Here is a 288,358-nt window from a genome sequence, read left to right on the forward strand (position 1 = left end):
ACAGCATTTCTGGACAAATTATGAAGATAAGTTAAACAATAAATGTTGTTTGTAGCTATAAAATTTAGCTAAATAAAAAATATTAATATAAGAAATGTAATTATACCTGATTCTTTGTATTTCGCTCTGGAACTGCTCCGTGCTGCGTTTAATGTGAACAGAGTCGACATTCTTCTTCTGGAGCTTGGCATATAGAATGTCAACATGAGGCATTATTTGGTGGAAAAGTTCCAGAAAGAACTTGAAATCCGAATCCTCCAATAGCATAGCTAAGGCTCCAGCTCCTCTCATTGTATTGGGGTCAAAGTTACCACAGTCCCTTATTCTTTCAAAACATAGGATTAGCGCCTCCCGGTGTTCAAACACTGTGTTAATGGCACGGCTTTGGAAGTTCCACCTGACGGTGCTGGTGCTTGGTGGTCTATGAGCCACTACTTCCTCCAAAACACTGGTACGTTTGGGCGATTTGGAAAAAAACACAGAAAATCCACCTATGTCAGAAAAAAAAATCCTCACTCGGGATATGTGAGAGGTGGCCTGTTGCATTATTAGGTTGAGCTGGTGAGCATAACAGTGGATGTAGTGGGCATTATGGTACACATCTTGTACTTTTTTCTGAACACCTGCAGTGGCACCTCTCATTACACTTGCACCATCATAGGCTTGACAAATGAGTTTATTTTTGTCTTCATCTGGGATTATAGCAGCAAGTTGTTCTTTTAATGCAGTGGCTATGGCCTCAGCGTAGGAATAAACCCAAAAAAACGTTCCTGGACATTATTAGTATTGTCTGTAACGTAGGACCAGTACAAGCTGGGACTGGGTGGAAATATCTGTTGTCTCATCTGCTTTGATTGCTAAAAATTCACTTTCTCTGACCCGTTTCACAATTTCTTCTTTGGTGGCATCGAGCATTGTAAAAGTTCATTCTGTACAGTTTTTGAAGTCCCTTTAAAGACAGTGGCCTTCTCAGTATGTTCTCTCAAGACATCATCCAATGAAGCAACGAAATCCACAAGTCCATGAAATACACCGGGGTTCTCAGATGTTTCACTCTCATCGTGGCCACGTAAAGCCAACTCGAATGCCCCGCAGAACTTAATGCAGTCTATTATTCGCGACAATATGTGCCGATTTTTCGTCACCTCCTCATTGTGTCTTCCAATTCCAATTCTATGTCCCTCATCTAGCTACGCTGCTATGCTAGCTCTGCCAAATATCCTTAGTTTCATACTGTTATCAAGGTGGCTTCTTACATTTTCGTGCTGTTTACATTTTTCTGACAGATGTTTTAAGGCGCTTACCCCCTTAACAGCCCACAACGTCTCCGTGCCACTGCACTGAAATAACAAACACGGAAAACAGAAAAAGGTGCTGCTAACAGCATACCCTGTTTCTCATAAGCCGACCGAGAAAACACTCGCGTGTAGTTACGTCCACGGTCTCCTCCTTCTTGTTGAATGGTTAAATCAGGTTGATCTGGCCCAAGTTCCTTCACTCTTTTTTTCTCCTCTAAAGAACGTCTTGAAAACGGAGTTTGTTTTAAAGAGACAACTGAATTTTCTTTGGCTACCGTTGCCGTTGCTGTTTGCGTTGAACTCACCATCATGCCTTCTCTGATTGTGCTGTAGTGAACTCTCTGATTGGCTGATTGCAGCTCCGTTAGGTGTGTGGGCGTGGCTGATGGGCGGGAGATTGGGTTTGAGTGACAGAAGATCAGAAGCAATGAAAGAAAGATAAAATGACATCATAATCAAGCCTAACTTTCTAATTGGTCAAGGGCGCACAACCCTGCGTCCCTGGGTGTAACCTAAAGCAGCAAATTAGAAACAAGCCTCAGGACACGTGTTTGTCAGAAGTTTCGTTTCTCTCATAAGCTTACATCAGTCCTCTCATAAGCTTACATCAGTCCTCTCATGAGCTTACATCAGTCCTCTTATAAGCTTACATCAGTCCTCTCATGAGCTTACATCAGTCCTCTCATGAGCTTACATCAGTCCTCTTATAAGCTTACATCAGTCCTCTTATAAGCTTACATCAGTCCTCTCATGAGCTTACATCAGTCCTCTTATAAGCTTACATCAGTCCTCTCATGAGCTTACATCAGTCCTCTCATAAGCTTACATCAGTCCTCTCATGAGCTTACATCAGTCCTCTCATAAGCTTACATCAGTCCTCTCATAAGCTTACATCAGTCCTCTCATAAGCTTACATCAGTCCTCTTATAAGCTTACATCAGTCCTCTTATAAGCTTACATCAGTCCTCTTATAAGCTTACATCAGTCCTCTCATGAGCTTACATCAGTCCTCTTATAAGCTTACATCAGTCCTCTCATGAGCTTACATCAGTCCTCTCATAAGCTTACATCAGTCCTCTCATGAGCTTACATCAGTCCTCTCATGAGCTTACATCAGTCCTCTTATAAGCTTACATCAGTCCTCTCATAAGCTTACATCAGTCCTCTCATGAGCTTACATCAGTCCTCTCATGAGCTTACATCAGTCCTCTCATGAGCTTACATTAGTCCTCTCATGAGCTTACATCAGTCCTCTCATGAGCTTAAATCAGTCCTCTCATGAGCTTACATCAGTCCTCTTTTAAGCTTACATCAGTCCTCTCATGAGCTTACATCAGTCCTCTTATAAGCTTACATCAGTCCTCTCATGAGCTTACATCAGTCCTCTCATGAGCTTACATCAGTCCTCTCATGAGCTTACATCAGTCCTCTCATGAGCTTACATTAGTCCTCTCATGAGCTTACATCAGTCCTCTCATGAGCTTAAATCAGTCCTCTCATGAGCTTACATCAGTCCTCTTTTAAGCTTACATCAGTCCTCTCATGAGCTTACATCAGTCCTCTCATAAGCTTACATCAGTCCTCTCATGAGCTTACATCAGTCCTCTTTTAAGCTTACATCAGTCCTCTCATGAGCTTACATCAGTCCTCTTTTAAGCTTACATCAGTCCTCTCATGAGCTTACATCAGTCCTCTTTTAAGCTTACATCAGTCCTCTCATGAGCTTACATCAGTCCTCTCATGAGCTTACATCAGTAATTTCATAAGCTTACATCAGTCCTCTCATGAGCTTACATCAGTCCTCTCATGAGCTTACATCAGTCCTCTTTTAAGCTTACATCAGTCCTCTCATGAGCTTACATCAGTCCTCTTATAAGCTTACATCAGTAATTTCATAAGCTTACATCAGTCCTCTTATAAGCTTACATCAGTCCTCTCATGAGCTTACATCAGTCCTCTCATGAGCTTACATCAGTCCTCTCATGAGCTTACATCAGTCCTCTCATGAGCTTACATCAGTCCTCTCATAAGCTTACATCAGTCCTCTCATGAGCTTACATCAGTCCTCTCATAAGCTTACATCAGTCCTCTTATAAGCTTACATCAGTCCTCTTATAAGCTTACATCAGTCCTCTCATGAGCTTACATCAGTCCTCTCATGAGCTTACATCAGTCCTCTCATGAGCTTACATCAGTCCTCTCATAAGCTTACATCAGTCCTCTCATGAGCTTACATCAGTCCTCTCATGAGCTTACATCAGTCCTCTTTTAAGCTTACATCAGTCCTCCATGAGCTTACATCAGTCCTCTCATGAGCTTACATCAGTCCTCTTATAAGCTTACATCAGTCCTCCATGAGCTTACATCAGTCCTCTCATGAGCTTACATCAGTCCTCTCATAAGCTTACATCAGTCCTCTCATGAGCTTACATCAGTCCTCTCATAAGCTTACATCAGTCCTCCATGAGCTTACATCAGTCCTCTCATAAGCTTACATCAGTCCTCTCATGAGCTTACATCAGTAATTTCATAAGCTTACATCAGTCCTCTTATAAACTTACATCAGTAATTTCATAAGCTTACATCAGTCCTCTTATAAGCTTACATCAGTCCTCTTATAAGCTTACATCAGTCCTCTCATTAGCTTACATCAGTCCTCTCATAAGCTTACATCAGTCCTCTTATAAGCTTACATCAGTAATTTCATAAGCTTACATCAGTCCTCTCATAAGCTTACATCAGTCCTCTTATAAGCTTACATCAATGTGAGGGATGTGTGGTCAGGAATGAAGAAGATCACTGGCTTCGGGATAAAGGAGGATCAGACCGATGGAGGTCTGGACAGAGCGAATGAACTGAACATGTTCTTCAATAGGTTTAGCTCACCTCCTGCTTCAACCCCAACTAGCCACACACCCTCCATGAGCCCACAGCTTTCCTGTCACACCTCCACTCTGTCACCCTGCAGCTCAGTCAAGGACCTGGACACAACCTCATCTCACTCCACATCAGGACTTCCTGAAACCTCCTCTACCTCCACCTCCACTCTGTCTGTCTCCTGTAACCAAGTCATGCAACAACTGGTGAAACTGAACCAGAACAAGGCTGCAGGTCCAGATGGTGTCAGTCCCAGAGTTCTCAAGACCTGCTCAAAACAGCTATGTCCGATTCTCCAGCACCTGTTCAACACCAGCCTGAGCCAGAAAAGAATCCCGGTGCTGTGGAAAACATCCTGCCTTGTTCCAGTGCCTAAAAAACCACAACCAGCTGAACCAAAAGACTACAGACCAGTCGCCCTGACATCTCACGTCATGAAAGTCCTGGAGAGACTCTTACTGGCTCACCTCAGCAAGCAGGTGAACACCTTTCAGGACCCATTACAGTTTGCATACCGTAATGGGCTTGGGGTTGAAGATGCAATCATATACCTGCTTCAGAGAGCCCACTCTCATCTGGACCAGTCAGGCAGCACTTTGAGGGTCATGTTCTTTGATTTCTCAAGTGCTTTTAATACGATTCAGCCTGCTCTGCTGTGTGAGAAGCTGCAGAAATTCCAGGTGGATCCCTCCACAACCACCTGGATTTATGACTACCTCACAAACAGACCACAGTTTGTGAGACTGAAAGGTTGTGTGTCTGAGATGGTGGTCAGCTGCACTGGAACACCACAAGGGACTGTACTTTCACCATTTCTATTCACGCTGTACACCTCAGACTTCCAGTACAACTCTGAGTTCTGTCATCTGCAGAAATACTCTGATGACTCAGCAGTTGTTGGGTGTATCAGTGATGGACAAGAAGCAGAGTACAGAGAACTGGTCGGTCAGTTTGTGAAATGGTGCGGTGACAATCATCTCATCTTGAATACCAAGAAAACAAAGGAGATGATTGTTGACTTCAGGAGGAACAAGAACACACATAGAAGTGTTTCCATCATGGGAGAGGAGGTGGAGGTGGTGGAGGAATACAAGTACCTTGGAGTTCAGCTGGACAACAGACTTGAGTGGAAAAGCAACACTGAGTACATTTACAAGAAAGGTCAGAGCAGACTCTACTTCTTAAGGAAGCTGAGATCTTTTAACGTCTGCACCAAAATGTTGCAAATGTTCTACAGGTCTGTTGTTGAAAGTGCAATCAGCTTTGCAGCAATCTGCTGGGGCAGCGGCATCAGAACCAGAGACTTGAAAAGAATTAACAAACTGATCAAGAAAGCCGGTTCTGTGCTTGGAGTAACTCTGGAGCCGCTGGAGTTGATCATCAAAAAAAGAATTCTGTACAAGCTGACGAGGATAATGGAAGATCCTTCACACCCTCTACACAACGCCGTGACGAAACAACAGAGTGTGTTCAGTGGGAGGCTTGTTCAAGTCCGATGCAAGACAGAGAGATACAGAAGATCCTTCCTTCCAGCAGCTATCAGGCTGAAGAACAAAGCCCTTAATTAATTAATGTGATTGTTTTACTTTACTAAAAAAAAAAAAAAAAAAAAAAATTACTACTACTACAATATTGAATTTCCCTTTGGGATTAATAAAGTATTTTTCATTTCATTCATTTCATTTCATTTCATTTCATCAGTCCTCTCATGAGCTTACATCAGTCCTCTCATGAGCTTACATCAGTCCTCTCATAAGCTTACATCAGTCCTCTCATAAGCTTACATCAGTCCTCTCATAAGCTTACATCAGTCCTCTTATAAGCTTACATCAGTCCTCTCATAAGCTTACATCAGTCCTCTCATAAGCTTACATCAGTCCTCTCATAAGCTTACATTCGTCCTCTTATAAGCTTACATCAGTCCTCTCATAAGCTTACATCAGTCCTCTCATAAGCTTACATCAGTCCTCTCATGAGCTTACATCAGTCCTCTCATAAGCTTACATCAGTCCTCTCATGAGCTTACATCAGTCCTCTCATAAGCTTACATCAGTCCTCTTATAAGCTTACATCAGTCCTCTTATAAGCTTACATCAGTCCTCTTATAAGCTTACATCAGTCCTCTTATAAGCTTACATCAGTCCTCTTATAAGCTTACATCAGTCCTCTTATAAGCTTACATCAGTCCTCTCATGAGCTTACATCAGTCCTCTCATAAGCTTACATCAGTCCTCTCATAAGCTTACATCAGTCCTCTTATAAGCTTACATCAGTCCTCTCATAAGCTTACATCAGTCCTCTCATAAGCTTACATCAGTCCTCTCATAAGCTTACATCAGTCCTCTCATAAGCTTACATCAGTCCTCTCATAAGCTTACATCAGTCCTCTCATAAGCTTACATCAGTCCTCTTATAAGCTTACATCAGTAATTTCATAAGCTTACATCAGTCCTCTCATAAGCTTACATCAGTCCTCTCATAAGCTTACATCAGTCCTCTCATAAGCTTACATCAGTCCTCTCATAAGCTTACATCAGTAATTTCATAAGCTTACATCAGTCCTCTCATAAGCTTACATCAGTCCTCTCATAAGCTTACATCAGTCCTCTCATAAGCTCACATCAGTCCTCTCATAAGCTTACATCAGTCCTCTCATAAGCTTACATCAGTCCTCTTATAAGCTTACATCAGTAATTTCATAAGCTTACATCAGTCCTCTCATAAGCTTACATCAGTCCTCTCATGAGCTTACATCAGTCCTCTCATAAGCTTACATCAGTCCTCTCATAAGCTTACATCAGTCCTCTCATAAGCTTACATCAGTCCTCTCATAAGCTTACATCAGTCCTCTTATAAGCTTACATCAGTAATTTCATAAGCTTACATCAGTCCTCTCATAAGCTTACATCAGTCCTCTCATGAGCTTACATCAGTCCTCTCATAAGCTTACATCAGTCCTCTTATAAGCTTACATCAGTAATTTCATAAGCTTACATCAGTCCTCTCATAAGCTTACATCAGTCCTCTCATGAGCTTACATCAGTCCTCTCATAAGCTTACATCAGTCCTCTTATAAGCTTACATCAGTCCTCTCATAAGCTTACATCAGTCCTCTTATAAGCTTACATCAGTAATTTCATAAGCTTACATCAGTCCTCTCATAAGCTTACATCAGTCCTCTCATGAGCTTACATCAGTCCTCTCATAAGCTTACATCAGTCCTCTCATAAGCTTACATCAGTCCTCTTATAAGCTTACATCAGTCCTCTCATAAGCTTACATCAGTCCTCTCATAAGCTTACATCAGTCCTCTCATAAGCTTACATCAGTCCTCTTATAAGCTTACATCAGTCCTCTTATAAGCTTACATCAGTAATTTCATAAGCTTACATCAGTCCTCTTATAAGCTTACATCAGTCCTCTCATAAGCTTACATCAGTCCTCTTATAAGCTTACATCAGTAATTTCATAAGCTTACATCAGTCCTCTTATAAGCTTACATCAGTCCTCTCATAAGCTTACATCAGTCCTCTTATAAGCTTACATCAGTCCTCTCATAAGCTTACATCAGTGCTCTTATAAGCTTTCATCAGTCCTCTCATAAGCTTACATCAGTCCTCTTATAAGCTTACATCAGTCCTCTTATAAGCTTACATCAGTCCTCTCATAAGCTTACATCAGTCCTCTCATGAGCTTACATCAGTCCTCTCATAAGCTTACATCAGTCCTCTTATAAGCTTACATCAGTCCTCTTATAAGCTTACATCAGTCCTCTCATAAGCTTACATCAGTCCTCTCATGAGCTTACATCAGTCCTCTTATAAGCTTACATCAGTCCTCTCATAAGCTTACATCAGTCCTCTTATAAGCTTTCATCAGTCCTCTCATAAGCTTACATCAGTCCTCTTATAAGCTTACATCAGTCCTCTCATAAGCTTACATCAGTCCTCTTATAAGCTTTCATCAGTCCTCTCATAAGCTTACATCAGTCCTCTTATAAGCTTACATCAGTCCTCTTATAAGCTTACATCAGTCCTCTCATAAGCTTACATCAGTCCTCTCATGAGCTTACATCAGTCCTCTCATAAGCTTACATCAGTCCTCTTATAAGCTTACATCAGTCCTCTCATGAGCTTACATCAGTCCTCTTATAAGCTTACATCAGTCCTCTCATAAGCTTACATCTGTCCTCTCATAAGCTTACATCAGTCCTCTCATAAGCTTACATCAGTCCTCTCATAAGCTTACATCAGTCCTCTTATAAGCTTACATCAGTAATTTCATAAGCTTACATCAGTCCTCTCATAAGCTTACATCAGTCCTCTTATAAGCTTACATCAGTCCTCTCATAAGCTTACATCAGTCCTCTTATAAGCTTACATCAGTCCTCTCATAAGCTTACATCAGTCCTCTTATAAGCTTACATCAGTCCTCTTATAAGCTTACATCAGTCCTCTTATAAGCTTACATCAGTCCTCTCATAAGCTTACATCAGTCCTCTTATAAGCTTACATCAGTCCTCTCATAAGCTTACATCAGTCCTCTTATAAGCTTTCATCAGTCCTCTCATAAGCTTACATCAGTCCTCTTATAAGCTTACATCAGTCCTCTCATAAGCTTACATCAGTCCTCTCATAAGCTTACATCAGTCCTCTCATAAGCTTACATCAGTCCTCTTATAAGCTTACATCAGTCCTCTCATGAGCTTACATCAGTCCTCTTATAAGCTTACATCAGTCCTCTCATAAGCTTACATCTGTCCTCTCATAAGCTTACATCAGTCCTCTCATAAGCTTACATCAGTCCTCTCATAAGCTTACATCAGTCCTCTTATAAGCTTACATCAGTAATTTCATAAGCTTACATCAGTCCTCTCATAAGCTTACATCAGTCCTCTTATAAGCTTACATCAGTCCTCTCATAAGCTTACATCAGTCCTCTTATAAGCTTACATCAGTCCTCTGATAAGCTTACATCAGTCCTCTTATAAGCTTACATCAGTCCTCTTATAAGCTTACATCAGTCCTCTCATGAGCTTACATCAGTCCTCTCATAAGCTTACATCAGTCCTCTCATGAGCTTACATCAGTCCTCTCATGAGCTTACATCAGTCCTCTCATAAACTTACATCAGTCCTCTCATAAACTTACATCAGTCCTCTTATAAGCTTACATCAGTCCTCTCATAAGCTTACATCAGTCCTCTCATGAGCTTACATCAGTCCTCTCATGAGCTTACATCAGTCCTCTCATAAGCTTACATCAGTCCTCTCATAAGCTTACATCAGTCCTCTCATAAGCTTACATCAGTCCTCTGATAAGCTTACATCAGTCCTCTCATGAGCTTACATCAGTCCTCTCATAAGCTTACATCAGTCCTCTCATAAGCTTACATCAGTCCTCTTATAAGCTTACATCAGTCCTCTCATAAGCTTACATCACTAATTTCATAAGCTTACATCAGTCCTCTCATAAGCTTACATCAGTCCTCTCATAAGCTTACATCAGTCCTCTCATAAGCTTACATCAGTCCTCTCATAAGCTTACATCAGTCCTCTTATAAGCTTACATCAGTAATTTCATAAGCTTACATCAGTCCTCTTATAAGCTTACATCAGTCCTCTCATAAGCTTACATCAGTCCTCTCATAAGCTTACATCAGTCCTCTCATAAGCTTACATCAGTCCTCTTATAAGCTTACATCAGTCCTCTCATGAGCTTACATCAGTCCTCTCATAAGCTTACATCAGTCCTCTTATAAGCTTACATCAGTCCTCTCATAAGCTTACATCAGTCCTCTCATAAGCTTACATCAGTCCTCTCATGAGCTTACATCAGTCCTCTCATGAGCTTACATCAGTCCTCTCATAAGCTTACATCAGTCCTCTCATAAGCTTACATCAGTCCTCTCATAAGCTTACATCAGTCCTCTTATAAGCTTACATCAGTCCTCTCATAAGCTTACATCAGTCCTCTCATAAGCTTACATCAGTCCTCTCATAAGCTTACATCAGTCCTCTCATAAGCTTACATCAGTCCTCTTATAAGCTTACATCAGTAATTTCATAAGCTTACATCAGTCCTCTCATAAGCTTACATCAGTCCTCTCATAAGCTTACATCAGTCCTCTCATAAGCTTACATCAGTCCTCTCATAAGCTTACATCAGTCCTCTCATAAGCTTACATCAGTCCTCTCATAAGCTTACATCAGTCCTCTCATAAGCTTACATCAGTCCTCTCATAAGCTTACATCAGTCCTCTCATAAGCTTACATCAGTCCTCTCATAAGCTTACATCAGTCCTCTCATAAGCTTACATCAGTCCTCTCATAAGCTTACATCAGTCCTCTCATAAGCTTACATCAGTCCTCTTATAAGCTTACATCAGTCCTCTCATAAGCTTACATCAGTCCTCTCATAAGCTTACATCAGTCCTCTTATAAGCTTACATCAGTCCTCTCATAAGCTTACATCAGTCCTCTCATAAGCTTACATCAGTCCTCTCATAAGCTTACATCAGTCCTCTTATAAGCTTACATCAGTCCTCTCATAAGCTTACATCAGTCCTCTCATAAGCTTACATCAGTCCTCTCATAAGCTTACATCAGTCCTCTCATGAGCTTACATCAGTCCTCTCATGAGCTTACATCAGTCCTCTCATAAGCTTACATCAGTCCTCTCATAAGCTTACATCAGTCCTCTTATAAGCTTACATCAGTCCTCTCATGAGCTTACATCAGTCCTCTTATAAGCTTACATCAGTCCTCTCATAAGCTTACATCAGTCCTCTCATAAGCTTACATCAGTCCTCTCATGAGCTTACATCAGTCCTCTCATGAGCTTACATCAGTCCTCTCATAAGCTTACATCAGTCCTCTCATAAGCTTACATCAGTCCTCTTATAAGCTTACATCAGTCCTCTCATAAGCTTACATCAGTCCTCTTATAAGCTTACATCAGTAATTTCATAAGCTTACATCAGTCCTCTCATAAGCTTACATCAGTCCTCTCATAAGCTTACATCAGTCCTCTCATAAGCTTACATCAGGCCTCTCATAAGCTTACATCAGTCCTCTTATAAGCTTACATCAGTAATTTCATAAGCTTACATCAGTCCTCTTATAAGCTTACATCAGTCCTCTCATAAGCTTACATCAGTCCTCTCATAAGCTTACATCAGTCCTCTCATAAGCTTACATCAGTCCTCTCATAAGCTTACATCAGTCCTCTTATAAGCTTACATCAGTCCTCTTATAAGCTTACATCAGTAATTTCATAAGCTTACATCAGTCCTCTCATAAGCTTACATCCGTCCTCTCATAAGCTTACATCAGTCCTCTCATAAGCTTACATCAGTCCTCTCATAAGCTTACATCAGTCCTCTTATAAGCTTACATCAGTCCTCTCATAAGCTTACATCAGTCCTCTCATAAGCTTACATCAGTCCTCTTATAAGCTTACATCAGTAATTTCATAAGCTTACATCAGTCCTCTCATAAGCTTACATCAGTCCTCTCATAAGCTTACATCAGTCCTCTCATAAGCTTACATCAGTCCTCTCATAAGCTTACATCAGTCCTCTTATAAGCTTACATCAGTCCTCTCATGAGCTTACATCAGTCCTCTTATAAGCTTACATCAGTCCTCTCATAAGCTTACATCAGTCCTCTCATAAGCTTACATCAGTCCTCTCATGAGCTTACATCAGTCCTCTCATGAGCTTACATCAGTCCTCTCATAAGCTTACATCAGTCCTCTCATAAGCTTACATCAGTCCTCTTATAAGCTTACATCAGTCCTCTCATAAGCTTACATCAGTCCTCTTATAAGCTTACATCAGTAATTTCATAAGCTTACATCAGTCCTCTCATAAGCTTACATCAGTCCTCTCATAAGCTTACATCAGTCCTCTCATAAGCTTACATCAGGCCTCTCATAAGCTTACATCAGTCCTCTTATAAGCTTACATCAGTAATTTCATAAGCTTACATCAGTCCTCTTATAAGCTTACATCAGTCCTCTTATGAGCTTACATCAGTAATTTCATAAGCTTACATCAGTCCTCTCATAAGCTTACATCAGTCCTCTCATAAGCTTACATCAGTCCTCTCATAAGCTTACATCAGTCCTCTCATAAGCTTACATCAGTCCTCTCATAAGCTTACATCAGTCCTCTCATAAGCTTACATCAGTCCTCTCATAAGCTTACATCAGTCCTCTTATAAGCTTACATCAGTAATTTCATAAGCTTACATCAGTCCTCTTATAAGCTTACATCAGTCCTCTCATAAGCTTACATCAGTCCTCTCATAAGCTTACATCAGTCCTCTTATAAGCTTACATCAGTCCTCTTATAAGCTTACATCAGTCCTCTCATAAGCTTACATCAGTCCTCTCATAAGCTTACATCAGTCCTCTCATAAGCTTACATCAGTCCTCTCATAAGCTTACATCAGTCCTCTTATAAGCTTACATCAGTCCTCTCATAAGCTTACATCAGTCCTCTCATAAGCTTACATCAGTCCTCTCATAAGCTTACATCAGTCTTCTCATAAGCTTACATCAGTCCTCTTATAAGCTTACATCAGTCCTCTTATAAGCTTACATCAGTCCTCTCATGAGCTTACATCAGTCCTCTCATAAGCTTACATCAGTCCTCTCATAAGCTTACATCAGTCCTCTCATAAGCTTACATCAGTCCTCTCATAAGCTTACATCAGTCCTCTCATAAGCTTACATCAGTCCTCTCATAAGCTTACATCAGTCCTCTTATAAGCTTACATCAGTCCTCTCATGAGCTTACATCAGTCCTCTCATAAGCTTACATCAGTCCTCTCATAAGCTTACATCAGTCCTCTCATAAGCTTACATCAGTCCTCTTATGAGCTTACATCAGTAATTTCATAAGCTTACATCAGTCCTCTCATAAGCTTACATCAGTCCTCTCATAAGCTTACATCAGTCCTCTCATAAGCTTACATCAGTCCTCTCATAAGCTTACATCAGTCCTCTCATAAGCTTACATCAGTCCTCTCATAAGCTTACATCAGTCCTCTCATAAGCTTACATCAGTCCTCTTATAAGCTTACATCAGTCCTCTCATAAGCTTACATCAGTCCTCTCATAAGCTTACATCAGTCCTCTCATAAGCTTACATCAGTCCTCTTATAAGCTTACATCAGTAATTTCATAAGCTTACATCAGTCCTCTTATAAGCTTACATCAGTCCTCTCATAAGCTTACATCAGTCCTCTCATAAGCTTACATCAGTCCTCTTATAAGCTTACATCAGTCCTCTTATAAGCTTACATCAGTCCTCTTATAAGCTTACATCAGTCCTCTCATAAGCTTACATCAGTCCTCTCATAAGCTTACATCAGTCCTCTCATAAGCTTACATCAGTCCTCTTATAAGCTTACATCAGTCCTCTTATAAGCTTACATCAGTAATTTCATAAGCTTACATCAGTCCTCTCATAAGCTTACATCAGCCCTCTCATAAGCTTACATCAGTCCTCTCATAAGCTTACATCAGTCCTCTCATAAGCTTACATCAGTCCTCTTATAAGCTTACATCAGTAATTTCATAAGCTTACATCAGTCCTCTTATAAGCTTACATCAGTCCTCTCATAAGCTTACATCAGTCCTCTCATAAGCTTACATCAGTCCTCTCATAAGCTTACATCAGTCCTCTCATAAGCTTACATCAGTCCTCTTATAAGCTTACATCAGTCCTCTCATAAGCTTACATCAGTCCTCTCATAAGCTTACATCAGTCCTCTCATAAGCTTACATCAGTCCTCTCATAAGCTTACATCAGTCTTCTCATAAGCTTACATCAGTCCTCTTATAAGCTTACATCAGTCCTCTTATAAGCTTACATCAGTCCTCTCATGAGCTTACATCAGTCCTCTCATAAGCTTACATCAGTCCTCTCATAAGCTTACATCAGTCCTCTCATAAGCTTACATCAGTCCTCTCATAAGCTTACATCAGTCCTCTCATAAGCTTACATCAGTCCTCTCATAAGCTTACATCAGTCCTCTTATAAGCTTACATCAGTCCTCTCATGAGCTTACATCAGTCCTCTCATAAGCTTACATCAGTCCTCTCATAAGCTTACATCAGTCCTCTCATAAGCTTACATCAGTCCTCTTATAAGCTTACATCAGTAATTTCATAAGCTTACATCAGTCCTCTTATAAGCTTACATCAGTCCTCTCATAAGCTTACATCAGTCCTCTCATAAGCTTACATCAGTCCTCTTATAAGCTTACATCAGTCCTCTTATAAGCTTACATCAGTCCTCTCATAAGCTTACATCAGTCCTCTCATAAGCTTACATCAGTCCTCTCATAAGCTTACATCAGTCCTCTCATAAGCTTACATCAGTCCTCTCATAAGCTTACATCAGTCCTCTTATAAGCTTACATCAGTCCTCTTATAAGCTTACATCAGTCCTCTTATAAGCTTACATCAGTAATTTCATAAGCTTACATCAGTCCTCTTATAAGCTTACATCCCTCTCATAAGCTTACATCAGTCCTCTCATAAGCTTACATCAGTCCTCTTATAAGCTTACATCAGTCCTCTTATAAGCTTACATCAGTCCTCTCATAAGCTTACATCAGTCCTCTCATAAGCTTACATCAGTCCTCTCATAAGCTTACATCAGTCCTCTTATAAGCTTACATCAGTCCTCTTATAAGCTTACATCAGTAATTTCATAAGCTTACATCAGTCCTCTCATAAGCTTACATCAGTCCTCTCATAAGCTTACATCAGTCCTCTCATAAGCTTACATCAGTCCTCTTATAAGCTTACATCAGTAATTTCATAAGCTTACATCAGTCCTCTTATAAGCTTACATCAGTCCTCTCATAAGCTTACATCAGTCCTCTCATAAGCTTACATCAGTCCTCTCATAAGCTTACATCAGTCCTCTCATAAGCTTACATCAGTCCTCTCATAAGCTTACATCAGTCCTCTTATAAGCTTACATCAGTCCTCTCATAAGCTTACATCAGTCCTCTCATAAGCTTACATCAGTCCTCTCATAAGCTTACATCAGTCCTCTCATAAGCTTACATCAGTCCTCTTATAAGCTTACATCAGTCCTCTCATGAGCTTACATCAGTCCTCTCATAAGCTTACATCAGTCCTCTCATAAGCTTACATCAGTCCTCTCATAAGCTTACATCAGTCCTCTCATAAGCTTACATCAGTCCTCTCATAAGCTTACATCAGTAATTTCATAAGCTTACATCAGTCCTCTTATAAGCTTACATCAGTCCTCTCATAAGCTTACATCAGTCCTCTCATAAGCTTACATCAGTCCTCTTATAAGCTTACATCAGTCCTCTTATAAGCTTACATCAGTCCTCTCATAAGCTTACATCAGTCCTCTCATAAGCTTACATCAGTCCTCTCATAAGCTTACATCAGTCCTCTTATAAGCTTACATCAGTCCTCTTATAAGCTTACATCAGTAATTTCATAAGCTTACATCAGTCCTCTTATAAGCTTACATCAGTCCTCTCATAAGCTTACATCAGTCCTCTCATAAGCTTACATCAGTCCTCTTATAAGCTTACATCAGTCCTCTTATAAGCTTACATCAGTCCTCTCATAAGCTTACATCAGTCCTCTCATAAGCTTACATCAGTCCTCTTATAAGCTTACATCAGTCCTCTCATAAGCTTACATCAGTCCTCTCATAAGCTTACATCAGTCCTCTCATAAGCTTACATCAGTCCTCTCATAAGCTTACATCAGTCCTCTTATAAGCTTACATCAGTAATTTCATAAGCTTACATCAGTCCTCTTATAAGCTTACATCAGTCCTCTCATAAGCTTACATCAGTCCTCTCATAAGCTTACATCAGTCCTCTCATAAGCTTACATCAGTCCTCTCATAAGCTTACATCAGTCTTCTCATAAGCTTACATCAGTCCTCTTATAAGCTTACATCAGTCCTCTTATAAGCTTACATCAGTCCTCTCATGAGCTTACATCAGTCCTCTCATAAGCTTACATCAGTCCTCTCATAAGCTTACATCAGTCCTCTCATAAGCTTACATCAGTCCTCTCATAAGCTTACATCAGTCCTCTCATAAGCTTACATCAGTCCTCTTATAAGCTTACATCAGTCCTCTCATGAGCTTACATCAGTCCTCTCATAAGCTTACATCAGTCCTCTCATAAGCTTACATCAGTCCTCTTATAAGCTTACATCAGTCCTCTCATAAGCTTACATCAGTCCTCTCATAAGCTTACATCAGTCCTCTCATAAGCTTACATCAGTCCTCTGATAAGCTTACATCAGTAATTTCATAAGCTTACATCAGTCCTCTCATAAGCTTACATCAGTCCTCTCATAAGCTTACATCAGTCCTCTCATAAGCTTACATCAGTCCTCTTATAAGCTTACATCAGTCCTCTCATAAGCTTACATCAGTCCTCTCATAAGCTTACATCAGTCCTCTCATAAGCTTACATCAGTCCTCTCATAAGCTTACATCAGTCCTCTTATAAGCTTACATCAGTAATTTCATAAGCTTACATCAGTCCTCTCATAAGCTTACATCAGTCCTCTCATAAGCTTACATCAGTCCTCTCATAAGCTTACATCAGTCCTCTCATAAGCTTACATCAGTCCTCTTATAAGCTTACATCAGTAATTTCATAAGCTTACATCAGTCCTCTTATAAGCTTACATCAGTCCTCTCATAAGCTTACATCAGTCCTCTCATAAGCTTACATCAGTAATTTCATAAGCTTACATCAGTCCTCTCATAAGCTTACATCAGTCCTCTCATAAGCTTACATCAGTCCTCTCATAAGCTTACATCAGTCCTCTCATGAGCTTACATCAGTCCTCTCATAAGCTTACATCAGTCCTCTCATAAGCTTACATCAGTCCTCTCATAAGCTTACATCAGTCCTCTTATAAGCTTACATCAGTCCTCTCATAAGCTTACATCAGTCCTCTCATAAGCTTACATCAGTCCTCTCATAAGCTTACATCAGTCCTCTCATAAGCTTACATCAGTCCTCTCATAAGCTTACATCAGTCCTCTCATAAGCTTACATCAGTCCTCTCATAAGCTTACATCAGTCCTCTCATAAGCTTACATCAGTCCTCTTATAAGCTTACATCAGTCCTCTCATAAGCTTACATCAGTCCTCTCATAAGCTTACATCAGTCCTCTCATAAGCTTACATCAGTCCTCTCATAAGCTTACATCAGTCCTCTTATAAGCTTACATCAGTAATTTCATAAGCTTACATCAGTCCTCTCATAAGCTTACATCAGTCCTCTCATAAGCTTACATCAGTCCTCTCATAAGCTTACATCAGTCCTCTCATAAGCTTACATCAGTCCTCTTATAAGCTTACATCAGTCCTCTTATAAGCTTACATCAGTCCTCTCATAAGCTTACATCAGTCCTCTCATGAGCTTACATCAGTCCTCTCATAAGCTTACATCAGTCCTCTCATAAGCTTACATCAGTCCTCTTATAAGCTTACATCAGTCCTCTCATAAGCTTACATCAGTCCTCTCATAAGCTTACATCAGTCCTCTCATGAGCTTACATCAGTCCTCTCATGAGCTTACATCAGTCCTCTCATAAGCTTACATCAGTCCTCTTATAAGCTTACATCAGTCCTCTCATAAGCTTACATCAGTCCTCTCATGAGCTTACATCAGTCCTCTCATAAGCTTACATCAGTCCTCTCATGAGCTTACATCAGTCCTCTCATGAGCTTACATCAGTCCTCTCATAAGCTTACATCAGTCCTCTCATGAGCTTACATCAGTCCTCTCATAAGCTTACATCAGTCCTCTCATGAGCTTACATCAGTCCTCTCATGAGCTTACATCAGTCCTCTCATAAGCTTACATCAGTCCTCTCATAAGCTTACATCAGTCCTCTCATAAGCTTACATCAGTCCTCTTATAAGCTTACATCAGTCCTCTGATAAGCTTACATCAGTAATTTCATAAGCTTACATCAGTCCTCTTATAAGCTTACATCAGTCCTCTCATAAGCTTACATCAGTCCTCTCATAAGCTTACATCAGTCCTCTCATAAGCTTACATCAGTCCTCTCATAAGCTTACATCAGTCCTCTTATAAGCTTACATCAGTAATTTCATAAGCTTACATCAGTCCTCTCATAAGCTTACATCAGTCCTCTCATAAGCTTACATCAGTCCTCTATAAGCTTACATCAGTCCTCTCATAAGCTTACATCAGTCCTCTCATAAGCTTACATCAGTCCTCTTATAAGCTTACATCAGTAATTTCATAAGCTTACATCAGTCCTCTTATAAGCTTACATCAGTCCTCTCATAAGCTTACATCAGTCCTCTCATAAGCTTACATCAGTCCTCTCATAAGCTTACATCAGTCCTCTTATAAGCTTACATCAGTCCTCTCATAAGCTTACATCAGTCCTCTCATAAGCTTACATCAGTCCTCTCATAAGCTTACATCAGTAATTTCATAAGCTTACATCAGTCCTCTCATAAGCTTACATCAGTCCTCTCATAAGCTTACATCAGTCCTCTCATAAGCTTACATCAGTCCTCTCATAAGCTTACATCAGTCCTCTCATAAGCTTACATCAGTCCTCTCATAAGCTTACATCAGTCCTCTCATAAGCTTACATCAGTCCTCTCATAAGCTTACATCAGTCCTCTCATAAGCTTACATCAGTCCTCTCATAAGCTTACATCAGTCCTCTCATAAGCTTACATCAGTCCTCTCATAAGCTTACATCAGTCCTCTCATAAGCTTACATCAGTCCTCTCATAAGCTTACATCAGTCCTCTCATAAGCTTACATCAGTCCTCTCATAAGCTTACATCAGTCCTCTTATAAGCTTACATCAGTCCTCTTATAAGCTTACATCAGTCCTCTCATAAGCTTACATCAGTCCTCTCATAAGCTTACATCAGTCCTCTCATAAGCTTACATCAGTCCTTTTATAAGCTTACATCAGTAATTTCATAAGCTTACATCAGTCCTCTCATAAGCTTACATCAGTCCTCTCATAAGCTTACATCAGTCCTCTCATAAGCTTACATCAGTCCTCTCATAAGCTTACATCAGTCCTCTTATAAGCTTACATCAGTCCTCTCATAAGCTTACATCAGTCCTCTCATGAGCTTACATCAGTCCTCTCATAAGCTTACATCAGTCCTCTCATAAGCTTACATCAGTCCTCTTATAAGCTTACATCAGTCCTCTCATAAGCTTACATCAGTCCTCTCATAAGCTTACATCAGTCCTCTCATGAGCTTACATCAGTCCTCTCATGAGCTTACATCAGTCCTCTCATAAGCTTACATCAGTCCTCTTATAAGCTTACATCAGTCCTCTTATAAGCTTACATCAGTCCTCTCATAAGCTTACATCAGTCCTCTCATGAGCTTACATCAGTCCTCTCATAAGCTTACATCAGTCCTCTCATGAGCTTACATCAGTCCTCTCATGAGCTTACATCAGTCCTCTCATAAGCTTACATCAGTCCTCTCATAAGCTTACATCAGTCCTCTCATAAGCTTACATCAGTCCTCTTATAAGCTTACATCAGTCCTCTCATGAGCTTACATCAGTCCTCTCATGAGCTTACATCAGTCCTCTCATAAGCTTACATCAGTCCTCTCATAAGCTTACATCAGTCCTCTCATAAGCTTACATCAGTCCTCTCATGAGCTTACATCAGTCCTCTTATAAGCTTACATCAGTCCTCTCATAAGCTTACATCAGTCCTCTCATGAGCTTACATCAGTCCTCTCATGAGCTTACATCAGTCCTCTCATAAGCTTACATCAGTCCTCTCATAAGCTTACATCAGTCCTCTCATAAGCTTACATCAGTCCTCTTATAAGCTTACATCAGTCCTCTCATAAGCTTACATCAGTCCTCTTATAAGCTTACATCAGTCCTCTCATAAGCTTACATCAGTCCTCTTATAAGCTTACATCAGTCCTCTCATGAGCTTACATCAGTCCTCTCATAAGCTTACATCAGTCCTCTCATGAGCTTACATCAGTCCTCTCATAAGCTTACATCAGTCCTCTTATAAGCTTACATCAGTCCTCTTATAAGCTTACATCAGTCCTCTTATAAGCTTACATCAGTCCTCTTATAAGCTTACATCAGTCCTCTCATGAGCTTACATCAGTCCTCTCATAAGCTTACATCAGTCCTCTCATAAGCTTACATCAGTCCTCTTATAAGCTTACATCAGTCCTCTCATAAGCTTACATCAGTCCTCTCATAAGCTTACATCAGTCCTCTCATAAGCTTACATCAGTCCTCTCATAAGCTTACATCAGTCCTCTTATAAGCTTACATCAGTAATTTCATAAGCTTACATCAGTCCTCTCATAAGCTTACATCAGTCCTCTCATAAGCTTACATCAGTCCTCTCATAAGCTTACATCAGTCCTCTCATAAGCTTACATCAGTCCTCTTATAAGCTTACATCAGTAATTTCATAAGCTTACATCAGTCCTCTTATAAGCTTACATCAGTCCTCTCATAAGCTTACATCAGTCCTCTCATAAGCTTACATCAGTCCTCTCATAAGCTTACATCAGTCCTCTTATAAGCTTACATCAGTCCTCTTATAAGCTTACATCAGTAATTTCATAAGCTTACATCAGTCCTCTCATAAGCTTACATCAGTCCTCTCATAAGCTTACATCAGTCCTCTCATAAGCTTACATCAGTCCTCTTATAAGCTTACATCAGTCCTCTCATAAGCTTACATCAGTCCTCTCATAAGCTTACATCAGTCCTCTCATAAGCTTACATCAGTCCTCTTATAAGCTTACATCAGTCCTCTTATAAGCTTACATCAGTAATTTCATAAGCTTACATCAGTCCTCTCATAAGCTTACATCAGTCCTCTCATAAGCTTACATCAGTCCTCTCATAAGCTTACATCAGTCCTCTTATAAGCTTACATCAGTCCTCTCATAAGCTTACATCAGTCCTCTTATAAGCTTACATCAGTAATTTCATAAGCTTACATCAGTCCTCTTATAAGCTTACATCAGTCCTCTCATAAGCTTACATCAGTCCTCTCATAAGCTTACATCAGTCCTCTCATAAGCTTACATCAGTCCTCTTATAAGCTTACATCAGTAATTTCATAAGCTTACATCAGTCCTCTCATAAGCTTACATCAGTCCTCTCATAAGCTTACATCAGTCCTCTTATAAGCTTACATCAGTCCTCTCATAAGCTTACATCAGTCCTCTTATAAGCTTACATCAGTCCTCTCATAAGCTTACATCAGTCCTCTCATAAGCTTACATCAGTCCTCTCATAAGCTTACATCAGTCCTCTTATAAGCTTACATCAGTAATTTCATAAGCTTACATCAGTCCTCTCATAAGCTTACATCAGTCCTCTTATAAGCTTACATCAGTAATTTCATAAGCTTACATCAGTCCTCTTATAAGCTTACATCAGTCCTCTTATAAGCTTACATCAGTAATTTCATAAGCTTACATCAGTCCTCTCATAAGCTTACATCAGTCCTCTCATAAGCTTACATCAGTCCTCTTATAAGCTTACATCAGTCCTCTTATAAGCTTACATCAGTAATTTCATGAGCTTACATCAGTCCTCTCATAAGCTTACATCAGTCCTCTCATAAGCTTACATCAGTCCTCTCATAAGCTTACATCAGTCCTCTCATAAGCTTACATCAGTCCTCTTATAAGCTTACATCAGTCCTCTCATAAGCTTACATCAGTCCTCTCATAAGCTTACATCAGTCCTCTTATAAGCTTACATCAGTAATTTCATAAGCTTACATCAGTCCTCTCATAAGCTTACATCAGTCCTCTCATAAGCTTACATCAGTCCTCTCATAAGCTTACATCAGTCCTCTCATAAGCTTACATCAGTCCTCTCATAAGCTTACATCAGTCCTCTTATAAGCTTACATCAGTCCTCTCATAAGCTTACATCAGTCCTCTCATAAGCTTACATCAGTCCTCTCATAAGCTTACATCAGTCCTCTCATAAGCTTACATCAGTCCTCTCATAAGCTTACATCAGTCCTCTCATGAGCTTACATCAGTCCTCTCATGAGCTTACATCAGTCCTCTCATAAGCTTACATCAGTCCTCTCATAAGCTTACATCAGTCCTCTCATAAGCTTACATCAGTCCTCTTATAAGCTTACATCAGTCCTCTTATAAGCTTACATCAGTCCTCTTATAAGCTTACATCAGTCCTCTCATAAGCTTACATCAGTCCTCTCATAAGCTTACATCAGTCCTCTTATAAGCTTACATCAGTCCTCTCATAAGCTTACATCAGTCCTCTCATAAGCTTACATCAGTCCTCTCATAAGCTTACATCAGTCCTCTCATAAGCTTACATCAGTCCTCTTATAAGCTTACATCAGTCCTCTTATAAGCTTACATCAGTAATTTCATAAGCTTACATCAGTCCTCTCATAAGCTTACATCAGTCCTCTCATAAGCTTACATCAGTCCTCTCATAAGCTTACATCAGTCCTCTCATGAGCTTACATCAGTCCTCTCATAAGCTTACATCAGTCCTCTCATAAGCTTACATCAGTCCTCTCATAAGCTTACATCAGTCCTCTTATAAGCTTACATCAGTAATTTCATAAGCTTACATCAGTCCTCTTATAAGCTTACATCAGTCCTCTCATAAGCTTACATCAGTCCTCTCATAAGCTTACATCAGTCCTCTCATAAGCTTACATCAGTCCTCTTATAAGCTTACATCAGTCCTCTCATAAGCTTAAATCAGTCCTCTCATAAGCTTACATCAGTCCTCTCATAAGCTTACATCAGTCCTCTCATAAGCTTACATCAGTCCTCTCATAAGCTTACATCAGTCCTCTTATAAGCTTACATCAGTCCTCTTATAAGCTTACATCAGTAATTTCATAAGCTTACATCAGTCCTCTCATAAGCTTACATCAGTCCTCTCATAAGCTTACATCAGTCCTCTCATAAGCTTACATCAGTCCTCTCATAAGCTTACATCAGTCCTCTCATAAGCTTACATCAGTCCTCTTATAAGCTTACATCAGTAATTTCATAAGCTTACATCAGTCCTCTTATAAGCTTACATCAGTCCTCTCATAAGCTTACATCAGTCCTCTCATAAGCTTACATCAGTCCTCTTATAAGCTTACATCAGTAATTTCATAAGCTTACATCAGTCCTCTCATAAGCTTACATCAGTCCTCTCATGAGCTTACATCAGTCCTCTCATAAGCTTACATCAGTCCTCTCATAAGCTTACATCAGTCCTCTCATAAGCTTACATCAGTCCTCTTATAAGCTTACATCAGTCCTCTCATGAGCTTACATCAGTCCTCTCATAAGCTTACATCAGTCCTCTTATAAGCTTACATCAGTAATTTCATAAGCTTACATCAGTCCTCTCATAAGCTTACATCAGTCCTCTTATAAGCTTACATCAGTCCTCTCATAAGCTTACATCAGTCCTCTCATAAGCTTACATCAGTCCTCTTATAAGCTTACATCAGTCCTCTCATGAGCTTACATCAGTCCTCTCATAAGCTTACATCAGTCCTCTCATGAGCTTACATCAGTCCTCTCATAAGCTTACATCAGTCCTCTTATAAGCTTACATCAGTCCTCTCATAAGCTTACATCAGTCCTCTTATAAGCTTACATCTGTCCTCTTATAAGCTTACATCAGTCCTCTCATAAGCTTACATCAGTCCTCTCATAAGCTTACATCAGTCCTCTCATAAGCTTACATCAGTCCTCTCATAAGCTTACATCAGTAATTTCATAAGCTTACATCAGTCCTCTTATAAGCTTACATCAGTCCTCTTATAAGCTTACATCAGTAATTTCATAAGCTTACATCAGTCCTCTTATAAGCTTACATCAGTCCTCTCATAAGCTTACATCAGTAATTTCATAAGCTTACATCAGTCCTCTTATAAGCTTACATCAGTCCTCTTATAAGCTTACATCAGTAATTTCATAAGCTTACATCAGTCCTCTTATAAGCTTACATCAGTCCTCTCATAAGCTTACATCAGTCCTCTCATAAGCTTACATCAGTCCTCTCATAAGCTCACATCAGTCCTCTCATAAACTTACATCAGTCCTCTTATAAGCTTACATCAGTCCTCTTATAAGCTTACATCAGTCCTCTTATAAGCTTACATCAGTCCTCTCATGAGCTTACATCAGTCCTCTCATAAGCTTACATCAGTCCTCTTATAAGCTTACATCAGTCCTCTCATAAGCTTACATCAGTCCTCTCATGAGCTTACATCAGTCCTCTTATAAGCTTACATCAGTCCTCTCATAAGCTTACATCAGTCCTCTCATAAACTGACATCAGTCCTCTTATAAGCTTACATCAGTCCTCTTATAAGCTTACATCAGTCCTCTTATAAGCTTACATCAGTCCTCTCATGAGCTTACATCAGTCCTCTCATAAGCTTACATCAGTCCTCTTATAAGCTTACATCAGTCCTCTCATAAGCTTACATCAGTCCTCTCATGAGCTTACATCAGTCCTCTCATAAGCTTACATCAGTCCTCTCATGAGCTTACATCAGTCCTCTCATGAGCTTACATCAGTCCTCTTATAAGCTTACATCAGTAATTTCATAAGCTTACATCAGTCCTCTCATAAGCTTACATCAGTCCTCTCATGAGCTTACATCAGTCCTCTCATGAGCTTACATCAGTCCTCTCATAAGCTTACATCAGTCCTCTTATAAGCTTACATCAGTCCTCTCATAAGCTTACATCAGTCCTCTCATGAGCTTACATCAGTCCTCTCATAAGCTTACATCAGTCCTCTTATAAGCTTACATCAGTCCTCTTATAAGCTTACATCAGTCCTCTCATGAGCTTACATCAGTCCTCTAATTAGCTTACATCAGTCCTCTCATGAGCTTACATCAGTCCTCTAATTAGCTTACATCAGTCCTCTCATGAGCTTACATCAGTCCTCTAATTAGCTTACATCAGTATGGCGCCCGGTGAAGAGGCTATTACGCCAGATAAACAAAATAACAAAATAAAATGCTTTTTTATCGAAAAGATTCTGAATAGTTAGTATTAAAGAGATAGAAACAAGCAATAAAGACAATAAAACAATATATTTATTGACAAAACTGTTCCTTGTCAGTCTGGCTTCACGCCTTCTCCAGCCTGAGGGCGGAGCCTGTTTTAACCACTGCAGGTAAGATTAAACCTTTATTCGTCCCCAGAAGGCAGCAAGACAAAGTAAAAGCCAGAAATGATAAATAAAACAAAGTTTTTGTCGAGACAGAGTTGTTCTTATTAATACTTAATCATTTTTATTATGTGTTAGTTAGTTAGGGCAGAGTAGAAAAAAACCCCATCATGTTATAACGTGATTTTATTTATGTATATTTTATTGCGCTTTATTATTTATTAAATCATTTATATTATATACATTTAGTTAATGAATGAATTTCTTGTTTTTACAGGCTCTCTTGAGCTTCCGTACCGACACGTAACATCGCGTCTTTTTAACTTTCACTTTTCATTTGGAGCCTTCAGGTCACAGCAAACAGCCGTTTTCAGTCTTTGTGTCTGAACTTTCAGTATTTGGTCATTTTCTGACATTAATTTGACAGAAATATAACCCAACAGAGAAATAAAGGTAAGAAAAGTTTCCTTTCTCTGGAAGATCTGCGGACTTTAACGAAGTTAACTTCGGTTTCTGTCGTCAGGTCATGGCGGACTCACACAGCGACGGCGCGGTAAGAGAAGTTATTATTATTTATTATTAGATCATTTAAGGCTGTAAAGTGTGATGGCTGAAGAGACTGAGAGGTGTGTGTGTTGTCAGGTGGATGGAGGTCTGAGGGCGGACTCCCTGGAAGAAGCCCTGACCGAGCTGAAGCTCTGGAAGGTGAGAGCCGCTCCTCTTCCTCACCATCATCACATGATCCGCGTCCTGGTTCAGGAACATCTTTCTTCTGTTAAATGGCTATTTGTCCTAAAGTTAAACAAGAAAAACAATCTTCAAACAGCTTATTTAAAGATTAAAATATTATCTATAACAAAGGGTTAACTGTCAGCCAATCAGAAAGCTTCAACGAGACGCGTCATCGATCACTTTGATTGACAGCTTCAGGATTGCACTAACAATCTTTTTATCTCATGTGAACACAGTAAAACTCAGAACATGCCAGTTACATGTTAGAATATGTTTACAGATAAAAACAGTAGAAAACTGGTCCTCAGCTGGAAAAGGGTGGTCTGTTCTTTCCGGGTCAGGAATGAGGTCCTGCTCCAAGTGGAGAAGTTCACGTATCTCAGGGTGTTGTTGGGGGGTTAGGGAAGGATGGAGCAGGAGATCAACGGGCAAATTGATGCAGACTCTGAAGCGGTCTGACGTAAGCTGTCGCTCCGCTGGAATGAAGTCAAGCATCATTTTTAAAGTTTGGCCAGAAACAAACTCACTGTTCAGGGATGTTATGCTTCAGTTGGTCCTTTTTAAAATAAAGGCTTGAAGTTTGAGGTGTTTTCTGTCATATTTAGCCTTGAAGGAGCCCGTGCTGCAAGTCAACACAGATTCTCTCCCAACTCTTCCTTTGTTCAGGATAAAGTAGAGAAAGCTGGCGACATGAAAACAGGGCTGATGCTGAAAAAACTGGAAGAAGCTGACAACAAGTCCAAGGCTCAGCAGGAGATGATGGCTTGTGTAAAGAAGCAGGAGGATTGTCAGAGAGAGTTCACTCAGAGCTTGAACTCAGTCCAGGTACACCTCATCAACATTTCCAGGCTGCTGGGAACAACTGAGCTTTAATAACCTGCAGAATCTTTTACTGATTTCTTTCTCAAAGGATGAAATCCTGCAGCTTTCTCAACACAAGCAGGATTTACTGGAGGAGCTGAGGAGATGTCAGACAGAAATGGAGGCTAAGAGAGCCGAGTCCACCAAGCTGAAGCAGAAATTCAAGGTGGGAATGAACTGACTGTCCAACATGTGACAGCTACATACTGGCAGATGAAACAGCATCCTCACAGTTATCACAGCTGGACCTGCAGCATCTGTAATGCTACACCTCCATGTTTCCTTTTCCAGGTCTTCACCCGGATTCCAGACACTGAGGTAAAGTTTGTTGGTCAAAATGAAGAGGCGGGAGGGGAAGGTGCCAGCGCTCAGCCAATCAGAGGAGTGTTTACCATCAGCCAGATACCTGCGCTGCTTCTGAAAGGAGGACACGCTCTCATCACCTTCGAGCAGGAGAACGGTACACAACAGCGCCTCCTGGTGTCTGACAGGGATGATTCGTGCCTGTTTAGCCATATTTCAGTATGAAGGACAAGAGGAAGGAGCTGGTGTTCAGAGCTGACTGGCTTGTATCAGGGTTTTATGGGAGCCAGACATTTCTGTTTTCATGCCTCAGTTGAACTGATGAAGATTTTCAGCTTCAGAATCAGGCGGTTGCCTTGTTCAACAAAATATGGAGAGAAGTAGTTAAAAGTGATGAACCAATGAAGCATCTCTGAAGAAAACAAGGTGAACAGATTCCCAGTCAGCAAGCAGGGGGCAGGGCTTTAGTTTGACTGACACATCATGCAGCCAATCACATGCAAGGACTAAGACTTGGGTTATACCATTATCTTAAAGGGATAAGTGTTGTGGTACAGACCAGGTTTTAACCAGGAATAGACCAGATTTAGATCAGGGATAGACCAGGTTTAAACCAGGGATAGACCAGGCTTAGATCAGGGATAGACCAGGTTTAGATCAGGGATAGACCAGGTTTAAACCAGGGATAGACCAGGTTTAAACCAGGTATAGACCAGGTTTAGATCAGGGATAGACCAGGTTTAAACCAGGGATAGACCAGGTTTAAACCAGGTATAGACCAGGTTTAGATCAGGGATAGACCAGGTTTAGATCAGGGATAGACCAGGTTTAAACCAGGTATAGACCAGGTTTAAACCAGGTATAGATCAGGGATAGACCAGGTTTAAACCAGGGATAGACCAGGTTTAGATCAGGGATAGACCAGGTTTAAACCAGGGATAGACCAGGTTTAAACCAGGGATAGACCAGGCTTAAACCAGGTATAGACCAGGGTTAGATCAGGGATAGACCGGGTTTAAACCAGGGATAGATCAGGTTTTAACCAGGAATAGACCAGGTTTAGATCAGGGATAGACCAGGTTTAGATCAGGGATAGACCAGGTTTAAACCAGGGATAGACCAGGTTTAAACCAGGGATAGACCAGGCTTAAACCAGGTATAGACCAGGGTTAGATCAGGGATAGACCGGGTTTAAACCAGGAATAGATCAGGTTTTAACCAGGAATAGACCAGGTTTAGATCAGGGATAGACCAGGTTTAGATCAGGGATAGACCAGGTTTAAACCAGGGATAGACCATGTTTAGATCAGGGATAGACCAGGTTTAGATCAGGTATAGACCAGGTTTAGACCAGGCTTAAACCAGGGATAGACCAGGTTTAAACCAGGGATAGACCAGGTTTAGATCAGGTATAGACCAGGTTTAGATCAGAGATAGACCAGGTTTAGATCAGGGATAGACCAGGTTTAAACCAAGGATAGACCAGGTTTAAACCAGGTATAGACCAGGTTTAGATCAGGAATAGACCAGGTTTAAACCAAGGATAGACCAGGTTTAGATCAGGGATAGACCAGGTTTAAACCAGGGATAGACCAGGTTTAAACCAGGGATAGACCAGGTTTAGATCAGGGATAGACCAGGTTTAAACCAAGGATAGACCAGGTTTAGATCAGGGATAGACCAGGTTTAAACCAGGGATAGACCAGGTTTAAACCAGGGATAGACCAGGTTTAGATCAGGTATAGACCAGGTTTAGATCAGGAATAGACCAGGTTTAGATCAGGGATAGACCAGGTTTAAACCAAGGATAGACCAGGTTTAGATCAGGGATAGACCAGGTTTAAACCAGGGATAGACCAGGTTTAAACCAGGGATAGACCAGGTTTAAACCAGGGATAGACCAGGTTTAGATCAGGGATAGACCAGGTTTAGATCAGGAATAGACCAGGTTTAAACCAGGGATAGACCAGGTTTAAACCAGGTATAGACCAGGTTTAAACCAGGGATAGACCAGGTTTAGATCAGGTATAGACCAGGTTTAGATCAGGGATAGACCAGGTTTAAACCAGGGATAGACCAGGTTTAAACCAGGGATAGACCAGGTTTAGATCAGGGATAGACCAGGTTTAGATCAGGAATAGACCAGGTTTAAACCAGGGATAGACCAGGTTTAAACCAGGTATAGACCAGGTTTAAACCAGGGATAGACCAGGTTTAGATCAGGTATAGACCAGGTTTAGATCAGGGATAGACCAGGTTTAAACCAGGGATAGACCAGGTTTAAACCAGGGATAGACCAGGAGTGTGTCTCAAACCGCGCACTTACATGAGTGCACTGGAAGGTAGTGTGTAGTGTGTAGGTAGTGTGTAGTGTGTAGGTAGTGCGTAGTGTGTAGGTAGTGCGCACTAAGCTCTACCTTCTGTAGTGACACTATCGTGGGTAAGTGCTGATCCACAGTGAGCTCTAACGTTTTGAACTTACCGGTAGTGACGTACCAGCTTAGCAGCGCCGCTCCGTTAATATACTTTTTTTTTCTTCCAAAATCACATTAACATACGTGTTTGCATGTCATCATACTTTTATGCTATTAAATCCTTTTAAAAGGCCTCATTAGTGAAACAAAGAACCGTGGCCCCCACTGTATTAATCTATCTCAGTAGATAACAATAGAAACCATCAGCACACGTTCATGTGTCTTTGCATGTCTCCCACATACCTGTTAGTATAAAGTACAATTTAAAACACTAAAAAATAGCTTTTAAATAAGCAAAGATATCTTAACTGAATTAAAGTATGTTACATTATACATGTGTTTCATTGGTGTTTACACTGATACATTCACGTCTGCAACAGGAAACCGATTATACTAGAAACCATCATTTAAAATATGAAATGCAGTAATGAAGACGTTAAAACAGGAATGCAGAAAACATTTTATTTAAAATTTTTATTAAAACATTTCTCTCTTGCCTCCTCTTCTCCACAGCAGCGTCCTGGCCCGCAGGTGGTAAATGCCTCAGTGCCACTGCTGGCTCGGTAGTTTGATGCCACAGTGACCTACGGTGAACATAGAATGGCAGGTTATATAAAAGCAAACATTATTATATATATATATGTACTTTATGGGTACTTTGCAGACGCTTATCTAAAGTGATGTACAATCAGCTACGGCTTAGTCAGCGTTACCATGGAAACGGACTGGTTCTCTAACCAGCAGTGTTTCCTAATCAGTTTTCAGATCAAGGACCATTTTGTTTACGCCAGAGACCCCGCAGTGTTTTATCTGGAGGTTCAACCATCATGAATAAACATGCGGAACCTATAGCATTAATCATTTTAACACTTATAGCCCATCTACATCCGCAAAATCGTCTATAAAACTGCTAACATTTACGTTGCTAACTCTACTGCAGCCTCCAACAAATGATCAGATCCATAACTGTCATCAGGGATAGAAGAGATAAGAAGCCTGCTGCAGTTTATATTAGAATTATGATCAAATAACTTCATACTTACAACAGTAGAAAACAGCCTCCACCTGCATCGGTACCGCTGAGTCGGTGGCTGCCAGCTCTGAAAAACTGGTTGAAAGTCCCTCCCCTTCCGCTACGTCAGCAAGATGGCGTCCGTTTAGTGCGTGTAGTGTCCATCGTTTCGCACTAGATTTTTGGCTGAGTTTAGGGCAGCATCCGGGTACTTTCAGTGTTTTTACTGAAGTTTCTGCGTCAGCGCACTAAGCACTTAAATGTAGTGTTGGAAGTATAGAAGTGTGCGGTTTGGGACACACCCCAGGTTTAGATCAGGGATATTTCATTTAAACAATTTTGACATGTCTTTACATACCTATAGCCAGAACCGGACAGGTCTGCAGGACCACAAGGGTAAAATCTGGAATATTTTACCCAGAAAAGTTTGCTAATGGAGACTGTGATTGGCTGGTTTTGATTATCTCCTGAACTCCATCTCCATAAGAAATACAGATTGCTAACAGTGCTGGGGCTACCATATAGCTGCCTGAGGAATAATACTCGAGAAATATGAAAGGCATAGTAGTAAATTATATCAGAGCTTTCGGTCACTTGATAAAACTCAGCTGATTAGATGAGAGAACGTAAATGTTACGTAGCAAAGGGAAACTCAGTCAACTAGAATCAATCCCTGGTTTTAAGAAGCTTTTTGTTTTTTATTATTATAAGTTCTCTGACTGGAAGAGTTTGGATCAGCCAGCAGATCGTACACAGACTTTCTTTTTATACTCCAACATGAACCATTTCTGGAGGAGAGTAATCTGTTTCATCTGGTGGGTGGGGCTGTTCAGCTCCCGAGTTAGTTTTCAGACGGGATCAAACCTTGTCTTGGATGCTTAAAAGGGATTGTCCAGCGTTTGAAAAGGTTTTCTCAGAGCTGTGTGTGAATGGTATTCTCTGTCCACCAGTGGCCTCCCAGGTGCTGAAGATGGCCAAGTGCTCGGTGTCTTGTGAAAACTCCACTGTGGATGTGAAGCCCAGAAGAGTCAGCATGGATTCTGCTGTGAAGTATGAGGTACAGTCTGCTCGATGTAACTGATGATCACTAACAAAGAAAATTCTGATGAAAAATCAATTTTGATCTCCTCTTTTCACAAAACCACTTCCAAAGAAGTTGTGGCACTATGGGAAGAACATAAATAAAAGAGAAACCGATGATATGACAGTGTGATCTGTCATGATGTTGCACTGGAATCGTAACATTTTCTGGCCGGTTTCAGGCAACTCTGTCCAAACCTGGAGACGTTTACAGAGAAAGCTTCATTCTTAATGAACGGTGGAGATCATGAGCCTTTTTTCTTAACTAGTCACTGAACCTGTTTACATGACACCAGAAATCTGACGACTGAGGAAATCCCCCTCTCTGAGTCTATTTTCCTCCTTTTCCAAGAACTTTTATTTGACTTTATTTTACTTTTGTGAAGGGGTGCTACTCTACATTGTGTTGTATTTTATGTGTTACGACAGAATATTTATCCATAACAACTTACAAAATACAAATGCACATATTTCTTCTGCTTACCAGCAAATACTCGTTACTAATTCTTTTGTGTTTCATTGTTGTAGGTCAACCTTGATGTTTCTAGGAAGGAGCTGGAAGTATTCAGCATCCCCCCTGCCTTGCCAGAAGAGCGAATGAAGGACCGACTGGAGATAAGTTTTTCTAAGCCCAGCTTGGGAGGAGGGGAGGTGGAGAACGTGGACTATAACGAGAGATCAGGGACAGGACGCATCACGTTTCTACACCCTGGAGGTAAAACTCACATTTAGTAAAACCTCTGCGGAGCATCCGTCTGTGTTCAGCTCCTGATTCAACTCCCTTAAAACTCCAGTGTGTAAGAATTACTGCCATCTAGTGGTGCGCAAATGTAATGCAAGCAACCGAGTAGCGCTCTCAGGATCGTCACCGTTTAAGTGTGTTATTAAATGTGAAAACGTCAACATCTCGTAGAAGTTCGAGGTGATGAGGTTCAGAACGACACATAATTCAGTTTTTTATGCCGATAAGTTACAAGCATGTTCTCCGTGTATTCGGTAGCAAGCTACCGCTAATAGCTAATGTTATCGTGTGAAATTGTTTTCGTGAATCAGACTCAGAGATCATCTGATGAAGGGAGAGGAAGAGGAAGCAGTGGACCTGTCGGCGCTGCGAGAGGAAGATCTCGTGCTGTAACATTTAATAACATGTATTTCAGCTGATTTATCAAGGGAGGTGGGCGCGTATTGATTGGAAATAATAATTATTCGAGAGATATTTTACGTTAGAATACGGTTCTAGTGATTAAATCACGACAAGAAACTGGTATTACTAGGAGGACACCTACCCCCACCCCACTGACAAATCAGCTGAAATAAATGATGAAACACGAGGGAAAGCTCTGGAAAAATATGTCTGAAAGACGCGAACGGTCGCCTCCTGGTACGACTTCTGTGAAGAGTAACAACCTAAAACTGTTTCTACTGTAGGCTAACTAACAAATTAGCCGTTTCTCCGTTTTATATAGCAAGTAAGAGTAAATGATCCGACGGGAAGATAAGTGGTTGCTGGACTTCCTGCCCTGTTTCTAACATAACGCCAAAATAAACTTCACGTTTGTTTGAATTAACTCACCCATCCAGCAGAAAGCTGCAACCTCCGCGTTAGTTTTGAAGTCCCTCTCCTTCATCTGGTAAACGCTCCAGCTGTCAACAGAAATATTCTCCTGACAAATTTTACAATATTTTGCTTGTAAACGTTTCACTGGAAGGTCTGTGGTTCGATTCCTGACCACATGGTGTAAAATGTGTTTGCAGCGCTGGAAACAAGGATGCTGAATTAATGCAGTCTGTTCCATGCTGAAGTCTGTGTGTGTGTGTTCTAGTTGCTGAACAGCTGGCCATGAAAGGAGGGTACAAGATCCATCTGGACTCAGAGGTTAAAGTGAAAGTTGGTCCAGCATACACATACCAGCTGAACAAGTTTCAGGTACGTTACAGAATGTTACTGAAAGCTTCATCCACAGATTCGTCCACAGAACTCTAAACTTTAAGAAGTCCACATCAACATCCAGAATCCAAAAGATTTAACTAGCCATAAGACGAGATTGATTTGATTTTTATCTCATTAAAATTAAGCTTGTGTGAGTAAACAGCATTTCATGGTGAGAGTGACAAAATCAAATTTACATTTGTCAAAAAGGAGTCAAGGCCATAAAAAAGAGATCTGCTTCTTATAGGCTGAAAAGATAAAAACGTATTCTACTGCACATTTATTTTTTATTTATGGACATATGAACAACACATGACAGATTACACAGGGTCATAATTAAATATAAAAACAATGAGAATCCCAGAGTTCAGGTCCAAACTCTTCTATTTATTATTTAAAGCATGTTTCAATAACTCAGTTTAACTATTTAAATTATTTAAAGAAAAGTGTCTTTAGGCACTCTGAAGATGAAGTGCAGCTCAGTCTGATTTAAGTCTAATTAATTAGATTCCTTTTTAATCCAATTTAATCAAATTCTTTACAAATCCAGTTAGTCCAATTCGTTATTAATTCATTCAATACGTTTCATAAAATAATGGCCGAGCTAAAAACCCAAATGGATTAGATCAGATTTTCTCTTTGATTCAGTCATCCATCCTGAGCTGCACCAGAACCAGAACCAGGAAGGAAAACCTTTATGAAGACCAGAACCACGAAGGAAAACCTCCATGCGGACCAGAACTAGAAAGAAAAACCTTCATCCAAACCAGGACCAGGAAGAAAAGCCTTCATCAGATCTAGAACCAGGAAGGAAAGCTTCCATCAGGACCAGAACCAGGATGGACAGCCATCTCGCTGGACCGGTTCTGGGTGGAGAGGACAGGAAAGACCAGCAGAACTAATCCCTGCTGAGAACGAAGAAAGGAAACACAGAAGACTTCTTTGTAATCTAACGAACTGGTTTCATCAGGCTTCTTGGAGAAGTAAATCTGAGTGTCATCTGCATAGTGGCGAAAGTTTATACCAAGCTGTGTGATGATAATACCGAAGGAAAGCATGGATATTGTGAAAAGTATTGGTCCAAGCACAGAACACTGAGGAACTCCATGCTCTAGACAACAGTGCTTGTTTACACAAACTGGAATCTATCAGTTACATATGACCTAAACCAGCTGAAGGCGGTTCCTTAAATCAGGCTTGTCCAAATCTGGGTCACTGACCTTTAAATGTTAAGACCTGAGAGCTTGAGATGGGAGGACATCATTATTTTTTACATGACTTTGAGAAGTTGTGCAAAAGTTTACACAGCAACAAGTCTGATGTAAATAAAATGTCTGTCCTTGTTTTCAGACATTTTGTTGCTCCACAAAGCGAACTGTCCTTATTGATGACATTGAGGATGTGGAGGACGAGGAAGACCTGCAGGACCACCTTGAAATCCATTTCCAGAAGCCAAGCAACAGCGGCGGTGAGATCGAGAACATCGCATACATCTCAGAGGGGAAGGCTCTGCAGGCTTTCTTCTGCGAGGAGGTGGACAACTGATGCAACCAGCAGCCTTCTACAAGTTAAAGTATCAGGGACTTCATTTAATCCTCTTTTGATTGTTAGAAAATCATGGTTGAATTATGTCTGAAATGTAATTGAAGGGGTTCTGAAACTAAAATGTCTGTTAACAAGCGCTCATCCCCATCATGAACAGATGGTGATTTGATGGTAGTTTAGACTTCAGACTGAAACTGAGCGTACATGCATCCAGTATGAGTTTCTGAATGTTCCTAAAGAAAGAATATTACCTGAATATCTGTAATTATCGGGTGGTGTTGGGTTAAACATACCAGTGGATCGGTTTTCTGCATAATGAATGATTTCTTTCATACTGACGGGTGTAAACTGTGTGTAATCAGACTCATTTTCTCTGTAAATCTTCATTTTCTGGACACTTGAACACAAATGTGGAATCATGTGACCAGAAGTGTCTGTAATACTCTCTGCTTGACCTCTCCCCTCCAAAATAAAAGCTTGGATTTAACTCAGCAGACACTGAGCAGGTTTTTCCATCAGTGGAGTTTTCCTCCCGTAATGGTCTGAGCATATTCCACGCCGTGAGGATTCACCAGGATCAGACCGGTTCAGGAAGCAGCGACATCATGTCCAGGCCTGAACCCCACTGAGAAGATTTGGGATGTTCTAGACGAACCTTAACATGGTCCCCGATTTTATTTTGGTTTCCCACCTCTGAACCCCTCCATCTGGTCAATTTAAATAGAACACGAAAGGACAGAACACAATTCCCGGTCAAGAGAATTTTGCTTGGCCGTTTTTCACACTCAGGCATTTCTTTCTCTTATTTCCTGAAATAGGAAGTAGGCAAGATGTCCGAAGCCTGCAGGTTGTGCTTGTTTACATTGTGTTTTGGGCTCCACAGAACTCACGTGAGATGACTAAAATGTTAAAATCTTTATTCAAGGCAAGTTTACTTCTACAGCAAATATCATGTACAAAATAATTCAAAGTGCTTTACATAAAACATTACCAGCATTACAGTGGTGCTAGAAGGCATAAAAGGCAGCAACAGATAGCAAAAATCACAATAAAATCATAAACTACATTAAAATGATTAAAACAGATCAGTTAAAGTCAACAGCAGATGGATTTAAACTTTCATCTCCACTGCAGCAGAACACCTACATGCTGCTCCAGGTTTAGTCTGGACTCTTGCCTGGACTCCTGCCTGGACTAGTTGACCAGAGTCTCTGGATCTAAGAGTTCTGCTAGGTTTATATTCTCTGAACATAACAGATGGATTCTGGGCCTAAACCGTTCTGGGGTGTAAACAACCAGTATAAACTAGAAACCAGTATAAACTGGAAGCCAGTGTAAAGACATTAAAACTGGTGTGACGTGTTCAGATCTCTTAGTCCTGGTTAAAACGCTTTATGTCCTTCTTCTTCTCTGGCCACTCCATCCCTCGGTCTTCCCTCCTGTGAGGTGAACTGTTTAACTCAGTAATAAACCATCTAGAGGAGCCGTATTCCCACTAATCTTTTCTTGCCTAAAGAAGTTTGTTCAGCACAAATCAGCAGCCAGACCGTCGCTGCTGCTACCATGCTGGACAGGACTTGTACCAGGAATATAGTGATTGCAGTGTTGTGGTGAACACTGCCACCTACTGGCCGTACAACATAATTACAGAATAAATTAAACTGAAAAACATGAAAAAGTAAATAAATAGGATTACCCACAGTCAAATGAAAACAGTGGATACGGACAATAAAATATAAAATTGTCATATTTTATAGGTTTATTAATGGAAATTCAATCTGAAATATTTTTGTAATTTATTTCCCCATCAGTTTGTTTATGTACCCGTTTTTATAATTCTGTTTATTTTCTGGCTGTTTGGGTCCTCCATCCTCCAGAGGGGTATTGCACGAAACCAAGATAAGCGATTAAGCCGGGATATGTTGGTTATCCTGGCTGAATTTAGCCCTAAGTCAGTTGCATGAAAGCAGCTCAAACTAAACCCGGCCAAGTTACTGTGGTGATTTATCCGCTGCAGCTAGCCTGCTCCAGACCAGGCTAACTGCTCAGGCTAAGATTAATCCTAGCGAGTCACCTGCATGTCCAACGTCAATTCTGTGAGGAATTAATGTGTTTTACAGCATGTCCATGGTCTTCCTAAGTATGGCGCGTCATTTTAATCATCCAGTATTAAAATATTACATATACAGTCACTGTACATTTAATCCAAATCTGTTCGTAATCGCAACAGCCTTTTTATATGGATTCGAGTTGCAGTATTATTACTCAGGTCAAGTGTTATATTGCTATGCTAATGAAGACTGCTCGTCAAATTGCTGTCAGAGGTTTTATAAATATGTGTTTTATTGCATTAACTGAGATTACAAAACACAGCGGATGAGGTTACAAAGGTGTATTTAAAGAAATCTGTGACGAGGGCAATGTAGAATATTCAGGTCCAACTCCCCTTCACCTGGTCCCTCTTCATAATGGCTTGCCCTTTTTTGGAGGATGTGCTGGACGAGGAAGCCCGCATCCTCAGAAGAGCATTCAGACGTGAACGAGTCTTCAGGGACAGCTCACATCCCCTGGCCTTTGGAGATGACTATGTCATTGAGAGATACAGATTTTCGGTTACTGGATTTCCAGCAGTTTTCTGAGTGTCCGGCGTTTAATCTCAAGATCCAGCTCCATTCCTTGGAGCTTGCTCTTTTTGAGTCAGCTTTTAACATCTGCCAGCTCTCTCTCTCTCTCCAGGTGCCCTGAATAAAGCGTTCTGACAGTTTGTGAAGTCTGTAAAGGAAATGTCAGTTAGCACAGCAGGATTTGTGCATAATGTAGATGTACTTTAGCCAATACTCACAATGTTACCAGGCCGCTTAGGAGACTGTGCAGCATCCGGGTCCTGCTACACATTTTCTATTAGCACCACATCACTGACTTCATATCCTTCATGGAATAAATGAGCAGGCCAATCCCATAAAACTGACATGCCTCAAGCCTTCTGGACTCCATGACACAGTCTCCTCATCTGCAGACGTGCATTCTGCAGCTGCAGATGTGACTTCCCCCTGCCGTATACATGCAGCGAGAGGACTCGGATTAAGATTTCACAGAACATACCAAGCCTGTGATTTCGAGACACTGTACTAACCGGATCATCTTCTGGTGGCTCCAAAAGTGTAATTGTGTTCCCAGACACTGCAAGGTTATCCAAAGTCAGACACTATATTATATGTGATTGTGTTCCATGTGCAGTAGAATTGCAGTACTTTGTGTACCTTGTATGAAGCGGACAGTTTCTGTGGCTGGGACAGAGTCAGTTATTGTCCCTCCCTGGATCCCCTCCATCACTGGCCTCCCTTTATTTAAATGGAGGCCAGTTCCTCTGCTGGAGTCACATCCTGGCTTGGTGGGCCGCCCCCTGTGCCAGTTTATAGGCCTTTTCTTTAACTGCTACAATCATACAGACATTGAACATGTAGCGTTAAGCGTCATTAAACATCGAAGATGTTTAATAAAATTATTAATTTTAATAATTTCTTGGAATTATTTATGAATTTACTCGTGGGGCACCACCACACAGATAGCTTTATCCTAATCTAATGGCTGTGTGGACACCATTAGAGAACTAAATTAATTAATTTAATAAATTAATTAATTCAAGCTAGAAATCAATCAGTTATCAATCAATCAGTCTCAGGACGCTACTAACGTGAATTCTTACGTCGAAGGGACCCATAACATGGTTCAAAGGAGAAGTTCACAATAACCAGACCAGTTTAGGATAAATATGGAATATTTATTACTAAACTAATCATGCATAAATGAAAAGGAAATATGTACAAAGGACTTCGCATGGAGAAATGAATCAAACATTGGTAAATGCAGAATATGGAGTTCAAACCAAAATCTTATTTCAATGTGTCAGAATGAACGAAATGGATGCAAGAAATGAACAAAGTTAATTAACATGTGGTGTTAATTAAACTAAGGTTCAGGACTGAAAAAGATCTCTAAATCTTTTTAGAAAAGAGGGAAAACTGAATCTCATCCGTTAAACTGGAGGTTTAACTAAGATGTAGAACTACTAGGTCACTGTCAGACAACCAACCATTCTTGAGCAGATAAGCAGAGAATTGATCCGAGCAGTACTCGTCCGGTTCTGTTTGGATCGAGCCGACTTACGACCGTTGTGGTGACTCTGATGGCAAGTGAGGAAGTTGGCGCAGGTGGTTTGGATCCCGAGCGACTTCCAGAAGGCCAGAAGATGTGTCACGTGGTGGTCCGAAGGTTTAGATCAGGCAGCTCTGCGGATGCGGACTCCCGCGGCTCAGCTGGTGGTATCGATGATGGACAGTGGATGACTTGCGGTGATATGGCAAAGATGAAAATGTCCAGCTTTAGGTCAGTCCAAAAAAAGAAACTCTGTAGGATCTATTTAGGATCTATATTAAAAGTCCAAAAGATAAAAACATAACTCAAGAAAAGCGAAGTATTAGCTGGAAAAAGGGAATGAACTACGGAGTCCAAAAAGAGCCAAAAATTGTCAATCATGCATCTTGTATGCAGGCACGAACTTTAGTATCGGGTGATGTTCTTCACATCACTGCAAACTTAATCCTCTGGCAGCATCTCTCTCTCTCTCTGGCGTTCAGACCAAGTGTCCTAACTCTGGAAGAAGGCCATGTCTGGAGAGGATGGGTTGAAGAGGACTTGAAGTCCACTTAAGGCAGAGAGCAACGGAGGAAGGCCAAGAAGGAAGGGCCAAAAGGAAGAGGAAGCGAGCAGAACTAACTAAACTCTTTGTTCTGAGTTTAAAAGTGTTAGTTTGGAGACCCACCCCATGGAAAGGATGGGACCATTATCTTGACCAATAACAGTCTTGTGGGCTGGTTTTGGGTCAGATAGCAGATCCAGAGGGGCTGGTCTGGTCATTTTGTAAAGACTTATCAAATTAAACATTTTGTGAATATATCTATATATCCAAGTTATTAAAGCCTTAAATGAGACATCATTAAAATCCATCAGTGAATCATCGAAAAGACAAGAAAATAGTAAAAAGGCTATATCTCACACAAACACAGTAATAAAGTTTCAGGTCACCAATTAATCAAGCTTGTTGATCAAACCTTGTACAAAATGATAATGATTATATGCATGCGCATGGTATCAAGATAAAACACACATATATATATGTATCTATTTAAATGAACATTGTTGACTAGTAAAAGTATGATCTTTTACTCTTCACACAAAGTCTTTGTCTCCTCTTGTGCTGGGACACAGAGAAACAGAGAAAGACACTTTATTACCCTCTGGAATGTTATGATAAACGTTTCTTGGTGTGTCCAGGTGTCCTGTTAAAGGGGGTTTCCGCTTATCAGTTGAAGGAAAACACAAGTTTAGTAAGAAACAGTTTCAAAGTGGACATTGGGATGAAGAGTTGCATCTGGTATCCTTCGGTTGTTAACTAAAAAGCAAATTTATGTTGCCGAAGATTAAAGTTCAGAAATTTCCCAGGTCTCGTAAATAACCTAATGAAGTCCTCCCAGTCCAGGTTGGGGAGAGTTGACCTTTGTTGACCTGTGGAGCTGGAGACCAAGTCATAAATTTGAGTCAGACCCCCACTTTGGGAGTGAGACTGTTAGTCTGTAAGGAGAGAAAATCCTCAGAGATTGTTTAATTCAGTCACAATTAAACAAAGGTTCCAATCTTTATTTTGAAGACGAGGGAATCCGCTACACATGTCAGCAGACACCTCATCCATTCACCTCATTTGTTCACGGTTATCTACTTTGGAGTCACTTACCAGCCTGCAAAATGTTCTTATATTTAATTTTTTCTTGCTGCCAGGTCCTTTTATGGCCAGACAGGTTTGTCCTTTATGAAGGACAGAAAGATAAAATAGATAAAAACGTTACATGAGGAAAATAAATTAAATGACACATTGTGGATAATTGTTTGCACCTAATCATACTCTACATTTCCTGAGTAACATGCACCTGCTTGTCACTCTTAAAGTATACAACAGTTAGTGGATTTGAAAAGTAATCCTTTAATTGTAGCCTAATTATGACAGTTCCAGTGGAGCACTGTTTATTAATTGTACAGTTTTTGACCACTTACGCATTGAGCCGGTCGGCTATTGTCTGCCAGGCTCTCTCGCGTTCTTTACTTATGGCATTGTTATTGCCTTTTTTCCTTATAATATCCTTAACTTCGTCAGAGAACTCCGTCAGGAGCTGTTGTTCAGCGGCCGTGACATAGGACGAGCTACTTTTATCCATTTCCCCATCGGTGATTCTGTGAGCGATCGCGAGGTCTGCTTCAGTATGCCGTGCACACGCACTTATCCCAACTATCTTCACCTGGCTTAACCTAGCCGCACCTTCTCATCCTGGCTCAGCAACCGTGCAACCAATTAAGCCAGGATAGGCCGCGCAAGCTAGGTCAAGCTGGGCTTGCTTAATTACCCTGGATTTCTTTATTCTGGTTTCGTGCAATACCCCTCAGGTGTTTCTGCTTTGTACCAGGTACTTTTCCAGCCTTTTGTTGCTCCTGTTCCAACTTTTTCCATCAGATTCACTATCAGCTCATATTTTCATCACATGGTGAAACGTCTCAGTTTTATCCTCTGAGATGTTTGGATGATGTTAATATTTACAGCAGCATTCCAACTCTTTTGCAACTGGCTTTATTAAACATTTTCTGGTTTGTCAGAAATTTATGGATAATTTAATTACTTAAATATTTTATTTATTTTGATTTACTTTCTCCTTGAAGCCTAAATCATTGATCACTTCTAAAATTAACCAAAATAAAACCAAGGAAATGATGTGAAATGTGAGACATTTGTACACAATCTACTATTACCTTCCACACCACATGTTAGTTATTAAAGCTGATTGAAGAAATGAATAAAGACACATTCCTTATTAATCCTCCTAAAAGCCACGCTCGGGAAAAACAGGATTTTCAGGAAAACAACCACTAAAGGCACCCAGCAACAAGAAATAAATATTATTTAACACAAAATAAACTGATACCAATCTCAGATGTATCTGTACATGTTCATTTTATAAATTAAAACAAATTACCGGCATCATTACTGTCATTTAGCAGCTGCTTTTCTCCAAAGCAATTCATTCGTGTGGGATTCGAACTTCTGTCACCCGCATGGCAGACGGATGATCTACCGACTGTCTGCAGCAGTGGGAGGGATCTGTAGCAGTGGGAGGGGTCTGCAGCAGTGGGAGGAGTCTGCAGCAGTGGGAGGGGTCTGCAGCAGTGGGAGGGGTCTGTAGCAGTGGGAGGGGTCTGCAGCAGTGGGAGGAGTCTGCAGCAGTGGGAGGGGTCTGCAGCAGTGGGAGGGGTCTGCAGCAGTGGGAGGAGTCTGCAGCAGTGGGAGGGGTCTGCAGCAGTGGGAGGGGTCTGTAGCAGTGGGAGGAGTCTGCAGCGCTGCAATCCCAGCGGCGCTCGATTTGCTGAAAACAGGAAACTGAGGACAAAAATAATCAGATCATTTCATTTTTATGATCGTTGAAAACCCAGATTGTAATTGTGATTAAAATTCGATTAATCGCCCAGCAGTACCTCATGCTGGTGATATGTTCTCACAATAATCTCCAGATGTTTGAGAAGAACAAGCAGAGACTCAGGCATCCAACAAAATCTCTTTATTAGTTTTCTTCACATTTGTTGAGCCACGTCTACACAAAGCTAAATTGACAGCTTTTAGCTCAGCGTTAGCTTCCATCTCCTTTAATTATTCAGACTCGGCTCTGTTTTCACACATGAAGCTAAGGCAGGCGTACAGGTAACGTTCCACTACAGAGGTACAGGAAAAAACCACAGTAGAAAAGTTCAGATGCAAAGTGCTGATGTTCACTTCGGGGAAACTTCATCCAGCCGGGGCTCTGAAACATTCACAGGAACACGAGTCAGGAATACAACACTGAGCACAGATGATGATGATGACGACATCGCCTCACACTGCTAATGAAGAGCTGACTCACCTGGGAACTTGAACTCTGGAAAAGAGGAAAGGTCTCCACCACCGTAGAGTCTCTGAAGCTTCGCTATCTCCTCTGCCAGAGCCTTCTCGTACTCTGATCCTGCATCAACCAGACCTCCAACTGCCCTGTGGACACAGAGACCAGGTCTGAATCACAACCTCCAAACTCAGACAACATCCCCTCCAGCCTGTCTGGTTCCTGCAGTCAGGATGAGGTCTGGACCAGACTGGACCACGCTGAGACCTGCTCCCCCTTCAGCCTGTCTGGTTCCTGCAGTCAGGATGAGGTCTGGACCAGACTGGACCACGCTGAGACCTGCTCCCCCTTCAGCCTGTCTGGTTCCTGCAGTCAGGATGAGGTCTGGACCAGACTGGACCACGCTGAGACCTGCTCCCCCTTCAGCCTGTCTGGTTCCTGCAGTCAGGAAGAGGTCTGGACCAGACTGGACCACGCTGAGACCTGCTCCCCCTTCAGCCTGTCTGGTTCCTGCAGTCAGGATGAGGTCTGGACCAGACTGGACCACGCTGAGACCTGCTCCCCTTTCAGCCTGTCTGGTTCCTGCAGTCAGGAAGAGGTCTGGACCAGACTGGACCACGCTGAGACCTGCTCCCCCTCCAGCCAGTCTGGTTCCTGCAGTCAGGATGAGGTCTGGACCAGACTGGACCACGCTGAGACCTGCTCCCCCTCCAGCCTGTCTGGTTCCTGCAGTCAGGATGAGGTCTGGACCAGACTGGACCACGCTGAGACCTGCTCCCCCTCCAGCCTGTCTGGTTCCAGCAGTCAGGATGAGGTCTGGACCAGACTGGACCACGCTGAGACCTGCTCCCCCTCCAGCCTGTCTGGTTCCAGCAGTCAGGATGAGGTCTGGACCAGACTGGACCACGCTGAGACCTGCTCCCCCTTCAGCCTGTCTGGTTCCTGCAGTCAGGATGAGGTCTGGACCAGACTGGACCACGCTGAGACCTCCTCCCCTCCAGCCTGTCTGGTTCCTGCAGTCAGGATGAGGTCTGGACCAGACTGGACCACGCTGAGACCTCCTCCCCTCCAGCCTGTCTGGTTCCTGCAGTCAGGATGAGGTCTGGACCAGACTGGACCACGCTGAGACCTGCTCCCCCTCCAGCCTGTCTGGTTCCTGCAGTCAGGATGAGGTCTGGACTCTGACTGGACCTGTTTGGGATCATTGTCCTGCTGCATTAGACAGGTTCAGCCATGCTTTGGCTGTCGGGCAGATGGACTCACATCGGAGGAGTTTGTGGTCCTCTCCGACTGCCGGATGTCCAAACCAACATGCCTCCACCACCGTGCATACGAGGCGTTTGAACCAATAACACAAATGTTGTTTTCCAGCTTTTCTTTAGTTCTTTCTTCACATCAGTAAATATCTGTGTGCTGTGATGACGGGAGCGGTTTCATGTTCTTATACAGATCAGTGTTTCTCAGTCCTGGTCTCGGTCAGTCCTGCTTGTTCTAGATGTTTCTGCACTTTAACACAGCTGACTGATGTGAACGGCTCATTAACAGGCTTGTAACAACCTGACGATCAGCTGAATGAATCTGAATCAGGTATGCTGGAAACATGTAAAAAGCTGCAGGGCAGGAGGTTCTGAGGACCGGGACTGAGAAACACTGACCCAGAGAACCTGGACTTGGTTCTTCTAAATGCAACCGGACCACACAATCTTGGTCTTGTTCCAGTGGACATGATGATTAGGGTTGTCATGATTTTCTTGGTATGATTATCACAACTATTTTACCTTAATTAATTTTCCAGCAGGCCCAGAAGTGGACTGGCCACCTGTCCAGGTCTACCTGGGTCTCGCCAGCTGATTGCTGGGATCAGACCCCCCCCCGCCACCCTAAACTGGACCAAGTGTATAGATAATGAATGAATGAAACATTTTAAATGAATAATCGTGGCGTTTAACACTGTAATTAAGTGTGAAATTAAATAATAATAATAATAAGTTCTAGTTTCTTCAGTTATTAAACAAACTGGACGTGCAGGAGAAATATGTTGCATCTGCTGTCTGAAATGACGCTTTCCCAGCGTTCAGGAAGGGGTTTACTCAACTGGTTGAGCAACTGCATCACATACAGAGACCACAGTTCGCTGATCTGGAAATCCTTTCTCTGGACCTGCTGCTGGTCTCATACAGGGTCCAATCACCAGAAACCACATGACAGTGATGGAGGCCAGACTTCTCTACAGCAAAGCTACAGTCTCAATTATTTTAGACAATATGCTTAAATTACTGTAGTTTTCTAGAGGTAGGAATACTTACTGGCTTTGTGCTGAATACTGACGTATGGAGTCCAAGAACAGCTTCTGAATTGGGTCCATTTGAACTAAGAATCACAGGAAAAAGCAAATGAATGAAACTATTTTCACACTTTTGGAAATCATCCATCCGTTCTGCAACGACTTGTAAATCTGGTTTTTAACTGTACCCATCACGCACAAAGCAGCACCTGGGAGTGCAGACAGTAGGCAGCTACAGAGGTTGGACAGGAAAGATTATGTAAAAAAGGTCAGTTAACAGGTTAAATAGCTGCTGGAACAGGTCATGCTATGCTACACATTTATAGCATCCCTTTAAGCTACACAGATGGGTGACAAAGTTCAGGAAAACCTGAATAAATGAGTTATATCTGTTCAGGACAGGCGGCTCAGGTTAAAAATCTAGCGTAGAATATGTTTTTAATCAGAAGATCATTGAAAATGGTATTATTGTTAGAGGAGGAACAGCTGAAGTTGTGATGTGAAAAGACCAGTCAGCTGTAAACGGGGTCACAACAGAGTTCACAACAAAATTTCTACCAATGGACAGAGGTTTCTAGTTGAGGACAGTATCTTTGGTTGTGGCGGATGATGGGGTCCTGTTGGCTTCATCTAATGGAGACGTCAGCTGGCACCATGGCGGTTTGCCATGTGAGGCCATGAAAACCCTGCTCCTGCTGGGGAGCGAGTTGCTGACTTATATGGACGAACGAGGGGAGAAAGGAACAGTAGACTAAAACTGAAACTGAGCAGGTGTATCACGTTGAAAAAAAGAGCAGAGTTTTAAGGTGCAGCTGTCAACTTTACTCATCAATCGACGTTCTAACCCTCACATGAAACCACAAACACCAGTGACTGCATGGGCGTCCTCTGAAGGGTGTCTGGGCTCAACCTTAATTTAGGAAGGGCACAGAGTCGCTGCTCCTCCACACTGAAAGGACCTCCTAGATGACCTCTGAATGCATCGAGAAATGTTTTAACACAATGCAGAGGGAAGATCCCTGGAGAAATGATATCTCAGCTGGCTTAGGACCACTTCGGTGCCCCCCGCCAGTTAAATCTTCTGCTGCTTCATTGTTTCAAGGAATCCAGTCAGTTTGTAGACAATGGTAGGGCAATTTTTTATCTGTTTAAAACATCCTTGGTCACACAGTTATGGTTTTCATCTGTAAGCTACCCAGATAAAGAGGTTTTGATTAATGCATCCTTAAGCATGCAGAGATGCGCCCTCCTAAAGACGTCCAAATAGCGCAAGAGCTTGACACAAACATCATGTCAGTTTGTGTCTGGCCACACTGACAGGTTAATACTCATCCCATCTCAGAAAGTGAGAAATGTACAAGCAAGAGAATATAACTGAGAAGGTAATGACAGGATGAAGGTAATCTAGACTCCAAAAATGACTGTTCCAACTTTGGATATGAGCATCTGTGAATGAAGGGTAAAGGAAAGTCCCTAATTTACATTTAAAGAGGATTCCATGTTTGTGATGGCCAGGTAAAATATGTCTGGCAGAAGAGTCAAGAGCCTTGTGCAAAATATCACATCAAGCTACAGTTTATGTAGATGCTACTATAAATTACCTATGTAGGCAGGACCTGAAGAGTTATGGATTGTAGCAGGGTGCACAGCCTCCTCCATCTTGTCCATTGTGGGGAAGAATTTTCTTACTACAGCAGAAGGCAGCAACGCCCAACAAAAGATTCATGGACTGTCTAACTATAAACAACTACATGGATCCTGCAGATTCTGGGTGAGGCAGCATCATGGGCAAGGATGTTCTTCAAGATATCTGATATGTTAAAACTCCAAGTCCAACGACAAAACACCCCAACAACAAGAGAACCCTTTTAAAGGCCTGGTGAAGTGGTACCAATGACACCCTTAGTGATCAGAGCTCCCCAGCCAGCTCAAGTCCTGTTTAATAGCTCGGGTTGCTACCATGGTTGTCATGGCTGATGACCATCTGTGGAGGTACAGAAGACTGCAGCTGAAGGAGTAGAAAGAAACTCAACAAACATCGGAAGTGACCCAGCATCCGTCCTAGCCTCACAGTGATGGGGCTCTACATCAGGTCAGGCTAGTTCCACCTTAATATGTGCAGGAGGGGTTTCAGGTAGCCATTAGCAAGGTGGCAATGACTCTCAGGGACTCCAGATATGAAAGGATGAGGGTCATATCTGGAGCAAGGTGTGCTGGGGTAACCGGGACAAATGCCAAGTGGTCAGCAGACACTGTAGCACATGAGGCTGAAAGGTCCCTGAAGTTGAAAGACAACACTGGGAATCTCTGAACTGGAAAACAGGGGCTGGAAATTTCCATTTCTACCAGTGGAGCAGTGGAGTGGAGAGAAATGGTCCAGGTGGAAGAGCAGCACCAGGTGGAAGAAGCTTAGGAAGCTGTGGAACTAGCAAGCCACGTTCCGCAAGTTGCTAGTCCCAAGGAGGAGAGTCTCATGGGCTGAATGCTGGAGGCTAGAACTGCTCCATATTAGCTTCCTTCGGAGGTGTCCAGCAAACCTGGAAAGGTAGGGCCACAAGGGGGGATTACTGAGAAAACTACGTGGAAAGAAAGACACTTGCTCACATCCTGGCTGGTGTCACACAACCCTTACCCTAAGGGAGGAACATGTGGCCACATGATGAAGTGCTCTCAATGATTGCAAATATCTTGGAGCAGGACAGAAAAAGGCCACAACAGTCATACAAGCTGCAGGTACCACGGATAGAGTTCATCCAGGCAGAAGAACAGCAAGAAAAAAAACAGAGTCAACACTCTGAAGGCACAACAAAGGGTCTCTAGAGCAGACCTAGAAAGGAAGTCAACCCCATACTGTCAGAGCAGGCAACGAGGGCCACCCTTGTAAAACTGTATTTTCCCTGAGAAGAAAGGTCCACGGAAAAAAAGACTTGCATACCAAAACCTTGTCAAAGGTGAAAAAGGTTGGAAAATACATCTGTTTCCTAGTGAAAGATAAGAATGGTGAGAACCAAAAGCTCCAAATCTAAGACCATGGTCCTCAGCCAGAAAAAGGCGGAGTGTCCTCTCTGAGTCGGGAATGACATCCTGTCCAAAGTGGAGGAATTCAGGTATCTCAGGGACTCGTTTACAAGTGAGGGAAGGTTAGAGAGGAAGACGGACATGCATCGGTGCAGCATCGGTCTCTTGTAGTGAAGGAGCTGAGTAAAAAAGGTCAAACCGGTCAAAGTACATTCCTGTCCTCACATATGGTCACCAGCTGAGCAGAGAATGGATGGATGGAATATTCACCTTCTGTGGTAGCATACTTGCTGTGTGGACAAATCGTGTACTGCTGGGTCAGGGCAGGTTCTTACTATGCTATGGGTCAATCTGTTCCCTCAAAGGAAGGGGCAATGCCATAAGTATGCTGTGGAGAGTGATGACTTTCAGTCTGTGATGAAAGGTTTCTATCTTTATAGGAGGGACAACAACAGCTGTTGTCAAAGTGGTGTGGCAAAGGCTGCCAAACTTTTCCAATATGGCCTTTAACTTAGGGCCCGATTAATTGACAGGCCGATTAAATCGGCCGATATTTGCCCTTTTTAGAAATGGCCAATATCAGCCGTTGTATTGCCGATTATAGGCATATTTATTCTTACTTTCTTATAAAAGAGTAAATGCTGTTAAGTGTCGGAGTCTGCAGAATGGTGTCCTTGCGGCGTTTGTCCACTAGATTGAGCTCTGACTCCATTCAATCCCACCATCATCCCCCCGTCTTTTCAACAGGGTTAGCTAGTAGCTCCAGCCAGGTTACATTAAAGCAGTGAGCCGAGTGGTAACTTGCAGACAGGTAATATAATAAATTTATAATAATGTTGTACAAATAATGACTCAGCATGTCTCCAGTTTCAGTTGACCTCTGTTTGCTGTGTGTAATGATGAGTGGCGCTTGCTTCACTGTGTCGGTCAGCTTTTTATTTACGCTGCATTGCTGAAGTTGTGCTAAATTAGCTTAGGGTGCCGTTGTGGCTAACTGCTGTAAGCAGAACTCTTATTTTGAAGTGTGAAGCACCGGAACAGGATGTGCATGTAAAATGTTAGAGTGTTGCAATGTTGACTTGTAGCCGTAGCAACACGTCAAGAACCGGCTGATGTCAGAAGTTCACACATATCGTGTGGTTAAGTTATTCCTCAAAACGGCCAGTCATAACAACGTCTGTTAGCAATAACATCACTGTTATCCCAACCTAGCATAGCATTAGCTAAGTAGCCAGTAACTGCAGAAATAATGTAAGTGTATAAAATATCTGAGCGTCCAGAACGAGCGTCCATCACTCCGTCAGCTGCAGGTGGAGGCGTATTTTAGGAGGAGAGATGTGGATGCAGACGGGAGGAGCTTTATTCACTGCACTACTGAAAACTTTATTAACATTACAGTCTGTCTACAGCTCCCGTCATGCCTTAGTTTTACTTTGTCAGAAAATACTAGCGTGAGCGGCTGTAACAGCAACTCTGTGTTAGTGCCAGACCATGGAGACCATTATATATAAAACACAACTCTATCAAAGACGACTTCTTTCTGACATTTGAGAAAAACATATCTGGTTTTTATTTTGGTTCATACATGATATATTTTATGGCAAAGAAAATATTAGAGTAAAGAAAATGTGATTTAACATTGAAGGGCATCAGAAGGCTGCATAAATAATGTTTAATTTTATAATAAATATAATAATGTTACACCTTATATATATTTTTCTACCTGTACTTTAACCTACTTCTAATTTGCATCAGTAAGAAGTACAAAACAAGATGTATTTAATTCATCCTTTTTTTAAGGTTATATATTTTAATTTCCAGTTTGTGATGGCCGCCTAGGCAGCCACACACTGAGCCTGGTCTGGTAACCTTTTTCTTCATTTCAGTTAGTTTGTCAGGTGGAGTTAACTGATTGGGTGCACACTTTTAGTTGACTCATTCTTGTCACCTTGTTTGGTGATTTGGTGATTAATTTTCAGTTAATATGCATTTTCTTTGAGTTACTAGTTCCTGGGGAAGTTGCTGTGAGGACCAAGCCTGCTAAGAGTCCCAGCTGAGGTGGATCTCCTTTGAGGAGGCTGCAGTCTGACTGGACTCATCCATCTCACAAAAAGATAGTGGGAGAGGGGTTTAGATTTTCTATTGTTTTGTATTACTTTGTTTATTCTTTATTTAGAAGTATGATTATTTAGATTTGTTTCCCTAATGAGTTGTGAATCTAAATGGTTTAAGTTCTGTTGTGAATTAGTTAAGTTTATTAAGTTAGCTGAAGATGGTTGTGTTATTATTTCCCTCTTGTGTCAAAATGGTCTGATCAGCCAGTGTATATAGTTTCCCTTGTGTGTCAGTTTGTTAGGTCAGTTAGTTTTCAGTTCCTTATGTTGATGTTCTGTTTAGTTGACCTCTTTTATGGGCCCAGAACTTTTACTTAGGAATTTGTATTTTTGTTGTTTTTTGGTAAAATTAAATGTCAAAAGACGTTTTCTTTAAAAAACCTCCTGTGCTCTCGTCATCCTTGGCCTCGGTCCCTCACACAGTTATTTAAAGCTTTGCTGCATGTTTTTGGAAACTCTTCTGTGGTAAAATTAAACATACGAGGACAAAATATTTTGAAACAGTAAAATGTTCTGCCTGTAATTCATTTTTTTGTTGATGTAAACGTTAATGAACCAAAAATCAAGTTAATTTAATCATATTAAAAAAAAAAAAAAAAAAAGAAATCAGCCGATTAATCAGTAATCGGATTTTCTTTCTACTAAATATCGGAATCGGTATCGGCCTCAAAAAATCCACATTGGCCGGGCCCTACTTTAAATGCATGTCCATTTCCCAGGATGAGAAGATGACATCTGGTGGATCCTTCGAAAGTGGTAGGTACAAATGGTGACGTAAGAAGGCCTCTGAAGGATGGATTACTTTATATAACCAACACTCAGAAACGCACCCAGATACAACAATACAAACTCGCCCAAGGACACTTAGACTAGGAAAGCTGGGGAGTGAACCAGCAACACTCCTGCAGGCAGATGCCAGGATGTAGCCTCGACACCTATGAATGGTCCAGAAAAATAAACGTCATGATGGATTAATAACTTAATCATTTGTCACCCATCTGTTGGTTGCCAGCAGGCTGATTGAAAAGCAGCCCAATTCTGTTTTCATACACAGTTTAACATTGCTAAACTTATTCTTATTAAATGCCCGTTCAACTTTAATTCCACTCACAGCAACCAGGGTGCAATCTCACCATGTGCTTTTACCAGGAAGACAAGGGGAGGAAAGTTCACATTTAGGTTTTATCCATCAACAAACTCCACCAGATCACACATGTGAGAAATGATAAACTGTCCATGCGACTCCTACTAAGTGTGACGAGTGTCTGGGAGGGAAGAGGACAGTAAGGGAAAGAAAAGATGACAGGAGATGACTGCAACCTGAAGATTCTCCTTCACCAGTGGAAAAACCCTTCAGGTAACTTATCTTTTAGTGTTTCAATGAAGTACAGAAAAACATTGTGTGGAAATTGGCAGTAATGGGAATAGAAATACTTCCTGTCATGTTGGAATATCTTTAGAGAAAGTGTGGATATTTAAAGCAAATCTGTAGGAATACAGTTTTGTAAAAAGGTAATAAGAAGAAAGATGGGACAAACTAATAATGACAAAGAACCCAAAGAAATACATGCAGTTAGCAAGCGGGCATTAGTACACGTGAACAGCTCCCAGACACAAAGCAAGCTAGAAATGTCAAGCCGAAATGCTATTACATAAACTCATGCATCATGTGAACGGTGCTGGAAGTGGAACAAACACATGGAAAAGGCATCTGGATTAAAACTGCATTAACAATGGCATGATAACGGGGCAAGGGTGTGTATGGCATGAAGGTGGTGAGGGAGTGTTTGAATGTTAAAGGCTAAACTGCATCTCTCAGGTACTGTTAGCAACAAGCTGTGTGAGGCTAAAAGAACAAAAAGATGAAGTGCGTTTGTGAAGTCAGGTATCTTTACAATTTATCATTACACTAATCCAAACACTTGGCTACTGTATTTTATATAAATGGTGATGAAAATGTTTGCTGGTAGACTGCAGGGTCCACAGAGGAAGAGAAAAGGATTGTGGGGTAGGGGGAGGTTGTGGTGTGTACCCTCAGATGGTTCAACAGCTTCAGTAGGGTCCTCCGTTTGCAGCTCCTCTCCCGCCGCCTCTGCAATGACCGGAGCGAGGTCCACCAGCTGCTCGCTGCTCTCGTCCACGGCACTAACTCCAGCTGCTGCTTCTGCCACGGGGTCGGGGGCTGCAGACTCCGTGACCTCCACGGGAACGGCTTCTGCCACAGGCTCTGGTTCTGTCTCCACGGGAACGGCTTCCGCCACAGGCTCCGGGACAGTCTCCACGGGAACGGCTTCCGCCACAGGCTCCGGGATCGTCTCCACGGGAACGGCTTCCGCCACAGGCTCCGAGACCGTCTCAACGGGAACGGCTTCCGCCACAGGCTCCGGGATCGTCTCCGCGGGAACGGCTTCCGCCACAGGCTCCGAGACCGTCTCCACGGGAACGGCTTCCGCCACAGGCTCCGGGATCGTCTCCGCGGGAACGGCTTCCGCCACAGGCTCCGAGACCGTCTCCACGGGAACGGCTTCCGCCACAGGCTCCGGGATCGTCTCCGCGGGAACGGCTTCCGCCACAGGCTCCGAGACCATCTCCACGGGAACGGCTTCCGCCACAGGCTCCGGGATCGTCTCCGCGGGAACGGCTTCCGCCACAGGCTCCGGGACCGTCTCCGCCACAGGCTCCGGGATCGTCTTCACGGGAACGTCTTCCGCTACAGGCTCCGGGACCGTCTCCACGGGAACGGCTTCCGCCACAGGCTCCGGGACCGTCTCCACGGGAACGGCTTCCGCCACAGGCTCCGGGACCGTCTCCGCCACAGGCTCCGGGACCGTCTCCACGGGAACGGCTTCCGCCACAGGCTCCGGGACCGTCTCCACGGGAACGGCCTCTGCCACAGGCTCAGGGGTTGCAGCCTCTGGAGTGGCCTCAACGGCTACAGCTTGGACCACAGGCTCTGGGGCCACCTCTAAAGGGGGAGCTGGTTCAGGGACAGCATCCACGGCTGGTCTAGTTTCTGTGGCTGAGGCTTCAGCAATGGGTGCTGCTTTAACAGGAGGGGCTGGTTCAGCAGCAGAGGCTTCAACAACTGGCCCTGACACCCCTACTGGAACAGATTCCAAGACAACTTCAGGTGTAGTGCCAATAACCGGGGCAGCTTCGGCCGTGGGTGGTACTTCAGCTACAGGTGCAGCTTCAGCTGCTACAGCAGGCTCAGCGACAGCATCAGTGGTGGGCGTGGTCTCTTTGCCAGAGGTGGATGCCACAACCTCAGGTGCAGCAGAGGTGGGGGTCTCTGTTGCTGGTGGAGCTTTAGCTGCGGCTGCAGCGGCAGCGGCTGGAGAAACTTCCTTCTTCTGAAACTCATATGGCTTGTGCTGAACAAGTTTTTCTATGTCGAAGTATGTTTTAGCCTGGTTTTTGTCTAGGATGAAGGAGGAGTGCAAGCAGACAGAAGTCATTATTTTTCTTTTTGTTTTGGAAGAACTTGGCTGAATGGCAAAATGTCCTGTAGAAACCCACATTGAATTAAGATTCTAATATTTGATTTTAAAAACTATCTAGGCATATGATGGAAAGAAAAACATCACATGTATGAGTTATCCACAGGGGAAATTTTAGAAAGTCTTAGATTTATGGATTCTGCATCTGCGGTGTGCTTTCCAGTCCACCAGGGTCTGTGCATGTGGTTCCATTTGTACTGCAGCGTCGGGGTATGACCAGGTCTGCTACACCGGCACATTCTGTTTATCATTAAAAGCAGGAAAACTAAGACTCTGTTCAAATCCAGACACCTCCTTTTTAGCTTTTCTGGTTCACTTGCAGACTTAAACTTTCCTTATGCTTGCATATGACAATAAAGATCTTGAATCAATCTCTAATTTATTTAAACTGTTTAATAGAACCAACTTTGATTTTATCACGTCGTGGCAATCGCTGGGGTAAAGCAGAGTGCAGCATGGCTTTCTACACACCAGACCCACAATTCACGTATGAATGAAACCACATACAGACCATAAACTGGCCCTCAGCTGAACTGTAAACAGCAACACACGCAGAATGATAGCAGCCTGCTGAAGGAGCGTTTAGTGACGTAATCATGACAACAAACCAAACATGAAGGTGATGGACTGTGGTACAAGCATCACTGAATAATAGTAACAACATAAATCTGTCATCTGCAAAAAAGTTTACCAGAGTAGCATTACGGACTCAGTACGCTTCTTTTTCCATCAGACTGTCAGGTTTGCTCCTGAAGACCCGGAAATTCAGCCACACGTAGGACAAATGGATTTGAAAAGAATAAGGTTTATTGAGGACCAGGGGATGGAGGGAGTGAAACCAGTTCTGGTTAGCTGGCGGAGTCAGGCAATCCCAGGTCTGTGAGAGAGAATTCCTGAAATGAACTTCAGACAGGAAGTTTAGTCCACAAATCCAAAAGACGTAGTCAGGGCAGGCAACGTTCATTCACAGTGAGGCTCAGTGCAGTACTTATCCAGAGGGACAGGCTATTCCGTGGTCATGCGGGCAAGGGTCAATCCAGGCAGGCACTTGAAGGGATCCGGCAGGGGTCAGGCAAAAGAATATCCACGGACGTGACAGGGTCGATGACAAGGAAGTCTGGAACTAGAAATAACTGGATATCACAAGGTAAGTACTGGTGACCATCTGGCAGGGAAGCAGGGAGTGAAGAGAGTTTAAGTAGGGGAGGGAGCAGGTGAGGGAAATGACAATCAGGACAGGTGTAGGAGATCATCCTGATTGCAGCTCTGCAGAGCAGCTCTGCAACATGACAGTACCCCCCCCTCAAGGGCCGACACCGGACGGCCCACCAGGCATCGACGGATGGGCCCGATGGAAAGCCCGGACGAGGGTGCGATCCACAATGAACCGGGAGGGAACCCAAGAGCGCTCCTCCGGGCCGTAACCCTCCCAGTCGACCAGATACTGCAAGCCCCGACCCCGGCGCCTGGAACGGAGGAGGCGCCGCACAGTGTAAACCAGCCCTCCGTCGAAGAACCGGGCGGGCGGCGGGGACGCGGAGGCGGGAACCAGGTCCGACTCCGACACAGGCTTGATCCGGGAGACATGAAAAGTGGGATGGATCCGGAGGGTCCTGGGCAGGCCCAGACGAACTGACACTGGATTGATGAGTCGGATGATGGGGAAGGGTCCAATGAAGCGAGGAGCCAATTTGCGATTCTCCACCCTCAGCGGAAGGTCCCGGGTAGACAACCACACCCGCTGTCCCAGGGAGTACTCAGGCGCCGGGGTGCGCCTCCTGTTAGCCGCCCTGGAATAAACGGCAGAGGTGGTTAGAAGGGACCTGCGGGCCCGTCTCCAAACCCGCTGGCACCGAAGGGCAGCAGCATGGGCCGAGGGCACCCTGGCATCCCTCTCCTGGACACAGAACACAGGGGGCTGGTAACCAAACACCACGTAGAAGGGAGACAACCCAGTAGAACCAGAGGGAAGAGAGTTGATGGCATACTCCACCCAGGGGAGGTTCTGTGACCAAGAGGCCGGGTCCCGCTCACACAACATGCGGAGCTTGGTCTCCACCTCCTGGTTGACACGTTCGGTCTGGCCATCGGTCTGGGGATGAAAACCTGAAGACAGGTCAACCTGGATGCCCAGCAGGGTACAAAACTCCTTCCAGTACTTGGACACGAACTGGGGTCCTCGATCCGAGACGATACTGGCGGGAAGGCCGTGAAGACGGAACAGCTCCCTGGACAGAATAACCCCGAGGTCCCTGGAAGAGGGCAGCTTAGGAAGAGGAACCAGGTGAGTCATTTTAGAGAAGCGATCGACAATGGTGAGCAAAACAGTGTAAGAGTTGGAAACAGGGAGACCAGTTATGAAGTCCATGGACACATGAGACCAAGGACGACCAGGGATGGGAAGGGGTCGCAGCAAACCCGCAGGGGGTCGACGGGAGGGCTTGGCCTGACAGCAGAGACGGCATGACAACACAAAACCCTTGACGTCCTTGACCAGGGTCTCCCACCAGAAGCGGCCCCGAACCACAGAGAGCGTCTTGTGGAAACCTGGGTGACAGTACAGACGAGAGCTGTGACAGAATGACAATACCTCGGGAACCAGGTGACCCGGAACAAACAGCCTATCCCGGGGGCAGCCGTCCGGCACGGGATGAAGCCGGTGGGAATCCGTGACCTTGTTCTCCAGGGCTAGCCTGGTGGCCGCCAAACGCACAGATGAAGGCAAGATAAACTCCTCCCGATTGGCCATGTGCGCCTTCTCTGGCGGGTCATGGAGCCGGGAAAGCGCGTCCGGCTTCACATTCTTACTGCCCGGCCTGTAAGACAACGTAAAGTTGAAACGACCAAAGAATAGAGCCCACCTGGCTTGTCTCGGATTCAGCCGTTTAGCTGTCTTTAAATACTCTAAATTCTTATGGTCGGTCCACACAATGAAAGGAACAGGCGCCCCCTCCAGCCAATGCCTCCACTCCTCCAGCGCCAGTTTAACCGCCAATAATTCGCGGTTCCCCACATCATAGTTCTTCTCTGCAGCAGACAAGCTCCTAGAAAAGAAGGCACAGGGGTGAGTCTTGTTATCAGGAAAGTGTTGGCTGAGGACAGCCCCAACTCCCGAGTCGGAGGCGTCGACCTCCACAATGAACTGACGAGACGTGTCGGGAGTGAACAGAACAGGGGCCGTGGTGAACAGTTGTTTTAGACACCCAAAAGAGCGGTCAGCCTGGTCCGACCAGGCGAACCGCGCTTTGGACGACGTCAAGGCGTGCAGGGGTGATGCAATGGAGCTGTAATTCCTGATGAATCTACGGTAGAAGTTAGCGAACCCCAGGAACCGCTGAAGCTGTTTTCGACATTGAGGAATGGGCCAGTCCGCAACCGCCTTGACCTTGGATGGGTCCATGACCATGCCCTCCGTGGTGATGATGTACCCCAGGAACGAGGTGGTGTTCTGATGAAACTCACACTTCTCCGCCTTGATGTACAGTTTGTTCTGTAGTAGACGGAGGAGAACAGCTCGAACATGCCGCCTGTGAGAAGAGAGATCCTTTGAGAAAACCAGGATATCATCCAGATACACGAATACGAACTGACCGATCATATCTCTCAGGACATCATTAACTAAAGCTTGGAAGATAGCAGGGGCATTGGTTAGGCCGAACGGCATCACGAGGTATTCGTAATGTCCGTTGGGTGTATTAAACGCAGTTTTCCATTCGTCTCCCTCCTTGATCCGAACGAGGTGATAGGCATTACGGAGGTCCAGCTTTGTGAAAACAGTAGCCCCTTGAATCTGCTCAAACGCAGTGTTCATGAGAGGAAGTGGATAGCGGTTCTTTACAGTGATGTCATTTAAGCCCCTGTAGTCAATGCACGGTCGCAGAGAACCGTCCTTCTTCTCGACGAAGAAAAACCCTGCTCCGGCAGGAGATGAAGATGCCCGGATGATGCCTGCCTCCAGCGAGTCGTTGATGTAATCCTCCATGGCTTGTCTTTCTGGTCCAGACAAGGAATACAGCCGACCCCGGGGTGGAAACGTGCCAGACATCAGTTCAATGGAGCAGTCGTATGGTCGATGAGGTGGAAGAGAGGTGGCGCAATGTTTGTTGAAGACCTCACGGAGGTCGTGATATTCTCGGGGAACTGCAGCCAGGTTGGGAAACTCCTCCTGAAACCTCCCAGGATCCTTACAGGAGTTAGAAGCAGTGCGAAGACAGGTGGACAGACAATTCGCGGACCAACCCAGAATCTCTCCTTTGTTCCAGTCTATATGTGGGTTATGGTTACGTAACCAGGAAGCCCCCAAAATCATGGGAACGTCAGGTGAGTGGATGAGCAGGAAACTCACGTGTTCATGATGGTTTCCCTCCATGACCAGGGTTAAGGGAACAGTCTGTTGAGTTATGCGATGCAACACATGACCGTCAAGAGCCAACACCTTTATTGTGCTGGGTGTGGGTTGGGTCTGTATGTCTAGAACCTTTGCCAGGTTAATGTCCATGAATTCAGTATCTGCGCCCGAGTCAATGAATGCAGATGCTTTTCTCGACTGCCCATTTATTTGTAACCGGACTGGAACAGAAAACATGGGTGTGGAGGCCAATAATCTCCTCTGGCTCAGTAGGCGCCTCACTCTACCTACCGAGTCAGTTCTTTTTAGCGAACACCGCAGGGCCTGGTGCCCGCCCTCTCCACAGTAGAAACAGAGACCCTCCCTGAGGTGGCGGTCCTTCTCCCGGGAGGAACGTCTGGTCCGCCCCAGCTGCATGGGTTCCCCTGTTGTCGTGGTGGACGAACGAGAAGGGGCGGGGTCAGGTGGACGACCAGGAAGTCCCTCCCTGGTATAGGGCTGGCTACGTTGATGCGCCCGGTCTTTCTCCCTCTGCCGTTCCTGCCGCCTCTGGTCGATGCGGGTAGCGAGTGTCTCCAGGTCCGCCAGGTTCCTGGGGGCGTCCCTGGTAGCCAACTCATCCTTTATCTCCTCATTCAGACCCTGGTAGAACGCATCACAGAGTGCTTCCTCATTCCAGCGACTGTCAGCGGCCAGTGTGTGGAAGTCGATGATGTAATCTGCGACGTGTCTGTTGTCCTGTCGCAGCGTCAACAACCCGCGAGCGGCCTCCCTCTCGGGTAGAATGGGGTCGAACACTCTGATGAGTGCCTTGGCGAAGTCTCTATACACGTAGCACCGAGGGGAGTCGCTCTGCCACTCAGCCGTTCCCCACAGCTTGGCTTTACCGGACAGCAGGGATATCACGTAGGCGACTCTGGCTCGGTCGGAAGGAAAAGCTGAGGGCTGAAGCTCGAATTGGATTTCACATTGAGTCAAAAATGGACGACACTGAGCGCGCTCACCTGTGAATACCTCTGGAGGACTGAGACGCGGCTCCCGGGAGGGCTGAACAGGGTGAGCAGGGATTACTGTGGGAGTCGGAGCAGACGGGGAGTCTGGAGGACCTGCAGATGCAGACAGGTTAGTGAGCAGAGACAATAAATACTGCATGTGGTTCTCCAGCTTGGTGATGGACGTCTCTACACATGAGCGCCATTCCTGCGTGGGCGACGGGTCCATATTGGCCAGATGGTTCTGTCAGGTTTGCTCCTGAAGACCCGGAAATTCAGCCACACGTAGGACAAATGGATTTGAAAAGAATAAGGTTTATTGAGGACCAGGGGATGGAGGGAGTGAAACCAGTTCTGGTTAGCTGGCGGAGTCAGGCAATCCCAGGTCTGTGAGAGAGAATTCCTGAAATGAACTTCAGACAGGAAGTTTAGTCCACAAATCCAAAAGACGTAGTCAGGGCAGGCAACGTTCATTCACAGTGAGGCTCAGTGCAGTACTTATCCAGAGGGACAGGCTATTCCGTGGTCATGCGGGCAAGGGTCAATCCAGGCAGGCACTTGAAGGGATCCGGCAGGGGTCAGGCAAAAGAATATCCACGGACGTGACAGGGTCGATGACAAGGAAGTCTGGAACTAGAAATAACTGGATATCACAAGGTAAGTACTGGTGACCATCTGGCAGGGAAGCAGGGAGTGAAGAGAGTTTAAGTAGGGGAGGGAGCAGGTGAGGGAAATGACAATCAGGACAGGTGTAGGAGATCATCCTGATTGCAGCTCTGCAGAGCAGCTCTGCAACATGACACAGACAGCATCCAATCGGAGAGCACCATCCGATTCTCGGTGTGTGTGAAGCTGTGACAGGACAGGAAAACACACAACTTTGCTGTGTTTGTGTTTATTAAACCACATTTGGCTCAATGTCACTGAGGGTTCGGGTCTGTATTTTGTGTGTTTCCATTATAAAAGAGGTCCATACATTCGAACCACGCAATTTCTGAGCCCCCTTCAATTTCAAGCCCATAGGAAAATGAGAGAAACAGTTAGGGTGGAGATACCGGTGCACCACAATACAGTCTGTTGACTGGGGACAGGAAATGTCGCTTCTCATGACAAAAGCCATCGTTAGAGATACCACCCGTAAAACGTTTAGCTGGCGTTGGAAAAGATGCCTGTCCCTCATGGTTTGTTGGTAGCTGTGTCATGGTCTAGTAGTTCGACGCCACGCTAGACCTCGTCTACCTAGCGAAGGTCTGACCTGCTATGGAAACGCTAGCATCACCAGGCCGGATCACTGCTAACCGCACCATGCCGTCATGACTCGGCGGAAACGAGGGCATTATTTTAAACGATTATTTTATGCACAGTGACTTGGCGAGAGGAGAGCAGAGTGGTTATTACATCTGCTGGCAGAACAACAGAGCTGCAGAGTTCAGCTCCATAAGCTGGCCTGTTTTCACTGCTCTGAGCCGTGCACACACACATCCACACAAATCCACGGTTTTCCGTTGGACCTTCAAACAACTTCGAAGAACAGGGAAGTGTGTTGTGTGTGTATAGAGCTGCACACACACGGGATTCTTGGTGACCACTAGTGCTGCAGCCATCAATTATTTTAATAATCGATTAATCTGCCGTTGATTAATCGGATAAGCTTTTCCCTTTTCTTGGAAGATCTTGTGACAGAAATGCAGCCGTAATGGTTTGAAGGTCAGTAATACATGCTCCGTCTGCAGCTGCTGCTCTTTGTTCCCACTTTAAACAGGATGAAAAAAGACAAGCTGAATAATACTTCATTTAAAAAAAAATAAGGAGCAAATTCAATAAAATGATCAAATAAAAGTTTTTTATTTCAATTTTATTTTATTTTTATCTTTAACAGATAAAAACAAATAAATCCAGCAGGAAATTTAAAACATTGTGGGAAGTTGATTAGAGGACATTTTTGTTCCATATACCCATAATATTTATATTAATTCTCTTTAAAGGGAGTCTCCACCGCCTAGGTTAACTTCAAATAGCCACGTTCCAAAAAAACCTGAATTCTGTGTTAGACTGGAACCTTTGGCCTGGTCCTGCTGTGGTTTTGCAGCACAGCTGATCAGTGTGTGATCCGTTTCATGCTGCTCCCACGTTTATTCGCTTTGTACGACACAGAAAAGCCTTGAAACCGGATTGAGCCGTGGTGCTACCATAATGTACCGTATGTCAGCGGATAGCTGCCCTTCAGAACCCCGGGGAACTACGTAGATAGCGGCTGAAGAGTTAGGGTATTTCAAAGCACGCGTCACCTTCTGCTCTAGGCAGCAGCATCCGGTCTTAAAGGGTTCAATTCTGTTGTCCACATATAAATACCCGGAGACGGGTGTATTTCCAAATGATGTGAGTGACCACTGTGTAAGCGCTGCAATAACAAATGCCAAAAAAGAGAAAATACACACCTTCCAGTGTGTGACGGCTGCAGAGCTCTCACCCCTCAGAGCTCAGTGGCTTCATGCGCAGACTTTCACACGAGTGTCATTTCATCCATACTTCCATCCTTGGCCTGCTTCCCTCTCACCCTTCTAATTATTTTCATTTAAGCCGACTAACTATTGTCTGCGCTCTAATGATTCCCTTCTCCTGACAGAGCCCAAAGCTGGCCCTTCAACCAGGAACAGCTGGCAGACCTCAAGCTGCCGCAACCGGTCCCAGTCAGAGGTTTAATAAAGAACCGGTCCCAGTCAGAGGTTTAATAAAGAACCGGTCCCGGTCAGAGGTTTAATAAAGAACCGGTCCCAGTCAGAGGTTTAATAAAGAACCGGTCCCAGTCAGAGGTTTAATAAAGAACCGGTCCCGGTCAGAGGTTTAATAAAGAACCGGTCCCGGTCAGAGGTTTAATAAAGAACCGGTCCCGGTCAGAGGTTTAATAAAGAACAGGTCCCGGTCAGAGGTTTAATAAAGAACCGGTCCCAGTCAGAGGTTTAATAAAGAACCGATCCCAGTCAGACATTTAATAAAGAACCGGTCCCAGTCAGAGGTTTAATAAAGAACCGATCCCGGTCAGAGGTTTAATATAGAACCGATCCCGGTCAGAGGTTTAATAAAGAACCGGTCCCGGTCAGAGGTTTAATAAAGAACCGGTCCCGGTCAGAGGTTTAATAAAGAACCGATCCCGGTCAGAGGTTTAATAAAGAACCGATCCCGGTCAGAGGTTTAATAAAGAACCGGTCCCGGTCAGAGGTTTAATAAAGAACCGGTCCCGGTCAGAGGTTTAATAAAGAACCGGTCCCGGTCAGAGGTTTAATAAAGAACCGGTCCCGGTCAGAGGTTTAATAAAGAACCGATCCCGGTCAGAGGTTTAATAAAGAACCGATCCCGGTCAGAGGTTTAATAAAGAACCGATCCCGGTCAGAGGTTTAATAAAGAACCGGTCCCGGTCAGAGGTTTAATAAAGAACCGGTCCCGGTCAGAGGTTTAATAAAGAACCGGTCCCGGTCAGAGGTTTAATAAAGAACCGGTCCCGGTCAGAGGTTTAATAAAGAACCGGTCCCGGTCAGAGGTTTAATAAAGAACCGATCCCAGTCAGAGGTTTAATAAAGAACCGATCCCGGTCAGAGGTTTAATAAAGAACCGGTCCCAGTCAGAGGTTTAATAAAGAACCGATCCCGGTCAGAGGTTTAATAAAGAACCGATCCCAGTCAGAGGTTCAATAAAGAACCGATCCCAGTCAGAGGTTTAATAAAGAACCGGTCCCAGTCAGAGGTTCAATGAAGAACCGGTCCCAGTCAGAGGTTTAATAAAGAACCGATCCCAGTCAGAGGTTCAATAAAGAACCGATCCCGGTCAGAGGTTCAATAAAGAACCGATCCCAGTCAGAGGTTCAATAAAGAACCGATCCCGGTCAGAGGTTCAATAAAGAACCGATCCCGGTCAGAGGTTCAATAAACAACCGATCCCGGTCAGAGGTTTAATAAAGAACCGATCCCGGTCAGAGGTTCAATAAAGAACCGATCCCGGTCAGAGGTTTAATAAAGAACCGATCCCAGTCAGAGGTTCAATAAAGAACCGATCCCAGTCAGAGGTTCAATAAAGAACCGATCCCAGTCGGAGCTTCAATAAAGAACCGATCCCAGTCTGAAGGTTCAATAAAGAACCGATCCCAGTCAGAGGTTCAATAAAGAACCGATCCCAGTCAGACATTTAATAAAGAACCGATCCCAGTCAGAGGTTTAATAAAGAACCGATCCCAGTCAGAGGTTCAATAAAGAACCGATCCCAGTCAGAGGTTCAATAAAGAACCGATCCCAGTCAGAGGTTCAATAAAGAACCGATCCCAGTCAGAGGTTTAATAAAGAACCGATCCCATTCAGAGGTTCAATAAAGAACCGATCCCAGTCAGAGGTTTAATAAAGAACCGATCCCAGTCAGAGGTTCAATAAAGAACCGATCCCAGTCAGACATTTAATAAAGAACCGATCCCAGTCAGAGGTTCAATAAAGAACCGATCCCAGTCAGACATTTAATAAAGAACCGATCCCAGTCAGAGGTTTAATAAAGAACCGATCCCAGTCAGACATTTAATAAAGAACCGATCCCAGTCAGAGCTTCAATAAAGAACCGATCCCGGTCAGAGGTTCAATAAAGAACCGATCCCAGTCAGAGCTTCAATAAAGAACCGATCCCATTCAGAGGTTCAATAAAGAACCGATCCCAGTCAGAGGTTTAATAAAGAACCGATCCCATAAAGAACCGATCCCAGTCAGAGGTTCAATAAAGAACCGATCCCAGTCAGAGGTTTAATAAAGAACCGATCCCAGTCAGAGGTTCAATAAAGAACCGATCCCAGTCAGAGGTTCAATAAAGAACCGATCCCAGTCAGAGGTTCAATAAAGAACCGATCCCAGTCAGAGGTTTAATAAAGAACCGATCCCAGTCAGACATTTAATAAAGAACCGATCCCAGTCAGAGGTTTGATAAAGAACCGATCCCAGTCAGAGGTTCAATAAAGAACCGATCCCAGTCAGACATTTAATAAAGAACCGATCCCAGTCAGAGGTTCAATAAAGAACCGATCCCAGTCAGAGGTTTAATAAAGAACCGATCCCAGTCAGAGGTTCAATAAAGAACCGATCCCAGTCAGAGGTTCAATAAAGAACCGATCCCAGTCAGAGGTTCAATAAAGAACCGATCACAGTCAGAGGTTCAATAAAGAACCGATCCCAGTCAGAGGTTTAATAAAGAACCGATCCCAGTCAGAGGTTCAATAAAGAACCAATCCCAGTCAGAGGTTCAATAAAGAACCGATCCCAGTCAGAGGTTCAATAAAGAACCAATCCCAGTCAGAGGTTCAATAAAGAACCGATCCCAGTCAGACATTTAATAAAGAACCGATCCCAGTCAGACATTTAATAAAGAGCTGGGAGGCATCTGCAGCTGCTGTCTGCTTTCTGTTCCCTCTCAGATTTATACTTCATACGTTTTATAACATTCATTATAGGTAGTTTGTTTTGTGGTTGGTTGTTTTAATGATTCCTGTCTGTAATAAAACAGATAAACTGATGTGTTTGCTTCAGACTGAAGATGGTGGTCCTCTGATCCAGCCGCCTCTCGAAGCTACCTTCGTTCTCTGTGTTGCCTCTCTGGTTCATGCCTCCTCGTCAGGTCGGAGTTCTGGCGGACCGTCCTCTGCAGGCAAGTTTCTTTCCATGTGGTGATTTTTAAAGAGCTCTGTAGGATTTATTACCCAACTCCGATTCGTTTTCTCCCTGACCCGTAACGGGAGCTCCTTGGTCTTCATGATGTCTGCAGATAGTTGTATTTCAGACTCTTTCACAGCAGGTGTGTAAGTAATGAAAGAAAAACATCACATGACCCTTAAGGTCATAGAAATAAAGAAATAGTTACAAAAGACAGTACCTCTTGTTTTCTCTGCCCTATCCAAAGAGACCTTCGACAAGGGCCAGTGAATCCAGGAACGCTCCAACACAAACTGTTCTGAGGGCTTTGAGGTTGATCTACTGCTGGTTCGCCCCTGAGCTGATACGGGAGTTAGTCAAGAGAGGTCAAGAAAGGAGGGCGGCCTGCATTTATCTAGATTTTTCTGGCCTTTTTGACCATCTCTGTAGTGCTTTTTACTAAACACAGACGAACCCACTGGAGGCAACGTGGGCCTCAATCTCTCACCCTAGTACACGTCCACATGTGGTCTGAGCAGGCTGGGTTCGAAACAGCAGTCTCCTAGTAGACAACCTACCTACCGCTCTGCCTCGTAAGCTACAGCCATGCGTAAGAGCTTTCACGCATCACGTTGGCATCTCAGCCGTCACTCAGCTGATCCCACAGATTTCCACACAGCGACGCGGGGCTGAGCTGCTTCTGCTCGGCTATGTGAATCAGTAAAGAGAAACAGCAGCAGGTGGGCACAGCTGTGATGATGACCATGTAGGGCTGAAGAGGAGTTCTCCTCATCATGCACACAGGAAATGTTCTGACAGCTCAGTCTGCAACGTTTGGTGTCTTTCCTGAAATTTAATGTTTTCTCTTGCTAGCGTTACAGGACTTGGTTTAAAAGTAGGGCCCAGATCAGATCCTCCATGTAGCCGCACTGGTGATCCTTTCTGCTGCTTTTGCCTGCTTCATCCTGTCCAGTGTCTCGAATCATGAAGGTGGAGCCGAATCAAAGGAGGTGTGACATTAACTTGGGATGTTTAAATGTGGTTTGACATATCCCTCATATCATCTTGACATGAGGAAGTTTGCAGGGCGGAGGGTGGGTGACATGCAGCCCTACAGCTAGGTCTCGAACCTGGGCCTGCTGTAATATGGACCCTTAGCTTGTGGGTGTACATATACTCCACATGTGGCCCCATGTGTGGGGGCCCTCTACGTTGCAGCTCGGATCCTCTACACGAGGTCTGGAAATCCGATGTTTCTCAGCAGTACCTCAGCTGTTCCTCAGACTGTGCTCTGACTGGGATCTGGAAGCCCCACAGGGTCTCAGCCCTCCACCATCTTTGAGCCATCTCCCATCTTGACCCGGTACCGACGTTCCTGTCCTGGGGCCTTGTGTAGTATGGTAGACCTGGATCTGTATCGCTGTATACGATGACATCCTCTGTGCCGTCTCTCAAACCAGACCTCTCTGGACACTGAGCGGACCTCTTGATGCCAGACACTTGTCCGGTCTGTTGGTGGTACATACCACGACCATGATGGTTCCTACTCCTGTTCCTCCATGCTGGGTTTCAGTACCCTAGGCATTAAAGAGGTAGTGCACCCTAAAATGTGTTTTCTGAGCGGTTAACAACACAGTTTTACTTAATTGTGATGAAAACCACCTGTACTGTGGATAAAATTTGTAAATATTTAATTCCTTTAAAAAACAGGATTTTGTGGGTAAAAATGTCTCAATGCCCTCTTCAGGGTAAAACCAGGGTTTGTTTTTTGTCATGTACAGCTGTACTTGGCACTTCTCTACGTCAGGAGAAAATTTTAAAAACTCCACAGCCCTGGATTTGTGCTTCTGAGGGTGTAAAAGTAAAACCTGACTTTATTCTTTATCTGCTGATCCTCATCTGGTGACAGACAGCAGCTCAAATCGTAGCAGCAGCAACTTCCAGCAGCAACTTCTAGCAGCTCTTCCTGCAGCTGCCACAACCTGCCGCGAGTCTCCACAGCTTTCCAGAGCTGCTGGAGCTGCTGACAGGCAGCTAACAGCTCTAACGGTTCACACTGATACGTTCAGGACCTCCTGGTTCATGTGTAGCTGAGGAGGTTCAGGAGGGAAAACAGACGCTCTGTGGTGTAGCTGCTTGGTGAATCTGGCTTTCCATCCATCTAGTGGCCGCTGAGCTGCTGTCTGTCAATCATTTCTGCCTGTGTATCCCGACCCGCCCACTCTCCGCCCCCTGATCACCCCACACCTCCCACCCCACCCTCGCAGTTTTTAGGTGTTTTTAAAATTAGTCAGTGGGTGGAGTTACGCAGAAAGTAAGGGGTGGAGCTACACTTTAACTCAGCAGTTCATCACTGGGGTCCAGCTTCCTGATGTACTCCTGATCTTTGTTTCATCCTGGACAGTGGCTCCTACGCTCACCAGCCTTCAGCCCTCTCAGCATCCAGTCTCAGGGAACTGGACCTGGGTTGAAACCCTTCACACATTTGTCTTGTCCTGCTATCCATGGTTTCCATCTCCTCCTTTGTCCAGGACATGACATCCGCTGTCTGTTGGCTGGGAGGACAGACATGTTGATGACTTGGATGTTGTTCTTACCATGACTCTTCAGGACCTGCTTTATTCATTGCAGGTACTTGGTTGCAGATAATTTACTTTAAAATGTGGTTTATTATAGCTCTTGGAAAGAAATTTGAACTGACAGTCAGGGAAAAAGCTGAATTTGTGGTGGAAAGTGCAGTCAGTGCATCTCCTGACATTGATGGGGAGATTTAAAAGGAAATGACTGAGCATCCAGTACAGTCTCCATCTTTATGTGTTTTCAGAGAGGGACTGAAGACTGAAATAGTTTGCCTACCCAGCTCCTTTTTAAGCGTTAAGGAGGTGTGGAATTTTAAGATGCATTTCCTGAAGGAACACAGTGTCAGCTTTGAGCTTGTGGACATTATTGAATATTTAGTTATGCATGACAGGGGAGTTAAAACCTGTGGTTCACTCCTCTCAGTCCTCCAGTATTTTCCCAGAGACAGAAGATGCAGCCCAAGGACCTCAAAACTAAAGACAAATACAGATAATAGAAAATAACAAATCTTTGCATCAGCTAATACTGGTCGGGTGAAGACGTGAGCCTGCGGCTCTCCTTGTAAAGCCCGGAAGTCCACTCCGACATGGGTCTGTGGCGGCACCTTTCCCGATCACGTCTACCTGTAAAACCTGCTATTTGTGCAACATTTAAACCGTCAGCGAAGATGCAGACGTGGTCTTCAGGTAAAGTAATTATAATTATAAAGCCCTTTTCACAGACAAAATCACAGTGATGGACATAAAATGGATGCAATAAAACAACATAATCATTTCATAAAATAAATAATAACCATCAACTAAAAGCTTTCCTGAGTAAACCGTCTCCACCTGCGTTTTTAAAGAGTCCACGGAGTTGCCCACACGGAAGACCGGGGTCGTTCCGGTCTGCCCGGGTTTAAACGGGTCTTTTAAAACGCTGGGGGGGGCGACCATGTGATGAGGACGTGGTGCATGTGGCGTGTCGTTGCAGTTTCACCTTCGTTCAGAGAAGCGAGGCAACTTCGTATCAGAGTGTGAATGAGCGGCCGTTCACACCAGACCGGACTTTGTTTCATGTGGATCAAACGGCAACGTGGGTGAAAACGCACTAACATGCCAAACAGAGGCGGCTCAGCCCCACATCACCGGCGCTGTGAAACCGGCTGAGTGGTCAGGCTGGAGAGCTCCTCAATGCCAGCTGGATGTGTGAAGGCACACACGAGGAGGAGGAGTTTCACCTCCACCACTACGTCTCTACCGCTGAAACAGCAGCAGCAGATCAGGGAGTAAAAGAAAAGTCAGACACACGGTGGGAAGAGGAGCTGCACCGACAGAGCTCGGCTTAAATCATCAATCTTCCTCCCGACCAAACACCTGGACACGCAGACAAGCTGCACATCATACATGCACCTCTTTAACATGCTTTAAAAGGGAAAATAAATACACACCACCTTTCTGTACACTTCTGTTACCACTAAATACTTAAATTAAATAAATAATTAATAATAAATAATAATAAATGAATAATTAAATTTAAATTAAAAATACTTTCCACAAAGGGAAATGATAACTATATGAACTATATAGTATAATTTATAATGCCTTTATCATGTGGAAAAACAGATTTCCAGCATTATGCATGTAAGACATAATGTTGCTAATCATAACAAAGAGCTACTGGCTTTAGCTTATCAGCAGCTGTTTTTTTTTTAAATAGAAAGACTGCATAAACTACTGTACTTTATTTTGACCTTGCTTCTCTTGCACAAGAAGGATTTCACCTTTTTTTAGTTTTGAAATTTTAGTTTGAATTTTTTTTTAGTAAAAGTAGGACAGAAGGGTCAGAGTTACCACAGAAGCATCCTTTAATCACTCGTTCTGTTTTCTGCAGAATAAGAAAATAAGTCAGAAGAGCGATGCTTGTACCACAGTTCAGTTCTCCATCCAGACCCGACAGAAGCTCCACCCTGCAGTGACAAAGCTTACCTGAGCCAAATTTCTTCGGTATCTTCTTGGAACCTCCAGACTTGGAACTGAAAGCTGCAGCTGCAGGTGCTCTGCTCAGAGATATCCAACTCTCAGCCTGCAAACACTGACAACACACACCCAAACACAGCATTAGCTTAACCAGTTCAGACACGCAGCGCACACCAAGCACTGCACACCGCACCGAGCATCGCATCGCACACCGTACCGCACCGAGCATCGTACCGCACCGAGCATCGCACCGCGTACCGTATCTCCACCGAGCATCGCACCGCGTACCATAATCGCACCGAGCATCGCACCAAGCATCGTACCGCACCGAGCATCGCACCGCGTACCGCACCGAGCATCGCACCGCGTACCGAGCACAGCCCCAAGCACCGCACCGAGCATCGCACTGCGTACCGTACCGAGCATTGCACCAAGCATCACACCGCATACCGTACCGAGCATCGCACCAAGCATCGCACCGCATACCGTACCGAGCATCGCACCGTACCGAGCACCGCACCGCGTACCGCACCGAGCATCGCACCGCGTACCGAGCACCGCACCAAGCATCGCACCGAGCATCGCATCACGTATCGTACCGAGCACCGCACACCGCACCGAGCATCGCACCGCGTACCGAGCACCGCACCAAGCATCGCACCGAGCATCGCATCACGTATCGTACCGAGCACCGCACACCGCACCGAGCACAGCACCAAGCATCACACCGAGCATCGCACCACGTATCGTACTGTACCGCAACGAGTACCGCACCAAGCATCGCACCATCCATCACACTGCACACTGTACATCGCACCAAGCATCGCACCGCGCACCCCACCGAGCACTGCATCAAATATTGCACAGAGTACCACAACAAGCATGGCACCAAGCATCGCACCGCGCACCCCACCGAGCACTGCATCAAATATTGCACAGAGTACCACAACAAGCATGGCACCGAGCATCGCACTGCACATTGCATCGCACCAAGCATCGTACCGCACCGAGCATCGCACCGCGTACCGCACCGAGCATCGCACCGCGTACCGAGCACCGCACCAAGCATCGCACCATGTATCGTACCGTACCGAGCACAGCCCCATGCACCGCACCGAGCATCGCACTGCGTACCGTACCGAGCATTGCACCAAGCATCACACCGCATACCGTACCGAGCATCGCACCAAGCATCGCACCGCATACCGTACCGAGCATCGCACCGTACCGAGCACCGCACCGCGTACCGCACCGAGCATCGCACCGCGTACCGAGCACCGCACCAAGCATCGCACCGAGCATCGCATCACGTATCGTACCGAGCACCGCACACCGCACCGAGCATCGCACCGCGTACCGAGCACCGCACCAAGCATCGCACCGAGCATCGCATCACGTATCGTACCGAGCACCGCACACCGCACCGAGCACAGCACCAAGCATCACACCGAGCATCACACCGAGCATCGCACCACGTATCGTACTGTACCGCAACGAGTACCGCACCAAGCATCGCACCATCCATCACACTGCACACTGTACATCGCACCAAGCATCGCACCGCGCACCCCACCGAGCACTGCATCAAATATTGCACAGAGTACCACAACAAGCATGGCACCGAGCATCGCACTGCACATTGCACCGCACCAAGCATTGTACTGAGCATCACACTGAGCACCTGACTTTGGTTCAACACAGTGTTTCCAGCTGGTCTGATGCAGAAAAGTAATGTGTTAATAGAAATTTGTATAAACAAAGTCGGTAAAATGAGTGTTTAGTGGATTTTTTCTTTGCTTATTCTTGGAATTAAATAAATTTATATAAATATTTAGATTTATATAAATTCATTGATAAGGAAAATGAACGTGTGGGATGAGCAGCAGAGGTGAGTTTGTGAAAAACTTCTCAAACAGCTGGTTCTGCAGGTTTAGAGCTCCGGGTTGTCCAGGTGACTGCCAGGCCTGGATTAGCAGCACCTGTGATCGTGGACCTGCTGCGGCATCAGCGGGATGGTAGGGCCACAGTGTGCAGACTCGGGGAAATGTAATACATTTCTAAAGGTTTAGAGCTCATCAAAGGTCCCGCGAAAATAAATGCTGTGATTTACTGAAACTTATTCAAACATAAAAAGTATCTGAGTCAGAACCAGAGTTGGTCCAGTTCTAAGAATGGAATATCTGGTCTGAGCTTTATTCTGGACCCTGAGTCTTCAGGGATGGTTCTCCAGCCTGTTGTTTGGGTTCTGGAGATGAGAACCCATGACAGACACTCGTCCACTGTGTTTTTACTGCACTACTAATCCGGTTTAAAGAAAGGGGGCGTCCAGGCTGCTTCTTACTGGCTGGCTGGATGGTGGACCAGACAGACTTGCTGGGTGTGCCAGTAAATCTGTCAGAAAGCCACATTCCAGGCCTGACCTGGGTCCTCTTGGCCAGGCGTACAGACCTTCAACCAGCAACTACGGAGTTATTTCCATCTGTGCCTCTTTCCCCAGTCAGATCAGCAGCTCCTGTTTTTATGAACAAATATAAACAGTGTGTGGGGAGGTCTGGATCAGTCTGGACCGGGTCCCAGTCCGCCATAAGGGCCCAGTTTCCAGTTAAACAACAACATGGAACAGGAGGGAATTCTCAAGTTTTACCTTGACACAGCTCAGCCGTCCTATCCTCAGCAGGGGAGCCGCCATCTTTCTGCACAGCCTGCCTGTACAACAACAAACAAGCAGCTTAATGAGCTGCACATCTGCAGCCCGCGCGCAGACATGCACGCGCTCCAACAGTAAACAACAACAACAAACGCAGTGATTAGAGCAGCAGGTCTGTGTAAGTGATGGAGGGACTGCTTACCTTCAGAGGAGCAGTAACTTGCTGGTGAAAAGGCTTCACCTTTATGTAACGGTCAGTCAGGACCCCGGGCCTCCCGCAGGTCCGCCTGTCTGCAAATGTTTCTGAAGTTCGAGGTGAGTCCGGCACACAGAACCGGGTCCGCCCAGCTGAGCTTCAGCGTGCTAGCATGACACCTGCAGGGACGCCCTCTCAGCTGCGCCGTACATTCTGTACTTTCCCAGGGGGCGTGGCCTGGCCGGACCATCCTCTGACGTGGTTTAAACGCGACACAAATATCTCTCTCCGCGTGGGCTCCCGTCTTCCAGCCATGACTGCTGTGGGGTTCTGTGGACACTGGTTCCTCTTCACCTGCGACACGAAGCTCGTGGCCGTACACACCAAACAGAGCAGGTTGGACTTTACTTGGTTTTAATGTGTATTAACGCAGGCACGCGCGTACTCTGAATCCAAACAGGTCCCACTGCAGACAGGCGGATGGTTGTCATAGTAACGTCCAGAAAAAGCGACAAGACTGAAGGAGGATGAGTTTAATGGACGTAGTTCAGCTCGGAATTTCCGGTGTGATGAAACGGGTTTACTTTTTACCGGGTAGTGTTACCATGGTAACGGCTGCTGGAAACCGAACCAGCTCCGGAGCAGGCCTGAAGAAAAAGCCGGTTACACGTGTTCATGTTTTCTTCTGGTTATCTGCTTTAACTTACCCTATCAGTGGTTAGTTAAAGATAACTCTGCCATCAACCAGATGTTCTGACTGGACGTGCAGATGGCCAAAGGAGGCGGTGCCAACTGCAGGTGACCAATCACAGCTGCGCAGATCAGATATGATATATAGATATGATCAGTATCGCTGCCATTAAGGCACTAGGAGATCTAACAGTGTACCTGCATAAGGAGGACAAATGACACATCTCTCAGAAAGATAAAGTAAAAAATAACTGAGTCGACAGAGACGCTCATCCTCCACAGGTCCTTTTTTTCTATTAGATTTGGCTCTTTCATCTGACTTCATCTCAGAACTGATCCCAAAGGAGTGAAGAAGTGAATCAGCTTTGTGATGTTAAAAATCCAGAGCTGACCCTGAAGTTACCTCGATAAGATCTTGGTTCGTTCAGGACCCTGATCTGACTCATTCTTAGATGAACTGGGCTGAAATTCTCCGGTTTACACTGAAATCAATGTGGTTTTCTTTTAGGAGGTAACATTTACATTTCTACTGTGTTCCAGGTGAATTTACTCTGACACAGTAACACGTATCTGGTTCCTGACACGTCTGTAGTAATCTCACACGTCTCAGCTTCCTGTAGAGACCAGGGGCCGCATTTCTAAAGCTGCTGTAGGAACAAAAACCAGCGTACACCAATCATAGTCCACGTTTGGGATTTATAAAAACCAAACATGGCCAGAAAATGTTCCTACCTCCACTCTGACCCAGGCGTACGCACAGAATCTGGGAACGGCGACACCAACGGTCCAGAATAAAACCAGAGAGACGATGAGGTGCAGAGTCTGCCGCCAACATGAAGCAGTCAGTAAACGAAGACGTGAAAAGAAGCTTCGGTCATTTATTCTGAGATCCAGCAGAGTGGACAGACCGGAGGTCTAGAAGTGATGCTACGCTTATGAAACACACAAGAGGCGGATTTCCTTTATTTATTCTTACATAATGCTTTTTATTGTTGTCCCAATTTCCATCCAGACCGTCTCCATTTCCCACAACTCCTTGTCCACCTGGTTAATAGCGGTGATGGTTCTCTCTGCACCTGGAGGACTTCCTCCGAGGACAGTCTCTGGCCTCATCCTCTCCACCCACAGCTGCAGCCCCGCCCACCCAGCTGCAGCCCCGCCCACCCTGCTGGAGCACCACCCACCTAGCTGGAGCACCGCCCGCCCAGCTGGAGCACCCAGGAACTAGAAAGAAATATTATTTAACACTAAATAAACTGCTACCAGTCTCAGATGTATCTGTACATATTTATTTTATAAATTAAAACAAATGACTAAATTACGTCATTACTGTCGTTTGGCAGACGCTTTTCACCACTCTGGGAATCGAACTTCGGCCTCCTGCATGACAGACGGATGTGCTACCGCGGGGTGGCCAAGTTCGGTCCTCGAGATCTTTTAGATGCAACCCTTCTCCAGCACACCTGAATCAGACGTCATCTGCATGTCATTCAGCTCTGCAGAGGCCTGCTAACCAGCCGGTCATTCAGGTGAAGGGTTGCATCTAAAAGTTGCAGGATGGTGGATCTCGAGGACTGGACTTGGGCAGCCCTGCTCTACCGACTGAGATATCCATCCGTACGTTCCTCTGGTGTTTCTTCCTTCTGACGCTGTGATGATAGCGTCTCCACCTGCTGCCACTATTCTGTCTTTCTGACACCAGTAACGTCCACGTCGTGTCCACCAGTTACACATTTTTACGTTTGTAAACGTGGTCCATCAGGATCTGTCTCACACCTTGAAATATTCCACTTCTTCCCTCTTCTTCCCTCTCGAGCCGTGATGGAAATGATGTGATGAATATGTATTACAGGCGTCCACCTGAACATTTATAGCCACCATGCGGGCGGGGCAAGGCGTCCCTCATCTGTGCCGCTTTAGAGTTGATTCTGGTTTATAAACGGAAACAGGTGGAGGACGTGTGTGTGCACGCTTTTATAAATCAGCATTTCCTTTTTGCACCACAGACGCCGCCTGTAGTTCGCTTTGCTGCGTACAGTTTATAAATGAGAGTTCTACGTTCAGCCCTGGTAGTTGTGGAGATGTACTGAATTTATTTTGGGGTTGTCATGTCCGACAGGAGGAAGACCTCATGATGAAGAGGTTAACACATGGTGTGGACGGTAAATCCAACCAAAGTTGTACACTTCTACTTCACTGCAGATGGCACAATGACATTTAATGTCAGTGAAGGACAGAATCATTTACCCCGTTTTTCTACAAGTCGAGGCACACGCCTGGTCTGCAACACAAGCAGCGACCCGTGGATGTGCTCTGACTTTGATCTGCTGATATGAAGCTGGCTGAAGGCTTAAGCTGAGTCTCCTCGCCAAACATGGTGCCTCGTGATGCATTTTTAACCAGAACCGGGTTTAAATGTCCGCTCCTCCTTTCAGAGATCCGTTTGTGTTCGACTGCAGCCGCGCTGAGAAGAAGCCAAACCTCAGCCAGGCTGACAGCAGCAGGTACAGACAGCGTCATGTTTACCGCAGCTCTTCGCCGGGCATCGTCATTTTACAGCTGGGTTGTTTGTGTCGTCAGAGATGGCGGTCCCGCAGAGGAAACAGGAAGTGACCGAGTCCTCACCTTCACCGTGTCGTCTTCTGGAAGACTGGTGGCACTAACAGATGACAGTAAACGGCTGGTTCTGTTGGCGTGTGAGCCGTCATGGCGCTGCATCAGCATCAGGTCCAACTTCTCCTCAGTCCTGCAGTCACTGCAGCTCCATGGCAACCAGGTAACGGAGGTGTGTGTGTTACAGGTGCGTGGTGAGGAGGTGCACGTCACTAGCATTCAGCCAGGCTGAGGATGAGCTGCTGGTGGCTGATAAATCTGGAGATGTGTACTCCTTCTCAGTAGAAGACCCAGAGAGGGAGGCGGAGCTGAAGATGGGTCACCTGTCCATGCTGCTGGCTGTGGTAAGAGTCCAGCAGCAGCCAGCCAGCCACCCGGAGGAGGCGCTTACCTCATCCTGCATCCACTGTGTTTCAGGCCGTGTCACCTGGCGACAGGTACGTCATCACAGCTGACCGCGATGAGAAGATCAGAGTGAGCCACCGCAGATCTCCGTACAACATCCAGTCCTTCTGCCTGGGACATGAGCAGTGAGTTTTATCCCACCTGCAGTGTGTGTGTGTGTGTGTGTGTGTGTGTGTGTGTGTGCTGGGGGGGTAGTGGAACATGAATAATGGATCAAACTTTCAGAACCAGTTCTGGTTTGTGTAGGTGGTTTAGAAAAGAAGAATTGATGTGTAGATTTCACAGAAAGCTGCTGGTTCACCTCTACACAACTTTATTAACACAGCCCTGGTTTACAGAGACGGGGGGGTATTTATTTATTTTAATATTTCACATGATGTGAGACATGGAACCAGTGTGGCTCAATTTTCCAGTTAGACCCCATGAAGAGACGCACCCGCCGTGGCCGGTTCATGCTAACATGCTAACCTGTAGTTAGCATGTAACGGTGATGTTATGCATGTCAAACATGTCGACGTGTGCAAAGAGATGAATCTGTGTTTCATCTTCAGCAGCTGATCCATCCTGGACCGGATGTTTCAGACCTTAGTTTGAGAACAGAGCCACAGTGGATCTGCTGGTCTTACTGGGCTGGAATTAAACCTGAATCGGACCCTGTAGGAGGGGATGAAGGTGGTAACTGCAACGTGTCCTTCTTTCTGTCAGATTCGTCAGCGCGCTGCAGATCCCATCAGGACATCCTCATTGGCTGCTGTCTGGATCTGGGGTATGTGTTACAGGAACACCGGATAATCCGGCTGCTGGGGATCATTCATGTGTCAGGTCTCATCCATAAGTGAGCATCATGTTCTTACACATGATAGAGCCTGTTATAAAGATGCATGTATAGAGGGATGGAGGAGACACATCTCTACATCTCAGACCTACAACTCTCTGGAACATTCCCAACATTCCCAACATGTTTAACATTGAGGATACAAAGTAAGGAAGAGTTCCAGGTCCTGTTTCGTCTCATTCCTCCTATAAACACATCTGTATGTCACCAGGGATCAGCTCATCTAACTGATCCACCTCCATCCCATCAGAACCCTGATCCACCTCCATCCCATCAGAACCCTGATCTACCTCCATCCCATCAGAACCCTGATCCACCTCCATCCCATCAGAACCCTGATCCACCTCCATCCCATCCATCCCATCAGAACCCTGATCCACCTCCATCCCATCCATCCCATCAGAACCCTGATCCACCTCCATCCCATCAGAACCCTGATCCACCTCCATCCCATCAGAACCCTGATCCACCTCCATCCCATCAGAACCCTGATCCACCTCCATCCCATCCATCCCATCAGAACCCTGATCCACCTCCATCCCATCCATCCCATCAGAACCCTGATCTACCTCCATCCCATCAGAACCCTGATCCATCTCCTGATCCGACCCTGTACAGTCAGAAACTAGCAATGTTCTGACCATCTTCGATCTCTCATGGATCTGGATTTGGGACCAGATTATTGACTGAACAGACTTGCTGACATCACCTGTTTATAACTTTATTTGTTGCGTCTCACGGTTTTCTGACGGTGTTGCAGGTCTGATGGGTAGAAATGGATTTACTGATGTGGTGACATGACGTTGGCAGTAAAACCTGATTGTGTTTGTACGCCAGGATGGGACGGTGAAGCTGTGGGAGTATGAGTCCGGTCGCAGGCTGCAGAGCTGGGACCTCAGGCAGCTTGCAGAGACTCCTGGTTGTGAGACTGACAAAGATCAGGTACAGCACCAGGATCCCAAACACATGACTGGACGAACCCTTAGTGTCCCTGAAGTCTGTGTGTTTGAACATAAGGATGTTACCATGGTAACCACGGCCGGTTGAAGGCGTCATCAGTCTGGTACACCTGGATAAAAAGTCCAGCTGATCACCTCCTGGTGATGAGCTGGTTTAAAGTTCAGGAGGGGACGTTGGGCCGACTCAGGGCATCCAGACCTTTAAAATAGCTGTAGCTTTAGTCCACCTTGTTATGTGTCACCTCACAATGCCAGTCCTTCAATTTAACTTTATTTGTGAAGCACCAGTTCACGACAAAGTCGTCTAAAGTTCAACCCACATACGGTATATTCCAATTCAGTTCAATTCATCATAATCCACATTAATCCAGTTCATTATGCCTCAACAACAGAGCGTAACGAGTCTTTTTTTACTTCCCAGAATCCAGCGGTGTGCCGTGTGAGCGTCTCTCCTGATGGTCTTCATGTGGCTGTGCAGTGTGAAAGGTGAGCATCTTCACTGCTGCTCTGCAAACCCCAGTTCCAGCCGTCACACTCGTCTTCCTCACGTTCACGTCATTCTTCATCCTGAAAAGCGAAGCAGCTGATTCATGTGAGAACCTGGATGCTGCAGTGTGAACATTCAGCAAGGTGTAAAAAGTAGTTCCAGGGTGATGTTCAGCACGGTGTAAAAAGTAGTTCCAGGGTGGTGTTCAGCACGGTGTAAAAAGTAGTTCCAGGGTGGTGTTCAGCACGGTGTAAAAAGAAGTTCCAGGGTGATGTTCAGCATGGTGTAAAAAGTAGTTCCAGGGTGATGTTCAGCACGGTGTAAAAAGAAGTTCCAGGGTGATGTTCAGCATGGTGTAAAAAGTAGTTCCAGGGTGATGTTCAGAACGGTGTAAAAAGTAGTTCCAGGGTGATGTTCAGCACGGTGTAAAAAGAAGTTCCAGGGTGATGTTCAGCATGGTGTAAAAAGAAGTTCCAGGGTGATGTTCGGCACAGTGTAAAAAGTAGTTCCAGGGTGATGTTCGGCACAGTGTAAAAAGTAGTTCCAGGGTGATGTTCGGCACGGTGTAAAAAGTAGTTCCAGGGTGATGTTCAGCACGGTGTAAAAAGTAGTTCCAGGGTGATGTTCGGGACGGTGTAAAAAGTAGTTCCAGGGTGGTGTTTGGCACTGTATAAAAAGTAGTTCCAGGGTGATGTTCGGCACTGTATAAAAAGTAGTTCCAGGGTGATGTTCAGCACGGTGTAAAAAGTAGTTCCAGGGTGATGTTCATCATGGTGTAAAAAGTAGTTCCAGGGTGATGTTCAGAACGGTGTAAAAAGTAGTTCCAGGGTGATGTTCGGCACGGTGTAAAAAGTAGTTCCAGGGTGATGTTCGGCACAGTGTAAAAAGTAGTTCCAGGGTGGTGTTTGGCACTGTATAAAAAGTAGTTCCAGGGTGATGTTCGGCACGGTGTAAAAAGTAGTTCCAGGGTGATCCGTATCATGATCCGTGCAATAATACTTTGAACGTGCAATATATTTTATTTTTTCAGACATAGACATCATACTTATATCTGCAAATAACTAGAGTGTGCACATCTGTTTTATTTCTGTAAATATTTTATACCTTAGATCTTTTATTTATTATTTATTTCTATACTGCTCTCTCTGCACTGACACTGGGGATGGCTTAATCTCGTTGTACATGTGTATAATGACAATAAAAGGCATTCTATTCTATTCTATATTCTATTCTATTCTATGTTCATCATGGTGTAAAAAGTAGTTCCAGGGTGATGTTCAGCACGGTGTAAAAAGTAGTTCCAGGGTGATGTTCATCATGGTGTAAAAAGTAGTTCCAGGGTGATGTTCAGCACGGTGTAAAAAGTAGTTCCAGGGTGATGTTCATCATGGTGTAAAAAGTAGTTCCAGGGTGATGTTCGGCACGGTGTAAAAAGTAGTTCCAGGGTGATGTTCGGCACGGTGTAAAAAGTAGTTCCAGGGTGATGTTCGGCACGGTGTAAAAAGTAGTTCCAGGGTGATGTTCGGCACGGTGTAAAAAGTAGTTCCAGGGTGATGTTCAGCACGGTGTAAAAAGTAGTTCCAGGGTGATGTTCCGCACTGTGTAAAAAGTAGTTCCAGGGTGATGTTCGGCACAGTGTAAAAAGTAGTTCCAGGGTGGTGTTTGGCACTGTATAAAAAGTAGTTCCAGGGTGATGTTCATCATGGTGTAAAAAGTAGTTCCAGGGTGATGTTCGGCACAGTGTAAAAAGTAGTTCCAGGGTGATGTTCGGCACGGTGTAAAAAGTAGTTCCAGGGTGATGTTCGGCACGGTGTAAAAAGTAGTTCCAGGGTGATGTTCATCATGGTGTAAAAAGTAGTTCCAGGGTGATGTTCAGAACGGTGTAAAAAGTAGTTCCAGGGTGATGTTCGGCACGGTGTAAAAAGTAGTTCCAGGGTGATGTTCGGCACGGTGTAAAAAGTAGTTCCAGGGTGATGTTCGGCACGGTGTAAAAAGTAGTTCCAGGGTGATGTTCGGCACGGTGTAAAAAGTAGTTCCAGGGTGATGTTCCGCACTGTGTAAAAAGTAGTTCCAGGGTGATGTTCGGCACAGTGTAAAAAGTAGTTCCAGGGTGGTGTTTGGCACTGTATAAAAAGTAGTTCCAGGGTGATGTTCATCATGGTGTAAAAAGTAGTTCCAGGGTGATGTTCGGCACAGTGTAAAAAGTAGTTTCAGGGTGATGTTCGGCACGGTGTAAAAAGAAGTTCCAGGGTGATGTTCAGCATGGTGTAAAAAGTAGTTCCAGGGTGATGTTCAGCACGGTGTAAAAAGAAGTTCCAGGGTGATGTTCAGCATGGTGTAAAAAGTAGTTCCAGGGTGATGTTCAGAACGGTGTAAAAAGTAGTTCCAGGGTGATGTTCAGCACGGTGTAAAAAGAAGTTCCAGGGTGATGTTCAGCATGGTGTAAAAAGAAGTTCCAGGGTGATGTTCAGCATGGTGTAAAAAGAAGTTCCAGGGTGATGTTCAGCATGGTGTAAAAAGTAGTTCCAGGGTGATGTTCGGCACAGTGTAAAAAGTAGTTCCAGGGTGATGTTCGGCACGGTGTAAAAAGTAGTTCCAGGGTGATGTTCAGCACGGTGTAAAAAGTAGTTCCAGGGTGATGTTCGGCACGGTGTAAAAAGTAGTTCCAGGGTGGTGTTTGGCACTGTATAAAAAGTAGTTCCAGGGTGATGTTCGGCACTGTATAAAAAGTAGTTCCAGGGTGATGTTCAGCACGGTGTAAAAAGTAGTTCCAGGGTGATGTTCATCATGGTGTAAAAAGTAGTTCCAGGGTGATGTTCAGAACGGTGTAAAAAGTAGTTCCAGGGTGATGTTCGGCACGGTGTAAAAAGTAGTTCCAGGGTGATGTTCGGCACAGTGTAAAAAGTAGTTCCAGGGTGGTGTTTGGCACTGTATAAAAAGTAGTTCCAGGGTGATGTTCGGCACGGTGTAAAAAGTAGTTCCAGGGTGATGTTCATCATGGTGTAAAAAGTAGTTCCAGGGTGATGTTCAGCACGGTGTAAAAAGTAGTTCCAGGGTGATGTTCATCATGGTGTAAAAAGTAGTTCCAGGGTGATGTTCAGCACGGTGTAAAAAGTAGTTCCAGGGTGATGTTCATCATGGTGTAAAAAGTAGTTCCAGGGTGATGTTCGGCACGGTGTAAAAAGTAGTTCCAGGGTGATGTTCGGCACGGTGTAAAAAGTAGTTCCAGGGTGATGTTTGGCACGGTGTAAAAAGTAGTTCCAGGGTGATGTTCGGCACGGTGTAAAAAGTAGTTCCAGGGTGATGTTCGGCACGGTGTAAAAAGTAGTTCCAGGGTGATGTTCCGCACTGTGTAAAAAGTAGTTCCAGGGTGATGTTCGGCACAGTGTAAAAAGTAGTTCCAGGGTGGTGTTTGGCACTGTATAAAAAGTAGTTCCAGGGTGATGTTCGGCACGGTGTAAAAAGTAGTTCCAGGGTGGTGTTCAGCATGGTGTAAAAAGTAGTTACAGGGTGGTGTTCAGCATGGTGTAAAAAGTAGTTCCAGGGTGATGTTCAGCATGGTGTAAAAAGTAGTTCCAGGTTGGTGTTCAGCATGGTGTAGCATCTCTTCTTCTAACATGTCTGGAAACGTCTGGGAAGTGAGGAGACCAGTTGCTGGAGTTTTAGGAGAGGAATGTTGTCCCATTCTGGTCTGATGCAGGATTCTAGCTGCTCTACAGTCCTGGACCTTGGTTGCTGGATTTCTGCTTCCATGAAGCTCCAGAAGTTGTGTACTGGTGAAAGGTCTGGACAGCAGGCAGGCCAGTTCAGCAGCCGGACTCTTCTCCTGTGAAGCTGCTGTGATGGATGCAGGATGTGGTTCAGCATCGTCTTGCTGAAATCTGCAAGGCCTTCCCTGAAAGAGACGTTGTCTGGATGGGAGCAGATGTTGCTCTAAAACCTCCATGTACTCTTCAGCATTGATGGAGCTTCACAGATGTGGAAGCTGCCCACGCCATAGACACTAATGGAGCCCCATCCCATCAGAGATGCAGCTTTTCACCTGTCCACTGATAACAAGCTGGATGCTCCCTCTCCTCTTTAGTCTGCAGGACACGCCGTCCATGCTTTCCACAAACTAGTTCACATCTTCATCCAGGTTTCCACTTTGCCTCAGAGCATTTTAAATGAGCTTTGGTCCAGAGAAGACGGAAGAAGCTGGTTCTGGATCCTGTTCACATCTGGCTTCTTCTCTGCATGATGGAGCTTTAACCTGCATTTGTGGGTTTCAGGGTGAACTGTGTTCACAGACAGTGGTTTCTGGAAGTCTTCCTGAGTCCATGCAGTGGTTTCCAGTAGAGAATCATGTCTGCTTTTACTGCAGAAGATCACCAGCATCCAGCCTTGTCCCATGCACACAGAGATTCCTCCTGATTCTCTGAATCTTCTGATGATATTCTACACTGTAGATGGAGGATCTTCAAAGTCTGAGGAACATTTTTCTGAAATTGTTCCAGTTTTAGATCCAGTTTGTCTCAGATTGGTGAAGCTCTGTCCGTCTTTCCATGTGAGAGACTCTGCCTCTCTGAAATGCTCCTTTTATACCAATTCATGTTCCTCCAGGTGTTTCTGGTTTGTACCAGGTACTTTTCCAGCCTTTTGTTGCTCCTGTTCCAACTTTTTCCATCAGATTCACGATCAGCTCATATTTTCATCACGTGGTGAAACGTCTCCGTTTCATCTCTGACATGTTGCTGATCTATAACTGGGGATAAAATGTGACCTGATGAGATATGGAAATCATTGAACTCAGATTTGTATTTATTTTTTACACGGCACGGCCACTTTTCTTTCTCTTTCAGTCAGGAGTCATTTCTTCTGGATAGCTGTTATTTTAGTATGTGCAGGTATGAGCAGATGAAATCTCTTCAGCTGTCTGATCTCCTGGTTTTGGTTCTGTCTTCAGTAATGAGGTGGAGCCAGTTATGTGTAAATTGTTTCATTATTGGTGGAAGCAGCAGGACACCCTCTGTTAGCAGCAGGACAGCCGAGTCGACGCCTCCTGATGCTTCCAGAGACTGGATCTACAGCTGAGCATTAGCCTTAGATCACCTCTGTGTGACTCCCAGATCAGGTTTCTAGATCTGGACTTCAACACCAAGCTGTTTTTAACTCTGACCTCTGTCCTGCTTGCAGCTAATTTTACTGACTGGAGGTCACAGGGTGGAGGACTGGAGGAGGTCAGAGGACCATGTGGCCTTTTCTTAGATCAGCTGATCAGTGTCTCCTTTTGGCCCTCAGGGTTCGAATGGTTCAGTTCTTCATCCTGGATGAAGGCAGTGAAAAGAAGCTCGTCCCTCGCAGCAGGCAGCCCCTGTCCCACTGTCCTCTGGACATGACCTTTGACCCAGACGGACGACTCTGGGTGCTGCTGGACCACAGTGACGCTCTGATCCAGATCCACAGACTTACGCAGGATTCCTGGGAGGTGAGGCTGAACACACACACACATCCGTTGTGTGTGTGAAAGATAAACACACTTACATGCTGTCTATGGATCTTTATATATCTTTACATCATCCCTGTGGATTAACGGCTGGTTATTATGTGAGTAAAGGTGGATTTATACTTGCACAGCGTCTGCTTCACGGCTGTAGGCGCCGCGTAGACCCGACACACACCTCCTCCCGACCTGATGTGTATCGCTGCTACGCAGTCGGTTACATGGAGGTACTTCCTTCTGATTGGCCAGATCCTTTTTTTATTTATTTATTTTTATTTAAAATATGTATTTAATTTTTAACAAGACATTTCAACAACAAAACAATCAAAACAAAAAAAAATTTCAAATACCTGAAAGAAGAAAATCTTCTTTTCACGCACAAGCGTGATGGAGTCAAGCTGCACGCTTATCTGTGGTGGTAAGGAAGGACTGGCTTTAGTGTCTTTAAAGTTATTACTCATATTCATAAGCCAACATCTCGTGTCATAGGCTTTTACATTTTATTGTATACAGTATATACAGTACTTCACTGGCTTTTCATCAGTTTACTCTGAATTTATTGCTCTTTTTCTATAGTTTTATTAGTTTTTTAGTTATAATAATCTGTATTTTTATACTTCCCCATAAATTTTATTTTTGGTTCTATGTATATGCTAATCATGTTCTTGTGCTACTGTAACACCAAAGTACTACTAGATACAACACAAACACTTGATTTCTACAGTATAATCTAAGTAAAATGAAGTTATCGATGAGAAAGAAAAACACACCGAGTTACAACATGATCAAATGTTCTGTAGCCCGTTAACAAACTCACTCATCTGTGTGACGTTCACAACTAGCCAAACTATTTCTTTTGTCCAAAATTTCCTAACAGAACTTCCACATGTCCTCAGAGCTGTAAAATATGAACTTGAAGGATCGATTCCTTTTCATGCTCATTGACTTCATCCTCTTTCGACGACCTCCCATTCTGCAGAGCAGCCTCAGCCTGGTGCTCCTCCCCCATCCCCCAACATCAGCACGTCCACTTTAGAAGAGAACAGTTGTTGTTCTCTGCTGCATTTATGCAATCCTGAAGAACACAATCTTCAGCCGAGTCCTACGAAAAAGACGTCTGTACCACAGCTGCTCCAGCAGTGTGTCTGACCGAGCTCACCTCGTCCACTGGTGTGTCCATGCTGGCAGGTCTGACTGAGCCCTCAGCCGGCTGCTTCCCGAAAATACAGAAACAAAATGACCAGATTCAAAACACAAGCTCCAAAAGTAGAAAAAGAACAGATCCCATCAGTGCCCTCCTCTAATATGTCCACAGAGACACATTAGAGCTCAGCAAATTTTCCAGTCCAATCAAGCGTTATCTAGAGGTTTTATTTTAAACTGCAGACAGCAGGTCTGACCTCAACCTGTTCTTTAACGCAACCCCACAATTACAGTACAGTCGGAAAAATATTGGTAAAAACAAAACAAAAAAAAACAAAAAAAACAGGGAAATGGAAACCTGGTTTCTGACCTGAAACAAAAGAAAAACCCACAGATAACAAAATTCATCTCATCCACCTTCCTTTTCTAAACACGGTGGCGCCTGGCAGGAGTTTCTGATGCATCCGTTCAGCTTCCCATGGCTCAAAAAATGAGGATGATACACGATCACCGTCACTGAAGTGGCATGTCCATCTGAAAAATGGAGAAAAAAAACACACACTAGCTCATCATAAATATTTTGTTATTTTGAGTTTACTTTGATTGCATAACTCAGCTTAGGATAGAAAAGTTATAGGGAGCATCCAGTGTGGTGTAAAGGGCATACTAAGAATAAAACATGTTTATTTTCTTTAATGCACCCAGAATTACACAAATAATTAATAAATAACAAATAATGTCAACATGAAGATGCCACAGTCGATCCTGTACGGTTGTCATGGAAAACCCTAGATATCAGAAAGTCAGTTAAGTAATTATTATTTTAGAGTATTAAAGTATTCAACTATTAATATATACATACATTATTATATACTATACTATATACTATTATATACTATATACATATACTGAAGTATCAAAAATAAACATACTGATGGTGCAGAAGCATGCTGTTTCTCAGTAATTCCAGTTACTATTTGTTTTGTTTATATACTGTAGTATAACAGTATATCAGTGGTGGAAAAATTAGGAGAAAAAAAAGTGCCATGTAGTCCTGCCACATTTTGTGTGTTTCAACTGTGTGACGATGCACAGCTGATGCAAGGAGAGTTTACAAAAATGTTTTATAATGTCACAAAAAAATGTGAACAGTTACTTTACGTTATGCACTAAAAAGTTAATAACCCCTGATAACTTAAAGTGTTGATGCTAACCGCCATTGATAAAAGTTTACTTTGATGTCAGCTAACTTGGCATCAAAACGACAACCCACACCGACATGTAGAATTTCCTAATCTGCTTCACCGTATTAATGACTTCTATAACGTTGCTATTTTACAGCACCTATACTGACAAAGAACACATGAAACCACGTGTTTACTTTCTGTGGATAAGCAAAATGAGCAACTCACCGCTACTTAGGGCACATCCTGGCTCGCTGGTCTCCCCCGAAATAAAAGGCAGGTGAAAAAAAAGTCTGCATTTCCCATCCTGACAGTGGAGGTGTCCTCACAGTGGAGGTGTCCTCACAGTGGAGGTGTCCTGACAGTGGAGGTGTCCTGACAGTGGAGATGTCCTGACAGTGGAGGTGTTCTCACAGTGGAGGTGCCCTCACAATGGAGGTGCCCTCACAGTGGAGGTGTCCTCACAGTGGAGGTGCCCTCACAGTGGAGGTGTCCTCACAGTGGAGGTGTCCTCACAGTGGAGGTGCCCTCACAGTGGAGGTGCCCTCACAGTGGAGGTGTCCTCACAGTGGAGGTGCCCTCACAGGGGAGGTGTCCTCACAGTGGAGGTGCCCTCACAGTGGAGGTGTCCTCACAGTGGAGCTGTCCTCACAGTGGAGCTGTCCTCACAGTGGAGGTGTCCTGACAGTGGAGGTGCCCTCACAGTGGAGGTTCATTAATCGCCATGAATCTGCCAACTCATTTTCAGTCATAAAGTCAACTAGAAAACTATTTTCCCTCTTTTTACTAGGAAACCTATCAGCCTCATCATTCACAGTAACATTAAAATCACCACCTAATATTTCCAAATCGTTTAACTGCAGACCCAATATGAGAACTTAGGAGCAGTAACAACTCCTTCTTTTCTTTGTCTTTGTTATATCCATAAACGTTCCCCACTAAATACAATTGGTTCGACAGATAAACAGTCACAAATATAAAATGTCCATTTTTTAGTAAGAACTGAAATATTCTTCCCTCCAAATTTGCATCTAAGAGTCATTGTTCCTCCTGAACATTGGTTTCCGTGTGACATCCGAAGATCTTCTCCCCATTGGGATTTCCAGAAGTTATGTTCAGGACCCACTGAATGACTTTCTTGGATAAAGCAGAAGTCTGCATCAAAGTTTTTGCATAAAGAGAGCTTTTTGCTTCCTAATGTCTCTTAAGCCCCAAACATTAACAGACAGAAATCTTAGAACTGACATCATAGGATCAAACAGCCTGAACAACCTAGCAGTTATTAACTAAACCAACTTTCCTCATAAGTAAAACATATTAGCATCATAACAGGCTGTGTAACTCCAGAACACTCAACCAACCAATCCAGTCTGAATGAACATTCGTCCTCACCATCTTGCAGCTGTCGTACGGCAGATTGCACCAACCTGCAACCAGCCAACACGGTAGGCTCGGAGACACCAGCTGTGCCTTTCAGTGAATCTCTGTGTAGTCAACAAAGGCCATATTCTTCTCCTCACGCGCCTTCGGGATCTGTGGCCACAGTTGTTTGCGCAGCTCCTGATCTTGAACAATGAATGAAAACGGAATGAAATGCCTCAATGAAAACTGCAGAATAACATAGCGAGGGTGCTTACAGCTTTCCTGCCAAGCCTGTGGACAGTCGATCGCATCCAGAAACTTGTCTTTGTGCTGAGGAGCCACATTTTGACATGTTTCTATTATCCTTGCTCTCACATCTTCTCGCAGCCGCAGATTCCATCTATGTTTGTATCTTGAAAGCTTCTAAACTTTGTTCTTCAAATCCAAGATCTTCTCTTCTGCCTTACTCTCACCAGTGACTTTCAGCACTAATTTAATGTTTTGAACCTGCACCACCAATAAGTTAATGAATGCTTTGAGTTCATAGATCGACGCACCGATTGTACCAGTTGCTCCTCGATAGCTAACTTTAGCATGCCACGATGTTATCTGCCATCTCTTTCTCCATCTTTCCTTTCTTTGCACAGGGAGGTTTTCTCGGTGAAACAACAGGAGTTAAACTTACGTTATGAAAGCAAGTTGTTTGACATTATAGCATTCTCTTAAAGCCGTTGAAGATGCTAAACTTTCATAAAAGTTTGAGGAAAGTTGAAATTAGCGTCTACGCGTGAGCCACCATCTTGGTCGCCCTCCACCAACAAACATGGAGACGGTGGAGGAGATCATGATGATGTAATTCTCAGAAAGAGACATAAAAAGTGGCAGCACAGTTTTAGGAGGTGGTCTGAGAGGCCATTAAACGCATCACAGCTGCTTCTTTGTGCCTTTTATGGATCACACATCAGCTATACTGCCCCCAGTGGTTTCTGCTGGTACTGCTCTGTTTCCTCCATCGAGGAACAAGTCCACAGGGGTCCTGAAAACACACCAAATTATGCAGAAAAATTACAGAAAAAAAGAAAAAAAATCCTCCTTATCCGTCTTTTACATAGAGCATAAATGGGCCTGAAGTCTGAGAGAGGTGAGGTGTGTCTGTGCAGCTGTGATGGACCGTTTAGTTTCTAACTGATGAACACATCTAGATTTCATTCTGATAATCTACATTTCTACTGCTGCTGAGTCTCTGGGGGTTTCTGAGCTGATCTGGAGGATCTGTCCCATGTGCTCTCCCTCCAGAACCACACCAAGGACCCAGAACTCAGCAGGGTGCAGGAAGTCCTCCAGACCCACTGGAAGACGCTGCAGGGTGAGTCTCCATAAACACACCTCTCCTATTGGTGCGTCATCCTCATGTTGTCCCGCTCTGACAGAGAACATGGATTTGGATTAATTTGTGTAACATTTACTTTCTGTTTCCGTTGACCCTCATTCACATTAACTGTCTCATTGCTCAGCGTTGCCCAACACATTTGCATTAAATACAGACTCTTTCCGGAAGGAACATTTAAATATCTGCTGTAGTTTCACCAGAGTTCACATCCTGTTGGGTGAATATGCTGCCCGTCCAAAAAAAGACAAACAAAAAGGTCCAGCCTCTAATTTCTGCTTGGACCTCCTTCATCCAGAGGTCCATTCATTTCTCTCCATTATCTGGTATTGATGATGGAGAGTCCGTCCACTGCTCAAAGCCTTCTCCAGTACATCCCAGAGACCCTCCATGGGGTTCAGGTCTGGACTCTGTGGTCCATCCATGATGTCTCCTGTTCCCTGAACCAGTCTTTCACAGTCTGAGCCCCATGAATCCTGCACCGTGCCATCAGGGAGGATGGAATAACCTGCTCATTCGGGATATTCAGGTACCAGCTGAACCTAGACCTGAACCTAGACCTGGTCCTAGACCTGAACCTAGACCTGGTCCTAGACCTGAACCTAGACCTGATCCTAGACCTGGTCCTAGACCTGAACCTCGACCTGACCCTAGACCTGAACCTAGACCTGATCCTAGACCTGAACGTAGACCTGAACCTAGACCTGACCCTAGACCTGATCCTAGACCTGATCCTAGACCTGGTCCTAGACCTGAACCTAGACCTGAACCTAGACCTGATCCTAGACCTGGTCCTAGACCTGAACCTCGACCTGACCCTAGACCTGAACCTAGACCTGATCCTAGACCTGAACGTAGACCTGAACCTAGACCTGACCCTAGACCTGATCCTAGACCTGATCCTAGACCTGGTCCTAGACCTGAACCTAGACCTGAACCTAGACCTGAACGTAGACCTGAACCTAGACCTGACCCTAGACCTGAACAGAGACCTGGTCCTAGACCTGAACCTAGACCTGGTCCTAGACCTGAACCTAGACCTGAACGTAGACCTGACCCTAGACCTGAACCTAGACCTGATCCTAGACCTGAACGTAGACTTAAATAGAGACCTGAACCTAGACCTAAACCTAGACCTGAACAGAGACCTGGTCCTAGACCTGAACCTAGACCTGGTCCTAGACCTGAACCTAGACCTGACCCTAGACCTGAATCTAGACCTGAACGTAGACTTAAATAGAGACCTGAACCTAGACCTGACCCTAGACCTAAACCTAGACCTGAACGTAGACTTAAATAAAGACCTGAACCTAGACCTAATCCTAGACCTGAACCTAGACCTGAACCTAGACCCAAACCTAGACCTGGTCCTAGACCTGAACCTAGACCTGGTCCTACACCTGAACGTAGACCCGAATAGAGACCTGAACCTAGACCTGAACCTAGACCTGAGCCTAGACCTAAATAGAGACCTGAACCTAGACCTGAACCTAGACCTGAGCCTAGACCTGGTCCTAGACCTGAACCCAGACCTGTACAGCAGCACTAGGCATGATGCTGCTTCCCTTCATCCTCCTCTCTTCTTACCCTGATGCTCCACCACTCTGGGCCATGGTAGACCTGGACTCATCAGACCACATGACCTTCTTCCATGGCTCCATCACTCTGGGCCATGGTAGACCTGGACTCATCAGACCACATGACCTTCTTCCATGGCTCCATCACTCTGGACCATGGTAGACCTGGACTCATCAGACCACATGACCTTCTTCTATGGCTCCATCACTCTGGGCCATGGTAGACCTGGACTCATCAGACCACATGGCTCCAGAGTCTAGTCTTTATGCTCCCTAGCAACCTGAAGCCTTTTTCTCCGGTTAGCCTCACTGGTTGGTGGTTTTCTTCTGGCTCCACAGCTGTTCAGTCCCTTGAGTTCCTTCATTGTTCATGTGGAAAAGTTCTAACTTTCACTATTAAACATGGTCCTGAGTTCTACTGCTGTTTTTCTTCCATCTGGTTCCACCAAACGTTGAACCACTGATCACCATCATTCAGCATGTTTTTCTGGTTTCTTCCTGGAAGACGATGGTTCCCTCCATCCTTCCAGTTTTAATGATGGTTGGACAGTTCTGAACCCAGTTCTAGTTTCTGCTTCTCCTGAGATGTTTCCTCTGCTTGATGATCTGGTTCTTCTGGACCAGACTAACTTCTTCTCCATGACCACGGATGTGTCTTTCCTCATGGTGGTTTCAGACATGAGAAGCTGCTCATTGATCAGTTGGAGTTAAATAACTCGTTGCAGCTGATCACCCTGCAGGTGAAACTTATCTGCTTAGGTGAGTGCAGGTGGGCTTTGGCCAGGCAGTGGTATCTGACGGCTTCTGCTCCCTTTCTTGTGGTCCTACAGCCTCTGCGAGGACCAGCAGCCGCTTCGAGCAGCTATACAAGACGAGCTACGACAACGTGACGACGTACCTGCAGAAGAAGCAGCAGAGGCTGGAGGAGCAGCAGAAGAGGACCAAGGCTCAGGAGGAAAATGCCAACAAGCGCCTGAAGAAGGAGGCGTCGGGAGGCGGGACATAATGGATTCTGAGAGGAGGAGGATGCTTTTCTTTGTGGAGTATTAGGACATGCGTGACCTGCTATCAGCGGATTTATATAGTTTTTAATTTTGTGACGACGTTCTCTGATTTGTTTTGACATTAAACTGCTTCCTGTCTCCACCATGGCGTCTCTGGTGCTCTTTGACTTCCTGTTTATCACCATGAAGTGTGTTTGTCGTGCTCAGAAACACGTGTGAAACTTTAAGGATTTGCACGTGTTGCATTACAAGGTGTTAGATTAGCTCCTGAATCTAACACCTTGAATGTTAGCCAGATTACCTTTCTTTGTCACCATCTGTAAGAAGTTTACGTTCTTCATCTTCAGGTTCCTCCGGGTGGGACGGAACCCAAATAAAACTTTTATTTAATCCACCGACGTTTTAACCCACATGCTCCAGTTGTAATAAAGTTAAAGTAAAATATCAGACTCAGGAAGTCGGTTCTTTATTTTTCTTAGTAAATAACAAATGTTAGAAAATCTGTACACGGGTAAAAACAAGACATTAAATAGAAAAAGCTGGATGTGTGTCTGCGAGCTGTTATCTGGAGCTGAAAGTCCCTGGAAAAGGTTTTGGATTGTCCATGTCGTCCTCCAGACGTCCTGGTGGTCCTCCAGACGTCCTGGTGGTCCTCAGCAGACCGACACAGATTCCACCCATGAAGAAACTTCACAGCTCAGCGTTCTTCTTCTGCACCTGCAGGGAGACGTTCAGTCACAACGAGCCCTGACGGCAGACGCAGTCAAACGAGGGGAAATGCTCCAACCTGATCACTCTGGTCTTCATACCGGTCCCTGGACTCTCTGAGCGGCTGCAGCATGGCGGCCTCTAGCTGTGGGAACAGCTGGTTCAGACACACACTGTTAGTTTGCTGGCTGACCCTCGTTGTATACCTAAACTACTAACATCGGTGGAGCTGCACCGTCAGTACTGTCTGCTCCTTTCCTGCCTAAAACATGAAAAATGGTGGATAATGAAAAATCCTGCAGATGTGAAGTGGTCTCATGCTTTACATTCAGTGTGAGCTGTTGCCCTGAGGGGGGCGCTACAGGATGTTTACAGCAGCATTCAATCCCAGACACACAGACTGTGAGCCTCATTTTCATCTTATACTCCATGTTCATCCATTTAAAACGTATTATTATACATGAAGCTCACCTTCATCACGGTCTCAAACATGGGGATGAGGATGAAGGTGATGAAGCCGACCTGGGCTGTCTGCTTGGTGACCTTCTCTCTGTCCATGAATGGAGCCACAGGAAGTCCTTCAGCCTTCTCTCTGTCACTCTGCAGCACAAACACGATCAAATCCACCCTCAGCTTTCTGATAATTCTGCTGATTCTTCCACCTGAACCTGTTCGCTTTGGACCCAACTGAAGCTTTGCTGCTGTTGGACCCACCTGGGTGAAGTACTCCTCCAGCAGGCAGTCCACCCAGGGCTCAGCCACCTCCATGGGCCGCACCTCGTTGGAAATGTCACAGCATTTGATGAGCATCATCTTCAGCTGCATGGAGACAGAAACATTAATAACTCCAGAACACACCGCATCATGCAATCCCACTGAATCTGTAGGGCAAATTAACCAGAGGACGCCTCCCACTGAGAAAGCAAACAGCTTTAGTTTTCTTCATGAGAAAAGATCCCGATCATGAGCATGCTGCTAAGAGACCTCTATGGATGCTGATGATACAGGACAGCATCACCAAATCTGTCCAGTCAGCTCAGCGTCCTTCTGTTTGACATGTGTCACACCAGCCGAAGTAAACTGAAGATGTGACATCTTTACATCCATTTGTAGGGGAGACCGTCTGGGCTTACACAGGTGACATGCTCCTGATCGGTGAAGTCAAAGTGGTCGACTTTCTCTTTGAAGGAGTCGAGGATCTCTCCGTGACGAGCCATGTCTGTTGCCAGGATCAGAGTGATGGTTCCCTGATGAGCAGCACAATGAGAAACGCATTAACACAAGCATGTCTCCACTGTTTCTTGGTTTTTATATCAAGATGTTTGAGTCAAGAAGAATATATCAAATAATAGTTGTTTTTTGTTGAAGGAAGGTACATCAATACATCTCTATTGACAGAATATGTACCTGTAAGAATGATGTAATCAAATCTTAACTTAAAAACAACTCCTGACCCAGAACAGTTAACTAAATATGGACCCAGTCTCCCTTTGTTTCTAAAATTATTGTAAGAAAATAGTTTCAGCTCAACTATGTGGCCGTTAGTGCAGAAATAATTTACTTTGGTGGGTATTCAGAGCACGGCTCATGCTGTGGGCACCAGTCGTCGAATTTGGTAAATTCTTGCAATTTTATCCAATCACCACAACTTTATACATTTTTGTCAGATCACAGTGGTGTTAACCGATATACATACATCATCTAAATAAATACAGGACAAATGACTAAGTGAAATGAAATTGCATATTAAAGTATCATTAATTACTAACCCTCGTGCTTTCCTTAAATCAGTTATAGTCTGTTTGAAAGTTGATGTGTGATCATTGTGTTTGTGTACTATGATTACTGCTGGCTGCGAAGGTCCGTGCTCTGATTTATAGTGTTTATTGCTCTGTGTGCATCATATTTTCTCACAAATTGGCACAGACCTACAGAATCTTGAGGCTGTTACCATCCATCCATTATCTATACCTCTTGCTGTGAGGCCGCAGTGCTAACCACCACACCACCGCACAGCCAGGCTGAAACTGATTTTTATTTATTAGTTTCCAAGAGCTTTGTGTTGGTTTAAAGGATTAATCCTTTATAGTAATAGTTTTATCAAAAAAGAATAACTCTTCTTAGACACCTATTAATAGTCAGTAATAACTAGGCTAGTACGTACCACTCCCCAACATTCTGGTGCCCTGTGTGAGGCCTTCTAGTACCAGCTTTATTACAAAATACATCCCAATAATACACATTTCGTCAATTTATATAGTAATAATTTCTTTTAAAAAGGCCATCTTGCCTAATACATTTTTAATTTCATTAATAACTAGAGTACTTCCCCAACAGGAGCTAACATGCCGCTTTTATTGAACACAGAAGAACAACAATAAGCTGAAACAAAAGGTACTACTAAACTTACTGACACCACAAAGTATTCACAATTTTCTCATCAAACACATTAACTTAATTCCTACTATAGTACAGCGCCCACACAGCCAGATCTTACCTGCCGGATCTGTTTGTAGGCATCAGGGGGGAAGCTGGAGAAGATGTTGCATTCAGGCTGAGAGAAGATCTTGAAGGCCACAGCACAGTGGTGGTTCTCCAGAGGGGAGATGTCATTGTATCGAACTGCCAGGTCTGTTCTGGCATTAATCTGGTACCTGGTAGAGAAGGAAATGGACAAATGAAAGAAAGAAGAGACAGATGAGACCTGATGTGAAGGGATGGAGGGATCAGGAAGAAAAAGAACAAAGTTGAAAACACAAGAGGCAGGAAAGAGAAAAAAGAAAGAGGAAGATTTTCAGTGGATGAAGGAATGTGGTTCAGTTGTTTACGTTGTTTATGTGAACATGTACGTCTCTGTATTTGTATTATTTGTATACATATACACTACTCAAAAAAAATAAGGGAACACTAAAATAACATCCTAGATCTGAATGAAATCTTATTAAACTTTGTTCTTTACATAGTTGAATGTCCCCCTACGCTTCTCCGATTGTAGTGGTGCGAAAAAGAAACGGTGAGGTTCGGTTATGCATAGATTATCGCAAACTCAATCTCCAGACCATTAAGGATGCCTACGCACTCCCTAACTTGGAAGAGACGTTCTGACTGGATCTAAGTGGTTTACTGTGCTTGATCTCAAATCTGGTTATTACCAGATCGAGGTAAACGAAGAGGACAAACCCAAAACTGCCTTTGTCACACCCTTAGGGTTTTGGGAGTTTAACAGAATGCCCCAAGGCATAACCAATGCACCTAGCACTTTCCAAAGACTCATGGAGAAGAGTGTGGGTGACATGCATTTGCGAGAGGTTTTAGTTTTCTTAGACGACTTAATAATCTTTTCCAAAACCCTGGAGGAGCACGAGGACAGGTTGATGCGAGTACTGACTAGACTCAAGGAGTACGGACTTAAGTTGTCCCCCGAGAAATGTAAGTTTTTCCAGACAACTGTCCGATATCTTGGACACATTGTGTCAGACAAAGGAGTTGAGACAGACCCTGAAAAGACTGAAGCTTTGAAGACTTGGCCAAAGCTCAAGACCTTGAAAGAACTCAGATCTTTCTTAGGGTTCTCCGGATATTATCGGAGGTTTGTTAAAGGCTATTCAGACATAGTCAGACCTCTTAACAAACTGACCCGTGGTTATCCATCATGCCACAAAAGTCTAAAGGTAAAGCCCAAATCTGATGCATATTTTGACCCCAAACAGCCATTTGAGAGTCGGTGGACGCTGGACTGCCAAAAAGCTTTTGAAATCATCATAGATAGGCTTACAAAAGCCCCTGTTATTGGATTTGCTGACCCAAAGCAGCCATACATTCTGCACACTGATGCCAGTACTACTGGTCTTGGAGCTGCGTTATATCAAGAACAGGATGGACAACTAAAAGCTGTTGCTTTTGCCGGGTCGTGGTTTGTCACACTGCGAGACCAAATATCCAGCGCATAAACTGGAGTTCCTTGCTTTAAAATGGTCTGTGACAGAAAAGTTTCATGACTATCTCTATGGGAGTGATTTTACTGTTGTTACAGACAGTAACCCTCTCACATATATTTTGACATCTTCCAAGTTAGACGCTACAAGCTACAGATGGCTGGCAGCACTCTCTAACTATTCCTTTAAGCTCCAGTACAGATCTGGTAAGCAGAACCTGGACGCTGACGGGTTATCCAGACGACCCCATGGAGAACCCATTAATGATGCCCAGTCTAAGAAAGAACAAGAGTGTATTAGTTGCTTCACACAGTCTCATTTGGTTGATTCAATAACCAATGAAGTGATGAACCAAAATGTCATTCGAGCTATCTGTGAAAGTCAGCTCATTAAGAGTCCAATAGACCCCAGTTCTTGTGACGGTGGAATCACTCTGGTTGAGTCCTTGGCAATCTCTGCCAATGCAATTCCGGAAAGTTTCATTTCCGAAGATGAGCTTGGGTTACCTACCATTCCCTCCTTGTCCCATACGGAACTCAAAACTCAACAAAGAGCTGACCCAGTGATCAGACAGATTTTCAGTCAGATTGAACTTGGGGAAACACCACCACCTGCAGCTCGCTAAGAACTTCCCAATCTTTCTCTCTTGTTGCGAGAGCTGAATCGGTTAGAACTGCATGATGAGGTGTTGTACAGGAGGAGGCATGAGGCAGGCCAGGTGACCTATCAGTTGGTTTTACCCAAAGAACTCAGACCATCTGTGCTTCATAGCTTGCATGATGACATGGGGCACATGGGTATTGACCGAACTCTGGATCTTGCTAGGACCCGGTTTTATTGGCCTAAGATGGCTGCTGAGGTTAAGGATAAAGTTGAAACGTGTGATCGCTGTACGCGCAGGAAGAGTCCCCCTGACAAGGCAGCGGTGCTAGTAAATATTAAAACCTCTAGGCCACTAGAACTGGTATGCATGGATTTCTTGAGTCTTGAATCAGATAGCAGTAACATCAAAGATATTCTGGTAATGACAGACCATTTCACCAAATTTGCCATGCCCACACCAAATCAGAAAGCTAAAACCGTTGCCAAATGCCTGTGGGATCATTTTATCATCCATTATGGCATACCAGAGCGGTTGCATAGCGACCAAGGTCCTGATTTCAAATCTAAGCTGATAAAAGAGCTTTGTGAGGTCTCAGGTATTCAAAAAAACAGGACATACCACCCAAGGGGTAACCCTGTTGAAAGATTTAACAGAACATTGCTAAGCATGTTAGGGACACTTCAGAACAAACAAAAGTCCCAGTGGCGAAACTTTGTAAAACCCTTAGTACATGCCTATAACTGCACATGCAATGACGTTACAGGGTTTACACCGTACGAGTTGATGTTTCACCGGAAACCAAGATTGCCTATTGACTTAGCTTTTGGGTTGCCTTTAAAGGCTGATGGGCAGAAATCCCATTCCCAGTATGTTCAAAGTCTTAAATCCCTGTTAGAAGAGAGCTACAGATTGGCTTCTCAAAATGCACAGAAGAATGCAGACAAAAACAAGAAAAGATTTGACCAGAAAGTAACAGTTTCCCTTCTTGAGCCTGGAGACAGAGCTTTAGTCAGAAATGTAAAACTGAGGGGTAAACACAAATTGGCTGACAAGTGGGAAGCTGACATATATGTTGTAGTCAAACGTGCTGGTGACCTTCCAGTTTACACTGTCAAACCAGAAAACAAGCAGGGTCCCACTCGTACTCTTCACCGAGATCTTTTGCTCCCGTGTGGTTTCCTTCCTCCACAGGAAGACATGGATATTTCTGCACCTACCTTAGTGCAAAAACCCAGAACTCGTCAAACAGTTAACGTTGAACACCCTGAAGCTGACGATTCAGCTGATTTGGATGTTGATCTTGTTTCCTTATGGGGGGGATGATTTGCCCTGTCAATACACTACAAGGTTCACAACAGTCTATGAGTACCCTACACTGAAAAGGGGGAAACTACGAAAACTGTTAGACCACCCCCTGATCCTGATTTTCAGAGCTCAGAGGTGCAGAACAAAATACAGTGGATCAGCCGGTAGAAGAGTGTAATGAGCTTCAGCCCTCGGATTACATGAATCACAGTGTTGCTGCTGTTGAGGCAACTACAGATGAAGCTGGACCAAATGTAACTCACTTACCATCTGATCGAGCTAGTGGGAATGTAGAGTTAGTGTCACCTGTGGATAACAATCCATCCCCAATCCAAACTGAGTCCATTGCGGAGGACTTTCAGGATAATTCACTGACTTTGGATGGTGAGAATGAAGTTGTACAGGAAGAATCAACCAGGAATAGGGCAGGGTAATGAATGAAATGAAAAATACTTTATTAATCCCAAAGGGAAATTCAATATTGTAGTAGTAGTAATTTTTTAGTAAAACAATCACATTAATTAATTAAGGGCTTTGTTCTTCAGCCTGATAGCTGCTGGAAGGAAGGATCTTCTGTATCTCTCTGTCTTGCATCGGACTTGAACAAGCCTCCCACTGAACACACTCTGTTGTTTCGTCACGGCGTTGTGTAGAGGGTGTGAAGGATCTTCCATTATCTTCGTCAGCTTGTACAGAATTCTTTTTTTGATGATCAACTCCAGCGGCTCCAGAGTTACTCCAAGCACAGAACCAGCTTTCTTGATCAGTTTGTTAATTCTTTTCAAGTCTCTGGTTCTGATGCCGCTGCCCCAGCAGATTGCTGCAAAGCTGATTGCACTTTCAACAACAGACCTGTAGAACATTTGCAACATTTTGGTGCAGACGTTAAAAGATCTCAGCTTCCTTAAGAAGTAGAGTCTGCTCTGACCTTTCTTGTAAATGTACTCAGTGTTGCTTTTCCACTCAAGTCTGTTGTCCAGCTGAACTCCAAGGTACTTGTATTCCTCCACCACCTCCACCTCCTCTCCCATGATGGAAACACTTCTATGTGTGTTCTTGTTCCTCCTGAAGTCAACAATCATCTTTGTTTTCTTGGTATTCAAGATGAGATGATTGTCACCGCACCATTTCACAAACTGACCGACCAGTTCTCTGTACTCTGCTTCTTGTCCATCACTGATACACCCAACAACTGCTGAGTCATCAGAGTATTTCTGCAGATGACAGAACTCAGAGTTGTACTGGAAGTCTGAGGTGTACAGCGTGAATAGAAATGGTGAAAGTACAGTCCCTTGTGGTGTTCCAGTGCAGCTGACCACCATCTCAGACACACAACCTTTCAGTCTCACAAACTGTGGTCTGTTTGTGAGGTAGTCGTAAATCCAGGTGGTTGTGGAGGGATCCACCTGGAATTTCTGCAGCTTCTCACACAGCAGAGCAGGCTGAATCGTATTAAAAGCACTTGAGAAATCAAAGAACATGACCCTCAAAGTGCTGCCTGACTGGTCCAGATGAGAGTGGGCTCTCTGAAGCAGGTATATGATGGCATCTTCAACCCCAAGCCCATTACGGTATGCAAACTGTAATGGGTCCTGAAAGGTCTTCACCTGCTTGCTGAGGTGAGCCAGTAAGAGTCTCTCCAGGACTTTCATGACGTGAGATGTCAGGGCGACTGGTCTGTAGTCTTTTGGTTCAGCTGGTTGTGGTTTTTCAGGCACTGGAATAAGGCAGGATGTTTTCCACAGCACCGGGATTCTTCTCTGGCTCAGGCTGGTGTTGAACAGGTGCTGGAGAATCGGACATAGCTGTTTTGAGCAGGTCTTGAGAACTCTGGGACTGACACCATCTGGACCTGCAGCCTTGTTCTGGTTCAGTTTCACCAGTTGTTGCATGACTTGGTTACAGGAGACAGACAGAGTGGAGGTGGAGGCAGAGGAGGTTTCAGGAAGTCCTGATGTGGAGGGAGATGAGGTTGTGTCCAGGTCCTTGACTGAGCTGCAGGGTGACAGAGTGGAGGTGTGACAGGAAAGCTGTGGGCTCATGGAGGGTGTGTGGCTAGTTGGGGTTGAAGCAGGAGGTGAGCTAAACCTATTGAAGAACATGTTCAGTTCATTCGCTCTGTCCAGACCTCCATCAGTCTGATCCTCCTTTATCCCGAAGCCAGTGATCTTCTTCATTCCTGACCACACATCCCTCACATTGTTTTTCTGAAGCTTACTTTCCAACTTCTTCCTGTAGTCCTCCTTGCACTTCTTCATTTGTGTTTTAAGTTGTTTTTGTGTGGACTTCAATAACTCCCTGTCTCCATCCCTAAAAGCTTTATTTTTGATGTTCAGCAGCTTTTTCAGGTCACTGGTGATCCAGGGTTTGTTATTGGGGAAGCACCTCACTGTTCTTGTTGGAACGGTGCTGTCCACACAGAAGTTAATATAATCTGTCACACACTCAGTCAAGGCATTGATGTCATCTCCATGAGGTTCACATAGGACGTTCCAGTCTGTAGCCTCGAAGCATCCTCTCAGAGCATCTTCAGCTTCATTAGACCAGGTTCTAATAGCCCTTTCTAATGACTGGTTGTTGCTGAACGATGGGCTTGTAGGAGGAGGAGAGAAGAACTAGGTTATGGTCTGATCTTCCTAAAGGTGGCAGGGCAAAGGAGCTGTATGCATTTTTAATATTTGCATAAAATAAGTCCAACGTTTTGTTTTCTCTGGTGGAGCAGCTGACAAACTGTTGGAAAGTTGGTAGAGTTGCAGAGAGGGAGATGTTGTTAAAATCTCCAGAGATCGCCACAAATGCGTTTGGATGTTGTGTTTGAAGCCTGGCCACTACAGAGTTAATGACATCACAGGCTGTGTCTGGAGCGGTACCAGGTAATATATATACCGCTACCAGAATAACGCATGTGAACTCTCTGGGTAAATAATACGGGCGGAGACTCACAGCTAGCAGTTCAATGTCTCTTTTGCAGATCTTCTCTTTAACAGTGACATGTTCAGGATGACACCAGCGCTGGTTTACCAGCACCGCAATTCCACCTCCCTTCAGCTTCCCGCTGAGTTGTTTATTGCGGTCTGCACGGACCGTCCTGAAGCCGTGTACAGACGCATTACAGTCTGGGATGTGTTCATGCAGCCATGTCTCGGTGAAGCACATAATACTGCACTCTCTGTATTCTTTAAGAGACCTGGTTAGCACCTGAAGTTCATCAATTTTGTTAACTAGCGATCTCACGTTTCCCATAACAACCGTTGGAAGAAACGGTTTGAATCGCCACCGTTTTTCTCTCTGCCTCGCTCCTGCCCTGCATCCTCTTCTCTTTCTTTTCAACTCTGTTGGGATTTGAAGTGTTGTTTCACTGATAATCTTGAGTTTGGAGAGTTTTATCAGTTGATCCCGATGGTAAACAAGTCTCGTTGCCATGGAGACTCACAATAACAAGTCTTGCAAAAAAGAAAAAATATTCAGAAAAATCTCCCGTATAGCACAGCTTCTGACCAGCGCGAAAAAATCTACCCGAACAGACACTGATTGACAGCTGATGTCTTAAAAAAGACGGCTATATTGCAAAAAATCACAAGTTAAAAACAGAGCTACTACAATTGCTGCTGCCACCTAGCGGCGCATTCTAGAAATAAAAATATTTCCTATTGTATCTCAACCTCTCTGGAGATCAGAGAGAGTTAGGCAACCTCCACGCAGACTGGACTGTCCCAATCTTGGGAACCCTCTAATAACAGTGGTTAAATCTTTGTTTCAAGGGTTAAATGCAGCATTCATTAACTCTCCGAGTACCACAAATGATGAATGGCCACAAGGTGGTAGCATGCAATGGGACATGCATGTTATTTAGAGGGGGAGGATGTAGCCCAGTGGAGCTAAGCTCCTGATTTAAGTTTCTTTTTTTCCTTTCTGCAGTATTTATTTTTGTATATTTCATTATCATTTATTTGATCTGTTTACAAAGCCATTCTCTTATTGGTTTTAATTACTTGTCTGTTAGGTGTGTTTGCCATTTTTTCCACTTATGCGTTAAAACTACGGGTACTTTCATCTGATTGGATGGGGAAGTAGATTCCGCCTCCTTACGCAGACGCGGCTGCAGCAGATCGAGTCAGCGAGAGCAAGCAGAAGGCTGACGAGAGGGAAAAGTTGTTCAGAAGGAAAAATAGGGTGTAGCAAGTTACTTGATAAGACAGTTTCCTTTGACTTTTGAACAATTGACTTGACTTTCCGCATATAGTGAATACCCGTTATTTTGTGATGGTACCATTCACTATTCATGTTCCTAATTGTTGTGCCAGCTATTGTTTGTTATAATATTGTATGCTATTTGCTATAAATGCACTGCGTTCTCTTCAAGTCGTCTGCCTCCCGCCAGTCATTTATAATTTGTTGTACTGCCTCACAAACCTAGAATTGGTCCAACGGTGGCTACCATGAGGCTCCGGTTACAAGGACACCCAGCGCCAGTGGCCAAGTTACCAATCTTGGTGTTTTCTCTGGTAAAAGCCAAACATCCTGCACGGTGTTGGTCTGTAAACACAACCCCCACCTGTGGACGTCGGCCCTCATACCTCCCTCATGGAGTCTGTTTCTGACCGTTTGAGCTACACATGCACATTTGTGGCCTGCTGGAGGTCATGTTGCAGGGCTCTGGCAGTGCTCCTCCTGTTCCTCCTTGTACAAAGGTGGAGGTAGCGTCCTGCTGCTGGGTTGTTGTCCTCCTACGGCCTCCTCCACGTCTCCTGATGTACTGACCTGTCTCCTGGTAGCGCCTCCATGCTCTGGACACGACGCTGACAGACACAGCAAACCTTCTGGCCACAGCTCGCATTGATGAGCCATCCTGGATGAGCTGCACTACCTGAGCCACTTGTGTGGGTTGTAGACTCCGCCTCATGCTACCACTAGAGTGAAAGCACCGCCAGCATTCAAAAGTCACCAAAACATCATCCAGAAAGCAGGAACTGAGAAGTGGTCTGTGGTCACCACCTGCAGAACCTCCTTTACTGGGGTGTCTTTGTCGATAATTTCCACCTGTTGTCTGTTCCATTTACACAACAGCATGTGGAACTGATGGTCAGTCAGTGTTTCTTCCTAAGTGGACAGTTTGATTTCACACACACACACACACACACACCCACACACACCCACACACACACACACACACACACACACACACACACACACACACAAAACCTCTTGTTCACATCTCCCATGGGTAGACTGGATGGCTGTTCATCTCCAGCTCGGGTCCTCTACCAGAGTCCTGGGAGCTTGAGCGTCCTCCAGTATCTTAGCTGTTCCTAGGACTGCTCTCTTCTGGATATAGATGTCTGATGGTTGTCCAGGTATCTGTTGGAGCCACATCTCCAGTGTGGGGGACATGGTCCCCAGTGCTCCGATGACCACTGGTACTACTGTTGCCTTCACCTTTCAGGCTTTCTCCAGCTCTTCCTTGAGTCCTTAGTATTTCTCCAGGTTCTCTTTTTCCTTTTTACTGATATTGCCATCGTGAGGATTGATACATCCATAACTACGGCTGTCCGTTGCTACTTATTCATGATCACAGTGTCTGGTTGGTTGGTCGGTTGGTGGGAAGTCCTGCAGGATCTTAGCCCTCTCATTCTCCACCACCTTGGGAGGCGTTTCCCATTGTGACCTCGGGGTCTCCAGTCCATAATCTGCACAGATGTTTCTGTACACTATGCCTGCTACTTGGCTACTACTGGTTACTTGGTATTGGTAATACTTGTAGATCTCCTCAACATCCTTTTTTTTTTTGGAATTTTATGCCAGACTGTCTTGAACAGTGCTTTCAACAGCACTTTATTAATATTGAGACTGTCTGTCTCTCCTGCTGCTGTTGATCTTATGTGTTTCCTTTATGGGACTACGGATGGAAATGAGCAACATATACTAAATTTGGTTTATTTAACACAATATTGTACGTTCATTAATATGCATTGTCCCTTTAAATTAAATTATTAAATTTAATGTAAACCAAAGAGAAGAAGGGATGGAAAAAAGATGAACAGAAGTGAAACAGATGAGTCTGGAAAAGAAATGGATGAACCAGGTTCCTGGATGTTTCTGTCTCACGTGTTGTTGAAGCCAGGATGATCGAGGTCGTGGCACACAGCAGCCGTCATCAGAACCAAAACATCCAGCTGCGTCAGTTTCTCCTGGAAACACAGAAAGCAGAGACACCTTCATCCAGCTGGGGTCTTTGTTCAAACCCCGAACTTCCTCTGCAGGGCTGTATGTGGTTTGCTCAGAGAAGTACAGCCGTTTAAAAACACATTTACATTAAATAGTGTTTTTATTGTTGCCCAGTTTCACCGATTCCTACGTTCAGTCTGAACAAAGGGACTACCTGCAGCTTGCAGAGGTAGATCATGCTGTACATCATCTGGGTGACACAGAAACAGTGGCGGAAGTTGTGGAAGGGATTATTCCTGTAGCTGTCACGAACACACAGCTTCACACGGACAGAAAGAAAACCCATGTAAACACAGAGAACAAGGAGCATTAGATTATTCTGCTGACGTCATCTGGTTTGACGAGGGGGTCCGGGTCTCACCAGCCATCTCTTCAGTGTGATGGGATTGATACTGAAGTCTCTGACTAAGCCCAGGTCATGGTACATGTGCTCCAGACAGCTCAGCATCTGGAAAAGGACCAAACAGGACCGGGATTTTTTTTAGAATTATATTAACTTTTTACTTATTTAATAAAATCCAGTTTCATCTGTGTATTATTTTGATAAGCTGCTGCATTCATGTTCATATCGTCTACATGAAAATTTAGATTCAAGAAAATTTGTCATTGTAATTGTGTCTGTTAAATAAAGTTTCAAATGAATGAACAATTTACAGATTTAAGTTTTTGTTGTGTTTCAGAAAACATTCCAGTTTTTCAGGACTCTGTCGGTTAGAAGTCACTGAAAAATAAACTTGTGCATGTAAAATGTCAATAAACTGCAGGTCTGGACTGGCCCACAGGAGGAGTGGGATAATTCCCAGTAGCCTGGACCCGAATGTGTCCTGGACCTGAATGTGGCCGGGACCCGAGTGTGGCCTGGACCCGAATGTGGCTGGGACCCGAGTGTGGCCTGGACATGTGTCCACATGTGTCCTGGTCCAGCTCAGAACCAACTGTAAACTGGGTCAATGAGGAACATCTTATCATTAGTGCAGGTTAAAGCTGATGAGGAAACTTTGTGTTTATCTGCTTGTTCATGATGTGGTGGCAGCGTTTTATGCCTGTTTGCTTATTTTACTGCATGAAATATGTGGAGGGTCCTGCAGACATCCACAGGTGGGCTGCTGCATGGAAATGTTTGGGAAAAGTTTGGGTGTGTGTCATTTAGGGTGTCCTGGGTGAGTATGACTCCCAGCCTGCATATTTGTCCCAGTCCGGTCCTAATGAAGCGGATCCACATTATTTAACAGATGACTGTTAAAATATTTCTACTCCTAAACAGAATTTATTTTTTCTGTCTGCTAATAAACATGACTCAGAGTAAAATAATGATAGACTTATGGAGCTCACCTCGTTGGGTTCCCACTGCCAGGCATCAAACGTGGTCCATCTGAGGGCTTCGATTGTGTCCTGAGACAAATAGTACTGCAACCAGACGAAGATGAGATGGGAGAGGAGATGAGGAGAGACTTGTTTTAAAAGGATCCTTTATTAAACCTTTATCAGTGCATAAAGTCCTACAGCAATATCAATTACACTCCCAAAAAACTAGAAAAGATTCTAAAATGAAAGAAAAATTACAACAGATCTTTCCTCCATCTTCCCTCGATGCAAATAAAACTTCCCGAGTACACTTAAAAATCTCCGGCTGGCCATCATCTTTGTCTCGGTTGCCGTGCTTATGTCTTATTTGGTCCTGCTCATCGTCACCGTCTCTGCTCATGGATCCCTTCCTAATGTGTTTCACCTGTTCCTCTCTCCTTATGCCAGCCTACCGCTTTGCCTGTCTGTCTGTCTGTCTGTTTGTCTGCAAACCTGCACATCAGCTAGAGACTTTCCAGCCTTCTAGTCTAGTCAGGCTGGTCGGACCTGTTCTGGACCTGACCCTGTTCTCTGCCTCTGGCCCTTCTGGACACGTGAGCTTGGTTTCCGACCCCTGCCTGTTTGACTAGGATTTTGGATTTTTTGACTCGGGACTGCCTGCTCGGTGCTGACTCTGGACCCTCGCCCTAGCCTGCCTCTAGCCTCCGTAGAGGCGTGGTCACACTCATCTCTGATCCTTCCTCCTTCCTCATCCTCTGCATGCTGACTCAGCACTGAGGTGTCCAGTGGGTTTACACACTAAGAGATGCTTTGGTTCAGGTGTGTGTGTTTCTGGTTCTTTGGTTGTTGTTGTGATACATGTTATTGTTGTCTTCGTTATTTTTTAGGACCTCCTGATGATTGTCTGCTTAGTTTACCTGTAAAAGCTGTAGGAAATTCTCTGTTGTGTTTCTGTACAGGTGTAGCAGCTGCTTGTCTGCTGTTAGGTTGGACTGAAGCTTGTTGCTTCTGTCTGCTGGATCTTTGTTTCCTCTTCCTTTTTACTACTTTCCTTTTTACTTCTCTCCATTTTCCTTTTTTTCTGTCCCCTCCGGTCAGGTCCAGCAAGATTACATAAATTCCCTCTCCTCCCCCGCTACCCTACATCATACACACCACACATAAGGCTCTGTGGGGCAGGTGGAGGCGGTGGGTTTGGCTGGGGGGTCCCCATTGCGGGATCCCCCAGTGGACCCCTGCAACTGCCTGCCCCACTAGATTTTAATCACAACCTAGACACCAATATACATTTAGGGCCTCAGGGGGACGGTCACATGGGCTGTGGTGGCCGAGGTGGCCCTTCCTCCATCCCCTTCCTTTGTGACCTCTCTCCCCCCGATTTTATTTACACATTAGACACTACCACATTTAACAGAACTGCACTACACACATAACACACACACTCACACACACTGAGGGGGTCCTGCTGCCCTGCGGACATGTTCTTGTCCCTGGCGTGCCTAGCCTTGGTGTTGGGTTGGCGTGGCCGGCAGTGGTTTTGCTTGGAGCGGTCAGGCCCCATCGGGTTCCTGGGTGGGGCTCTGCTGGGGGGGAATGGGTGGCCCTTGGCCCTGTGGGGTGCCTGCCCTCTGTGTGGCCTGCGCCGCGGTGCCCGGCACCCTCTGGGTCTGCTCACCATCTCCCTGTGCTGCCCGGTGCTCCGGTCTGGCGTCCCCTCTGCTCTGGTCCGAGTGGGCCGCTGCTCTGTCTGCTTTGGCTGTCCCGGGCTTGGTGCTCTGTGGACCTGCTGGGCCTTTGGGGCCTTGGGCTCCCCCCGTCGCCGCCTGATGCTTCGGGGTGCGGCGTGATCACGGCCCCCTTGCAAGCACACATTTCTTCCTTGTTGCATGGCGACACACACACTTTTACACGTGCACTCTCACAAACGTGCTCGTCTCTCCATCTGCTTCTGACTAGATGTAGCTGATGTTTGTGTGTTGGTACGTTTATCTGCAGGTAAGTTTGATGACTACTGTACTTTTTCATATCATCTTTATCCTATTTTTCTTTATGTATCATGTAGTACTGTGGTAGTTTGTATTGTTTTTTTTTTTTGTTTTTTTTTTTGTGGTGTGTTTTAGGCAGCCATGACAACTGTTATTTCCACATTTTAATCCTGTCCTTTTCTCCCTTTTTTCTCATTCTTCCGCTATCTCCCTGTCAGGTTTGGCACTGACATATAAAGACTAAAGAAAATAAGATTACAATAAAAAATAATAAAAATATCAAGGGTAGCCATGTATATAACATGTCTCTCTTGGTAGGGCAAATCTGTCAAGCAAAATATGGCACACAGACCGCCGTTCTGTATGTTAGGATGCTGGACAGGACAGGGTTAAAAAAAAAAAGTTATCTTGTCTTTAAGGAGAGTAATGTAATTTTGTCCATGATGCCACCAAAACATGTCTAATACCTCTATGAACCGATCTACGAACCGGTCTACATACCGGTCTACGAACCGATCTACGAACCGGTCTATGAACGGATCTACGAACCGGTCTACGAACCGGTCTACGAACGGATTCTACGAACGGTCTACGAAACCGAATCTACGAACCGGTCTACGAACCGGTCTACGATATGGATCTACGAAACCGATCTACGAACCGGTCTACGAAACGATCTACGAACCGGGTCTACGAACCGATCTACGAAACCGGTCTACGAACGGATCTACGAAACCGATCTTACGAACCGGTCTACAAACGGATCTACGAACCGGTCTATGAACGGATCTACGAACGGATCTACGAACCGGTCTACGAACCGGTCTACGAACGGATCTACGAACTGGTCTACGAACCGATCTATGAACCGGTCTATGAACCGGTCTACGAACGGATCTACGAACCGGTCTACGTACCGATCTACGAACAGGGTCTATGAACCGATCTACGAACCGGTCTACGAATGGATATATGAACTGGTCTACGAACGGATCTACGAACGGTTCTATGAACCGATCTACGAACGGATCTACAAACCGGTCTACGAACCGATCTACGAACCGATCTACGAACCGATCTATGAACCGGTCTTCAAAACAGTGGCTCCTAAACACAAACTGATCCAGGACAAACCAGACACTTCTTTCACTTTTCTGCTTTCTGCCATCACTCATGACTTCTTAGGTTTAGAAACAAAACACATTACAAACAAAACAAATCCTCCAACTGATGAGCAGCAGCAGTTGGAGGTGTTCTTTCTGTCATCAGACTCTCCGTTGTCCAGGTAAACTTTGTAAAAAGCCTCACCTTGGGGTAAGTGGGCACATCTCTGCGAGGACTCAGGTTCTTATGGTCTTCCAGGAATATCCTAAAAGTGACAGAGAAACCGTTTTAGCTCAAATGCTATCGCACATAACAGCTGCCGAGCCACTCGTAATAAAACTTTTCTTTTGGTACTGCTATGTCCATCAGGGCGCAGGTCCATTATTCCAAGAAGCAAGACTAACAGACATAAATATTATTTTGTCCCTGCAGCCATGGCCCTGTTGAAAAAGCTGAATACATAGCTCTATTTATGTTTATCTACTTTTATTATCATAGTCCTTATATATATTTAATGTTGTTTGTGTGACTGATTGTTTTTACTGCTTGCTGTAAAAGAAATTATCATCACGGGATGATAAAGATTCCTTGTTCCTTGATCAGGAGGAATTTCTTTGTGTAGGATGTTATGTAATGTGTGTGTTCCATACATGAGTACATGAGTGTTTTTTACCTTCATATACAGTATATTTAACAATGTGTGGACTTTATTTTTCAGCAAGTAGATGAGAAAGTGGGTCATTCCTCTCCTAAAACTCCAGCAACTGGTCTCCTCACTTCCCAGATGTTTCCAGACATGTTAGAAGAAGAAAGATGCTACACCATGCTGAACATCACCCTGGAACTACTTTTTACACCATGCTGAACATCACCCTGGAACTACTTTTTACACCATGCTGAACAACACCCTGTAACTACTTTTTACACCATGCTGAACATCACCCTGGAACTACTTTTTACACCATGATGAACACCACCCTGGAACTACTTTTTACACCATGCTGAACATCACCCTGGAACTACTTTTTACACCATGCTGAACATCACCCTGGAACTACTTTTACACCATGCTAAACATCACCCTGGAACTACTTTTTACACCATGCTGAACACCACCCTGGAACTACTTTTTACACCATGCTGAACACCACCCTGGAACTACTTTTTACACCTTGCTGAACATCACCCTGGAACTACTTTTTACACCGTGCCGAACATCACCCTGGAACTACTTTTTACACCATGCCGAACATCCCCCTGGAACTACTTTTTACACCGTTCTGAACATCACCCTGGAACTACTTTTTACACCATGCCGAACATCCCCTTGGAACTACTTTTTACACCATGCTGAACACAACCCTGGAACTACTTTTTACACCTTGCCGAACATCACCCTGGAACTACTTTTTACACCATGCCGAACATCCCCCTGGAACTCCTTTTTACACCATACCGAACATCACCCTGGAACAACTTTTTATACCGTGCCGAACATCACCCTGGAACTACTTTTTACACCGTGCTGAATATCACCCTGGAACTACTTTTTACACCTTGCTGAACATCACCCTGGAACTACTTTTTACACCATGCCGAACATCCCCCTGGAACTACTTTTTACACCGTGCTGAATATCACCCTGGAACTACTTTTTACACCTTGCTGAACATCACCCTGGAACTACTTTTTACACCATGCCGAACATCCCCCTGGAACTCCTTTTTACACCATACCGAACATCACCCTGGAACTACTTTTTACACCATGCCGAACATCACCCTGGAACTACTTTTTACACCATGCCGAACATCCCCCTGGAACTCCTTTTTACACCATACCGAACATCACCCTGGAACTACTTTTTACACCATGCCGAACATCCCCTGGAACTCCTTTTTACACCATACCGAACATCACCCTGGAACTACTTTTTACACCGTGCCCGAACATCACCTGGAACTACTTTTTACAACCGTGCCGAACATCCCCCTGGAACTACTTTTTACACCCGTGCCGAACATCACCCTGGAACTACTTTTTACACCGTGCTGAACATCACCCTGGAACTACTTTTTACACCGTGCCGAACACCACCCTGGAACTACTTTTTACACCATACCGAACATCACCCTGGAACTACTTTTTCCAGATGTGTTGCTGCACCAAATTTACTATCAGCTCATTTTTTCCTGGGAATAAAAGATGTAGATGGGATTTTAAGTCATTGTATTCCGGATTTATGTACATTTTACTCAGAGTCCCAACTTTGTGGACATGGGCTTGTAAAATATCAGCAGCAGCTTCTTTCATCATGTTGTTCTCACCTGTTTTGGGATCCAATCTCTTCGCGGAGCCTCTTGATGTCACTGCGACATTTCTCAATCTCCACCACTTTCATGCCCTCCACTGTAGACAGACACAGCCCTTCTTCAGTAACTCATCACACAGTTATTAAAATTCTAGCTCCGTTTGAGCAGCTTTGGTGCAGATGTTTTTATATCCATCTTTCTTTTTGGTTTGTCATTTCATCTGTGCAACAACAAACTCATTTTCCTCCCATCCCTGCAAACCCTTGAACAAGAAAACATCAGTAACCTAAAGTTATTATAAACTCTCATCTCAGCTTTACATGTGGTCTCCAGCCACCTCTGAAAGTCTTCTGTCTGCTGACCAGCTGCTGAACAGAGTCTTTGTGAGGATTTTAGAGACTCGCCTGTAAAGTTCTGTAAAACCCAAAGGAGCTGCAGATTAAACCGATGAAGGTTCTGCAGGTCTTTTTGTGTGTGTGTGTTGCCACGTGTGAAAACTGGGAAGGGTACCCCAATATCCGTTCCAACCCAACCCGACCCAATTTGACCCGACCCGTTCCAACCCGACCCCAATTTATCAGCGTGCAAAATCAAAAATAATCAGAAGAAGCACTGTATAATAAAAACTCAACAAGATACAATTTTTTAAAGCTGCATCAGGTGGAAACATAAACAACCATCAACAAATCAAACACAACAGCCCCCAAGATAGCAGCCTTAAGTAAAAAAAAAAAAAAAAAGTGTGTAATGCTGCTTCTGAGATAGTGTGCTAGGTAAAAATCAACATAACCAACATACTAAAGACACGCATCAACATAACCAACATACTAAAGACACACACCAACATAACAACATACTAAAGACACGCATCAACATAACATGAATCCATTCAAGAGACAATTCACAGTCCCTGGCAGCCAGGAGTCTAAAAGAGCTCAATCTAACTAACCATGAACAACCTGAAAAACAACCTGGACTTTGGCCTGGACTCTGGCCTGGACCCTGGTCTGAACTCTGGTCTGGACTCTGGTCTGGACTAGTTGACCAAAGTCTTTGGATCTAAGCGCTCTGCTAGGTTTATATTCTCTGAACATATCACAGATGTATTCTGGGCCTAAACCATTCTGGGATGTAAACGTAAAGCAGCAGCGTTTTGGATGAGCTGCAGATGTTTAATGCTCTTTTTAGGAAGTCCTGTTAAAAGACCAGTACAGTAATCCAGCCTACTGGAGATGAATGCATGGAGGAGTTTCTCCTGGTCTTACTGGAAGACTAAACTTTTAATCCTGTTGATGTTTCTGAGCTGGTAAAAAGCTTCTTAGTGAAGCTTTGATGTGGATGCTGAAAGTCAGGTCTGAGTCTATCAACACTCCAAGGTTACCAACTTGGTCGGTGGTTTTAAGAGCCCGAGTCTCCAGGTGTTTACCAATGCTGACCCTCTTCTCTTTGCTACCAAACAGAATAATCTCAGTTTTGTCTTCATGTAATTGTAGAAAATTCTCCCTCATCCAGGTGTTTATTTGCTCCAGACATTGACTCAATAAGTCTGTTAGACTGCAGTAATCTGGTGACAGAGACACATAAAGTTGGTGTATCATCTGCATAACCTGTGATCATTAATGCTATAGTTCTGTAATATTTGACCCAAAGGGAGCAGATACAAGTTGAACAGAAGAGGTCCAAGGACTGACCCCTGGGGGACTCCATAAGTCATGACCACTCGCTTGGATTCATAGTTGCCGATCGTAACAAAATAACTCCGGCCTTCTAAATAGGACCTGAACCAGTTAAGGACCGCTCCAGAAAGTCCAACCCAGTTTTCCAGCCTGAAAACAGGATTCTGTGATCTACAGTATCAAACGCAGCACTGAGATCCAACAGAACCAGGACTGATACAAGACTAGAACCAGGACTGATACTAGACCAGAACCAGGACTGATACAAGACCAGAACCAGGACTGGTACTAGACCAGAACCAGTCTTTTACTACAGTGACCAGAGCTGGTTCAGGGCTGTGATGAGGTCGGAAGCTGGACTGAAATTTATCAAGATTTCCACTTTCATTTAAAAGTCATTAAGCTGGTGAAATACAACTTTTTCAATAATCTTGGAAATAAAAGAGGTTAGAGACGGTCTATAGTTGTTCATTATAGAGGCATCTAGAGTCCTTTTCTTTAGGAGGCTTAATAGCAGCTATCTTTAGTGACTTGGGAAAAATGCCTGATGCCAGTGAGCTGTTAACTATCAGTAGGAGATCACTTTTTACTGAGGTGAAAACTGGTTTTAAAAAGTCGAATGGTATCATGTCCAGAGTGCATACTGTTGATTTCAAATGCCAAACTGTTTCTTGTGGGATTTTTAAATCGACCATGAAATGTACATGAAATGTTCTATACAAATAAACTGCCTTGCCTTCTATACTAAACATACATAACCTGCTGTCCAACATTGTAAATAAAAATAAATTTAAGCCTCTCAAATTCAGCTTTTCAAGATTTTGGGTGTGACTGTGTGTGTGTAGGTCTGTTTGTGTGTGTAGGTCTGTGTGTATGCGTGTGTAACTGACAGTGTGTGACTCACGTTCCTCCCCATGCTGCTCGGCCTGGCTGAAGCTTATCTTTCCGGGGAGGGGGGCAGAGAGGCTACCTGGTCCAGGTACGCCTGGTTAGCCTTCTTGTGCAGCTTTTCAAATGGACTTTCAGATTTGTGGTTTTTCCTTCCACATGTTGTATCACCTGCTTCTTCTACAAGACACTTTTATCTTTGACATGGTCATAATGAAAGAAATCCCACATAGGACTCTTTCTCCTAACTTTCTACTGTAGCATCACGCAAGCCGACGCGGGCGGACATGCTGTTGACACGTGATGTCACGGATCTTCAGGTGTCGTACGACGCAGATACCTGGCGTAAATCCAGCAGAGCGAAATAAACAGATTTCTTATCGATCCGAGGGCTTATGTATGAAAAAAATGTACAAAAAATGAAAACGAAGGACATTTTTGCTAAAATTTTAGTTTGTTTTATAAACACACGATACAGTTTCAGTTAGTTTTCGTTTTTTTTAAAACTCTCATTTTAACATTTATTTCAGTTAACGAGAATGTTTTTTTAATTATAGTTTTTGATTGTTTGTTAGTTTTGTTTACTATAATAACATTGGTTCCAACCTGACCTGACCCGTCCTGTTCCAACCTGACCCATCCCAACCCAACCGTTCCAACCTGACCTGACCTGTCCCATTCCAAGCTGACCTGACCCGTCCTGTCTCGACCCAACCGTTCCAACCTGACCCGTCCCGACCCAACCGTTCCAACCTGACCTGACCTGTCCCGTTCCAATCTGACCTGACCTGTCCCCACCCGTTCCAACCTGACCTGACCCATACCGTTCCAGCATGACCTGACCCTTCCAACCGTTCCAACCTCACCTGACCCGTCCCGACCCAACCCGTTCCAACCTGACCTGACCCGTCCCGACCCGTTCCAACCTGACTTGACGCGTCCTGACCCGTTCCATCCTGACCCGTTCCATCCTGACTTGACCCGACCCGTCCCGTTCCAACCTGACCTGACCCATCCTGACTCGTTCCAACCTGACCTGACCCATCCCGACCCAACCGTTCCAACCTGACCCGTCCCGACCTGTTCCAAACTGACTTGACCCGACCCGACCCATTCCAACCTGACCTGACCCGTCCTGACTCGTTCCAACCTGACCCGTTCCGACCCGTTCCAAACTGACTTGACCCGACCCGACCCATTCCAACCTGACCTGACCCGTCCTGACTCGTTCCAACCTGACCCGTTCCGACCCGTTCCAAACTGACTTGACCCGACCCGACCCGTTCCAACCTGACCTGGCCCATCCTGACTCGTTCCAACCTGACCTGACCCATCCCGACCCAACCGTTCCAACCTGACCCGTCCCGACCCGTTCCAAACAGACTTGACCCGACCAGACCCGTTCCAACCTGACCTGACTCGTTCCAAACAGACTTGACCCGACCAGACCCGTTCCAACCTGACCTGACCCGTCCTGACTCGTTCCAACCTGACCTGACCGGTCCCGACCCAACCGTTCCAAACTCACAAGAAATCAGCACCATGACGGGCCGATGCATTAAATGCTTTTACACCAAATAAAAACTGAATTTCAAATTTGTGAAGAGAAATTTCATTAAAAAAAAAAGGTATATGCAGTGACAGCCAAAATAACAGCCGGTAAAATTTAGCCTAAATGGACAGAAATATCCACAGTTAATGTTCTCTTAGTGCTCTCAGTGTTCCAGATGCAGCCCAATACCAGTAGCACCAGTATCACCAAATCCCACCATAGAACTGTAAGATGAGAACATAATATCTAAATAAATGAGCACCGGACATTAACCAGATAAATAAGCATCACAATAAAAAGAAAAGAAAGATGCGTCTGAACCAGCGTTTTTGTCAACGATGACTATGATGAATTTATTTCGTTGACGAACCTTTTTTTCATAATGATAACGAGAAGGTGACGAGCTAAAAATGGCTCTGATGGTGAAAACATGACAACACGTTTGTAAGATTTCGTTATCGAGACGAGATGAAAATGTTCAAGGGCTGATTGTCTGACATTAAAAACACAACATTTCTGCCTGTTGTGAGCGCAATCTGTCAACTTGGCCACACCCACCACCAGACGTGCAGCGAACAGACAAGCAGCTCATAGCTCATAGATGAATCATGGCGGCAGTGTGGATGAAGGGGTTTTCGGTGCAAGCGATGAAACGATATATGGACAATTTTTAACTATAATCCATCATCATTTCTCTGGCAGACCAGGTCACGTTGAGCATGTGTTCCTCATCCTTTGCTCATATTTTGGACATGTGTGTGTTCAGGGTGGAGTTTTACACTTCAGAAAAGTCTCAGAAATGAAGCCACAGTTACCAAAGTCAGGATGTTGTTCTCTTTACTTTTTTTTGTGATTTCACAGTTAACGCTTTATCTGTGCAATGCATTATCCTAAGTAGATCAGAAAGTATCTGCTGTTGGTTGGAAACCTTCTAAGCCTAAAACCATCCATCCATCCATCCATCCATCCATCCATTTTCTTCTGCTTGTCCGGAGTCGGGTTGCGGGGGCAGCTGCCTAAGCAGGGAAACCCAGACTTCCCTCTCCCCGGCCACATTCACCAGCTCATCCGGAGGGATCCCGAGGCGTTCCCAGGCCAGCCGAGAGATGTAGTCTGTCCAGCGTGTCCTGGGTCTTACCTGGGGCCTCTTTCCGGTGGGACGTGCCTGGAACACCTCACCAGGGGGGCGTCCAGGAGGCATCCTAACCAGATGCCCGAGCCACCTCATCTGGCTCCTCTCGATGTGGAGGAGCTACTCTGAGCCCTCCTGGATCACTGAGCTTCTCACCCTATCTCTAAGGGAGAGCCTGGCCATCCTGCGGAGAAAACTCATTTTGGCCGCTTGTATTTGCGATCTTATTCTTTCGGTCACTACCCACAGCTCGTGGCCATAGGTGAGGGTAGGAACGTAGATCGACCGGTAAATCCAGAGCTTTGCCTTTTGGCTCAACTCCTTCTTCACCATGACAGACCGATGCAGAGTCTGCATCACTGCAGACGCCGCACCGATCCGCCTGTCGATCTCCTGCTACATCTTTCCCTCACTCGTTGTGTGAACTCCTCCACTTGGGGCAGGACCTCATTGTAGACCCGGAGAGAGCACTCCACCCTTTTCCGGCTGAGGACCGTGGTCTCGGACTCGGAGGTGCTGATTCTCATCCCAGCTGCTTCACACTCGGCTGCGAATCACTCCAGTCTAAAAACATTCCTTTTAATTTAGTAATTATTGATGAAAATAACCAAACACAATGTGTTGCTCTATGTTGAACTTATAGATCTGATGTTTTCTTGTGTGACATGTTTGTATGATGAAGTCGGGCATCAGTTCATGAAAAAGGTGAAATATAGAAATAAAAGTTTCTGTCCAGCAGCAGGTAAGTAACACGGCAGCATTTCATCCCTGTTGATGGGAAAGTCTCGGCTAAAGCTTTCAGTCTGGTAAAGGATCTGGTTATTATGTAAAAGCATTAAGGTTAACTTGTTTTATTAATCACTTGTTATAACCTGTCAACCTTGGTTCCACTTTTTAATACGTATTATTGACCTAAATTAATTTCTTAAAAAACAAATACTTTTTTTATTTGACTAAAACTAGACTAAAACCTTTCTGAGTTTATGTCGACTAAAACTATCAAACTTAGATATGACTAAAATATGACTAAAACTAATAAACATTTTCGTCCTGACAACTAAAACTAAGATGCTGCCAAAAACAACACTGGTCTGAGCAGCGTTGTCGGTCAAATCTAAGTTTAAGACAAAATTAAAGAGAAGCGAGGTTCAGCTCATTACTGGTCTTTATAACAAGTAACTGGTATTCAGAGGTTAACTCGTTTTGACAGACATACAGAATGCCTTCACAACAAATATTACGCACTGCTGACATTAAAATCCAGGGAGGTTCAGAGTTAGCATCAAGCTAGCGGTCCCGACGCTACTCGTTCAGTTTGTTTTAAATTGTTATTTTGTGATAAAGCAGTGCTGTATGGTGTAATATCAGTGTTATATATTTAAACGTATATGTATGTTTTATCAGTTTCTGTTTTACAGTGGCTTCAAGAGAAGATTAATAAATCAATGTTTCACACCTTCCTTCTGAGGAACCGTTAACTGCAGGCCAGACTGAATTTAACGTTCAGAGGGCTGAATATGAAGTAACTTTTGGAAGTTTTCTGAGCGGCCACCATTTTGTGCGGCAAGTAGCAGGAGAGGGACGGGGGTTCGGGGTATGTGAAGACTCCTGCATGTTTCTAACAGCCAGAGTTTACATGCACTTATAATAAGCACCTTGTTTGTATTTTGTGTTGAAGTGACCAAGAAGACTGTGTTTCATGAATTAGTAAAGGCTGTCAAACTGATTAGGGAGCTTAGTTTAAACAAACAGGAATGAAGAAAGCAGACACGTTTTGTGAAATGTTAGAATCAATCTGGGAGAGAGAACAAGATGCAACGTGTCCTCCCTTCTCGTTCACCTGCTTAAAACAGGTCTTTGTTACGACGGTCATCATCCCTGAGACCTGTAACACATCTGCACCAGCACATGCCTCACCCTTACAGGATTAATGGAATACTTCTCAGTGGGCTCAGAATGAAGGTCGGGGCTGAGGGTCAGTGAGCAGAGTGAACTCGGGACCATAGAGGTTTTGATTGTATTGTCCAGCCTCCCTTTCAGTTTGTGTGTAGTTTTGCTCTGCGTTGCTTAGTGTTGTAGAAGTATGGCCGTGGCCCAGTTACTGTGGTCCACTGGTGAGATGACACCCAGTTTGGTGAGGTGTCAGTTCAGCCTCCTCTCTTGGTTGAAGGGCATGAGGAACATTATGTGGGGGGGCAGAATCTAGACCCACAGTCAGGATTTGTCATGATCTTTTAGGTTTCTGTCATGTTTGGGTCCTTGCCAGTAATCTTCATGTCATGTTTGTTTTGTTTCCGCCATGTAAGTTCTCCAGTTCTGATTTAATGAGCGTTGGTTTTCCTGCCTCCTCCTGCTTCATCAGCCTTCAACTGGGTCTTCACAACCATGTCCCAACCTTGGCAGGCTTGAGAGTTGCTCAAGCTTTAACTTTAGCTTTAAGAGAAAATGATAACAACACCACCAAGAAGCTGCTATTGTTGTCGTCCGTAATTGCAACAGTGGTTTTTAAAAATGGCGGGGCCACAAGAAGTAGAAGTGAATAAGCGTAAATCCGGCAAGGGGCACAGCTACCAATTACCAAACACCTACGTCATGTGGTTCCTATGGAACCACAAAGAGACCCTGCCTCAGAGTAGGAGCTAAAAAAGTTACGGGAACTTCAAAAAGTTCCTACAGTGGGAACGCAGCTTATGTTTGTTGTCATCAATATCATCATATTCTTCATATCCCACCATCACCATGTAAATATGTATATAGCCTGTGAGGTTGTTTTTCTTGCACTGTCAATTATATATATATATGTATATATTTTATATACATATATATATGTATATTATAAATACATATATATATATATTTATATATTATATTTATAATGCTACATGTTTTTTGTTTTTCTTAGACTTCTTTTCTTGTAAATAATTTATATTGCGCCGTCTTGTTGTGAGGCATGTTCACCTTATTCTGTCTGCTTTCTGCACTTTATTCTGTAATAAGAGCTGCTGTAACAAGTGAATTTCTCCACTGTGAGATTAATAAAGTCCAATCAATCAATCGATCGATCAATCAATCAATCAATCAATCAATCAATCAATCAATCAATCAATTCCATTCAGGGCTTGAATTACACCAGGGGAGCCTAATTTTCAGGCATGCACCATGACCTGCACACACATACATAAAAGTGCATGTAGTGCAGTCAAAAATATGATTATTGCTAAAAACCTTCTGCTAACTTCTGCATACAGGTTGTTTGGACAGAACAAGGGGCAGAACGTTCTTTTAATAACCACAAAAAGAAACTGTTCCATTAGGTGGCTGTTGTATGGACGCTCAGAACAAACAGTGCTGCTGTCCAAGTCGAAGGACCAGAACAAATCACCTGCATCATTTGCAAGATTTCATTCATTAAATAAATAAATAAACAAATAAACACACAACACTGACAAATTATTGCTATTCATTTTAAAAAACATCAGGACACCTTGGGAAAAATTAAATGTAAGCTGAAGGTGGACTAATTTTAGGTCTCCCCCATATAGTGTCAGCTGAGAGTCTTTAGGGGAGCTCCTCTGCCTTTAAGGGGAGCCGAGCCCCCTTTAGCTCCTCCATAATTCAAACCCTGATTTCAGCCATGATGTGTTCGTCTTCACAAGCAATCTCATATGCGTCAGCCTTCCCACAGCTAGCTTGTTAGCCAGTTCATCTGCAGCATGGATGTCCATGATTCACCAACATTTGCTGTATCTCTGACACCAGCGGCAAGACAAAGAGTCACACCTCGTTGCTAAGTTATATTGTGTTCTTGCTCTTTTGATATACATGTACACACATTTCACACACATTTCATACACCAGGCTGACGCAGTGCTCGGTACTTTTTAAAGAGCAACTTAAAGAGCATCTTTCAGGTTGAATTTTCCACAATATGACGTTTTGAAAAAGTCCGAGAGACACTGTGGCATAAATAAAAGCTTCTTAAAATTTCATTTTTTGTAATTGCACTTAATTCAGCTCGTCTGCGATCCAGTGCTTTAAAAAACATAACTTTTCCTGTCACGTGATACGTGACGTCATGTAAGGTAAACGAGCCCATACGCTCAGTTTATCGTAGGCATCGGCTGTGTTTTTTACTCCAGACTTCTAATAGTAAAACTAAAGATTTCTGGAACATCACCATGGTGAATACTTGTGTTTGTGCATCCTGCACAAATTCAAGTCTCTCTGGACATCGTGTCCACAGTTTCCCTAACAAGAAGAGCCCCACCTTTCGCTCCTGGGTCAGGTTTGTCCAGGCTAGGCGCCAAGACTTCACTTTCAAGTCCGTTCATCCCAAAAACTCCGTCATTTGCAGCGCACACTTTGTGGAAACGGACTATATGCCTAGTGACCTAACTGCGTTTAAGATGGGGTACAAGACCATGAGGTCAGTGCGTTTAAGGTCTGATGCAGTTCCCACTGTTCATGCTACGGCTAGCATGCTAGCCGTAGCAGGTGCCCCATCACGTCTGCCTTCACCGGGGAAGCCGCGGGCCGCCCATCGGAAACGGGAGACGAGCAGAGTAAGTTTTTCTCTCTGTTTTTTAACCTGTTTATAACCTTTTCTTATAAAACGGAATTGTCCCCTTTTTACTACTTATTATTGAGGACAGTTTCAACATATTTAATCCCGTTTGCAAAGGTGGATTCACTGTGCGTCCAGTAAAGAAGGAGCCATCATATGGTAAATAATTGAAGGCATCGCGCACATTTTCTTCAAATAATGGCCATCTATTTTCCCGCAGAATTATATAATCCATAAGATTCTGGACCATCTAATATGTGCCTGTGTATTTCAGAGTGTATTTTCTATCTCTATTCTCTCTTTGTAATTCCTGTATGACTGTGTAAATTAATTGAGCTTTATTTACTTCTAGCAACAAGTTTAAATAAGATGTTTTGCTTCTAATAATTAGAACTTATTAAATAAATCCAGGAAGATGATCATAACAGAAAGATGACATTGAAATGGAAGCAAAATATTTTATTTATTATTACAATTTACAGAATAGGAAGACATGTCTTGTATGTGTTACAGGTCAGGCCATCTGAAACCTTGGTAGACACCATGTTCATCAGGGAAAGCTAACCGGATTGCTGAGACAACACATGCTGGAAGAGGTTTCCTCACATGTCGTCCAAGCACTCCATGTGCCCAGCGTACCATCTGCCTGTAGGCAGTATACCTGAACTGTTCATTTTGGGTCAGATCAAGTGGACCATGTTCCTGCTTGAAAGCGCTGTAGGCCACCTGAAGCACCCAGGGGTTCAAACAGCATGCAGAGAACCCAGGATGCTGTCCCACACAAGTAATGCCTTCGGGTTGTGGATGGAGGTCTTCGACGAGGCTCCAAATTGCAGGAATCTCCCTGCAGCATATGCTCTCCTCCGCACTGCTCATGGGCTGACAGTGTCCACATAAACACCTGTAATTAGATAACATGCTGTTAAAGAATTTCTGTTGTTAAATGTAGATACAGTGTTGTAAATATATGTTCAACCATGTAAAGATTTTTATTTTTTTTACTTTTACATACAGGCTTTAAAAATTAAATGTTTATATTTCATCCGTAGTCATAGCTGCTTATAACATGCTGAAACATTTCATGTAATACATAAAGCTGAGATCCCCTTTTTTCTGTTGTCACTGGCCTTGCTGAATATAGGGGGAAGAGGGATTACCAATTGTGGGTGAGAGTTGTGGGCTCTGTTGTTTGGGGGATAAAGTGTTAAGACTGCAGTGCACATGGCATCATATGTGGAATGACCATTATTCAGAAGGGTTTACAATCCAGTTTTAAAAATAGTTTTTCTGTTTTAACAATATCTTTAAACCTCAGAATCAGGCTTTATTTATCATTGGGAAAAAAGTGCAAAATTATACACATCCTGAAAAAGCTGAGACCAAGTGTTGGATTAGAAAAAAAGGTAAGTTTAGCGAAAAAACAAAACAAAAAAAAAACAAGCGATGGATCTGCTCAGCCAGTGCGCAGATCCATCCTTCGTCATGGAACCAGCATCCTGGCGCAACAAATTTTCTTCCAGTTTTTTTTTTTTTTTTTTTTAAGCGTATTTAAATACCGCATTGAAATAGTCTGCTTCTAAGTTTAGAGAGTGCTGGTAAAACTAAGACATTACAGCACGTACATTCTATGAGGTATTTATGAGTTTAGAACAGTGTGGGCTTTTTTTGCGCACTACACGCACATCCAGTCTGACCAACTTCAGAAAAAAGATTATAACTCTGGTATTCCTTGATCAATCAACACAATTCAGAAAGTTGTTTATAGTCTAAAATGACTGTTTTGCGCTGTCAATTAGGCTACCCGACGTGGATTAGATGATGGAGCCTTAGCGAGGCTACTTTGGGCACTAGCCTACGTATCATCAGATGATTTGATTAGAACAGCGCTTTTCTGTCTACAACTGTGTGAACGGGGTAGCCGCATTATCTGCCACAGAACTATTTTATTTAACCAATGTTTTGTCACGAATCGCTAGTGACATAGTAGCAGCTTGAAGTTGTTTTTTTTGTGGCGAAACGTGATTTTTAAAACAAACTTGTCAGGGCGGGGCAGGACAGGGATGTCTTCCTATCGGCTGCAGTAAGTAAAAGGCTTTAAAATCTATTTGCTATTGCAAACACTGTATTTTTTCACTGGTCTGCAGCATAACCAGGTATTACTTGCCCAATTCAGAAGGCTAATGTGGAAGAAAATTTACGAAACATTTGTATCACTTACCATGCTGTTTGATTAATCCTCCAGATGTTTTCAGCTGCCCATGACTGAATCTGCTGCCTGTTTCCCGTCAACGATCTCCTTTGCTGGTTGTCAGTGACTCTGTTTGTAGCTTCAGGTTCAAAACTGTATGGATCCGGTCCTTCACTTCTAAAAATAAAATTATCTTCTTCTTCCTCCATAATCTCACGCCCATTCCGTTCCGTTGTGTTAGCCATAACTGTTGTGTTAGCAATAACGTACATAACAGAGTCCCTTACGTGACGTCACTTCCGGCAAAACAGATTTTTACAGTCATTTGAGCAGTTTTTAATAGTCCATAACCGATTTCTTTATTTTCTTATTCACGGACTTCAACAAAAACTAAATAGATATTAACTATAAAATATGCATAATCCAAACCATTAATCATGCTCTTAACCTGCCAGTTGCTCTTTAACTTTATTCACACTCTTTTGCTCTAACAACAGAAGATGTTTACTTGAAAACTGACTTCCTGCTTTTGTCCCCTGCGAACACTTTGCTACTTCTAAGACTCTTACAATCTCGTCAGTGTCATGTCAGCGTGGTCTACAAATAGCAGAAGCCTTATCTACAGTTACTCAGGTGCTAAAGCTAACTAGCTGCTAGATGCCTCGCTTTTCTACAGATAATAATCACAAACTTCTACAGAGGATCAACATGCTGGAAACAAAGATTCAATGGCTCGAGGTGAATGTGGAAGTAAATGGATTGTGTGGAAACTATACAACTTTACCTTTAATAAAAAACAGTGGACCTTGCTAACACACAGCTAATTAGCACAAACATGGCTGGAAAGAAACAAGAGGAGGTGTAGAAGGTTATAACTCTTTCACTGATAGTCCTCCCTGGAAGGCTCTTGGTGCAAAGCTGAAGAGTAAATCATCTCACAGGGAAATGGGAGGATGAGTAACAGGCAGAGGCCAGTTTGCTGAGATTAGCGACATGACCGGCTGGCCTGCTCTGCTATCCAGAACAAGCACCTCCTCAGCCTCTCTCTCTAGCAAGACACAGTCATGGCCAGTTGTCAGAAGGAAAACTAACAACAAATCTCCTCCTCAACAAGCAGACATGCAAGTACAGAACAGGTTTGTTCCAATGCTGCAGGATTCTGGATCTACATCTGACGACAGGGATGAAATCTACCTACACACCAAGGTCAGACCAAAGAACAACTCAGAAATTGAAAGCAGACGGCTTTCACAGCCACAGACGGCCACAGACTCTGGTTGTTGGTGACTTTGGTGTGAAAGATGTGAGAAACGTGTGGAAAACATACAGAGCTTTACCAAGGAGATGGTCCTCACTAAGACCAGGAAAGTAGATCATAGAACTCCAGTCCTCACTAAGACCAGGAAAACAGATCCTATAACTCCAGTTCTCACTGAGACCAGGAAAGTAGATTCTAGAACTCCAATCCTCACTAAAACCAGGAAAGTAGATCCTAGAACTCCAGTCCTCACTAAGACCAGGAAAACAGATCCTAGAACTCCAGTCCTCACTAAGACCAGGAAAGTAGATCCTAGAACTCCAGTTCTCACTGAGACCAGGAAAGTAGATTCTAGAACTCCAATCCTCACTAAAACCAGGAAAACAGATCCTAGAACTCCAGTTCTCACTGAGACCAGGAAAGTAGATTCTAGAACTCCAATCCTCACTAAGACCAGGAAAGCAGATTCTAGAACTCCAATCCTCACGAAAACCAGGAAAGTAGATCCTAGAACTCCAGTCCTCACTAAGACCAGGAAAATAGATCCTAGAACTCCAGTCCTCACTAAGACCAGGAAAGTAGATCCTAGAACTCCAATCCTCACTAAAACCAGGAAAGTAGATCCTAGAACTCCAGTCCTCACTAAGACCAGGAAAACAAATCCTAGAACTCCAGTTCTCACTGAGACCAGGAAAGTAGATTCTAGAACTCCAATCCTCACTAAAACCAGGAAAGTAGATCCTAGAACTCCAGTCCTCACTAAGACCAGGAAAACAGATCCTAGAACTCCAGTCCTCACTGAGACCAGTAAAGTAGATTCTAGAACTCCAATCCTCACTAAAACCAGGAAAGTAGATCCTAGAACTCCAGTCCTCACTAAGACCAGGAAAGCAGATTCTAGAACTCCAATCCTCACTAAAACCAGGAAAGTAGATCCTAGAACTCCAGTCCTCACTAAGACCAGGAAAGTAGATCCTAGAACTCCAGTCCTCACTAAGACCAGGAAAGTAGATCCTAGAACTCCAATCCTCACTAAAACCAGGAAAGTAGATCCTAGAACTCCAGTCCTCACTAAGCCCAGCAAAGTAGATCCTAGAACTCCAGTCCTCACTAAGACCAGGAAAGTAGATCCTAGAACTCCAATCCTCACTAAAACCAGGAAAGTAGATCCTAGAACTCCAGTCCTCACTAAGACCAGGAAAGTAGATCCTAGAACTCCAGTCCTCACTAAGACCAGCAAAGTAGATCTTAGAACTCCAGTCCTCACTAAAACCAGGAAAGTAGATCCTAGACCTCCAGTCCTCACTAAGACCAGGAAAGTAGATCATAGAACTCCAGTGCTCACTAAAACCAGGAAAGTAGATCCTAGACCTCCAGTCCTTACTAAGACCAGGAAAGCAGATTCTAGAACTCCAGTCCTCACTAAGACCAGTAAAGTAGATTCTAGAACTCCAGTCCTCACTAAAACCAGGAAAGTAGATCCTAGAACTCCAATCCTCACTAAAACCAGGAAAGTAGATCCTAGAACTCCAGTCCTCACTAAGACCAGGAAAGTAGATCCTAGAACTCCAGTCCTCACTAAGACCAGGAAAGTGGATCCTAGAACTCAAATCCTCACTAAGACCAGGAAAGTAGATTCTAGAACTGCAATCCTCACTAAAACCAGGAAAGTAGATCCTAGAACTCCAGTCCTCACTAAGACCAGGAAAGTAGATCCTAGAACTCCAATCCTCACTAAGACCAGGAAAGTAGATTCTAGAACTCCAATCCTCACTAAGACCAGGAAAGCAGATTCTAGAACTCCAGTCCTCACTAAGACCAGGAAAGTAGATTCTAGAACTCCAATCCTCACTAAAACCAGGAAAGTAGATCCTAGAACTCCAGTCCTCACTAAGACCAGGAAAGTAGATCCTAGAACGCCAGTCCTCACTAAGACCAGCAAAGTAGATCCTAGAACTCCAGTCCTCACTAAGACCAGGAATGTAGATCCTAGAACTCCAGTCCTCACTAAGACCAGGAAAACAGATCCTAGAACTCCAGTCCTCACTAAGACCAGGAAAGTAGATCCTAGAACTCCAGTCCTCACTAAGACCAGGAAAGTAGATCCTAGAACTCCAATCCTCACTAAAACCAGGAAAGTAGATCCTAGAACTCCAGTCCTCACTAAGCCCAGCAAAGTAGATCCTAGAACTCCAGTCCTCACTAAGACCAGGAAAGTAGATCCTAGAACTCCAATCCTCACTAAAACCAGGAAAGTAGATCCTAGAACTCCAGTCCTCACTAAGACCAGGAAAGTAGATCCTAGAACTCCAGTCCTCACTAAGACCAGCAAAGTAGATCTTAGAACTCCAGTCCTCACTAAAACCAGGAAAGTAGATCCTAGACCTCCAGTCCTCACTAAGACCAGGAAAGTAGATCATAGAACTCCAGTGCTCACTAAAACCAGGAAAGTAGATCCTAGACCTCCAGTCCTTACTAAGACCAGGAAAGCAGATTCTAGAACTCCAGTCCTCACTAAGACCAGTAAAGTAGATTCTAGAACTCCAGTCCTCACTAAAACCAGGAAAGTAGATCCTAGAACTCCAATCCTCACTAAAACCAGGAAAGTAGATCCTAGAACTCCAGTCCTCACTAAGACCAGGAAAGTAGATCCTAGAACTCCAGTCCTCACTAAGACCAGGAAAGTGGATCCTAGAACTCAAATCCTCACTAAGACCAGGAAAGTAGATTCTAGAACTGCAATCCTCACTAAAACCAGGAAAGTAGATCCTAGAACTCCAGTCCTCACTAAGACCAGGAAAGTAGATCCTAGAACTCCAATCCTCACTAAGACCAGGAAAGTAGATTCTAGAACTCCAATCCTCACTAAGACCAGGAAAGCAGATTCTAGAACTCCAGTCCTCACTAAGACCAGGAAAGTAGATTCTAGAACTCCAATCCTCACTAAAACCAGGAAAGTAGATCCTAGAACTCCAGTCCTCACTAAGACCAGGAAAGTAGATCCTAGAACGCCAGTCCTCACTAAGACCAGCAAAGTAGATCCTAGAACTCCAGTCCTCACTAAGACCAGGAATGTAGATCCTAGAACTCCAGTCCTTACTAAGACCAGGAATGTAGATCCTAGAACTCCAGTCCTTACTAAGACCAGGAAAGTAGTGAGGTATCCAAGCATAGCATTTGTATGGTACACACTCAAGTTTTTACCATATAAGGTTCTCTGTCCTACAGACTGGATTGACACATGAACATGTATTCAATGCAAATGAGCATCCTATAGGCAAACTCTATGATTGGAGGACACAGGACTGAGGAATTTTCTTTGTTTAAACCCTATATAAGACAAAACGACACATCAGGTCTTTAGGTCTTCGTTCTGGTTTTGGGACCTCCAGATTTTGCTGCAGAAATCTTTTTTGATGTCTGAACTTTTGTAATAAACTTCTTTTTATTATTCAAGTCATCGTCCAGAGACGTTTTTGCCTGAAAGCCAATTTTTCCACATCTCCTGATCAAGATACATCAGTAGATCCTAGAACTCCTGTCCTCACTAAGACCAGCAAAGTAGATCCTAGAACTCCAGTCCTCACTAAGACCAGCAAAGTAGATCCTAGAACTCCAGTCCTCACTAAGACCAGCAAAGTAGATCCTAGAACTCCAGTCCTCACTAAGACCAGCAAAGTAGATCCTAGAACTCCAGTCCTCAGATCAGATCCTGAATCCATTCAGGATCTTCTGGTTGGTAATGGACCAGCCAGATCCCTCAGGTCATCAGGGTCAGGTCTACTTTCTGTTCCCAGAGTCAGAACAAAACATGTGGAACAAAATCCCAGAAACCTGCAGGTCTGCTGACTCAGCAGTTTTATTTCAGAGTTAAAACTTTTCTATTTGCTGCCTTTTATCAGAACTGCTGTTAATTCCTCACACTGGAACTTTATTTCTTGCTTTTTATCTATTTTTTTTTTCTTTCTGTTTTTATTTAATTTCTTTAATTTCCTTTAAAGTCTGTTTTAGTGCTCTTGTTATTGCTTCCTGCAGCTTTTAATGTGTTATGTGAAGCACTTTGAATTGTCTTCTACATGAAATGTCACATACAAATAAATTTGCCTTGCCTTACTTTGCCTTACTTGATAACTGTGCACCACATAGTGGTTGTCAATTCACCACATAAATATATAATAGTAACACACAAGGAATGAGAAAAACTTACTAGAACCACTCTTATAGAAATATTTCTAATACAACATGACTCGTTTAATATAATGAAGCATGTGGCCCTCCTGCCTAAATGTCATGTACACCCCATGTGTGCTCTACACGTACACATCATATGTCGTCTCCTAAAGATGTCACACAGACATCTGATCAGATTTTGGGTTGGACAACACTACGTCTTTGTCTTATCAACAGGTGTCAGGATGTACAGTGCATCCGGAAAGTATTCACAGCGCTTCACTTTTTCCACATGTTACAGCCTTATTCTAAAATGGAATAAATTCATTTTTGTCCTCAGAATTCTATACACAATACCCCATAATGTAGCTGTAGAAGTAGATGTTTAGCATGGATATTTACACCTTCAAACTGGCTCTTGTGTTTTTTTTTTCCTATTATCTTGTTTTTATAATGCTTTGATATAAACAGTATAAAATCTATGCAGTTGTACATGAAGCAAGAGTAACTGTACAGAAATGTGCTTCCTGTACTGTTTGGGTTCGAAATGGGCCCTTCGATGGGCTGGTGACCTGTCCAGGTGACCCATAATGGACTAAGCGGTACAGATAATAGATGGATGGATGGATGGATGGATGGATGGACGGACGGACGGATGGGCGGGCTGGCGGGTGGATGGACAGATGGATGGACGGATGAATGAATGGATGGACGGATAGATGGACGGACAGACGGCTGGGTTCAAAATGTGATAAAAATGAAGAAAAAGGCAGCATGCAGCTGTATGCCTCTGCTCAGTCTGAACTTATTGATGAGGTTGGATCTTTGGGTCTCCTTCACCAGCTGAAGGCTGACCTGCTGGCTCCCTCTCTGTCTTTCATCAGTCCACCTCTCTGTTTTCAAAAAGTCCCCTGCAACACTCCAGCTCCCACTGGATTAGGTGACCATGGCGACCAAATGGATGAGAGGATGGAGTTGTGTGTGGGTGCCAAGCAGTTGCCATAGCTACCAGGTATCCAGGCAGTTAGATGTGAAGTGGTTGTGTTTCTGACATTTAGAGTGAGTAGAATCTGCTGAAAACCTTTTCTTTAAATCATTCAGATGGATCTCTGAGATATTTAAAATTGTGAGGAAGAAATTAAAAATTATATGTAGTGACTTTTGTCTAGACGTCGGCCTTCATTTCACCATGTGATGGAAAATATGAGCTGATAATGAATCTGATGCATCAACACATCTGGAAAAGTAGTTCCAGGGTGATGTTCAGCATGATGTAGCATCCCCTCTTCTTCTAACAACTGTCTGGAAACATCTGGGAAAACCTAGGTCCAGGACTGTAGAGCAGGTAGAATCCTGCATCAGACATGAATGGGACAACATTCCTCTCCTAAAACTCCTGCAACTGGTCTCCTCACTTCCCAGACATTTCCAGACATGTTAGAAGAAGAAAAGATGCTACACCATGCTGAACACCACCCTGGAACTACTTTTTACACCATGCTGAACATCACCCTGGAACTACTTTTTACACCGTGCTGAACATCACCCTGGAACTACTTTTTACACCGTGTCAAACATCACCCTGGAACTACTTTTTACACCATGCTGAACACCACCCTGGAACTACTTTTTACACCGTGCTGAACATCACCCTGGAACTACTTTTTACACCATGCTGAACATCACCCTGGAACTACTTTTTACACCGTGCTGAACATCACATAACTCTGGAACTACTTTTTACACCGTGCTGAACATCACCCTGGAACAACTTTTTATACCGTGCTGAACATCACCCTGGAACTACTTTTTACACCGTGCCGAATCCTGCATCAGACATGAATGGGACAACATTCCTCTCCTAAAACTCCTGCAACTGGTCTCCTCACTTCCCAGACATTTCCAGACATGTTAGAAGAAGAAAAGATGCTACACCATGCTGAACACCACCCTGGAACTACTTTTTACACCATGCTGAACATCACCATGGAACTACTTTTTACACCGTGCCGAACATCACCCTGGAACTACTTTTTATACCGTGCCGAACATCACCCTGGAACTACTTTTTACACCGTGCTGAACATCACCCTGGAACTACTTTTTACACCGTGCTGAACATCACCCTGGAACTACTTTTTACACCGTGCTGAACATCACATAACTCTGGAACTACTTTTTACACCGTGCTGAACATCACCCTGGAACAACTTTTTATACCGTGCTGAACATCACCCTGGAACTACTTTTTACACCGTGCCGAACATCACCATGGAACTACTTTTTACACCGTGCCGAACATCACCCTGGAACTACTTTTTATACCGTGCTGAACATCACCCTGGAACTACTTTTTACACCGTGCTGAACATCACCCTGGAACTACTTTTTACACCGTGCTGAACATCACCCTGGAACTACTTTTTACACCGTGCTGAACATCACCCTGGAACTACTTTTTACACCGTGCCGAACATCACCCTGGAACAACTTTTTATACCGTGCTGAACATCACCCTGGAACTACTTTTTACACCGTGCCGAACATCACCATGGAACTACTTTTTACACCGTGCCGAACATCACCCTGGAACTACTTTTTACACCATGCCGAACATCACCCTGGAACTACTTTTTACACCGTGCCGAACATCACCCTGGAACTACTTTTTACAACATGCTGAACATCACCCTGGAACTACTTTTTACACCTTGCCGAACATCACCCTGGAACTACTTTTTACACCATGCTGAACATCACCCTGGAACTACTTTTTACACCATGCTGACCATCACCCTGGAACCACTTTTTACACCGTGCTGACTTTCCCTGAACTTTGAAGTAAGAATAGCTGCTTCCAATGTTTAACAAACTAAATGGCCTCTGCAGAAGTTAGAGAACCTGTGCAGCACTTTTCTAGTTATTAAGTCATAAACTCCAGCAGGAAAAGTTTAGGCAAGATGAGCTGCAGGCGTGCATATAGCGTCACGCTACTGAACATGAATCTGTTTCTTCTACTGCACAGCTTTTACTTACTGGCTTTTTCTGCTTGACCTCAGTAGGCCATGATCTTTTAGTTCCTCTAGATCAATTTGCTTTAAGATCTACTGTCAGAAACTTCGGAGAGGTTTCTAAACAGGACAGTTTTATTGATCCCAGACCATTACCTTGCGCATGTAACATGGGTCTGACCTGATCCTAATTCTGGGGTAATCCCCAGGAATCATCAAACAAAAAACTGAGATCCCAGCACCAGTTTTACCAGTTTCTATGATGTCTGTCAGCTTTATAAACAACATGTAGGAAGCAGCAGTTCACACACAAGACGCAAAAGAAAGAAGAAAAACAAACACAGCATCCTGCTTTCTGTGAAGAATCCACATCAACTTGAGAAAAGCTTGCTGATGTGGCTCAGACCTCATCACCACAACAGACTGGTGCAGGGCCGTTTGCAGGGTTTGCCAGAACTTCCTTAAGGTCAATCAAAAGTCCTGCTTCATGGCCTCGTTGATTTCTCCCCATGACTAAGTTTTAGCTGCTGCAACCACTAATGTTACAACCTTTCTGCCTTTCAGTACTTCTCAGCTGCTTGAAATGGCCCCTGGGACAGCCAAGTCAGTAAGGTTGGCGGCTCCACCAGCCGGTCTACTGGGACTGACGACTAACTGGCCCTAAACATGGCTCAATCAGACTCCAGAACATGTGGAAAACTCCTGGTGGTGTGTTGCAGACTTCATGGTTCTCCGCCAGATGTTCCACATGCTTTGTTTTACCAGGTCCTTTCCCTCCATCTGCTCTGTAGGCCTACAATGGCCTAGTAACAAGAACGTTAATGAACCACTTAATACTCAAACATGGTGTTTGTTGGAGACAATCCATGACGAGGACAGAAGTTCAACAACAGAACCCTTTGATCCAGATTCAGGGGTCCAGTCCTTCCAATCACCTTCCTCCAGGTTTGTCCATCATCATCCACATGAGTATTGAAGCTCAGCAGAAGAACAATGGAATCCCTAGGTACCACCCCGGAACTCCAAGAAGGGTAGATACTCTGAGCTGCAGTATGGTGCATAAGCAGTCAGAGGGAGGCACTCAGCCAGAGGGTTGGTGGTGCATCCACTTGGAAGTGCCAAGGCTCGACCACCAGGCACGCCCCTCCCAGGCCTGGCTCCAGGAAGGTGCCTCAGTTTTCCTTTTCTGAGCAAAGTATCTAAACAGGCCCTAAAGAATCCTGGTGATCCATCAAGGTCAATGAAAAAGCCCCACTATGTAAAGGAAAATTCGTGTTACAGTTGTTGGTTGTGACTGGACCTGACTGGACCAGCTAAGCTGTGGAAGAGGGGTTTGGCTCCGAACCAGCCTTGAAGATCCTCTGGTCTTTAAAATGGAGAAAATTCATTGTTTTGCTTTCACATGTGGAGTGCCGTGACAAGTGTTTTTTTTTCTTTTTTTGTAGAAAATTGGTGTATAAATAAAGTTTAATTGAAATTATGACTGTGATGATGATGATGATGAAGAAGAAAACAGTGTTTTTAAAGCAAACGTGTCTCACAGAGGTTACCAAGTGATTGTTGAGGTGTGTAGACACTTACGCTCCACTCTCTTCTCTAACATGGCGAGCCGGTTGGTGACGTCGGCCTTCATCTCGTTGATCCTAAACACTCTGAAAAGGTCAAACAGCCAGAAAGAATCTGATTATATTATCTTTACACATCGTTACTTCCTGCAATTACAGCTGTTGCTGTTTCACTGACCAGAGATCATCTTTAAACTCTGAAAACTCCACAACACAATTAATTCTATTTTTTATATATATATATTTTTAACAATATAACCCAGTTTGAAAAAGCTGAAGCTTTTAATCCCTGTCAGCATGCAGACATGACGTTTCAGCCCGAAGGAGGGACCAGACCCGAACGCATCTCCAGCTATTCAGCTTGATTGCTGATGCGCTCCAGCTGGACTGCGCCCTTTATATACTGGTCTGTGACAATCCTTCAGTGCCAGATCGTCTCGGTTTATCCCTGCACGTATCCAGCCTTCGTTTGCTGCCTGTTTTCCCTGTTTACCCGTCTGTCTGCTTGCCTGTTTTCCTGCACCTGGACTTTCGCCTCCACCCGCTCCCTGCTGGTAACTCTGCCTTGTTTTGTTCTTGGATTCCCTGGAAAACTGACCTCTGGATTGCTTTCAGGATTTTGCCTCTAGATCACGGACTTGGCTTTATTGCTCTGACGGAGAAACGCGGAAGCACCTGCTGCTGCCTTCCGCCACTCGGACTCTCTGATCTCCGTCAGTTACCTGAGTTCACTTTGCATTCTTCTGTTCTGTTCAATAAAACTCCATCACCTATCCCTGGGTTTCTGATATTTTATGAGTCCATGCTCCTGGTACGTGACACACCGGTACAGGGTATAATACACAAAACTAAACTTACAAAAACTTACTATTAGGCAAGACTGTGGGACAAAACTTGGCTTGAAACACTAACATCTAACAGTAAACAACAAAGAGAAGCAACAATAGACTGGCCAGGAGGAACTGAAACCAATGGCTTAAATACACTGAAGGACCAACAAGGCACAGGTGAGGTGAAGGAACAATCAACCCAGGTGAAACAGAAAGCAACACAGGACTAAACATGACCATAAATACAAGAAACCAATGACGTTACCATCAATCTAAGCTCTCTGATTGGTGGAAAGTCTGACAGGAAGTGGCTTCATCATCATGTCCAGGTCTAAATAGAGGTCTCTTAGCAACATAGTAGTGATGGTGATGTTTTTATGATGAAATGTGATAAATAATGCTGTTATCATGGATCATTGTGGATTTACCAGATAGAGTCTCTGAATAAAACTACATTTAGTGGCTGGATTGTAAACCTCCTGGACGGGATAGAAATGCTGGAAAACTTCCGTAGATCAGCTAAAGGGTAAAATATCCATCACATTTACCCCACAGAGCGAAACACTACCGCTGCTGGAGGTGGTGGAGGTAGACCTTTGGGGGGAACTGATGGAGGTTTAAATCTCGATTTTATAAATTCCACATCTGTGTGATTTAAAGAGAAACGTCATTTAAGCTCTTTCACCACAGATTCTCTGATTTTTATAATAAAAATCCTTTTCTTCTCAATATTTTATCAGTTCTTTCTTCTGCAATGTTACAGCTCAGTGATCTGTGGTGTCAACCCATCTCACAGTAGCTCAGGTAATTATAGTTCATAGTAAAAATCTGTTAGCTTCTTACCTTGAAATCTGCTCGGCTACCTGTGTCAGAACATTCTGAAAGAGTTCCTCTTTACCTGCAGAGAGACGGACATGCAGCTGTACTATATGTCCATGAACACACCCACCTGCACATTAGGTGGAACATTTCAGCAATGTTCAGTATGCTGCACTAAAACACACCGTCTCATAAACACACAGCTACAGAATGAGTTAGCCAATCACAGCACAGCAGATTCCAAGCAGGTGAGGAAAGCTCAATAAAAGGTGTTCCTGTTCCTCTGGTTATAGCCGGTAATCAGGAACTGATCTATTAACCGGCCTGCTCTGATCCTTCTCACCGCTCAGAGAACTACAACCTCATTGAAACTGCTGTGAGCAAAGTTCATCGCCACGGCCAGGTCTGAAACACTCTTTATCTCACTGCCCTCTTCCTCAGGAGGTGCTGTAGAAACACTTCTTCAGCTGGTAGAGAATGAATCCTGCTCACCGAGCCCGTTTCTTTTTAACGGATGACATCAGCATATTTAGTTTGCGTTAATAATTCACCTGTTTGATCTCTATCGCAGATGTTTGGAGCCACTAAACCAAAAAACAAACTAAAAAACCTACTACAATATTGCATTTTTCCTTTGTAATTTATAAACTATGCTTCATTTTCATTCATTTCTTTATAATATGGCCTGCATGGTGCAGGTTAAATGTTAACATTCATGACAGTCCAGTCAGAAAAAGACTGAACCAGTATGGCTTGTTGGGGGAAAACATAGCAGCATGGCTGAGGTTGGACCGGACTGGTCCTTAAACGCCTCATAGTACAGACATTTCAAGCTAGTTATAAAGAACGGCTGAGAATTTTGGACCAAATTTACATGTGTTTAAAACTAATGTATAAGTTTTATAATAAGGTTAGGTCTCTGACTGCTTCTTGTATTGATCAGAAGTGACTCAATAGAATGATCTTTTATTATTGATCTGCTCCCCACCAACATCTTTCCTGCTTTTTCAGACAATCTTGGGAAGTAATTCTCTTGGTTTTCAGGATTTATTCGTGTTGTCAGTTCCCTGCACTGAAACGGGAAATGAGGATTTCATTTTTATGCTCTTTGGATGGAATCAGCATGAAACTTGTTTAACATTAAAGTCTCTGGTCTTCAGAGCAGTTTAATGTCATCATGAATGTGTAGAGTTTTCATGTTTTTAGCATTTTAAACTCAACATTTTCTGGCTTTTCCTGGTACTCACCAGCAAGCGGTCCTCCAGTTACAGGCACCACTCGGTATGGAGACCTGAAACACAAACCACACACACGATTACGTTTAACTGCACACTGCAGGGGAGCTGAGCTGGAATGGCTTCACGTCTACTGGATCCCACTCACTGGAAAACTGGTGGGATTGGGTGCTGTGGTGGAACCACGGATCTACACTGGTTTGAGCTTTGTGTCTATAGCTAATCACACATCTGATTAAATTAAATGACTGTGGAGTGCCTCAGAGTTTAGTTTTGGGCTTCTTTCAGTTCAACATTGACTCCGTCCCATCTGCTTGAATTATGAACTAGATCACATCAGTCCAGTTCTGAAGCCTGAGCTTCCTGGTCATCAAAAGTTTACTTTAACAAAACGCAGAGTTTTGGTAGGCTGTGAACCTTCCTGACATCTCAGGTCACCAGGAACAGCTTTATCTTCAGTCCTCAGATGTCCAATGATGCCAGGGTCTCCTTCAACTCTTACTTCTTGTATATCAAACCTTAAAGTGGACTTTGCAAGGTCCTTTCCACTCATTTCATTCTTAATCTTGGGTGTTTACTAGATTACTTTGCACCCATCCTAACTCCACATGGTTGGTAATTATTTCAGAACAAGGGACAACTTTCTTTTCTGGATGCTGTTTCCCTTAAAACAAAAGTATATTGAGGAAGTGCCTTCTGATTGGTCAACATCCTGACAGGGCTTGTGACTCATGAACACAAAATGCCAGCCTGGAAAATTACTGGAGGTTATAAACAAAAGAAATACTTTTGACAAAATAAGGTTATTTTGAATCAGGACATGTTAAATCTACAATCAGATCTAGAATCTGAAGGTGGACATCATGATGAACCACATGATCCATCCAGCCATTATCCGTACTACTTTGTCCATTAAGGGTCGCAGGGAAGCTGGAGCCTAACCCAGCATTTAACAGGTGAGAGGCAGGTACACCTGGACAGGTCACTGGTCTATCGCAGGGCCAACTACATGATTCCAGCAGGAATTCGCCTGTGATTTCACTGCAGTCCTGTTCTGCTGCCGCCATTTTTCAAGTCTTCCCTGAAACATATGACATGATGTAACCTGGTTCAAGCATGCGCAGAGACAACATCCACCACAGAAACCATCAGAACGAGGGCTGACATGCTCATTCTTTCCTGCTGATTCAATCGTGAAAATGTTCAAACCCACCTCACCTCGATCAGGCTGAACATTCCTTCCGATCTGTCGGAACAGCTGACATGTTAACGTGATGCATTTTCATGATGATTGGTCATTCATTCGGATTAGAAGTGCTCCATGTGAACGCAGCTAGTGAGATTGCAGGTGCAGCTAAAAATGAGCTTAATGTAGAAGCTGGCCCGATTCCTGACAGATCGGCTGAGAAGCTCGAGCATAGATGCTGCAAAGCTGACTGAACTTTCCAACACGGACTCAGAGGAGCAGGTAGATGATGGCGTTGTCAAATCCAGAAGAAGTCTCGGAAGACAGAGGACGTTTCAGGACATTATTTATTCCTAGAACCATGTTACTCATTCCTAGGACTAATTTACTTGTTCTTAGTACAACTTTACTCATTCCTACTTTTTTTCATTCCTAGGATTAAATTACTCATACCAAGAACTACTTTGCTCATTCCTAGTACTACTTTACTTATTCCTAAATGGTAAATAGTCTCTATTTATAAAGCGCTTTTACTGTACCTGGAATGATACCCAAAGCGCATTACATATACATTACAGTCACCCATTCTTCTTCGTTGGTGTTTGTCTCCTTTTCTCGGGTTAGTTTGAGTCGGCAAACCAGCAGCTAATTTGCTCATTACTTTGAACTACTGGGCTGAAGAGGGGAGCAGACACAATAAATTAAATTATACTATAACAAGAAAAAGACCAGCAAATGTATTGGTCACTATTTTGTGAGTAGATCAAAAATTCACTTGCACTGTCTCACATTTTAGTCTCAAAATTCGACCATTTGGCTGCAGTCTGGAGCCCTGCAACAGGAGCAATTTGGAGTTCAGTGTCTTGCTCAGGGACACCTCGACATGAGGAGGATCGAACCGGCAACCCTCAGGCTACAAGACGACCACTCTACCCACTGAGCCATGCTGCCCTAGTACTACTTTACTCATTCCTAGATTAACAGGGCTGCTATTCTCTGATTTTCACTGAGAGTAATGTGGTTTTTTTTTTAGTAGGAGAAAACCATTTACATTTTTCTACTGTGTTCCAGGTGAATTTAAATGGTAAACTGACTTTACTTCTATAGCACTTTTCTCGTCATGTGTTGACCACTCAAACGCTTTTGAACTACATGTCACATTCACCCATTCACACTCTTACAGCACTTCTGTGGTTATACACTAAATGCTTCCCCCTTTCTCACACATTCGTACCTGAATAAACACATTGGGGGGCAACATGGGCTTCAGTGTCTTGCCCAAGGACATGGGTAAGACACTTGAAAGTTGATCTATCCATCAATTTTCTGGTTGGTAGATGACTGTTTTCCTCCTGAGCTACAGCCGCCCATTTATTTTACATAGCTGCCAATTTACTCTGACAAAAAACACATATCTTGATTCTGACCCTTCTGTAATAATTTTCAGATTTCTGTAGAGACCAAGATTATACATACAGCTCTTGTAGTTGAAAAGATATACTTTATTTATTTGGTTTTGTTATTTCAGACAGGAGACAGCAAACAGGTCTCATCAAGAAGAGATTAAGAGACAACAGGGGCTCTGTTCGGCTCCCCAGTAGATTTGAACCCTGGGATGGATACCTCTCTGTGTTGTGTGGCATTGTGGGGTCGATGGACACCATGGCTCCAGATGAATCCAGCACCGACAGATCAGTATTTCTGCAGGAAAACAAAAATAAAATGTTTAAGTTTTAGTGGAAACTGTGTTTGACATTTCCTGACATGCCAAACCTGTGGGATCAAATCAGACTCATACTGAATATTTTAAACTCATAAATGAATTCTCTGATGTCATGTAACAATCTGCCCAATCAGAGAACAGCTGGTTTTGTTGCTTCGCTCTCTGCTGAGGGTCCTGAAAAGGAACCTTCGTGGCTGGATACGTGATGGACTCCTGGAGGGTGTGGAAGGTCATGTGTCTGTCGCTTCTTTCTGTTGAGGATGCAGAGGACATCTACACATTTGGATTTATGATAACTGGGTCTCTGCTGTTTGGAGCAGGCGGTTTCTTGGTGTATCGCAAAATTCAGGCACTGTTGGCGGCCACTGGCAAGCTGCCAGACTTTTGTGCAGGTGTACTGTGCCAAGGTTCGAACAATCAGACTATGGCTTTGCAGGAGCTTAGTCATAAACTGGATGCCATACTAGCTCAGAATGGCAAGCTGGTAGCATTTTCAGAGCTCCTGAATGGGGAGAAGCTGTTGGCTCGGCTGGGGGGAAACTGATTCGGATGAATCACCAGTGAGACCACTGAGAGATGAAAACATCCTCTGGCCTCAACCAAAACAATTGTTGTTATCTTAATCTGGCTCCCTGTACTGGCCTTGGGTGGCTGGTATCAAGGTCCCCTGGAATGTTATGCAGATGGATGCTCTGCCTCCCCCCGTCCCCCCCTCCCATCCTCTCGGGCTGTGGACCTTACTGTATCAGCTCCCAAGGTCGTCCCATTCCATTAACTGGCAGCAGAGACTGGAGAAAGGAACTGGGAGAAAGTTCACAGGCTCACTTACTTACACATACACACATGCACACAAGCACACACACCCACACACACAATCACAGACATGCCCCACCTCCACCCTGCCTCACCACCTCCGCTGAACCCTTCCCCCTCCCTCCGCTTCCAGGTGGCAGGTGGATTGGATGCTCTCTCAGCTATGTCCACACCTGGCTGCGATGGGAGTCCCCTCCCCCCACCACGTGTTTCTTATGTTTTAAAAGTCTGAATTTGTGCTTTTATGTACTGAGGTGTGTTTTTTTGTATCTCCTCCAGGCCCAGTGTACAGATGGCTTTTCCCCCTCATCCCATTCTATTCCTCATGTCATCTTTCTTGCATCTGTGAAATAGGTGTGCCGCCCAGTCTCAGTCTGCCTGATCCTGTTTCTGTTAGTTGTCTACTCTTGGATAGGTTGTACTGGAAGACATTTCGTTGTACTTGTGTTCCGCATTTGTATAATGACAATAAACTAAGTCTAAGTCTAAGTAATCAATAAATGGTCAACTGAGAGAAGTAGTAGCGTCTTTACTGTACTCCATCAATGAACACGCAGGAGAAGGACCTGAGAGAAAAGTAAATAGATTATTACTACTCTTTAGGTGTGTGGGAACAGAGTAACCACCTGGATTGATGGAAACTATTCATTTTTAAGGTTTTCCCCAACAATATATCAGAGGCAAAGGGGAGCTGAAAGACAGAGCAATAACGCGATGGCAGGGGTTACAGGGGAGGTTCAGGAGGGGATATCAGGAGTCAGATTTTGGTATTTTTGTATTTTTTCACTGAAAAAAGACATTAAGGAGTTACAAAAGACAGATGAGTAAAGGTGGGGAGGAAGAAAGAGTTGAGTAGTGAAAACAGAGACCTGGTGTCACCTTCATTAGTGCAGTTAAGCCAGAGGAAAAAGTAGACTTGGTGTGAGCAATATTCCCCAGACATGTGATTATTGTACATGTCCTTATGAACGGTGAGACTGGTTTTCCTGTAGAGACGTTCGAGTTGACAGCCTTTTGCTTTCAGAAACCTAAGTTCAGATGTAAACCAAGGTGCAGACTGGGAAAAGATTTAGTTTTAAAGGAGCTATGGAGTTTAGGAGATTGTTAAGAGTGGAGTTATAATAATGAACAAGATCGTCAGGGGTGGAAAGTGTGCTGAGACTCAGGAGACTAGAAAAAGCAGAGGAAAGGGTGTCTGGGTTAAAACGAATATTTCAGAAAGACTTTGTGGGGAGATCTTTGTTATGGAGAGTGTGAGTTTAACAATAAAAGAAAGAAGCAAATGATGAGTGAAGGGCAGGTTGTCAGCTTTAACACTTAATGGGGTCAGTCCAGAGCAGCAAACTAGATCTAATATATGGCCTTTAGCTTGGGTGGGAACGCGTATTTATCAAAGTCTTTAGTAAGAGGATGGTCAGAATTATCCATATGTACACTGAAATCATCCAGCAGTATGATATTAGCTGATGTGGAGGATAAGTGGGTCAGGAGATCAGCTAAGTCCTTTATAAAGTCAAATTAAAGAACTCAACTGTAAAACATGGCCTTAACTAAAAACTTTGGCATGGATGGATGTCTTTGTTTATTTACCGCAGGAAGAAGCAGTTACAGGTCATATTTCGGAGAATCCATGCCAGCCTGCTAATGTCTGGAGGAGATCTATCTATATGTATGTTACATGATCCTGATCTTTAGTGTTTTACGTGGCAGCCACCTGATTACCAGCAAGAAAAAAGAGCTTTGTGTGAGACAGGCTGTAGTCTGATATGACTCGACTCAAAGTCTGTTGATGGTTGTAATTCGATCCTCTATCCTGTATGAAATGTGTGTGAGTTTTTTGTATAATTAATAAATAATCTAAACCAATTTGGGCCAAAAAATACTGCTGAAGTCGTAAAAAACTTGCAAAATTTTATTTTAAGGACTGGATAGAGTTAGGCTGAAACCAGGTTAAAATTCATGCTCACTGATATTAAGTCAGCATAATGTCTGAATCATACACAGGCTTGTGTGTTTGCTGCTAGTAGCCTAAATCAGTGGTTTTTAAACTTTTTGATCCACAAGCCCCAAGATCACATATGTTGTTGTTCACAATCGATGTGAGGCTGGAAAACTGTCAGAATCTTCATAAATAAAGAGGATATTATGGTTTTTGCTGGATTCAGTTCACTGCTGTAACAGAAGCACTAAATAAATTTGGGCATGTAGGTTTGGATGTTTAATATGGAATGAGTGATAACTTCATTGTTTATGCATTATAGTATAAAAAATTAACATGCTAATTTCACAGATTAATTTCTTTGCATTAACACATTAACTTGATCGATGCAAATGAAAAAATCCCAAATTTATTTGATAAAAGGAGGCCTTTTTTTTTTTACAGTCATCTGGCAATCCACTGAAATAATCTTGGGACCTCCATGGGGGTTGGGACCCCCAGCTTGAGAACCACTGGCCTAAATAAATGTGTGTGTGTTTATGTGTGTGTGAGAGAGAGATAGAGAAAGTGAGCTTACCTTGGCACACCGACAGCTGCACAGAAAAGCTCCTTAATGTCAGACGAGCTGCAGTATCGACTGAATACCACCTGAAGAAGAACAAACACACTCAATCATGCATCATGTAGATTAGACCAACCCACCACCTCCAGTCAGCTTAGAAAGGTTAAGAACCACTGGGGAAGGGACCCTGTCTCATGTAGTAGACAAAATGATGCTATCCTGATGATCCTACAGTAAACCAGTAAAACATTTCATTTTATCATCAGGAGACAAGATAATGATGTTCTGATCAATCAAGGTCAGGTTAATTCATCCATCCATCCATCCATCCATCCATCCATCCACCCGTCCGTCCATCCATCCATCCACCCGCCCGTCCATCCATCCGCCTGCCCGTCCATCCATCCATCCATCCGCCCGCCTGCCCGTCCATCCATCCGCCCGTCCGTTCATTCATCCATCCATCCATCCATCCGTCCGTCCATCCACCTGCCCGTCCATCCATCCATCCATCCATCCATCCGCCCGTCCATTCATCCATCCATCCACCCATCCATCCATCCACCCACCCGCCCGCCCGTTCATCCATCCATCCATCCGCCCGCCCGCCCGCGATGCGACACAAGAAAATAGAAAAATGTTCAATTTTTGGGAGTCGCAACTAAATAATCCACCAGCTCCCAGAGACACAGAGAGACAAACTTTGGACAAACGACATCACTTGGCATCTTGTTCCCTATGACTTGCCAGATCCGCTGGTCAATCCTCAGTCCTTATACTGCTGGACATGTCTGCTGCCTTTGACACGGTCAACCATCATATACTGTTCTCCACACTCTCGGAGCTTGGCATCTCAGGATCTGTCCTCTCGTGGATCATGTCCTACCTCACAGGAAGATCCTTCAAAGTATGTTGGCGAGGGGGTGTGCCAAGATCACATGGGCTGACAACAGGGGTGCCTCAGGGCTCGGTGCTTGGCCCTCTTCTCTTTTCACTGTACACCTCCTCACTCAGTGCGTCATTAGCTCTCATGGTTTCTCCTACCACTGCTATGCAGATGAGACTCAGCTTTTCCTTTCTTTCCCACCTGACGACACAACCGTCTCAATGTGAATATCAGCATGTTGCTGATATCTCCGAAATCTGTCCAAGACCGAGCTTATTGTCTTTCCAGCCAATCCTTCTTTACCGCCACAGATAAGCGTGCAGCTTGACTCCATCAAGCTTGTGCCTACGTCTTCTACCAGGAATCTTGGTGTCATGGTAGACAACCAGCTGACCTTTAAGGACCATGTTGCCTCGGTTTCCCGGTCTTGCCGATTTGCTCTCTACAACATCAGGAGGATCAGACCCTACCTGACTGAACACACGGCCCAGCTCCTGGTCCAGGCTCTGGTCATTTCACGCATTGACTACTGCAACTCCTTACTGGCTGGCCTGCCTGCATGCTCAGTTAAACCTCTGCAGATGATCCAGAACGCAGCAGCACGTCTGGTCTTCAACCAGCCCAAAAGAGCTCATGTCACTCCGCTGCTAATCGCTCTCCACTGGCTTCCAGTTGCAGTGCATCAGATTCAAAGCTCTGCTTCTGGCTTACAAAACAATAACCCAAACGGCTCCGGTCTACCTCCACTCCTTAATCCAGAGCTACACTCCCTCTCCACAGTTACGCTCTGCCAGTGAAAGACGCCTAGTGCTCCCACCACAAGGTGGCGCCACATCAGTAGCTAGACTCTTCTCCTCTGTTGTTCCCCGGTGGTGGAACCATCTACCAAACTCCGTCCGATCCGCAGAGTCCTTATCCACTTTTAAAAGCAAGCTAAAGACTCAGTTGTTTAAGGAGCATTTCCACACTTAGCTTAACTCTTCTACTCAGAATGAGTTAGAAAGATTTGTCCAGATCTTTGGCTCAACCAAGAACTGAATAAGCTGTGTGCACTTATGCTCATGATGATATTGTTCGATGAAATTGTGATCTTGTATTTAAACAAAATGACTTACAAAAACTACAAAAAACTAACTAACTAAATAAATAAATAAATAAAATAAATTATATGCACTGCCTCTAGCACTACATGACAGCACCTGGTCCAACTGGACTCAAAGCAGTCTGACTATCACTTAATTATGACGTCCATCTTGTTTGAATTTATGCTTGTGTTGTTCTTCCTCTCAAATGTAAGTGGCTTTGGTATATAGCGTCTGCTAAATGATTGTAGAATAGAATAGACTAGAACAGAATGGAATAGAATAGAATAGAGTAGAATAGAATAGAATAGAATAGAATCTCCATGTTAGTGTAGTGTCACTCCTGACCTGGATGATGAGGGTAGTGAGGGTGTTGTGAAGGTTCACAACCGCTACGGACCTGTGGTCAAGCTGCACCACAGAGCCAGATATGACGCTGATTTCAAAGTGAAAATGAAATGTTTCCATACTCATTTTTTCCAGATCACAGAGAGAAACAATAGTGTGACCTGGGTGAAAAGAAACTACTCTGTATTACCACAGACCACACTCCCCCCCCTTTCTCTAATCGTGCTAAATAATCAAGATCTCAATTTCAATCAAAATAATCGTGATTATCATTTTTCCCATAATCGAGCAGCCATACATTCCATCCATCCATCCATCCATCCATCCATCCATCCATCCATCCATCCATCCATCCATCCATCCATCCATCCATCCATCCACCTGGTCTGTGAAACCATTGAGGGTAGGGCCTTGAGTTGTGATACGTGAAATCATGTTCATGGTGGGAGGGTGAAGAACGTTGTAGTTGTGGGTGGCCTGTGTTCAGCAGGGATATGATGATGTGGTAAAAACAGTTTTAAGGGTGAGTTTTTACTAAATAGTCCAATGATTAAAGGTCGCCACAGAGCTTCTGTCTATACACCTAAAAACCACCAACCAGACCAGAAATCTAGGTGTAGTGATGGACTCAGATCTAAACTTGAACCACATGTAGGGAACCACAAAGTCAGCCTACTATCACCTTAAGAACATATCAAGGTAAAAGATGTGATGTCTCAGCAGGACCTGGAAAAACTAGTCCAGCTTCCATCTTTAGTCGGCCTGATTATTGTAACTGAGTTTTCACAGGTTCTACCTAAAACATCAGTCAGACACCTGCAGCTGATCCAGAACTCTGCTGCTCCAGTCCTCACTAAGACCAAGAAAGTGGACCACATCAGTCTAGTTCTGAGGTCTTTACACTGGTTGCCAGTCCGTCAGAGGATAGACTTTAAAGTTCTGCTGCTGGTCTAGAAAGCTCTGAATGGTTTAGGACCAACATACATCAGAGACCTCTTGACCCAGTATGAACCTACCAGAACCCTCAGGTCATCTGGTTCCAGTTTCTTATCAGTTCCAGAGTCAGAACCAGACATGGAGAAGCTGCATTCAGCTTCTATGCTCCACATGTCTGGAACAAACTCCCAGAAAGCCTCAGATCAGCTGAAACACTCAGTTTATTTAGATCCAGGTTAAAGACCCATGTCACAACCTGTCATGCCACTCCTCCATCTGCAGTCCCCTGATCTTCCTCACCTGGTCCTGATCTGCTCATAATCATCAAGCCAACCAGTTACACCTGTGTCCCGTTAACTTCCCAGTCCTCTTATACACCAGCACCTCAGTCATTCCCTGTCGGACCTTAACCCATGCACCATATGGACACTCTTCCAGTCTCTTCCAGGCTTCCTGGTGACCCACGTCTGCTCTACCTCGGTCAGATCCAGTAAGAATCTTTATCTCTGCTTATTGAAATAAAGATCTGTTAACCTGTTCCTGTCTCCGAGGGGTCCATGTGTAACAACCCACCTGTTCTCTGCTGCATGGAACTAGTTTTTATTTAGAGTCCAGATCTGGATCTGGTTCTTTAAGCTGGAATCTTTAAAGTTGATTATGTTTTAATGCTGTTTTAATTTAATGTTCTTTATTTTTTCTTTTTATTTATAGGATAGTTTATTCATTCTTTGGATTTTTGCAGTCATTTTGGGTTAATAAAAACCTGGTTTTGAAAATTACTTTCTGTGTCCTTGTTTTACTGCTTGGTCCCTGACAGCGTTCATATAAGCTAATTGATTGTTGTGGCTGATTAAACAAATATATGCGGTGTCGTCTACAAACTTACTGCTGGAATTATTTTTATTTATTATTACTGGAATTAGTGTCATGCACAGAGACTCTGTCATGTGTAAATAAAGAGTGCAGAGTGGGCTGAACACACACCCCTGCGGCACACCGGAATTAACGTCTCACACTAAAGTACGAAGTCAGTCAGAGAGAAGTTTTTATAGCTTACAGATGGTGTTGGCGTCGATAACTGTTAAAAGCAGAGCTGAAGTCAGCAACCAGCATCCTGACGTAGGTGTTGTTTTTGAGATGGGTGAGATGAAGCTCTGTGGACCTTAGAAATGTACCTGTAATAAAGAACAGGTACTTCTTTTCTAAGTAAAACTAAACACTTATAAAGTCCCATAATTTTAGTTACTAGATACTGTTCCACACTAATTTCTTTTTACCGTTCTCTTTAGGTTCTTCTCCTGGTTGTTCGTTTTGATGGAGCATAGATGACAAACTACTTCTCTCAGTTGACAATTTATTAATTACAGGATATGAGAATGTGCACATTACAGAGTTCCAGGTCCATGTCTGGCAAACAGACATAAGAAATGTCCTGCCACCCGCTACAGACAGGACCTCCACTCTGTCTCTGGACCCTTAAATATTACAGCTCCTCCTCCTTTCTATACACAGTATTACTGACTGTTGCAGAAGTAGGGTCAGATGCAGTCACAGGTCGACCACATGCTGATGTCTATCCCCCTCTTTTAATGGTTTCCTGTGGTTTCTTATGTTCTGGAAAACAGGGACAAAGGGACCATACACAGACAAGCAGGGGAATTCCTCTGGACTCTGGCTGACCTAGAATTTTCCCTTAAATGTAACATCTCACATGTTGTTTACTGGCAGACATAATTAGTCAGCCTCCTCACATGTTCTTCTCACTTCCCCCATATGAAGAGTCTCGTTGTTGCTTAAGCACACTGTTACTAAGTATACTGATAAGAGACATTAAATATAAATAATAGAGTAAGAATATACATGAAATAAGTAGCACACCTGAGTAATTCCTTGATTAGTATCCCAATAAATTTATTTACAAGTGTCAAAAGACTTCTTCATGAAGGTTAGGTTCAAATAAACTCAAAAACACGACTGCTGGATTTCCAGTCTCAGTTTATAATCGTTCCTTGGGAGAGTGGTTTCTTTTCCACAACACCTCCGCGTGTGCATCAACTCTGCTTCAGAACAAGCTGAACACGCCTCATTCAAGCATATCACCCTTTTGGCACATATCCTGCACATCTGAAGTTTTTATGATTTATCATTTGTTAAGGAAATTTATTCTGCGGATGTTTGCACAATCCTTCAAACATTGTTTTGGATCCTTTTCCTACGGACCAATAAAAAAGTCAAGAACTGTCATTGAACATAGCAAATGATTTGTGTCCCACAGATGAGGCACACAGAGAAGAAGACTTGCTAAGAGGACGTTGGGTCCAACAGAGACGAAACTACAGCTGAGTATTCAGGCCAAGAGCAGCAGGAAGACCAGACAAAAATCATCCGTATAACAATCTTCAGCCAAAAAGTGGTTCTGATCCAGTTTAGAGTGATACACGCCACAAGAGCAGAATTAATCACGTATTTTATTTATTACTTAGTTTTTAAATCCAAAAACTTTTTATTTTACACACATATTAGCTTAAACCACCTCACTGAGACTGTTCAATCATATTGTATCAGTCACCCAATTTTAGCTGTAAAAACTCTTTTTTACTTTTTGGTTTTGTTTTTTTCTTTTAAATTTTATGTTTAATTGAGTTCAATAACATGTGATACCATGGGTTAGCTTTAGTATTACTTCTCATCCATTTTCTGCTGCTTATCGGAGTCGGGTCGCAGGGGCAGCAGTTGCTGTTCCCTTTTCTTTAAATAGAGACTTTCTTCTTAAATATTGTTGAATTTCAAAATAAATTAAGACTAATAATATAAAAGCAACTGAAAAAATAAGATACATGAGCAAAGTACACAGTTGATATACCTCAGATCAACATCAAAACAGGTTTCTTGGAACAACTTGTCCATCAATTTGACCCCGTCCTGTTTTGTCCCATTTCCCATTTATCTGTCCAACGGTGGAAGGAGAGACAATGTAAATTTGTTCATATTAAGGAATAAAGAAAATAATAAACAAACCAAGGAATCAAAAAACACACAAAAAAGTGTGTTAAGTATCATACATGAAATACACACTGAACTCTGTGGCAAGCAACCGGGGAGCACCCACACCTTTCGTTCAAATAACATCTGGCCTAACTGGCTTGATATATTCCTTCCAACCTTTCCAAATACTATTACATTTGTCCCATTTTAATCTAAGAGTACAAGTTAGCTTTTCAATTACATATCACGTATAACTTGGACCCAGTCATCAACGCTGGTCTTCAGCCATTTTCTAGAGCTAGCTTTTCCCCCGAATAAACATGATCCTCAACATTCTGACATCTTGAGCTATTTTCATTTCTGCATTCGATTTCCCCAAATATAGCAGTTCGAATGTCAGTGTGAGTACTTCATCCATACAACTGTTAAGTTTATGCTGGTAATGCTTTATTACTGGACGGTTCCAGAATACGTGAGTGTGACCAGCTTCATTTGCCCCACAATGTCTCCAGGACCTTTAATCCTGGTATTTTTTCTCTTATGGTGACACAAAGTATCTTGTAATGTTTTTCCACCCAAACTCCCTCCGGATAAGGAGCATGTTGTTCTCTACTGTTCTTTACAACTATGGACGCCTCTTTTTCCCTCTTCTCTTTTAAATTTTCTATTTCTGCATGCAATGTGACCCTTTCTTCCCACAATGATTCATATTTCTCGCTCCGACCCTTCTAAGTTTTCTCTTCTCATTTTTTGTTCCAAATAATGTCTCAATTCCAAATATCTATAAAAATCTTATTGTTTAGTTCCCAATATATTGTGTGTCCCTTTTCCCAACCTTTGTACCGCCCATCCATTCTGTTAGGTAGAAATTATAGAGGAGTACTTTAAAAAAATCATAGCTACCCTCCTCCTGATCACTGGATGATCCACACTGAGCAGGATTCATGTGTGGAGTATGATCCACGTATCTAACCTGTCACTGATCCAAACTTCTGTCCCCAACTGTCACAAGACCACAACCACTATGCTGGTCCAGTCCTGGGTGGATAACTGGTGCAGGCCTTGAACCCAGTCCACACCAGTTTGTCAACGGAGGATGTTTTATCCACAGAGCTTTTGGTTTTATTAATCCAATCAGCACATGCACACGTTTATCAGGAAGAAGTATGACACTGTGCGATCATTGCTTTAAAAAACAAAGTGCCAGTAATGTCCTCCTGCATCAGTTTTCTAATCATAACCATTTATATGCAACCAGTAGAACAAACAATCTGAAACTAAACTGAATGAGTAAAGCAATAAACCGCAAAAAACGCTTCAGTTTACTCTACATGATCAAATCTGCCCTTTTGTAGGCCTGTTTGTCCGATGACCCTTTCATTTCCAGAGAATTTAACATATTCATGGTCTCCGTGTGAGATGCACTGACTGATTTCAATAACAAAGCCGTCTTAGCATAATGAGATGCTGCTGCTGTGTACATCACAAAGGACACTGATCCCACCATTATGTTTTAAGTAGTCATCATATTCCAGCCTGGTCATCAGCAGGACACGCTAACCAGGAGCTGATGAGCCTGCATGGAAACAGGATGGCTAGGAACACGTTAAAACGGCTTTATAACACGAGCTCTTCACCTTGCAGAAAATGAAGCAGATGTTTGGAGAGTTTTCGTCTTCCCTGCATCCCTGCAACATGCAACCCTAACCCTAACCCGTCTTCATGTGAGGATTCTCCAGGTTCAGTCCAGAAACATGGCGTTAGGTTCACTGCCGCTCTGAACTGACATGAGGAGTGAGCGGCCATTTGGAAACCTGTTTAGGTGTACTTGCCTCTCACCTGAGGCCTCTTCAACAAAGCTGCATTTTATCTTATGGAGGTAACGTCGGGGTTAACTCTGGGTTTTCCAGTCTACGATGCTGGTTCACTTCTTACCGGGGAAATCACCATGGCAACTTACGTTGAAAAGCTAACCTGCTCAGGTTAACCTAATAATAAAGCTCACACATGGCAGAACAACACAACCATGAATGTATGGAACCACCACTACTCGTACAAATGGTCACATGGTTGCTGAGCCTCTAAAGAACTGAAAGGAAAATATAAAGGAAAGGAAGGAACTGAGGAAGCCCTGCCCGAGAGTCTGGGCCTCAATAATGTGTACTGTCCCATGAATTAATATAGTTCAATTTCACCAATTTGCACATTAACAGAAATTTTCTGCCAGCATTCCTTCCTGGCTGTTGCTAAGGCAACAGCGTTGCTTCTGGCCTGGATGATGTGTTTAATTCCTCATATTTCTTCTAGAATAATTGTCTGCTCCTCCATGGCATCATGGCAGACTGTCACGGTTATGGACTTTATGTTTATGTTTTTGGATTTCTGGTCATGGTTAGTTTTTCCGTTGTGTGCTGTGGTTTTCTGTTCCTGCCTCGTTAGTTCACCTGGTCTGATTAGTCATCCACTTGTTATTCTTGTTATTCCCTCTGTGTATAAGTACTCCTGGTTTTCAGTTATTCCTTGTCGGATCCTCATCATTCACCATTCGCGTATGCCTGTTCCCTCTGGTTTGAGTTATCTGTTTTTTCCTGTTTTGGATTCTGGAAATAAACCTTCTTTACCTGCACCAAATCTGCCTCCTGAGCTGTCAACCTGCAATTGGGTCCTCACCACCTCCGCCGCCCGCCATAAGGGACAGAAGGATCTGACCACAAGTGGACCCAGCAGGTTTGATGGCTTGGTTTCAGTATTACGGTTCTGAGGTTGCTAACTGGTTCCCTACGGTGGAGGAGCCAGATCTGTTGTTTCTTGATCCTCCTCCCACAAGGAGCAGACGGAGGAGGACGTCCAGGCACCAGGGCCAGCGGCCCCTCGAGATTATGACTTCGAGTGAACTGGTGGGAAGGCTCCTTCGACTGGATATGGAGTTGGAGCTACTGGATGATCCAGAGTGGTCGCAATTCTGGGGGACCAGATTGGCCCCAAACCACTGGGGCGGGCCGCATCTCGGAGGTCAACACCAGCTCCACGTCAGGTGACGCCATCAGCTGCACTGTCACGGTTGCCGCCACCAGCTCCCAGGCCTACGTCTCCAGTTTCGCCTCCAGCTCCAGTGCCTCAGCACTCCATGCCGGCTCCGAGGTCCTGCCCAACGCCGCAGCGTCCGACGCCTGCTCCGAGGTCTTGCCCTGCGCCACAGCATCCGACGCCTGTTCCAAGGTCCTGCCCAGTGTCCAGATCTTCTTCCCCTGTGTTGGTACCATTGTTGTCCACAGCCCAAGTCCCTGTTTTCGAGGGGGTCTCAGGTCGAGACGCTCCTCACCCTGCTCGAGTCCCTGTTCCCGAGGGGGTCTCAGGCTGAGACGCTCCTCACCCTGCTCGAGTTCCTGTTCCCAAGGGGGTCTCAGGTCGAGACGCTCCTCACCCTACTCGAGTCCCTGTTCCTGAGGGGGTCTCCGGTCGAGATGCTCCTCATCAAGCTCGAGTTCCTGTTCCTGAGGGGGTCTCAGGCCGAGACGCCCCTTACCCGCTACTGGTGCCCGACCCAGAGAGTCTGCCCGTCCACCTCCGGAGAGCCAGCCTGCCTGCCTGCCAGAGCTCCAGTCTGCCCGTCCGCCGCCAGAGATCCAGTCTGCCTGTCCTCCAGAGCTCTGGTCCAAGCCTGCTCAGCCTCCGGTGATCCAGCCTGCCTGTCCTCCAGAGCTCTGGTCCAAGCTTGTCCAGCCTCCGTTGATCAAGCCTGCCTGTCCAGAGCGCTGGTCCAAGCCTGCCCGTCAGCCTGAGAGCCTACTGTCTTCACGACCTCGTCGTCCTCCGGAGATTCTGCCGCAATCCGTCCGGCCCCCCGGCTGGCCTCCTGAACTGATCCTGCTGTCGGCTCAGCCTCTGGGTGGTCCGCCGGAGGTTCTGCCCCGGTCCGTCCGGCCCCCCGGCCGGCCACCTGACCTGATCCTGCCGTCTGTTCAGCCTCCAGGTGGTCCCCCCTGAACTTTGTTGTGGGGCTTGTCTTGTTTTGGTCTGGGCCACACACTGCTAATGAATAGCCTAGCAAGAGCAGGCTGAAGGTTTTACCTCTGAGAGCCTCCACGGAACCAGAGGAGTGCCTCAGGGGTCAGTGTTAGGGCAACCCCTTTTTATCCTTTATGTTGATGCCATTCACCTGAAAGTTTCCAAAGCTAAATTTCATTTACACTGATGACACTCTGGTGTATTACACAACCTCCACCCCAGTCCAGGAATTTACCTAGTTACAACTAGATGTTAACACAGTTCAGCAAAACTTTAATGATTTAAATCTTTTCATAAATACAGATAAAACCATAATCATGCGTTTAATAAATACCAAGGCCAAACCAGACAACATGGTCCAATAATCACCTCCCAGGGTTCACAGAATGAGTTTGCATCATGTTACAGATATCTTGGTAATTTCAAACATGAATTTATTTACTCCACATATTCATCAGCTGGTGTAAAAAAAGGCTCAAACTAAAATTGGTTGTTATTTTTCATGTGACTGAAAAGGCTGGTTGCTGCCCCTTACTGTTGGTTTTTGACTCATGGTGATGTTTTGTACATGCATGCCTCGTCTCAGGGTCTACGTGCTCTGGATGCTGCGTGTCACTAGGATTTATGGCCCATCCAAATGTTAAATCTCTTACACATCACTGTTTATAATAAAACGTGTTGGATGGTTTTCTCTATCCATACAAAGACTAAGACATCAGCATATTTCTATTTATGAAGCTGTTCTTGGTCTGCTTCTCCTACTTCTCAGCCTTCTTCCATCTGAAGAGATCAGGCCTTTACAGTCTTTGTTCACAAGTTGTTTTTTTGTTTTATCATTTTCAGCCCTGATGGTGCAAACTGTGATGGAAAAAAGGATTTTGCATCTGCTGCTCCCTTTGCCTGGGACAAAAGACTTCATGACATGGTCTCATTGGACACTTGAAAATGTTGGATGAGTTGGAGGCAGTTTCATCTGTTTTTTTCATTTATTTTTTTAGTCAGTTTGTTTGTGTTTGTATATTTTAACTGTGCTGCTGCTGTCTTAGCCAGAGGGCTGTTTCACCAAGTCCTAACTAAAGGATTAAGCTATAGTTGCCTGGTTGTCCTGACTGAACTTATCCTTGATTTGTTTTCACACCAGCAGTAACACATCGCTTACCATGTAGATTATCCTGTGCAATAACTAGGCTCACAAATTACCTTTAAATGACATAATTTAACTGTGATCATCATCAAGGATTACAGTCACTGTGACAGCAAGTTATAAAAAAGATTGATGAACATATTGATGTTGATGATCTAGACATGTCTGGTCTGTATCAATAACTGATATCAGCTGATCAACATACTGTTTGCTTTCAAGATTAAGCAAATTATTTTCACATGTACGATTTTTTTTCTTTACATTTTACACACTTCAGTCCACTCAGTCATCAGCTGGGATCTTGGGGAGACCAAAATGCATCAAGACCTAAGGTTTATCTTTTTCTGCCTTTTTATTGTTTCATTATGTTTGGAAAAAGTACGGGCATAATAACTATATAAAAATGTTGCTTTGTTATAAGAAGTATTTTCTTTCATATGTACCCAGTGGGTCAATATTAATATTCAAACATAGAAAGTTACCAGCATGTGACAAAGTATGAAGCCAAGTCTAAAATGCAACAGAAGTTAAGTTACCATACCATAACATACTATACCATATTATACCAACCATACCATACCACACCATATCACACCATACCATACCACACCATACCATACCACACCATACCACACCATACCACACCATACCACACCACACCATACCATACCACACCATATCACACCATACCATACCAACCATACCAACCATACCACACCACACCATACCATACCATACCATACCACAGCAAACCACACCATACCACACCATACCATACCACACCACACCATACCACACCATACCATACCACACCACACCATGCCACACCATACCAACCATACCATACCACACCACACCATACCATACCACACCATACCAACCATACCATACCACACCACACCATACCATACCATACCACACCATACCACACCATACCAACCATACCATACCACACCATACCATACCATACCATACAACTTTATTTATCAAGTGCTTTAAAAGGAACTACGACTATCAGCACAAGTTGGTGCTAATATGTTATTTTTTCATTTGTCGTAGCGTAATGGTTATTGGCACATGAAAACCTCTAATTACTTTAGAAATCGCATTTGTTTCCTATGTTTTTTACCTATGGTGCCCCCCCCCCTTTTTATTTTTACCCATGGAACGCTTTTCAGGATGTCACGTAGAACGGATGTTGGTGAGACGAGGAGACTAAGAAACAGCATCTAGAAAGACTATCTGTTCTATTTCACTTTAAAAAAAGTAAAGATACCGAGAAAAAAAAATGCCACACTGCACTGCTGTTGGCTGTTTTAATCAAGCTAAAGGCAAGAAAAGTGACGTAAGTTTTTATGTCTTTCTGAAAGACAAAAAGAGACGAGCTGAATGGGAAAAGGCCGGTGGACGGACACAGCTACCTCAGGACCCGCGGTTATGCTCTCAACACTTCTCTCCTGACGCACTTGAGTTGTTTTTTCGGCCACAGCTGCTGAAGGAGCTAACAGGGGCTGGCGGTAATTACAGAAGGCTTAAACCAAACGCTGTGCAGACTATTTTCCCCCACAAGCCACCTAAACGTGTCAGACCGGCGAGTGAAAAACGCGAGAGACGTCGGACACGGGAGACTCTGGAATCTCTCCTGTTAAAATCCACACAGCCCATTCCTTCTGTCACAGTCTCCGAGTTTGAAACATCGGACATGGCCCGGGATACACAGGAACCTGCCAATCCGACTTCTCGTGTGTTCCAGTCATCTGTCCAGTTTTCACCATCTATGACCGACGCTGCTACTCAAACAGATGACAGCATATCGGATGCAGCGGTTCAGAGGCCGGAAGACGTCCTTCAGCCCATAACTATGGATCATGTGTTTGCAGGTAAACAGCTGGACAAACAAGAGGAAGACTGTCATTCGGAGGATATGTTTCCGTCAGATGAGGAATCTAGTGAAGAGAACGAGTGCAGACAATCTGATCCAGAGTATCGTGCAGGTTCATGTGAGTTTTCCAAAAGAAGCCAGGAATCGCAAGCATCAACAGAAGCCTGCGCAAAAGACAGAGTTTTTCTTGTGTTTGAGAAACAGCTACATGAGATGCTTAGTTACTGTTTAAAGTGTGGCGCTTTGCTTGTCAAGGAAGATGTCAAAGAGCTGCAAAACAAAGGCTCACAGTTAAAGTTAGAGCTCATGTTTTACCGGCTGTAAATACAGAAGCAGTCTCAGGCTACTGTAGGGGGAACAAAAGGCGCAGCCAACCACTGAGACAGCCTCAGTGTTCTTCAGTGGGATCCACTTTGCAAAACTTGAATGATTTTGTCATAACATGAACCTCAAAACAATTAGTGAAGATACATATTCTACGCTGAGGAAGAAGTTTGTCTTTCCTATTATTGAAAAGACATGGACCAAAGAACAAAGTGCTTTAATAACCACCATAAAATCACAAGAAGCTGAAGCAGTGCTCTGTGGAGATGGACGGTGTGATTCTCCTAGCCATTCGGCCAAATACTGTACATACACCTTTTTAGATGTGCACAGACAAAAGGTAGTGGACTTCAAAATGATTAGCTGTAACCAGGTGTCTAGCTCCAACACAATGGAAGTGAAAGACTTTCAGGAAGCTCTTAAAAGTATAGAGGAGAAAGGAGTGAAGGTGTCAACGATTTCTACTGACAGACATCCACAAATCATTAAAGAAATGAGTCAGTAATCCAGAAAAATGCCATGAATTCCATCCCTGGCATGTCCAAAAAACTGTCTCTGGCAGCCAAGAGGAAGGACTGAAGAGCGAATTCCATCCGTTATCAACCATCTCTGCTGGAGGACACAAACCTGTGACTGACCAGGGAACATGTGCTCATGAACCCCTTCATGAGACGAGCCAGAGAAGTAAGCTCTGGCTGAGGCCAGGATCTGAGGCCCACAATGTTCGTGCAGACTGAAAGACAAGAGGCTCCTGAAGGACCTGGATCCTCTTACAAAGTGCATTCACACAACTGCAATGGAGGCATGTTTGAAAAATGAAGTTTAACCTAATTAGAATAATGTTTTATGACATTATTATTATTATTATTATTATCATTATGTGAGTTACATAATTTTACGACATGTTTTTTCAGGTGTACAACTCCATGTACCTCAAGTACCTTCCAAAGAGAAGACATGTTGGATATGATGTGATGGTTCATGCTTCCATGCTGCTGCCCTGGATCATAACAGCAACGCCAACAGATTGAACAGTGTTTAATCTCCACACGTCTCCATGTGGAGCAACACATTGAAAAATCGTCTGTTCCTATTTATCATCTGTTTCACTTATATTCTTTTTATATATATATAATTTTATTTGGCAGTGTACCAAGATGGGGAGAGCATTGGTGAACCACTGTTCAAAATCTCTTGGAGCAAAGTCCACAAGAAGTTCAGAGCAGGACCAGGACCTGTTAAGAAGGACTACAGCTACATGATGGCCATGGTGGAAGATGTTCTCCCTTCTGTGTCAGATTTTAACCAGGACACGGACATGAGAGTAAACAAAAATGCTTACCATGACTCCACAAGAGAGACGCCCCAGATCACTCATTATTTTGGAGACAGAGAAGTTCTCATGTTTCAAGTACTTTCATGTCCAGTGGTGGCAACATGCCAAACATGTCATATCACAGTGTCTTTCAGGCCATTTCCAAAAGGTTTTAATTGTACTTTGTCATGTTTGTTTTAAATTCCTAGCAAGTTAGTTTAGCAGCAAAATCCAAGCCAGATGAATCATTCTGACTTTAAAGATTTTCATGTACAATAGTCGTGGGAAATTAGAATCTTTTGAGCTTTCTTTCTGAAGCAAGCAGAAGTTATTGTCTTCTATTTTGGTTGATTTTTTTCCAGTTCTTGTTGATTGTCCTAGTGCATGTGCTAAGTTTGTGGTAGTTTAATAATATATTGTGCAGCCTTAATTAATTTCCACCTTAACAAAGGTGTTGTGTTTTCACATCTCCCGTTGAGACTAATCAAACTTTCCAAATTCTGTTCACTCCAGACCTCCACACCTCCAGATCTCCAGATCTCCAGACCTCCAGACCTCCACACCTCCAGATCTCCAGATCTCCAGACCTCCAGATCTCCAGATCTCCAGACCTACAGACCTCCAGACCTCCAGACCTCTGGGGTCTGCCTTACAGATTTTAGATGGTTTCTTGCTGCAGCACACCTTGTCCAAAGTCATCTTGTGCAGACCTTGACAAGTTGTTGGAGAACCATTTCATTTGAGTTCGGTTCTGCTTTGAACTGAACAGAATTTGGATGGTTTGGTTTTTCTAAATGAGCAGATATATATATAAAAAAGAAGACATTTGTTGATGAGTTTATTCCAGTGATCCGAGTTTACATGTGATCAACACGACATGGTGACATGTAGGTTTGAGTCCTTTTCTACATCTGAAAGTGACCAAGTGTAAAATCTGATGTTTCCTTTATTTCCATGAAAAGAAAAGAATATTTTTAATACTTTTATTTTGTGCATAATTTTTTTTTTTTATCAAACTGTAACATGTCTGTATGATGTGGTTGACCAGTGTTTAGCTTTGGGTCCTAATGAAATGTCCTAACATATAAATAACAATTTAAACACACTTAAAAATTTCTCCATGCCTCATCCACCTCTGCACTGTCAATATCGACATCTGAAAACTGTGTAAATTCCACGTGGCTCAGGATAGACGAGTCGAATTTTATTCACTGCACACGATGGAATGATTCTTCTTCCCGCCAGCCATGCATCCACCATGTAAACTAACAATATGAGGACCTGTGAGACCTGAAGGCAGAAATATTGTACTGTTATCTTGTGAGAGCATAAATCAGTTATTTACCACATTATCTAAGAGAAGTTATACAGAACTACCATCACAACAACGACAGGTTTCAGTTGAAATAAATTAATTTTGGTTTTGAAATACAAATTTAACCTGTAGTCAAGAATCTTAAAACTGTAAAACACTTAAAAACTCCTATTGTTATTGTTATTAACGCCTATCGTTTGGAATTGCCTATTGGTGATTTGGTTCTGATTTGGTAGAAGTCGATTAGTTGAGTTCCATTACCACCAACAGCATCCCGCTCCGTTACCACGTCAACCCCATCCTGGTCCGTTACCACATCAACAGCATCCCGCTACGTTACCACATCAACCCCATTCTGGTCCGTTACCACATCAACACCATCCTGGTCCATTACCACGTCAACAGGATCCTGGTCCGTTACCACGTCAACACCATCCTGGTCAGTTACCACGTCAACAGCATCCCGGTCCGTTACCACGTCAACTTCATCATGGTCAATTACCACATCAACCCCATCCTGGTTCGTTACCACGTCAACAGCATCCCGCTCCATTACCACGTAAAGTTCATCATGGTCCATTACCACGTCAACACCATCCCAATCTGTTACCACGTCAACCCCATCCTGGTCCATTACCACATCAACCCCATCCTGGTCCGTTACCACGTCAACAGCATCACGGTCCATTACCACCAACAGCATCCCGCTCCGTTACCACGTCAACCTCATCCTGGTCCGTTACCACATCAACACCATCCTGGTCCGTTACCACGTCAACAGCATCCCAGTCCGTTACCACGTCAACTTCATCATGGTCCATTACCACATCAACCCCATTCTGGTTCGTTACCACGTCAACAGCATCTCGGTCCGTTACTACGTCAGCACCGTCACGGTCTGTTACCACGTCAACTTCATCATGGTCCATTACCACGTCAACACCATCCCGGTCTGTTACCACATCAGAACCATCCTGGTCCGTTACCACGTCATCACCATCCCAGTCCACACTGGTGTTTTTCTTGAACCCATTGAAAATTTCACAACTTTCTATCTGTCCGCTGCTTTTAGGAACATAGAATCCTTTTTCTCAACATAATCTGCAGCATCTGAAGCTGCCCCATCAGTCTTTATGTCCTTTTCGAGGTCTGGTCCAGCATTTACAAGATATTTATTAAATCCATTGGCTACTTCTGTCATATCTTTATTACTAATATATTTACTACTAAAATATTTAGGATAAGTGTTACTTGTTTAATTTTTAATTATACCATTTAATATGATCCAATACCTACTGTGTTGTTTATTGTATTCTAATTCGTTGATGTAATATTCAGTTTTACAACATTGGTTAGCTTGTTTTATACCTTTTATATTTACGCTGTTTCAATAGTTCTATTTTCAATGAATATAAAATATATAAAAAGTTTTTTTTTGCAGGCATCTTGTCAGCCTCTGGTCATCCACGCTCTGCATGTGTCATTTTTTCCCTTGTTACATTTAATTACTGGATTTTGATTTTTTTAATCAAATAAAGCTTTAAAACTTTGTCATATGCTTCAATAATTCATTTTTTTAATACATTCAGTGTCTTCTCATCTTAAATTCTTTTGTATATGAAATCCCTCTCACTCCTGTTTTCCTTATAGTTACAGTTGTAAGCTGCAAATGCTGGTAGATCACTCATATCATTGATTTACAACCTGCTACTTATATTATCCTCAATTATATTAGTGAATATATTATCTCTTAAAGTGGGCCAGTGTGATGTTATTCTAGTTGGCTTTGTTATCAGGGGAGACAGACCCGGGCTATACATGGGATCAATAAATTCATCGGTATTTTTATGATTATTTGGATTTAGCAGGTCAATGTTGAAATGTCCACAAATAAACACAACTTTAATTATTTAAGTTAGTAAATAATTCCCGGTCCAGCATTTCCAAGATATTATTGTTAAATGTTTCCATCTTTGATTCTGGTGTTCTGTATATGCAGCTGGAAATCAGATTTTTTTTCTTTCTAAACAGATTTCAACTGATATGCATCCATCACTTCATCAATGACGGTCGTCATTCTTTCCACACCCCATCCTGACTGGTTAGATAACCAGTTTCATAAGGTCCTCACTGGTATTTTTCCAGTTCTGTTATCTCTCTGATGACCAGGTTTTAATGTTTACCCTGCAATCTGAAGTCCATGTTGACCTGATTTTTCCATATAATTTCCATAAATACTTTAAAAGTTCAGTTGCTTACTGTCCACCAACAATCAAATTTATATTGCAGAAAATATTGATTGAACATGTTATTGGGATTAAAGGAACTGCATCCGGCTGGTTTAAGTCATATTTATCTGGTAGATTTCAGTTTGTTAATGTAAATGATGAGTCTTCCTCACACACCAGAGCACCTCTCGGAGTTCCTCTGGGTTCTGTACTTGGACCAATACTTTTGACATTGTACGCGCTTCCCTGAGGTACAAACATGATATTGAAAATGAATTAATTGGTAACTGGTTTGGTGGATTCTAATGGCAGGTTTAACATTAACATTGGGACACAGTGGTCAGTGCGCAACATACACGAACCATTTCTATTAAGTAACACAGTTTTCTCTCCTTCACGAGGAGCTACAATGCTTACTGCTGCTGTGCTGTTTGAAGTTGTATATTTGGTGCGTACTACTCCCACCACCCTCTCAGCCTGAGTTATGCTAGCCGTCTGGTCTCCATCCATGGCACCAAGCTGACAGCGTCCTCCATTGTCAACATCCACAGTAGTTTAAATAATACATATTTAAAATGTGCTATGAAAATACTTATATACACATTTACATGTACTTGTTTTGATCTCAGTGCATAAACGTGTAAAGACCTCGAACAAATAAACCTACTCCTTGAAATGTTGGGGAGTCAGTGCTGCCTGGTAACATCGAACATGTGAACCTCGAGTTTTTGTTTCCAGGTTGGAAAATTAAAATCCCAGTACCATGTCGGCCATGAGACCGGTTGTAGCACTTCAAAACACAACAAGCCCTCACCATCGCTGAAAAACATACCCGAAAAAAGTTCAGCTCAAACCAGCTCTGACCATTGTTGGCTATGCTTCATGTCTGCAGATCCCACAATGCTTTGCGGCATGACATCACATTTCCAGCTCTACTCAGCAGCTTTACTACTCTGTTACATCAGACTGCGTATAGTTCGTCTTCCTGGCTAATCCCCTGCCCATTTTTATATCTATAAAGAAAGAAAGAACCACATGTATCACATCTCGCATATGAACATAGAGTTGGTTTGGCTAGCAAGTACATGCCGTAGCCTGGCAACTGCAGCTCTCTTTTTACACTTTTAACTGGTAAAAAGCACTTTATTATGAACCCATTAAAGACTAAGAAACATTAAAAAGTTAAATTTTGATGTGAAAAACAATGAAAGTCCTCTGACTTCAGTGTCAAGTGTCAAAGTACTGGAATTAGCATGTAGCTAATCCGTGTCCGTTACTTTGGAAATTTCAGCACCTACATGTTTTAATAGCACCCTCTAGGGGGCGCCATCTCTCTAAAGCAGAGGTGCCTAAGATCGACTATCCTGCAACTTTTGAGATGCAACCCTTCCCCAACACACCTGAACTAATGAATGGCTCGTTACCAGGCGGCTGCAGAGCTGAAGGACATGTGGAGGAGGGAACTGAACCTTTTGATTCAGGTGTGTTGGAGAAGAGTTGCATCCAAAAGTTCAGGACAGTAGCTCTAGAGGACTAGACTGATCTAAAGCAATCCAGTTCTCCCATAAATACCTTTACAAATGCTAACAATAAATAAATAATCTTACAAATATAAAAATCTCATTGTAAAATTTGAGAATGTAAAAACCTGTAACTTTGTTGTAATGCTAAACTTCACTTTTCAACCTGCATTACTAAAATAATAACAAAAATAAATTAATAATAATAACAACAATAATAATAAAATAATAACAATAACAATAACAACAATAATAATAATAATAATAAGAATTATTAATATTATTATTATTATTAGTAGTAGTAGCTGTAGTAGTAACAGTAGTAGTAGTAGTAACAGTAGTAGTAGTAGTAATAGTTGTAGTAGAAGTTTGTCTTACCTTCTGAATCCTACCATCCACGTCCAGGTAAATGACCCGGTAAGAGGACGATGCCGAGCCCATGCTCCGCTCTCTCTCCTCTCTCAACTCTGTGTGTGTTGATCCCCGTCCAGCCGCTCCGGTTCTACTCCGACCACAGCTCACCGAGGTGGGTCATCATCTGTCCGACAACATCCCACCTGTCAGCCCGTCCAAAGCACCAGGTGATCGCGTGAGCTCGACGCCTCCTCCTCGCTCACACAGGCTGGACGCGCGCTCTCGCTCTGTGCGCGTTCACCATCAGGGCGGCGCGCTCGCTGTCATGCATACAGGTGAAACGTAAAAGAAGTCACAGCCATCTCTGAAAATCACGAAGAAGTCCATCTTTAGTTAAAGGAAAACAGTCCGTGCAGGTAATGAGTTTAATGACGCAGCTGCTGCCTGAGAGGAAACATGGTGGAAACTCATTCAGCTCAGAGGGAGACCTGGTGGTTGGACAGGTTGGGAAATCCAGGTGGAGGAGGGCTAGGTCAAAACTTCAGGCCAGAAAAGTCAAAGCAGCATAAATGAAAATGTCAAAGAAAAGGAAAGAAACGGAAAGAAAGCCGAAGAGGAGGAGAAACAGGGAACTCTGGATCCGGTCATACGGTGCTGGTAATGTTCAAACTCCGAACAGAAACTTTGCGTGAATAAAAAAGCAAACACTGATGCTACACCATCTTCCCTCATGGATTACACCAGTCCTCAACTGCTAGTTTTAAATATGCTGATTTTCTCACAGCTTTCAACACACATTCGCTTCCACTAAAACTATCACCTCCAAACTGTTTTCTCTGTGCTCACAACCAAACTCTGAGCAGCCAGCACAGCGGTGAGAAGGTCTCTGTCCCTTTCTTCTTTTACTGTTTCTCACACTTAAAAGTTTCAGATCATCAAACAAATCTAAACATTAGACGACAGACGTTAACACAAAGTGCAGCTTAAAATGAAGGTTTTTTTTTTTAAGGCAGACAAAAATATTACAAACCTACATCCAAAATTTTATCACACTTAAGTTAAATTTCTGCCACACCTGTTCTCAATCAAAAAATCACTTAAATATGACACACCTGACAAAAGATCCTCAAAAGCCAGACATCATGCTGAGATCCAAAGAAATTCAGGGACAAATGAGAAAGTAAGTGAGATTATCAGCCTGGAAAAGGTTAGAAAGGCCTTTCTTTAAGCTTTGGGTTTTTCGACTGAGCTGGTTCGGAGCCAGAACCTGCCCATGCACCGGCTCCCTGGTTCTCACAACCAGTTCGAAGCTGGCGCCAACTCTTTGCTGAGCCGGATCTCAGAACCACTTCACGTAAGTTGCGTGAGGGCGGCCCGGTCAGAAGGCTGCTTTCAGATCTACAGGAGGAGATGCTGCAGCAGGCTACCAAAGAACCTTCGACCAGTGAATGACTTAAAAAGGCTGAAAACTTTTCAGTGACCATAACGTGGAGCTGAAATGTAGCAGCAACGGGTGACCCCCTCCCTTTCTAAAAAAAGAAAGTATTTTGGATTACTAGATTCTGTTCGTGGAGATCGCCTGGCAAGCCAATCAGCCGGGCCTGTGAACTCCACCACAACTACATTCATCCTCCTGCACCACGTGGACGAAACCGGGAACGCCGCTGAATCCGGTCGAAGCTTTCTGGATAGACATATTACGGATCGAGAGTGAATTATTTAAACAGCCATGCTAACCCGCTAACACTTGCTAACAATAGCCAAACAAGACGTGTCACATGACTTGTGTTGTCCTGTAAATAAAGAAACTTTCCCTAACCTTTGGCCATGCATATAATGTGGTGTGAACACAAACTAAGATTCTTCTTTGTTTGTTTTAAACAGCATTAAAGTTGCTGGAAACTGAGGAAACTAAAGCTTGCTGTGTGCTTCACCTTCCCCCAGTGTCCCGGTTCTCATTGTCCTCTTTTTCTTGGTATAACAGACCAGGTAATAAATGTGAATATATAATGAATATACAGTTGTTAATTAAAGCTGTTATGTACTAAAATGACGTCTTGTGGTTACCACAAACACTTGTTTGTGCTTTAAAACAGGTAAATAGGACACTGATGCAGAGCTGCTGGAACACCTGGAGAAGACAGAGGAAAACCTGCAGGAGGAGAGAATGTTTGCCTCGCCTTTGCTGCAAAATGGAGGACAACAGCAGTGCAGTAGGCTCTTTCCGACTGTAGGAACCTTTTGCAGTTCCTATAACCTTTTCAGGAACCAGGCCGTTTTTTTGCGCATTCCGACATATAGGAACTAGGGACCAAAGCCCTCAGTTCCTAGAACCATTTTAGCTCCTGCTCCGAGGCAAGGTCTGAATGGGTTCTATTTATGCATTGCAGCTGACGTCACAGACGCGTTCCACTGCGTTCGAACGCTTGCCGCCGCCATATTGAGTACCTGCACTGAGTACCTGAGCCACACAGGTAGTCGGAGATGCCGTCAAAATGCTGTGCAGTTGGGTGTGACAAAAAGAAAGGAGACTGAGATATAGCTTTTTATCGATTACCAAAGGAAGAAGAACGTCGTCAGAGATGGCTTTCAGCGATCAGGAGGGTTAACTGGACGCCGACTGCAAGTAGCCGTCTGTGCAGTGTACATTTCATATCAGGTGAGTTTCAATGCTAGCTAGGAGAGCTAGCTTTAGCTAGCGGGGTCTGATAAACAAACTTTTCAGAGAAGTAAGTGATTAGATTAAATCCGATTAGACCCTTTGTGCAACAAATGCATTTCCTAATCAAGATGGCGCCGCGGATGGCTGCCTCGATTTGTTGGTGCGCTCTGTTTTGTCTTGTTTTGTTTGTAAACACCGTTTTTTGTTTCGGTTCGCGGCTCTCTTACACTACAGAAGAACTCCTGAACATTCGGGAAAGAACTCCACGGGGTTTGTTTCCCGAGTTTCTGGCTCCTACAGCAGTTTTAGTGGACTTTTTAGTCAAAGGTGCCCTCACCTTAACTTTACGCCGACGCAGGGGGAAACGAGGTGGCGCGCTCGTGCGCCTTCGCCAGCGAGGAAGACGCACGCCGCTACCTGGAATATTTCTCTCTAATGTGCGCTCACTGGGCAATAAAATGGACGAGCTTCATCTTCTGCTGAGGAGAAACAAGGACTTTCGTTCATCCTCTGTTTTGTGCTTCACCGAGTCATGGCTGTGTGGGAACATCCCGGACTCCGCGCTACAGCTGGATGGATTCCAGCTTCACCGAGCGGACCGTGATACGCGGCTCTCTGGCAAAACAAAGGGTGGAGGTATTTGTTTCTACACCAATGCTGGCTGGTGCAACGACGTGACAGTGATACAACGGCACTGTTCTCCCCTCCTGGAAACTTTTATTATCAACTGCAAACCATTCTACTCCCCACGTGAGTTCGCTTCCTTCATTCTGGTCGGTGTTTACATCCCGCCGGAGTGCAACGTGCAGGACGCACTGCGCGCACTCGCCGACCAGATACTGGAAGTGGAGCGGACCAACCCGGACTCTTTGGTTATTGTCCTCGGGGACTTCAACAAAGGCAAACTCAGTCAGGAATTGCCTAAATACAAACAGTTTATTAAATGTGCTACCAGGGAGGGGAACATTCTCGATCACTGTTACACTACCGTCAGTAACGCATATCACGCCGTCAGCCGCGCTGCACTGGGACACTCCGACCACAACATGGTCCACCTGATTCCTGCCTACAGACAGAAACTAAAACTTTCTAAACCTGTGGTGAGGACATCAAAGAAGTGGTCTAGTGAAGCTGCAGAAGACTTAAAGGTGTGTCTGGACTGCACTGACTGGGATGTCTTCAGGGCTGCTTCCACCAGTCTGGATGAGTACACAGAAGCTGTAACCTCATACATCAGCTTCTGTGAGGACTGCTGTGTACCAACACGCACCTGGGTGACTTATAATAATGACAAGCCCTGGTTCACATCCAGACTGGGACAGTTGAGGTCTGAAAAGGAAAAGGCTTTCAAAAGTGGCAACAGAGCAGAGTACATAGAGGCCAAGTACAGGTTCAGCAGGGCGGTGAGGGATGCTAAACAGCTGTACTCAAAGAAGCTCCAACATCAGTTCTCCTCTAACGACTCTGCTTCTGTCTGGAGGGGGCTCAGGCAGCTCACCAACTACAAGCCAAGAGCTCCCCCCGCTGCTAACGATCGACGTCTTGCCAACAACCTCAACGACTTCTACTGCCGCTTTGAAGACCACCTGGACAGCTCTCACACCTCCCCCCACCACACCTCACACCGGCTCCAGCCTACCAGCCCCTCCCCCACCACCACCACCACAATAGAGACTGTACACCTCTCACCATTACAGTGCCCCCTCCCCACATCCCCCCCACCATCACCTCTCTCTGTCCTTGAAAGAGATGTAAATAGGCTCTTCAAGAGACAGAACCCCCGCAAAGCTGCTGGGCCAGACTCCGTGTCTCCAGCCTGCCTGAAGCACTGTGCAGACCAGCTGTCTCCTCTGTTCACGGACATCTTCAACATCTCACTGGAGACATGCCATGTACCAGCATGTTTCAAGGCATCCACTATCATCCCAGTCCCCAAGAAACCGGGACCCACAGGACTGAATGACTACAGACCCGTCGCCCTGACCTCTGTGGTCATGAAATCCTTTGAGCGCATGGTTCTGTCCCACCTCAAATCCATCACGGACTCACTCCTGGACCCCCTACAGTTGCCTACAGAGCCCAGGACCTCAGATGGGAGCTGAACATCAGCTCCCTCATCAAGAAGGCTCAGCAGAGGATGTACTTCCTGAGGCAGCTGAAGAAGTTCAATCTACCACGGACAATGCTGGTCCACTTCTACACTGCCATCATGGAGTCCATCCTCACCTCCTCCATCACCGTCTGGTACACTGCTTCCTCTGCCAAGGACAGGTGCAGACTGCAGCGTATCATACGTTCTGCAGAAAAGGTGATTGGCTGCAGCCTTCCTTCTCTCCCAGAACTCTACTCCTCCAGAACCCTGAGGAGAGCAGGGAGGATAGCAGCTGACCCCTCCCACCCTGGACACCATCTGTTTGATCCTCTCCCCTCTGGCCGGAGGCTGCGGTCTATCAGAACCAGAACCTCCCGCCACAAAAACAGTTTCTTCCCCTCTGCCATCAGGCTTTGGAACTCACCTAAAGACTTACCTGACTGACAACGCATTAACACACTCCCCCTTCATTGGTCACTTCAATTTGTACATTTTTATTTTTATACTACAGACTGCACATTTCATTTAATGTAAATACACTACTTTACTCTTATTTATTTTTATGTACATAATTTTTATTTCCACTCTTATATAGTTTTTCAGTCTTAATGTTATATGTTCAGTTGGCTTGTTCATATCTTTATGGTTCATATTTATCTATTTATATGTAGGCATCGTCAAATCACAACAAATTCCTTGTAATGAAAGTTACTTGGCAATAAATCTGATTCTGATTCTGATTCTGATTTGATTAGCATTTCATATGAAGATCTTTCCACAGAGATAGCAGTTGTTAGCTTAGCTTACATATCGGTCTACAGCAACAAAAGTTAGCTTACACCACAACAAGCTAAGCTGCTAAAGGACGCTCCTCTGCAGTCTGTGCTGTCTTAATAATAACTGACGATCGGTAAAACAGCAGCGGATATTTTAATCGTTTCCCTGTTGTTTTATTTATGGCCACTTCTGAGCACTAGCAGCATTTACAGTTTTCAGTTTCTGTTAACTTCGGGTGGAAGGTCAATGTTGATAGTTTATTGTGCTTAGATCAACTTAAGATATTTCATTCATCTGGTTACTTGGTTGTAGCTGCCTGGAAAACAGGTCTAGTAATATTAACTGAAACCTCTGTCTCATCAGGAGCAGAAAGCCAGAACCCACTAAGCCCAGACTATGTCCCAACAATATGTCCTCATCTAAGTTCTCCAAACAAGCAGAAGATGATTCATCAAATGGCACGAACTCAGGCCCTGAAAAGAAAAAGGGCAGTGAGCAGTACTCCGGTATTACCCTGCCACTGGGAGTACTCCGGTATTACGCTGCCACTGGGAGTACTCCGGTATTACGCTGCCACTGGGAGTACTCCGGTATTACGCTGCCACTGGGAGTACTCCGGTATTACGCTGCCACTGGGAGCACTCCGGTATTACGCTGCCACTGGGAGTACTCCGGTATTACCCTGCCACTGGGAGTACTCCGGTATTACCCTGCCACTGGGAGTACTCCGGTATTACGCTGCCACTGGGAGTACTCCGGTATTACGCTGCCACTGGGAGTACTCCGGTATTACCCTGCCACTGGGAGTACTCCGGTATTACCCTGCCACTGGGAGTACTCCGGTATTACCCTGCCACTGGGAGTACTCCGGTATTACCCTGCCACTGGGGGTACTCCGGTATTACCCTGCCACTGGGGGTACTCCGGTATTACCCTGCCACTGGGAGTACTCCGGTATTACCCTGCCACTGGGAGTACTCCGGTATTACCCTGCCACTGGGAGTACTCCGGTATTACCCTGCCACTGGGAGTACTCCGGTATTACCCTGCCACTGGGAGTACTCCGGTATTACCCTGCCACTGGGAGTACTCTGGTATTACCCTGCCACTGGGAGTACTCTGGTATTACCCTGCCACTGGGAGTACTCTTCAGCTGGGTTTGTGGCAAACAGCCACTTTCTTTTCCTGGCTTCTGTTCCTCTCCTGTATCTCCTCACATGGCTTGGAGTCTTTGTTTAGCAGTTTCCAGAGCCTCAGGTTTGGGTTCCTCTTTCCTGGTTGCACCTTTCTGGAGTTCTAACAATCGGCTTACTTTATAAATGTATATATATTATTAATATTTAATATTATATATAGTATTGCAAAATATACATTCATACATTACATTCATTCATTCTCTGCACCGCTTATTCCATTAAGGGTTGCAGGTAAGCTGGAGCCTATCCCAGAATTAACAGGTGAGAGGCAGGTACACATGGACAGGTAACCAGTCAATCGCAAGGCCAACACACAGGAGACAAACAACCATTCACACACACACTCCTAGAGAGAATTTAGAGTCAACAGCTAACCTAACATCATGTCTTTGGATGGTGGGAGGAAGCCGGAGAACCCGAAGAGAACCCATGCAAACACCACACAGAAAGAGACTCGAACCAGCAACCTTCTTGCTGTGAGGCTGCGGTGCTAACCACCACACCACCGTGCAGCTCCACACCCACATTCACACACTGATGGCAGAAGCTGCCATGCAAGACACTAACCACAACCCACCAGGAGCAATTAGGGGTTCGGTGTCTTGCTCAGGGACTCCTGCAACAGTGCCGGCTAATAAATAAATACATATACATATATACATAAAGAGAGAGAGAGAGATGTATGGATATATACATGCAGCATATATGCTATTTACTTTCTTTCACATGATAAAACAGGAAAGTTATTGTAGTCATTTAGAACTTGTCCAAACATTAGTTTTCCATGTCCGACTGTGGATAAGCAGAGAAAAGTGGATGGATGGATACAACTTACACACAAATGAATTCGTTAGCATTAATAAACTTTTTAATAAACGGTCCAGGTGTGGCTTACCTGCAGCGGTGTGTTCAGTCACATGAAATAACTTGGCTTCATTCTGTTGGTAAATTAAATAATTTTTTTCATATTACTACAAACTGATGCAAAGTCTTCATCAAAACTCTGTAGTTAAATCTTTAAAAGATTAATCATTTGAGTGTTAAAATATGTCATCCTGAATTACTGATCCAAGGTGACGTTATAGACAAATAGCCTCATATTTTGGTGAAAACTTTAATATTTCTGGTTTTCCTGTTTGTTCAGCTGCAAATCAACAACTAGAGAAAAACTACAGAGAACAAACGTGTCATTTAATCCCACACGGCTTTGTCTTATTGCTTCAGAGCAGCTCTCCATGCCTCAAATCAAACAGCCCATTAATGAATCTCCAAACACTTCAGTGAAGAAAACTGATTTATTTTCTCCCAGAATGCTTTGGGAGTAGATCCACCACCAACCACAGAAATATGAGACATCTGTTCATGTGCAAAATGAAAGAAAAAAAAGGCACAAGTTTCAAGTAATAAATGTTCACATGTGGTCTTTTTCTGAGGACGGCCATTGAATCGATGCTCCCACCTTTAAAAGAAACGATCCCAACATTCACATCATCATCAGCAGCAATAAATTAAACATAATAAATATTTCACAAAGCAATCAACAAAACAGTTTTACCTTCAAAATGCCCCAAATCACGAGATCACAGAATAATCTGATCCACTTCAGACCCCGCGGACAGTAATTACACACAGACCCCTGGAAAAACACCTCAATGAAGTCTGACCTCCCCCAAAAGACCCCCCCCCCCCTTAGAAAAATAGAGTCTTAGAGCCTTCATTACAAAACGAGAACAGATCAATCTCTTCTTCCTTTCTTTGGTCCCGGAATGCAGAGAACTGGTAGGAAGGTGGGAGGTCAGGTCCTGGACACAGAGGTGAAGTCACAACACGCTGACATCACAGCGGGAACACATCACTGCTGTCCTTCCCATGATGCAACAGTCCACGTGCCCCACATATGGTCTACACCTGGTCCACATGTGGTCTACACGTGGTCTACACATGGTCTACATGCAGTCTACGCGTGCCCCACATATGGTCTACACCTGGTCTACACGTGGTCTACACATGGTCTACATGCAGTCTACGCGTGCCCCACATATGGTCTACACCTGGTCTACATGTGGTCTACACATGGTCTACATGCAGTCTATGCATGCCCCACATATGGTCTACATGTGGACTACACCTGGTCTATACATGGTCTATACGTGGTTTACACCTGGTCTACATGTACATGTTCTGAAACCATGCTTCCACGTGTGCTTCATGCATATTTTCTGTAAGGGAGGAGGAGTATTGATCCATCTATAATCAATGATTATTAGGCTGCTGTAACATATCGAGAGGATTAAAGAGGAGGAAACTATCATCATCATCCTCCATGTGAGTCTCGGGTAGTAAACAAAAACAGCAACAACAATAACCTCACCCACTGATGACCTCTGGTACTCTGATACCTCTGGAAGACCAGGTTTAGGTCTAAGGCCATCCTCTCAGTAGGATATGGTGTGAGCACGTGATGAAAGTTTCTATTTAAATAATCTTTAGTCCAAATATGTAAAAAAAAAAAATAAAATAATGTAAGGCTGCTTTAATAAACCATTTCAAACACCACTTTGTGTAAAGAGTGCAGATCATGTCCTCCTCCACGCTGCTCCTCACTGCCCCCTGCTGGATGAACCTGCACCTGCATGAGCATCTTGATGTTGAAGAGATGTTTTCTGTGCTCGGGAGCAGCCGTGCACGGCAGGCGTGCTCAGTGTTCCTTCAGCCTGTGAAGAAGAGCTGAGGATGAATATCACGCTGACGGGAAGAAGGTTTCACAATGTTAAAAAATCCATTCAAATATTAACTTTCATCATGTAGAAAAAAATGTGTGGCTGAAAATGCTAAAACTTTATTATCGTCCCAGTTCATTTATTTTCATCCCAGGTTATTATCATCCCAGTTTATTTATTTTCATCCCACAGTTTATGTATTATCATCCCAGTTTATTTATTTTCATCCCACAGTTTATTTATTTTCATCCCACAGTTTATTTATTTTCATCCCAATTTATTTATTATCATCCCAGTTTATTTATTATCATCCCAAATTATTTATTTTCATCCCACAGTTTATTTATTATCATCCCAGTTTATTTATTATCATCATAGTTTATTTATTTTCATCCCACAGTTTATTTATTATCATCCCAGTTTATTTATTTTCATCCCACAGTTTATTTATTATCATCCCAGTTTATTTATTTTCATCCCACAGTTTATTTATTATCATCCCAGTTTATTTATTATCATCCCAGTTTATGTATTATCATCCCAGTTTATTTATCATCATCATAGTTTATTTATCATCATTCCACAGTTTATTTATTATCATCCCAGTTTGTTTATTATCATCCCAGTTTTTTTATTTTCATCCCAGTTTATTTATTATCATCCCAGTTTACTTATTTTCATCCCACAGTTTATGTATTATCATCCCAGTTTATTTATCATCATCATAGTTTATTTATCATCATCCCACAGTTTATTTATTATCATCCCAGTTTGTTTATTATCATCCCAGTTTATTTATTTTCATCCCAGTTTATTTATTATCATCCCAGATTATTTATTATGATCCCAGTTTATTTATTTTCATCCCAGTTTATTTATTATCATCCCAGTTTATTTATCATCATCATAGTTTATTTATCATCATCCCACAGTTTATTTATTATCATCCCAGTTTATTTATTTTCATCCCACAGTTTATTTATTATCATCCCAGTTTATTTATTATCATCCCAGTTTATTTATTTTCATCCCACAGTTTATTTATTATCATCCTAGTTTATTTATTATCATCCCAGATTATTTATTATCATCACACAGTTTATTTATTATCATCCCAGTTTATTTATTTTCATCCCACAGTTTATTTATTATCATCCCAGTTTATTTATTATCATCCCAGATTATTAATTATCATCCCAGTTTATTTATTATCATCCCACAGTTTATTTATTATCATCCCACAGTTCATTTATTATCATCCCAGTTTATTTATTAACATCCCAGTTTATTTATTATCATCCCAGTTTATTTATTTTCATCCCACAGTTTATTTATTATCATCACAGTTTATTTATTATCATCCCAATTTATTTATTATCATCACAGTTTATTTATTATCATCCCAATTTATTTATTATCATCGCAGTTTATTTATTATCATACCAGTTTATTTATTATCATCCCTCAGTTTATTTATTATCATCCCAGTTTATTTATTACCATCCCAGTTTATTTATTTTCATCCCACAGTTTACTTATTATCATCCCAGTTTATTTATTTTCATCCCACAGTTTATTTATTATCATCCCAGTTTATTTATTATCATCCCAGTTTATTTATTATCATCATAGTTTATTTATTTTCATCCCACAGTTTATTTATTATCATCCCAGTTTATTTATTATCATCCCAGTTTATTTATTATCATCACACAGTTTATTTATTAGCATCCCAGTTTATTTATTAACATCCCAGTTTATTTATTATCATCCCAGCTTATTTATTTTCATCCCACAGTTTATTTATTATCATCCCAGTTTATTTATTATCATCATAGTTTATTTATTTTCATCCCCCAGTTTATTTATTTTCATCCCACAATTTATTTATTATCATCTCAGTTTATTTATTATCATCGCACAGCTTATTTATTATCATCCCAGTTTATTTATTTTCATCCCACAGTTTATTTATTATCATCCCAGTTTATTTATTATCATCATAGTTTATTTATTATCATCCCACAGTTTATTTATTATCATCCCACAGTTTATTTATTATCATCCCAGTTTATTTATTATCATCCCAGTTTATTTATTATCATCCCACAGTTTATTTATTATCATCCCACTTTATTTATTATCATCCCACAGTTTATTTATTATCATCCCAGTTTATTTATGTTCATCCCACAGTTTATTTATTATCATCCCAGTTTATTTATTATCATCCCAGATTATTTATTATCATCCCAGTTTATTTATTATCATCACACAGTTTATTTATTATCATCCCAGTTTATTTATTTTCATCCCAGTTTATTTATTATCATCCCAGTTTATTTATTATCATCATAGTTTATTTATTTTCATCCCAGTTTATTTATTATCATCCCAGTTTATTTATTTTCATCCCAGTTTATTTATTATCATCCCAGTTTATTTATTATCATCCCAGTTTATTTATTATCCTCCCAGTTTATTTATTATCATCCCAGGTTATTTATTTTCATCCCACAGTTTATTTATTATCATCCCAGTTTATTTATTATCATCCCAGTTTATTTATTTTCATCCCACAGTTTATTTATTAGCATCGCAGTTTATCTATTATCATCCCAGTTTATTTATTATCATCCCAGTTCATTTATTTTCATCCCACAGTTTATTTATTATCATCCCAGTTTATTCATTATCATCCCAGTTTATTTATTATCATCCCAGATTATTTATTATCATCCCAGATTATTTATTATCATCACACAGTTTATTTATTATCATCCCAGTTTATTTATTTTCATCCCACAGTTTATTTATTATCATCCCAGTTTATTTATTATCATCCCAGTTTATTTATTATCATCATAGTTTATTTATTTTCATCCCACAGTTTATTTATTATCATCCCAGTTTATTTATTATCATCACACAGTTTATTTATTAGCATCCCAGTTTATTTATTAACATCCCAGTTTATTTATTATCATCCCAGGTTATTTATTTTCATCCCACAGTTTATTTATTAGCATCCCAGTTTATCTATTATCATCCCAGTTCATTTATTATCATCCCAGTTTATTTTCATCCCACAGTTTATTTATTATCATCCCAGATTATTTATTATCATCCCACAGTTTATTTATTATCATCTCAGTTTACTTATTATCATCCCAGTTTATTTATCATCATCCCAGTTTATTTATTATCATCCCACAGTTTATTTATTATCATCCCAGTTTACTTATTATCATCCCAGTTTATTTATTATCATCCCACAGTTTACTTATTATCATCCCAGTTTATTTATTTTCATCCCACAGTTTATTTATTATCATCCCACTTTATTTATTATCATCCCAGTTTATTTATTTTCATCCCACAGTTTATTTATTATCATCCCAGTTTACTTATTATCATCCCAGTTTATTTGTTATCATCCCAGTTTATTTATTATCATCACACAGTTTATTTATTATCATCCCAGTTTATTTATTATCATCCCAGTTTATTTATTATCATCCCAGTTTATTTATTATCATCCCAGTTTATTTATTATCATCACACAGTTTATTTATTATCATCCCAGTTTATTTATTAACATCCCAGTTCATTTATTATCATCCCAATTTATTTATTTTCATCCCACAGTTTATTGATTATCATCCCAGTTTATTTATTATCATCATAGTTTATTTATTTTCATCCCACAGTTTATTTATTATCATCCCAGTTTATTTATTTTCATCCCACAGTTTATTTATTATCATCCCAGTTTATTTATTATCATCATAGTTTATTTATTATCATCCCAGTTTATTTATTATCATCCCAGTTCATTTATTTTCATCCCACAGTTTATTTATTATCATCCCAGTTTATTCATTATCATCCCAGTTTATTTATTATCATCCCAGTTTATTTATTATCATCCCAGATTATTTATTATCATCACACAGTTTATTTATTATCATCCCAGTTTATTTATTTTCATCCCACAGTTTATTTATTATCATCCCAGTTTATTTATTATCATCCCAGTTTATTTATTATCATCATAGTTTATTTATTTTCATCCCACAGTTTATTTATTATCATCCCAGTTTATTTATTATCATCCCAGTTTATTTATCATCATCCCACAGTTTATTTATTTTCATCCCACAGTTTATTTATTTTCATCCCAAGTTATTTATTATCATCCCAGTTTATTTATTATCATCCCACAGTGTATTTATCATCCCAGTTTATTTATTATCATCCCAGATTATTTATTATCATCACAGTTTATTTATTATCATCCCAGTTTATTTATTACCATCCCAGTTTATTTATTTTCATCCCACAGTTTATTTATTATCATCACAGTTTATTTATTATCATCCCAGTTTATTTATTATCATCATAGTTTATTTATTATCATCCCAATTTATTTATTATCATCACAGTTTATTTATTATCATCGCAGTTTATTTATTATCATCCCAGTTTATTTATTATCATCCCACAGTTTATTTATTATCATCCCAGTTTATTTATTATCATCCCAGTTTATTTATTATCATCCCACAGTTTATTTATTATCATCCCACTTTATTTATTATCATCCCACAGTTTATTTATTATCATCCCAGTTTATTTATGTTCATCCCACAGTTTATTTATTATCATCCCAGTTTATTTATTATCATCCCAGTTTATTTATTATCATCACACAGTTTATTTATTATCATCCCAGTTTATTTATTTTCATCCCACAGTTTATTTATTATCATCCCAGTTTACTTATTATCATCCCAGTTTATTTATTATCATCATAGTTTATTTATTTTCATCCCACAGTTTATTTATTATCATCCCAGTTTATTTATTATCATCCCAGTTTATTTATTATCATCCCAGTTTATTTATTTTCATCCCACAGTTTATTTATTATCATCCCAGTTTATTTATTATCATCCCAGTTTATTTATTTTCATCCCACAGTTTATTTATTATCATCCTAGTTTATTTATTATCATCCCAGATTATTTATTATCATCACACAGTTTATTTATTATCATCCCAGTTTATTTATTTTCATCCCACAGTTTATTTATTATCATCCCAGTTTATTTATTATCATCCCAGTTTATTTATTATCATCATAGTTTATTTATTTTCATCCCACAGTTTATTTATTATCATCCCAGTTTATTTATTATCCTCCCAGTTTATTTATTATCATCACACAGTTTATTTATTAGCATCCCAGTTTATTTATTAACATCCCAGTTTATTTATTATCATCCCAGCTTATTTATTTTCATCCCACAGTTTATTTATTATCATCCCAGTTTATTTATTATCATCATAGTTTATTTATTTTCATCCCCCAGTTTATTTATTATCATCCCAGTTTATTTATTTTCATCCCACAGTTTATTTATTATCATCCCAGTTTATTTATGTTCATCCCACAGTTTATTTATTATCATCCCATTTTATTTATTATCATCATAGTTTATTTATTTTCATCCCAGTTTATTTATTTTCATCCCACAGTTTATTTATTATCATCTCAGATTATTTATTATCATCCCAGTTTATTTATTATCATCCCAGTTCATTTATTATCATCCCAGTTTCTTTATTTTCATCCCACAGTTTATTTATTATCATCCCAGTTTATTTATTATCATCCCAGTTTATTTATTATCATCCCAGTTTATTTATTATCATCCCACAGTTTATTTATTATCATCCCAGTTTATTTATTATCATCCCAGTTTATTTATTTTCATCCCACAGTTTATTTATTATCATCCTAGTTTATTTATTATCATCCCAGTTTATTTATTATCATCCCAGTTTATTTATTTTCATCCCACAGTTTATTTATTATCATCCCAGTTTATTTATTATCATCCCAGTTTATTTATTATCATCATAGTTTATTTATTTTCATCCCAGTTTATTTATTATCATCCCACAGTTTATTTATTATCATCCCAGTTTATTTATTATCATCACACAGTTTATTTATTAGCTATCCCAGTTTATTTATTAACATCCCAGTTTATTTATTCATCATCCCAGCTTATTTATTTTCATCCCACAGTTTATTTATTATCATCCCAGTTTATTTATTATCATCATAGTTTTATTTATTTTCATCCCCCAGTTTATTATTATCATCCAGTTTATTTATTTTCATCCCACAGTTTATTTATTATCAACCCAGTTTATTTATTATCATCCCAGTTTATTTATTATCATCCCACAGTTTATTTATTATCATCCCACTTTATTTATTATCATCCCACAGTTTATTCATTATCATCCCAGTTTATTTATGTTCATCCCACAGTTTATTTATCATCCCAGTTTATTTATTATCATCCCAGATTATTTATTATCATCACAGTTTATTTATTATCATCCCAGTTTATTTATTACCATCCCAGTTTATTTATTTTCATCCCACAGTTTATTTATTATCATCACAGTTTATTTATTATCATCCCAGTTTATTTATTATCATCATAGTTTATTTATTATCATCCCAATTTATTTATTATCATCACAGTTTATTTATTATCATCGCAGTTTATTTATTATCATCCCAGTTTATTTATTATCATCCCACAGTTTATTTATTATCATCCCAGTTTATTTATTATCATCCCAGTTTATTTATTATCATCCCACAGTTTATTTATTATCATCCCACTTTATTTATTATCATCCCACAGTTTATTTATTATCATCCCAGTTTATTTATGTTCATCCCACAGTTTACTTATTATCATCCCAGTTTATTTATTATCATCCCAGTTTATTTATTATCATCACACAGTTTATTTATTATCATCCCAGTTTATTTATTTTCATCCCACAGTTTATTTATTATCATCCCAGTTTATTTATTATCATCCCAGTTTATTTATTATCATCATAGTTTATTTATTTTCATCCCACAGTTTATTTATTATCATCCCAGTTTATTTATTATCATCCCAGTTTATTTATTATCATCCCAGTTTATTTATTTTCATCCCACAGTTTATTTATTATCATCCCAGTTTATTTATTATCATCCCAGTTTATTTATTTTCATCCCACAGTTTATTTATTATCATCCTAGTTTATTTATTATCATCCCAGATTATTTATTATCATCACACAGTTTATTTATTATCATCCCAGTTTATTTATTTTCATCCCAGTTTATTTATTATCATCATAGTTTATTTATTTTCATCCCACAGTTTATTTATTATCATCCCAGTTTATTTATTATCATCCCAGTTTATTTATTGTCATCACACAGTTTATTTATTAGCATCCCAGATTATTTATTAACATCCCAGTTTATTTATTATCATCCCAGCTTATTTATTTTCATCCCACAGTTTATTTATTAGCATCCCAGATTATTTATTAACATCCCAGTTTATTTATTATCATCCCAGCTTATTTATTTTCATCCCACAGTTTATTTATTAACATCCCAGTTTATTTATTATCATCCCAGCTTATTTATTTTCATCCCACAGTTTATTTATTATCATCCCAGTTTATTTATTATCATCATAGTTTATTTATTTTCATCCCCCAGTTTATTTATTATCATCCCAGTTTATTTATTTTCATCCCACAGTTTATTTATTATCATCCCATTTTATTTATTATCATCCCAGTTTATTTATTTTCATCCCACAGTTTATTTATTATCATCCCAGATTACTTATTATCATCCCAGTTTATTTATTATCATCCCAGTTTATTTATGTTCATCCCACAGTTTATTTATTATCATCCCAGTTTATTTATTATCATCATAGTTTATTTATTTTCATCCCAGTTTATTTATTTTCATCCCACAGTTTATTTATTATCATCTCAGATTATTTATTATCATCCCAGTTTATTTATTATCATCCCAGTTTATTTATTATCATCCCAGTTTATTTATTTTCATCCCACAGTTTATTTATTATCATCCTAGTTTATTTATTATCATCCCAGTTTATTTATCATCATCCCAGTTTATTTATGTTCATCCCACAGTTTATTTATTATCATCCCAGTTTATTTATTTTCATCCCACAGTTTATTTATTATCAACCCAGTTTATTTATTATCATCCCAGATTATTTATTGTCATCCCAGTTTATTTATTATCATCCCACAGTTTATTTATTATCATCCCACTTTATTTATTATCATCCCACAGTTTATTCATTATCATCCCAGTTTATTTATGTTCATCCCACAGTTTATTTATTATCATCCCAGATTATTTATTATCATCCCAGTTTATTTATTATCATCCCAGTTTATTTATTATCATCCCAGTTTATTTATTATCATCCCAGTTTATTTATTATCATCCCAGATTATTTATTATCATCCCACAGTTTATTTATTATCATCCCAGTTTATTTATTATCATCATAGTTTATTTATTTTCATCCCACAGTTTATTTATTATCATCCCAGTTTATTTATTTTCATCCCACAGTTTATTTATTATCATCCCAGTTTATTTATTATCATCCCAGTTTATTTATTATCATCCCAGTTTATTTATTTTCATCCCACAGTTTATTTATTATCATCCTAGTTTATTTATTATCATCCCAGATTATTTATCATCATCCCAGTTTATTTATGTTCATCCCACAGTTTATTTATTATCATCCCAGTTTATTTATTTTCATCCCACAGTTTATTTATTATCAACCCAGTTTATTTATTATCATCCCAGTTTATTTATTATCATCCCACAGTTTATTTATTATCATCCCACTTTATTTATTATCATCCCACAGTTTATTTATTATCATCCCAGTTTATTTATTATCATCATAGTTTATTTATTATCATCCCACAGTTTATTTATTATCATCCCAGTTTATTTATTTTCATCCCACAGTTTATTTATTATCATCCCAGTTTATTTATTATCATCCCAGTTTATTTATTATCATCCCAGTTTATTTATTTTCATCCCACAGTTTATTTATTATCATCCTAGTTTATTTATTATCATCCCAGTTTATTTATCATCATCCCAGTTTATTTATGTTCATCCCACAGTTTATTTATTATCATCCCAGTTTATTTATTTTCATCCCACAGTTTATTTATTATCAACCCAGTTTATTTATTATCATCCCAGTTTATTTATTATCATCCCAGTTTATTTATTATCATCCCACAGTTTATTTATTATCATCCCACTTTATTTATTATCATCCCACAGTTTATTCATTATCATCCCAGTTTATTTATGTTCATCCCACAGTTTATTTATTATCATCCCAGATTATTTATTATCATCCCAGTTTATTTATTATCATCACACAGTTTATTTATTATCATCCCAGTTTATTTATTTTCATCCCACAGTTTATTTATTATCATCCCAGTTTATTTATTATCATCATAGTTTATTTATTTTCATCCCACAGTTTATTTATTATCATCCCAGTTTATTTATTATCATCCCAGTTTATTTATTATCATCCCACAGTTTATTTATTATCATCCCACTTTATTTATTATCATCCCACAGTTTATTCATTATCATCCCAGTTTATTTATGTTCATCCCACAGTTTATTTATTATCATCCCAGTTTATTTATTATCATCTCAGTTTATTTATTATCATCACACAGTTTATTTATTATCATCCCAGCTTATTTATTTTCATCCCACAGTTTATTTATTATCATCCCAGTTTATTTATTATCATCCCAGTTTATTTATTATCATCCCACAGTTTATTTATTATCATCCCAGTTTACTTATTATCATCCCAGATTATTTATTATCATCCCATTTTATTTATTATCATCCCAGTTAATTTATTATCATCCCAGTTTATTTATTTTCATCCCACAGTTTATTTATTATCATCTCAGTTTACTTATTATCATCCCAGTTTATTTATCATCATCCCAGTTTATTTATTATCATCCCACAGTTTATTTATTATCATCCCAGTTTATTTATTATCATCCCAGTTTATTTATTATCATCCCAGTTTAGTTATTATCATCCCAGTTTATTTATTATCATCCCAGATTACTTATTATCATCCCAGTTTATTTATTTTCATCCCACAGTTTATTTATTATCATCCCACTTTATTTATTATCATCCCAGTTTATTTATTTTCATCCCACAGTTTATTTATTATCATCCCAGTTTACTTATTATCATCCCAGTTTATTTGTTATCATCCCAGTTTATTTATTATCATCCCAGTTTATTTCTTTTCATCCCACAGTTTATTTATTATCATCCCAGTTTACTTATTATCATCCCAGTTTATTTGTTATCATCCCAGTTTATTTATTATCATCACACAGTTTATTTATTATCATCCCAGTTTATTTATTATCATCCCAGTTTATTTATTATCATCCCAGTTTATTTATTATCATCACACAGTTTATTTATTATCATCCCAGTTTATTTATTAACATCCCAGTTCATTTATTATCATCCCAGTTTATTTATTTTCATCCCACAGTTTATTTATTATCATCCCAGTTTATTTATTATCATCATAGTTTATTTATTTTCATCCCACAGTTTATTTATTATCATCCCAGTTTATTTATTTTCATCCCACAGTTTATTTATTATCATCCCAGTTTATTTATTATCATCCCAGTTTATTTATTATCATCCCAGTTTATTTATTATCATCCCAGTTTATTTATTTTCATCCCACAGTTTATTTATTATCATCCCACTTTATTTATTATCATCCCACAGTTTATTCATTATCATCCCAGTTTATTTATGTTCATCCCACAGTTTATTTATTATCATCCCAGTTTATTTATTATCATCTCAGTTTATTTATTATCATCACACAGTTTATTTATTATCATCCCAGCTTATTTATTTTCATCCCACAGTTTATTTATTATCATCCCAGTTTATTTATTATCATCCCAGTTTATTTATTATCATCCCAGTTTATTTATTTTCATCCCACAGTTTATTTATTATCATCCCACTTTATTTATTATCATCCCACAGTTTATTCATTATCATCCCAGTTTATTTATGTTCATCCCACAGTTTATTTATTATCATCCCAGTTTATTTATTATCATCTCAGTTTATTTATTATCATCACACAGTTTATTTATTATCATCCCAGCTTATTTATTTTCATCCCACAGTTTATTTATTATCATCCCAGTTTATTTATTATCATCCCAGTTTATTTATTATCATCCCACAGTTTATTTATTATCATCCCAGTTTACTTATTATCATCCCAGATTATTTATTATCATCCCATTTTATTTATTATCATCCCAGTTTATTTATTATCATCCCAGTTTATTTATTTTCATCCCACAGTTTATTTATTATCATCTTAGTTTACTTATTATCATCCCAGTTTATTTATCATCATCCCAGTTTATTTATTATCATCCCACAGTTTATTTATTATCATCCCAGTTTATTTATTATCATCCCAGTTTATTTATTATCATCCCAGTTTAGTTATTATCATCCCAGTTTATTTATTATCATCCCAGATTACTTATTATCATCCCAGTTTATTTATTTTCATCCCACAGTTTATTTATTATCATCCCACTTTATTTATTATCATCCCAGTTTATTTATTTTCATCCCACAGTTTATTTATTATCATCCCAGTTTACTTATTATCATCCCAGTTTATTTGTTATCATCCCAGTTTATTTATTATCATCACACAGTTTATTTATCATCATCCCAGTTTATTTATTATCATCCCAGTTTATTATCATCCCAGTTTATTTATTATCATCCCACAGTTTATTTATTATCATCCCAGTTTATTTATTAACATCCCAGTTCATTTATTATCATCCCAGTTTATTTATTATCATCCCACAGTTTATTTATTATCATCCCAGTTTATTTATTATCATCACACAGTTTATTTATTATCATCCCAGTTTATTTATTAACATCCCAGTTCATTTATTATCATCCCAGTTTATTTATTTTCATCCCACAGTTTATTTATTATCATCCCAGTTTATTTATTATCATCATAGTTTATTTATTTTCATCCCACAGTTTATTTATTATCATCCCAGTTTATTTATTTTCATCCCACAGTTTATTTATTATCATCCCAGTTTATTTATTATCATCCCAGTTTATTTATTATCATCCCAGTTTATTTATTTTCATCCCACAGTTTATTTATTATCATCCCAGTTCATTTATTATCATCCCAGTTTATTTATTATCATCCCAGTTTATTTATCTTCATCCCACAGTTTACTTATTATCATCCCAGTTTATTTATTATCATCCCAGATTATTTATTATCATCCCACAGTTTTTACTTTTCTAACCCAGTTATCATGAGCAGTAGCTTCGGGTTATCTGCTCCTACTTTGGGATTTCTTTCTTGAATGTATATATGAGTTTGGCCGTGTTTTTAACAGTTTTATTTCTTGTATGCATCCCTTGTATAAACTGCCTCTGCCAGATTGTTGCTGAAAATCAGAATTGCTTCTCAGCCAAATTACCTCAGAATTACATTAAAAAGAAAAACAGCTGAACTGACAGAAAAAAGACCAAACAGAACACCCAGATCCAGATCACCCAGATCCAGATCACCCAGATCCAGAACACCCAGATCCAGAACACCCAGATCCAGAACACCCAGATCCAGAACATCCAGATCCAGAACACCCAGATCCAGAACATCCAGATCCAGAACACCCAGATCCAGAACACCCAGATCCAGAACATCCAGATCCAGAACACCCAGATCCAGATCACCCAGATCCAGAACAACCAGATCCAGATCACCCAGATCAAGAACATCCAGATCCAGAACACCCAGATCCAGATCACCCAGATCCAGAACACCCAGATCCAGAACATCCACATCCAGATCATCCAGATCCAGATCATCCAGATCCAGATCACCCAGATCCAAAACTCCCAGATCCCAAACTCCCAGATCCAGAACATCTAGATCCAGATCATCCATATCCAGAACACTCAGGTCCAGATCACCCAGATCCAGAACAACCAGATCCACAACATCCAGATCCAGAACACCCAGATCCAGAACATCCACATCCAGAACACCCAGATCCAGAACATCCACATCCAGAACACCCAGATCCAGAACATCCACATCCAGAACACCCAGATCCAGAACATCCACATCCAGATCCAGATGATCCAGATCCAGAACACCCAGATCCAGATCACCCAGATCAAGAACATCCAGATCCAGAACACCCAGATCCAGATCACCCAGATCCAGAACACCCAGATCCAGAACATCCACATCCAGATCATCCAGATCCAGATCATCCAGATCCAGATCACCCAGATCCAAAACTCCCAGATCCCAAACTCCCAGATCCAGAACATCTAGATCCAGATCATCCATATCCAGAACACTCAGATCCAGATCACCCAGATCCAGAACAACCAGATCCACAACATCCAGATCCAGAACACCCAGATCCAGAACATCCACATCCAGAACACCCAGATCCACAATATCCAGATCCAGAACACCCAGATCCAGAACATCCACATCCAGAACACCCAGATCCAGAACATCCACATCCAGAACACCCAGATCCAGAACATCCACATCCAGATCCAGATGATCCAGATCATCCAGATCCAGATCATCCTGATCCAGAACACCCAGATCCAGAACATCCACATCCAGAACACCCAGATCCAGAACATCCACATCCAGATCCAGATCATCCAGATCCAGATCATCCAGATCCAGATCATCCAGATCCAGAACACCCAGATCCAGAACACCCAGATCCTGATCACCCAAATCCAGGATCATCCAGATCCAGATCACCAAGATCCTCAACAACCAGATCTAGATCATCCAGATCCAGAACACCAAGATCCAGAACACCCAGATCCAGATCTTCCAGATCCAGAACACCCAGATCCTGATCACCCAAATCCAGATCAGCCAGATCCAGATCACCAAGATCCAGAACATCTAGATCCAGATCTTCCAGATCCAGAACCCCCAGATCCAGATCACCCAGATCCAGATCATACAGACACGAAACCAGCAGATTCTTCCTCTGTGGAAGCATCAGCCCTGATCCGTGTGTGGACACGGTCCTGTGGAAGCTAGCTGAGAACTTCTACGTCTTACACAGACACACGTTTAGCAGTTTAGTGGATCTCTGGAGTTATAAATGAAACTGATGATGTGAGTGAAACTGGGAGTGATGAGCGGCAGCCAATCAGAGTACACCTTGTGTGATGAAGACTTACTCAACCGCAGAGATTGGATGGGATTTGGATGAGGTCATCTCTTTCGTCACAAGCCGTAACAACAGCTACACACAGAGAGAAACATGTCTGTTTACAGTCACTTCAACAGGTAAAAACTACAAGCTGCTGTAGCAGCATGAAAGCAGGAACCTGGGTGGGGAAAACAGATTCAGACGAACACGACCAAGCAGAGTCGTAAACCACTCTATGGTTCAAGCACTCACCAGCAGAGCCAGGAAGTCAGCCGTCATCAGCATGTAGAAGACCTGATCCCAGCCTCCTGCGGACAACAGGCCGGCCAGCAGGGGGCCCAGCGCCGCTCCTGCAGAGACATCACCATTAAAACTCTGTAACGAGAGGACGTCTGCTGAACAAAAGAATGATGAGAATGTCTAAACCTGTTAATCTCTGAGTGGAGAGTCATGTTTCATCGATCAGAGAAAACAAAGCTGAAATCTTTACACACAGTTTCTACACAGACTACTTATACAGCCCTTTTCTAGTCATACTGACCAATCAGAGCGCTTTACACCACATCACGTTCACACACACACACACACACACACACACACACACACACACACACACACACACACACTCGTACTGTTATATACCAAGTGCTTTGTTCTATCAGGCATATTCATACCCCAAGAGACACATCGGTAGGCAACGTAGGGTTCAGTGTCTTGCCCAAGGACACTTCGAAAAAGCCTGGAATCAATCCACCGACTTTATGGTTGGTGGATGACTGCTCTTCCTCCTGAGCAACAGCTGCCCACTGTGGGAAGGCAGATTTATTCATACCGTTTTATTTCTTTAAAAACAACATTACAGCGGACCAACCTTCTGTTTAATAAAGCAGCACAAACAACGAACGAGGATCAAAAAGCAAATACAGGTAAAACCATGTAGGTCACTAAACGCAACACGAGCGAAAACGAGAGAAAGTCTGTTTTAAAATGAGTTTTAAAACATCTCAAGACGTTCAAGCGAGTCAGATTCAGTACCAACATGACTGGTTATAAAAAGGAGCACCTCAGAGAGGCAGAGTCTCCCAGTGAAAAGAAAAATGTTGCTGAATGTAAAACTGCAAAGACTTTAGACCTTCCACCATACCGCCGCTGGACCGAGACTGGAACCAGTTTCCTCCAGGGTCTCCACACTCCGAAGTGTGCAGACCCTGAATTGGGACACAGCTTTAGACTGCAAAACTTCATTTGTGTCAGAACATGCATGTAAATGGCTTTAATAATAAGTCAGCACTGAGGTTTTTCCCACCTTGGAAAGGATGTCATTCCATCATAGGATGTGTGTTACAAAGAAAAACAAACCTCTAACTGTGATGAGTTTCTGTGGGTTTCAGAGTTTGTCATTATCATGAAACTCATCCCATAAGCTCATCCAGATCAGAATCACTTCAGTATTAGTTTGTTTGGTGGTGCAGCCTGATTAATGTCATCTTCATGGGACCTTGTGTTTCTGCCTCCTGTCAGAAATAACATATCTACAACACAACTACCTGGGCTGGTATCAGGGTATGGCTTATACAGAAAGCTGAGATCAAAATCAGGAGATGTGTTACTGTGTCAGAGTAAATTCAATTGGAAAACAGATGGAAATGTAAATAGTTATCTCCTCCCAAAAGAAAACCACATTACTTTCAGTGGAAACCAGAGGCTAGCAGCCCAGTTCATCTAGGAATGAATAAACCCCACCTCCATATTTAGACCGGGTTAGTGTAAGTTTTAATCGGTTTAGCGTTGGTAGTACCAACCTACAGATCCGGTGCCGTCGATGATGGCGGTGACGGTGGACAAGGCTCGGGCGTTGCCTTTCAGGCTTTTGTGGGTCCCCTAAAATCAGAGCAGAGGGACCAGACTGAGAGCCGGGTACACATTTAGTGAATTATTCAGACTTTTTAGTCTGGATCTGAATGAAACTGGATCACAGTCAGACATGTTTACCAGATCAGCTGACACAGCGGTGGTGATGAGGGCGTATGGTCCGTTCACCAGACCTCCACATACCAACAGCATGCCTAAGAAACAGGTACAACTCAGAAGTTTAACCTAACACACACACACACACACACACACACACACAGCTTCTCTATTTACTATATCCTTTATTTAACTTCTTTATTATATATTATTTTCCTCCTGAACTCATTCTGTAATCATCATTTCCCTTGGGGTATGAATAAAATCTCAATTACATCATATGACCAGGAAGGTCATACACACACGAACACACTAAAATAAAAAAAAAACAAGAGCTCACCACCATGAAAACCGTTTATACAAACATTTCAATAAGTGAAGCAAGTACTGACTGAAGGAGAGCTGAAGGCTTCTAAACACTAATACTGAACTACTGATGGAATGAAAATCAATAACTGAGTGCATCTGTCAGCTGGACCTCATCAGTTCTGGTCTTGGTTCTGACCACACAAACACAGCAGACCCTGTTCATGTGATGTCTGAGTGACAGCAGCTTCTCACCGATGGTCGGGCCCAGACCCAGCTTACTGATCAAGGAGAAGCCGTACAGCTGCAGGACACAAACACATCAGGGAGGTAAGAACCTAGAACTTTCAGAACCCACAAAACAAAGCAGCAGAACCTCAGACCACACAACCGGACAATGATTTATCTACCACCCCAAATCCAAACCAGCTGGCTCTCTGTGTAAAATGATGACAAGAGAAAGATTTACAAACCCTGTCAACATATCAGACGATGAAACTGAGACATTTTAGCATGTGGTGGAAAATATGAGCTGTTATACTTGTTGGAAGTGGAGTTGTAAATGTGTCCAGTGACAGCCTACAACACATGGAGTGGGAACTCACCATGGGAGCAGCCAGCAGCAACATGACTGCACAGGTGGTCGCTCGCTTTCCCAGCTTATCAGAGATCAGTCCTGCCAGGATCCCCCCTGTGGGAACATGTCAGACATCACACACCACAGTCTCATTCTGCTTGCACACAGGACCAGAAAACTCACTTACCCACTATTCCTCCAACATCAAACAGGGTGGAGAGGTCACCAGCTTTCTTTGCATCCAGGTGAGCTGCAACACACACAGCTGGTGGTGAGTGTTTGTTCCAGGTGATAAAGCTGAGGAGTCATTTCTAGGACTGCTAGCTTAGCCTTCACACTGAAGGTGGTGTTAAAAAGTTCTGCTCAGCTCTATCAGCAGCAGCGCCCTGTGCCTCTCAGTCCTGTTTAGAGCTGAGATGGATCATTAGTCTGTAGTGGAGAATCCATCAGTTCCTCTGGGAACCAAACTTCTGGATGGTCTACACACCCTGGCAGCTTCAGGTGAGACAAGTCAAACACAGGTTACTTCCACAACTGCTCTGACTGTTTGCTCCTGACACTGACAGACAGATGCTTCAATCAGCTGCTAACAGTGCTAATACTTCCTGCAGAGGTCACCTGACTCATGGAGGATTTATCTACTCCTGAGTCCATTTCAAGCCACCACAGTCACACACCTTCTAACCTCTGCTGGGTTTGACCACTCAGCCTGTTGCACTTTAGACATAAACATGATTATTTGAATAACCTGGCTTTTTTCTGCTGCTTCTAAATACACAAGAGGAGGAAGAACATGTTAAATCCTCTGCTGCAGTCATTACCCTCCTAAACAGAGCCCCTGTACAGACATGATCCTACCGTCCAGAAGACGTTTGCAGACACCAGGAAGCAGCTATGTTTCTGTCTTAGGCAGGAGAAATGAAAAAAAAAGATGGCTTGAATGCAAAAAGGTCTCCAGAAGCTAACTTGATAGATAAAAAGGTCAAAGACTTTCCCACGTTTACTTCTGGAGAGGATGAAATTCATGTAACACTAATAGAGAACAAACCAGTACAACTGATGGTATAGTACAACTTGGTTAGTACATCTAAATTTGCTCATACTGCATATGTGATGCTAAAGGCAGACACTACAGCAGCAATGCTAACACGTAGCATAGTAACATGACTACTGGGAAGCAGCAATGCTAACATGTAGCATAGTAACATGACTACTGGGAAGCAGCAATGCTAACACGTAGCATAGTAACATGACTACTGGGAAGCAGCAATGCTAACACGTAGCATAGTAACATGACTACTGGGAAGCAGCAATGCTAACATGTAGCATAGTAACATGACTACTGGGAAGCAGCAATGCTAACACGTAGCATAGTAACATGACTACTGGGAAGCAGCAATGCTAACACGTAGCATAGTAACATGACTAGCAGGAAGCAGCAATGCTAACACGTAGCATAGCAACATGACTAGCAGGAAGCAGCAATGCTAACATGTAGCATAGCAACATGACTAGCAGGAAGCAGCAATGCTAACATGTAGCATAGCAACATGACTAGCAGGAAGCAGCAATGCTAACATGTAGCACAGTAACATGACTAGCAGGAAGCAGCAATGCTAGCATGTAGCACAGCAACATGACTAGCAGGAAGCAGCAATGCTAACATGTAGCATAGTAACATGACTAGCAGGAAGCAGCAATGCTAGCATGTAGCATAGTAACATGACTAGCAGGAAGCAGCAATGCTAACATGTAGCATAGTAACATGACTAGCAGGAAGCAGCAATGCTAGCATGTAGCATAGTAACATGACTAGCAGGAAGCAGCAATGCTAGCATGTAGCATAGTAACATGACTAGCAGGAAGCAGCCATGCTAACATGTAGCATAGTAACATGACTAGCAGGAAGCAGCAATGCTAACATGTAGCATAGTAACATGACTAGCAGGAAGCAGCAATGCTAACATGTAGCATAGTAACATGACTAGCAGGAAGCAGCCATGCTAACATGTAGCATAGTAACATGACTAGCAGGAAGCAGCAATGCTAACATGTAGCATAGTAACATGACTAGCAGGAAGCAGCAATGCTAACATGTAGCATAGTAACATGACTAGCAGGAAGCAGCAATGCTAACATGTAGCATAGTAACATGACTAGCAGGAAGCAGCCATGCTAACATGTAGCATAGTAACATGACTAGCAGGAAGCAGCAATGCTAACATGTAGCATAGTAACATGACTAGCAGGAAGCAGCAATGCTAACATGTAGCATAGTAACATGACTAGCAGGAAGCAGCAATGCTAACATGTAGCATAGTAACATGACTAGCAGGAAGCAGCAATGCTAACATGTAGCATAGTAACATGACTAGCAGGAAGCAGCAATGCTAACATGTAGCATAGTAACATGACTAGCAGGAAGCAGCAATGCTAGCATGTAGCATAGCAACATGACTAGCAGGAAGCAGCAATGCTAACATTTAGCATAGCAACACGATGGGAGAAACTCAGCTAAAAGACTCCACCAAGCATCGGCATCCAAACCAAACACAGTTCAAACCCCAGCAGTTATACAGGAATGAAAACCAGGAGAGCAGCTCCGTCCACTTTACAGCTTCTGATAATTTCTCCACACAAACCAGGAGTCACATGACAGCAGAGACTCTGCTGGTTCCAGAGACGTCTGTCTCATCACCGTGGGACAGAAACTCTGGAGCTAGCACTACTTTACTTTTTTATTTTCTACTGTGGTCCAGGTGAATTTAGTCTGACACAGTAACACATATCTTCTGTAATAATCTCACACATCTTGTAGTTTTTAGGATTTGCTTAATTTATTTTGGGTTTGTTATTTCAGACAGGAGGCAGAATAAATAGGCTGGTGATGAAGACTTTAAAGTGAGTCCCTCCCTGAAGGCTGTATCCTCTACTCAGGTTGATACTCACCAGCTTTGGTGATGTAGAGCGGCAGCCAGAAGAGGAACGTATAACTGACCAGCTTAGCAAACAGCAGACACAGAGAGAACTCAATCACCCCCTGCAGACAAACAGCATCATCAGAAAACGACATGCATGTCTGAAATCATCACTCTGATACCGACATATTCTGGACTGATCAGTTCTGATCACTTGTGTTAGCTTCACTGACCGGTATCCGCAGGGCTCCCATGAAGCTGATGGCGGATGGCTCCGACTCGCTCTTCACCACCACAACCGGCTGGACAGGGACACATATGCTGTCCTGGGGCAGCAGCAGCTCTGTGTCGTAACTCTGATGGATGGCAAAGACAGATCAGGACTTACAGGTGAAGCTGGCTCTGACCCAAATAGCCAGGACACCTCTTCCAGGAAGAGAAACAAGTACCACGGATCCATACCACACCTAATTATAACCCCCCCAAATCATCTCAAATTAAGACTTTAATCAACTGAGTTCATTCCTGAGGGTCCAAACTGATTTTATGTGAAGGTTTTCTAACCATCACAGAGAAAAAGGATAAGGTAAATTAACCAGACTGGGACATGATGGGTTTTTAAAGATTGACATTCAATATAAAATGTCAAGTGTGACATCCCTGCTTTCACTGGTGGGAAAACACATGTTCAACTGGTTTGGGTTTTATGTGAAAAATTCTCCAACCAGCCATCAACTGGTCAAAAAATGTAAGTTAGAATCCCCACATGATGGAGAGTAATAACTGGTCATGTTGAAGCAGGAAGCTGACATGAAACTGATGGTACATCCAGTAGATTTGTTCCTGCCCAATCACACACTCAGTTCACACCTGCTCCAATTCCTCATCTCCATCTAACAGCCTTTAACCAGTTTGCTGTTAAAAACGGGTAAAGGCTTGCCTCTGATGAAATCCAACCACCAAATTTACCAGAAAGGTTCAAGAAACGCTGAGGCTAGATCCAAACGACTTCCCTGAGACAAACAGGTGACCAAATGTCAAAATCTAGCAGCAAGAAGGCTGAACAATTCACGCAGAGTCAGCGTCATGGTGGCACATGTTGTGGACAACATGTCTCAGCTAGGTCTCGGTCCTGTTGAGACTTTTGGATCCAGTCTCAGAATAACGTTACTCATCCCCCACTGAGGTGAGGGCTGCTGAAGCCAGCATCAAGAACCTGGAATCACAACTAACCTTCCTGCTCTGAACACTGTTCTCGCAGCAGTAATATTCCTATAATCTTATTCCTATAACCGTGTTGTTCTGTTGGCTGATTCCAGTTCTGTTATTCATACAGGCCAATGTCGACCCAACACCAGGAACAGGTTAACATAAGGCACAGCCAACACTTAAATGTAAAAATTCATCTGTATCCTTCTTGGATAGGTAGGACAAATGTTAATTCTGGTAGGTTAGATATTAACCCTTTAGAGATAAAAGCATACTGAGTTTATGGTGGCAGTAAACAGCTGAGGAAGTACTTCATGCTGTATGCTCAGCAGCTGCTGATGTAAAGTGCTTTATAAATAAAGTTGGCTTGGCTTGGTGTACTCTGTTCTCTTTCACTGACAATGAGCGCGTCCTCGCCAGCTCACTAGAGGGTCTTTTAACTCCACTTGCCTCACAAAGTTTGAACAGACCCCCAGACTCAAACACTGATGTCATGTGAATGAGACAGAACTAATCAGCACTGAGAAGAAGACAGCCATGCTGCCTCTACGGGTTTTCATTTGCGTTGTAGCTACAAGAACCTGGCTGCCATGTTTCTGTCAGCCTGTCCCAGCTGTGGCTACACATGTAGGTACTATCATGGAGTGGGAACGAGGACTGAATGAATAACGGATTCATTGTAAAGTGCTTGAAAAGTGCTAAAGAAATATAATCCACTCTTATAAACACCAGCCAGAGCAGGGTCACAATTAGCACATCCTGGAGATGGAGACACTGAAATCATCTGATAGACGAGACCAGAACCAACTGGACTGACGGAACCAAACAGAATGACATCTGACTAATGTTGAATTTAAGTAAATATGGGGCTAGACTTTAATGCCAGAAAAATAAACTATAAGACTGGCAAAGCTGCTGGGATCTGCGGGGCTGAGTGTCATTAGCATAAAGGGTTACATTATGGTCCAAAATCAGCTGCCAAGAGGTAGCATGTCCATTTACTTAATTCCAACACAGGACAACACATAATGTTAATAACAGTCTCAAACACACCTGGTTTTTGTTGTCCTTGTACTGCAGGTACACCTCTGTGTGTCCATTAGTTCTTTTCCAACTGTGAGCTGCCAACTGATAGAAGACAGAAAGAAAGTCATGATGACACAAAGCTGCTGTTACAGTGGTGGATTAACTGTTAACAGTCAGATAAATGTGAACTTTGGTGGGATAAATGTGAATATTAGTTGGATAAATATGAACTTTGGTGGGATTAATGTGAATATTAGTTGGATAAATATGAACTTTGGTGGGATTAATGTGAACTTGGTGAGATAAATATGAACTTTGGTGGGATTAATGTGAACTTGGTGAGATAAATATGAACTTTGGTGGGATTAATGTAAATATTGGTTGGATAAATATGAACTTTGGTGGTATAAATGTGAACTTGGTGGGATAAATATTAACTTTGGTGGGATAAATGTGAATATTGGTTGGACAAATATGAACTTTGGTGGGATTAATGTGAACATTGGTTAGACAAATGTGAACTTTGGTTGGATAAATGTGAACATTGGTTAGATAAATATGAAGTTTGGTTGGATAAAGGTGAATATTGGTTGGATAAATATGAACTTTGGTGGGATTAATGTGAATATTGGTTGGATAAATGTGAACTTTGGTGGGATTAATGTCAATATTGGTTGGATAAATGTGAACTTTTGTGGGATAAATTGGAATATTAGTTGGATAAAAAAAGAAATTGGGTGGGATTAATGTGAATATTGGTGGGATTAATGTGAATATTGGTTAGATAAATATGAACTTTGGTGGGATTAATGTGAATATTGGTTGGAAAAATGTGAACTTTGGTGGGATAAATTTGAATATTAGATGGCTAAAAAAGAAATTGGGTGGGATTAATGTGAATATTGGTTGGATAAATATGAACTTTGGTGGGATTAATGTGAATATTGGTTGGAAAAATGTGAACTTTTGTGGGATAAATTTGAATATTAGTTGGATAAAAAAGAAATTGGGTGGGATTAATGTAAAAGTGAACATTGGTTAGATAAATATGAACTTTGGTTGGATAAATGTGAATTTTGGTTGGATAAATATGAACTTTGGTGGGATAAATGTGAATATTGGTTGGAAAAATGTGAACCTTTGTGGGATAAATTTGAATATTAGTTGGATAAAAAAGAAATTGGGTGGGATTAATGTGAATATTGGTTGGATAAATATGAACTTTGGTGGGATTAATGTGAATATTGGTTGGATAAATGTGAATATTGGTTGGATAAATGTGAATATTGGTTGGATAAATGTGAATATTGTTTGGATAAATGTGAACTTGGTGGGAATAAATGTGAACTTTGGTGGGATTAATAGAAACTTTGGTGGGATTAATGTGTATATTGGTTGGATAAATGTGAATATTGGTTGGATAAATGTGAACTTGGTGGGATAAATGTGAATTTTGGTGGGATTAATGTGAACTTGGTGGGATTAATGTGAACTGTGGTTGGATAAATGTGAACTTTGGTGCGATAAATGTGAACTTGGTGGGATACATGTGAACTTTGGTGAGATTAATGTGAATACTGGTTCAATAAATGTGAACTTGGTGGGATAAATGTGAACTTTGGTGGGATTAATAGGAAGTTTGGTGGGATTAATGTGTATATTGGTTGGATAAATGTGAATATTGGTTGGATAAATGTGAATATTGTTTGGATAAATGTGAACTTGGTGGGATACATGTGAATTTTGGTGGGATTAATGTGAACTTGGTGGGATTAATGTGAACTGTGGTTGGATAAATGTGAACTTTGGTGCGATAAATGTGAACTTGGTGGGATACATGTGAACTTTGGTGAGATTAATGTGAATACTAGTTCGATAAATGTGAAATTTGGTGGGATTAATGTGAACTTTTGATGAGTAATGTTGCTTTTGAGACTGTCGTAACTTCAACTCTGACTGAATTAACATGATTCTGTTCGATGTAATAATTCAGATTAAAAAATCTGATGAAATGACAGGATTTAACTTTGGTTGCCACAAACGACTGAAGGATTGCTGAATTTAAAACAAGCCTTAGAGTTTAATCCAGATTCACAGCCACTGTTCGTGCAAAGGAAGATTAAAATCAGGAGCTGCTGAACCATGCCGAGGAGGAGTCAGGAATCCTCAGAGATTCTGTTAGGAAGGAAGTGCTTCCAGCCAGCTGTAGTTAATAATGGAGAACATCCAGTTCTACTCACATTTCCAGGAGATAAATTCTGAGCGTACATGTTTTTCAGGTCGTTGGGATCTGCAGAGAGAAACCAGGGTATGATTTGTTACCTTCATTATTTTTTTCCTTCAGCTTAAATTACTTTGCATCTGAAGATTAGATTCTTGATGGTTTTAAAGTTAAAGTTTTAGGTTTCGGTATAAAGATGCCACACTCACGCTCAATGAGGAAGAGGAAGCAGACCACGCCCATGGCTGCGATGATGAGTCCTGGTACGATGAAGGACAGGCCCCAGTTAGAAGAGACCCAGTATCCAGCGATCAGAGAGCCCAGGATGTTTCCCACTGAGGTGTGGGAGTTCCACAGGCCCATGATGAGTCCACGCCTGACAGCAGGCCGGGAAGGAGCACACACACCAGTCAGGACGGTACTGACCCCATGTGTACGCCCACGCTATCACAAACAACAATAACTTCACCATACCTTCCCTTTCCAAACCAGTTCCCGATGCAAGTCACCACACTGGGCCAGCCGGTGGTCTGGACCAAACCATTGGCCACCTGAAACATCACAACAGGTGGATCAACATCTCCTGTGCACGTGTAATCAGACCACATGTAAAGGGAAGTCAGCTCGGTGTATATCCACAGGTGAAAGTAAAGCAGATCTCACCTGGACAAATATGTAGAAGGCCAGACTGTGGACGTTGTAGACGTACCCGAGTCCAAACAGGCAGGTGAAGAGGCCGCTGCACAGCATCCCCACGGTGAGGTACAGTCGGATGGGCAGCCGCTCCCCAATGATGCCGCTGCATGGAGGAACATGCTTTTAGTTTAACTCCTAACCCTCATCAAGGAGATGGTGTCACGTTAAGGAGCCACCAAAACTATCTGACATCACGCCACCAGTCAAGATGTTGGTTTTCATGTCTTTAGTTTGAATGGGAATCTTTCAAAGACACAGTTTGCCCGACTGGTGTCAGCTGGATCAGAAAACAGAGCTGAACAGTTCAGCAGCCGGACTCTTCTCCTGTGAAGCCATGCTGCTGTGATGGATGCAGGATGTGGTTCAGCATCGTCTTGCTGAAATCTGCAAGGCCTTCCCTGAAAGAGACGTTGTCTGGATGGGAGCAGATGTTGCTCTAAAACCTCCATGTACTTTTCAGACGTCACCAAGTCGAAAACCTTTGGGTCAAAACGTGTTCCAGGCAGCTTCTGTGTTGGTGTTTATGGACAATATACAGAAATAAACACTATTTAAGACAGTTCATTTATTCAGCCAACACTTAGTCCACATGTTAATATTGATGTTTGCCTCTTCAGGAGGGAATCCAGTAGTTCTGGACCTGACTGCATCATAACGATAAAAACATCAATCTTTAGTTAAACAGCCGTCTTCTACTCGCAGCTCCAGATGAAAACCGCCTTGCCATCTTGTCTCGGAGGTCGACTCCTAACAGGGTCATACTGTAGTAGGAGGAACTGATCTGTCTTCTTCTTTGGTTTGTTGGAGCAGAGCCAGGCTTATTCTGCATTCATTCTTCTGCTTCTGTTTTCTTGTTTTTACCATGTTTTGTTACCCAACCCGTCCGTCTGTCTGTCTGTTAGGAACATAACTCAAACAGTTATGGATGGATTTTGGTTTCATTTTCAGAAATAATGGAACAAAGGAAGTGATGAGATTTTCGGGGGGGATTTGGATTACCGTCTGGATCCAGGAATGTTTTTAAGGATTATTTACGATGAGGAGATAGAGGTAAATCTGCCATTACAGCTTCTAACTCATCAGATTTCAACTGATGTCTGCTTTCAAGATGACATCATGGTAGATGTAAGAATCAGATGTTGTTTGACCCGGATTCTGGTTTTGGTGATCCAGAAGGTTAGAAATATAGGGGGTACTGGGTGGGCTGCTGGGTCTTTTGGGGTTTGTCTCGGGTGAGTGACCCTGTGGTTTAGTGGAGGTCTGCGCTCCAGACGAGTTGCTGCATCAGATTCACTATCAGCTCATATTCGCCATCACAGGGTCAAATGTTGCTGATCTCGTCCTGGGAGTAAACCATGAGTTGACGAGATCTGGAGCTGGAGTGGAGGTTGTGAGACAGGTTTCTGCAGGACGGAGGTGAGCTGATTGTTAGCTCCTTAGAGAGGTTTCTCACCTGAGGTACATCCCCACCGCGTAGGCACACAGGAAGGAGTAGTCCATGGCTCCCAGCAGCTGTTTGTAGTTACTTTTATCTGAAATACATAAGATGTTTTTTCTACATCAGATTAATCTCAGAACATTTCATCGGTCTTTTAATCAGACAACCAAACACCTCTCCAGGAAATAAAAACATCCCATAAAAATGAAATAAAACATAAAGGATGAAGTCAAGGCTTCATGGTTTTATCACGCAAGCTTCAGAAAGCTTCTGAAACCTCACAGAACCAGGGCGACCTGCTGATTGGCTTCAGTGTGGCTTCCTGACACGACAAAAACCTGCTTAACATGTCAGAAGTCCAGCAGACACCAACCAAAAGGTTTCCAGCTGCAGTCCATGTCGCTGTGCAGTGACGGGACGTTCGACACCACAGTGGTGAGTTCGCTGAGCGACGAGCAGTTCCTGTGGAGCTCGCTCTGTCGATGAGAAGCAGCACATGGTTCAGTTAACCAGAAACAACATCTGGGTCTACCACTGACATCCTCCTAAAACACAGCTGAAGATATCGATCGGTGATCAGAAGCTGCTTTCCCTGCTGACACCGAGAAGAAAACGCTGATCACATGTAGGAAAGTTTAGGAGTTGTTATGAATATAACGAGCTGACCACATGAACTGTTCCTGTGACTGATTACTGCAGCAGAATGTTCCAGAGAACTACCGCGTGGACCACATAGACCCGTCAGCTCAGTCTAAGCCGAGCAGACCCGTGAAGTCAGAGCCGGTCGCCGTGTCCATGTCTGAGTTTATGTGGTGAGAACGGCAGATTACGGCCAGACGTTGGTTGCTTACCTTGACGATGCTGATGGGCTTCCTGGAGAGGTGGAAGCTGGTGTAGAGGAGGAATGTGAGGATGAAGGTAAGAGCTCGGTACCTGGAGGAAGAACAGAGGAAAGCAACGCTGAGAACGAATCTGGACCTTGGTCCTTAATGAATGAATGAATGAATGAAAAATACTTTATTAATCCCAAAGGGAAATTCAATATTGTAGTAGTAGTAATTTTTTTTTTTAAAACAATCACATTAATTAATTAAGGGCTTTGTTCTTCAGCCTGATAGCTGCTGGAAGGAAGGATCTTCTGTATCTCTCTGTCTTGCATCGGACTTGAACAAGCCTCCCACTGAACACACTCTGTTGTTTCGTCACGGCGTTGTGTAGAGGGTGTGAAGGATCTTCCATTATCTTCGTCAGCTTGTACAGAATTCTTTTTTTGATGATCAACTCCAGCGGCTCCAGAGTTACTCCAAGCACAGAACCGGCTTTCTTGATCAGTTTGTTAATTCTTTTCAAGTCTCTGGTTCTGATGCCGCTGCCCCAGCAGATTGCTGCAAAGCTGATTGCACTTTCAACAACAGACCTGTAGAACATTTGCAACATTTTAGTGCAGACGTTAAAAGATCTCAGCTTCCTTAAGAAGTAGAGTCTGCTCTGACCTTTCTTGTAAATGTACTCAGTGTTGCTTTTCCACTCAAGTCTGTTGTCCAGCTGAACTCCAAGGTACTTGTATTCCTCCACCACCTCCACCTCCTCTCCCATGATGGAAACACTTCTATGTGTGTTCTTGTTCCTCCTGAAGTCAACAATCATCTCCTTTGTTTTCTTGGTATTCAAGATGAGATGATTGTCACCGCACCATTTCACAAACTGACCGACCAGTTCTCTGTACTCTGCTTCTTGTCCATCACTGATACACCCAACAACTGCTGAGTCATCAGAGTATTTCTGCAGATGACAGAACTCAGAGTTGTACTGGAAGTCTGAGGTGTACAGCGTGAATAGAAATGGTGAAAGTACAGTCCCTTGTGGTGTTCCAGTGCAGCTGACCACCATCTCAGACACACAACCTTTCAGTCTCACAAACTGTGGTCTGTTTGTGAGGTAGTCGTAAATCCAGGTGGTTGTGGAGGGATCCACCTGGAATTTCTGCAGCTTCTCACACAGCAGAGCAGGCTGAATCGTATTAAAAGCACTTGAGAAATCAAAGAACATGACCCTCAAAGTGCTGCCTGACTGGTCCAGATGAGAGTGGGCTCTCTGAAGCAGGTATATGATGGCATCTTCAACCCCAAGCCCATTACGGTATGCAAACTGTAATGGGTCCTGAAAGGTGTTCACCTGCTTGCTGAGGTGAGCCAGTAAGAGTCTCTCCAGGACTTTCATGACGTGAGATGTCAGGGCGACTGGTCTGTAGTCTTTTGGTTCAGCTGGTTGTGGTTTTTTAGGCACTGGAACAAGGCAGGATGTTTTCCACAGCACCGGGATTCTTCTCTGGCTCAGGCTGGTGTTGAACAGGTGCTGGAGAATCGGACATAGGATGAAAAACTACAGATTAAAGCGTTTTCCTGACTGGCTGCTCTAGTTGTGATCGTGAGCTTTCTGGAACGCTGTATGTTTTTTAATCTTTGACTCAGATCCAGGTTTTCTAACAGCTCATCATGGAGTCACTGAAGACAACCTGGCGGCCGTTCTGCTGCTGGTGTTCTCAGATTTAACAGGTGGTGGACGTTTCATTCCCTCCTTGTTCTTTCAGCTCTGGGGCTGCTTGTTCAAAAGATTTCATCCGGATAAAAGCTATCCGGATTTGGGAATCCCATTTTTCTGGATGGCAGATCACGTAATCCAGCTTACTTTTACCCCAGTTGTTCAAAACAAAATAGGACTGGATCACAATGATCCAAAACCCACTTTTCAGGATCACGAAATCCGGATTTCCAGCATGTAGATCAACGTGTGCTGCGGCCATGAGAAGGCAGGTGGACGAGACGGTTGCATGTCTTAACTACTTGCGAGTGGCGGGAGCATGTTACATCATACGTGCATGTATTGTCCTGCAATCAATGCGACCAGGCGGACCGTCACCTGAGCCCCGTGTGGAGGTCCAACCTCTGGCTTTCTGTCAGAATGAGGGACGGATGGGACGTGTAGTGAGGGATGAAATCATTAGATGCAACACACAAATATAAGCACCTGCACCGAGTAAAAAGTTCTATTATTTGATCAGCTGTTTCTTCCTGATATCCGCCTGGTAATCCCGTCCTCTGCTGGGATCAGGATAATCCGTTTTTTTGGATCAAAGTTTTCCCAACCCAAACTGAGGGTTTTATCCAGATAACTACTAGGATTGGATTACATGATCCAAGTGGATTTCGGAATCCGGACTTCCCTTCTGAACAACTCATTTTCTGGATTTGATCCTATCCGATGACCGAAATCCGATCGGATTACGTTTGAACCACCGGTCCTGGGTGATGATGCTGGATTATATTTATATTTTAGCTGGTGGCTTTGGTGTCTGGCTTGACGACACTTTTCAGCGAGTGGTGGGCCTGCCTCTACACTGACTGCAGGGAGAACTGATTGTCCAGAACATTTAGCTGCTGTGCATCAGATGCAAATATCAGGTGAAAGTGCTGCTTCACCCTAATGGATACCAGTCAGTCAGACTTACCACTGGTCCCTGTTGAAGGACACTAGCAGGCGGATCCCTGGAGGAACAGGAGCCATGTTTGGATGATCAGGGTAACAGCAGCTGACACAGATCACCTCACACGGATCAGGCCTACGGTAAACATCAGCTCATTGCCATTTCACCAGGCAGGCAGGAAGCCAGCATGGAGAGGACATAAGGCTGAAACCAAAGTAGTGGATGGAAGGGCTGGTGCTTTGAAAGGAAATAAGAGAGGAGAAAACAGGTTGAGGAGGGAAATGAGGCTGTATCAAAAATTACTGAAGGAGAAGCCAACCAAAAAAAAGGAAACTGGTTCATCTGTTGGTTAACCCATCGGAGTAAGACATGCATCAGATCCCAGCGTTTTGGGTTGATCAAATTTCTATCAGAACTTTTACAGAGTTTTTCTACATCTAACTGCGAGAAATTTCTCCCGTCCAGAAACGTAAACTTGCGTATGTTTTGGCTGTGTGAACCCACAAGCCCGGCACCGAACCCACAATGCACTTTGCTCTGTAGTCCGCTTCCTGTACTTGATACAATTAAAGCACAATGAGACCCACATTTGTAGGCGGACCAGAATCCACTTCTTTGATCTGGATCAGAGTTCATTTGCACATTCACACCTTCCCAAAGGAAGAGAACTTTCCAGCAAACGGACTATGAGTCCAATCAGAAGAACTGGTGTGAATGCTCCCATAATCTCTGCTAGATAACAGACTCCAGGTTGAAATTATAGACTCAAATTACAGATTACAGACTGAGATCAGGGACTCAGATTCTGGATTCAGATTACAGACTCAGATTACAGATTAGAGACTTAGAGCACAGATTGACTGAAATTACTGTAAAATAGAATAAATCCTCCAAACTACGGTTCTCCTTCAGCCCAGCTGAAGTTCCTTGTTGGGTGTGTTTGTTTTAGTGACCCGCACACTTCACAGTTTGCTCTCAGCTCTCATGACAAACAGCTTCCTGGTTTATTGACAGCCTGTCAGTGTAACTGCAGCTGTACTCACCGGAACCACAAGAAAACCGAAACTGAGCCGAATCCAGGGACCTGTTCGGGCTTTAAACTATTTATTCGGCTATCAATTCGACTTTAACCCGCAGCGGTCCGGTGTTGGCGCAGATTCTGCGGCGGAAACAAGAGCTCGCATATTATACATGTCCGGAATCACAATGTTATGTTAGGATAAGATGTTATCAGTGGTTCCGGTGATTGCGGGTCAGATGTTCTGGATATCAGGCTCGCTGACAGAAAAACGACTCCGTGTTTATTCAGACTGACGTCAATCAACCTTCTGGCTGATAACAGCTAGCTAAGACACATCCAGACGGACTGTGGTCCGGTTCTGCTCTAGTTCTGATCTGGGATAAGTCCCTCGGCACATCTCCGGTTAGTAACTTACCCGGCAGGAAGAAAAGCCTCGAGCTCTGTTCGTGTATAGATCCACTGACATAAATCGCTCCACTTCCTTGTTGTGTGGAAGCTAGAGACTGTCACCACACACACAAACGCAAACATACGCACACACGCTTCTCTGACGTCATTCTGCCACTCCTTCAGTCACACGAAAAGACTCATTGAGAAAAACTTTTCACCTTGTTCACCTGGGAGAATAAACACCTTCCTGAAGATGTTTCTGTAAATAACAGAGCAACAAGTCTGAACTCCACCATCACCTGATCCCCGTCATCCTGCTGTTCACCTTCATCCTGCTGTTCATCTTCATCCTGCTGTTCACCTTCATCCTGCTGTTCACCTTCATCCTGCTGTTCATCTTCATCCTGGTGTTCCCCTTTATCCTGCTGTTCACCTTCATCCTGCTGTTCATCTTCATCCTGGTGTTCCCCTTTATCCTGCTGTTCATCTTCATCCTGGTGTTCCCCTTTATCCTGCTGTTCACCTTCATCCTGCTGTTCATCTTCATCCTGGTGTTCCCCTTTATCCTGGTGTTCCCCTTTATCATGCTGTTCACCTTCATCCTGCTGTTCATCTTCATCCTGGTGTTCCCCTTTATCATGCTGTTCACCTTCATCCTGCTGTTCATCTTCATCCTGGTGTTCCCCTTCATCCTGCTGTTCACCTTCATCCTGCTGTTCATCTTCATCCTGCTGTTCACCTTCATCCTGCTGTTCATCTTCATCCTGCTGTTCATCTTCATCCTGCTAATCATCTTCATCCTGCTGTTCATCTTCATCCTGCTGATCATCTTCATCCTGCTGTTCACATTGATCCTGCTGTGGACCTTCATCCTGCTAATCATCTTCATCCTGCTGTTCACCTTTATCCTGCTGTTCACCTTCATCCTGCTGTTCATCTTCATCCTGCTGTTCACCTTCATCCTGCTGTTCATCTTCATCCTGCTGTTCATCTTCATCCTGCTAATCATCTTCATCCTGCTGATCATCTTCATCCTGCTGTTCATCTTCATCCTGCTAATCATCTTCATCCTGCTGTTCATCTTCATCCTGCTGTTCACCTTCATCCTGCTGTTCATCTTCATCCTGCTGTTCATCTTCATCCTGCTAATCATCTTCATCCTGCTGTTCATCTTCATCCTGCTGTTCATCTTCATCCTGCTAATCATCTTCATCCTGCTGTTCACCTTCATCCTGCTGTTCATCTTCATCCTGCTGTTCATCTTCATCCTGCTGTTCACCTTCATCCTGCTGTTCATCTTCATCCTGCTGTTCATCTTCATCCTGCTAATCATCTTCATCCTGCTGTTCATCTTCATCCTGCTGTTCATCTTCATCCTGCTAATCATCTTCATCCTGCTGTTCATCTTCATCCTGCTGTTCACCTTCATCCTGCTGTTCATCTTCATCCTGCTGTTCATCTTCATCCTGCTGTTCACCTTCATCCTGCTGTTCACCTTCATCCTGCTGTTCATCTTCATCCTGCTAATCATCTTCATCCTGGTGTTCCCCTTTATCCTGCTGTTCACCTTCATCCTGCTGTTCATCTTCATCCTGGTGTTCCCCTTTATCCTGGTGTTCCCCTTTATCATGCTGTTCACCTTCATCCTGCTGTTCACCTTCATCCTGGTGTTCCCCTTTATCCTGCTGTTCATCTTCATCCTGGTGTTCACCTTCATCCTGCTGTTCATCTTCATCCTGCTAATCATCTTCATCCTGCTGTTCACCTTCATCCTGCTGTTCATCTTCATCCTGGTGTTCCCCTTTATCCTGCTGTTCATCTTCATCCTGGTGTTCCCCTTCATCCTGGTGTTCCCCTTCATCCTGCTGTTCACCTTCATCCTGCTGTTCATCTTCATCCTGCTGTTCACCTTCATCCTGCTGTTCATCTTCATCCTGCTGTTCATCTTCATCCTGCTAATCATCTTCATCCTGCTGTAAATCTTCATCCTGCTGATCATCTTCATCCTGCTGTTCACATTGATCCTGCTGTGGACCTTCATCCTGCTAATCATCTTCATCCTGCTGTTCACCTTTATCCTGCTGTTCACCTTTATCCTGCTGTTCATCTTCATCCTGCTGTTCACCTTCATCCTGCTGTTCATCTTCATCCTGCTGTTCATCTTCATCCTGCTGATCATCTTCATCCTGCTGATCATCTTCATCCTGCTGTTCATCTTCATCCTGCTAATCATCTTCATCCTGCTGTTCATCTTCATCCTGCTGTTCACCTTCATCCTGCTGTTCATCTTCATCCTGCTGTTCATCTTCATGCTGCTGTTCATCTTCATACTGCTGATCATCTTCATCCTGCTGTAAACCTTCATCCTGCTGTTCATCTTCATCCTGCTGTTCATCTTCATCCTGCTGATCATTTTCATCCTGCTGTTCACCTTCATCCTGCTGTTCATCTTCATCCTGCTGTTCATCTTCATCCTGCTGTGGACCTTCATCCTGCTGTTCACCTTCATCCTGCTGTTCATCTTCATCCTGCTGTTCACCTTCATCCTGGTGTTCACCTTCATCCTGCTGTTCGTCTTCATCCTGCTGATCATCTTCATCCTGGTGTTCATCTTCATCCTGCTGTTCATCTTCATCCTACTGTTCACCTTCATCCTGCTGTTCATCTTCATCCTGCTGTTCATCTTCATCCTGGTGTTCATCTTCATCCTGCTGTTCACCTTCATCCTGCTGTTCATCTTCATCCTGCTGTTCGCCTTCATCCTGCTGTTCGCCTTCATCCTGCTGTTCATCTTCATCCTGGTGTTCACCTTCATCCTGCTGTTCATCTTCATCCTACTGTTCACCTTCATCCTGCTGTTCATCTTCATCCTGCTGTTCACCTTCATCCTGCTGTTCACCTTCATCCTGGTGTTCACCTTCATCCTGCTGTTCATCTTCATCCTACTGTTCACCTTCATCCTGCTGTTCATCTTCATCCTGCTGTGGACCTTCATCCTGCTGTTCACCTTCATCCTGCTGTTCATCTTCATCCTGCTGTTCACCTTCATCCTGCTGTTCATCTTCATCCTGCTGTTCGTCTTCATCCTGCTGATCATCTTCATCCTGCTGTTCACATTGTTCCTGCTGTTTACCTTCATCCTGCTAATCATCTTCATCCTGCTGTTCACCTTCATCCTGCTGTTCACCTTCATCCTGCTGATCATCTTCATCCTGCTGTTCATCTTCATCCTGCTGTTCATCTTCATCCTGCTGTTCATCTTCATCCCTATGATCATCTTCATCCTGCTGTTCACCTTCATCCTGCTGTTCATCTTCATCCTGCTGTTCATCTTCATCCTGCTGTTCATCTTCATCCTGCTGTTCACCTTCATCCTGCTGTAGATCTTCATCCTGCTGTTCACCTTCATCCTGCTGTTCACCTTCATCCTGCTGATCATCTTCATCCTGCTGTTCATCTTCATCCTGCTGATTACCTTCATCCTGCTGTTCATCTTCATCCTGCTGATCACCTTCATCCTGGTGTTCATCTTCATCCTGCTGTTCACCTTCATCCTGCTGTTCATCTTCATCCTGCTAATCATCTTCATCCTGGTAATCATCTTCATCCTGCTAATCACCTTCATCCTGTTGTTCATCTTCATCCTGCTGATCATCTTCATCCTGCTGTAAACCTTCATCCTGCTGTTCATCTTCATCCTGCTGTAAACCCTCATCCTGCTGTTCACCTTTATCCTGCTGATCATCTTCATCCTGCTGTTCATCTTCATCCTGCTTTTCCCCTTCATCCTGCTAATCATCTTCATCCTTCTGTAGACCTTCATCCTGCTGATCCCCTTCGTCCTGTAGTGTGTAGTGTAATGTACAGTGTACTATATTGTGTAGTGTTGTGTATAGTGTAATGTAGAATGTAGTCTATATTGTAGTGTAGTGTATAGTGTATTGTAGTTTATACTGTAGTGTATAGTTTAGTACTCAGTGTAGTTTACAATAAAGTGTATATTGTAGTTATAGTGTAGTGTAGAGTGTACTGTATAGTGTAGTGCAGTGTAGTATTTTATATGTAGTGTTGTGTATAGTGTAGTGTATAGTGTATTGTAGTGTACAGTATAGTGTAGTGTGCAGTGTTTTTTATAGTGTACTGTGGTGTAGTTTATAGTTGTGTATAGTGTATTTCATATTGTAATGTAGACTGTAGTGTACTGGGTAACCCTTTCTTTGCAGTCTCTTAATTACCAGGTATTTACTTGGTAACTACATATAAATTTTCAGTAACTTGCAATTGTAACTAGTTTAAATGAGTAAATACAAAGAAAGTACTGCTCAGCAGTTTAATAATTGCTGTGAATTTACCAATTAAGTTCATAGTAGCAGGCAACATAATGCTGGGTAACTACAGGAACATGCAAGTAACATGTACAAAGAAAAAACTGTTAAAATACAGAATAAAAAATACTATTATTTATTGGTAACTATGTTTATTATTATATTTCTGACCAGACAGGAATGTTTAAAACTCTGATGTAACCAGGTACTTCTTAGGAAAGCAGAGATGGATTTCTTAAAAACAACTCTTCTGTTACCCATAAAATAAAAATATAGTTTCTCAAACATAATGTTCAAGGTGGTAACAAACAATGTTTTGATGAGTAAAAACAAAATACATATATATATATTTATATATATATATATATATTGTAACGTCCTGCCAGACGTGTAAAGAACAGGTGGAAGCTTCTCTGAGAACGACAGCTTTATTGCTCTCAATAACGGTTACTGTTGGCCGTAACCACGCCGTACACTCGTCAACAGCTCTCTCTTCTCCCTGGCCTTTCCAGTCTCCCACCAAGAGAGAGAAGAAAAAAGAAAAACAACTCCCCCTCCTTTTCCCCGCCCCTCAAACATTCTAACACCCATAACATTAGCTAGAATCATGGGGAAATAACACTACTCTTAACACAACTCTCAACATTAGCGGGACCACTATGGAACCGCTACAATATATATATATATATATATATATATATATATATATAATAAAATGAGGGTAGCGACATGTTTAGAGACTTTTTCTTTCTCATCTTCTCAATGAGCTACCGTGGGTCCCTCCCTGTCCAGGAGCCTCAGGAGAGGCTCGTCGTGGCATTGCAGCAGCCCAGCTCCGAGCTGCAGGAAGAGACTCCTCCACAACCAGGCTGAAGATGAAAAGAACTGGCTTATCACACCCTGGTTTACAATCAGATATTATTGCCTTTTAATGTAGACAAAATGATTTAAAAACTAATCTGTTTAAATATTCATTCATTCATTATCATAACCATTTAATCCATTACAGGTTGCGGGTAAGCTGGAGCATTTTAACAGGTGAGAGGCAGGTACACCCTGGACAGGTCACCAGACCATCGCAGGTCCAACACAGATATGGACAAACAACCATTCACACACACACTGTAACGCTGGATCGGCTGAAAGTCGGACACAAGTGCAGGCTGGTTGAGAGAAGGATTTTAATGGAGCTCTAACAGACCAAAGGTGTGACAAGACAAGGCAAGGCAAGGCAAGGCAGTTTATTTGTACAGCACATTTCATGTACAGGACAATTCAAAGTGCTTTACATAAAACAAAGACATTACAGATATTTAGATTAGTAAAAGGCATCAACACATAATCAACACATAATCACAATAAAATAATAAATTACATTAAAATGATTAAAAGCAAAATAAGTTAAAAAAAGTTACCGTGCAGATTTCATGCATAGGCGCATGAGAAAAGAAATGTTTTTAACCTGGATTTAAAAATGTCTACATTTGGGGAAAGTTTAATCTCCACTGGCAGTTTGTTCCATTTGTTTGCAGTATAACAGCTAAATGCTGCTTCTCCATGTTTAGTCTGGACTCTGGCCTGGACTAGTTGACCAGAGTCTTTGGACCTAAGAGCTCTGCTAGGTTTACAATACAAAGTTCTGCAGTGTGCTGAGGGTTTAAGTAGGCCGGAGGACAAGTGTGACTTGTTAGGTTGATGAGGATAGAGGCAGGTGAAGTCCGATGAGCTGGAACAGATGAGTCCTGGGAGATGAAGTCCTAGAACCGGTGATCAGAATTCAGGTGAAGCAGAGCGTACTGGTGCAGGAGGAGCAGGCATGACAGAACCCCCCCCTTGAGGCGCAGCTCCCGATGCGCCACACCGCCCGCCAGGAGGACGACCCCTAGGCCGAGGGGCAGGGCGATCCGGATGAGCCCATTGGAAGTCCCGGATGAGATCAGGGTCCAGGATATCCCCACTCAAAACCCAACTGTGCTCCTCAGGGCCATACCCTTCCCAGTCCACCAGGTATTCCAGGTGCCCCCGGCAACGCCTGGAGTCCAGCAGAGACTGGACCGAGTACGCCACAGTCCCCTCAATCTCCAGGGCCGGAGGAGGGTCATCCGGCTGAACAGCATCAGCGAGGGGACCTCTGATCACCGGCCTGAGGAGGGAGACATGAAAAGTCGGTGAGATGCGAAAGTGCGAAGGTAGTTGGAGAGTATACGCAACCTCATTGACCCTGTGAAGGATCTTAAAGAGGCCAACGAAGCGAGGGCTCAGCTTCCGACACGGCAGCCGGAGACGGAGGTCCCTAGTAGAGAGCCAGACCCGATCCCCTGGCTGGAACACCGGAGCCTCCGAACGCCTGCGATCCACCTGGATCTTCTGATGGCGAATCGCCCGGCGCAGCTGGACATGAGTGGTCTCCCAAACCCGCTCGGCCAGCCGAAACCACTCATCAACGGCCTGGATCCCCTCCCGATCCGAGATCCAGGGACTAAATGGAGGTTGACGCCCTAGCACACACTGGAAAGGCGTCAGCCCGGTTGAGGCGTTCCGCAGGGAATTCTGGGCGTATTCCGCCCAGGGCAGGAACAGAGACCAGGTGTACTGATTCCGAGAACAGTGGGCCCGTAGAAACCTCCCCAGCTCCTGGTTCGTTCGCTCAGCCTGTCCATTGGACTCAGGATGGTAACCAGAAGTCAGACTCACCGAGATGCCAAGGCGGCGGAAGAAAGATTTCCAGACCCGGGAGATGAACTGCGGACCCCTGTCAGACACAATATCCTCTGGAAGACCAAAGTTCCTGAAGACCTGGCAAAACAAGGCCTCAGCAACCTGAAGAGCAGAAGGCAGTTTAGGAAATGGAATAAATTTACAGAACTTGGAGAAACGGTCAACGACCACCAGAATTACAGTATGTCCTTCATAGACATGTAAGTCTGTAACAAAGTCCACTGCGACGTGAGACCACGGCCTCTGAGGAACAGGCAAGGGCATAAGTTTCCCCACAGGAGGATGGCGTGGAGACTTGGTTGTAGCGCAGAGAGAACAGGAACGAACATATTGGAGGACATCAGAAGCCAGGCGAGGCCACCAATATTTCTGCCCTATTAGGTGGGCCGTGTGCTTTGCTCCAGGATGACCCGATGCTGCAGATGTGTGTGCCCACCTGATAACCCTGTCTCGGAGGTTCAGAGGGACAAACGTCCGTTGGGCTGGACAGTCCGGTGGTGTTGGAGTCAGACGTAACTCTCGTGTGATATCAGCGTCAATGTCCCAAATGATGGGGTTGAGAAAGACTGAAGCCGGTAGGATGGAAGCCGGCTCCATAGGCTCCGCGTGAGGAGCATCTCGTCGTGACAGGGCATCCGCCTTGGTGTTGCGACTTCCTGGTCTATAGGAAATGGAAAAGTCAAAGCGTGAAAAGAACAAGGCCCACCTGGCTTGACGCGGATTAAGCCTCTTAGCTGTGCGGAAATACTCCAGGTTCCGATGGTCCGTGAGAACCTGGAATGGATGGTGAGCCCCCTCGAGCCAATGTCGCCACTCCTCTAATGCCAACTTCACCGCGAGTAGCTCACGGTCGCCCACATCATAGTTCTTCTCAGCTGGAGTCAGGGTCCTAGAGAAGTAAGCACAAGGATGGAGTTTAGGGGGCTCACCTGACCGCTGTGAGAGTACGGCCCCCACACCAGAGTCACTTGTGTCCACTTCAACCACGAAGGCTAGGTCAGGATCAGGAAGCCGCAGGATCGGAGCCGAGGTGAAGCATCGCTTCTGGCTTTCGAAAGCCGTCTGAGCTGCCGGCGTCCACACGAGATCCCTCGGTTTTCCCCTGAGTAGAGCAGTAAGGGGAGATGCGACGGAGCTGAACCCACGGATGAAACGTCGATAGAAGTTGGCAAACCCCAAAAACCTCTGTAGCTCCTTGATGGTCCGGGGGACAGGCCAGGAGGCGACAGCATCGACCTTCACCTTATCCATTTTCACACTGTCAGAACTAATAACATAGCCCAGGAATGCAACCGTTGACTTATGGAACTCACACTTCTCTGCTTTGACGTACAGCTGATGAGACAGCAGCCGTTCCAGGACCTGCCGAACATGCTGAGTACGCTGGGACTGTGAACTAGAATAAATCAGAATGTCATCAATGTATGTGTGGCAAGCTAGGGGGAGCCAGAGGTTATATACACACACATTAGCTCAGAGTGCTATACAGGCTAAAAGCCAGTAAATCATAATTAGTTGCAGACAACGCCACCCTGGGACTTTCACCGCAGGGAATAACAGGAACTCCAACAAAGCACACAGGTTCGTTATATTAAGGAGGCGTGAGACCAGCGTCCAAATAATTAAACAATTTTTATTGTTTAAAAATAAATAAAACAAAACAAGACTAAAAGAAACTCACGGTCCAATAATAAAAGATGGCGGAAGCTTACCGGGAGGAAGGTGGGCCAAACAAAGTGAAGGGAGCCAAACTAAGACCACCCCAGACACACGTGCAAGATAACCACTCTTCACACAGCACTTTGGCCACACAGCACAGGCAGACGTGCTCAGCATGCAAAGGAGGGGAGGCGCAAACCAGGAAAAGGGACCCACACCGTTAAGGCACCACCAACTCCTACGGTTTCCGGCCACTAAAAGAAAGAATAAAATACAATTAGTATAAGAACCATGAAGTTTGGGCACGCCAAAATAAAAGACAATAAATAAACAAACATAAAACTGTTGCAATATAAAATATCCACACAGGAAGCCACCCGCCAAGATCAGTCTTCGTTGCGGGCCTCGTCCCAGGCTTCCAGTGGAACAGCAAACAATAAAATGCGTCCCCAATAACTTAAAAAGGATCCAACAAATTAAAATAAGCAAAGCAGCATCAATCAGCCGAGCAGCGGTCTGTCGGCGTGGGGAATGGCTGTGAAGCTCCTGATCCACACGCCACCGCGGACCGCTGTCTGTCTTCTAAGCGGTGGCTGTGTCGTTAAAATGCTGTCAGATAAATCCCCCTAAAAGCAACAAAAGAACAAAACAACCATAAACGTCTGACATGGACAGGAAAATGCCCACCGGCCGTGGATTCACCTACCCGAATGACGGGGGTTTGCCACACCCGGAAGTCGGCTCGGCGCGAGAGGCAGGCACGATACGTGAGTTTTCCCTACAGGAGCACAGCCGGTTAACGTCCATTTAGCCAGACAACCCAGTACAAGGGAAAGCAAGGTTAACCTACCACAGCAGTCTTGGTGCGAGAGCTTGTTTCACGCGCAGTGGCGATAATACCCGCAACAGCCGGAAGTCAGGTGACCTGTCGACCAGATGAACTTCCCAAAGCTGGCTCTACGCCTGCTTAAATATGTCGCCCCCTCTGCTGATTGGTTAATATTGCAGCCACTCACCTCATACTGCCACAATCTGCCCCCAATTTTTTTTTTTTCGGCGCCCCGACGATAAAGTACTATTTCCCCATACTCTCATCTCCAGGGCCTGAAGAAAGCAGCGACTGAAGCCGAACTGCAGGGGCGAGCACCGGCTGACCTAGGAAGGTGGTGGACGTTTGAATGATGGCCCGCCGTTGGTCTTAATGACCTCCGGACTACCTCGTCCTCTACACTGGCCGGCTGAACGGAGTCAGCCACGGCTACTATTGGCGGTTCGCTCCTGGGGGTCTGTGGAGGACCCGCAGCCTGCGCCATGGTAGGACCTGTAGGTGGTTCTGAGGGCAATGATAGCTCCTCAGTTAAAGGAACAAGCGGGCACCCCTGGGCCGTCCCCTGTCCCGGAAAGATCCGCCCTACAAGCAGATCGTACTCACCTGTGGTGCTCTCGTCGGTAGCCTGCTCCTCAGTAAGTGATGGACTAGCCAATGGGGTGTCAATCACTGGAGACGCCGCCACCCAGGCCTTCAGCAAGGAACGATGTACGTTCCTGGTTTTGGTCAAATCACTTACCGGAGCAATAGTGTACACAGGACCACCTTCTTCTGGTGCTTTCAACACTCGTTGCACCACTGGATTCCACAGATCCTGAATTTTATGGCGTCCTCGTACGCCAAAGTCCCGTACAACTACCAACTGGCCTTCAGCAAGGGGAGGGTCCTGGACAAACAGGTCATGACTGCGCTTCCGCCGGTCGGCGGCAGCCTTCAGCCGTTCCTTGGCTGCCTCGGCTGCCAGCCGCAGCCGGGCCTGATGTTCCAGGATCCACTCACTAACAGTCCCCGCAACTGGTTCCTGCACTCTACCTAACAGGAAATCAATCGGCAATCTGGGCTCTTGGCCAAACATTAAAAGAAAGGGGGACTCACCAGTCGACTGATGTGGAGTGGTGTTGTAACAATAGATCACCTGCGGTAAGCAGGAGTTCCAGTCCCTCTTTTGGGCTGCCGGGAGAGTACGTAGCAAGTTGTGCATGGTCCGATTGAAGCGTTCCGCTTGGCCATTCCCGGCCGGGTGATATGGGGTGGTACGCGACTTCTCCACCCCGTATAACCCGCAAAGCTGCTGGATCAGAGAGCTCTCGAAGCTACGTCCCTGGTCAGAGTGCAGGCGAGCCGGAACTCCAAACTTGTAGAACCATTCCTGCACTAACACTTGTGCTACTGTCGAGGCTCGTTGGTCCCGAGTGGGGACAGCGATGGTATATTTACTAAAGACATCTGTCAAAACCAAAACATTCTCCACACCATTACCTGCTGGTTCAAGTACTGTGAAATCAATAGCTAGGATTTCGTTCGGTCGTGCAGCCAGCAGATGTCCCATAGGACTTCGGGCAGCTGGACGCGTCTCCTTGGCTACTTGACACCGCTCACAGACCTGACACCAACGAGCCACGTCCGTGGACATACCAGGCCAATAGCAGCGTGCCCTCAAGAGGGCTAGCGTCCTCTCCACTCCTTGATGCCCATGTTCCTGATGCACTTGATTCAATACTTCTGTCTTTATGACACCAGGCAGTAGCACTTGCAAAACGGGTTCTGCCCCCTCCGGCCGGTACACCCTACGATATAACACGCCGTCCTTCTCTACCATACGACTCCATTGCTGTAGCAGGGTCAGTGCCAGCGGGGAAAGTGTCCGTCGCTGCACAGCATTGGGACGTCGCCCTTGTGCCCAAAACGGTAGTACCTCTCCTATGACTGCATCAGCCTGCTGGAGGGCACGCAGGTCAGCCAGCGTGCGTTGGAACCACGCGGTCACCACGCTCTGAGCTGCTCCCATGGACTCGCGATACACGGCCTGCTCCAGCTGGCTTGGAACCAGAACACCAGGCCTCATACCCTGGACCTCTGGTGCGCCCGGTGAGTGCTGGCGAGAGAGGGCATCAGCATTGATGTTACTCTTTCCTGACCGATACTTGATGTCAAAGTCAAAAGAGGCAAGCTGGGCTGCCCAACGCTGCTCAGTTGCGCCCAATTTGGCAGAGGACAAATGGCTGAGAGGGTTATTATCGGTGTAAACCGTACACTTATGGCCCAACAAATATTCCCTGAATTTTTCGGTCATGGCCCACTTAAGCGCCAAAAATTCCAGTTTCATGGAACTGTAATTGGTCATGTTGCGCTCCGTGGGCTTCAGCCCGCGGCTAGCATAAGCTATCGGTCGCACCTTACCGTCCTGTTCCTGAGACAGGACTGCTCCCAAGCCACCATAGCTGGCGTCCACCTCCAAGATAAAGGGCAAAGAAAAATCAGCATACGCGAGGACCGGGGCCGTAACCAGCCTCCGTTTCAACTCCTCAAAGGACTCCTGGCACTCCTCTGTCCACCCCTCCCGGATGCCCTGCCCCCCGTTCTTCCGAGATTTCGTACCCCCATACTCAGCCACCAGTCTATGCAAGGGGGCCGCGAGCTTGGCAAACCCTTCCACAAAACGGCGGTAATAGCTAGCGAACCCCAGGAAGGACCGTAGCTCCGAGACAGTATCCGGGGGCCTCCAACCAACCACCGCCTCCACCTTACTGGGATCCGTAGACACCCCTTGATCCGAGATAACATGGCCCAAGTACTGCACCTCCTTCTGGAAGAATGAACATTTACTGAGCTTCACCTTCAGGCCCTCCTGCTTAAGCCGCCCCAGCACCACCTTCAGCCTCTCTAGATGTTGTTGCACTGTAGAGGAGAACACCACAATATCATCAAGATACAGTAGCAGCGACTGACACTGCTGGTCCCCGAAAAGGCGTTGCATCAACCGCTGAAAGGTGCTGGGGGCATTACAGAGCCCAAAGGGCATACGGTTCCACTCAAACAAACCAAAGGGGGTACAAAAAGCCGTTTTATGCTTGTCTGTCTCAGTAATAGGTACCTGATTGTACCCACTCGCCAAATCTAAGGTGGAGAACCAACAGGCACCGGTCAGAGCATCCAGAGATTCCTCAATACGCGGCAGAGGAAACGCGTCCTTCCGGGTTTTACTATTAAGAGGGCGATAATCCACACACATCCTCAGGCCGCCATCCTTCTTTCTCACCAGCACAATAGGTGAAGCATACGGACTACTACTCTCCCGTATTATTTGTGTCTGCAGCAGCTGATGGATGTGATCCTTTACCACCTCATACTCCGAAGGTGGGATGCGTCGGTAGCGCTGCTTAACCGGGACGTCATCCGTCAACGGAATATCGTGGCTAATCAAATTAGTGCAGCCCAAGTCTCCCTCATGTGCCGCAAATACAGAGGCGTAGTCCTGTAAAAGAGACCTTGCCTGGGCCTGCTCCTCAATAGGCAACTGTGACAACCCCATGCCCTCAATGTGATCTTGGACGGTGGGCGCCACCGTCTGGGAATTTACAGTAGCCACTTCCACTGGTACCTCAGTAACTCCTGCAGGTAAACTGACCACATGTACCAAATCTAAGGTGCCAACCGGGGTGCGGGGATAGAGTAACACATCAGTTGATCCTACATTTACAACCGGGATGTATGCTGTGCCTCTACTAACCTGTACCAATGACGGTGAAACCAGCAGTCCTGCAGGTAAACCAGATTGTAGGGGTTCAAATAACGCAGTTCCCTTTGCAAACTGCTCAGAGCAGGTAGCAGTCACCATCTTCCAGGTTCCTCCCGGGATACGGCAGGCTTTCTTACCGCGAACCTTCACCGTTCCCGGGACCTCTGGTAAAGGCTGCACAGCCGCCTGGTGGTACTCTTGCAAGGCCTGCACCACAGGGGAAGGGGCTTCGCTTACTGGGCGTGATTCAAACAAATCCCTCCCATGCTGCCCAAAGAGTTCTTGGTAGCACCTCTGGATCACGTTCATCCCCAAAACACCTGGGACCCGAGAAGACGTTGAATCAGGAGGGTCATTCACCACCAATACACCACAGCGAGGCATGGACTTACCACATAGCTGGACAGTCAGCTCTAAATACCCTATATAGGGAATGGATAGCCCGTTAGCCGCCTTAAGTTGCAACCAATTACAGGCCTGGAGGCGTTCCGGGCCCCATGGTTTACAATGCCTTTGGAAGAAGCTCTCAGTAATGGTGGATACCATAGACCCCGTGTCCACCAGACACGGTACTTGTACTCCACCCATGTCTACCTCCAAATGTGGACATACAGAAATCAGCCTGTCAGCCGCCTCGGAACTCTCTGGAACTTTTGGTGAGCCTACAAGGGCCCCACCCAAACTGTGGCTCTGCAATTTGGTGGGTGCTAGTTTTCCGCCATCGAATGTGGCCGACTACTAGAATGGGACGAAGGCTTGGAATGAGAGACACGTACCCCATCACATTCTCGTGCAAAATGACCGGGCTTCTCACAACGTCTACAGATCACTGTGTGCTTACGGGGGAGATCACCACGCTGGTGCGTGCTCTGTAGACGAGCCAGACTCTGGGTGAGCTGGGCCAGCTGTTCCTGTTGACACTTCAACAGCTCCCTCATTTCACCCAACTCGGACATCGGTGGGGGGTCTGACTTTTGTGGGGCAGACCGTACCCCATACTGAAATCCCACCACTGGGGGGATTGAAATACTACGTTCTCTCATTGCACCTGGCAAACCTTCGCGCTCCCACCGTATAGCCTCTCCTCTAACGTCGAGCATAGTCGACCTCGGGTGCCCCCGCACCCACCGTTTTAAGTCCCGCCGGAGAGCGCAGTCTGAGACCTGCTCCACAAACTGATCCCTCAGCAACACATCGGCATTCTCCACTGCAGTTGGCGAATTCAGCCTCACCCTCTCCATCAGCCCCATTAAAGCCAGGGAAAACTCTTGTAGAGTTTCCCCCTCCTGCTGTTTCCGGGAGAAGAACGCTTCCTGCAACGCTACGTACGAATCCGAGCAACCATATAATTCTTCCAGAACACTAATAATACTATCTGGATCCTCTCGCTCCGCCTGGGAGCGATACTTAATTTCTTCTCGGGCCTCACCCTCGAGATGATCAAACAAGAAGAATGCTTGCTCGGACACGGATAAACGTCGGGCCCGAATACACGCCTGTGCTTCCTCCAACCACTCATTAAAACTCATGCCGCCTTTTCCTTTAAACCGGGGGCAATTCCTGTCTCTGTGGACAAAAACAAATCTTTCAGCGGAGGGAGCGCTAGCAGATGCACCTGAAGCCGACCCGGTGGCAGGCTGTTCCTGCCGTAACCGGTCATTATCTGCTTTTAGCTGCGCAACCAAATCACGCAGCCCTCTCAGCTCCTCCTCCATGGCTGCACCAGATAATTATGTCAACACGGGGGGATATATCCAAACACACACACACCAACAAAAACCCTAATAAAATGGATACTGCTGCTTTGCTTTTACAAAACCCAAATTCTTAAAAACAAAAAAAAACACACACCCAAGAAAAAGAAATAAAAAAAAAAAACAAATAAAACACCATCAACAAAATAAGGAACGCTAGTCTCAGCCTACACAAAATAAATCCTGCCGACAACGCCAAGTTTGTGGCAAGCTAGGGGGAGCCAGAGGTTATATACACACACATTAGCTCAGAGTGCTATACAGGCTAAAAGCCAGTAAATCATAATTAGTTGCAGACAACGCCACCCTGGGACTTTCACCGCAGGGAATAACAGGAACTCCAACAAAGCACACAGGTTCGTTATATTAAGGAGGCGTGAGACCAGCGTCCAAATAATTAAACAATTTTTATTGTTTAAAAATAAATAAAACAAAACAAGACTAAAAGAAACTCACGGTCCAATAATAAAAGATGGCGGAAGCTTACCGGGAGGAAGGTGGGCCAAACAAAGTGAAGGGAGCCAAACTAAGACCACCCCAGACACACGTGCAAGATAACCACTCTTCACACAGCACTTTGGCCACACAGCACAGGCAGACGTGCTCAGCATGCAAAGGAGGGGAGGCGCAAACCAGGAAAAGGGACCCACACCGTTAAGGCACCACCAACTCCTACGGTTTCCGGCCACTAAAAGAAAGAATAAAATACAATTAGTATAAGAACCATGAAGTTTGGGCACGCCAAAATAAAAGACAATAAATAAACAAACATAAAACTGTTGCAATATAAAATATCCACACAGGAAGCCACCCGCCAAGATCAGTCTTCGTTGCGGGCCTCGTCCCAGGCTTCCAGTGGAACAGCAAACAATAAAATGCGTCCCCAATAACTTAAAAAGGATCCAACAAATTAAAATAAGCAAAGCAGCATCAATCAGCCGAGCAGCGGTCTGTCGGCGTGGGGAATGGCTGTGAAGCTCCTGATCCACACGCCACCGCGGACCGCTGTCTGTCTTCTAAGCGGTGGCTGTGTCGTTAAAATGCTGTCAGATAAATCCCCCTAAAAGCAACAAAAGAACAAAACAACCATAAACGTCTGACATGGACAGGAAAATGCCCACCGGCCGTGGATTCACCTACCCGAATGACGGGGGTTTGCCACACCCGGAAGTCGGCTCGGCGCGAGAGGCAGGCACGATACGTGAGTTTTCCCTACAGGAGCACAGCCGGTTAACGTCCATTTAGCCAGACAACCCAGTACAAGGGAAAGCAAGGTTAACCTACCACAGCAGTCTTGGTGCGAGAGCTTGTTTCACGCGCAGTGGCGATAATACCCGCAACAGCCGGAAGTCAGGTGACCTGTCGACCAGATGAACTTCCCAAAGCTGGCTCTACGCCTGCTTAAATATGTCGCCCCCTCTGCTGATTGGCACAATCCCATGATCGGTGAGGGGGCAGGCGTGTGGCTCTAACCTTACTGAATACTGCCATCAGGTCATGGTATTCTCTGGGAACCGCTGGCCCGGGAACTACAGAGGGGCTCTCTACAGATGTGGCAGCACAGATCACCTTCCCAGAGAGAGGATCCAACGAAGGTGAGGGAAAACCCACCTCCCGGGTCCTCCAGTGAATGGTGGGCATGTTCTTGGTGAGCCACGGCAATCCAAAGACGAGGAGATGGCGGGACTGAGGCAGAACATACAGAGCCAACTCCTCCTGGTGAGTTCCCACTGTGAGCTGAAGGGAACTGACAAAGTGAGTAATGGGGCCCCCGCTGATGGGCCTCCCATCTATGGCTTGGACAGCGACCGGAGTAGGAAGCCGATGGAGTGTCAGATGAAGTCTCCTAGCCAGACCAGGAGAGATGAGGCTGCCTGCAGCTCCGGAGTCCACCAATGCTGGAACTGGAAGACTCACATCATCAGCATGGACAGTCACAGGAATCATAAATTGTTCAGTGCAATATAAGGGTGGTGTCACACTCACCCGCGGGTCGGGCCGTCGCCGACCTCTATCTCCCGGAGCACAGGGAACGTGTGGGCAGTCAGGTAGGAGCTGAGTCCCCTCTCCACAGTACATGCACAGGCCCCTCTGCCGTCGACGCCTCCTCTGTTCTACCTGCATCAGTTCCTCCTCCAGATCCTCCCTCTCAGAGGGTCGGGTGGCAGCACGAGTCCTCTCGCGGTGAAGATTATCAATCCGTATGGCCAAGGAAATCAGGTTGTTGAGAGAGAGAGTGTCATCCCGACAGGCCAGCTCAGTTTTAATCCCAGGCTGCAGCCCCTGTCGAAAAGCCGTGATAAGTGCTGGCTCATTCCAACCACTCGCAGCAGCCACAGTGCGAAAGTCCAGTGCGTAATCAGCCACAGATTGTGCGCCCTGTCGCAGCCGAAGGAGCCTCTCTCCCCCCTTACGTCCCTCTGGTGGATGGTCAAAAACTGAGCGAAATGACGTCAAAAAACGTGCGTAAGAAGAGAGCACCTCACCACCGCCAGTCCAGACCGCTGTAGCCCATTCACGCGCCCGACCTCCCAGAAGAGAGATAACCATGGCAATCAGTTCACCATCCTGCAGCTCTGGGTAATAAGAAAAAAACAGGTCGCACTGCAGGAGGAATCCCCCACAGCCAGACGAATCACCGCAATAAACCTCCGGGAGACGTACTGGTGAGGCAGTGGGTCGATTTGCCGCAGCTGGAGCGGCTACCTGAGTTGGAGCCGGATTGCTGCCCGCAGCTGACGGCGGGTGATGTTGAATCTGTAGATGTTGTAACAGATCCGCCATCATCGTCTCCTGCCTGCCGACTCGTTGCTCCAGGGCGGTGGCGACTGTGGCAAGTTGGGCAAGAACAGAGGGTGGCTCAGGGACTGAAGCCGTGCTTGACGAAGATCCTTCTCCAGGAGAAATGCCCGCTGTATCCATGGTGGTATTGTCTCCTGTAATGCTGGTTCGGCTGAAAGTCGGACACAAGCGCAGGCTGGTTGAGAGAAGGATTTTAATGGCGCTCTAACAGACCAAAGGTGTGACAAGACAATACAATGTTCTGCAGTGTGCTGAGGGTTTAAGTAGGCCAGAGGACAGGTGTGACTTGTTAGGTTGATGAGGATAGAGGCAGGTGAAGTCCAATGAGCTGGAACAGATGAGTCCTGGGAGATGAAGTCCTAGAACCCGTGATCAGAATTCAGGTGAAGCAGAGCGTACTGGTGCAGCAGGAGCAGGCATGACACACACACACACACACACACACTCACTCCTAGGGAGAATTTACAGTGACCAATTAACCCAACATGCATGTCTTTGGATGGTGGGAGGAAGCTCGAGAACCTGAGAGAACCCATGCATACATGGGAAGAACATGCAAACTCCACACAGGAAGGCCACGCCCCCCAGGTTCAAACCTCCCCCCAGCCGAAGCTCGAACCTTCTTGCTGTGAGGCTGCAGTGCTAACCACCACACCACTGTGCAGTAAATGTTTTTTTAAGTAAATAATCTAGTTTAAAAAGTAAATTATCGTAACTAGTTTGTTTGTCCTATTGTTTACTTGATAGCTTCTCAAAAACTGTGAAGGACACTTATGTAAATAAGTACACTAACTCGTGGTTAATTTCTTTTGTTTGTTTTGTATTTTTTGCACCACAGTGAGTGCAGTAACAGTTTGACAAGAGACTATGAAGACTCTTTCTCTGCACAAAAGCAATTATTCTTTAAAATAATACATTTATGTTATATTATATTATATTATACACACATATATATATATATATATATATGTATGTATGTATGTATTTGCAGCTCACTGCTGCTGGAGTTTTAACAAGGACCAACAGATCTGATCACACCAGTTATAACATCTTTATACAGTCACAGAATAGATTTTAAACCCTTCTGATTGTTTACATCCCAGAATGGTTTAGATCCAAAATACATCTGTGATATGTTCAGAGAATATAAACCTAGAAGAGCTCTGACATCCAAAGACTCTGGTCAACTAGTCCAGACCAGAGTCCAGACCAGAGTCCAGACCAGGGTCCAGACCAGAGTTCAGGCCAGAGTCCAGACCAGAGTCCAGGCCACAGTAAAGACCTGAGGCCAGACCAGAGTCCAGACCAGAGTCCAGACCAAACATGGAGAAGCAGCATTTAGCTGTTATGCTGCAAACAAATGGAACAAACTGCCAGTGGAGATTAAACTTCCACCAAATGTAGACATTTTTAAATCCAGGTTAAAATCATTTCTTTTCTAATGTTTATGCATGAAATCTGCATGTTAACTTTTTTAACTTATCTTGGTTTTAATCATTTTAATGTAAATTATTATTTTATTGCGATTATGTGTTGATGCCTTTTACTATTTCTAAATATCTGTAATGTCTTAAGCACTTTGAATTGTCCTGTACATGAAATGTGTTATACAAATAAACTGCCTTGCCTGTTGTTTTGATTGTGTTATTTTTGTGGTGTTCTGACTTTGATAAGAAAAAAAAATTAAATACATTTTCCCCCTTATAGCATTGAAAATAGTATTGAGTATTAAGCACCATCCTTTGTATCACTGTCAAGTTTGAAATTTTAGTATTGTTACAACCCCAGTAAGAAGTAAATAACAACACTATGCATTTTGTTTATTACAAACATCAAGACCAAACAAGGAAGGGATAATGCCCAAGGCTCCGCTTCGCTTAGGACGGTTCACGCCTCCACGTCGTCCATTAATTTATGATAATGGAGACCTCGAAAGGCATTATCTCGCTTATACCATGGTCACTTATGAAAGAACTAAAAATTAGATAAATTATTAATGCGTTAATGTTGTTTTCCACCGTTAAAATCGTTAAGTATTTCACAAGAAGCGGATGAGTGGACTAATTCGTTGTGACTCGTTGCCAAGGTAACCGGCTCTGACACTCAACCTGCAGCTCGGTCGGTCGGTATTAGACCTGATCAGTGGAGGGAAGGGAGATTATTGGTTAACGTTATGTTACATAACACAAACACATTTCAGAGGGCGGGTGCAGCTCTTACAGCTGGTGTGTGTCCAGAGGATGATGCAACATTTTGTTTCAGTTAAAGTCCACATATAGTTTCCTACATCGGTTCTATTACAGAAATATTATCCACCATTCACTCTGATCATTAAATGTGTATCAAGCAAGTCTATCCTAAATGGTTTTTATAATGTTATCCATCATTCACTCTGTATCAAGTATGTAAGTAAGGTAACCAAGACAGAAAGACAGACCACGACTGATTTAAAATTAAATGTAACATTGCCGTTGATCGTGAAGGACGGAGATTTAACGTTTGTGGACCCTGACCGTTGCTGGTTTAACGTTTGTGGACTCTGACTGCTGCTGGTTTAACGTTTGTGGACTCTGACTGCTGCCTGTTTAAAGTCTGTGGACTCTGACCGCTGATGGTTTAACGTCTGTGGACTCTGACCGCTGCTGGTTTAACGTTTGTGGATCCTGACCTCTGCTGGTTTAACGTTTGTGGACTCTGACTGCTGCCTGTTTAAAGTCTGTGGACTCTGACCGCTGCTGGTTTAACGTCTGTGGACTCTGACCGCTGATGGTTTAACGTCTGTGGACTCTGACCTCTGCTGGTTTAACGTCTGTGGACTCTGACCTCTGCTGGTTTAACGTATGTGGCCTCTGACCGCTGCTGGTTTAACGTTTGTAGACTCTGACCGCTGCTGGTTTAACGTTTGTGGACTCTGACCGCTGCTGGTTTAACGTCTGTGGACTCTGACCGTTGCTGGTTTAACGTTTGTAGACTCTGACCGCTGCTGGTTTAACATATGTGGACCCTGACTGCTGCTGGTTTAACGTTTGTAGACTGTGACCGCTGCTGGTTTCACGTATGTGGACCCTGACCGCTGCTGGTTTTAACGTTTGTGGACTCTGACCGCTGCTGGTTTAACGTTTGTAGACTCTGACCGCTGCTGGTTTAACGTTTGTAGACTCTGACTGCTGCCTGTTTAAAGTCTGTGGACTCTGACCTCTGCTGGTTTAACGTTTGTGGACTCTGACTGCTGCCTGTTTAAAGTCTGTGGACTCTGACCGCTGCTGGTTTAACGTCTGTGGACTCTGACCGCTGATGGTTTAACGTCTGTGGACTCTGACCTCTGCTGGTTTAACGTTTGTGGACTCTGACCGCTGCTGGTTTAACGTCTGTGGACTCTGACCTCTGCTGGTTTAACGTATGTGGCCTCTGACCGCTGCTGGTTTAACGTTTGTAGACTCTGACCGCTGCTGGTTTAACGTTTGTAGACTCTGACCGCTGCTGGTTTAACGTTTGTAGACTCTGACCGCTGCTGGTTTAACGTTTGTGGACTCTGACCGCTGCTGGTTTAACGTTTGTAGACTCTGACCGCTGCTGGTTTAACGTCTGTGGACTCTGACCGTTGCTGGTTTAACGTTTGTAGACTCTGACCGCTGCTGGTTTAACATATGTGGACCCTGACTGCTGCTGGTTTAACGTTTGTAGACTGTGACCGCTGCTGGTTTCACGTATGTGGACCCTGACCGCTGCTGGTTTAACGTTTGTGGATCCTGACCGCTGCTGGTTTAACGTTTGTGGACTCTGACCGCTGCTGGTTTAACGTTTGTGGATCCTGACCGCTGCTGGTTTAACGTTTGTGGACTCTGACCGCTGCTGGTTTAACGTTTGTAGACTCTGACCGCTGCTGGTTTAACGTATGTGGACTCTGACCGCTGCTGGTTTAATGTTTGTGGATCCTGACCGCTGCTGGTTTAACGTTTGTGGACTCTGACCGCTGCTGGTTTAACGTATGTGGATCCTGACCGCTGCTGGTTTAACGTTTGTGGACTCTGACCACTGCTGGTTTAACGTTTGTGGATTCTGACCGCTGCTGGTTTAACGTATGTGGACTCTGACCGCTGCTGGTTTAACGTTTGTGGATCCTGACCGCTGCTGGTTTAACGTTTGTGGACTCTGACCGCTGCTGGTTTAACGTTTGTAGACTCTGACCGCTGCTGGTTTAACGTTTGTGGACTCTGACCGCTGCTGGTTTAACGTTTGTAGACTCTGACCGCTGCTGGTTTAACGTTTGTGGACTCTGACCGCTGCTGGTTTAATGTTTGTGGACTCTGACCGCTGCTGGTTTAACGTTTGTGGACCCTGACCGCTGCTGGTTTAACGTTTGTAGACTCTGACCGCTGCTGGTTTAACGTTTGTGGACTCTGACCGCTGCTGGTTTAACGTTTGTGGACTCTGACCGCTGCTGGTTTAACGTATGTGGACTCTGACCGCTGCTGGTTTAACGTTTGTGGACTCTGACTGCTGCCTGTTTAAAGTCTGTGGACTCTGACCGCTAATGGTTTAACGTCTGTGGACTCTGACCTCTGCTGGTTTAACGTTTGTGGACTCTGACCGCTGCTGGTTTAACGTTTGTAGACTCTGACCGCTGCTGGTTTAACGTCAGTGGACTCTGACCGTTGCTGGTTTAACGTATGTGGACTCTGACCGCTGCTGGTTTAACGTATGTGGACCCTGACTGCTGCTGGTTTAACGTTTGTAGACTCTGACCGCTGCTGGTTTAACGTATGTGGACCCTGACTGCTGCTGGTTTAACGTTTGTGGACCCTGACCGCTGCTGGTTTAACGTTTGTGGTTTAGAAATCTCTATCCTCCTCAAAGTGGGACGGGATCTTATGACAATAACGGCTAATACGCTAAACACCATTCAATGGAAACACCTTCTAATCACAATAGCACTTTATCAAAATCTCAGAAATATCGCTTTTATTTTGCGAAATACTGTAATGGAAACGCAGCTATTGACAGTCTGTAAACCAACATAGACACAAAAGAAAGAACTGAAGGGGTTAAAAAGATTTTCCAGAAATAGCCCAACAAAAACAGACCTGATGAAGAGCAGCTACAGCTGCTGGAAGTGAACTTAACCAGAAACGACTGAGTTCAATGGTGAGTTCTACTTACAGGTGAAGGTAACAGCGATGGCGAAGAGGTCCTGCTTACGCCAACAGAAAGCTGTGAAACAAAACCCTCACACTACTACATCTGGGGAGTGTGGCCATACTTGGAGCAGGACCTTAAATAATCACAAGTCATCCATTTCACTCAAATCAACCAAAAACACACATTCAATGAATTTTATAGACACAACAACATATAAATGAAATAATTTCTCAGAGACCAACAAATTGGATATGAAAGTTTTCTTCAAACCCACTGAAACTCGTGCTCTTCTACAGAAAACCAGCTTCCATCCTAAACACACCTTTGCTGGCCTGGTAAAGTCTCAACTGCTGAGATTCAACAGAATCTGCACACAGCAGGCTCACTTTGCTGCAGCCACAAAAGTGCTGTTTCACTCTTTGTCCAGCAGAGGGTACCGTCACTCCATTCTTAGGAAATGCCTCAAGTCCTTCCTCCAAACCACATCGACCAATGTCTCTCCTATTCTCCCCCACAGTGAAATTAGTCCCTGTGCTCAGGAATAACTACCAGGACCTGCTCCAGGACGCTGGGCTCCTCAAAGACCATCAGAGGCTGTTAGGAGGAACCAGAATCTGAAAGACCATCTCATCAGTGCCAAGATGAAACCTGTGAACACCTGTAAGCTCCTACAATAAGAATGTGTATTTATCTGAGTGTAGAAAGAACCAACACTGGAAGAACTGCATCTATTTAATTACCTGTAAGGTGTGTTGCTTCCAGTATGTGGGGAAACTGGTAACACTTTATTAGTCAGATTCACCCAACACAGATACAACGTCCTGAAGGCGATGGAAACCCATACGGTACTGGTCCAGCATTTCCTGCTGCATGGATGGGAGGCGGTCAGCGCCACGGTGGTTCAGTCCATCCCAGATGGTCCACCGCCCAGAGATGTAGAGCTGAAGGAATCTGGGTAGTTAAATTAGATCCACTACATCCCAGAGGTCTGAATGAGATCAGTTTTAATCATATTCATTGGTAAATATGCTCCATTTTTATAGTTTTTATCATTCTATCTCATTATTATACCATTCTTAAATTATTTTATGCTTTTTAGTTTGGGATTTATTAAAGTGGAAATGAAACAGTCAACCAAACTAACATTATTTACTAGATTGAGTCCTATACTTATAATTATTATATAACAAACAGGACAATTATAAACATATAAAAGAAATAGGTGGCGCTGTTTTAGTTTTTGTAGCGACGGCGCCGCCATCTTGCAGGACTAGAAACTGTGATGTCACAAGGTTGGTTGGTGTCGCGGTCCCTGGTTATAGTCCGCTTGTCCACCGCCTTAAAGTGAGAGAGATAACAGAGTGAACGATGGAGACTGGTGAACCAAGGGAGGAGAGAAAACAAAGAGGGATGCTACTGTATCGCTTCTGTGTGTAAAAACCAGTTTTAGAGTTCAGTCCGAGGCCACAAACGTCTGCTGAAACAGAGAACTGTCCTGCTGCTGGTTGGTAGCACTGCAGACAAAACCCTCCTGACTGCAGGGTCTGCAGGCTTTTCTGGAGGAAGAAGACACAGAGCCGAAGTCTCGTTTGAGTCTGGCGAGCTAGCGGTCTGCCGGACCAACAGACTAAAGTCTGAGCTGCTCCCAGTGTTTTTAATTCACCGCCTATAACCTCAAATAATTCCATTTGTCATTTCATCCCTTATCCAGAGGTCCCCACAGGTGGTACAAACCCCAACAGAAACAGACTCCCTGTTTTCCAGGACAGTCAGTCGGGTTGTCCGATTCCATGATCTCTCACCACCATCCTGCAGATTTTATTCTTGTAATACGTTTACCATGTGGGATTCATTTATTTGGACAAACTGCTTCAAATGTGTCTCCCTGCGTAGGGAAGGAAAACCCAGCCATCACGAACCAACGTAATGCACAATCACCTACTTTAGAAAAAGAAAAAAATCTTTTCAACACAGATAATGATCGCCAGGTGTCATTAACCGGCTGATTGAGGCCTGACTTTTAGGTCACAATGGTTACCACTGAACCCTGGCGAATTTTCAGCCTAGTCCATCTTATAACGACCTTGCTTTTACACCGGTAAGCTAGTCTGTGGTCAGGAGTCCTTGTTAATATGCTACTGCAAGTTGGCCGTTTGTTCTGCCTGCGTCACGTCAGCTGGAAGATTAATATCAGAAGTTTCTTTTACATTAAGTTTGCATCTGTGTCCATGTGCTTGTGTGCGTGTGTGTGTTTGGTAATTAGACGCAGCCAGGATGTCTAAAAAAAGAAAAGTGGACATAAGAGACTTCTTTAAAAGTCAAAGTGTAAATTACTAAAAGAAGTCCTGCAACACCTTCACTGCCTCCATAAAGCAGCAGATCCACTTTAAGATCCTCCTCATAATTTACAAAGATCACAATAATCTTGTAAAGTGTATTCTTTTATTGGAAGTGCTGCTAAATAACATGTATTATTATTATTATTATTATTATTATTATTATTATTATTATTATTATTATTATTATTAATAAAAAGGGACAAATACAATATATACAAACGTGATATTTATACATCCAAACTAATGATAATTGTGAAGTTTTTCCTCTATAACTGTATCATCAAAATTGATGGTTGTTGCACCAGAAATTGTCCCACTGTTCATGTCAGCAACAATATATTTTTGTCAGGTGATGGAAAGTAGAGATCCAGAAGTAGATGCAGGAGGAAATGCTGGAGGAGGAGGAGTAGGAAAAGCTGGAGAAGATGGAGGAGAAGAGGTTAAAAGAATAAACATGTTAGTCACGACATTAAGCATTGTGACAGATATTAGAGTGATAATAAACTGGATCAAAGCTTTCAAGATTCAAACACCAGACATCCTGAGAGGCATGCTGCCTGAGGGCAGAGATCTTTTTGATCAGGTGGAGGTCCTTGTTGACCAGGTAGAGGTCCTTTTTGATCAGGTGGAGGTCCTTGTTGACCAGGTAGAGGTCCTTGTTGATCAGGTGGAGGTCCTTGTTGACCAGGTGGAGGTCCTTGTTGACCAGGTGGAGGTCCTTGTGGATCAGGTAGAGGTCCTTGTTGACCAGGTGGAGGTCCTTGTTGACCAGGTGGAGGTCCTTGTTGATCAGGTGGAGGTCCTTGTGGATCAGGTGGAGGTCCTTGTTGATCAGGTGGAGGTCCTTGTGGATCAGGTGGAGGTTCTTGTGGATCAGGTGGAGGTCCTTGTTGATCAGGTGGAGGTCCAGCCAGTAAGGAGTTGCAGTAGTCAATGCGTGAAATGACCAGAGCCTGGACCAGGAGCTGGGTCGTGTGTTCAGTCAGGTAGGGTCTGATCCTCCTGATGCTGTAGAGAGCAAATCGGCAAGATCGCGCAACCGAGGCAACATGGTCCTTAAAGGTCAGCTGGTTGTCTACCATGACACCAAGATTCCTGGTAGAAGTCGTAGGCACAAGCGTGATGGAGTCAAGCTGAACACTTATCTGTGGAGGTAAGGAAGGATTGGCTGGAAAGACAATGAGTTATATTTAATTTGCATGTACTCATCTGGTTTGGTGTGCTTGTCATATGTTAATCTTTGTAGAAAAAGGTGTCATGCCAAGAACCTACAAGAGGAAAACAAGCTGGGGATCAACGCCCCTTGAAGAGATGGAGAGCAGCCAATGATTTCAAGGGTGGACAGTCTTTCAGATGAGTAACAAAAGAGAGAAATGTTGATAGGTCAACATTGAGGAGGTACATGAGAAAGAGGGAGGAAAGGAAATAACAGTCAGAGAGGAACAGCAGAAGCAAAGAGGCTCTTCTCAGAGGAGGTGGAGAAGGGGCGAGCAGACCATACAAGAAGCTTCCCTTCAACCTTGACAGTTGGAATATTGAGCAGATGTTTTAATTAAATTGTTAAATGGTTTCAAAGACTCTTTGTTCTTACAAACACTGTGCTCATGTTTACATTATAAAACGGTCCCGTTTTCCCACCGACTCGGTTCAACTTACTGCTAATCTGAGGCAAGTTGAGCCACTGCAGCACTTTTTTTTGAGGAGTCATTATTTTGGGCAGCTTTGTCAGAGATGCATTCTGATCATTTTATTTGATAGTAGACATCTAGAAATAAAGGTATATGTTTTCATTCTATTTCTGAGTCATTTCCCCTTTTTACCAAGACAATCAAAGTAAAAAGTGGTTCATCTTACCCCACTCTTCCCTACTGTAGGTCCATGGGCATTTGGCTAATGATAAGATACTGAATGACTCAACAAACACATACCTGGATTTATGTAATGAGTCTAGATTCCAGTTTCTCTGTTATGAAATGACTGATTCTGTTCTGTTTTTTCCCTGAAAGCCTATCCGACTTATCTAATAACATCGACAATGAGCAGCTGGATGCAGCCATGCGGAAGATTCAGTTTTTCCCCCATTCAGGATGGAAAATGATGCTGGCGCGTCGGACTGCTCGAGGCTTACGGATCCAGAGTGAGCAGACTGCAGCAGTCTGCAGCATGCGCTGACAACAGTTTGCTTAATAAATCTGTCTAGTTTACCTGTGCAGTGCAGCTGCTCAGATTCTTACTGGCTGCTTAATTAATGTTTGGACAAAATTTATTCTTAAGCAGTTATCTTTGTAAATCTGCCTCTTCTGAAACAAGGAACTGTTTTTACCTTATGTGGTGCATATTTAGTAAAGCTAAGATTCTAAGTTTGATATGTTTCCTAAAACGTTGGATAGCTGCTCTAGTCTGAGCTAAGCAAACGGCCCACGGCTCAGGTAACCTGATCTTAAAGATGACTGCTATTTCTGCTAAAACAACCAACAAGACTTCCTTATTTGATATGTGCAACCAGATTCTAACTCTGTTGTCGGTGTGTTGCATTCTTTCTGAAGGGAGGTGAGAATAAGTCGAGTCGAGATCTGGACTTTTCAGTTTGGTCCACTGTGCCTGGAACATGTTGTGTTCCTGCCCCTGACAGACCAGAAACGAACAAGGCCTGTTCAAGAACTGTTTTAATTCAGTGTGGAGCAGATTCTTGTCATTTACTTTGTCTTTAATGTGGAGGTACTTTTCCCAATCACACACACACACACACACACACACACACACACACACACACACACACACACACACACACATTAATAGCGATTAATCGCATTGTTATGCGTAAAATGTCTCTTTCCTCTTGTTTCCAGGTGCCGGTATTCGACGCTGCTCAGACTTCTTGTGCCTCATCCTGTCGGACTCTTCCTGCCAACTGCTCTCCTGGATTTTGACCCGTTTTGGAACGACCACGGATATTCGCCTGCCCCTGCTAAGTAGTCTGCTTCTTGCCTCTCTATGTACGACCCTTCGCTTCATTATCGCTACACCTTTGATTTGTGGATCTCCCCTGACAGGTTTAGCAGCAGTTTTCTCTTTAAACACCAACAGTTAAAATATTTCTTCATGTATAAAACCACATATTTATGAGAAAGAAGGATGAAATGTTCAGGATTTACTAACTAAAAGGTAAAAAGTCAGCAGGATGAATTTAAAGCTGTGAAGCTGCTTCCTTCTAAACACAGAAGGAACAATATGTGATGAATATCAGCATCAGGTGAACAGACAGAAAGCAGGATGAGAATCTCACAGCTTCTAGATGGTGAGGAGAGAGAAATATTCACAATATGCACAATAACTTCCATCCATGCACCTTCACTGCTTCATTATCCACATTTCTGGATATAAATTCTCTAAACTTTCATTCTTAGTTTGACTGTTTAGCTTCACCTCTGCACCTGCAGCCTCCGCTACCGGGAGTTAAGGGTTAACATCTGGTTTCCGGGTGTAGCGTCAGGTCTGTAGATGTAACTATAAACATGTGTGGTATCTACAGAAAGTCCAGAATCTCAGCTACCAGCTCAGTAAAACCATTTCTATCACCAGCAAACACAGTTAAGACAACAATAGTTAAAAGACCAGGTACACAAAGTCTGAAAAACATGTAAACACAGATGATGTTTCCCCATGAACACAAACAAACGGCTCCTCTACTGAAAGCTCACATCTCACAGATTCCACAGCTGGAAGTTTCATCTTAATACGACCAAGATTCACCGAACCAGAGGCAGAAGAAGACCCGAATTAATGCTGCACGCTTGTAAAAGTCAGAAAACATGTCTCACCTTTGCTGTCTGGCATAAATCAAAACTGCATTTATTAAAAAATAATAAATAAAAAGTTTCTTGTCCAATTAACTATCAAATAAGGATGATCATTTAGACAGATGTTGGAGTGGACCGGTTCTGTTCCACCTAAAATCCAGGATGATTTCCTTGGTTTTTGTGATGTTCAGTGCAAGGTTATGTGCTGAGAACCACTCACTCAGTTTCTGGACCTCGTCTCTGTAGGCTGCCTCTTTCCCCCATCAGCCCCACCACTGTCGTGTTGTCTGCAGATTAGACGATGATGTTCTCTGGATGAGCAGGACTGCAGTCAGATGTGTAGAGGGAGTAAAGTAGTGGGCTCATCACGCCTCCCTGAGGAGGGCTGTTATTATTGTGTTGAAGGCTGAGCTGAAGTCGATGAAGAGCTGACGTAGCTCCCCTCGTGCTCCAGGTGGCTCAGAGAGGAGAGTGATGGTGATGGCGTCCTCAACTGACCTGTTTGCCCTGTATGCATACTGGTGCTAGTCCAGGGTTGGAGGGAGGCAGGCTTTGATGTGCTGTAGGACGACTCTTTCAAAGCACTTAGTAATGACCGGGTGAGTGCTACCGGGCAGTTGCCATTGAGGCTGGCTGTAGATGCCTTTTTACGAACTGGGATGACTGGATGGGATGACGACTTTTACCAATGACAGGCGGAAGATGTCAGTGAAGACCTGGGAGAGCTGATGGGCCCACGCCTTGAGCACTCTTCCAGGTCCTCCATCTGGACCTGTAGCCCTCCTGGGGTTCACTGACCAGAGCACACGTTTTACGTCCTGGACCTGTAGGGTGAGTAGGAGGGTACTGGAGGCTGGTGGGGGTTGCAGTGGTGTTGCTGGGTGCTGTAGTTGAGACACAAAGTGGGCAAAGAAACTGTTCAGCTCCTCCACAATGGCCTCATTGGAGTCCCCAGATGCCATATCACAACCTTTGTATTTTGTGATGTTCTGTATACCCTACCTCACCTGGCAGGGGTTACTGCTGATAAGATGGTCTTCTATCCTCTTCTTGGAATCTGCTTTTGCAGCCCAGATGTCTTGCATCAGATTGGCCCGAGCGGCGCTGTGCAGAGCTCTGTCACCAGACCTGAAGGCTGAGTGATGGGCCCAAAGGAACATGTGGACGTGGCTTGTCATCCAAGGTTTCTGATTTGGGAATACCCAGATGCATCCACAGTGAATGTTGCCAGGTCCTCATGATGAAAGGCATCCCGCTGGCTGGGTTCAAAGCAGTCCTGAAGTTGGGAGGGGGCATCCTCAGGCCAGGTGGTGACTTTGTGAGCTTTGATTGCCGACTGAGGAGGGTGTGTGCTGGGATGATAAGTAGGGAGAGGTGGTCTGACAGACCCAGGTGAGGGAGCGGTAAGGCTTGATGTTGGCTTACACATGATCTAGAGTGTTGTCCCCTCTAGTTGGGCATGTAACATGTTGGCAAAATTTTGGAAGAACCGATTATAAATTTGCCTTATTGAAGTCCCATGCAATAATGTGGACACCACTGGGGTGGACCCACTGGTGTTTGTTGGTGGCATTAAGCAGCAGTGCGAGTGCCCGGTTTACATTTGTATCCGGTGGTATATAGGAGACAGTGATGATGACAACAGTTAGCTCTCTTATTATGTAAAATACACAGCCCCCCACCTTTGTTTTTACCGGAGTGACGGTTCCTGTCCCAGTGGTGTAGCGTACAGCCTGCTAGCTGCACTGTAGCATCTGGAATATGATCGCGTAGCCAGGTCTCTGTGATAATGAGAACACAGCATGCGCAGACATAGCGATTCCCAGCCAGCTGTAGTTCTGAATCATCCGTTTTGTGTACTATGGACCTGGTGTTCGTAAGGTAGAGGCTCGGCAGTGGAGGTTTGAGTGTCTGCTTCCTTAGCCTAGCCAGTAGCCTAGCCCATATCCTAGCCTAACCCCGCTTTTGTTTCCTCTCGCACCTCCATCTTCGTCGCCTGCCAGACCCGACAACAATCCACAGAGATCCCGCTGGTCACACTATCTCGTCCAGAATGCTAAAAGTGCGGTAAAAGTCACTGGAGACGGTCTCTTTTGCTGAAAACCGATGTCCAGTAAGTCCAAACGGCTGTAGTGATGTGTAGTGCATATAAGCACACGGATAACACAAAAGAAAACACAAATAAGGAGAGCTGTCAGCCGCTGCATCCGTGCGCACCGCCATTTTGACTTGTTCCACATGATGGATTATAACGAGGAATAATAATTTAACCGTGGGGTTCTTTAGGAGGTTGTGTTAACATGAGAAACTCACAGGATCAAAATCCGGGTTAACTTGAAAGGGTTGTATAATGGAACACCGAATGTGTAGTTAGAGTAGTCCCACAAACTTTTAATGATTCAGATCCACCTCCTCTCAGTTTTGGATGGGACACAAAAAGGAATTTCTCAGTTCATCAGGACAGAGTGAAAGTTCACCAGCCATACCATCTATCCTTCCAGCAAACGTACAACCATTAGACAATAAAATGGACCATATACGACTGCTGAGGTCAGCGAATCAGACAGTGAGTAACTGCTGTGTAACTGCAGGAAGAGCTGCTGGAAGTTGCTGCTGCTACGATTTGAGCTGCTGTCTGTCGCCAGATGAGGATCAGCAGGTAAAGAATAAAGTCCGGTTTTACTTTTACACCCTCAGAAGCACAAATCCGTCCCATTGCAGGAAGATTTAATCAGAAACTCTATGAAAGAATAGAAGTCTGAAACTAGCAAATCTACACCAGATAAGCTCACATCCCTTCATATGCGTTGGTAGGTGTGGTTTTCTATGCCTGCAAGGCGAGGCCCTGCCTACCTGCATCTGGGGGGAGGGGCTGTGAGGTTGTTAAAATTTTCTTGTGACATCGATATCCTTTCTATGTCACAAAAAGGATAACCTGGTTTTACTCCGTAGAGGGCGCTATGGGCTATTTTTTACCCACAAAATCCTGTTTTTTAATAAATTTAAAAGTGACACATTTGATCAGCTACAGGTGGTTTTCAGGTGCACCAGCCCTTTAAATATGTATGAGGAAAATACCTTATAGCTTATGTTATAACTTTATTACACTCGGATTAAACAAATGATGTAAGTGGAAAAGAAAACCATCCTGATACATCATTTATGTGGATTTTGTCATTTTCATGGTAATTTTAATTATACCGGACAAAATGATTATCTGGATTATCCTTACGATCACTAAGGACACCGAGTATAATATTTTTCCACTTGTGCAGCTAAACAGAGTCTGACAGTCTGATTATAAATGCATGAATTAATGTTAGTGATTGAGGAAATGTGCTGACTCAATGATCAACTTCCAGCAGCTAAGCTGTAGGAACAGTTGTAGAAATCCAAACAGAAAATGAGACTTGGTTTGGAGACACAGTTGCATCCATCCAGCGTAATGACAACACTGGACACAGATGGTCGGGTGTCGTGGATGGAGTGTGCTGAGATTTAATCAGACAGCTGCCTGTTGGATGAAATCCCTGGTGTGTTAAAGTAGTGTGTGTATAAAACAACGTTTTCTTACAGTTGCTTAGCATGCAAACAAACATCCAGCCAACAGACTGACGGACTGGTTGTGACATGGTTTGGATCACTACAGCCCTGCTCCTCCTCCTCCTTCCTCTGGCTGCATTGAAAAGCTCTTTTCTGCATCAGCAGGGAATAATTCTGTCATATAGATGACAGCAGAATCAATCATCATCCCATTAAAGTCTACACATCAGTGAGGAGAGGAAGAGCCAGATGAAAAGGAATTGTAGAGTCAGCTGTGCTGCAGAGGAACATCAAGCATCTGATGAGCAGTGAATATTGAACTTGTGCATCTTTTGAATACAAATATAGACTTTTAGTGACTAAAAAAAACTTAGAAGTTTTAAAACAAAAATAATGTTGAAGGGAGTGTATAAATATACTTAAAAGAAACAAAAATAGAGTGACTGCAACTGACTTAAATAAAGGGAGGTCTTTCAAAAAAAAGAAGAAAAAACAACTTTATGATGTAACATGAAGTAAAATATCCACAAGCCACAGATTATAAAGGACTCAGAGGGATTAATACACTTGGCAGGACCAGTGGCAGCACAGAACACACTACATCAGCTTATTGTAAGCTGGAGTATATCCACAATAGCAACTCACCTCTGTTTACAGATTGGATGTCAGAGTGGTGAGAACTGACATGTTTAAATAAAAGGAATAATTCTACAATATGTATAATTTGTTAAAGGACATGAGAAAACATTGAGGAATGCATCTGGCTCCTCGGTCTAACAATGTAAACAGTTCATTTTAGTCTTTCTTTTCTTTTCTAAATCTCTTCTAAGCTGAAGCTTGACCTTCAGAGCCGGACTCCACAGTGCTGACAATCACATGGAAAAGAAAAGGACACTTTTTTTTTTCAATTCCAATGTTTTATGGATCAGGAATTCATCACAGACAGATTATGAAGTTGGTTCCAGGGATTAGGAATGAGCAAATATAACCTCTGATGAACAGCATTATATGACAAATATGAGATACGATCATTAAATAAAACAGAGCTGAAATACAAAAGCACTATGTAAAAACTCTGTTCGTAATTAGTGCTTCAACATTAAAGTCAGTGGGGTAAGTAGCAGCCAGGTGCTGCTGTACCAATGTACTTTATTCACTGACCAGCTCCACAAAAGCAGATGTTCTGGGTGTTTGCTGGTTCGGTGGCCTCAGGATTGGGTCTCTGCTCTTTGCGGATGATGTGGTTCTGTTGGCTTCGTTGGGACCTTCAGCTCTCATTGGAGCTGTGGGTAGTGACCGAAAGAACAAGATCGCGAATACAAGCGGCCAAAATGAGTTTTCTCCGCAGGGTGGCCGGGCTCTCCCTTAGAGATAGGGTGAGAAGCTCGGTGATCTGGGAGGGGCTCAGAGTAGAGTCGCTGCTCCTCCACATGGAGAGGAGCCAGATGAGGTGGCTCGGGCATCTGGTTAGGATGCCTCCTGGACGCCTCCCTGGTGGCTGCAAAAAAAAAAACAAAAAAAAACAACTTGTATTTTATTTGGCCTAAAACAGTAATTTAAGTAGTTAAAACTGGAAATATAAATTATTGACATTTAAGGCTATAATGATAGTTAGCACAACAAAAATAGCAACTTGTGTGCTCCAAAACAATTATGTGAGTTTCTAATAATTATATGTTTAAGCCTGGGTTCAATACAATGGACAACAGTTAGGCTAACTCTTATTTCGTTGCTGTGAAATGCAGGAAAGCCAACTTTTGGAGTTTGCAATTTTCACTTGAAGTGTCATTGTCGCTGTGCTGCCTCGAGCTGGAGTCCACACAGGTAAGATTTAACAAACGTTTAATTAAGTCAAAATTATACGGATATTGTAGAGGAGTCTTGTGCAGTATGTTGTAGAATAATGGAGAAGGCAACACATTTTGAACATAGGGACGGCATGGCTCAGTGTGTAGAGTGGTCGTCCTGCAGCCCAAGGCTCGCCGGTTAGATCCCGGCTCGGAGAACTCATGTCGAGGTTTCCCTGAGCAAGACACCGAACCCCAAATTGCTTTTCTTCCATCAGTGTGTGAATGTGACGTTCATGTAAAATGCTTTGGATAAAAGTGCTATATAAGTACAGACCATTTAAACCCAAACAGATTTTCAGTCATTAGCAAAAAGCTAGCAGCGAACTAATGCTAGCGGCGCTTCTCGGGGCATATACTGTTCAAACAGGACAGACATGTTATCTTCTGACTGGTTAGCATTGTGTCCATGCTGTTAATTCGTGCTTGCTAACTCGTGTTTGAAATTTCTGCTGACTGCTTTGCTAATCCCCAGCAAATTGTCATGTTTGTTTTTCAGAATAAAATGAACGCGGTGCAGGTTCACCACACCATCGACGCTGTTCTGCTGAAACATTATCGACTGCATCAGAGGTTCAACCTGGCCTTGCATCCACAGAGAACGCTGTTGCACTTTTAGAACCATTAGTGCTTTCAAATCACATCTTTCAAGATTGCACAGGACTGTCCAAAGGCAAGAAAGCTTAGTATTTCAGTGTTGGTTGTGTGAATACAAGCACATTTGCTGTAAAAAGTAGATATTAATTAATTTGCATCATCACCTTGGATGCAGAGAGATAGTGTGTTGTCCATTCGTGGGGCGCAGGTTTGAAACCAACTGCCTCAGTAGTTTTACTGGACATACATCACAGAATCCTAAAAACCATGAGTTGGGAGATTTTCAGTCCAGCCATGTCATGTTGATTCTCAAGCTGGATTTTCATTGACAAGTCGTCCTAGATTGGATTCCAAAGAAAAATGTCATCCCGATTGTGTACAGAATACAGACTCCGACATACGTGAGCACAGATTAGCTTCCCTTTTTCTTTGTATGCAGTGTCTGTTACATGTGCCAAAACATGTAATACGGGCAATTATAGAAGAATTTAATGATATTTTGTCCCTTTCCAAGTTTCATACAACTGACATTATTTTTTATTCTTTTATGTTTTTGCAAACATGATATTGACGTTAGGACAAAGTGATTCATGAAAAAAATCCAGTAGTTATTACTACATCAGAAAAAGGTACATTATCAACAGATTATAGGAGAAACAGATATTTCAGGGAGCATTTCTCTATCATGGAACCAACAGAGTTTCTGTACAACCGGACTTCAGAAAAGCCTGTATTTATTGAGCTTTGACAGAAGAGAGCAGAGTTTCTGGAAAAACTTGTTTTCAGTAAAGAGTCTACTCCAGGGTTTTACAAGACTTTTCAAGATGGTTCTTACTTTAAGCAAAATAAACATTTTGGAGAACAGGAGCTACTCATTGCATTAGGTCTATATATAGAAGATTTTGAACTGTGTAACCCATTAGGCACATGAAAGAAAATTCATAAGATTACTGCTGTTTATTGGGTTATTCTCAAAGTTTTGTTCCACTTTACACTTAATTCATCTGGCTCTTCCTGGAAAGACTTGTGATGTTAAACAGTTTGGTTATGAAAAGTTTTTCAGTCCTTTAATCAAGGATTTAAAGTCACTAAAACAAACAGGGGTCTTTGTGTAAACCTTTAACAGCTACGTAAAAGGGTCAGTATTTTGTGTCTGTGCAGACAGTTTAGGAGCTCACGCACTTGCTGCATTTCAGCAAAGTTTCAATGTAAAGAATTTCTATAGATTTTGTTGAATAAATCGAGGTGAAATAGCATCTACTGCAATTTCTGGTTTCCGGCTACACTCCAGAAAACAATGCATTTCTGCTACAACTTCATCATGAAAATGTTCCACATGTACACAGGGATGCCCCCACGTAGTGGCCAGGGGTGGCCAGTGCCACCCTGAACAAAAAGCTGGCTTTTTTTTTTTTTACTATTAACACAGCACAACATGCTTTGTTTATATTTGAATGTCAAAATATTTCAAAAGCTAATTTAAAAAAAGAGAAATAAAAAGTATTTTAATCAGGCGCGCATATGGCACCTCACATGTAGGGTCCTACTGAAAGGTCCTTAGAGCGAGGACACCGAAGCGGGAGGATCAAAAAGCCATGTTGCGTCTGGTAATAGAAAGGACACAATCAGCTCTACAACAGGCTCGTCAGTAAGTATTTGATAAAACCACAAGCACTTCAGTTTCATGGTTTTCTGCCAACTGTTGGTGGGCTAGTGCTAACATGTGGATGTAGATGACCTGGAATGAATGGCAATATAGTTCCTGTCACATATGCTAATGCTACAAAGCTAACGTTAGCCAATGTTGGTCAAATCAAGCCATTCATAAGTTAACGTTTGTACAGGTTAGGTAGTTAACAGAATTAGTAACCTTATCTACATTAGATAGGTAGATAGATATGTAATGGGGCGGCGCGGTTTCCACAGCTAGCCACACAGTCAGGGACCACGCCTCCCCCTCTCCGTTAAGTTCGTACTAAGAATACCACAGGCCAGAGACGTGTCAACTAAAACAATACAGCTTTATTAAACAATGCAATAATAACTAAAGTTCAAAACAATCCAACGAAGTGGTAGCACTGTGGAAAAGAAAGGGAATTCACTGTCAGGGCTAACCCAGCCTGCAGCAGCTCCAACCCGCAACAAAAGAAAAGAGGGGTCCGTGTTCTAAACCACCCGTGTAAACACTCACACTGCACGAAAAGGGATGTGAACCACCACCAGGGATGGGGCGGCCGCCCCGGGCTGCAGCACCTGGCAAAAGAAAAAGGGGGAGGAACAATTAAAACACAAAAGCCACAGTGCTACACTTTAACAAAACAAAAACACTCAAAACACAATGAAAGCATGCACAAGAATTAAAACCCAAAGAAAACCATGCAACATAATTAAACAACAACATAGCATAAACACACAAAAATAAACAAGGCTATTAAGATGGTGCGAGCCTGGTCCGCCAGTGCGTCCAGGCCTCGCAAACCAGGCAGCGTCACGCCGGGTTGCAACACCGTCCGTTCGCTCCACACTGGGGATAATCTGGGCAGGATAACAGCCAGACGGACGGAGGAAAACCCGGCAGAGCCAGAACAGCAGCAGAGCTCCCTCAGAGAGTGACGACGGCGTACAGCCCAAGCCTGCCGCCTCTAAAGGGAGCGACAGAAATTACCCGGAAGCTCCGAACCACCCATTGAGTTTACAACAGCTGATACGTACCGCTCGGTTGGCATACCCAGGAACCAAGAGAAGCGTCAACGCCTCCGATCCCACGGTTAATAATAATAATAATAATAATAATACATTTTATTTTAAAAAAGCGCCTTATCAAAGCACCCAAGGACACTGTACAAACATAAGACACTAAAAGTAAGCAAAACATTAAAAGCACAAAACAGAATAAGTGATAGAGGAAGGAAACACTGTGGAAAGATGTATATGGACTTAGGGGGGATAAGACTGTCTGAACAGATGAGTTTTGAGTCTGGATTTGAAGAGAAGGAAGGAGTCCACTGTACGGAGATCAGGAGGGAGGGAATTCCAGAGATGAGGAGCCGAGCGACTAAACGCCCTGCTCCCCATTGTTGCCAGACGTGCCGGGGGAACGGAAAGCTGATGGGTATGGGAGGAACGCAGTGTGCGGGAAGGGGTGTGTGGATGAAGGAGATCAGAGATGTAAGATGGAGCCAAGTTATGGAGTGCCTTAAAAGTGATGATCAGTATTTTGTAGATGATCCTTTGTTTGATGGGGAGCCAGTGGAGTTGTTGCAAGATGGGAGTGATATGATGAGCAATGGGGGTCCGAGTGATAACACGTGCGGCAGAGTTTTGGAGGAGCTGCAGCTTCTGGAGGGACTTATTGGGGAGGCCAAAAAGAAGTGAATTGCAGTAGTCAATGCGGGATGTGATCAGGCTGTGAACAAGAATGGCAGTAGTTTGGGAAGTGAGGGAAGGACGGAGACGAGAAATATTACGTAGGTGGAAATAGGCGGACCGGGTGATGTTATTAATGTGAGACTGGAAGGACAATGTGCTGTCGAGGACGACACCCAAGCTCTTAACCTGAGGGGAGGGGAGGACAGTTGAGTTATCAAGAGTAATGAAACATTTATTGGCTTTGGATAGGGTGTGAGGTGTGCCTACCAAGAGGACTTCCGTTTTAGAGCTGTTTAGTTTTAGAAAGTTGGATGAGAACCAAGACGGTTCGGTTATCCAATGATCTAAAACGTGTACGAGAGTCAGCTGGAGGCCGAAAGAGCAGACAAGCAGAAAGATAAAAAAAACCTACTGGAGCAGACATCCAGCCGAGCGCACCGCATTCAGCGGAGCAGTCGGCTCTCCACACCCCAGCAACCACTCACGCTGTGTGGAAGCCCGACCCTCCGTAACCAGCACGCTAAGGCTACAGCTCTGCTGCGCCAGCCACCACCACCACGGGAGTTTGAAGAAAAGGGCCGGTGGAGCAAACCCATCCGCTGTTAAAAAGGGCTGTGGCGCCGCCCCCTAATCACGGTGGTAACCCAGGTGGTTGTAGCCAGACTGGCAATGCCACATAGTGGCCAGGAGGAAAACAACCTCCTGCCACAGATAGATAGATAGATAGATAGATAGATAGATAGATAGATAGATAGATAGATAGATAGATAGATAGATAGATAGATAGATAGATAAAAACTTTATTAATCCCAAAATCACGCACACATAAATAAATATTAAAAGTGTACAAATACAAATACAATGCACAGATAAAAAAGTAATTAGTTCAAACATATCTGTTGAACAGCCTAATAGCTGAAGGAATGAATGACTTTTTAAACCGTTCTGTCCTGCAGCGCAGCGAGAGGAGCCTGTTGCTACAGTTACTCCGCTGGTTTGTTATTGCGACATGCAGTGAATGCTTGGTATTGCTCAGAATGCCCTGCATTAGTGCCATCATCCTCCTCTCCAGCACAGCTCCCACAGAGTCCACTTTCCTTCCCATCACCGAAACACACTTATCAATCAGCTTGTCCAGCAGACTGCCATCCCTTGTGGTCATACTGCTGCCCCAGCTTACAATCCCAAAGAAGGCAGCACTCGCCACCACAGACTGATAAAAAATGTGCAACATTTCACTGCTCACGTCAAAAGCCCTGAGCCTCCTCAAAAAAAACAGTCTGCTCTGTCCCTTCTTATACACGGCACGTGCATGTGCTGACCAGTCCAGTTTGTGATCAAGGTGTACACCCAGATACTTATAGGTGCTGACCACCTCAATGTCCTCCCCATTAATGGTGACCGGTTGATGAGAGGGCTTCCTGGAGAAATCAATAATCATTTTTTTAGTTTTTGTTACATTAAGAATAAAACCATTGTCCCTGCTCCAGGTGGTAAATTCAGCAATGAGTTCCCTGTACTCGCCCTCGTCCCCATTCTTCACACATGCCATGATAGCGGTGTCATCAAAGTACTTCTGTACGTGGCACGCTGCTGATCTATATGTAAAGTCAGCAGTGTAGAGTGTGTATAAGAACGACGAAAGAACAATCCCCTGTGGTGCCCCGGTATTACTCTCCAAGGTTTGTGAGACAAACTTTCCCAGCCGAACGAACTGTGACCTCCGTTTGAGATAACTATGTATCCAGGTGATTAAAAGAGGATCCACCCCCAACCTCACAAGCTTTCCCCTGAGTAGCTGGGGCTGGATGGTATCAAAGGCGCTCGTAAAGTCGAAGAACATCAGCCTCACGTAACCCCCTGCTCCATCCAAGAAGGAAAGAGACCGGTGGAGCATATAGAGGACTGCATCATCCACCCCCACGTTCTCCCGATAGGCAAACTGAAGAGGGTCTAGTGCCCCCTCTACTTGGGGTTTAAGCCGTCGGAGTAGTAGTCTCTCCAAAGTCTTCATTATAACAGATGTGAGGGCCACTGGTCTGTAGTCCTTTGGCCCTGCCGGCCTTGCCACCTTGGGCACAGGGACAAGGCACAAGGTTTTCAACCGGGCAGGGACACATCCAGACTGAAGGCTACGGTTAAAGAGGGTCTGTAAAGGCACGGCCAACTCTGATGCACATTCCTTCAACAGCTGTGGTGATATACCATCAGGGCCAGCAGACTTCCGGCCACAAAGCTTTCTCAGTTCCATTTGCACTTCCTCCACAGAGACAATGGTCACATTAGCAGAGGTGTTGTCGCTACTGGGTGGTGCAGGGCCGCAGGTGTTCACAGCAGTAGAGCCAGAACAGCCGCCGGGAGGAGTAGAACAGCCACGGGGTGGAGCCGAGCAGGAGGAGGTTGTACCAGCAAAGGTAGAACAGCTGCCAGGTGGAGCTGAGCAGGAGGAGGTCACAGCAGCAGAGGTAGAACAGCCGCCTGATGGAGCAGAGCAGGAGATGGTCGTAGCAGCAGAGGTGGAGCATCCGTCTGGAGGAGCCGAGATGGAGGAGGTCCCAGCAGCCAAGGTAGAACAGCCGCCTGGTAGAGAAGAGCAGGAAGAGGTCACCCCAGCAGAGATGGGACAGCCGCTGGGTGGAGCCGAGCAGAGGGAGGAGGTCACAGCTGCAGAGGTGGCAAAGCCACTGGGTGGAGCAGAGCAGGAGGAAGTCCCAGCAGCAGTGATGGTGGGACAGGCGCCTGGTAGACGGGAACAGGAGGAGGAGGGGGAAGGAAAGCCATCGGATGGGCATGTGTGGGCCAGTGTAGAGTCAAACCTATTAAAAAAGTGGTTGAATTCATCCACCATATCCTCAGTAGCAGATGTTACGCATCCCCTCTCCTTATAGCCAGTGATGGCTCTCATACCCCTCCATACTTCTTAGGTGTTATTGTTCTGCAATGTCCTCTCGAGACTTAGTTTGTAGTCCCTTCTGGCTCGCCTCAAAGTCCTCTTCAGGTTGTGTTGTATAATCCTTGCCCCATTTCTATCTCCAGTGTTAAACACATATTTTTTTTAGTTCAAAGTATGCTTAATGTTGCTTTTGATCCAAGGCTTGTTATTTGGAAAACAGCAAACAGTTCTCAATGGCAACACCACATCTGTGCAGAAGTTAATACAGTATAATCTGTGACACAGCCCACTTCCTCATCAACATCATTGTTGCTGCTGACTCCCTGTGGGCCCACAAATATACTCCAATCAGTAGATTCAAAGCAGTCCCTTAGCGCATCACTCGCTTCTGGGGTCCATTTTCTAAATGATCTACTTATTGTGGGCAGTCTCATCACACGAGGCTTGTAAGCAGGCCTGAGCTGGATCAAATTGTGCTCAGACTTGCCAAGAGGAGGCAAAGCCACCACACTGTAGGCATCTTTTAACTTAACATAACAAAGGTCCAAAGTGTTGTTATGTCTCGTAGGACAGTCCACATATTGTGTGAAACCTCCTAGATGGGAGCTCACATCAACATGGTTAAAGTCCCCAGATACTATAATTAATGCCTCCGAATGTAGTGACTGAATACTGGCAAGAGAGTCCTGGATGATGTCACACGCAGTCGCCGGGTCTGCCCGCGGTGGAATGTAAACAACAATGGCGACGACATATGAGAATTCCCACGGCAGATAGTAAGGTCTAAGGCCGACCACTAACAGCTCCACATCACGGTGGCAGCTCTTGCTTTTTATTGTGATGTATACAGGATGACACCACTTGCTGTTCACCAGCATAGCAAGGCCACCACCCTTCATTTTCCCACACGTTTCCACCGCTCTGTCCGCCCTTACAAGAGTGTAGCCAGATATGCTAACAGCTGAATCGGTGATGCTATCCGTCAACCAAGTCTCTGTTAGGAGGTACAAGCAACACTCCCGATAAGCTCTGCCCCACCTCACCAGAGCCACCAGTTCTTCACACTTGTTAGCTAGAGAGTTGACGTTCCCCATGATTATAGATGGTACAAAAGGCTTATACCGCCACCTTCTAGCCTTTAGTTTTGCTCTAGGCCGGCATCCACGGAAAGGCCTCCTGATCTCTGACGGGATCGGATGTATAATCCCGCTCGATTTGCCTTGTAAGTGAAGCAGCTCTTCCCTTGAGTATTTAAAGAAGCACATCTTCAATAAAAAAAATGAAAAATACAAGAAACAAGACCCATACGGAGCCACACGGACTAGCAGCCACAGCAGTCTGCGCTCTCAATTAGATGGAGAACATTTCTAACAACCTTGTGAACTTGTCTTTAATGCTAGCTAACATTAGCTGGCTGAATGCTACTGCCCAGGCAGCTAACATTATACAGAAGTCGCTATAATAGCATTGTGATTTAATTAGTCACTGTGTGCTAACGTTATATCATTTTGCAGACAGTGAAGAGAAAGTCTTCCAAAGATATTGCCTCCTTCTTCTCTAAGAGACAGACAGTTACAGGATAGCAGCACAGGGCAAATGCTAGGCAGCCAGAGAAAGAACCAGAGACAGAGAATGACACTGTGGCTACACCTGAAGGCAACTTAAGCCAACCGCAAATGTTTCCCTGACTTCTATGGACGTCAGTTGTACTAGATTTATTTCTCAGAACAATATCACAGAGTTGATCGAATCCTAGAGCTTTTCTTGGAGTATAATATTACTGTCCTTGTGCTTCTTCCATAACTGTTATTTGTAAGAATTTCTCCTCTGGGGATAAATAGAAATAGTTAAAAATGATATCCTGATGTTGTAATTTGGGGGCTGTAGTAACACTCGCAGACTAAATCATCTTATAGAAACAGCAGGCTCTGTTTATGATGATCAATATCTTTTATAGTAGAGGGCTCAGAACAGCTGGATCCCGACCAGCCCAGGCCTCCAGGTAGTGGACCTGCTCGTGGACCAGCAGGTGAGGATGATGTTTTCCTGGTGGTAGAATTGATGTTTAGAAGATCTGTTCTGAAAGAAGGTCCTGTCATTATATTTTTATAATAATGACGACTTTTCTCTGTTATTCTTGACATGTCCCAGGTACGAGCAGATGGACCAAAACAGCCATATCTAAAGGATTACCCTCGGACCGTGTATAACGACAGGAGACGGGGCTTCAACTACAACCGGTTCTCCATTCATAAGTAGTTGGAGTATAATAATTTCCATGTTTACTGCTTGTTGGTCACGCAGATCCCTGAGTGAGTGAATTTTTGCCATTTTGCCCCTGTAATTTTGTCTTTAAATAATAAATAATAATAAATAATAATAATAATAAATGCAAATTGATAATAAATGTACAATCTAATGGAGAGAAGAGTCAGTGGGCTGATGTTCATTAAGGTTGTTTGAGTAGTTCAACGTTGTAGTCGCCATATACATTGAGGGGAACAAGTCCTACTTAATGTTCACATATGCCCAAAATGTCCCTCCCAATATATTTGCTGGAAACATGGGATGGCTGGTTATAAAGTTCTCCTGGAAGGTTATGTTGACTGATGCTCAGTCCCCCCACCGTCCTCTCGGGCTGTGGACTTTTCCTGGATCAGCTCCCAAGGTCGCCCCACTATCATCTGGTAGCAGAGACTGGAGAAAGAAACTGGGAGAAAGTTCACAGGCTCACATACTGCACACATGTACGCATCACACTCACACACTACAGACACACCTCCCCCGATGATTCAATGCCTTGGTTGGCATGTAAAGAAACAGCTGAAAGTCGATATGAGTTGCTTAAACATTGCAAGCTAAAGTATGGTCATAATGGGAACAAGTTTAGACATCCCTGTACATATAGATCATGGAATAGTCTACTGAGTCATATATACCATGGTCACAAAACTCAGACATCTTTACAACCATCAGACTTGCCTATATTTTCATGCGGTTTGTGTAAATGAGCTTTCAAATGAGCGAAATGACTTTGGTCATTTAAATGAGCATTTACGACGATATGAAACCGTAACATGTATCTTTAAAGGGTGCCTATTTGAGACAAACATCTATATCGCAAAATTCGGACACTGTTGGCGGCCACTGGCAAGCTGCTGGATTTCTGTGCCGGTGTGTGTCGAGCTGTGAACAATCAGACTTTGGTGTTGCAGGAGCTTAATCGTAAACTGGAGGCTATTCTAGCTCAGAATGGCAAGCTGGTTGCAGTTCCAAAGCTTGTACGCGGGGTGGACACTAACTTGGAGAAGTTGTCGGCTCGGTTGGGTGGAAATGGACCTAAAATTCCAATGAAAAGGAGTCGCCATGGGACCACTGAGAGATTCAAGGCAGACGAAACAGCTCTAGCCTGAAACCAAAACAAATGCTGTTATCTTCATCTGGCTCCCTGTACTGGCCTTGGATGGCTGATTATCAGCTTCTCCTGGAATGTTATGCAGATGGATGCTCTGCCTCCCATCTTCTGGGCTGTGGACCTTTCCTGGATCAGTTCCCAAGGTTGCCCCACTATCATCTGGGCCTGAGACTGGAGAAAGGAACTGGGAGAAAGTTCACAGGGTTACTTACTTATATCTGCTTACGCACACATGCACGCTCACAAACAACCACACTCATGTACACTATTACAGACACACCTCCCCCTTGATTTCAGTGCCTTGGTTGGACCCTTTCCCCCCTCCCTCCACTGCCGGGTAGCAGGTTGATTGGATGCGCTTGAGTTCAGCATCGTCCACACTTGGCTGTGTTGGAAGACCCCTCTCCACCCCTGCCATGTGTTTCTTATGTTATGAATGTCTGAATTATGTGCTTTTATGTACTGAGGTAAGTGTTTTTGTATCTCTACACTGGGCCCGTCAAGGCCATGTTAACGTTTAGCTGTGTAACCGCTCTGATCGCTACCTGCTAGCTATCATTGACAACTGCGAACTTCCTGTCATGCATGTCACGCACTACTGTAAGTTAAACTTGACCAACTTTTTTTCTTTTTTTTTTTTTTACTTTTTTTGTAGACATCTTTGAGACATATATATATATATATATATATATATATATGTATATATATATATATATACATATATATCACCAAGACTGGCTATGGATACCAACTCAGGAATGGGTCCACCATCAGTCACCTCCTCTACATGGATGACATCAAGCTGTACGCCAAGAGCGAGCGAGACACTGACTCACTGATCCACACAACCAGGATCTACAGCAATGACATCGGAATGTCATTCAGACATGTGTGGGTGGATGGTGACAAAAAGAGGGAAGGTAGTCCATACAGAAGGGGTCTCACTCCCAGACGGCAGAATAGCAGACATTGAGGACAGCTACAAGTACCTTGGAATCCCACAAGCAAATGGCAACCTCGAACAGGCCACAAGAAAAGCAGCCACAGCCAAATACCTCCAACGAGTAAGGCAAGTCCTAAGGAGTCAGCTCAATGGCAAGAACAAGGTCTGGGCAATTAACAGCTATGCCCTGCCGGTCATCAGACACCCTGTGGGAATAATAAGCTGGCCAAAGGAAGAGATTCAGACCACAGATGTGAAAACACGAAAGCTCCTGACCATGCATGGAGGGTTCCACCCCAAATCCAGCACCCTGAGACTGTACACTAAGCACAAGGAAGGAGGCAGAGGGCTAGTGAATGTCAGAGCCACTATCCAGGATGAAACATCCAACATCCTTGAATACATCAGGAAGATGGCCTCGGCGGACGAAGTGCTCGGTGAATGTCTCAGGCAGTGGAAAACAGATCATGTGGTGATGGAGGAACCATTATGGGAGGAAAAGCCCCTCAATGGGATGTACCACCGACAGATAACTGAAGTGGCTGATATCGAGAAATCCTACCAATGGCTAGAAAGGGCTGGACTGAAAGACAGCACAGAGGCACTGATCACAGCTGCACAGGAGCAGGACTTAAGCACCAGAGCAATGGAGGCCCAGATCTACCATACAAGATAAGACTCCAGGTGTAGACTGTGCAAAGAGGCCCCTGAGACAATCCAGCACATAACAGCAGGGTCTAAGATGCTGGCAGGGAAAGCTTACAAGGAGCATCATAACCAAGTGGCTGGTATAGCGTACAGGAACATCTGTGCGGAGTACAGACTGGAAGCCCCGAGGTCAAGGTGGGAAACACCTCCGAAGGTGGTAGAGAATAACCGAGCTAAGATCCTGTGGGACTTCCAGATCCAGACCAACAAAATGGTAATGGCAAACCAGCCGGACATTTTGGTGATGGACAAACAGCAGAGGAAAGCCGTTGTGGTTCACATCACAATACCAAGCAATTGTAACATCAGGAAAAAGGAACATGAGAAACTGGAGAAATACCAAGGCCTGAAAGAAGAACTTGAGAAGGCCTGGAAAGTGAAGGCAACAGTGGTGCCCGAGGTCATCGGAGCACTCGGGGCAGTAACCCCCAAACTGGAAGAGTGGCTACAGCAGATCCCAGGCAAACCTCAGACTGCTGGATTTTCTTTCTCTTAAATTATTAAAATCTCAATTAAAATTTGAAGAAATTCAAAAGAATTGGCACCCTGTATGAAAACAAAAAAATAAGTGTTATTTCTCTCTGTTTACGTCAGAAATCTGTTTTCTTTAGTATAAAAATATTGTTTTATGTCCTTTATGAGAATCTCCGTTTCATGGAAAGCCTGTCATTTGTTAACGGTCCCTAAACGAGATGCTGGTCGTTGAATATCCAACCTGAACCTGATTCACCGAGGTCTGACCTCCCTCTTTCTCATCTCATTTGGTTTCATTTATAAAAATAAAATTGACTGTTTTTGTGACGTTACGAGACCTCAAACTGCACCGTGCGCTCACACGACACACAGAGAGTTGCGTGTGTGTGTGTGGTTCACCTGCTGCTCGTGCATGGTGACAGAATCGGCCCCTGAGCTGTTTCCTCTGTTTAGAGTTAACGCTCTTGTTACACGTTTGATTTGAAATATAAATTTTCTCCCATCTGAATTATCTGAATTAATGTATGAAAAATATTTATTGTCAAAAACTAATCGTAGGGGTTTGGCAACGCCTCAGGCAATATCAAATAAAATTAAAACAGTACATGGTTCATAGCATGTCCACCAAAGTTAAATAAACCCAAACAGAACATATAAAGTTGTATTTCATTCATTTCTAAATGTCATTAACTAAACATGTTTTACAAGCGGCACACAGTGTGTTAAAACCGTCACTCGACTCTCGTGAAGTTCATTAAAATGTCCTCCTTTTCCACCAGTTCTGCCAACCTGACAGACACGTCATTACTTCTAACTTTGCGTTGTAAATCATTTTTTGCCACATCGGTTTCTCCGCGGGTGTTTGCTAACGCCATTTCTTTTCTTATTTCAGTTCCGGCAGGGAAGCAGTGTTGGCTTCTGGGTAGCGGAGTTCTTTTTTATACTTGGTTACAGTGTAGGTTTTTTTTTGGGTTCCCGCTCCCGTCTACTCCCGTTAACTTTTTATCCTGTACCGTCCCAATGACGTGATTAATAGTAACATTGACTCCCATCCGGCGGGAATCCTGGAACCCATGGGATTCCTGAAAAAATGTCAGCCTCTATCAGCTGTTCAGGAGTCTGATGGCCGAGGGAAAAAAAGCTTCTGAGTCTAGTTGTCCTGCATTTCAGACTCCTGGATCTCCTGCGTGAGGGGAGGAGAGTGGTCAGTCCATGCTGGGGGTGGATGGAGTCTCTGATGATGGACTCTGCAAGTACACCTGTAGATAAACTTTATGTGTTTACATAAACCTTTCATTCAAATGTTTTATTTAAAGGGATCTTTCATGTAACCTTTATTTAAACCATTGCTTAAAAGAAGTGTTTTTCAACATTTTGTAATAAATCACAAACCAACAGACAGAAAGAGACTTAAGAGCTTTATTACCACATCCACTACAATTACAATCCTGGACAGGTCAATAATAAAATACATTCCTTTCCTGGTCAATTCAAAAGACTCAGGAAACAAACAGTTTTAAAACAGCAAACAATGTGGCATTGTAAAGTGCAGGAGTCAAATTTGCAACTGAAGCAATACATTGAGTTGCAAATAAAATATATAAAATGATCAAGTTTAACATGAACAGGCTCATTTTAACCTTGTGAACATTCATGAATAAACACTGTTGAAAATCGTATAAATGTCTAGAGGCGTTCGCCTCAAATGTATGAACTTCAAATCCAAACGTTCAAACTAACAAATAACTTTTACAAATATAAATCACATTTGAAAAGTGGGAAAAAAACCTTCTATAACATCACAAAACTGGTAATGTAGCAAGTTTGTTACTTGCAACATGACAAAATTACATAAATACCAGGAACATTCCTGATATTTTATCCTCGTCATCATGAATATGGTAACCTTTTGCAATTTCAAGAATATTGCTGCAATAAATTCTGTTATAAACGTGGAGCATTTACAGTCATTGTGAGTCCGTTAAAGAATTTAAACCAAAAAAGAATCATAAAAAGGTACCTTAACAGAACCGTAACCTTGTTCCAATTTATACCCCTCAAGAAAGTGTTAAAGCTATTATGTAAAAAACATATTTCTAAGTAGCAATCCTAATATCAGCATCGCATCTAAACAAAGCACAAACTTTTAAAACAATGTGGCATTGTGCAGGAGTTAACACGGTGAAATTCGTGAGAAAACCAGAATGCACGAAAAGGCACAGATTCAAGAACATATCCACTGAAACTTCCCTAGTCCTCGTCATTTTGCTCTGTCAGTGTCCCCAAGTTCTCCCCAAGAGATCAACAGGCAGCAGTCCATCTGCAGCATGTTGATGCCGTGAAAACACAACAGTTTACTTCTACAATGCAGCCTTACTTGTTGAGCTGTGACAGTTTGTAAAAGCTGCAACATGAATTGTATTCAGTCCCCCAACAAGCTACCCAAAACTACAATCTCGATACAACAGCAGAAAACTAGACTGTTCTCCTCAGGAAACTAGGATGGCTACCAGCCCTTTAGTCCAGGCTACTTCGTATGACCTCACTGAAGCATCTTGATTTTCAATGCTTGGACCTTTGGTGACAGCTTGTTGCCACCAAAGTTCATCAAAACTTTCTGGAAAAACTCAAATGTGATCCTGAGCTCTGGTGAATAACTCAAGATGAGTGTGTAAATGAGTTTAAACAGTATGGCCCATCCAGCTGAAATACTTTGCAGGTCCTGTAGCAGCGTCACACCTTCTATGACCACTCCAGCTCCTCGTCCAATCTGTCTCTCAGCATCCTCGAAATCTGGATTCTTCAGGACAATAACAAATGTACTTTAAACGAAATAAGTCACAAGTTTAATACTGAAAAAGCTGTAAAATACCACTACTAACCAAGTACTCCTTGATGAGAGTGGTACTGTCCTCATTGAGGTAAACACAAACAGTGTGTCTCAAACCGCGCACTTACATGAGTGCACTGGAAGGTAGTGTGTAGGTAGTGTGTAGTGTGTAGGTAGTGTGTAGTGTGTAGGTAGTGTGTAGTGTGTAGGTAGTGTGTAGTGTGTAGGTAGTGTGTAGTGTGTAGGTAGTGTGTAGTGTGTAGGTAGTGCGTAGTGTGTAGGTATTGTGTAGTGCGCACTAAGCTCTACCTTCTGTAGTGACACTATCGTGGGTAAGTGCTGATCCACAGTGAGCTCTAACGTTTTGAACTTACCGGTAGTGACGTACCAGCTTAGCAGCGCCGCTCCGTTAATATACTTTTTTTTTCTTCCAAAATCACGTTAACATACGTGTTTGCATGTCATCATACTTTTATGCTATTAAATCCTTTTAAAAGGCCTCATTAGTGAAACAAAGAACCGTGGCCCCCACTGTATTAATCTATCTCAGTAGATAACAATAGAAACCATCAGCACACGTTCATGTGTCTTTGCATGTCTCCCACATACCTGTTAGTATAAAGTACAATTTAAAACACTAAAAAATAGCTTTTAAATATGCAAAGATATCTTAACTGAATTAAAGTATTTTACATTATACATGTGTTTTATTGGTGTTTCCACTGATACGTTCACGTCTGCAACAGGAAACTGATTATACTAGAAACCATCATTTAAAATATGAAACGCAGTAATGAAGACGTTAAAACAGGAATGCAGAAAACATTTTATTTAAAATTTTTATTAAAACATTTCTCTCTTCCCGCCTCCTCTTCTCCACAGCAGCATCCTGGCCCGCAGGTGGTAAATGCCTCAGTGCCACTGCTGGCTCGGTAGTTTGATGCCACAGTGACCTACGGTGAACACACAATGGCAGGTTATATAAAAGCAAACATTATTATATATATATATGTACTTTATGGGTACTTTGCAGACGCTTATCTAAAGTGATGTACAATCAGCTACGGCTTAGTCAGCGTTACCATGGAAACGGACCGGTTCTCTAACCAGCGGTGTTTCCTAATCAGTTTTCAGAAATCAGTTGAAATTCAAATTCAGATCTGAAATTCAAATTCAAATCTGAAATTCAAATTTAAATCTGAAATTCAAATTCAAATCTGAAATTCAAATTCAGATCTGAAATTCAAACTTTTGTGCCACACATCCGGGACCTGACGTGAGGCAAAACTAGTCGATCACAGATGGAGTAACGTCAGTTTTGTGCAGTTGTTCTTAATGGCTACGAGCAGGGGGAGGGCGAGGGGAGGGTGGCGGTGCATCGTTGTGAAAGCAGCTTGCAGGCTTATTGGGCTCCATCAGTCCAGGCGAGACGAGAATGGAACAACATTCTGTCGTCCCGCAACGTCCCAACCAGCAGTGGTCAGGGTCCACAAACGGTAAATCTCCGTCCTTCAAACACCACTATGGACATGCCAGTGTCTTTATGAAATGTCACAATCAACGGCAATGTTGCATTTAATTTTAAATATGTCATCGCCTGTCTTTCTGTCTTAATGGCCTTGCTTGCTGAGACAGCAAGCCTGCAAGCTGCTTTCACAGCGATGTGCCGTCACAGACATGATCTGGCGTGTCTGCAGCCCGGCGAGTTACTTACTAAAATGTTTCTAAACCAACGCAAAAGATCAAGCTGGTCCGTTATAGCTTACATTGTGTATGTACGTCACTTGAGGTGCAGATTAATCTGTGCAAACTTACACATATTTTTCTTGTATGAGGAGTTACCACTAATGTGAAAAGTCTGCAACCAGCCCACAGCAAACTGCTGAGACCGATGAGGAAACGGTAACTACAGCTACAGAAACGGTAACTGCCGTTGTAGCGAGAGTGGCTGGCCTGGCGTCTCTCTGTCTCTCTCTCCCCGCCACCACCCTCCCCTCGCCCTCCCTCTGCTCGTAGCCATTAAGAACAACTGCACAAAACTTACGTTACTCCATCTGCGATCGACTAGTTTTGCCTCACGTCAGGTCCTGGATGTGTGGCACAAAAGTTTGAATTTCAGATCTGAATTTGAATGGAGAGAACTGAAACTGAACTATGAAAATGAATTAGGGAATGAATTTTTTCAAATAAAAAAGTTTCAACTTTACCAATATACACATTCAAAAAACAAAGATTCAATATCAAATATGGTCAGTTGGATTCAGTTTTTTTAAGCAATTATTCAAACAGGCATATTCAGATTCAAATTGAATGATTCAAATTCAAATATAAAAAATTCAGATTCTCTCCCCAGTGGCACAAAGTTTATCCCATAGACTGTTTACTTCCCCAGATCATCCGTTTGTAGGATCTCAAACTGTAATGTAAAGAATAAAAGTGTAAAAATGACATGAATTACATTTTTATTGGGAAAGCAGTTAATACTCGTCATCGCTGTTGAAGCCATGAGGAGTCTGATCTTTCCAGCAGTTCCTCCTCTGTTTCTGAAGACCTCCGTTAAGTTTGGTGTGTATTTCTCAAGCTGTCCGATGAACTTAGAGTGAAGAGGTACAGTTGTAATACACACAAATTTACATTTATCTGCAAAAAAAATCTGATATGAACATTAGTCATTTTTTAAAAACACGAAAACCAGTATTATCTGTTAGTACAATAAAATTACATTTAAAAAAACGATTGGCCATGTAGTTTATAAAGTCACTACAGTCATGTAATCTTTAACTTTAGCACGTGCTGCTTGAATTTTTTTTTATATACTCATCATCATTGTCTGCAGGATTGTGGATACAGTTGAGAGAGGAGGGGTTCTGGCCGTGTTTTCCAAGGATCAGATGAAGGTCATTATTAAACATATTTCGCTGTTAATAATTACATCATCTTTCACTGATTACACGTTCACCCTTTACTTTTTTCTTTCAGACATGATGAGCTGATGGATGGAAAGACGCATTCAGACTGTATCTGTAGCAGAATCCATCTCTCCAGCTCCGCTGAATTTAAGTGACCAGCAGGTATGAAAATGTTATCAGTCACGTATATGTTCGTGTGTTCACATTTAAAACATATTTAAAGATGGATTTTTTGTTTTGCACTTTTTTCCCAACATATCTTTGAGCTTCTGAGGGTGATAGAGGAGGTGACGGGTCTAGGAGCCAGGATAAGGAAAGGGGAGATCAAGCTTCTAGACTTGGTGTTTGACGTCATGCTCCCAGAGGTAATATGGTCGGTTCTGCTGGCTTAAGAAATGAGAGTAAATTATTGGTTGAGTTTGGTCAATTTTCTATTCATTCGAAACTTGTAAGAAAAAAACAAAGAAGTGAATTCTTTAGAGCACCACAAGGTACGACTGGATCATTCAACTGTTTTTCTGATCCTGATCAGCATTGTTTTGGCCCAGGCCTGTCAGCTGGAGGGAATGTATGTAAATGTGACTGTGTGAGTGCTTGGAGATGATTGGTTGGGGTTTCCTCCCTCCTTCGTTAGGATTGGACGATGATGTCTCCACCCCTTTCCAGCACAGCCAGTCTGGAACTCTGCCCTGCTACAACAGGCTGGAACTGCCCTCAGTCTTAGTTGTGTGTGATTACAGCACAGCTCGCCACCTCCTCCGTGTGTGTAGTGACTGCACCTGTGTGTGCATTTGGTTGCTCATTTGTTACCCAGTGGAGATTTGGGGTTTTGGTATTTGTGAGACTAGACTTGGTAATCTTAGGTTTGGTGCTTTAAGCCTCCAGAAAGACATCTCTGTTTTTGTTTGTGGTTTTGCATCTTTGTTCTCCCTTTTTGTTGTTCAGTTGCCACTTTTGGGCTTTACCTGGTTGCAGGACATTCTAAGTGGGTTTACCTTCGTGTTAAACGAGTCACACTTTTGTTGGTCGGCGTTAATAAGAAATGTATGTTGTTTTGGTGCCTTCTTTTGCTTTTGGTGACTTTTAGTACTGGCACCCTACCTTGTTTTGTACATTTATTTTATTATTGTAAATAAATTACTCATATTGTGAGTATTTGTCTCCGGCCTTATTTGTTGCTACCCCTCTTACCCCTAGACTCCCGAGGGGTTGTAACCATCATCCTGGACGATGAAGGACTGACAGCTACAAACTGGGTTCATAATGGCCAGTCGCAGACTTCTTTAGGTGTAAACCTCCATTTTTTTATTCATTGTTCATTTTTGACTCCTAATTTTGGAATATTCAGTTTTATTTGCTCATCATTTTTGTTCAAGCTTTGCCTTTTTTTTTCTTTGTTCTTAAAAGATTTAGTGATGGAAAATAAAGTTAATTGCAAATATGAGAACTTCTAATTGAATTTCTTAATGTTACCAGTGTGATGGTGTCAACAAAATACTTGATCAAAAACTTGATTAATAATTAGGTATATGCTACACAAACAGTCATGGGTCATGGGTTCGGTGTCTGATGGCATCTAAACATACTGTTTACATACAAGCTGTCCTTGACCCAGAATATTTTCTGGTCCATTCATGGTTCAGACACTTCTTTTGGTTTATTTGTGGTTAATAATCTTAATGAAGAGATGTTGTGCAATAAATACATGTTTATCAGTAAAGGTTATAGTGCAACACAGACACATTCTGGCACCATACAAAAGCCAAATATCCTTCATTTGTAAGTTTATTTGTTCTATTAATGTGTAAATATTGGAATGTTTTAATATTTGAATGAGCACATTGGTGATAAATAAAGATACACGTGTTCATTAAATGTTAGTTTTGAAGCATTTCTGGAGTACTAGAGTAACGACAGTCAACTCTAACCGTTTCATGTTTGATTCCAGATGAATTACGTTCTCTTGTGGGTGTGATGGTGTATGAAAAGTGTTTTGCTGATTAATTTAAGCAGGCCTTTTAAATCTGAGAAATATAAAGATAGGCTGAATAATAATTATCTTTAGTATTAAACGGACAACCACATCTGCTTTTGACTGAACCATTGATATTTTTTCCATTTATTATGTAATCAACTGACTGTAAACACTGTTGTACATCTGTCTGATTATTGTTGACAATTACGTAGCAATTGTTTCTTTTTTTTCCACCATAAATTTGAAAATGACAAAGAAAACAACAAAGAAACCCAGTCAGCTGCAAAATTCATGAACATATAATCCCGTTTTAATGCAACAACCGTCCACTGCTCTCTTGCCATGACCAATATGGCCGACGTGTTGATTGTATCCTAGCAACGGGCCGAAGCGGTGTCTGTTTTTGCCGAAGAAGAACAATTTCCGGTGGCAAGGTCACGTGACTTCCGCGTTACTTTTGTACCGGTGTCCCGGTGACTATGTTAAAAAGATAAAACAGTTTTTAATGAATGACTCTTCCATGTGGAATTTCATTCCTAAATTTGTTTTTGATAAAATTGGAGGTTTGCCCTTTATTCTAATGTGCAATTATAAAATTAGCAAACTCCCTGTTAAACTGTCCAATTTTCATATGCAAGCCTTACAAGCCTGGAAACTAATTTACAAGCACAACTTTTCACTGCATAGATACTACATTTGGAACAATGGGGACATTTTACTTAAAAATAAAAGTATTTTTTTAAAACAGTGGTTTGATAAAGGTATTTTGTCTGTTATGCAATTGATGTCTTCTAACGGCCAACTTATGAGTTTTGCTGATTTTATTTCTCGTTTCAATATTCAAACTCTGATAAAGAATATGCCATGGTCATCAAAGCTGTCCCGACAGGGTCAGTCTTGCTCCTGAGAAATGTACCACTTCAAGCCGATCCTGTCTTGATTCGTCCCTCCGAGACCTTATGTGGGAAAATTTGTTTTTCCTCAGGCCTTAAGAACTGTAACGAGGCTATCCGTAGCTTATTTTTCTCTGATACTGTCACCAAACCTAATATTGTTACGTACTGGAATAGTGTTGCCAAAGATATTCCGTGGGCCCAAGTTTGGATATTGACTAACAATTATATTCTAAATAATAAGATCAAGGAGGTCTCGTTTAAAATTCTACACAAAGTTTATCCTGTCAAACACTTCCTCAAGAAATTCATTAACAATGCTGATATCAACTGCTCCTTTTGTCATACTCACCCTGAATCTGTTCCCCATTTATTTTAGTTTTGTGAATACAGTAAAAAATTTTGGTTTGATGTTTCCAAGTTTATTAATGACAACTTGCTTATTGACTTTTCTGTGTCCTTTGAACATGTGATTTTTGGTTTCTTTAAGCATGATAGAAATTTTATTAAAAAAGCCTATGTGATTAATCTACTGATTATTATGGCCAAATTCTTTCTACATAAGTGTAAGTTCTCACAGCATAAACCTCTTTTCTTATTGTTTCACAGAATGTTCATGTCTTATGTTAAATCTTTGAAAGCAATTAACAACAGTAAGGCAAGAAAGACTATTGCTACTTGTACTGCATTTAACTTGTGTACGCCCTGAGCTGTAATTTGTAATTTGTAGTCTTTTCTGTATCTTTGTTTTTGGTACTGGTTACCCCTGTTTATGTTCTTTTTTTTTTTTTTTCTTTTTTTCTTCTCTCCTCTCTTTATTTTATTTGTATCCTTTTAGCTCTCGTTGTATACTGTCTTATCTTTCCACACCATTACGCCTTTGTAATCCTCGTCCTTACTGTTCAATTCTTGCATTGTACAAGATCTGTATTTTTTTCTTGGATCCAATAAATGGTGAAAAAAAAAAAAAAAAAACTATGTTAAAATGACGCAGCGTCGCAGCAGCGCGGTTCATCACTGCTCATAGATCAGCCTGACACGCAGCGACGAGGGGCGATATCTCGACTACACAAACAGCAATGATGCACACACACACACACATATATATTAAATACAACTGTCAGTTTTGCCGGTTTTTGAAGCCAATTTTGTTTATAAAACAGAGACTTTATTTTCTATCAGACTTATTGTTTTTGGCTGTGTTTGGCTTTTCATTCATTGTTAATGAGACTGAGTGTCCGTTCTATTTATTGTTTTTGTTTTGTTATTAAAAATTTCTTACAGTTCCAGTGTAAAATGCTTTGCTTCTTTAGTGAATTCTGATGACGTATGTTATTGTTGAAGAGTGTCCCAATTCGTAGGGGTTGACTTTCAGCCCCACCCCTTCTACTCTGTTTTTAAGGGGTAGAGGAAGGGGAAGGGGTAACAAAGAGAAATGGGATTGGGCCTTAATTTCACATTCAAGTTGATCCACAGATCCTGGTATTCCCAACATCAAGCTTAGTTTTCTGGCATCAACAACGACTCTCAGCAGGACAGGACTTGATATTTTTTCTTCTTCACTGTCCTCTGTGGAAGAAAAGAGAGTTTTCATACTGATGGAACTTCAAATTCAGTCATATTGTCAAAAGCGTACTTATCATTAAGCTGGGTCAATATTTCTTTTGGAGGCTTTTATTTTTTAGCCAAACTGATTAAAGTTTTACAAATAACTTAAGAAGGAAATGTTAGAGAGGTTTCTGTTTTTTAAATAAATTGTGTACTGATTTTACACCAAGTGAGCGTGCAATAGATGCACCTCATAACTACACAAATTTTCTTAATGGGCACATGGGTAGAATAACCCTAAATGTTAAGTTAAATTTTGTCCAAACAATTCATAATTTGCTGTACGCCTTCCTGATAACCAAGACCCATTTTGCACTGACCCTAAACAATTACATGTCTTTTCAATGTAACATCCGCTTCACACCTACAGTGTAGTCACAGAGTGGATAAGCCAGGCCTTCAAGCTCAACCAGGGCAACCTCTCTATGAGTTGTAGTCAACTCATATCCTCTGAAGTGCTCATGATACCACATTCACAACATTCTTACAACGAAGCTCAAGCTGCTTTTAATGATGCACTTTTGAAGAATCTCTACAAACTTAGGAAGACCACCACAAGAACCATAAGGTTTAACCAGACCAGTTTTGTAGGTTATTCCTTTGACTGTGACATAAGATTGACTTCATTCACATCAGGGTGTTTCTGCCTGAGGCTGGCCACAACATTCCTGTTCAGCACATTAACGGGAAGTCTTAACATTTGAAACTTCCACTTTGCACTTCAGGGGGGCTGCATTCATCTCATGTGCAATCATCACCATGCTTGGCTGCTAATGTAAGTGGTATGTTCTTCAAACACTTGGTGTGCCGAGCAACTCGTTTAAAGAAGCTGTGCTTTGATTCCAACCACAAAGTCCACTGCCCAACTAAAGGTCCTCTCTGGATCTAAGGAATTAAGAGAGAGATACTTTTTGGAAATCAAGACACCAATGCAGAAGGCAATCTCAGTTGGGACAATACCCTCAAACACATCATGCACAATGTCAGGAGGGTATCTCCGAGTAACGTGAAAAGGGAAAGACAGGTTTTTTGTAAAAACACATTCTCTCTTTACTCTACAACAGATACTGGAGCTCTCTTTTGCAACTCCTAAATGTGTTTCGTATATGCTTTTGGTTGGAAGACTGAAACAGCCTGGCTGAACAGCATATGTCTGCATGTCTGGTCTTACCTGTAGAAAACCTGCAGACGTAGATGCCAGAAAAGCTTTCAGTGAAGCCTGCTATCCCATGGACAGACTGGACTGTTCCCTTCACAAATTCTCCAAGACCCAAAATAAAAATACCATGTTTCTCTAAAATAATCAAATCCTGTAAAAGAGGCTCAAGTATTTGTTCATAACCAAATGCCTTGATGTCAATGGTTTTGCACAATACAGCTAAATAGATGGAAGACAAAGCTGACTGAAAGCCAGGTGGTAACTTATTCAAAATCCAGTATACACCACAAAGTTTGTAAGTTTTCCTAGATGTACCTAATGGGTTACAAACCTCAAAGTTATCAACATATAAGGAAATTGATCATTTCAATTTCTCCCCATGGAAAAAGACGTTTTCTTTAAAGTTCCATCTCTTATTGGCTTGTACTGCTCTGTGCCCACAGTGTTATCTTGCCGACTGTGGTTATGGTTTACAAGTTTTAAAATGTACTTATTTTTCAAAAGTTGCTGCAGAGAAGATAAAATAAGAAACTACTGAAATGTCCTTTTGGTCCTAGACTCAAGAATGTACTCCACTGGATTTACAACAATTTACAAACTGTTTTTGGTCATACTCTTTCCTTTTGTAACTTGTAGCTAAGGCCCATCTTTTCCTAAAGCTTTAGCCAAAGGATTGGAGCTGCACACAACGTCATTTAGCTCTCTGACAACTGATTCATCAACTTGAAGATTATGGTTGTTAAGAATATCACACAGATTGTTAAAGGTTACTGGAACTGATGATGAGCTTAACAAACAAATTAACTTGCGTACTAATTCATTAACAGCTGTAGCTGGCACAAACAGATTTTCCAACTTCAGTAAAGTTGAAGCAATGTTCTACTCAACAACTTTGGAAAGATCTCTGTCAGACTCAGCAGCTGTGTCTGCAACACAAGAATTATCAGGACAAGAAGAGTTTGACTCTACCACACCCACTACAGTAACAATCTCAGTTTTAAAGTCATTTATTGTGTGAGGATTATGTTTCCTGTTTTTATGAAACATTTTTATTTGAAATGTATTGTAGATGTCTGTCTTAAATGTGCACGCTTTAAAGATACATGTTACGGTTTCATATCACTGTAAATGCTCATTTATATAACTGAAATAATTATGCTCATTTGAAAGCTCATTTACACAAACTGCATGAAAATACAGGCAAGTCTGATTGTTGTAAAGATGTCTGAGTTTTGCAACCATGGCAATGACTCAGTAGACTATTCCATGATCTATATGTGCAGGGGCAGCTAGCATACGTGCAGGGATGTCTGAACTTGTTCCCATGATGACCAGGCTTTAGCTTGGCCATCATGTTCCAGACATGTGGAGCATAGAAGCTGAATGCAGCTTCTCCATGTCTGGTTCTGACTCTGGAACTGATAAGAACCTGGATCCAGATGACCTGAGGGTTCTGGCACGTTCATACTGGGTTAAGAGGTCTCTGATGTATGTTGGTCCTAAACCATTCAGATCTTTCTAGACCAGCAGCAGAACTTTAAAGTCTATTCTCTGACGGACCGGCAGCCAGTGTAAAGACCTCAGAACTGGACTGATGTGGTCCACTTTCTTGGTCTTAGTGAGGACTGGAGCAGCAGAGTTCTGGCTCAGTTGCAGGTGTCTGACTGATGTTTTAGGTAGAACCTGTAAAAACACTGTTACAATAATCAAGCCGACTAAAGATGGAAGCTGGACTAGTTTTTCCAGGTCCTGCTGAGACATCACATCTTTTACCCTTGATATGTTCTTAAGCTGATAGTAAGCTGACTTTGTGGTTCCCTTCATGTGGTTCTCAAAGTTTAGGTCTGAGTCCATCAATACACCCAGATTTCTGGTCTGGTTGGTGGTTTTTAGGTGTATAGACTGGAGCTCTGTGGTGACCTTTAATTGTTTCTCTTTCATTACCATTACCTCAGTTTAGTTTCTGTTTAACTGGAGAAAGTTCAGACACATCCAGTCATTAATCTCTTCAATACATTTACCAAGAGCCTGTACGGGGCCTCGGTCTCCTGGTGACATTGTAATATATACCTGTGTGTCATCTGCGTAGCTATGGTAACTAATGTTGTTGTTCTTTATGACCTGTGCCAGTGGGAGCAGATGTTAAACAGAAGAGGCCCCAGGATGGAACCTTGTGGAACTCCACATGTAATTTTTGTCTGCTCAGATGTAAAATTACCTACTGACACAAAGTACTTCCTGTTCTCTAAATAAGATTTAAACCAGTGTAGCGCCAGAGAGGCCATCCCAGTTCTCCAGTCGGGAGTAATATATTGTGGTCGACTGTATCAAATGCAGCACTGAGGTCCAGTAAGACTAAGACTGACATTTTTCCATCATCTGTATTCAAACTTATGTCATTAATGACTTTGGTCAGAGCATCTCAGTGCTGTGGTGCTGTCTAAAACCTGACTGGAAGACATCAAAGTAATTGTTTTGTGTTAAAAAGTCATTTAGCTGATGAAAAACAGCTTTTTCCATTATCTTAAAGGAAGATTTGAGATTGGCCTGTAGTTGCTCATTTGTGTCTAGATTGTCCCTTTTTAGCAGAGGTTTAAATACAGCTGTTTTTAGAAATTCTGGGAAGACGCCCGAAATTAAAGATAAGTTAACAAGCTGTAACAGATTTGGCTCCAGCGTCTTTGAGGTAAGGTACTCTTTTAAAAAGCAGCTGAAAAGTATTTCATTCAGGAAAACTGTTTGTTGATGGTTGTTATGATGTTTTATTTTTTTTATGTCCAGCATTTTGTGATTTTTATCTGTGAAAAGAGCTTTATAAAAAACTTTACTTACTTTTCATACATTACTTCAGGACTACAAATGGAGAATCGGGTCATGACTTTGTTCACACAAAAGCATTAAGTTCTAATTGTTCTAATGTTCCAATTATCAGAAATACTGAATCACAGTGGCCTGAAAAGCTCTGCACACATAATAAGTTAATAACAATCATTCTATGAAGGTGAGGTGTGTTAGAGAAAATCTTAAAAATGCACAGTGATTGATTGACAGATGACCTGGAGGTATGTTTGAGGGTTACCTAGACAACTAGAGACTGGCAGTCAGCTTGAAAGTAATGTGCAGCAAACCAATCACTTCCAGTGTGAACATATCTTCAGGGACTCACAGACCCAAAAGACATTAGAATTTCCACATTGATTGAAGTCTTGACGTGTATTTAAATGAAGCAAGCAGCCAAATCTGCCTTTTACAAAAACATTATAATTAGATGGAGTTTGTTCATCAGTCTGAATCTGGCTTCCTGGTCTTTCCCCTGGATGCTGGTGTACCTGGATCTTCATACACTGACATATATAATCAGTTTACAATGAAAAACTGTCACTGTTACTGGGACGTTTCTAAGAGAAATGGAAGGTTTTCTGCGTTTAATTGAGCAAACTGGCCTCTGAGCCAGACAACAGGGAGCTGCTGTCATCCGTTTCATGATGTTACGCAATCTCTCCCCGTGGAAGTGGAAGACTTTCTGTCCCCACGTGCCAAGTCCGGCCGCAGTTAATGAGTTGTAAACAAACAGACCGGGATGGGTTAGAAAGCTTTATCTGCACGGTAAGCCTCCGTCGCATCTCCAGATCGCTCGTGTCGGATGAATGAACAGTCGCGCGCTCTGACAGCTGGCGCAGCAGCGCGAGCCCACTCACAGCGCGTCATTAGCTGAAAAGAGGAGGTAAACCTCTACGTGTGTGAGAGAAGAGGACGAGCCAGTGAAAAGCCTCCCAGCAGCCGCTTCTCTGCTTCGCGCCGCTTCGGATCCGCGGACCGATCCGCGCTTATCTGCACGCGGGAACTGTCCACGGAGCTGAAACATGAACCAAAGCGCCGGAGCCGCGCAGCACACCCGGAGATACTCGGTGGAGGAAAAGGTAAGGGATGGTTCTGCATCTGCCACACCTTTTAAACTCGGAAGTTCATCATTTTTAAGAAGTGCCGAGTGACGCGAAACTTTGGCAAAGTTCGGTGCTGCTTGAACAAGAAGCCCACACTCACGCACGTGGACCGATGCGCTGCGGCGGCGCAGGCACAGCGTTGGATTAATGATTTAACGGGGGATGCTGGTCCCTACGAGCAGGCTTTCTGCAGTCCACTTGCTTAAATGATTGATACGATTTTAAATATCCAGACAAGTATGGCAAATATTAACATTTAATACCAACGATCTGCGTGGAGGAAGAGGAGGAGGCCACTTCACGTGACATGAGTGAAACCTTGAAGTTGAGGCAGACCTGCTAGAGCCTCCTCTTATGGTCCAGTGTGTAGGATGAACATAAAACATGAGGTCAGAGGGAGCTTGTAGCAGTTATGTATTTATGCAGCATTTTCTGAGCTATAACATGTCACGGTCCGAGGCTGTAGAGTGGAGGAGAACCCAAAAGCAGAACACAGAGTTGCGGGAGAAAATAACAGTGTTTATTGATAAGTGTGAAAGGCTTGGTCCAGGTCCGGGATGCTGTTCCTAAGAGAGTGCAGACGGTTAGTGTGGAGATGACGAGGTATGGGAAATAACAGCGGGGAGGAAAGGCTTACTGTGTTCCTGTGGGGATATGACGGCGGAGGGGGTACGCCAGTGAAGGATCTCCAGTTGTGGGAGAAGTGTTGGATGAATGGCAGGGCGAGCAGGCAGGTACAACTTGAGGTGGTGAGGTGGTGGAAGGAGATGTCTCGGTCCAGAGCTGCTAATAAGTTCCAAGGGGTGGATGTCAATGTGCTGAGGAGTAGAGATCACAAGGTTACGTTTAAATGCAAAGCAAGGCATAAAGATCACTAGGGCAGGCCTGATTACCACGCAGAATTGTGAGACAATCTGGCAAAGACTGGAGCTCCTGCTTGTCCTTAAATAGCTGGGAGTAGAGCAGGACAACAAGCCTGATGATGAGCTGCAGGTAGTGTCAATTGTGGCTCCAGTCTCCGCCCTAAGTCCTCATGGCAACCTGCTCAGCCCCACCTGCAAACTTCAGACACATACACAAAGCACCACCATGGATCATGACACAGATAAAAGGAAAGAAGTGAAGCAAATAAAATAGGAGAAAATAAACAGTTGAATAACAGTGTAAATGAATGTGTGAACATTGCGTCTCCGTTTCAGCGACATGTCCCTCCTCACGGCCTGAACATTCTCCAGAAACCTGGAAAACCTGATACGTCCTCTCTGTGACGGCGTGATTAACTAAAATATAATTTCTTGTCCTCTGATGTTGGAATCCTGTCATTTTACCCCCATGAGCTCTGAGTACACAGGCTCCATGTTCACATTTTTGTCTCAGTGTAAACAATCCTCATCACGGTGCTGCGGCTCTTTGCCAAGCTAACAGATGGAAGAAGTGAGTGGCATCTATAGTTTCTGTGCTGTTCCCGGTGCCTGTTGGGTCTGCTTGTCATCGTCCCAGGGGGCTCCAGTCGGGGATCACCTTTGCTCTAGGCTGGGTCCACGGCTCCATACTCAGTGGGGCTACTGGCCCCCCGGGCCCCTCCCTGCCTTCCTGTCATGTTTGGGGGCTGGGCGTGGTCACAGCCTCTTGTCGATCATGTGGTTCATCCCTGTCGTATGGTAACACGTACACGCTTACACATGCACACTGAGCTGGTTGTTTGTGTGTCTCTACTTCTCTCTCTGCAGGTGCTCTTGATGATTATCTGTGGCGTTCTGTCATGGAGGTTGTGCCATGATTTCTATTTCCTGTTTGGAAGAAGAAACTGAATGTTGAACTGTGCCTGGTCTTTATTTTCTTTTTCTTCTGCTCTTTGCTTGTAGCAGTGATTGTTGATATTGTGATCATGGCAACCTCGTCTGTTTCCCTTTCCACCTTTTATTTCTGTTCTTTTGTCTTTTATCCATATCCTTTATACGCTTCTGTTTCACTCTTTGTTTTCCTTTGTTCTCCCTGTCAGCTTCGGTATTAATATATCCGTGTTCGGTGGCGCAAATAAGCGTGGCAACGCTGTTAGCTAACCCTAACACTGCTAACGCGCCGTGTCAACGCTCCGTGGCAACGCTCCGTGGCAACGCTGTTAGCTAACCCTAACACTGCTAACGCTCCGTGGCAACGCTCCGTGGCAACGCTCCGTGGCAATGCTCCGTGGCAACGCTGTTAACTAACCCTAACACTGCTAACGCTTCGTGGCAACGCTCCATGGCAATGCTCCGTGGCAACGCTGTTAGCTAACCCTAACACTGCTAACGCTCTGCGGAAATGCTGTTAGCTAACCCTAACACTGCCAACGCTCCATGGCAACGCTGTTAGCTAACCCTAACACTGCTAACGCACCGTGGCAACGCTCCGTAGTAACACACATGCACAGTCTAAGCCTTGATCCTAGAAGGACCCGACCCTATAGAATTACTGTCACACTGCCAGTTGACATATCACATACCCAGAAACCTGGAAAGAAAACACTGAGTGGCTGTTAGTTAACCACCGACCATAGCTGCGGTAAGGAAGATAAACAGGATGTAGGACAACGGCTCAGTGTTGTTTGTGGCAGCATCTCAGTTTTAGTCCTAGTTTTAGTCGTCATGACGAAAATGTTAATTAGTTTTAGTTACATTTTAGTCATTAAGTTTGATAGTTTTAGTCAAATAAAAAAAGTATTTGTTTTTTAACAAATTAATTTAGGTCAATAATACGTATTAAAAAGTGGAACCAAGGTTGACAGGTTATAACAAGTAATTGATAAAACAAGTTAACTTTAATGCTTTTACATAATAACCAGATCCTTTACCAGACTGAAAGCTTTAGCCGAGACTTTCCCATCAACAGGGATGAAATGCTGCCGTGTTACTTAACTGCTGTTGGACAGAAACCTTTTATTTCTATATTTCACCTTTTTTCATGAACTGATGCCCGACTTCATCATACAAACATGTCACACAAGAAAACATCAGGTCTATAAGTTCAACATAGAGCAACACATTGTGTTTGGTTATTTTCATCAATAATAACTAAATTAAAAAGAATGTTTTTAGACTTAGAAAGTTTCTAACCAACAGCAGATACTGGAATCAGTTACTCCTAAAAAGCAAAGAGAACAACATCCTGACTTTGGTAACTGTGGCTTTATTTCTGAGACTTTTCTGAAGTGTAAAACTCCACCCTGAACACACACATGTCCAAAATATGAGCAAAGAATGAGGAACACATGCTCAACGGGACCTGGTCTGCCAGAGAAATGATGATGGATTATAGTTAAAATATGTCCATATATCGTTTCATCGCTTCATCCACGCTGCCGCCATGATTCATCTATGAATGAACGAGCTGCTTGTCTGTTCGCTGCACGTCTGGTGGTGGGCATGGCCAAGGTGCAGCAGCGTTGCTGACTGACAGATCGCTCTCACAATAGACAGAAATGTCGTGTTTTTAATGTCAGACAATCAGCTCACAAACACTTTCATCTCGTCAACGAAATCTCACAAACATCTCGTCATGTTTTCATCATCAGAGCCATTTTTAGCTCGTCACCGTCTCGTTATCATCATGAAAAAAAGGTTTGTCAACTAAATAAATTCATCATAGTCATCATTGACGAAAACAACACTGGCTCAGTCAGTGGTGAGAAGGTTTGGAATAAACTCAGCCAAGAACTAAAGCAATGCTCTAGAATGACTCTGTTTAAAAAAAGGCTCAGACTGATGGTTTGCAACCAGGCGTGGAAAAACTAAGATGAGTGAGCTTCTCTACATCACTGTCAGAGCAGAACAGGTTTGTGTCTTCAGCATATAGAGCTGGTTTTTATACATGGCATAGATCATTAATATAAAGAATGAATAACTTTGCTCCTAGCACTGACCCTTGAAGGACACCAAAATCATGGACGTAATTTTAGGGGGGGGACACAGTGGACATGTCCCCTGCACTTTTTCAAAAGGCTGTTTTGGTCCCCTGCACTTTTTATTGTCCAAAAACGAAGTTTCGCTATAGTAAACAGAGACAGGTCAAGCGCTAGGACCAAGTGGAAAACTGCTGCTCAAGCTGAAGACTGTTTGAAGCAGCAAATGAAAAGGACAATTGTCCAAAGTAAGATATTGTTTAGGGAAGGGATTCCCGACCTGTTTTCCTCAGGGACCGCCTTCATGTAAATACTAGAAAGCCGTGGACCCCCTGCCCCACCCCGGACTGGGACCATGCTGGTTTCATGCTTTAAAAGTGAGATTCTCACCATGAATAAGGTATTCTGGCTGAGTCCTGTTCTTTGCCAAAGTCAACAACATAACCTTACATTTTTCTTAAAGGGATGATGTGTGGACATTAATCACAATGGCTCTGAAAGCTCAAAGCCTCGGGGGACCGCTGTGCTCCTTGGCCCAGGTTGGGAAGTACTGGTTGAGTGGATGTGTAGCACGGTTGGAAGTGACGACTGTGTGTTGTCCTGGGCTTCTGACACCGGGTGTAGAAGCTGTCCTAGATACAGAGGTGTGTTTTCTAGATGAGAATGAACCTATGAAAATGATGTGTGAGGCCTTTTAACCTGAGAACAACGCCACTGGTTCTGAATGAAGCATCTGTAACTATTCACATATCAGAGGTAGATTGTATCACCATCATCAGATGAGGAAGGATGGTGTGAGTCACACATTTGGCAGGAGGTCGAAATCAGGAATGATTTCTGTATTAAACAAGTCAAGTCTGATGTTAGAGTGTAACGCACTGATGTGATGTGTATCTGTAGTGGATGGGGTTGCCCTGCCTTGTGATGAAACCAAAAACCATTATTATGTGGCTGTTGTTTTGTTTTAGCATTTAAGAGCAAATTTAGGTTGCTGTGAAAGAATTGGGACGTGGCCTCTGTGGGGAAATCTGAAATGATCATTTTATATGTCAGGATCGGATCACCATTATATTTCAGTGAGTGAATAACTGATCATTCCAACCACTTCCAGCCCGCAGGATGATGACACCCTGCTCTCTCCTCTCCTCTAGAGCTGGACAGGTGAGGACAACTCTGTCATGTGTAACTGATCATCCCAGCTTCCACGGAAACATGTATAAAGTGTGTTTGCTAACGTGTCCAAAATGTAGTAATGGACTCTTTTAAAAAGCAGCTGAGAACTATTTTATTCAGGAAAATTTTTGTTGATGGTTATAATTTATTTTCTAAATTTTTTTAATTGCTTTATTGACGCTATCTGTGCTTTTTGAAATCTTTGATCAGTTATTTGAGTTCTTTTGTCTTTTGGACATACAGGCTCAGGTTGTTTTCTGAGCACCAGAGTGACAGCTTCTCTACTTCAGCCCTGTACACTGTCTCACCCCCCATCCGGGATGAGTCCAATTATGGTGGTGTTTCCATGTTGTGTAATACAGTTGGATTTGTGGGCGTACAGGACGAACAGTAGAGGGATCAGAACACAGCTTTGGGGGGAGCCAGTACTGAGTGTGGAGCAGTGGTAAGGGCCGAGGACTGTAAGGGGTCGAGGAATGGTAGGGGCCGAGGAGTGGTAGGGGTTGAGAAATGGTAGGGGCCGAGGAGCGGTAGGGGTCGAGGAGGGTTAGGGGCCGAGGAGTGGTAGGGGTTGAGAAATAGTAGGGGCCGAGGAGCGGTAGGGGTCAAGGAGGGTTAGGGGCCGAGGAGTGGTAGGGTTTGAGAAATCGTAGGGGCCGAGGAGTGGTAGGGAATAGGGATGACGATGGAGGCCTTCAGGAAAGTTGGAATGGTGGCATGATTCAGGGAGAGGTTGGAAGGCTTGGTAAGGATCCCTGTCAGCTGGTCTGCACATGTTTTAATCACTGCTCCTAGGATACTGTCAGGACCAGCAGCTTTCCTGGGGTTCACTTACCTTACCTAATGCTCCTGGAGGAAAGAGGAGGAGTGCTGGAATCAGGGGGAGGCAGTGACTGCAGGTGTGTGGTGGTGGTCTCAAACTGGGCAAAGAATCTGTTCAGCTCTTCTGCCAGGGCACTGCTGCTGCTGGATGATGTGGATGGGGGTGGCCTTCGTAGTTGGTTAGGGCCTGAATACCCCTCCACATCTGTCTCGGGTTGTTGTCATTGAGGTATCCCTCCACTTTTCTTTTGTAGAAGTTCTTGGCCTGTTTCTTCGCTCCCCTCAGGTCAGCTTTGGCAGTGCTGTCGAGAGCGTTGTTCCCCTTCCTGAAGGCCAAGTTACGAGCTCTGATTAGACTCTGAATTTCACTTGTCATCCAGTGCTTCCTGTTGGGAAAGACCCAGATTAGTCTTTCCTGTGTAACATTTTCTCCACAGCATTAAATGTCCAGGTCCTGATCTTCAAACATACTCCAAAGCAATCCTGCAACTGGGAGAGAGCATCTTCAGGCCAGGCTTTGATGGTCTGAAGGGCAGCGGTAATTTGCCTCTGCAGAGGGGTGCACACACACACACACACACACACACACACACACACACACACACACACACACACACACACACACACACACACACACACACACACACAAAGCACCCCACCCAGATGCAACACACTGGGCCAGTAGTCCCTCATCAGCACAGCTAGCTTGGATCTCGGCCTCTGGGGCGACTGCCTATGTCCACCCACCCCCTGGTGGTGCCCAAGAAACAGGGTTATGAAAGGACCCCATTGCCCTCACCTTTTTTTGTGAGTTGATTGCGATTAAAATTGACAGACAGTAAACACACTGTGCTAGGACTGAGGCCACCCAAGCAGCCCCGTCTGCCATGCACTACACAGTACGCCCCCAAAATTTGTGTGTGTTGTGTTCTTCTGTTTTGATGACTACGTGTAATTAAAACTGAGAGGCTAGCTGCCACAGGGTGCAGCCAAAGAGGCTCCGCCCCGCTCCACCATGCATGACGTGCACACCTCCCAAGACCCTACATGTGTGTGAGAAAGAGCAAGGAAGGAGAGGGGTCCAGGGATGTAAGACCAGAAGGAAGAACACTTCCCTCCAGAAGGTGAGCTGCTGGCGGCAGTAGGTGCCCCCGTTCCCTAGGAGGCCCCCCCAGGGCAGGTAAGGCCAGGAGCAGCGGTCCCCCATGACCAGGACACAACCCGACCACAGCCAATGAGGCACCACCAACCCTAGAAGGTACCCACCCACATCATGGCTACTTCTTCCCACATTATTAAAATAGGCAGGTAAAAATTTCCCATTTTCCTAATTAATCAGGTACTGTTCCACACAAACTTGCTGTAGACAATTTTTACTGACTAATGCTGCAGTCGGATCAGATGCAGTCACAGGTCAACCACATGCAGATGTTTACAGCCTTCCTGGGAACCCTATGTCAGTGACTTCTTGTGTTCTGAAAAACAAGGACAAAGAGACCATACACAGACAAGCAAGGGATTTCCTCTGGACTCCGGTAGACCTAGAAATTTCCCCTAATACAACCTGTCACATGTTCTTTTACTGGCAACACAGCGTTAGTCAGACCCTCACATGTTCTTCTCACATCCCACTATATGAACTTAAAGAAAAGAGATATTTAATATGATTAATAGAGTAAGAATTCAAATTCAAATAAGTGGCACACCTGAGTAATTCCTTGATTAGTATCCCAATAAGTTTATCTACATGAGTGAAGATTTGTTTTTCCATAGAAATTTGGATGTATGTGAGTCCATTGACTTAAACCAGCTGGAGGATGGTTTAGTGGTAATAATTGAAAACAGGTAGTTGACTTTTGGTAGAACCATCATTTTAACTGTGGCAACCCTCGCCATGAGTGATATGGGTAAGCGCCTCCACCGTGAGAGATCATCCTCTATTGTTTTAAGTAGCTGGACATAATTTAGCTTTGTTAGTTCTGATAACCTGGGGGAAATGTTTATGCCTAAGGCCCAGTCCCATTTCGTTTTGTTAACCCTTCCCCTTGCCACTTGCTCCTTAAAAGTTGAGCTAGAAGGCATAGGGCTGAAAGTCAGCCAAAATATTGTTTCCAGACTGTATTGTAGTATTGGGTGTGTTTTGTAGGTCACAGTTGATGGGCATAACAATAGTCTTAGACCAGTTAATAGAGTAGTCAGATATTGATGAGAATGTGTTAATAAGTGTGATTGTCTGGGGGAGAGATGTCGGTGAGTTCTGGAGGAAAAGTAATACATCATCAGCATAAAGACTTATCTTGTGTTCTATATTTTTGGCATGGATTCCTTTAGTCTCTTTATTTTGTCTTATGGCAGCAGCTAGGGGTTCAATAAAAATAGCAAAGAGTGATGGAGAAAGCAGGCAGCCCTGTCTGGTTCCTCTCTGCAAACAGAAGCTTGGAGAGGTTTGATCACTGGTCTTACCACATGCATTTGGGTTGTTATATAATATTTTTATCCAATCTACGAAAGATGACCCAAACCCAAATTTGTTTAACGTTGCAAATAAAAATTTCCAGTTTACTCAGTCAAATGCATTTTCTGCGTCTAAAGAAATGACTGTGGATTCCAGGTTATGTAGAGTAGAATAATCTATGATGTTAATTAATCTACGCATGTTAGTAGAGGAATGTCCACCTTTAATAAAGCCTGTCTGGTCAGGATGTATTATTAGAGGGGTTATTTTTTCTATTCTTCTGGCCAAAGCTTTGCTGATTATTTTAAGATCTAACACTGGACGAAAAGTACCAAGATACGGAGCGATCCGATACCGCTATCTGTCCGTAACCCCGCCACATCCCTCACGGATCCTATTTTTAGATCGCTTTGGATCCGGACCACTAAAGATCCAAAAACCCGGATTTTCACCCGCGAGGTATCCACAAGATGCGTGTTCATGTGATCCCTCGCGGATCCAATTTTAGATCGCCTCGGATACTGACCGCATCATTGGCAGATCATGTTCACAGATCACGGGAAATACGTTGAACATCTGTCACGGATGCCCGCGGGATATTCGCGGATTTTTCATTTATGCAATATGTCTGATTTAATGGTTCTCTTCATTAATTATATGGTTTGGCATGTAACCTTTCATGTAAAAGTACTAACCTAGTTCTTATCTTTAAAGATCTTAGCAGGCATTAAAATCACCCAGTTTCAAACATCACAATCATAGTTATAATGTGACAGTCTTTAATCTTGGTTTGTGTACCATCATCATGTTGTACAAATCATTTGACCAAATTACACATTACTATTTCAGCAAGCATTTATAAAATGACATTGTCAGATTAAACTGTATAAAGAATATCAGCATTATTAACTGAACAGTGGGAACAGAACAGAATGAAGCAGTCTAATAAATCAGGTGCATCTACAAAACTGCATAGCATGTCAGACATGAAAAACAGACCAATGTTTTTCTTTTTTTCTTTATTAAAGCACACAGTTTTATTTCAAATAAATGGATCTGATTCCTCTCAGCGGCTGCCTCTGGCTATATACACCACTGGGCACTCTCCGGTGCACCATCCTGGAGGACATCTTTTGTAGGTCAACGAGGTGGTGCTGACACCTTTCTAACATGTCCGTGAGTCTTGTTGTCCTCCATTCTGGTGGACATGCTTTCCACGCGTCTTTGTCTTCAGTGTCCGTCTCCTCTTTACTCATCATGCATGCAGGCGCCCGTTCCAGGTATCTGTACTCCTCATTGGTTAAGATGAGCGAGCGGCAGATCGGCGTGAATTTAAAAGCTTTAACAGAAAACATTAGATATTACTCTCAATGGAGAATGACATTTATAGGTCAATGAGAACACTTTAAATGTATACATTTAAAAATGAACAAAATAAAACATTTTTACTGCCAGAAACTTCATCTTTATGCACAGTTCATACAACACATTTCAGTTGTTGTATCCAGAGATAAAACTGCTGACTACAACACTGTAATGTGATACAAAAGCAAATCAGAAATCTGATGCATTCTAAAAGAACTTAAAAATAAATAAATCTATAAGTGATTCAACTCACTCTATGTCTTCGGTTGTTGAGAGCTTTGGCCCTCCGATCCTATTCTGACCACCTAGATTCCCTCCTGATGTTCTCAAAGTATCTGTTGCTCCTACAAACACAAAAAGTGACACATTAATATGTGAAATATCTTTTCAACAAATTGTCTTTCTTTAGAGAGATAAGCATTATTTTTAGAACTAACCTTAAACAAGTTTTAGAGTCATAACTTACTTCTGATCAAAGAGGTTTCACATTCCTCTTCATCTGCAATTGTCCACAACATTGAATTTGTGCCACCGGAGTTGTGCTCAGACATGAACCTGCAGATTACATCACAGAAAACACAACAAAGCAACATGAAACATGACAAATACTAAATCTACTCTGAAAATTCGTTAGTGAATATGTAAAATCAAAGTGCCATTATTTTTTTTTATCTGAGTCAATTTAAGATGGACTAAAGCATCATTAGTCTGTGATCTGATGAATATACTGTATAACTACTAAAGGTGATGCTGCATAGAAAATACATATCTTGTAATCAACTTACAGACTACTAAATGGTATTAGATGTCTTACCTCTCATTTCCTCTGTATTTGTGCCCATCCTCCAGACTCCTGTGGATCCTTTTTACCTCACGCTAAAACAGCCAATATCACAAACAGGGACGTTGCATATTAATATATATTTATTATGTAATTATGACTTTAGCAAAGCTAATTTCCATCGTTAGTCCCTTATTGTTTAAACCACTTCAGAAAAACATTTTCTTTGCATGAACATTAATTTCACTGCTGTTAACAAAAGACAAAAAGGACATGATGGTGTTGATCAAACAATTAAGAGAACTTGGGAAAGCACGTCATCCCACGTGGTGCATTGTGGGACGTTGCCGTCATACTTGCATTCTGTACTGTAATAATTCTGTACTACCTGTAAGCTACATATTTATACACACACACTTAGATACATACTGCTCATTGCACAACATACAGAAAACATTTTACCAAGTAACAGTTTTCTCTACCAAGCATAGTTGTACTGAGCTGCTTAAAATAGTGTTTTTGGTGTGTACATATCCAACCACCTCAGGGTGTACAGGCATTCTGGTCTCCTCGCGATTCTCATCATGCTGACAGTTCTAGAAACTTTCTGTAAAAAGAGGAAGAAGATAAATAAATAAATCTACACCTCATTACAGTGGTTAATAATAAAGTTAAAGGTAAATAAGTTGTAAATAAGTTGTTTCTGTGGTTGTGGACACATTTTATCTAAGGGAACTTCAGACTGATAACTCACCAGTAAACATGCAATATTTTCCCACATAAGCAACAACAATAACAAGAAGGTTTAGCAAACAGCTTACAGGTTGGCTGTAGGAAAATGCTGTGAAGTGTGTGGTTCCACAGCTCCTCTGTTACTGCTACCACCACCAGTTCACCTCCAGTTCTCCAGCGCTTTAGTCACGTCCAGTTTGGCCATCATCTTGTCCATGTCTTGGTGTAAACTGCACAATGCCCTGAAACATGTTCAGATATGTTTTAGGTATTGATTGTGAAAATTAGAACAAAATCCTTACAGAAACCAAAGCATGTAAATCCTATTTCTCCACTGACCTGCAGCCTTAGCACAGGATCGGGAACGTTTGTTTCTACATTTGATTTTGAGTTTATTTTTCTTAAAAAGGCACAATGTATATTAATATACATTTATAATGTAAATATGCAGGATTTGAACAAAGCTTAATTCCATCATTAGTCTCTTCTAGTTACAAACGCAGGTCTCAGTCTGTGATCGTGTTAGTTTTTGTTGTTTGGTGTTTTAAAATGACAATGGCTATCAAAATACTGAGTAAAATCTACATTCTGTGCCATTTTTATCTACATTATAATAAAAAATATGGATGTATTGATGTACAACAAATTAGGCTTTACTACTTTATATAGGGACACCTTTTAAACCAGAGAATTATAATATAAATATCTATTGTGTTACACAGGAAAAAAAACAAACAAACAAACAAAAAACAAAAAAAAAAAAAAAAGACAGAAGCCAACCAAATTTACTCCCGGTTTTACTTTTGACAGTAATTTTGTCCACCCATTATGTTTTTAACTTACTTTAATCCCAATAAGCACTCGATTGTCTGTCAGTGGTTATTGAACAATTAAGAAACAGTTTTAACTGATTCAACCATAAAATAAACATTAAAACACACACACAAAAATGTACAAACGTTTTATATTTAATCCCGTTTAAATGAAACAACCGTTCACTTGTATTCATTTAATGAGGAGCTTACTTGCCAGGACCAAGATGGCGATCACGTGGACGTGTCGCAACAATGGCCAATGGTCGATGAATGAACCCATAAAAGCTAGCGAAACATCTTAGTTTCAAATAAAGTTACTGCAGTTTCACGGACATGGGTATAACAGTAAGTTTGTCTGCGAAGCTAAACTTAAGTAACTCACTATCTATAACAACTTAAGCAATTTAAAGGCCTAAAAAAATGAGTATCAACTTACTTCCACATAATGTCCGATGTGACTGAGCGGCTGGCTCTGCTACTGGCTCCAGCTGGGCGCCAAATGTGAGAATTAAATTAATCGTCCGTTGGCATCGACACTTATCTCCGTGTCCTCTGAGTCTGGGCGAAGAAGAGTCGTTTGCTTTGTCCGAAGAATACTTTTACAATTTACTGACGTGAACTGTAATTGAAAACACGACAATAAAGAGAAGCGCAGCGCAGAACTACATTGGTGCTGCTCGATGACGTCATACGATGTGCGACAGTTGAGCAGGATCTCACAGGAGAGTGAGCGGCGACCTGCTGTTAGTAGTTGCTCAGGGAAATTTCACATTCATAAAAGGAAAAGGGCTGACAGCAAGCCGAACTTCACAGTTTCTACAAGATCGTTTTCAATACAGCTCCAACCTCAGTGGTCTTTAGAACTCAAAAGCCTTAAAAACTAAGTTTACTTTGGAAAAATTCTTATTTCATTGAGATGACTCTTTCCTCACTTTACTTTAACTGATGGTTAAATGTATAAATGCATATGCATATGCACACCTGGATTTTTCATATATGTTTATGTATATCTCCTAGATATAATTTACTTACTGGTCTCAATGAATATCACTTAATACTTGATCCCCTTGCAATACAGTTTATATTCTGTGTATTTTATGTTCAATTGTTTAAGCAGGAGATTATTATCTTCTAACAAAGCTGATTACTTGGTCGCTGACTGGATACTTATTTTTATTCAGCATCTCAACGAAATAAACTGTTTCAGAATAAGAACGTGTCTTTATGTAACAAACCATATTTTCAATATTCATTTTTTCTTAACTGTCCACCATTGTAGCATTTGCAGCATCGTATTTTTAATATTCTACACAAAGTTGATGATGACACAGTTTTTTTTTTTTTTTTTTTTTTAAACTTGTCCTGTCCAGCATCATAGCAGCAAAATGATAATCTGGTTGATGTATCATCCTGAACATATTTGCTCTGCCAAGAGGAGGCTTATAGGTAAGGCTCCTCTTCATAATCTGATTCATTTATTTATTTACTTTGAATCATGGAATCTATGTAATCTTACTGGACCTGACCGGAGAGGACAGAAAAAGATGGAAAATAGCAAAAAGAGCAAAAAGGAAAGAAGAAAGGAGACAAAAACATCACAGACAGAAGGAAACGACCTTCAATCCACACCATCACCAGACAACAACAAACTGTTACACCTGTACATGAACACACCAGAAAATTTCCTACAACTTTTACAAAAATAAACAAAAAAGTAAATAAATAATAAAAAACAAAAACAGAGCTGCTAGTCATCAAGAGTTCTTAAATGATAACCAAATCAAAAAGACACATCATGAATGTAGCATAACAACGACCAGATACTAATTCACAGGAAAAATAAAAAGAAGAATTATCTCTTAGTAAATAAACCCACTGGACACTCAGTGACTGTCAGCATGTTGGTGACTGAAGTCGACTTCATTGCTGCTTCAAGTCATTTTCTTATTTTTACTCAGCATCTGACTAATAAACTATTTCAAAATCAGAATAGGTCTTTATTGCCAAGTAAGTTTGCACATACAATGAATGTGTCTTGGGGTTAGCAAAAACAATAAAAGTGAAAAAAGAACACACACACACAAACACACACACAAACAGAACACAAACAGTATTTACAGGGTATAACCCCCCACTGCTTCCCTAGCGTGGCTCTTGAAGACATTTTGTCTCCCTCTCTCCAGGATAGAGAGGCGTTGGTGGGGGTGGGAGAACCTTTAGAGGTGTGCAGCTTCGAAGAGGCCACATCTCTGCTGGGTGAGAGTGAGTGACAGGTTTGCTGGGACTGTTGTGGAATGTTGGGTCCAGCACATTGTCCTTGAAAGCAGTAGTAAACGTAGGGTTGGTGGCAAACCTGAACACATCTGTACAGTCCACAGCTCCAATGGTCCACTTCTTAGATGTCCTCAAGATTCAAAGTGTTTATTGTTATTTTCCCAGTAAGGAAACAAGTTTCCCTGAACAATGAAATTCTTACTTTGCCGTCTGCACTGAATGCCATACTAGATAGAAGATAAACATAAAGACAGATAATTTACTTAGTTTTTTTATTATATGTACATAAATGTGCAGTGTGCTACATAAACTGTTGTGAGGTAGACGGTAAGATGCATGTGCAAAAGATTAGCCACAAAGAAAAAAAGTGAATTCATGTCATTAGCATTTTCTATGCAGGGGTGGAAAAAGTACTGAAAAATTGTAATTAAGCTAAAGTATCTTTATTTTGGTTAAATTCTACTCAAGTAAAAGTTATAGTACGCACCAAAGATCGACTCAAGTAAAAGTAAAAAGTACTAAATTTAATTGAGTAAAAGTTACTTAGTTACTTTAAATTACTTGATGTAAACAAAAGAAGAGTCATAAATCCAATCCAACACTGTTTTTAATAAACTTTTAAAACACTACAGTAAAAGAGAGAAAATAAAACCAAATCAAAGTTTCCACGATGCTGAAAATGTTGAGCAATTCTTTAATAACAAAACTGCTCTTTTTTCTTTATATCACAAACATAAATAGTGAGTTGTCTGAATTAACAAACAGTGACTGGCGATATAAGAAAATAAATAAAGTGCCACGCCCCACAGAATATTTTGCCAAGTGAATACTACAACATTAGACTGTAAAGCGCTTGTTCAGCTTGAGCAGGGGATGATTTTCAAAGTTTGGAGCGCTAATCTGCTCTCTTCACTCTGAACAACAAAGGCCGAAAGCTGTGGCCGAAAGGCCAGTGTTTTTTTTTTTTTTTTTTTTTTTTTTTAAACTTGTCCTGTCCAGCATCATAGCAGCAAAATGATAATCTGGTTGCTGTATCGTGCTGAACAAATTTGCTCTGCCAAGGGGAGGCCTATGGGTAAGGCTCCTCTTGATAATGTGATTAATTTATTAATTTATTTACTTTGAATCACGGAATCTATGTAATCTTGCTGGACCTGACCGGAGGGGACAGAAAAAGATGGAAAATAGCAAAAAGAGCAAAAGGGAAAGAAGAAAGGAGACAAAAAGATCACAGACAGAAGGAAACGACCCTTCAATCCACACCATCACCAGACAACAAACTGTTACACCTGTACATGAACACACCAGAAAATTTCCTACAACTTTTACAAAAGCAGAAACACACACAGAAAGAAAAACAGGGCTGCCAGTCATTAAGAGTTTTTAAATAATAACCAAATCAAAAAGGCATAACAGCGACCAGATACTAACTCACAGGAAAAATAAAATAATCACTTAAATCGCTTAGTATAAAAACCCACTGGACAACTCAGTGACTGTGTCAGCATGCAGAGCATGAGAAACAAGGAGTGATCAGTGATGAAGAGTGGTGAGTGAGATCATGCAAATGCGACCACGCCTCCACGGAGGTCAGAGGCAGACCAGGGCCTGAGCCGGGCCCTCAGCAGCAGACCCGGAGCACCAACCCAAGCCACCCCACCACAAAGACGACTCCAGCCCCACCCGAAGGGCGGCAGAGGAGAGCCCCAGCAAGAGCCCCCCACGGTCCCGGGGCACAGGTCCCAGTGGGCCAAGATCAGCAGCCGACGGCCCCGCCAGCGACCGGCCACCCAGAGCAGCCCAAGCGAAGGGTCCAGGGCCCCAGGAGCCCAGGGGCGGCCGCCCCACCCCCCAAAGGCAGAGGGCCCGCAACATGCCTAGGAGGACCAGGCCCCCCCAGACAGCCACCCGGCGTAGGCCAGCACACACCCCGATGTTCCAGCCGCACACCCCGGGAACCAGGGTGCTATTGGCCCCCTCCCCCCACTCCCCGCCTACTTCAATCTGCACCCCATATAACCCCACACTCACACCCTCCCCCGTGCCGCACCCACAATCACTCACCACCACACAGTCACGACACACACAACCCTCCCACCATGCCCCGCGGGGGACACCCCAGGCGATCCAGCGGACAGCGAACCCCAAGCACCCCCCCCTTGACCCAACCCCGACAGAGCCAGCAGCCCACCAGCGCAGCCACCCTGGGACCCGGCCCCGGGGCAACCACCCCCCTCCCCCCGCCCGCCCCCAGCCACACACAGGAGGAGCAGGGGTGTGAGAGGTCCCCAATACCCTCTCCCTCCCCGCTCCTGACTGTTTATGTAGTGTGTGTTGTGTGCAATTAAAATTGAGGGGCAGTGACTGCAATGAGCCGGGAGCCGGGCCACCTAAGTGGCCCCGCCCGCCATGCACCGCATGCCATGCCCCCCAGGTATTGTTTGTGTGTTGTGTGAATGGTCTCCTCTGTTCCACCCCACATGGCTCCACGCCTCCCAACTCCCTACGTGTGTGTGTGTGAGACAGAGAGAGCGGGAAGTAAGAGGGGTCCGGGGATGTACTTCCAGAGGGAAGCAAACTTCCCTCTGGATGATGAGCCTTTAGTGGCATTAGGCCCCCCTGCTCCCCAGGAGGCCCCCCAGGGCAAGACAGGCCAGGAGAGGCCGCCCCCCACGACCGGGCCATTCAGGGACTGCAGCCAGTGAGTCGCCACCCACCCCAGAAAATACCCACCCTCCCACACCCCTAACGGGGAATGAGAGGATGGGGACAGCGGCAGACCCACGGCCCACAACCCCCAGGCCCGCCCAGGCCCCACCCCACAAGTGCACTTAACCCCGCCTCAACCACACACAGAAACACATGCACACACCTATTTCCTTGCACACTCCCACTCATCCTAACTCACATATGCCCTCTCAGCCCCACCCAAAAAATATAAACACTCACACAGCATCCAACCCTCCCACTCTCACTCCCCAGACACACCCCCACTCATCCTAACACATGCATACGCACGCACACAAACATACCCCCCCATTCACACAAACATCCAAAGTATAGACACACACACACAACATACAAGCATCCCTGTCTCACACCCCAGCACCTCCCCCTATAATCCCCCGAATCCCACTCAGCCCTCCTTCAAACCCCTACACCCCCCCTGCCCCCGGGCCATACCCTGGGTCCCAGGGTGTCAACCAGACACCAGGGCATGCACCAACCCACACCACGCAGCACATCCCGGCAAGCCCAGACCCCAGGCACATACGGAGCCCACCACCCCGGAGGGAGGAGGACCACCCCCGGGCACCAGATCCCAGAACCCCCGCCCAGCCCGCCCCGGAATAGCCCGGCCGCCCGGCCCAGGGCCGACGCCCACCAACCCAGGCACCACCAGTGGCCTCACCCCCCGCCATGAGGCGACTCCAACCGCTGGCCCCCACAGCCCCCGACGGGGCCAGACCCAGAGCCACCCCCATCGCAGAGCAGCCCGGTCCCGCACCACGGGCAACCACAATGAACCCGCAACCACCAGTCACTCCCGGCCATTTTCCAAACCCTCATAGCAACGAGGTCACAGTCCTCCACCTACACTAAGTGATGGAACTAAGCACAGGGGACCAGAGTGAATGAGATTCAGCTAAATAGTTCTTTGAGGAGGCAGACATTGTCTCACTACTGATGTGGTCAATTAAGAGATTCCTAAACTGCTGAATACACAGATTATTTTTGTTTTTCCAGTTCACAAGGATAGTTTTCTTTGCGATGCATAATGCTGTGCGTATCAATTGTGCAGAGTTAATTACCATATTAATGTCACCCAAGTCACCTAGTAGACATAGTGCGGGGATTGTAGGAATATTACATTTAAACCATGTTGACATGTCCACACATACCTGAAGCCAGAACCTGCGGACAGGTGTGCAGGACCACAAGGCATGGAGGTAGTTGTCTGGTGTGTTTTCATTGCAGTGTGTGCAGATGTTTGATTGTGACAGACCCATCCTGAACATCCTTTGTCCTGTATAATGAGTTCTATGCAGAATTTTGAATTGTATTAGTTGCATATTTGAATTTTTAGTCATTTTAAAGGTGTTTAAACATATTTGTGACCATTTATCTTTATTAAAGTTACTGGATAAGTCACCCTCCCATTTTGAAGTTGGAAGACAGATTGAGTCTTCTAGTCTAGTCTATATCTTTTTGATAATAGCTTTGGGGCATTGAGATTCATGAATTCTGCCACCCTAATAGGTAGCTGTAAGTTTAATTGATTAATGGTATATTTTTTACATATAATAGATTTAAGCTGGTGATATTCTAAAAATGTTTTGCTACTGATTCCATATTGTGAAGTGAGAATATTAAATGATAAGAAGTTTCCATTTTCTATTATATGTTCTAACTGTTTTATTCCTTTATAGCTTTTTGTTTTGCAGGATGTCAGGGTTGTTCCAGAGGGGTGTAAACTTACATGGAAAAAGTGAGGATTTGTTTATTTTTAGAAAATCCCACCAAGCCACTAAGGAGGAACTGATATTGATGCTTTTAAAACACTTATGTGTTTTGATGGTTGAGCTGATGAATGGCAGGTCAGAGATAAACAGATCCTCACACAATGCTTGCTCTACATCTATCCATGATTCATCCAGACTGCTAGGTTTAAGCCATTTGGAGATATACTGCAGCTTGTTAGCTAAGAAAACATGATTAAAGTTGGGTAGCTCCAATCCGCCTCTATCTTTAGTCTGTTGTAAAGTTTTTAGACTGATACGTGATGGCTTGTTTTTCCATAAAAATTTAGATATATGTGAGTCCAGTGACTTAAACCAACTGGTAGATGGTTTAGTGGGTATCATTGAAAACAGGTAGTTTACTTTAGATAGAACCATCATTTTAACTGTGGCAACCCTCCCCATGAGTGATATGGGTAAGTGCCTCCACCGTGAGAGATCATCCTCTATTGCTTTAAGTAGCTGGACATAATTTAGCTTTGTTAGTTCTGATAACCTGGGGGAAATGTTTATGCCTAGATATCTAATTTTTCCAGACTGTATTGTAGTATTGGGTGTGTTTTGTAGGTCACAGTTGATGGGCATAACTATAGTCTTAGACCAGTTAATAGAGTAGTCAGATATTGATGAGAATGTGTTAATAAGTGTGATTGTCTGGGGGAGAGATGTCGGTGAGTTCTGGAGGAAAAGTAATACATCATCAGCATAAAGACTTATCTTATGTTCTATATTTTTGGCATGGATTCCTTTAATCTCTTTATTTTGTCTTATGGCAGCAGCTAGGGGTTCAATAAAAATAGCAAAGCGTGATGGAGAAAGCAGGCAGCCCTGTCTGGTTCCTCTCTGCAAACAGAAGCTTGGAGAGGTTTGATCATTGGTCTTACCACATGCATTTGGGTTGTTATATAATATCTTTATCCAATCTATGAAAGATGACCCAAACCCAAATTTGTTTAACGTTGCAAATAAAAATTTCCAGTTTACTCGGTCAAACGCTTTTTCTGCGTCTAAAGAAATTACTGTGGATTCCAGATTATGTAGAGTAGAATAATCTATGATGTTAATTAATCTACGCATGTTAGTAGAGGAATGTCCACCTTTAATAAAGCCTGTTTGGTCAGGATGTATTATTAGAGGGGTTATTTTTTCTATCCTTCTTGCCAAAGCTTTGCTAATTATTTTGAGATCTACATTTATTAATGAAATTGGATGGTAACTGGATGGAAGTGTCGGGTCTTTACCTGGTTTTAATAGTAGAGTAATATTGGCTAGGTTCATATTTGAAGGTATTTTTTGTTTTTTCTTTATTTCTAATATCATATTGTAGAAAGTGGGTGCCAGCATTGTCCAGAATTCTTTGTAGAATTCTGCTGGGTAACCATCTGGACCTGAAGCTTTATTGTTGGGCATATGCTGGAGAGCTTCTTGGAGTTCGCCGACTGAAAGGGGGGAATCCAAGACCATTTTATTTTCATGTTTTAATTTTGGAAGATTGATGTTACTAAGAAATTTATCAATATTGTCATCTGTTGTAGTTAGTTGTGATGTATATAATGTTTTATAGAATTCTTTGAAAGTGTTATTTATCGAGTCAGGGTCGTGGCTGATGTTTCCTTCTGGATCTCTGACAGAGGAGATAGTTGTTTTCTCCTTGTTTGTTTTTAACTGATTAGCCAGGAACCTTCCGGATTTGTTGCCATGCTCAAAATTCTCCAAGCGAAGTCTTTGCACCAAGAACTGCATCTTTTTATCATTTATTTCATTAAATTCAAGTTTAGCTTTCCTTATAGCATTTAGTGTGTGTTCTTCTGGGGAGACATGGTAAGCTCCTCTAAGGATTTAATTCTGAGTTCTAACTCTGAAATTCTCAAAGTTCCCTTCTTTTTCTTATGAGAAGAAAAGGAAATTATTTTCCCTCTCATTACTGCTTTTCCTGCTTCCCAAAGAACACATGCTGAAGTTTCTGGCACGTCGTTATTTTCTAGATATAAGGACCATTCTCTTTTAAAGTAGCTGATAAACTCAGGATCTTTAAGTAATGACGTATTAAATCTCCAGGTTCTAGTTGCTGGTTTATTGCTCTTACTTCTCAGAGTGAATGATACTGGTGCGTGATCACTAATGCTAATGTAGTAGTTCTATTCGTGGGGGGTATGCAGTTAAAACAACTAGAACTAAAATACAGTTAAAACAGGTTTCCAGAATGAACTGGAGGAGGCTGTAATTAAGTTTTGTAAATTTATTAGAAATCCACACAAGGCACTTATAGCAAGGGGGCAATAGTTAAAATCAAATAAATCACAAATTAAACCCAGTGCTATTATAAAAGACTCGAATAAATAAAAACACAAACTTTCCCATGCAAAAAAAACACACACTAAATAAAAAGGGAAACACGGCAAAATAAAAACATGCCTTAAAATAACAGCACCCAGCAATAAGTTGACTTTTTAAAAAAAGTATTGCACAATAACAACTGAACTTGTTGTAGATAAATTCTTTATCAAAAGGGCTTGCTGATATTAAGAGTCTGCAGACAGAGGTCTTAATGATCTTTCTTTATTCGGCCGAACGGGGGGGAGACCCCTTCAGGATCGAAGACCACGATCATCCTTCTGTACCTCTTATATAGCCTGCCTGTTACTATTTCAGTATACACACACACAGCCTTCTAGGGCTGACTGGTAATTAGTTGACATCACTTTGATATCATGTTATAATGTCATACTATTAATATTGTGCTGACCAGGGCCACTGCACCTGTTGTTTTTCAACTCTGATGTATTAATACTTCCACATTTCCCCCTTTCAAATATTTCAGAGTAATCGGCCCTAAGACGATACTCTGAAACTTACAATAGGGAAACCTTTTCACGCACACTTGTCCACACACGCAGGTCTCAAGCATAACATAGGAGCCAATCTGAACCTCCCGTACGAGGGCGAAAAAACCCCGAAGGGAGAAAAAATTCCCCCGTGCCCCCCCTCTGGGCGAGCACCGGTAACTTCCGATCTTACTTGACACTCAGGCACGGGTAGGCCAGTGGACCCCTGCATGAGACCTTCTAAGTACTATGACAGAAAGTAACCATACACACACAACAAAGAAACTCCATTACAATCTGTTTTCACAAGGATAACCTATTACAGAAGATTCCTGACTACAAAAAACCCACACGTGAATAACACAAGATAGAGTCTTTTTCCAGTCCGGAGGCAAACAGGAGTGTTGGGTCACCAGCCTTTCGTCACAGGCTGCCGACCCTTTGTCCAACCGACTGTAGTTCTATTGAGACGTCACAGGTCCAACTCAGTACGGACCAATTGGGCAGCCATGATGAAGGATGTCTGTTTCTTGAGACTCGTACTCCATGCTCTCCTCAGGGCGGGAACGATGCACATGCCAAACAAGAAAAGAAGGATCAGAACCAAAGCTGACCCAACTCCCACCTTTATCAATACATTTTTCCAGTCAGCCATTAACTGGTCCAACCAATCAAGAGACCAGTCGCTCTTCCCAGCATGCTCTCGCACCTCCCTTCCCACCCGTATTATCTCATCCATGGCCGATGTAAAGGAACCATCTGGCGCTGTGTTAGCTGGAATAAAGGTACAACAGTCTTCCCCGAACATTTGACATATTCCACCCTTATCTGCCAGAAGCCAATCTAGTGCTTGCCGGTTCTGTAGT

At 43.2% G+C, this 288,358-nt stretch overlaps 6 protein-coding genes and 4 long non-coding RNA genes across 17 annotated transcripts; 3 read left to right on the forward strand and 7 right to left on the reverse strand.

Annotated features, from left to right (window-relative positions):
• Positions 1-25,725: 25,725 nt before the first annotated feature.
• On the forward strand, positions 25,726-35,846 carry nmi (N-myc (and STAT) interactor). Of its 2 annotated transcripts, XM_042002517.1 has the most exons (10): positions 25,726-25,871; positions 25,942-25,971; positions 26,061-26,123; positions 26,817-26,975; positions 27,061-27,177; positions 27,303-27,471; positions 31,751-31,857; positions 32,409-32,595; positions 33,704-33,807; positions 35,161-35,846. In XM_042002517.1, exons 2-10 carry the CDS (start codon positions 25,945-25,947, stop codon positions 35,353-35,355), a joined length of 1,128 nt encoding a protein of 375 aa, XP_041858451.1. In that variant the 5' UTR covers positions 25,726-25,871; positions 25,942-25,944; the 3' UTR covers positions 35,356-35,846. The 2 variants fall into 2 exon arrangements, with proteins under 2 accessions (XP_041858451.1, XP_041858450.1); XM_042002516.1 differs by lacking the exons at positions 25,726-25,871; positions 25,942-25,971 and having other exon boundaries at positions 26,025-26,123.
• A 7,152-nt stretch (positions 35,847-42,998) lies between these two features.
• LOC121649826 (fibrous sheath CABYR-binding protein-like) lies at positions 42,999-72,766 on the reverse strand. Of its 2 annotated transcripts, none has more exons than XM_042000920.1 (7): positions 72,626-72,766; positions 72,421-72,482; positions 69,786-69,891; positions 52,777-54,165; positions 45,635-45,698; positions 43,353-43,477; positions 42,999-43,253 (listed from the first exon to the last, which is right to left on the reverse strand). In XM_042000920.1, exons 2-7 carry the CDS (start codon positions 72,463-72,465, stop codon positions 43,222-43,224), a joined length of 1,761 nt encoding a protein of 586 aa, XP_041856854.1. In that variant the 5' UTR covers positions 72,466-72,482; positions 72,626-72,766; the 3' UTR covers positions 42,999-43,221. The 2 variants fall into 2 exon arrangements, with proteins under 2 accessions (XP_041856854.1, XP_041856853.1); XM_042000919.1 differs by having other exon boundaries at positions 72,421-72,469; positions 72,626-72,717.
• A 25-nt stretch (positions 72,767-72,791) lies between these two features.
• wdr4 (WD repeat domain 4) lies at positions 72,792-91,889 on the forward strand. 2 transcript variants are annotated; one of them, XM_042000921.1, is made up of 11 exons: positions 72,792-73,015; positions 75,745-75,813; positions 75,890-76,036; positions 76,110-76,266; positions 76,340-76,452; positions 77,033-77,093; positions 78,000-78,104; positions 78,543-78,607; positions 83,889-84,075; positions 89,076-89,145; positions 91,574-91,889. In XM_042000921.1, exons 1-11 carry the CDS (start codon positions 72,792-72,794, stop codon positions 91,747-91,749), a joined length of 1,374 nt encoding a protein of 457 aa, XP_041856855.1. In that variant the 3' UTR covers positions 91,750-91,889. The 2 variants fall into 2 exon arrangements, with proteins under 2 accessions (XP_041856855.1, XP_041856856.1); XM_042000922.1 differs by having other exon boundaries at positions 89,076-89,135; positions 91,573-91,889.
• Positions 91,890-92,196: 307 nt separating this feature from the next.
• Positions 92,197-163,325, reverse strand: pde9a (phosphodiesterase 9A). Of its 4 annotated transcripts, XM_042002308.1 has the most exons (18): positions 162,692-163,323; positions 142,356-142,426; positions 138,927-139,004; positions 136,130-136,173; positions 134,907-134,961; positions 133,250-133,320; positions 111,246-111,327; positions 109,123-109,183; positions 105,857-105,931; positions 104,886-104,972; positions 104,679-104,783; positions 104,405-104,487; positions 94,953-95,109; positions 93,589-93,702; positions 93,170-93,274; positions 92,927-93,055; positions 92,535-92,612; positions 92,197-92,464 (listed from the first exon to the last, which is right to left on the reverse strand). In XM_042002308.1, the coding sequence occupies exons 1-18, from the start codon at positions 162,752-162,754 to the stop codon at positions 92,438-92,440; spliced, it is 1,485 nt and encodes a 494-aa protein (XP_041858242.1). In that variant the 5' UTR covers positions 162,755-163,323; the 3' UTR covers positions 92,197-92,437. The 4 variants fall into 4 exon arrangements, with proteins under 4 accessions (XP_041858242.1, XP_041858246.1, XP_041858245.1 ...); XM_042002312.1 differs by lacking the exon at positions 93,589-93,702 and having other exon boundaries at positions 162,692-163,325; XM_042002311.1 differs by lacking the exon at positions 138,927-139,004 and having other exon boundaries at positions 162,692-163,322.
• LOC121650675 lies at positions 95,242-120,466 on the forward strand. Its single transcript, XR_006012313.1, has 4 exons — positions 95,242-95,252; positions 97,534-97,541; positions 103,773-103,783; positions 120,365-120,466. It is a non-coding gene; the product is annotated as an uncharacterized LOC121650675 (long non-coding RNA).
• LOC121650674 lies at positions 121,496-123,695 on the reverse strand. Its single transcript, XM_042002313.1, has 2 exons — positions 123,260-123,695; positions 121,496-121,942 (listed from the first exon to the last, which is right to left on the reverse strand). Exons 1-2 carry the CDS (start codon positions 123,499-123,501, stop codon positions 121,549-121,551), a joined length of 636 nt encoding a protein of 211 aa, XP_041858247.1. The 5' UTR covers positions 123,502-123,695; the 3' UTR covers positions 121,496-121,548.
• Positions 163,326-170,675: 7,350 nt separating the features above from the next.
• slc37a1 (solute carrier family 37 member 1) lies at positions 170,676-203,791 on the reverse strand. Of its 2 annotated transcripts, none has more exons than XM_042001764.1 (20): positions 203,665-203,791; positions 202,253-202,465; positions 199,596-199,677; positions 199,118-199,220; positions 198,760-198,838; positions 197,274-197,409; positions 197,085-197,161; positions 196,820-196,986; positions 196,630-196,679; positions 194,417-194,491; positions 192,388-192,510; positions 192,186-192,276; positions 189,424-189,486; positions 189,265-189,350; positions 188,915-188,963; positions 188,378-188,451; positions 188,188-188,266; positions 186,638-186,735; positions 186,414-186,478; positions 170,676-172,108 (listed from the first exon to the last, which is right to left on the reverse strand). In XM_042001764.1, the coding sequence occupies exons 2-20, from the start codon at positions 202,306-202,308 to the stop codon at positions 172,093-172,095; spliced, it is 1,569 nt and encodes a 522-aa protein (XP_041857698.1). In that variant the 5' UTR covers positions 202,309-202,465; positions 203,665-203,791; the 3' UTR covers positions 170,676-172,092. The 2 variants fall into 2 exon arrangements, with proteins under 2 accessions (XP_041857698.1, XP_041857699.1); XM_042001765.1 differs by lacking the exon at positions 203,665-203,791 and adding an exon at positions 203,272-203,442.
• Positions 203,792-212,610: 8,819 nt separating this feature from the next.
• On the reverse strand, positions 212,611-213,380 carry LOC121650834. The gene is made up of 3 exons (XR_006012341.1): positions 213,192-213,380; positions 213,048-213,119; positions 212,611-212,967 (listed from the first exon to the last, which is right to left on the reverse strand). It is a non-coding gene; the product is annotated as an uncharacterized LOC121650834 (long non-coding RNA).
• A 5,671-nt stretch (positions 213,381-219,051) lies between these two features.
• Positions 219,052-220,083, reverse strand: LOC121650833. Its single transcript, XR_006012340.1, has 3 exons — positions 219,948-220,083; positions 219,804-219,875; positions 219,052-219,723 (listed from the first exon to the last, which is right to left on the reverse strand). It is a non-coding gene; the product is annotated as an uncharacterized LOC121650833 (long non-coding RNA).
• Positions 220,084-276,904: 56,821 nt separating this feature from the next.
• Positions 276,905-278,529, reverse strand: LOC121650871. The gene is made up of 3 exons (XR_006012348.1): positions 278,310-278,529; positions 277,148-277,300; positions 276,905-276,933 (listed from the first exon to the last, which is right to left on the reverse strand). It is a non-coding gene; the product is annotated as an uncharacterized LOC121650871 (long non-coding RNA).
• Between the last annotated feature and the right edge of the window lie 9,829 nt (positions 278,530-288,358).

The sequence above is a fragment of the Melanotaenia boesemani genome, chromosome 12, assembly GCF_017639745.1.
Source record: "Melanotaenia boesemani isolate fMelBoe1 chromosome 12, fMelBoe1.pri, whole genome shotgun sequence".
In the NCBI taxonomy this organism is placed as follows: domain Eukaryota; kingdom Metazoa; phylum Chordata; class Actinopteri; order Atheriniformes; family Melanotaeniidae; genus Melanotaenia; species Melanotaenia boesemani.

Coding starts and splice junctions, on each gene's coding strand:
- wdr4 (XM_042000921.1), top strand. CDS start 72,792: ATGACACCTGCAGGGACGCCCTCTCAGCTGCGCCGTACATTCTGTACT. Junction 76,267..76,339: donor TGTCCATGCTGCTGGCTGTG/GTAAGAGTCCAG, acceptor ACTGTGTTTCAG/GCCGTGTCACCTGGCGACAG. Junction 77,094..77,999: donor GGCTGCTGTCTGGATCTGGG/GTATGTGTTACA, acceptor TTTGTACGCCAG/GATGGGACGGTGAAGCTGTG.
- slc37a1 (XM_042001764.1), bottom strand. CDS start 202,308: ATGGCTCCTGTTCCTCCAGGGATCCGCCTGCTAGTGTCCTTCAACAGG. Junction 189,351..189,423: donor TGATGTTGGAGGAATAGTGG/GTAAGTGAGTTT, acceptor ATGTTCCCACAG/GGGGGATCCTGGCAGGACTG. Junction 188,267..188,377: donor CCGCTGTGTCAGCTGATCTG/GTAAACATGTCT, acceptor CTCTGATTTTAG/GGGACCCACAAAAGCCTGAA.
- LOC121649826 (XM_042000920.1), bottom strand. CDS start 72,465: ATGGCGGCTCCCCTGCTGAGGATAGGACGGCTGAGCTGTGTCAAG. Junction 69,892..72,420: donor GACGGCTGAGCTGTGTCAAG/GTAAAACTTGAG, acceptor GTGTGTTGTCAG/TGTTTGCAGGCTGAGAGTTG. Junction 54,166..69,785: donor ACCGAAGAAATTTGGCTCAG/GTAAGCTTTGTC, acceptor CCTTCATCCTAG/ACAAAAACCAGGCTAAAACA.
- nmi (XM_042002516.1), top strand. CDS start 26,025: ATGGCTGAAGAGACTGAGAGGTGTGTGTGTTGTCAGGTGGATGGAGGT. Junction 27,472..31,750: donor CACCTTCGAGCAGGAGAACG/GTACACAACAGC, acceptor TCTGTCCACCAG/TGGCCTCCCAGGTGCTGAAG. Junction 33,808..35,160: donor ACCAGCTGAACAAGTTTCAG/GTACGTTACAGA, acceptor CCTTGTTTTCAG/ACATTTTGTTGCTCCACAAA.
- pde9a (XM_042002308.1), bottom strand. CDS start 162,754: ATGGGCTCGGCATCGTCCTCTTACCGGGTCATTTACCTGGACGTGGAT. Junction 133,321..134,906: donor GTAGCCGAGCAGATTTCAAG/GTAAGAAGCTAA, acceptor TGACCTTTTCAG/AGTGTTTAGGATCAACGAGA. Junction 105,932..109,122: donor ATGTGCCCACTTACCCCAAG/GTGAGGCTTTTT, acceptor GTCTGGTTGCAG/TACTATTTGTCTCAGGACAC.
- LOC121650674 (XM_042002313.1), bottom strand. CDS start 123,501: ATGTACGTTATTGCTAACACAACAGTTATGGCTAACACAACGGAACGG. Junction 121,943..123,259: donor AGGATTAATCAAACAGCATG/GTAAGTGATACA, acceptor ATCTAATTACAG/GTGTTTATGTGGACACTGTC.